Source organism: Lepus europaeus, chromosome 1, assembly GCF_033115175.1.
Source record: "Lepus europaeus isolate LE1 chromosome 1, mLepTim1.pri, whole genome shotgun sequence".
Lineage (NCBI taxonomy): Eukaryota > Metazoa > Chordata > Mammalia > Lagomorpha > Leporidae > Lepus > Lepus europaeus.
The window spans coordinates 144,676,281-144,898,817 of record NC_084827.1 but is presented as its reverse complement, the minus strand read 5'-3'; the positions used below and the strand labels follow the sequence as shown (position 1 = coordinate 144,898,817).

Sequence of the window (222,537 nt, the reverse complement as noted above, 5' to 3'; positions counted from 1 at the left end):
AATTTTAGCAACAAACTAGTCAAGAACTAGGAAATAAGAACAAAAAGGCATTTGAGTGTACAAAAAAGGTGCCACCAAATCAATTCAGTTTATTTATAAGATCCTTGGGGTCTTGCTATTTTTATCACAAATGCTAACAAGTTCATTTGTCTGACTTCCTATGTTAATCAGGAGATGAGAAACGGGAAAGGGGCTTCCAGAGCTGGACCAGGAGTAAGAAGTGGCAGCTGGTTGTGGTTGAAGCAAAAGAATATATGATGAAAATGACAGAAAAAGCATCTGGAGTCATCTAGTTTCTGGGCATCTCTGTACCATGGACCAGTGCAATAACAGATGCTTTAATCAGAGTCTGAGCCAGAAAAAGGTTAACGGATGTTTCATGCATGCTGTTTCAAGGGGAAGAGAAATATTAGTGCATGTGAGAAGGCTGTTTATGCAAGATGGTTCAAATATTTTAAAAGGTTTTAATGTTCTTTGGAATTGAGTTACCTGGAAGAGTCACTTAGATGATGACACCAACTAACTGGGAAATATTATCTTTGATTATTGTTCGTGTATAATAATGCTTTTTAAAAACATAATAATAGTCTTCTGTGGTAAGAACAAATTAATTATAATACAGGATTTAAAACTATATTTAAGGTTAAAGACAAGAATAAAAGGAACACTTCAGACTGGAATCACTGGGGAAGAAGGATTGGAGACTAAGGCTGGGTCTGAAAACTCTTGGGGCCCAAGGGTGGTTGCAAGATTAAGTAAGAGGAGATGATGGTTTGAGTGAAGCAATTCTTATTGTTGAAGACGTTTAAAATGCAGCAGAGTAAATTCCTATGCCATCAACTTCTTATTATGAACTTTTACAGCCCTTGCTAGACTGAGAAATTAGTTTGGAAACTTGCTTTGTATATTTATTTTGTATAGATATATAGTATTTGTATATATATTTTGTACATTTATCTATGAGTACCTAGTCAAGCTCATGCATACATCCAATAGCTGTTCACTGAGCACATACAATGTGCAGGTGTCATTCTGAATGCTGAGGGTGTCCCAAGAACAAGAGTAACCGCCCTCCAAGAGGCTCTAGGATATAGACAGAGTATTTGCTATCCTCAGCACTCAGCCAGCAGAAGGGCACGGATGTGGAAAAGGCAACCCACTTCTTGAGAGCTTTGTCCTGAAAATGAAACCCCTCACCCCCCACTCACATCCCACTGGTGAAAATTAGACACGTGACCACACTACGGTGCGTGCTGTAGTGGGGTTGGGAAAAGATAGTCTTTGGCTTGGTAGTTGCTTCCCAAGAACAGCTCCCTAATATGGAAAAGGGGCAGATTTTAGAGTGCTGAACTCCTTGATGGGTGAATGGACGGATCAAGTTTCTAGGACTGCCTGAATATTTGAAAATAAAACATCAGGTAAATTGCAGGATGTGCAGAAGCTTGGGTGCTAGCACTGATGGTTGTATTGACTTCGTAGACTTTGCTCTGGCAAGCTGGAGTCACAGGGACTAGAAGCCCTTCCTGCCAGAAACAACTAAAAAAAAAAAAAATCAGACAAAATGTATTGCAATGACAGTTTTCAGTCTCTAGACATCAAGTAGAGCAGGACAGTGATCCCTGAGAGAGGTGATCCTATGATTACCCTAGTTTGCTGCCTGGAAAGAGTTTCCAGGTCATGACAAAGGAGGAAGAGCTCAAGAAGAACCTGGTAGTCAGTTTCATTGGTCGATACAGGGTCCAGGGAGGCTACAGTTCTCAGGGCAAAGTACCAGAGGAGAGAGAGTAGCATAGACAGCTCTAGGAATCTGAGTCACTCTCATGTGTTCAGCTGAGTAAGTGCATATGAGTAAAATAACTACCCAAGTCTAGGGAAAGAACTATCTTAATGGAGCAAAGGAACCAATTCTCAAAGTTCACACAAGGACAAGAATGGTTCAAGTTCACATCACACAGAGTGGAAAATTTTACATTCATAGGTCACTTAGTAGTGAGGGAAAATTAATGGGGAAAAATTAGCCCCATACTAAAGGCTAATCTGGTCCCATACAACAAAGTATGAAAGCAAGCATCAAAAGGATTAAACTCTATGATTAATTTAACTATATCTCAGAACAGAGCTCAAAAATATTTATAGGAATGCAAAAATATTCTGCACTCAACAAAGTAAAGTTCATAACATTTGGCATTTAATAATAAAAGCAACCAAACTGCAAAGATCCAGGAAGTAGGATCCATAATGTGCACAACAGTCAATCATTAGAATTAGATGCAGAAATACAACAGGTAATAGATTCAGAAGATAGGAATGTTAAAACAGATACCATAAACATATCTCACATGTTCAATAAGATGGAGACAGAACATGTTGAGACATGGAAGATATAAGACTCACATTAAAACTCTATATGTGGAGCTGGCACTGTGGTGTAGTAAGTTAAGCCTCAGTCTGTGGTGCCGGCTTCCCATATGGGCACCGGTTCAAGTCCTGACTGCTTCACTTCCTACCCAGCTCTCTGCTAATGTGCCTGGGAAAGCAGTGAAGATGGTCCAAGTCCTTGGGCCGCTGTACCTGTGTGAGAGACTCAGAAGAAGCTCTTGGCTCCTGGCTTTGGATTGGCCTAGCTCTGGCCACTGCAGCCATTTGGGGAGTAGAACCAGCAATGGAAGACCTCTCTCTGTGTCTCCCCTTCTCACTGTAACTCTGCCTCTCAAAAAATTAATAATTCTTAAAAAAACACCTCTAGATGTAAGCTACAATGTTTGAGATGAAAAATAACACTGCATGATGTTACCAGAAAATTAGATACTGCAGAAAAGATTAGTGAATCTGAAGACACATCAATAGAAATACACCAAATGGCCGGCGCCGCGGCTCACTAGGCTAATCCTCCGCCTTGCGGCGCCGGCACACCGGGTTCTAGTCCCGGTCGGGGCACCGATCCTGTCCCGGTTGCCCTTCTTCCAGGCCAGCTCTCTGCTGTGGCTAGGGAGTGCAGTGGAGGATGGCCCAAGTGCTTGGGTCCTGCACCCCATGGGAGACCAGGAGAAGCACCTGGCTCCTGCCATCGGAACAGCGTGGTGCGCCGGCCGCAGCGCACTACCGCGGCGGCCATTGGAGGGTGAACCAAAGGCAAAAGGAAGACCTTTCTCTCTGTCTCTCTCTCTCTCTCTCACTGTCCACTCTGCCTGTCAAAAAAAAAAAAAAAAAAAAGAAATACACCAAATGAAACACAGAGATAAAAAAGGCTGAAAGAAAAAATAAATAAACCCAGAGTATCAGGGAAACCATAATACAACTTTAAGTGGCCTAATCTATGTGTTATTGGAGTCCCTGGATAAGAATATTAGGGATAGAAGAAGAAAAAACTACTTGGATGAATAACAGCTTAACAATTCCAAATTAGATAAAGGCTATTAATCAAAGAAGTTCAGAGAATACCAAGTATAAGAAGCAAATAAAACTGTACCAACAAATGTGGTAATCAATTTGCTTAAAACCAGTGACAAGTCCATGCAGATGGCTGACCTTTCAGTGTCTTTTAACTTTTCCTTTGGAAAACTAAAGACATAGCAACTCTAGAATTTTGCTAGCGTATGAAGTTTAGTATCCTTTTCAATCCAGAGTCTTTAAATGAACCAGACCGTCCCTAACAGGTGAGATCTAGCACTATAGATCTATCTATCAATCTATCTATATAATATATATTATATAATATATATCGATAGATAAACAATAGTGCCTGTCATCAGCTGTCATCCACATGGCCTGTCATTTGCTGTCCTGTGTTGCTCCATTTTTTCTTTTCCTGCCTGGCTTAGTGATCACCTTGAATTCTAATCTATGCTCATGCCCTTGCACAATTTTACTTGCATAACCCATTTGGATGGGTTTCCTGGCATTGGCTCACCGCACTTGCTCTAGATATGATTTGCTAAATGCTCTATGTCCAGACCTTAAGACCTATCTACTAGATAGGCAAACCATAATTCCCACCACTTTTTATTTATTTATTTGAAAGGTGGAATTACGGAGATAAGGGGTGGGTGCAGTGAGAGGGAGAGAGATCTTCCATCCACTGGCTGCTATGGTCAGGGCCTGGACCAGGCCAAAGTCAGGAGCCAGTAACTCCATCTGGGTCTCTAACATGATGTAAGGGCTCAAGAACTTGGGCCATATTCTGCTGCTTTCTCAGGTGCATTAGCAGGGAGTTGTAACAGAAATAGAGCAGCTGAGACACAAACAAGCATGCATACTGGATGCTGGCATCACAGGCAGTGGCTTAACCTGTTGAGCCACAACACTGGCCTCACCACCACCACTTTTTCTGTGAAACATTTTCAGAAATAACCTAAATTTTCTGACCACGTGTCTGAAATCTAGATAATGCTGGAATCTAGCTGGGTGCTATGAAAGTTTGATCAAGTTAAAGGTTGAGAATTTCAGTTGTATTTGTTATATACATTTGGAGCTTGAATTTAAATTAGTGCTCACACAAGAAATAAAACTCCTGAGAGGACCTGTAACCTCATTGCCGCAATCAAAATTGAGCAATGCTAAACAGAACTATTAACAGTAATACTCTGTGATTAGGCATTTTTTTAAAAAAAGATTCATTTATTTTATTATTTGAGAGTAGAGTTACAGAGAGAGGGAGAGACAAAGAGAAAGGTATTCCATCTGCTTCCCAAATCGCCACAAAGGTTGGAGCTAAGTTGATCCAAAGCCAGGAGCCAGGAGCTTCTTCCGGGTCTCCCACGTGGGTGCAGGGGCCCAAGCACTTGGGCCATCTTCCACTGCTTTCCAAGGCCATAGCACAGAGCTGGATCAGAAGAGCAGTGGGGATATGAACTGGCACCCGTATGGGATACCAGCATCATAGGCAGAGACTTAGCCCACTACACCACAGCACTGGCCCCATCAGGCATTTTTAAAGTAAGGTTGAAAAAATTGTTTTGGGGTATATTTTGCATTACTACAGATTATGTATTTTTGAATTTTTCAAACTGCTTGTTTCAATGTGTGTTTTTTTTTTTTTTTTAAGATTTATTTATTTAAGGCCGGCACCGCGGCTCTCTAGGCTAATCATCTGCCTGCGGTGCCGGCACCCCGGGTTCTAGTCCCAGCCGGGGCACCAGATTCTGTCCCAGTTGCTCCTCTTCCAGTCCAGCTCTCTGCTGTGGCCTGGGAAGGCAGTGGAGGATGGCTCAAGTGCTTGGGCCCTGCACCCCATGGGAGACCAGGAGGAAGCTCCTGGCTCCTGGCTTTGGATTGGCACAGCACACCAGCCTTAGCGGCCATTTGGGGGGTGAACCAATGGAAGGAAGACCTTTCTCTCTGTCTAACTCTGCTGTCAAAAAAATTATTTATTTATTTATTTATTTTATTTTATTTGACAGATAGAGTTAGACAGGCATATTAGCAGGGAGCTGGCTTGGAAGTGGAGCAACCAGAACTTGAACTGGCGCTGCAATATGGGATGCTGGCTTTGGAAGCAGTGGCTTAACCACCACAACACTGGCCCTAAGATGGAGACTTCCGACTTAAAAAGAAAAGAATGACTTATATAGGATAGAGAAGTGACACATTATGAAACTTTCAAAATCTGCTGTTGTTCTTCAGAGGCTCATTATTTTTAAAGAGTTGATTCTATATGGTCAAGGAAAAAGGAGTTAATAGCCCCCATAAACACAGATTTAAAGATAAAAAGTAAAATTACTTTCCACAAAACACTGTGAAAATAGTATAACTGTATATAAGTAGTTTATGTGGGAATTTATACTCACTATACTTACTATGATATGATAAAGCCTTCATTTAAAAATGGAGTAGAGGGGCCGGCACTGTGGCATAGCAGGTACAGCCACTGCCTGCAGTGTCAGCATCCTATATGGACGCCGGTTCGAGTTCTGGCTGCTCCACTTCTGATCCAGCTCTCTGCTATGGCCTCAGAAAGCAGTGGAAGATGGCCCAAGTGCTTGGGCCCCTGCACCCGCGTGGGAGACCCAGAAGAAGCTCCTGGCTCCTGGCTTCGGATTGGCGCTGCTTTGGCCGCAGGGAGTGAACCAGTGGATAGAAGACCTCTCTCTCTGCATCTCCTTATCTCTCTGTGTAACTCTGTCTTTCAAATAAATAAAATAAATCTTAAAAAAAAATGGAGTTGAGCCCAGTAAGTCATTTGTTGAACATTTACCATGTGCAAGGCACTGTGTGAAAGATAAGAGGATAAATAAGACAAGATTTCCAAGATTTATAATCTGATAGAGAAGAATAACTATAACAGTTTCTGAGTTATAAAATAAGGCAAGATATGTTTTATTAGGAGGGTAAAATATCTTGTGCAATTTACTAATAGAGGGAAAAATCATTATCAAGACACAGATGTTACTAATTTAAACTATGACTTCAGATTTATGTTTCTGGAAAAAAGTGTGTGGTTGGTAAAATGTCTCTGGTGCCTTCCAGGTAGTGAGAAGCCCCACTGTCAGTCAGCTTCAAGAAAAACAAATAACAATCCTGCCCTGGAATGTAAGTACAAGGAGAAGGAGAATTTGTTTTGTTCACTGCTGTACCTTTAGTCCATGGATATCACTGGTACATAGGAGGTGCTCAATACTTATTTGTTAAGCAACTGAGCAAAATCCAGAGACAGTGGTGGAGAGTTCTGCCTTTGTTCTGGTTACCCTTGGATGGAGCACCCTTGACTTGACATTGGAGTAAGGTTGGGTCAGCAGGCTCTATTATTTGCATGCAGGGCTTCTGTTCTTGTAATTTTGACAAAAGAAGGCAAACTACCAAAAAAGAACAATGTCTCTTACATGCAAAGGCCATGGGGCAACTGATTGCATTATGCATAAATTGCTTTTGACCTTTGATGGTGTTTTATCATCAACACATCAATGGGAAAGTTACACAGCAGCTGTCAGAATGCTTAGGCAGAGCTAAGATTTAACATCCTTGCTGTGGGATGGAGAAAGTACCTTCCAATTATAGAACCTGTGCCAAGTCACCATCACCACAGGCCTTCTGTGATATCATTAATAGGTCGTGAATTAAAGAGAATACTATCTTGAGTTAAATCCCCATATTGGTTAAATATAGGAACTGTGATGTTTCCTTGTTGGAAATTATTTAACATCAACAGGTGTAGTTTCAGTTTCTAGTTTCACTAGAAAGTCTTATCTGAATATAAGATAAAATTGTTAAGTTTTTATATCTGTATTAGATACTTAATATTGTATTAAGTTACTGTCATGTGCGATTCCCAGGTCCAGGTGATACCACTGCCTGTGAACCTGATTCCTCCTGAGTAAGATGATCCCATCTGTGCCAAAAGGCACTCTTTATTTTTAGTACGTTTATTGCTATGGTTACCGTGAACCACAGAGTTGGCCATCAGTACTGTGTCCCTGAACAGTTAGGATTTCCCATGGAAATTTTGAAGCAAGAGAATAAATGAAATAAAATCTATCATGCATATGACACAATAAGAGCTGTAATCACAAAACATTCACTTAAAAGTTCAACTCATTTAAATGTATAATGCAAAGAACTTTTTTTAAAAATCTGTTTTTTATTCTATAACACGGTAAAATATCTGATCAAGGTATTTAAAATATTAAAGTAAATTTAGACAGATGTTTTGTTTAATTACCAAATCAGCAGAAATATGTGTTAAATGCTGTTATTATTTTCAAATTTGGCTTGGGAAGTTGGGTAATTAAAATGAGAGTAGATTTAACATTTACAAGAGTACTTTAAAGAGATTTAATTAATAATTTATAAATACTATAATCGGTAAAAATCCAAAAGCAAAACATTTCTTTGCAGCCATAATGTGCTTTGAAAACACACTTTGGGTGACTAAGAATTATTCTTTCCGTTTTTTTTTTTTTTTTTTAAGATGTGTTAATTGAAAGGCAGAGTTACAGAGACAGAGAGATTTTCCATTCATAGGTTTATTCTCTAAATGGCTGTAACAGCCTGGGATGGGCCAGGTGGAAACCAGGAGCCAGGAATTCTATTGGTTCTCCCACATGGGTAGCAAGAACCCAAGTACTTGGGCCATCTTCCGTTGCTTTCCCAGGAATGTTAGTGGGAGCTGAATCAGAAGTGGAGCAGCCAAGACTCATACAGGTGCCAATGTTACAGGCAGCAACTTAACCCACTGTGCCACAACACTGGCCCCTAGACTTTTAGTTTTAAAACACAAAATGAAAATATGTGACTTTCCCAAATGACACAAAATCTTCTGAGTTATATCCTAAGGGTACAAAAGGTTCTTACTTTATAATAAATTTTCAGAAACATAAGTTTTTAGTAACAACCAAAACTCTTTCCAATTAGTTTTAAAATGTATGGCTGTATTTCAAGTGTCCTTACATTAGGCTACATTTAAGATTAAATAAAAGGCCGGCGCTGTGGCTCAACAGGCTAATCCTCTGCCTAGCGGCGCCAGCACACCAGGTTCTAGTCCCGGTCGGGGTGCTGGATTCTGTCCCGGTTGCCCTCTTCCAGGCCAGCTCTCTGCTGTGGCCAGGGAGTGCAGTGGAGGATGGCCCAAGTCCTTGGGCCCTGCACCCCATGGGAGACCAGGAGAAGCACCTGGCTCCTGCCATTGGATCAGCACGGTGCGCCAGCCACAGCACGCCGGCCGCGGGGACCATTGGAGGGTGAACCAACGGCAAAGGAAGACCTTTCTCTCTGTCTCTCTCTCTCACTATCCACTCTGCCTGTCAAAAATTTAAAAAATAAATAAATAAAAAATATACAGATTTTGAAACATAGGTATTTTGTCTTTTTTTCAACAGCTAAAGCCATGTTTTAGACTGTTTATATGTATCAAAGGTAATTCATTCTAATATACGGTACTGATAATTTAATCGTTTTTAAAGATTTATTTATTTTATTTGAAAGTCAGAGTTACAGAGAGAGAGGAGAGGCAGAGAGAGAGAGAGGTCTTCCATCCGATGGTTCACTCCCCAATTGACCACAACGGAGCTGCGCTGATCCTAAGCCAGGAGCCAAGAGCTTCTTTCCAGGTCTCCCGCATGGGTGCAGGGGCCCAAGGACCCGGGCCATCTTCTACTGATTTCCCAGGCCACAATAGAGAGCTGGATTGGAAGAGAAGCAGCTGGGACTAGAACTGGAGTCCATATGGGATGCCGGCGCTTCAGGCCAGGGCGTTAACCTGCTGAGCCACACTACTGGCCCCGATAATTTAAATAAAATTGAATTTTGGAAAATTTAAATGAAACTGCATTTTGGATAGTATATTGTATTTGTGCAAATAAAACATATTTATGTGTACAACATAGTATACAATATTAAAGTTCCTCCTCGCAGTAGATTCTTTCTGGTAGAATCAAGGGCAAATGAGTATAATTCCCATAGGGGTCTTCTAGTCTGTTTCTGAAGCTGATTTTCTGGCCCACTACAAAACAAGCAAAAACAAAAGTAAAGAAAATTCCTTTTTATCCCCTAAACTGATACTGAGGTAAACCAGCTCTCATTCTCATTAGCATGGCTATTTTTGTAAAAAAAAAAAAAATGATTTATTTATTTATTTGAAAGTCACAGTTACACAGAGAGGGAGAGGCAGAGAGAGAGAGAGAAAGGTCGTCCATCCACTGGTTCACTCACCAGTTGGTCACAATGGCCTGAGCTGTGCTAATCCGAAGCTAGGAGCCAGGAGATTCTTCCAGGTCTCCCACGTGGGTGTAGGGGCCCAAGGCCTTGGGCCATCTTCTACTGCTTTCCCAGGCCATAGCAGAGAGCTGGATCGAAAATGGAGCAGTTGGGACTTGACCCAGCGCCCATATGGGATGCCAGCACAGCAGGCGGCAGCTTTACCCACTACACCACAGTGCTGGCCACAGCATGGCTTTTAGATTTGGAGAATCTGAGAGCCAGTGAGGATTAAATCATATTTGAAACTAATGTGACCTGTCAAATGAGTTAGAGGCCATCTTGAAATAACAATTTTTGTTGTTAAACTAAACTGGTTGCACATAACAAATTATGCTTTAGAAAAGACTTTGGGATTGGGGGGAGTGGCACGTGGCATAGTGGACTAAGCCACCACTTGTAGCACCAGCATCCCATATAGGTCCCGGTTCTTCCACTTCTGATCCAGCTTCCTGCTAATGGCGTGGGAAAAGCAGTGCGAGGTGGCCCAAGTACTTAGGCCCCTGCACCTATGTGGGAGACTGGGGAGAAGCTCATGGCTCCTGGTTTCAGTGTGGCCTGGCCCTGGCCATTGCAGCCATTTGGGGAGTGAACCGGCAGATGAAAGACTCTCTCTCTCTCTCTGTAACTCTTTCAAATAAAATAAGTACATCTTAAAGGGGGAAAAAAAAAAAAAAGGCTCTGGGGGCAGGTGTTTGGCGTAGCAGTTAAGATGCTGGTTAAAACATCCATATTCCGTATCAGAGTGCCTGTATTTAGTTCCTGGCTCCTCCTCCCCGTTCTAGCCTTCTGCCCACGTACACCTCAGGAGGCAGGGGTGATGACTTTAGCAACCAGACTTCTGTTACCCACCAGGGAGACCAGGATTGAGTTCCTAGCTCCTAGTTTCAACTGGGCCCAGTCCTGGCGGTTGCAGCATTTGGAGAAAAAAAATTAATGGATGGGAGTGGTTGTGCTCTCTTGTAAATAAAATTTTTAAAAAAGATTTTATTTATTTACTTGAGAGGTGGAATTACAGAGAGAGCGAGAGACACAGAAAAGTCTTCCATCTTCTGGTTCACTTCCCAAACGGCTGTAATTGCCAGAGCTGGGCCAATCCAAAGCCAATTCATGCTGCTGCTGTGGCATAGTAGGTTAAGCTTCTGCCTGGCCTGCAGTGCTGGCATCCCATATGGGCGCCAGTTCTAGTCCCTGCAGCTCCACTTCTGATCTAGCTCCCTGCTAATGGCCTGGGAAAGCAGTGGAAGATGGCCCAAGTGCTTTGGGCCCCTGCACCCATGTGGGAGATCCAAAGAACTTCTGGTTTCTGGCTCTAGATCAGCCCAGCTCCAGCTGTTGAGGCCATTTGGGGAGTGAACCAGTAGATGGATGACCTGTCTGTTACTCTGCCTCTCAAATAAATATTCCCTTGTCTCTTCTGTTGGGAAAGGTTTTTGTTTGTTTGTTTGTTTGTTTTTACTTCATACTATTTGTTGAACTTTTTTACTTAGTATAGGGTTAACTTTACCATCATTAAGTAAACTGAAAGTAGATCTTCGTAAAAATTAAGAGTGGGAATGGGAGAGGGAGGAGAAAGAATGGTTGGAGTGTGGGCAGGAGGGAGGGTAGGGTGTTAAGTATCCTATGTTCCTAAATATGTATATATGAAATACATAAAACTTGTATAATTTAAATAAAATTTAAAAAGTAAATCTTAAAGTAGTAAAAGAGGGGTCAGCGCCGTGGCGCAGTAGGTTAATACTCCACTGTGGCGCTGGCATCCCATATGGGCACCAGTTCTAGTCCCCGCTGCTCCTCTTCCAGTCCAGCTCTCTGCTATGGCCTGGGAAAGCAGTGGAGGATGGCCCAAGTGTTTGGGCCCCTGCACCCGTGCAGGAGACCCGGAAGAAGCTCCTGGCTCCTGGCTTCGGATCGGCACAGCTCCAGTCATTGTGGCCATCTGGGGAGTGAACCAACAGAGGGAAGACTTTTCTCTCTGTCTCTCCCTCTCACTGTCTGTAACTCTACCTGTCAAATAAATAAATAAAATCTTTAAAAAGAAAAAAAAAAAGGAAAAGAGAGGCCGGCACCGTGGCTCATTTGGCTAATCCTCTGCTTGCGGCGCCAGCACCCCTGGTTCTAGTCCCGGTTGGAGCGCCGGGTACTAGTCCCAGTTGCTCCTCTTCCAGTCCAGCTCTCTGCTGTGGCCCGGGAGGGTAGAGGAGTATGGCCCAAGTGTTCGGGTCCCTGGACCCGCACGGGAGATCGGGAGGAAGTACCTGGCTCCTAGCTTTGGATTGGCCGTGCCGGCCATAGCGGCTATTTGGGGAGTGAACCAACAGAAGGAAGACCTTTCTCTCTGTCTCTGTCTGTAACTCTCTCTCTCTCTCTCTCTCTCTCTCTCACTGTCTAACTCTGCCTGGCAAAAAATTAAAAAAAAAAAAAAAGAGAGAGAGAGAGAAAAGGTAACAAAGGCAAGACAAAGATTAAACATGTTTTAAAATGTCTTGCTAATCATGACTATATGCAGATCAATCCCCTCTTTGGGCAAGATTCATTGTACTAGTTAATAGTGAGTATAAGTATATTTCTGACTTTTTTACTGTTGTTTTTTCCCATTATTAGACCAACATAACTGGCAAAGAGTTTATAGCTCAGCCAATGTCTTCTTGTGTGCTTGGTCCTGCATTATTGGTAATGCAATTTCTTTGCAAAAATCTTTTTGAGCCACTTTCTTACTTCATGAAGATTAATTCAAACTAGCAGATAATAAACTCCACATGTGGAGCACATATAAAGAATGCCAGTAGCAATCTCATAGAAAGTCCTTTTATTCTCTCTTCTGGTGGCAAGAGCTCTCACTTTCCCCTCAGGATACCTTACTTAGCCCAAATTCTACATGACTACTTGGTATCCACATATGTGAGAGAAAAATTCCACTGCAAATCTAAAAACATTTAAAAACTTAATTTTCATTAAACAGGAGTTTAAATGCTTCTCTTCTCATCATAATGGATGACCTTGTACACCACTGAGATGGGTACATCCCATCTGGGTGACTGCCATGTTAGAAAATGAGTCCACTGGGCCGGCGCTGTGGCTCAACAGGCTAATCCTCCGCCTTGCGGCGCCGGCACACCGGGTTCTAGTCCCGGTCGGGGCACCGATCCTGTCCCGGTTGCCCCTCTTCCAGGCCAGCTCTCTGCTGTGGCCAGGGAGTGCAGTGGAGGATGGCCCAAGTGCTTGGGCCCTGCACCCCATGGGAGACCAGGAGAAGCACCTGGCTCCTGCCATCGGAACAGCGTGGTGCGCAGGCCGCAGTGCGCTACCGCGGCGGCCATTGGAGGGTGAACCAACGGCAAAAGGAAGACCTTCCTCTCTGTCTCTCTCTCACTGTCCACTCTGCCTGTCAAAAAAAAAAAAAAAAAAAAATGAGTCCACTGTGGCATAGTAGGCTAATCCTAGGCCTGTGACACCAGCATCCTATATGGGTGCTGGTTCAAGTCCTGGATGCTCTACTTCTGATCCAGCTCCCTTCTAATGGTCTGGGAAAGCAGGGATGATGGCCAAGTGCTTGGATACCTACACCCACGTGGAAGATCTAGAAGAAGCTCCTCGCTCCTAGCTTCAGATTGGCCAAACACCAGCAATAGTGGCCATTTGAGGAGTGCCTCGTCTTCTCTGTGTCTGTAACTCTGCTTCTCAAATAAATAAATAAATAGACCTTTATAAAAACAAAAAAAGAAAGAAAATGAGTCCATTTAAAAATGATATGGATGGGGCCTGCACTGTGGTGTAGCAGGTAAAGCCACTGCTGGCAGTGCCGGCATGCGATATGGGTGCCGGTTTGAGTCCCAGCTTCTCCACTTCTGATCCGGCTCTCTGCTATGGCCTGGAAAAGCACTGGAAGATGACCCAAGTCCTTGGGCCTCTGCACCTGCCTGGGAGACCCGGAAGAAGCTCCTGGCTCCTGGCTTCAGATTGGCGCAGCTCCAGCCATTGCGGCCAATTGTGGTGTGGACCAGTAGATGGAAGATCTCTCTCACTCTCTGTCTCTCCTTCTCTCTGTGTGTAACTCTGACTTTCAAATAAATAAATAAAGCTTTAAAAATAAATGATATGGAGATAATGTCTAGCTTATCGTTAGAAACACAGAAGAAAAAAAACCACCAAGCTTCTCACAATATGGGAAAAATGAGGATTAAAGCAAGCTTAAAATATACCATCACACAGAAAAAATGACCTACAAATACGTCAATGAGAAGTAGGCAGCAAATATTTGACAGTACAATCTAGGTCCATCTAAGCCACCTTTAGAGAGTGGGAAAAACAACAAGGCCAAGTCCCATTCCGTTTAAGAACGTTAGAGCATATACATTTGTTCAATATATGCAAGCTGTCTGCAGGATGCACTGCTGACAGAACCCAGCCCACACCAGGTATTCCAAATAAAATCTGATATGGCTTGAGATACTTTTTTCAAAAATTTTTTTAAGAAGGACAAAACAGACCAGCATACATTTTTCTTACTTTATTAAATCTTATCAGTATTCTTTAGGGGATAAACATACATACAAGTGGGCTACAGTGAAGAATCTTATATTTATACGAGTTAGGAAGCCAACAAGAGACTTTCAGGCACTACCTTCAGTGATGCTTCTTGTCTTTCTTCTGGGACTCCAGGTAATATTCAGCCCCCACAGCTACCACAAATGCAGCAAATCCCCATTTGAATCCTTTCAGTAACGCACCAATAAAGGAAACATTGTGTGCAAAGTCACCCATGTATCTCCAGGCTTCATTGCTAGAAGAGAAAAAAGAAAAAATTATAATTACATACAAGCTGTGGACATTCACTGAGTAAAATAAAATTTAATTTTTCATCTTTCTAACACATTTAAATGCAAACTTATAGGAAGATAACCTAAATAGATCACAACAGGATTTACTGTGGCAAAGGTTAATTAAGAATATATTGCTGGGGCACACTGTGGCATAGTAGGCTAAGCCTCTGCCTGTGGCACTGGCATCCCTTAAGGGCACTGGTTTGTGTCCTGGCTGCCCCTCTTCCAAATCTAGCTCTCTGCCTTTGGCCTGGGAAAGGAGTGGAAGATGGCTCAGGTGCTTGGGCCCCTGCAACCGTGTGGGAGACCCAAAAGAAGCTCCTGGCTCTGGATCAGCTCAGTTCCAGCAGTTGTTGCCATTTGGGGAGTGAACCAGCAGAGAGAAGACCTCTCTCTGTCTGTAGCTCTACCTCTCAAATGAATAAACAAAATCTTAAAAAAAAAAAAAAAAAAAAGAATATATTCCCTGGAGTCGGTGCTGTGGTATAGTAGGTTGAGCCTCTGCTTGTGGCCCTGGTATCCTGTTTGGGCTTGGTTCGTGTCCTGGCCTCTCCTCTCCCGATCCAGCTCTCTGCTTGTGGCCTGGGAAAGCAGTGGAGGATGGTCCAAGTGCTTGGGCACCTGCACTCATGTAGGAGACATGGAGGAAGCTCCTGGCTTCTGGCTTTGGATCTGCCCAGCCCCAGCCATTGTGGCCATTTGGGGAGTGAACTGATAAATAAAATAAAGCAGATGGAACGCCCTTCTCTCCCTTTCTCTGTCTGTAACTCTGCCTCTCAAATAAAAATAAAATCTTAAAAAAAAAAAAAAAGAATATATTTTCAAGTTTCAAGTATAAAATAAAATAAAAAACCCTCGATGATTTCATATTTTCTAGTCCTATTACTCAGGATGTTTCAGAATTGTCAAATACAGGATTCACTCCAGCCCATCTGTCACAGATTGCCTAGGTGCAGCCCATACTGGTCGTTACATCATGGAAAGATGACGTTAGAAAACTGAGTATTAATCTTTGTTCTCCTGCTTTTCCTAGAATTATAACCTTTCAGGGTGGGCAAGTAATTAACCTGTCAGGGTTCACTTCTTCTATTCAGTGATGATCACTCTGTGCCTTACAGGGCTATTATTAAACATGCTAACGTGTGAGATATTTTGGCAGAGGAAGGTGTAACACTTGACATTATTATTACTATTCAAGAGGCTTACAGCTTTTCCCTGTCACAGAAGTCTGAATTTTAGAAGCTAGATTTTCTGCTTGAGCCATCACCTTCTGCCTCCCAGGTTTGCATTAGTAGGAAGCTGGAATTAGGAGCCAGAGCTACAGCCAATACAGAACCCAGCTACTCTGACTGGAACACGGGCATCTTAACCAGCATCTTAATTACTAGGCCAAATGCCTATCCTGGATTGACAGCTTTTATATAATCAATTATACATTTATCATATGATCTAGAAATCCCATTCTTAGGTATTTACCCAATAGAAATGAAAATATATGCTCACATAGACTTGTACTTGAATGGTTATAGCAGCTTTATTCATTATAGCCAAAAGCTAGAAACAAACTAGTAAATGGTAAACAATATGAGGTATACCTATATAATGGATTTAAAATTAAAAAGCATTAAAAAGGAAAAATTAGGGATAGCTGCAACAAACGTTAAGTGTCAAAACATTATGTTAAGTTAAAGAGGCCAGAACAAAAGACAACAAAGCAATATAGGGATGATTCCAATTATATGAAATTTTAGAAAAGGCAAAACTATAGCAACAATGCAGATCAAAGGCTGCCAGGAGCCTCGAAGAACATTGACTGCTAAGGGCCATAAGGCCACGAGAGGACTTTTTGGGATAATGGAAGTATTTTGTACCATGACTGTGGTGGTTACATAATTGTGTATGTGTCAAAACTAATGGAATTATACACTTAAAATGAGTGAATTTTACCATACATGATACTCCAATAAAGGTAATTTTTAAAACTTTATTTAAAAAGCCATTTCCCATGATTGTTTAAAGAGAATACATTGAAAAGGAACACAGACACTAATTCTCTAAGATAAATGCTATCTAAATTACTTAATTCATCTTACCGGCCCCATGGATCCCTCAGCCCCCGTGCTGCCAGCTTCTCCTGGACAATTTCTAATGGTGTCCCTTCTATCTTCCATTGTCTATAATCTGGAAGTTCCATTTTTCCATGACTATGACCGTGTTCATGCCCGTGCCCATGTCCAGGGGCCATGCCTACAGGAAAGAGTAACATTATGGGAGAAATAGCAGATCAGAGATATTAAAAAGCCAAATTTGTTGTTTATGTTTCAAGTGAAACAGTTCATACTTTTAAAAAAGATATAAACATGAAAAATCTTTGTTGAAGATTTTATAATACTCTTATTACGTAACTAATATATGTACACAGGAAATACACATATATAAAATATTAAAAAGCTAGTCAGTAATTCTGCTACTCAGAAATAATCACTATTTTTTCCTTTTGTCATTATAATAATTAATAATGGTAAATATTTATTGGGCCCTATGTGCCAGGTGCCCTATGCTTTACATGTATTAACTCCATTGTCTTTTTTTTTTTAAGATTTATTTGAAAGAGTGAGCAAAAGAGACAGGAATAGATAGAGATCTTCTCTCCGCTGGTTCACTTCCCAAATGGCCACAATGGCCACGGCTGCGCCACTTCAAAGCCAGGAGCCAGGAGCTTCATCTGGGTCTCCCACCTGGGAGGCAGGGGCCCAAACACTTGGGCCATCTCTGGTGCTTTTCTCAGGTCATTAGCAGGAAGCTGGATTAGAAGTCGAGCAGCCAGACATGCACTGGTGCCCATATGGGAAGCCAGCATTGCATATTACAGCTTCACCCACCACGCCACAATGCTGACCCTTAACTCCACTACTTCTAAAATAACTCGGAACATAGACTAAGACCATCCCCATTTATGATGAAGACTAGGAGATTCAAGAAATTAAGTAACTCTGTGAAGGTAACAAAAATAGGAAATGGTACAATTATAATTTGAATTTTGCAATTTGGTTTCAGAAACCTTGCTCCTAAATGCTAAGCAATGTTGTCTTCTTTTTTAAGTCCTACTGCAAAATTATGCATTAACAAAAATGTACATATTGTTTTATTATCTGCTTTGTTTAGATGATTCTCTTAAAATGCAGTAACATTACTCTTTAAACATAATTAAATAAACTTTTTTTTGGTTTAAAGATTTATTGTGTGTGTGTGTGTGTGTTTTGACAGGCAGAGTGGACAGTGAGAGAGAGAGAGACAGAGAGAAAGGTCTTCCTTTGCTGTTGGTTCACCCTCCAATGACCGCTGGGACCGGTGCACTGTGCTGTCCAGAGGCAGGAGCCAGGTGCTTCTCCTGGTCTCCCATGGGGTGCAGGGCCCAAGCACTTGGACCATCCTCCACTGCACTCCTGGGCCACAGCAGAGAGCTAGCCTGGAAGAGGGGCAACCGGGACAGAATCCGGTGCCCCGACCAGGACTAGAACCCAGTGTGCCGGCACTGCAGGTGGAGGATTAGCCTGTTGAGACACGGCGCCGGCCTAAAAATTTATTTTATTTATATGAAAGACAGTTACAGAGAGAGGGTGAGACAGAGAGCGAGGTCTTCCATCTACTGGTTCACTCCCCAGATGGCCGTAATAGCAGGAGCTGTGCTGATCCAAAGCCAGGAACCAGGTGTTTCTTCCAGGTCTCCCACGTGGGTGCAGGGGCCCAAGGTCTTGGTCCATCTTCTGCTGCTCTCCCAGGACATAGCAGAGAGCTGGATCGGAAGAGGAGCAGCCGGGTCTCGAACCGGTGCCCATATGGGATGCCAGAGCTTTAGGCAAGGGCTTTAACCCGCTGCGCCACAGCGCCGGCCCCAAATAAACTTTTTCTGTAGTCAAATATCTTAGGCTTCGTGGGCAAGAGAGGTAAAATTGAGGATATTGTGTAGATACATGTATAAAGAGAGAAAACAAATTTCCACACATATTTTATTGATAAAGTTAAAAATAAAATAATAACTAAGTACAATTCTTTGTAACACAGGCCTACAGATGAGAAACATGGAATTCCCTTCTTTCGGGATAACCTTTTGCTCAACTAGGGCTTAAGGTTGGTGTTCCTTAACATTAAAGTGACTGCAAATGTTCATCTGAATAAAACATTCTAGGGGGCCAGCATTCTGGTACAGTGGGTTAAACTGCTGCTGGTCTTCCATATGGGCACCTGTTCGAGTCCCAGATGCTCCACTTCTGATTCAGTTCCCTGCTAATGTGCCTCAGAAAGCAGTGGGTTAAGCTGCACCTTCGTGGGAGACCTGGATGGAGTTCTGCCTCCTGACTTTGACCTTCCCTAGCCCCAGCCATGGCAGCCATTTAGGGAGCAAACCAGTTTATAGAAGATCTCTGTCTATCTTTGTAACTCTGCCTTTCAAATAAATAAATAAATGAATCTTTTTTTTTTAATTTTTTTTTTAAATTTTTTTATTTTTGACAGGCAGAGTGGACAGTGAGAGAGAGAGAGAGACAGAGAGAAAGGTCTTCCTTTGCCATTGGTTCACCCTCTAATGGCCGCCGCGGTAGTGCGCTGCGGCCGGCGCACCGCGCTGTTCCGATGGCAGGAGCCAGGTGCTTCTCCTGGTCTCCCATGGGGTGCAGAGCCCAAACACTTGGGCCATCCTCCACTGCACTCCCTGGCCACAGCAGAGAGCTGGCCTGGAAGAGGGGCAACCGGGACAGGATCGGTGCCCCGACCGGGACTAGAACCCGGTGTGCCGGCGCCGCAAGGCGGAGGATTAGCCTGTTGAGCCACGGCGCCGGCCAAATAAATGAATCTTTTAAAAAAAAAATCTTAAAAAATGTTCTCAGGGGTCCAGTGTTGTGGCACAGGAGGTTAAGCTGTTAACTGTGACTTGTGCCTCCCATGAAAGTCCCAGCTGCTTCAGTTCCCTGCTAATGTGCCTGGGAAAGTAGCAGAAGATGTACTAAGTACTTGAGTCCCTGTGCCCATGTGGGAGAACTGAATGGAGTTCCAGGCTCCTGGCTTCAACCTGGCCTAGCTCTGGCTGTTGCAGCTATTTGGGGAGTGAATCAGCTGATGGAAGATATTTCTCTGTTACTCTGCCTGTCCAATAAATAAAATAAATCTTAAAAAAATTTCTTAGAGGAGGTCATCGTTGTGGCACAGCAGGTTAACCCACGGCCTGTGATACATGCATTCCCACAAGAGTGCTGGTTTGAGTTTCAGCTGCTCCACTTCCCATCTAGCTCACTGTTAATGCACCTGGGAAAGCAGCAGAAGATGGCCCAACGCTGGTTTGAGTCCTGCCTGCTCCATTCCTGATCCAGCTCTCTGCCTTGGCCTGGGAAAGCAGTAAGAGATGGCCCAAGTCCTTGGGCCCCTGTACCCAGCATGGGAGATCTGGAAGAAGCTTCTGGCTCTGGATCAGCTCAGCTCCAGCCATTGTGGCCATTTGAGGAGTGAACTGGCAGATGGAAGACCTCCCCCCATCTCTCTGTAACTCTGCTTTTCAAATAAATAAATAAACCTTAAAAAAAAAAAAAGACAAAGATGGCCTAAGTGCTTGGGCCCCTGCCACCCACACAGGAGACCAACCGCATAGGTTGCTGGGTTTGGCCTGGCCCAGATCCAGCCACTGCAACCATCTGAGGAATGAACCTGTGGATGGAAGATTTTTCCGTCTCTCCCTCTCTCTCTGTAATTCTGCTTTTCAAATAAATAAATAAATAATAAAAATATTTACGGGCCCAACGCTGTGATGCAGTAAGTTAATCCTCTGCCTGTGGCGCCAGCATCCCATATGGGCACCAGTTCTAGTCCTGGCTGCTCCTCTTCCCATCCAGCTCTCTGCTATGGCCTGGGAAAGCAGTGGAGGATGGCCCAAGTGCTTGGGCCCCTGCACCTGCATGGGAGACCTGGAAGAAGCTTCTGGTGCAGCTCCGGCTGTTGCGGCCATTTGGGGAATGAACCAACGGATGGAAGACATTTCTCTCTGTCTCTCTCTCTCACCGTCTGTAACTCTACCTCTCAAATAAATAAATAAAATCTTTTAAAAATATTTTTAAAAAACACATTCTTGGCTCATGGACCATGCAAGTATAGACAGCAGGCAAGATTTGGTTCATAGACTGCAGTTTATTTTTCCTGAATTAGACCAACAGAGACCTTAGGCTCCCATTTTAGTCAATAAGTTTGGTTCCTTAAATAAAGTATGTCCCCAAAGGGGAGACTTCAGTTTTACTAGTGTTATTTTTATAGGCAGTATAAGAATAAACATCTCAGTCCCTATTTACATTGTGACAAATTTCAAATTAAGGGGTATGAATTAATAAAGCTATATCATACTCTATATAAGGTCAGCAGTTCTAATTCTATAATCACTGCTCTTCTGAAATAAAGCCAGCCAAATAATTACAATTATATCTGCATTCAATAATAAGGCAACACTTCTTCTACTACATTGTAGAAGACAAAATGTTCATTTTATTAAACAGTTCCAAGATAAGGAAAAAAACACATATTAATTCTGACAAGTTAACCTACATCTAATATTTATAAACATGTTAAGATTACAAAATATTGACTTCCATATTTAACAGAGAATGAAAAACAACAGCCACCAAACACAAGTTAAAACAATAACATGAAGGGAAAAAATTATGGTTTCAGATTTCACACTGACTTTTGAGATTCAATATATAATAAAAGAAAGAAGCATTTATTTTGAATGACAATGTCTTGGCTTCTTCCTAACATCCTAACCCACTGTGCCCCAGCAGACCCCTCACGCTTCTTTTCAGTAAGAACAAGTTGAACCACATTATTTCTAGAGAACCTTTAATTTTCTCTTAAAAATTACAAGCATTTCAGAAGAGCCATAAATCAAACAGTGATATCCCAATCTCCTGAAGGAAAAGAGTTTGGAATTCTAGTCTGCACCGCTAACAGCTGTAAAATCCTAGGCGAATCCTCTGAATTTCAGTTTCTTCATGTGAGGATAAAGCCCACCTTGTAAGATTGTGAGAACTGGGGAAAACACACTGTGATATACCTTTCACTTTCTCACCAGGGGATGAGAATGTGACAGCACAATCATCCTGAAAAACTGGCATGACCTAGAAAGGCTGGACATCCAAATACAACAGCCAGCAATTGTACTCCTAGGTACACAGACTCTAGATCTGCGGGGTCCAGTGTGGTGGCCACTGGCACTTGAAATGTGGCTAGTCCAACTGAGAAACTGGGAAACATAATTAATTTAAATTTCAAAATGGATTCTCAAATCAGTTATTGGAAAATATTAAAGTATATTTGGAACAATTTAGGTATAGGAATCCACTATTTTTAAGAAATGTTCACTTAAAAGGCTGAGTGATAGAGAAGTCTTCCAGCCTCTGGTTAACCTCCCAAATGCCCCAAATGGAAAGGACTAGGCCAGGTGGAAGCCAGGAGCCAAGAACTCCAACTGGGTCTCCTATATGGGTGACAGGAACCCAAGCACTTAGGTCATGATCTGCCACAGCTTGAGTGCATTAGCAGGAAGGTAGAGGGGGAACTTGATCCCAGGCACTCCGTTAAAGGATGTGGTTGTTCCAAGCAACAGGTTGACTTGCTGCGCCACAATGTCCATCCATGAATTGTAAGCTTTATAAATATAAACACAGATTAAGTGTTTATGTCTATGAAAACTTAGCACACAAACTGAGATAGTTTGAAAGTATACCTTATTCTGTATAATACTTTTGATGACAGTATAAAAATGTGAAATATTTCACTAATAGCCTAATATTCATTCGTTTTTTCTTTTTTTTTTTTATTTGACAGATAGAGTTAGTGAGGGAGAGAGACAGAGAGAAAGGTCTTCCTTCTGTTGGTTCACTCCCAAATGGCCACTACGGCCAGCACCGAGCCTGTCCGAAACCAGGAGCCAGGTGCTTCTTCCTGGTCTCCCATGCAGGTGCAAGGTCCAAGCACTTGGGCCGTCCTCCACTGCCCTCCCAGGCCACAGCAGAGAGCGGGATTGGAAGAGGAGCAACCAGGACTAGAACCTGGCGCGCATATGGGATGCCGGCGCCACAGGCGGAAGATTAACCTAGTGCACCACGGCGCCGGCCCCTCATTCTATCTTTTTTTTTTTTTTTTTTTTTTTTTTTAAACAGGCAGAGTGGATAGTGAGAGAGAGAGACAGAGAGAAAGGTCTTCCTTTTTGCCATTGGTTCACCCTCCAATGGCCGCTGCGGCCGGCGCATCGCGCTGATCCGATGGCAGGAGCCAGGTGCTTTTCCTGGTCTTGCATGCGGGTGCAGGGCCCAAAGACTTGGGCCATCCTCCACTGCCTTCCCGGGCCATAGCAGAGAGCTGGCCTGGAAGAGGGGCAACCGGGATAGAATCCGGCGCCCCAACCGGGACTAGAACCCGGTGTGCCGGCGCCACAAGGCAGAGGATTAGCCTGTTAAGCCACGGCGCCGGCCCCTCATTCTATCTTAAAATAGTATTTTGAATATATTGGGTTAGAGGAGATATATTATTAATTGTGTTTCTTTTTAGTTTAATATGGCTACTAGAAAATCTAAAATTACATGTGATCTGCATTATATTTTTATTGGACAGCACTACTCTAGAGAAGCTCTTGCATGTATATAACAAGCAATTATCTTTTGCAAGAATCCTTATAGCCACACTATCTTTGCTAGCTCCACACTGTAAGCAATCCAAACATCCAACGATAGTAGAAAGTATTATGGTAAACAGTATGGGGTACTATACAACAAAAAACAACATGCAAAAGTATGAATGCATCTCCAAACAATGAGCAAGGGGTGATTCCGAAAGAAGACACATGCATTTTGACTCTATTTATATAGCATATTGGAAAAAGCCTAACAATTCATTCTTTATGGGATGCAACATAGAGGGGAAACTAAATAAGTATAGTCTCACAAATCAGGATAATGGCTACCTCTCAGTGGACAAGGAGATGGAATCACAAAAGCCAATACAGGTAGCTTCTAAGGCAGTGTTTTAAAACCATTTTTTCTGTCTCTCTGGTTCTGGCACTGTTGTTAATTGAGACCACGCTGCTCCACTTCTGATCCAGCTCCCTGCTAATGTGCCTCGGAAAGCAGGGGAAGATGGTTCAAGTGTGTAGGCCCCTGCACCCGTGGGAGACCTGGAAAGAGCTCAGTCTCTTGGCTTCAGATTGGCCCAGCCCTGGCTGTTGAGGTCAAGGGATGGAAGATCTATGTCTCTGTCTCTTCTTCTAACTCTCTCAAATAAAATGAATAAATCTTTAAAAAAAAATTACTGTCCCTCTAAGGAGGCTTTTAGATATTTTTCCCAATCATGTTCCATCACACCCTTCCCCAATGAAATTTTACCATCATAGGTATACTATATATCTGCTTATGTAATGTGGTCCTTTGCAGTGACACAAGCCATTGTACCAATTCCCCTCCCCAACCAATTCTCACCCCCTTGAAGGGTGATCACCCCTGTTGAGAAAGCAATGCTTTATTTCTTTTTTGACAGGCAGAGTGGACAGTGAGAGAGAGAGACAGAGAGAAAGGTCTTCCTTTGCCGTTGGTTCACCCTCCAATGGCCGCCGCCGTAGGCGCGCTGCGGCCGGCGCAACGCGCTGATCCGATGGCAGGAGCCAGGTGCTTCTCCTGGTCTCCCATGGGGTGCAGAGCCCAAGCACTTGGGCCATCCTCCACTGCACTCCCTGGCCACAGCAGAGAGCTGGCCTGGAAGAGGGGCAACCGGGACAGGATCGGTGCCCCGACCGGGACTAGAACCCGGTGTGCCGGCGCCGCAAGGCGGAGGATTAGCCTAGTGAGCTGCGGCGCCGGCTCAATGCTTTATTTCTTAACCTGAGGTGTTTACCTTAAAATGTAGGTATGTTTTATACACCCTTCTGTTATGAATGTTTGACAAAAAATAAAATTAAAAAGTGACTTATATTGTGCCAAGGACTCAACAATTGATGATTATTTCGCTTTCAAAACTACTCAAATAAGAATAGTAAAGAAATTAGTTCAACAAAGACCACGCCATCATACCTACGTCTCAAATGAACTTCTGAGTTTAGTGGTGACCAATCACCACTCAGGGGATCGGCTCTAGCACTGGAAAACTGCAGGCCCGCTTTCCCTAAGAAGATTAAGAGGACAATGATATTCCACTTCATGCGATTTCACCGTTCACCAAAGACTTTCCAATACGTAATGCAACTTCCACTCATTTAAAAAAAATTGAGAATACTATAATATGAAAAAAAAAAAAAACCAATTGCTACCGCTTTCAGTGTCCCTTCCAGTCTCTGCTCTTACGTTTGTGCAACTTCAGAAGTTTGCATTCTAAAAGTGGTGGACTTTGTACACCGCTTTTTCATTGTACCATACTTATACCAGAAGAATCTTGCTGAAAACTATACAAGCTGGTGATGCAGGTTTTCTATTTTACATATTTTCGGGGTAGGGCCTGTTCTTCTGCCGTACTCGATCCAAAGGTAACCAAAACAAACAAACAAACACCCGGGGGTGGGGGGGAGGGATGTTGCGTGCAGCAGAGACAAACTTAACTCCAGTAATTCTCATGGCGCGCTTCTCCAACCACCCCTCACTAGCCCAGCTCTAGATCAGGACTTTATAGCTCTCCCCTGCTAGTTCTTCGATCTCCTTCCCTCTTGAGCTGTCCCAGCTAGGCACCCTCTCCATTTAATCTCGCCCTTTGTGCCCGCCCCAGAACAGAGTCACCCTCTTATTTCTAGTCAAGAAGTCTCCCACCAACTCCCTAATTTACCTGACAGCAATCTGAACTCTCAGGACACTCAACACTCCAGCCGGAGCCAACCGGAAGCGGAAGTTGTCACCGCGAGTCTTTTACGGCCGGAAAGCGGAGGAGCCAATTAACGTTCCGGTACTTGGTCTCAGATTCCCGGACCGGGGGAGATAACATGAAGGAGGCTGGGAGTCTGCAGTTTTCCCCACACGGGTGCATCCTCGGGCTGAATTAGGTAGGAGACACTGTTGTGGAGAGGAAGGTGGCAGGAGGAGATGTTTTCAGTGCTCGGAGACCGGAACCCTTAGACGCTGCACAGAGGGGTAGGGCCGCGGACTTGGTGCAGCCAATGAGAGAGGCTGTTGTTGGGAGCGTGGACTCATCCAATGAGAAGGCAGGTTGTTGCGCTGCAGTTGGCTGGCTGCTGCGGGAGGCGGTGGCGGTAGGAAGCCGGAGACAGCGGGGTGACAGGTAGGCGGCGGTGCTGTCTTCGGGGGACGCAAAGTCTCGATGAACAGGATTTTTCTTTTTCTCCTGCGGCGGAGACCCTAGCCGGGAGCTGACGAGGGGGGTTTGGGAAGGCGGTAGCCGGAGACTTGGCGACCCCGGAGCCTCCTGTAAACCAGGTAGAGCAGCTCGGGAGGGTCGTGAGGAGGAGAAGGCGGCTGCTGAGGCGGGTTAAAGGTGGGCTCCGCGGGGCAGCAGCAGGGCCTACCTTAGGCGTGCGGGGCCGCGGTGGCGCTGGCAGAGAAAGAGAGCAAGAAAGGGTAGAGGCAGGAGCAAGATGGGGTAGCGAGGGCCGAAGGAATTCCTTGCACGAAGCCCCAGGCGAGAAAAGGACACGACATTGCAGACACCTGAGAGAAATCCTAGGGCTTGCCTGTTGGGGCCATTTCCCTGTGGTGGGCAGGGGAAGCGGAGGTGGTCAGATAATACTGGAGACTGGCTAGCTGTGTATTATGTAATCCTGGGCTGATATTTACCCACACAACTAGGCTGTCCCTCCTGGAAGAGGAGGTCTTGCGACCTATTGATGTGGCAGGACACTTGTTTCGTTGGCTTGAGTGCTTCCTACCCTGACGGGCTCTGTGGGCGAGGGCTGGTAGCGTGAAGGAGAGAGTAGTCACGAGCAGCTTATCCCAAATATGGGTTTGGGTTGAAATGAATGCTGCCAGCTTCCTATTTTGTAGTTAACGACTTTGTTTCAGGATTCAAGGCTGATAGCAGATCCATTTGTCTTTCTTTTTCTTTTTCTTTTTTTTGGGGTGGAGGTTGTCAATCTTCAGGAAAGTGGCCTCAAAAATTGGTAGTCGCAGGAAAGTACAAATTGGTAGATTTTTTTTTTTCTCCTAGGTGTCGTGGATGTTAGCGACTATGAAAATAAGGTGGTGGTCTGCATTGGGGAGGGGGTGGATATCAATTTTTAAGTGGTTTCCTTTGTAGGTCTTGAGAAGCTAATTGTAAATTATCTATTTCTTAGGTTTTAAAAGTATACTCCCTGAGCCTCTTGGACTGAGGTAAAATGTATTTACAGACATAATTAGCTGTAAATTAGCTCGTTGCTAAGATGTTTTATTGTTCGTTATTAGCACGTGAAATGTGGGTTTAAAATAAGAATTAACATTCAGTATGTGTTGTGGAAGGACGAACTGCATAAAGACTTGATTTTTTTTATAGCTCAGGGAAAAGCAGTTTTAATAGAAGCATTGTAAATTGACAAAATGTAAGCCGTTTGAAATGTTGCCTAGCTTAGGAGATAAAAACTGATGTAGTATTAGCAGTTTATCATTTTCCTGAGCTTATTTCAGCACTGCACATCACAAAAACTTTCTCATAATGGGATTTTTTTTTTATCAAAGCCAATTTATATTAGTGTACATGAACCTAAATCAAAATGTCATTTTTCCTCCTCAGAATACCATTTGGGAAAGAGTTTGTTCTGAAATTTTCAGAGTTGTGAAATATATATGCTTTGGGTATAAATTTTAATTCATAGTTGCTGTTTCATTCTTTATCTTTTATTGTTTTATAAAAATAATGACATCCTTTGGTTTTATTAAAATAGAACCTCTTGGTTCTATTTTAAATGCAGTTCTGTAGTGTTTTGAGTATCTGTAAATAAATCTTTAGGGTGCTCTGTATGTGAGAGTTTCTTCATTTGTTCATTCTTATTACGTAATCAACTTACTCGAGATGTCTTAGAGAACTAATAGCTGGTTTTGAATGGCCAGTAGGTGTCATCGTAGACTCTAATAACTTGAACATTAGCGAAAAGATTGAAGCAGGAAATTACCAAGTAGTTTAAGAAATTCTAGTCCAATCAGCATTTAATAGTAATTGGATGACTTCTAATCTTCATAGAAATTCATTTTGAAGCATTTCAGTATTAGAGATATTTATTAGGAATTTGAAACAATATTTGTTTGCTCTAAAGTGTATCATTAAAGTTTTTTTTAATCTAACCTTTAAGCTATGTTGACATGTATGTGGATTTGAGTTTGATTTTTAAAACAATTTTAATTGTACATATTTATATGATACAGCATGATAATTCAATATCTGTATTGAGTGGTGGTTTTTAATACACAGTTTTGACATCTTATTAAATTCTAGAATGATTCAGATTGTCAACTTGACTATGCTTTATCATAGAAAAACTAACGCTATGTAATGAAAAGCTAAAATAATAAAATATTAGCAGAAATCTCAAAACAGTTTATCAGCTTCACAGAATAGTTCTTTGTTATTCTTTTAATGTCAGAACAGAGGAATTTTTGTGTTTAGCTCTGTAGCTTTTTAGGTTTTTTGATGTCCAGAATTGTTTCTTTTTACATAGTTATCTGACTAGTACACTATGTGCTTTTCTTAGGATGATGAACCGAACATTTGTCATAGTCTAGAATATAATGAAGTAGATTCTGGTGGGATCTGGCACCAAAAACTCTAAAAGTGCCTTATACCTGCTGTGTGTATAGCTTCTTACTTGCACCTTTTGCTGAACTCTTGCCATTTTGTAGCTCTGTTCCTTATGCTACAATGTTAAAAGGGTGGTTGGACCTAATTCAAGAATTTTCCCTGAAGTTGGAGATGGATATCTCAAAATAATCTGAGTGGTTTTTTTTTTTTTTTTAAAGACACAGGCATATCTTACATCATCTCTACTTCCCTTCAGAATCTTAGTGATGAAGGGAATATGAAGAGAGGAGATATATTTTGGAAAAAATAATTCCCTTGATGATTTGGCTCACTGCTGGCTTCCACTTTAGAATCATTGATCTAATTCAAGAATTTGGCATTTGTGGTATGAACCAGTAGCAGTAGTTTTAGCTTGAGACAAAGAGCTGCCAAATCTACCAATATTTTATAGCTCAATAAATTTTCACCATTTAATGTCTTAGGATAACATTTCTAGCCAGGCACTGAAATTGCCAGAAATTAAAAAAAAAAAAAGTGCTGAATATTTTGGTTTAAATTAGATTTTATTGAATTAGGTTTTATTTGACTCCTAGCTGCTTTCCACAAATCAAGCTAATTTCTTTCATGATTCAGATGGTGTTAATTAATTTGTACAGGTATTTATTCATATCTTGTTCTCAATGTCTCTGAGAGCTGTCTAGTTTTAAAATTAAACTAAAATTAGAAAATAATAAGCTTTGTTGATTAAAGGTCTTTTCTCAATAATGCCATGATGTAACGAATATATACACTAATCTTTGAACATTCATTCAATATCGTATGTTAAAATGGAATTGTGAATGTGCTGGCCTTGACATAGGTTCAGTTTAGAAATGCATGGTTCATTTTTATGAATTCTAGATTTTTTTTTTGTTTGTTTGGGTGTTTGCCTGCCATGGAGTGAAGTATGAGACAAATTAAATGATAAGGCTTTAATTTGGGGGAAAGAGTAAAAATAGGTGTATAATATATTGAGAAATGTGACTTTTGATTATTTATAGAATTATAGTACTTTCTAGATTTGAAATATAGCTTCTAAAAAATATGTCATAAAGCATGGTAAGTGGTAACTTATTGAATGGCAAACCATAGGTTACTAAGTAGTTAACATGCTAAACTTCAAAAAATGTTGGAATGAAATTTATGTAGTACTTTCATCAGGGATATTGACTCTTTATAGTGCTTTTTTTTTTTTTTGGTACATCCAAATTTTTTTTTTTAAGATTTATTTATTTTATTTAAAGTTGAGAATTAGAGAGAGAGACAGAGATAGAGATCTTCCATCTGCTGGTTTACTCCCCAGATGGTTGTAATGGGCTGGGCCAGGCTGGAGACTTATCCGGGTCTCCCACAAGGGTTAGGGTCCCAAGGACCTGGGCAGTCTTCCACTGCTTTCCCAGGCTTATTAGCAGGGAGCTGGGCTGAAGTGGAGCAGCCACTTGGGATGCCGACACTACAGACAGCAGCCCAACCTGCTGTGCCGCATTACTGGCCCCAGTGCTTGAGTCTTAATTAATGTAGACTAATGTTAGCTACTTAGATTTGTCAATTAACCTCCTTAAACTCTTTTCCCCCCTATTTTTTTTTTTTTTCAAAATGGGTGATGGGCGTTGGATACTGAGCAGAGAGTGGAACTTAGTCTTTTTGCATATTTTTCTTAATCAAGGCTTTTAAATCAATGTGCATTCCTTTTAAAAGAATACTTTAAAAATGAAAGTAATCATTTTAATGAGAAAGGGAATGGATAAGCTAATTGGAAGTCTCAAATAGAAAACACGAAATTCTTCTAAAATATGACATTGATATGAACTTGGAATATTTCAGACTTAAATGTTTCTGATGTTCAGGGTTCTGTTGTCAGCTCCCTGATTTTATGCTTTATCACATTGTGACCCTATCTGTTCAGTTAGCATCTAAATTTGATGATTCTCAAATCTATATCTCTAATCCAGAGCTTTCTCTTGGTCTTTAATTCCTATTCTACAAATTGAATTGCCTGCTTAATGAAAATGATCTGTTGGTCTCTCAAATAGAATATGTGTAAAAGTTAATCCAGGGGGCTAGCGCTGTTCCTTAGCAGGTAAAGCTACTGCCTGCAGTGCTGACATCTCTTATGAGCACTGGTTCGAGTCCCAGCTGCTCCAACTTCCAATCCAGTTCTCTGCTATGGCCTGGGAAAGCAGTAGAAAATGGCCCAGATCCTTGCCCCTGCACCCACGTGGGAGACCCAGAAGAAGCTCTTGGCTCTTGGCTTCGGATCGGCACAGCTCTGGCCATTGCGGCCATCTTAGGAGTGAACCAGTGGATGGAAGACCTCTCTCTCTCTCTCTGTCTCTGCCTCTCTGTAACTCTTCCTTTCAAATAAATAAATAAATCTTAAAAAAAAAAGTGAATCCAGGGGCTAGTGCTGTGGCACAGCGGGTTAAGTCACCACCTGTGGTGACAGCATCTGGTATGAGCACTGGTTTGAGTCCTGGCTGATCCACCTCCAATCCAGCTCCCTGCTAATGCACCTGGGGAAGCAGTGGAGGATGGCCCAAGTAGTTGGACCCCACCACCCAGTGGGAGACCCTAATGAAGCGCCGGCCATAGCGGCCATTTGGGGGGTGAACCAACAGAAGGAAGACTTTTCTCTCTGTCTCTTTCTCTCTCACTGTCTAACTCTGCCTAATTAAAACAAAAAAAGTTTATAATTGTTTCAAGTTTAAAAGTTTTTAAAATGCTTGTTATGAGGATTAAATCAACAGATACACAGAAAATTCTCATTTCAGTTCTTGGTACATGATAAAACATGAGTGTTAGCTGTGAGTAGTAGTGGTAGTAGCAGCAGCAATAATAGTTCAAGTCTTTAATCACTTAGTCGGCCTCTTGCTAGGACCATTTTATTTCTAGGCCGGCACCACAGCTCACTAGGCTAACCTTCCACCTGTGGCGCTGGCACCCTGGGTTCTAGTCCCGGTTGCTCCTCTTCCAGTCCAGCTCTCTGCTGTGGCCCAGGTCCTTGGGCCCTGCACCCTCATGGGAGACCAGGAGGAAGCACCTGGCTCCTGGCTTTGGATCAGCGCAGCACGCCGGCCATAGTGGCCACTTGGGGGGTGAACCAACAGAAAAAGGAAGACCTTTCTCTCTGTCTCTCTCACTGTCTAACTCTGCCTGTCAAAAAAAAAAAATATTTCTTTATTTTGAGAGGTAGAATTACAGTGAGAGAGAGAAGGGTCTTCCTTCTGTTGGTTCACTCCCCAAATGGCTGCAACAGCCAGAGCTGCACCGATCTGAAGCCAGGAGCTTCTTCCTGGTCTCCATGCAGGTTCAGGGGCCCAAGGACTTGAGTCATCTTGTACTGCTCTCCAAGGCCATAGCAGAGAGCTGGACTGGAAGAGGAGCAGCCTAGAACCAGTGCCATATGGGATGCTGGTGCCGCAGATGGAGGATTAACCCACTGCACCACAGCGCCGGCCCCTCCTGTCATGTATTATTTTACACAAAAGCCTTTAGTGGTTCCCCATTGTACTTTCATACATTTTAATACATTTTTAATTATAGTAAAGGAAGCATTGGAGTCAGCATGACCGTAATAATACTATAATAAATGAATCAAAAACTAGAACGGGATACTATAATAAGTGAGTGATTTGTTCATTTTATTTATTTGAAAGGCAGAGAAGCAGACAGATCTCCTAACCAGTGGTTCACTCCTCAAATGTCTGCAACATCCAGGGCTGGGCTGAAACTGGGAACTTAATCTAGGTCTTCACATGGGTGGCAGTGACCAAACCACTTGAGCAGTCATCTGCTTTAGTTAGTTGACCAACATTGTTAGACCTATTTAGTGTTGTCTGCTGAGATTATTTAATCTTTTAGGCTTTAGTCCTTTGCTTTTCAGTAAAACAATGTTAGAGTACATGTCACAGGATCATTTTTCTTTTGTACTTAGTTCTTTCTGCAGTTCCTGTATATAATTTATATACTTGTAAGATTTCTAATATAGTTGAATTCTAAAACATAAACCACCAGATATGCCAATTCATTTATTTTTAATTGACACATAATTGTACATATTTATGAGATACAGTGTTGTTTTTTTCAAGTACATTTATTCAATGTGTAATAAATAGTTCAGGTTAATCAGCGTATGCACCACCTCAAATATTTATCATTTCTTTATGTTGGGAATATACAAAATTTTCTTTGATACTTCTTTTGAAAGAAATATATGAAGCTTGTATAATTTAAATATATATTAAAATATGTACAATTTATTATCGACCATAATTATCTTACTGTATTATAGTTTACTGAATGTTATTCCATGTGTCCAACTGCACTACTGTACCTATTAACCATCTTCTCTTCATCACTCTTCTAGCCTCACCCTTTCCATTCTCTGATAATCACACTTGACTTCCATAAAGTTAACTTTTTAAGCTTCCACATATGAACAAGAATATGTGATATTTGTCATGTTCTTATTCATTTAACATGATGTCCTCTTAAACTCATCTGTGATGCTGCAGGTGACAAGATTTCATCTTTTTATGGCTAAATAACATTCCATTGTATTTATACCACATTTTAATTATCCATTCATGTCAGTGGATACGTAGGTTGATTCCCTGTCTTGGCTATTATGAATATGCTGCCATAAACATGGGAGTGCAAATCTCTCTCTCTTCCTCTCCCCGTCCCCCTCCCCCTCCTTCTCCCCTTCCCCTTCCCCCTCTCCCTTTCCCTTCCCCTCTCCCTCTCCTCCCTCTCCACCTCTCTCTCCCTTTTTAAGATCTTTATTTATTTGAGAGGCAGAGTTATAGACAGAGGCAGGGATATAGAATAGACAGAGAGAGGCAGAGACAGAGAGGTCTTCCATCCTCTGGTTCACTCCCCAGATGGCCATAATGGCTAGAGCTGAGCCGGAAGTCAGGAAACAGGAGCTTCTCCCAGGCCTCCCACCCTGGTACAGGGGCCTAAGCACTTGGGCCAGCAGAGAGCTGGGTAGGAAGAGGAGCAGCCGGGACTCGAACTGGCACCCATATAGAATGCTGGCGCTGCAGGTAGAAGTTTTGCCTACTACGCCACAGTGCCAGCCCCGATATCTCTTTAACATACTGATTTCCTACCCATTAATGCAAGGGTAGAGAACATTCATCCTGCAGGCCAATATAAGGCCCAAGAAATCATTTGATCTGGCCCTGACAATAAATACAGTAAATCTATAGCAGTATAATTTTTTTAAGTTGGTAACTTTGTATGGCCTGTGAATGATGTTATAAATATCCGAATGCCCCTTGGCAGAAAAAAGATTCTCCACCCCTGCGTAATGGAATTGCTGGATTGCCAATTAATCTTTTATTAAAGATAATGCAAGTGTGTATTTCATAATGTCAGGTTATGTAATATTTTATGCAGGTCTGTAGGGTAAGAATCAGTTTATTTTCTGTTTTCTTTAAGGATGAAGAACAATCCAAAAATGACATAATCACTATAAGAATTGGCAAAAAAAAGTTAATACGACTTAATAAAAATTTAAAGACCCAAATATAAAGGACACTAAGTGGCAAGCCAGGAAGGACTGGTTCAAAATATTTATGAAGTAGAAAAGTGTGCATAATATGTGGGAGAATCAGCCTTTACTGATTGTTTTGCTACAGCAGTGTTTCTTGAAGACTTAAAAAAAAAAAAAAAAATGCGGCCATTGGAGGGTGAACCAATGGCAGAGGAAGACCTTTCTCTCTGTCTCTCTCTCTCACTGTCCACTCTGCCTGTAAAAAATAAAAAATGAAAAAAAACTTGAAAAACATTAATAGAAATTATTGATTTTTTAAGTTTCTTTTTTTTCTTTTCTTTTTTTTTTTTTGACAGGCAGAGTGGACAGTGAGAGAGACAGAGAGAAAAGTCTTCCTTTGCTGTTGGTTCACCCTCCAATGGCCGCCGCGGTAGGCGCGCTGCGGCTGGCGCACCGCGCTGATCCGAAGGCAGGAGCCAGGTGCTTCTCCTGGTCTCCCATGGGGTGCAGGGCCCAAGCACTTGGGCCATCCTCCACTGCCTTCCCAGGCCATAGCAGAGAACTGGCCTGGAAGAGGGGCAACTGGGACAGAATCCAGCACCCCGACCAGGACTAGAACCCGGTGTGCTGGCGCCGCTAGGCGGAGGATTAGCCTGTTGAGCCACGGCGCCGGCCTTTTTAAGTTTCTTTTCAAAGATTTATTTCTTTGAAAGTCAATTACACAGAGATTTTTTTTTTTTTTTGAAGATATTTATTTGAATGTCAGAGTTACACAGAGAGAAGGAGGCAGAGAGAGAGAGGTCTTCCATCCTCTGGTTCACTCCCCAATTGGCCACAACGGCCGGAGCTGCACCAATCTGGAGTCAGGAGCTTCTTCCGAGTCTCCCACTCAGGTACAGGGGCCAAGGACTTGGGCCAACTTCTAGTGCTTTCCTAGGCAATAGCAGAGAGCTGGATTGGAAGTGGAAGAGCTGAGACTTGCACCAGCACCCATTTGGGATGGTGATGTGCAGATGGTGGCTTTACCCACTATGCCACAGCGCCAGCCCCCAAGAAAGATCTTCTATTTAGTCGTTTACTTCCCAGATGACTGAAGGCCCAGGACTGGATGAGGCCAAAGCCAGGAGCATGGAACTCCATCCCTGTCTCTTGTGTGGGTGCAGGGGTCAAGCACTTGGGCCATTTTCTACTGCTTTCCCAGGCTCATTAGTTTGAACTGGTCAGAAGTGGCACTTCCAGTACCAGTGCTCTTACAGTATACTGCCATTGCAGGTGACATCTTAACCCTGCTGCCCTACAATGCCAACCCATTTATTTTTATTTGAAAAAGTTGAACAGATGATTTCACTTCCATTTATTGTTTATTTTTCTCACCCTTTATTTTCATATTATTTGTTCTTTCCAGTCACAGCTTTGTAAGCCACATTACTTTTCTAGAACATAACTCCTAAATGTTGGCCAGAAATTACATTACTTGCATTATAAAATTCGTCAGTGTGCTAAACAACTCTGAATCCATCCAGATGAACTATAATGGTGGTGTACCTTCAAAGAATAGAGGCTCTTTGTTGAATCTTGCTTACTAATCTACTCCTTCCATTCCAGTAGAAATTTCTTACACTTTGTCATCATTAAATTGCAGCATAGCTGAGATGGCTGCAGGTGTTTCAGACTACAGATTTGCTGCTGGATTTTCTTCTTATCAGTAATTGTGTTTGGCTGCTAGAGTCAGAGATAAAAAATAACCATTGCTGGTGTAGGCGTTTGGCACAGGGGTTAAGTGCTGCTTGGGATGCATGTATCCCATATCAGAATGCTTTGTTCAAGTCACAGCTGTTCTGCTTCCAGTCCAGCTTTCTGCTAATACACATCCCAGGAGGCTGCAGATGATGACTCAAGTACTTGGGTCCTTGCCACCACATTGAGACCCAGATTGAGTCTTGGACTCCTAGCTTCAGCCTGGCCCAACCCTGGCTGTTACAGGCAGTTGAGGAGTGAAACAGTAGATGGAAGATCTCTGTCTCTCTGCTTTAAATAGAAACTGGAAATGAATAAATAAAAATGGCTTTAAAATAACCATTGCTTAAACAAGATAGTTAATTATTTTGTCTTGCAAAAGAAAAAAAAAAATTAGAGGTAGGTAGTCTAGGGCCAGTATGGCCAACTCTATAGAATTGCCAGGGACTCAAGCTACTTCTGTCTTTTTCCTTTGTCGTCCTTACCTATGTGGCTTCCATTTTCAAGATAACCTAGTGGTTGTTGGATCTCCAACCATACATCCATATTGCAGGTGGAAGTAAGGAAGGCACAAAAAAAGACACACCTTTCCATCTTTTAAGAAACCTTACCAGAATTTCCTGTACAGTACTCTCTGTGATTTCATTGACCAGAACTTAGTCATATAGCTATACTTGGTTGCAAGCAATTCAGGAATGGCTTTTAGCTTAGTATATAGACTTTTTCAGTGACTGTGAGGTGGAGATCTTTATTGAATGGCAACTAATAATCTTTGCCATACTTACTCCTTGTCTCCATCATGTTCACTGCTGATTGTCAAATTGTTACTGTTAAGCCCTTCATTTAATAGACTTGAATCTAAGTGCTAATGATATGCTAGATTGGGTGAAGAACTGAAATGCAAATGTGACAAGAAATACAGACATGGAGAAGTTATAGTTTAATAAAGAGCTGAGGTAGCCTTTTAACCTAGCAGTTAAGCCACTGATTGGGATGCTGCAATCCCACAACAAGTTCCCAAGTTTGTATCCTGGCTCTGCTCCTGATCCCAGCTTCCTGCTGTTATGTACCCTGGGAGTTGGGTGGTGATAGATATATGCTCAAGTACTTGGGTCCCTGCCATCCATGTGGAAGACCTGGATTGAGTTCCCAGCTCCCAGCCTGGTTCAGCCTTAGCTATTGTGGGCATTTGGGGACTGAAGCAGCAGATGGGAGCTGCTGCTTTTTTTATTTTTTATTTATTATTATTTTTTTTTTGCGAGGCAGAGTGGACAGTGAGAGAGAGAGACAGAGAGAAAGGTCTTCCTTTGCCGTTGGTTCATCCTCCAATGGCCGCCGCAGCCAGCGTGCTGCAGCCGGCGCACCGCGCTGATCCGAAGCCAGGAGCCAGGTGCTTATCCTGGTCTCCCATGCAGGTGCAGGGCCCAAGCACTTGGGCCATCCTCCACTGCCCTCCTGGGCCACAGCAGAGAGCTAGCCTGGAAGAAGGGCAACCGGGACAGAATCTGGCGCCCCAACCGGGACTAGAACCTGGTGTGCCGGTGCCACAAGGCGGAGGATTAGCCTATTGAGCCGCGGCGCCGGCCAACTTTCTTTATTTCTATTTTGTTCATTACTTTTCTCTCTCTTTCAAATTAAAAAAGAAACTAGAGAGATACCATCCATATATACCCAATAGAATCCAGAGCAGGATTTTCTGATGCGTAGCAGGTAAGCCACCACCTGTGACACTGACTTCCCATATAGGCTCCGGCTTGAATACTGGCTGTTCTGCTTCCAATCTAGCTCCCTGCTAATGGGCCTGGAAAAGCAGTGAAGCATGGCCCAAGTACTTGGGTCCCTGCACCCATGTGGGAGACAACAGAAGAAGCTACTGGCTTTAGACAGGCCCAGCTTCTGCCATTGCATTGCAGCCATTTGGGGAATGAACCAGTGAATAGAAGGTCTCTCATATTCTCTCTCTCTCTCTCAAGATTTTATTTATTTATTTATTTGAGAGATAGTGTTACAGACAGTGAGAGGAAGAGACGGAGAGAAAGGTCTTCTGATGGTTCACTCCACAGTGGCCAGAGCTCCATTGATCAGGAGCTAGGAGCTTCATCCCAGTCTTCCATGTGGGTGCGGGGGCCCAAGCAATTGGGCCATCTTCTACTGCTTTCCCAGGCCACAGCAGAGAGCTGGATTGGAAGAGGAGCAGCCAGGACTAGAACCAGCCACGGTGCCGGCCCCATGTCTGTCTGTCTCTGTGTCTCTCTCTTTCACCCTTGCCCTCGCCCTCTCTCTGTAACTCTGCTCTTCAAATAAGTAAATAAATCTTAAAAAAAAAAAAAAAGTATTTGTATGCCTATTTTTTGGTAATAGCATCATTCACAAAACTCAAGTATCCTGTGACTGATAAATGAACAAATACAATGTATATGCTGTTCATAAAGTTGAATATTATTTAGCTTTATAAAGGAAGGAAATTCTTCAATATGCAGTAATGTGGATCAACTTTGAGGATATTGTGCTAAGGGACATAAGCAAGTCAGAAAAACACAAATAGTATTTGATTCTACTTATATGAGGTACTTGGTAGTCAAAATCATAGAGATAGACAATAAAATTATGGTTACCATGGGCTGAGTGATGGTGGAAATGGGGGGAGGTTTGTTTTAGGGGCATAGATTTCAGGTTTACAAGATGAAAGGAGTTATAGAGATGGATGGTTGTGGTGGTTGCACAACATTGTGAATATTTGATACCACTGAACTATATACTTAAAATATGATTAAGGGTGAGCATCTGATGAACTGGTTAAGATCCTGCTAAGGACACCTGCATCCAGTATCGGAGTGATTCCTTCAGTCCCAGCTGTGCTTCTGATCCAGTTTCCTGCTAATGTGTGCCCTGGGAGGTGGGAGATGATGACTCAAGTATTTGGTTCCCTGTCGCCCACATGGGAGGCTCCTGGCTTCCGTCTGTCTCAGCCCAAGCTGTTGGAGCATTTGGGGAGTCAGCTGGTGGATGGAAGGTCTGTGTCTTTCTGCCTTTCAAATAAAATGAAAATAAACAAACATTTTTAAAGTTAAAAAAATGATTCGTTAGTAAATTTTTAAAAAAGTTAAAAATATGCTATACGTTAACTCAGATTTTTTTCTTTCAGAAAGAGTTTGGTCTTAACTATATCAGTAAACTAGTAAGGAAAGGAATTCTTAAAAATGCCACCAAATCCAAACACTACCTTCTATGACTGAAGTTCAGCACTGGCCTAGCCATTGTGGGTGTTTTTGGAGTGAACCAGTAGATGGGAGATCTCTCTCTTTCTCCCTTTCTTTCCCTTTTTCTCTCCTTTCATTCTTCCTCTCTTCGCTCCTTCCTTCCTTCTCAAATAAATAAATAAAAATTTGTTAAGTATTTGAAAGATTTATTACAAAATTCAGCATATTTACATTTTTAAACTTTGATGAATTTTGTGCCTGTATTATCTAAATGTGCTGAATACCCAACATATTTACACAGATTCTTCTGAGTTGGATACTATTGATTGTTTTATTTATTATTTATTTATTTAGATATATTTATTATTTGAAAGAATTACAGAGAGAAAGGGAGAGACAGAAATCTTCCATTTGCTCATTGATTCCCCAGGACCAGGCCAAAGCCAGGAGCCAGGAGCTTCATCCATGTCTCCCATGAGGGTATAGGGGCCTAAACACTTGGGCCATCTTCCACTGTTTTTCCTAGGCCATTAGCAGGGAGATAAATTGGAAATAGAGCAACTAGCACCCAAACAGTCATCCTTATGGGATGCTAATGTGGCAGATGGTTTACCCACTATACTACAATGCTAGCCTCTGGATACTACTTTTTTTGTGGTAGGAAAAATGATTTTATTTCTTGAAATACAAAAAGATTTATTTTGGAAATGGATTCCTTCCCCTAACTCCAAACACGAAATGAGAGTAAATTTTGTTTATTCTTTAGCACCCAGAATGCTGTGTCTAAATATTATTTCCCACTGAAAAGAATCAGTGTTCCTTAAGAAATGTCTGATTCTCTAGGCATGATTTGTGCAAATTTCTTGTCCTAGCAGGAAGCTAGGAGACTGTTTTGCATTTACTAGGTTTATGTCAAAAGGACTTAGAAAATGTGTTGGAGGTCCTCAAAACCAGTGTCAGGTTTCATGATTTGCAGGAATACCTCATAGGACCCCAAGTCATTTTATTTACAATTACAGTTTCTATAGTGAAATGATAGGAGTACTAAGCAAAATCAGCAAAGCAAAAGGCACATGGAAGTCTGTTCAGAGGAAACTAGATACAAGCTTGCCTGAGTTATCTCCCTGTGGAATTGCACAAGAGTTGGTTAATTCCTCCAGTAATAAGTTGTGTGTAGAGCCTCAAGAATATCTGAAGGAAGGCTGGCGCCATGGCTCAATAGGCTAATCCTCCGCCTGTGGCGCCGGCACACCGGGTTCTAGTCCCGGTCAGGGAGCCGGATTCTATCCCGGTTGCCCCTCTTCCAGTCCAGCTCTCTGCTGTGGCCCGGGAAGGCAGTGGAGGATGGCCCAAGTGCTTGGGCCCTGCACCCACATGGGAGGCCAGGAGAAGCACCTGGCTCCTGGCTTCGGGTCGGCGTGGTGCGGTGGCCATTGGAGGGTGAACCAACGGTAAAGGAAGATCTTTCTCTCTCTCTCTCACTGTCTACTCTGCCTGTCAAAAAAAAAAAAAAAATCTGAAGGGAAAAAGACAATTAGCATCAATAAAATCTTGTAGAGAATTTTTAAAGTATTCACATCTAGTAACGATAGTTGATGAACTGTGATTTTTGGTAATCATTGTTTTCATTACTTTGTTCTTTAGTTGGCTAACTCCCCTCAGTATGTATCTGACAGGGAAAGGATGCTGGGGTAGGTTCTAATGATGCTGCACTCCATCATTTTGAACTAGGTGCTGGTTGCTAGTTTCTGGCATTCAATGTCTTTTAGAACATCTGGGTAGGGACTCATATTATTAAATCTGCTTGAAGATCTGCTTTGAAAATGACCTAGTGATGGAAGAATTTTAATGTCCTTTATAGTAGATTCACAAATGATTTTTTTACTCCTTTTTTGAATATATGTATTAGTTTGCCTTTACAGCATAGCCCCAAATTTAGTGACATGACAATCATTTTATTTGCCCACAATGATGTGGGTGAGCAATTTGAGTGTCTGGCTTGGTTCTTTATTTTTCCTTCCCTATTTCCCCCTCCTCCTTCCTCTCTCTCTCTCCCGGTCCCTGGTCTTCCCTAATGTTACTCCTGTTGTTTGATTGAGACTGTTGTCTGAGATGGTGTCACTCACATATTTGCTAGTTAATGCTGGCTGTCATTTGGCCTCCATCTCTTTATCATTCTAGTTGTGACTTCTTCACATGGCTGTTGGGTTTTAAAAGTTGCAAAAAAGTGGGGAATGAATAAGTTCCAGTATGTAAGCACCTTTTCAACCTTTGCATTATACTTTATTAGGTCCCATTCGGTCACAGTAAGTCACATGGCCAACCATGGGGCCAGTTTGGGAGGAGGTTTCAAGAGCATGGCTACCAGAAAGCATGCTTCAACTTAGGAAAGAACACATTTTTATCTTAGAGCAGGAAGAAAGTGATATTTTGTATTTAACTCTTTGTTAATAGAATTTTAATTCATAAGTATATGATACGGACTAGGATTATTTGAAGAATGATCTTTAGTGACAAAGACCTGTGAAAATGAGTATAAACTAGCTGGCGCCGTGGCTCAGTAGGCTAATCCTCCGCCTTGCGGCGCCAGCACACCGGGTTCTAGTCCCGGTCGGGGCACCGATCCTGTCCCGGTTGCCCCTCTTCCAGGCCAGCTCTCTGCTGTGGCCAGGGAGTGCAGTGGAGGATGGCCCAAGTGCTTGGGCCCTGCACCCCATGGGAGACCAGGAGAAGCACCTGGCTCCTGCCATCGGAACAGCGTGGTGCGCCGGCTGCAGCGCGCCTACCGCGGCAGCCATTGGAGGGTGAACCAACGGCAAAAGGAAGACCTTTCTCTCTGTCTCCCTCTACTGTCCACTCTGCCTGTCAAAAATAAAAAATAAAAAAATAAAAAATAATAATTAAAAAAAAAGAAAATGAGTATAAACTAATTTATGCAAGAAAAGCTTTTCAAAGACTTTATGTTAGACATGAAAGTTAGATATAATAAGCATGATATTATTGATTTTATTTCAAGATATTTATCATAATGCTTTTATAGTTCGTGTTCCATTAAGAAACTGTGGGTGCCAGTGCTGTGGTGTAGTGGGTCTGCAGCACCTGCATCCCATGTGGATGCTGATCGGAGTGCCAGCTGCTCCACTTCTGATTAGCTCTTTGCTAAAATGCCTGGGACAGCAACAGAAGATGCCCCAGCTGTTTGGGCCATTGCCACCTGATGTGGGAGACCAGATGAAGCTGCTGGCGTCAGCCTGGCCCAACCTTGGCCACTACAGCCACTTGGGAAGTGAATCAGCAGATGGACATTCCCCCTCTGTCTCTCCCTCTCTTTAACTCTGATTTCCTTCCTTCCTCCCTCCCTTTCTCCCTTTCTCTCTCTCTTTCTTATTTATTTATTTGAAAGTCAGAGTTACACGAAGAGAGAAGGAGAGGTAGAGAGAGAGAGGTCTTCCATCCGTTGGTTCACTCCCCAATTGACTGCAACAGCCGGAGCTGCATCAGTCCGAAGCCAGGAGCTTCTTACGGGTCTCCCAAGCGGGTGCAGGGGCTAAAGCATCTGGACCCTCCTCTACTGCTTTCCCAGGACATAGCAGAGAGCTGGATCAGAAGTGGAGCAGCCGGGACTTGAACCAGCGCCCATATGGGATAGCGGCACTGCAGGCAGCAGCTTTACCAGCTATGCCATAGAGCTGGCCCTGACTTTCCAATAAATAAATAAATGTAAAAATAAAGCAAACAGGCCGGCGCCGTGGCTTAACAGGCTAATCCTCTGCCTTGCGGTGCCGGCACACCGGGTTCTAGTACCAGTTGGGGCGCCGGATTCTATCCCGGTTGCCCTTCTTCCAGGCCAGCTCTCTGCTATGGCCTGGGGAGGCAGTGGAGGATGGCCCACGTGCTTGGGCCCTGCACCCGCATGGGAGACCAGGAGAAGCACCTGGCTCCTGGCTTCGAACTGGCACGAAACGCCGGCTGCAGCGGCCATTGGAGGGTGAACCAATGGCAAAAGGAAGACCTTTCTCTCTGTCTCTCTCACTATCCACTCTGCCTGTCAATAAATAAATAAATAAATAAATAAATAAAGCAAACAAACAGAAAAAAAAAACTATGCCTCTAAGTTTAGTAAAACGATGAAAAAGAAAACTGTTAAAAGTTCTACAGTGATGGGAAGTAGAACATGTGTTTATTTCAGAACAAAAATAAAGCTGAAAGTAATTTCAATTTCTCATGTTTTTTCACTTCCATGAAAACATTGTCACTCTTTCCATTTGTTGACTGCTTTTATGTCCATGATATAAATTGGTATCAGTCATGTTGTCTGTATGGACTGAGCTTTTTTTTAAAAAAGATTTATTTACTTATTTTAAAGAGTTACGCAGAGAGAGAGGAGAGGCAGAGAGAGAGAGAAGTCTTCCATCCAATGGTTCACTCCCCAATTGGCTGCAATGGCTGGAGCTGCACCGATCTGAAGCTAGGAGCTTCCTCCGGGTCTCCCACGTGAGTGCGGGGGCCCAAGGACTCAGGCCATCTTCTACTGCTTCCCCAGGCCATAGCAGAGAGCTTGATCGGAAGTGGAGCAGCCAGGCCTTGAACCAGTGCCTATATGGGATGCCTGCACTTCAGGCCATGGCGTTAACCCGCTGCACCAAAACACTGGCCCTCGGCTGAGCTCTTAAAACATGTAATAAAGAGGACTTTCCTATTTAATTTTATCTGTACTTTATAATTTAGAGCATTTATTTTTTGTGAAATACTTGTGGCATTTAGTGAAATATAGTCTCTTAACATTCATATTATGTATAGCTGATATATGGTCATCATTCATACAAATTCCATATTTGTTTAAATTGTGAAAATTATACTTTCTTCATGTCATAGAAATCATAAGTCAAGTTACCTATTTTAATCTGTTTTGTTTCTTGGGTTCTCTAGTAGTCTCATCTGGTTTTTTTGGAGCAGTGTTTCCTTCTTTTTAAGAAGCTACACCCTACTGAGATTAGGTAAAAACTATGAATCTGGAAAAATACTCTTCAACTTAAATACATTTCATAAATTTCATGGATGTTATGGTGACACCCATTGCCCAGGTTCAGGGTACCCTCTTTTAGTTTAAATAGCCCTCTGTATCCATGAGTTCAGCGTCCACAAATTCAGCTAACAGTAGATGAAAAATCTTTGAAAAATAAAATGATGTGTGTACTGAATATGTATGAAGTTTTTCTTGTCATTCCTTAAACAATATAGTATAACAACTATTAAATAGTATTTGCATTGTATTAAGTATTATAAGTTGAGATTAGTTTAAAGTATGGTAGAGACTGTGCATAGGTTATATGCAAATTATGTAAGGGACTTGAGCATCTATGGATTTTGGTATCCACAGAAGTCAAAGGGTTCCCTCCCTTTCCTTTCTGCTACTCTATTTGACTCAATGACTCAATGGTTTGAAAACTCAGCCAACATCAATTTTTTAAAATATTTCATATAATGATTTTTATAATTATATGTACTGATATTTATTTATTTTGAAAGGCAGAGAGAGAGATCTTCAGTCTGCTGCTTCATAGTTCAAATGCCTGTAATGGCTGCAGGTGGGCCAGGCCAAGGCCAGGAGTCTAGAACTCTGTCCAGGTCTCCTGTCTCCCACATGGATGGCAGGGACATCTACTGCCTCCTGAGATGTGCATTAGCAGGAAGCTAGAATCATGGGCAGAGCCAAGACTCGAACCCAGGCACTCTGATATTGGATGTTGACATCTTAATCACTGCACCAAACCCCTGATCCCTTGTACAATGATTGTTTTTTTAAAGATTTATTTATTTATTTATTTGACAGGTAGAGTTACAGAGAGAGAGAAAGGTCTTCCTTCTGTTGGTTCACCCCCCAAATGGCCACCACGGCCAGCGCTGTGCCAGTCCGAAGCCAGGAGCCAGATGCTGCCTCCTGGTCTCCCACACAGGTGCAGGAGCCCAAGCACTTGGGCCATCCAGAGGAGCAACTGGGACTAGAACCCGGTGCCCATATGGGATGCCGGCGCCACAGGTGGAGGATTAGCTAAGTGAGCCACAGTGCCGGGCCCCTTGTACAATGATTTTAAGTTAAACATAAGCATAGTAATTCACAGGATATACTTTTGATCTTATTCTAAGTTGATTCTAGTTTTTATGTTCTTAGGCTTTTGTTAGAAGTTTTTACACATAAGTAAAGGGCCAGATTTTTAGTATATACATGTATTATTATTTTTAGTAGTTGAACATGCCTTTTTGATAAAAGATTGATAAAGAACTGATGACTATGATTTAACTCCAAGGAAGACTAACTTGCCTTGCTAAAGTTTTGATAGTCTTGTCTAACTTAAATATCCTTGTGCTTTTAATTAGTTAACTAAGAGGAGGTATTATAGTATTACTTCAGAGAACTTAAAACTATGCAGTTTTTCAGAGAACTTAAAACTATGCAGTGCTTCCTTATTCATCATCTAAATCAAAAGAAATGAGTTCTGATAGACATAAGATGTAATCAATGATTGATAGCAGTAAAATATTTTTTTGAAGATTGACTAGTTCTTTGTGTTATTATTTGGTTTTTCAATTTCAATATTGACTGTAGATAAGAGGAGAACGTTTTGTGTGTATTAGTGGGACCTACAGCTATATTCTCTTCCTTTTCCCTGAGAAGTGGAGAAAATTCTAGGATTAAATCCTACTGGGCCCCAAAGTCTGGAATTTACCTTAGCTCCGTAAGTGAAACTAACTGATTTTGATCATTTAGTGTTTAGGGGCATATTTTTGATTAGAGAAAGCCAACCTTGCAAAGGATTTAAGAGTTGGCATTGGGCGCCCTCTTGCCAAAAGTAGGTAGACACAACATTGACACAACATGGGTTGCTTGAATTCTGCTTCATTTTGTCTAATTTCTGTTACTATGTCTTCACTTTCACTATTTTTTTCTAATGCAGTCTAATGGTATTCTCATCCGTTGTATTTTTCATCTCATACTTTATAGTTTTCATCTTTAAAAGTTTGGTTTAGATCTTTTTTTAAAACCCCTTCTGTGGGCTGGTGCCGTGGCTCACTAAGCTAATCCTCTGCCTGCGGCGCCGGTACTCCAGGTTCTAGTCCCTGTTGGGGCACCGGATTCTGTCCCGGTTGTTCCTCTTCCAGTCCAGCTCTGCTGTGGCCTGGGAGGGCAGTGGAGGATGGCCCAAGTGCTTGGGCCCTGCACCCGCATGGAGACCAGGAGGAAGCACCTGGCTCCTGGCTTCGGATTGGCACAGCGTGCCGGCCGTAGCGGCCATTTGGGGGGTGAACCAACGGAAAAAGGAAGACCGTTCTCTCTGTGTCTCTCTCTCTCACTGTCTAACTCTGCCTGTAAAATAATAATAATAATAATAATAATAATAATAAACCCTTCTGTGACTCTGTTTCATGTTTGAATGTTAAAGTTATCATTACTATTTTAATGTCCTCGATGTCCTCGTCTGCTAATTCTAACATCTTTGTAAGTTCTGGGTCAAGTTTGATTGATTCTTTTTCTTCGTTATTGGTCCTGTTTTCCTGATTCTTCCCTGTTGTATGTAACTTTTAATTGGGTGCCTAATATTGTTGTAGGGTAAATCTAATCTAAGGTATCTTCAGCTGGATTTATACCAAGTTTCTCTCTTGGTGTGAAAGATGAATTCAAAGCAAAGACATAGATAAAGTGCAAGAAGGGAGGCAGGGCTTATTTAGAGAGATAGAGATAGTAGATATTCAGAAATTAATACAGGCAAACTCCTGAGTGAGAATTGCCCCCACCCAAGTTTGGTTGCCCGCTTTATCAGAAAAGGGTTGGTGCCCTGATTGAATATACAAATGCGGTGAAATTTGGTCAGGGTTCAGAGCCCTTGGTGATCTCTGGGAAGGTCTCATGGAGTTTCCATGTAGAACTCAGCATACATGTGGACATAATGGAGGCTCAGGTACCTCATGGGAAAGTGGGTATGCTGAATCTGCATGGGGGTGGGTGAAGTTTTTAACCAGTACAGGGCTGAGGCAAGAAGACAGTTGGCAGCCTCTTTACTCCTTTGTTCATTAACTACCCCGCCCCTGTCAATACTATGAATGTTACTCTTTGGTGTTCTCAACATTTTTTGTATTCTTCTATGCATTTTTTAGCTCTGCTCTGGGATGCAATTATGTGAAAACAATTTGATCCTTTCATCTTTTGATTTTAAAATGTATGAGGCAGTACTACATCTGTGCTCAGTGTTGGGCTAATTATTCCCTATTAACTTTGGAAGGATTTTCTATGTTTTCAGTCTGATTGTTAGGAAGAGGTGCTGTTTGTGGTCCTGTATGGGTTCTAGACACTGTATGTATAAATCTTTTTGTTGCTTCTTTCCTTGACTTAGGGTAGTTTCCTCACACAATGTACTGAGCAGTTTTCACCTGACTGCTAGAGGGGGATCCCCTGCAGTTCTCTGAAGTCATTTCTCTGTGCTGCTCTCTGTGAAACTCAATCCTCTTCTAACACTTTGGCCTACCAGACTCAGCTCTGTCTCTGTAACTCAGTGAATATGTTAGGTACAGCCTATATTTCCCAGTCTTGCACTGTGGCTTGAAGACTTTTAAGAAAGGAAGTTGGGGACAATTTCACTGTTATTTGTTGTCTGTGTCCAGTATCTTTAAACCTGTGTTTTATATATTTTTAACATTTCTAAACTATTTTAGGCAAGAAAGTAAATTCAGTTCCTTTCACTCTATCTTGTCTAAAAGTGGCAGGCCCTTCTCTTTTCTCACTTTTCCTTTTTCCTTAGTACTAATCTTGTGATTGGGAATAGGGATATTCTCTGGGGTCTTGTTTCAAACCTCAGTTTTAGGCTGGCCTTTTAGGACCCCACAGTTTTTGTGCCCCTACCTAAGAAATCATATCTCTTCACATTAGTATTAGGTATATTATTAGTAATATTTTTTCTTGTCTTGTTTACCTTTGCACTTCCTTTTATTTGTAATTTTAATTTTTATTTGAAAGAGACAGAGATCTCCTACCTACAGGGATCTCCCCAAATGTCTGCAAAAAGTCCTTTACTGGGGGCTAAATCCAGGATCTGGGAAGTCAAACCAAGTCTCCCCCATGGGTGGCAGGGATCCAACTAGTTGAGTGTTCCATTGTGCATTAGCAGGAAGGGAATCAGGATTAGAGCCAGTACGCAAACCAAGGCATGGAAGCAGGCATCCCAAGTGCCATATTTAACTGCTGTGCCAAATACCTGTCATCTTTTTCACTTTCTAAATCTATCTTTTGATGGCAGATTTAATGTAGTCCATTTTATCAGTTTGTTTTGTTTTGGTTATAGCTTTTTGTATTTATTTAAGAAATATTTGCCTACTTCAAGGACACAAAGATATTTTACTATAGTTCCCCCTTTATTTTTCACATACCGTTTGGAATTTACTTTTGTAAATTGTGTAAAGTTGGTGTCATGATCCGTTATTTGCCATAAGGTGATTCAGTTGACCCAGCATATTTTATTGAAAATACTATCTTTCCTCATTGCAGTGCTATGCTGCACTTGTCATAAACCAAGTTGTCTTGTTTGTGTATAACTCTTTCTAGACTCTGTTTTCCATTGGAAGTTTTAATTACTACACTTATATAGCTTTCATTACTAAAGCTTTCTAACAGGTCTTAATGTCTTAAGAGTATAAATTACCCAACTTTTATTGTTTGTCCAGGATTACATTGGTTATTCTTGGCTCTTGGCATTTCCATGGGGGATTTTAGAATCAGCTTATCAATTTCTCTTTAAAAGGGAGGATGGAGTGAAATTTTGATTACGATTGCTTTGAAACTACCAATTAATTAGGGGAGAATTGATGTCTTTAGAATGTGTCTCATTGTATATCCTTCTGTTTACGGTTATGTGCCACATGATGGCATTTTGGTCAATTATGGACTGCATATACAATAGCAGTCTTAAGATTCTAATGTAGCTGAACAATTCTTATTGCCTAGTGACATCATAGCCTCCATTATGTCCTTGTAGTGCAATTCATTACTCATGTGTCTGTGTTGGTGATTGTGTAAATAAACCCACTATGTTGCCAATCATATAGAAGTATAGCACATACAATTATGTAGAATACATAATATTTGATAATGGCAATAAACAACTGTTACTGATTTATCTATTTCTATAGACTTTTATTGTTACTTTAGAGTATACGCCTACTTATTTTTTTAAAAGTACTGTAAAACAGAATGTCTTATTACACTAACAACAGCCTCATACTTATATACCATGTTTACTACATCTCTTGATTGCAACAAGAGGCCAGGTCAAGTGATTGAACTATACCAAACTAGGTTTGTGTAAGTATTCTCTGATGTTTCACGATGATGAAATCACCTGAAGCACATTTCTCAGGACACACCTATCTCATTAAGTGAGGTACAACTATATTTATGTCTTCCTTAATTTCTCTCAAAAATATTTTCTAATTTTCAGTGTAGAGGTCTTATACATCTTATGTTAGATTTCTTGTTTTTTAAAATGCTGTTGAGATAAGTTCTTTTTTAAAAAAATTGTGGCTGATTTATAGAAGCATAATTGATTTTTGTGTGTTCATTATGCAGAAATCTAGACAAATCATTTATTCAAATTAGTCTAAAAATCTTTTGGACTTTTTTGGGACATAATCATATCCTCTATGAATAATGACATTTCTTCCTTTCTAGTCCTTATTTGTGTTTTTTTTCTTGCCTTGCTGTACTAGCTAGGCCCTCCAGTACAATGTTGAATAGAAGTGCTGATAGTGGTCATCTCTGTCTTGTTTTCAACCTCAGAGGGTAAGTTTTCAATACTTTACTATTGACTCTGGTATTTGCTGTAGGCTGTTCGTTGTGAATTTTCTAATAGGTTTAATGAATGGGTACTGAATTTTGGCACATGCTTTTTCTTACCTATTTGGATGATCATGATCATATGATCTGTTTCCTGAACTATTATATCCCTGGAATAAATTCTTTTCTATATATATTTAATATACAGTGGTAGATTTTACTTAATAATGCATTAATTTCTTTTGCATCTGTGTTCATGAGAGAGATTTACCTGTTTTCCTTCCTTATAATAGTCATGTCAATTTTTGACAAAATGGTTGTACTCATTCTTAAAAAGAATTAGAAAGTATTCTGTTATTTTCTGTTCAATGAAAGACATTGTACAGATTTGCTGCTGTTATTTTTTTTTTTTAAGATTTATTTATTTGAAAGTCAGAGTTACACAGAGAAAGAAGGAAATGCACATAGAGAGAGAGAGGTCTTCCATTCACTGGTTCATTCCCTAGTTGGCCACAATGGTTGAAACCAAGCTGATCAAAGCCAGGAGCCAGGAACTTCTTCTGGGTTTTCCACGTGGGTTCAGGGGCCCGAGCACTTGGGCCATTTTCTACTGCTTTCCCAGGGCACAGCAGAGAACTGGATTGGAAGTGGAGCAGCAGGGACTTGAACCAGCACCAATATGAGATACCAGCACTGAAGGTGGCAGCATTACCTGCTACGCCACAGTGCTGGCCCCGTTGCTATTATTTCTTCCCTAATTGTTTAGAAGAATTCACTGGTGAAACTATCTGCACTGGAGATTTTCTTGAAGGAAACAATTTTAATAACAGCCTATTTCTTTTATACTTTATGGCTGTTTGGATATTCTTTTCTATCAATATTATAATTTGTAGTTTTCAAGAAATATTTTCATTTCATGCTGTCATGTTTATTGGCATAAAGCTTATTACCTTTGATGTCTAAAAATTCTGGAATAATTTGTGGTTTTCCTTTTTCCTAATCAGTATTGTTAGGGGGTTATCAATTTTATTAATCTTTTCAAAGAACCAATTTTTGGCTTTGTTGATTTTTCTTAACGGTCTGCTTATTTTCTGTTTCATTGATTTGCTGTTCTGACTACTTACTGAGAAGCGAAGACTGCCTGCGTTTGCAGTTCAGGCTGCAGCTGCATCTCACAAGTTTTGATGTGTTGTATTCATTAGTACTCAGTTCAGCATATTTTCTAATTTCTGTTCTGATTTTTCTCTTTGACCCATAGACTATATGGAAATGTAATTTTAAATTTTCAGGTGGTTTCTGTTTTTGTAGGTTTTTGTTTAATGTTGTCTCTGTCGTCAGTGATTTCTAGCTTACTTTTGTTGTGGTTAGAAAATACAGTGTATATAGTGTCATCTTGTTTTAAGTGTGCTGGGACTTTTCTTATGGCCCAGTATGTGCTTAGTTTTGATAAGTGTTATATATACTTTTGAAAAGAATGAGAATTTTGTTGTTGCTGAGTACAGTATTCTGCATTGGTCATTTAGGTCAAGTGTTTAGGTCATTGTCCAGATCTTACTGAGTTTTGGTTATGTCAGCTGCTGAGAAGGTGTGTTAAGGTCTCCAACTATGCTATGATTTTGTCAGTTTCTCCATTTAAATCTGTTAATTTTTTCTTTACATATTTTTGAGATTATTGGATGCCATTTACCATTATGGTTTAACAGACCTTTTGTCTATGATAAGGATTCTTGCCTTAGCTTCATTTTTCTTTGAAAGTGACAGAATATATCAGTTTTCTTTTGGTTAATTTACATGTATTTTTTTTTCATCCTCTACTTTCAGTTTTTCTGTGAACATATTTAAAGTGTGTTCTTTTTAAGGACTATGCTTCTCTTTGTTTAATTCAGTCTGGCAAGCTTAGTCTTTTAGTTGAAGTATTTTATCTATAATTTAATATAATTACTCTTAAAGTTGTGTTTATATGATAATTTTATTGTTTACCATTTGGCCCATCTGTTATTTCTTTTATACTTTCTTGCCGACTTTTAGATTAAATATTACATTTTTTCTCTAACTTGATACTTGGTTTTAATGGTTATCATAAAAATTATTTCATTACTATAGTGTAATACAAATGATTTTATTATAACTACTAAAATCTGAGAACCTTTAAACCTCAGCAGACATTTCAGTTATTGTTTTGAACAGCTAACTTATTTCCTTACATAATTACCATATTTGATATTATTTATTCCTTCCTGTCTTTTTGTGTTTATAATCAAGAATGATTCCCTTCTGCCTGAATAACTCCCTTAATTTTCTTTTAGTACAAGCTTACTGATGAGAAATTTCCTCAGTATTATTTTTTTTGCAAACATTTTTATTTCACCTTAATTTTTGTTGGGTATGGTATTCTAGATTAGCAGTTATTTTCTTTTTGGCCTTTAGCAGTGTCATTCTGTTGTATTCTAGCTCCTATTATTTGCGAAATCTGTCAGATTTTTTTAAGGATAAGTTCCTCCCCACCCGATGAATGCTTTTATGATTTTTTTCCCTCCCTCTTTACTTTGATGATGTCTTTCTTAAGGGTGGTTTTCTTTTAATATATCCTGCTTGGAGTTAGCAGAGCATCTTAAATCTTAGGATTTCTTCCTTTTTTTAAGATTTATCTATTTTTTATTTGAAAGTCAGAGTTACATGGTAGGGTAGGGTGGTGTGAGAGAAAAAATCTTCCATCTGCTGGCTCACTTCCCATTTGCCATTGAGAGACTCAGATGGAGTTCCTGGCTCCTGGCTTTGGCCTTGTTCAACTCTAGCTGTTGTGGGCATTCTTCCAGTGGGTGGAAGATCTCTCTCTAAATAAAAATGTTTAAATAAACATTTAAAAATTATTTTCAGCTGGTGCCGCAGCTCAGTAGCTAATCCTCCAGCTGCAGCGCCAGCAGCCCCGGGTTCTAGTCCCAGTTGAGGCGTCGGTTCTGTCCCAGTTGCTCCTCTTCCAGTCCAGCTCTCTGCTGTGGCCCAGGAAGGCAGTGGAGGATGGCCCAAATGCTTGGGCCCTGCACCCTCATGGGAGACCAGGAGGAAGCACCTGGCTCCTGGCTTGGGATTAGTGCAATGTGCCGGCCATATCAGCCATTTGGAGGGTGAACCAATGGAAAAGGAAGACCTTTCTCTCTGTCTCTCTCTCTCACTGTCTAACTCTGACTGTAAAAAAAAAATTTTTCTTTCATTGATCCTAATTCATTAGTGAGATGATCTTTTTTTCATTAATATTTCACTTTTAATTATGTTAACTAGAAATTTTAATAATTTTCCTTGTATGTTAGCTCCATTACTGGATTATCTGTGGATCTGATTCCTTTGTCTAGTTTTCTTCTACTTATTGGTCATATTTTCTTTTTGTTGTTGCCAGACTTTTTATATAAAGAACCCCATAGGGACTCCAGATAGTGTTATATTCTTGATAGGGTTTCCAATGTTCTCTGTTGCACAAATGTGTGAAGGACTGATTACCTCCCATCAGAGATTAAGTTGGTTTAGTTTGTTAAAGTTTAATGAAACTCAGTTTTCCTTTCATTTACCCTAGGTTTTTATATTTATTTATCACTATGAGTATGTGTCTCCTTAGCCCTGAAAAATTGTGGAAGACCCATTTCTAGAGCATAGCTCTCTAGCTTACTTGCCTATACTTCTTCAAAAATCTGGCATTTCTCTTGATGCTTCAAGATGGTCAATCTCATTCCCACCCAGTTTTCTTGATCTCATGTACCTCTTTCCAAAGTGTTATCAGTGTCTAATGTATATTTCCAGAATTCTGTATGTCCTTTTCAAGATTTCTCCCCACTGTAAAATCTTCATAAAAAGAAAATCTCACATGAAATCCCAGTGTATAAGAGATGAAAAGTTGGGGGCTGGAGTTGTATCACAGTCAGTTAAGCCACCTATGATACCAGCATCCTCCCAGCTACTCCACTTCTGATCCAGCTTCCTGCTAATGCACCTGGGAAAGCAACAATGATGGCTCAACTACTTGGGACCCTGCCACCTATGTGGGAGACCTGGATGAAGTTCCAGGCTTCTGGCTTTGGCCTGGCCCATCTGTGGCCATCTGGGGAGTGAACCAGGGAATGGAAGCTTCCCCCCCACCCCCTCTGTAATTCTGCCTTTCAAATAAATAAACTTTTAAAAAAAGGTTGGGAGAGGCAAAGTAGGCTAAACCTCTGTGGCCCCGGCATCCATGTAGGTGCCAGTTTGTGTCCCAGCTGTTCCTCCCCTGATCCAGCTCTCTGCTATGGCCTGGGAAAGCAGTAGAGGATGTCCCAGGTGCTTGGGCCCCTGCAACCACGTGGGAGACCCACAGGAAGCTCCTGGCTTCAGATAGGCCCAGCTCCAGCCATTGTGGCCATTTGGAGAGTGAACCAGTGGATAGAAGACCTTTCTAAATCTATCTTTTGATGGCAGATTTAATGTAGTCCATTTTATCAGTTTGTTTTGTTTTGGTTATAGCTTTTTGTGTTTATTTAAGAAATAAAGACCTTTCTCTGTTTCTCTGTCTGTAACTCTACCTCTCAAATAAATTAATAAAAAACTAAAAAAAAAAGTGAGACAAAAAGTCAGCTGCTGTGGTTAGAGTAGGGAGTTTTGACGAATCTCCAGTTTAAAAAATACTGAAGCTTTTACAATGCTAATGTAATTTATTTTGTTAATGAACATATTTTAATGTTTTTTAAATATTGCAGATTTTTTTAAACTGATGCAACTTTGAATCAAAGAAATAGGGTGTAATGTGGTCAGCAAATACATGAAAATTCCTTTCTAAAAAACGCTTCTAGCCCCGGCTAACTAGGCTAATCCTCCCCTTGGCCCTGGCACACCGGGTTCTAGTCCCAGTTGGGGCGCCAGTTCTGTCCCGGTAGCTCCTCTTCTAGTCCAGCTCTCTGCTGTGGCCCGGGAGTGCAGTGGAGGATGGCTCAAGTGCTTGGGACCTGCACCCGCATGGGAGTCCAGGAGGAAGCTCCTGGCTTCAAATCGGGGTGTAGTGGCCATTTGGGGGGTGAACAAACGGAAAGAAGACCTTTCTCTCTGTCTCTCTCTCTCACTAACTCTGCCTGTCCAAAAAAAAAAAAAAGTTTCTTAAAAAAGTCTCCATTTTTAGCCAATTGAAAATAATTCTTTCTGACCAGAATACTTAATGTGTTTTTATGTCAGATACTTAAGAAACAGGGGCAGTATTTGGTGCAGCAGTTAAGTTGCTGCTTGAAATGATTGGATCCCCACATCAGAGTGCCTGGCTTGGAGTCCCAGCTTTGCATTTCAGCTTCCTGCTATGTGCACTCTGGGAGGCAGCAGATGATGGCTCGAGTACTTGTGTTTCTGCCACCCATGTGGCAGTCCCAGATTGAATTCCTGGCTTCTGCCATTAGCCTGGCAGTTGTGGGCATTTGGCATAGTGAACCAAATTTTTCAAATAATATTTTAAATAATAGAATGTTCATTTTAAAAAAAGGTTTATTGGCCGGCGCCACGGCTCACTAGGCTAATCCTCTGCCTTGCGGCGCCGGCACACCGGGTTCTAGTCCCGGTCGGGGCACCGATCCTGTCCCGGTTGCCCCTCTTCCAGGCCAGCTCTCTGCTGTGGCCAGGGAGTGCAGTGGAGGATGGCCCAAGTGCTTGGGCCCTGCACCCCATGGGAGACCAGGAGAAGCACCTGGCTCCTGCCATCGGATCAGCGCGGTGCGTCGGCCGCAGCGCGCTACCACGGCGGCCATTGGAGGGTGAACCAACGGCAAAAGGAAGACCTTTCTCTCTGTCTCTCTCTCACTGTCCACTCTGCCTGTCAAAAAAAAAAAAAGTTTATTTATTTACTTGAGAGACAGAGAGGCCTTCCATCCACTGGTTCCCTCCCCAGATGGCCACAACTGCTGGAGCTGGGCTGATGTGAAGCCAAGAGCCAGGAGCTTCCTCCAGGCCCCCCAGGTAAGTGCAGGGTCCCAAGCACTTGGGCCATATTATAGGCCATAAGGAATAAGCAGAGAGCTGGATTGGAAGAGAAGCAGCTGGGACATGAACCAGGGCCCATATGGGATTCTGCTGCAGGAAGATGCTTAACCTACTATGCCACAGCGCTGGTCCCTGTTTTTTTTTTTCCCCTTAAGTAATAATTTTCATGTATGTGAAACTTCTCAAAAATTACTTATAGGAGCCTGTGCTGTGGCGCAGCAGGTTAAAGCCCTGACCTGCAGCACCAGCATCCCATATGAGCACCGGTTTGAGTTCTGGCTGCTCCACTTCCAGTCCAGTTCCCTGTTATGGCCTGGGAAAGCAGCAGAAGGTGGCCTAAGTCCTTAAGCCCCTGCACCCATGTGGGAGACTCAGAAGAGGCTCCTGGCTTCAGATCAGCTCAGCTCTGGCCGTTGTGACCATTTGGGGAGTGAACCAGCGGATGGAAGACCTTCCTCTCTCTCTGGCTCTGCCTCTCTGTAATTCTGTCTTTCAAATAAATAAAATAATTATTTAAAAAAAATGATTTGTGGCCGGTGCCGTGGCTCAACAGGCTAATCCTCCGCCTAGCGGCGCCAGCACACCGGGTTCTAGTCCCGGTTGGGGCGCTGGATTCTGTCCTGGTTGCCCCTCTTCTAGGCCAGCTCTCTGCTATGGCCCGGGAGTGCAGTGGAGGATGGCCCAAGTGCTTGGGCCCTGCACCCCATGGAAGATTAGGAGAAGCACCTGGCCCTTGCGGTGCACCGGCCGCAGTGGCCATTGGAGGGTGAACCAACGGCAAAGGAAGACCTTTCTCTCTGTCTCTCTCTCTCACTGTCCACTCTGCCTGTCCAAAAAAAAAAAAAAAAAAAGATTTGTAGCCTTTGATACGTATTTAAGCTTGATTTTTATACTGTATATTAAAAATTTCAATGAAGAGTTTCTTAATTTTTAAATTTATTTGAAAGTGTTACAGAGAGAGGTAGAGACAGAGAGGTCTTCCATCTGCTGGTTCACTCCCCAAATGGTCACAACGGCTAGAGCTGAGCTGATCGGAAGCAAGGAGCTTCTTCCAAGTCTCCCACGTGGATGCAAGGTCCTAAGCACTTGGGGCATCTTCCGCTACTTTTTCCATGTGCGTTAGCCAGGAGCTGGATTGGAAGTGGAGCAGCTGGGACTCAAACCAGTGCCTATATGGGATGCCAGTGTTGCAAGCTGTGGCTTTAACCCACTGTACCACAGCACCGGCCCCATGAAGAGTTTTTTTAATGTGTGTGTATATGAGGAAGAGATCATTGTATCATGTTTCAAAAGTTAGTCATAGAATTTTTGTTTAGCAGGGACTAAATTTTATAAATTATTCAAGTGAGGCTCTGAATAATTTAAGTAATCTACCTAAAGGTCTTTCAGATAATTTAATGGCAAATTTGGAACTAAAATTCAGGTTCTTTTTGTTTCTAAAATATGTTTATTAGATTTGATAAAGGTACTTAAATATATTGCTTATGGGAAATTTTGGATCCATAATTATTTTTAAAAACTAACTTGTATTATAAATATCTTATTAAAACTGTTTCTTTTTGATGCTACCTTCTTCAGAATACTATTTCAATATTTCACAGTTTTACATTTGTATTTTTATAGAGCTGGAAAATATTTAACTCTCAACAAATGAATTCCACAATTGAACTCTGCCTCATTCCTCTGCCACCTCCTCCTTTAGAAAATTGACCTTTAATACAGGTAAAACCAAGTCTTTAACTTTTTTAAAAATAAAAGAATCTATTTCCCATGTAGTTAAATACATTAGCATTTTTGGTAATGTTTTATTTTTCCTATTTATTAAAAAATTTAACCTAAATAATCACATCTCATTTATTGTCTTTGAAATATTCCTTTTTTCAATAATTGTGTTTTAAAAAACTTTGTTACCTAAACTTACATTTATTGAATTTATTCAGCATAATGCATTACTGGCTACATTTAAATCAGTTATGCCCATTAGAACTTCTGTGATGGTAGCTGTGTTCTGTATCTGTGCAGTCCAGTCTGAAAAACTAGCTGCGTGTCGCTGCTGGGCACTTGATATGTGGGTGGTGTAGCTAAGGGATTGAATCTTTAAATTTTTAATTTCATTTAATTATTTTAAATAACCATTTGTGACCAGTAGCTGTTCCATTAAACAATGCAGCTTTAGCTTTTTTTTTTTTTTATAAGAAATTTAGTTTTTACAATAATAGCATGTCTTAAATGCATAAGTTTTGACTTAGGTTTTAAAGTTTCTTCAGAGTTGTTGACCAAGTTTAAAATTTTGCTGCAGTAAACTATTATTGGCTATTTTGTATGTTGCCTTAATAATTTAATAGCTTTGTTTAGCTAGTAATTTTGATCTACTAGAAACCCTCGAGAGCACTTATTGTGTGGTTAGTTTTACTCACTTTTGTATCTTTAGCATCTTAGTGCCCAGCATACAATTGGTATTCAAGAAATATCAGTTGATTGGGGCCGACACTGTGGCACACTGTGGCATAGCGGGTGAAGCCACCCCCTGCAGTGCTAGCATCCTGTATGAGTGCCGGTTCAAGTCCCAGCTGCTCCGCTTCTGATCTAGCTCTCTGCTCTGGTCTGGGAAAGCAGTAGACGATGGCCCAAGTCCTTGGGCCCCTGCACCCATGTGGGAGACCCAGAAGAAGCTCCAGGCTCCTAGCTTCAGATTGGCTCAGCTCCATTCATTGCTGCTATTTGAGGAGTGACCTAGCAGATGGAAGACCCCCCCCCCCTCTGCTTCTGCCTTTGAAACTACCTTTCAAATAAATCTTTAAAAAAAAAAAAAAGAAAGAAATATTAATTGAAAGAATGTATAAATAATGTCAATACTTTACCTCCTTACAAAATGCCTCCAAATTGTCCTCCGAATTTAATAATTATATTGATAGTATTTCTATAATAATCTATGAAAGATGTGTTCATTATTTTCTGTCTCTACTTTGTTTTAATCTCTGGAAGTGAGGCAGTATGGGTCTAAATTGAGCTGCATGATTGAATATCAGCTTGAAGCTTTCTTTTTGTTTTTAAAGCATAGAGACAGAGATATCTATCACCCACTGATTCACTTCCAGATGGCTGCAGTAGCTGGGGTGGGCCAGGCTGATGGCAGCAGCCTAGAACTCAATCCAGGTGTCTCATACGGATGGTAGGTACTTCACTACTTGAACCATCACTGCTTCCTCCTAGAGTGCCCGCTAGCAGGAAGCTAGAATTGGAAACAGCCAGGACTCAAACCTAGGCACTCCAAAAGGAGTGTGGTGGCTTAACTGCTGCACCAAATGCTTACCCCTGTCAGCTGAGTTCTTACTTTTAAATAATCGTTTTCACATACCAACTAATGGAGTGGATATAATATATAGTAGAAGAAATGATCTTCAGAATCTGCTATTGTCTGGTTGTATAGTAGAAAGCTTACGTTATAGCTGGGTTTTATACCTACCTTTACATACTAAGATACTGAAGCTAGTTAGGAAATACATGTTTGCAATTTTTTCTGTGACCAATATTATTTTAGTTTTCAGATGAAGGTAAGGTCATATCTTCCTTCCTTCCTTCCCTCACTTTCTTCCTTTCTTTCTTTTTATATTTTATTTATTAGAAAGTCAGAGAAAGAGAGATCTTTTATCCACTGGCTCACTCCTCAAATGGCCTGGATGGCAGAGTTGGGCCAAAGCTAGGAGCCTGGAGCTTTTTCTGAGTCTCCCACATGGGTACAGGGCATTACAGGCAGAGGTATACAACCTGCTATACCATAACACTGGTTTCTTGGACCATCTTCTGTTGCTTTTCCAGACACATTAGCAGGGAGCTGGATCAGAAGTGGAGCAGCTGGGACTTGAACCTGTACTCACATGGGATGCAAGTGCTGCAAGTGGTGATTTAACCCACTGCACTAGAATGTTGTCCCCAAATAATGCCTTTTTCAACTCTAGATTTTAAAGTAGATGTTAAATTCAAGTATGAGCTCTGCCACTTAGACTGTGTCTACTTGTATAGGTCACTCAGCCTCACTATATTTACATTTTCCTATCTATTGATTAGAATAAAAGAGGCTACTTCACAGTGCATAGTATCATGAAATCATGAAGATTAATTATGTAATATTCATACCAAACATTTATGTAGTATTACCCTTGTGATAAAAAATGTTCTAAGTGTATACTAACTCTGTGAAGTAGGTGGCATTGTTATCGTCAGTTTTGAAATGAGAGAAATAAGGCACAGAGGACTTCAGTATAACCAGTTAGGGAGGTAATAAGGTTTAAACATAGCTAGTAAGTGACTTCAACTAGGCACTCTGTCTCTCTAGAGTCCATGAGCAAACTGTAGTCTGGGGATCTTTTTTTTTTTTTTTTTTTTTAAGATTTTATTTATTTGAGAGGTAGAGTTGCAGACAGTGAGAGGGAGAGACAGAGAGAGAGATCTTCCTTCCATTGGTTCACTCCCCAAATGGCTGCAACGGCTGGAGCTGTGTCGATCCGAAGCCAGGAGCCAGGAGCTTCTTCCAGGTCTCCCATGTGGGTGCAGGGGCCCTGGGCTATCTTCTTCTGCTTTCTCAGGCCACAGCAGAGAGCTGGATTGGAAGAGGAGCAGCCAGGACTAGAACTGGTGCCCATATGGGATGCCGGTGCCGCAGGCGGAGGATTAACCTACTGTGCCATGGCGCCGGCCCCAGTCTGGGGATCTTGTAAGGGAGTGCATGGGGTCAAAACTATTCTGTGGATTGCTCATAAGACAGAATCTGCCATCTTCAAGTCTTTCTCTTAGGAATATTCAGTGAAGTTTTTCAGCATCAGATTGGATGTGGAAACAATTATGAGATTTGGAAAAAAGTATAAAATGCAATCCTAAGTAAATTTTTGATTTGGGAGAGTACCATTTTCATTTTAAAATATCATTTATGTTAACATGTAATGAATTTATTTTAAAAATAAATTATTAAGTAAATTTTTTAATGAAAGGATTCTGGGACAGCCCTCACCCCCACCCCCAAATTGAGAACTGCTATAAGCCAGTGGATTCTACTAACATTTGGAGCAGTGTTTATACGGGATAGGCTTAACAATAACTTACTTTCCTTGCTTTTAAAACACATAAATTTTTTACATTTTTGGAATCAAAATATATCTTTTCAAAGAAATTTTAGCAACCAGGCAAGTGAATTCTGAAATATCAGTAGTCATCAATACTTGATATTTCTAAAATTTAACTTTTATTTAGTTATCATTTCAGTTGATGTTAGTAGCACATGTGGGATTGAAATTTTAGTTGAATTTGTTTCCCTATTTGTGGCTTAAAATGTCTACAATGTATGACCATATAATACAGCTTTGAAATGAGCAGTGTCTCAGTAAAGATTGTCTAACATGTGCCAGAAATAAAGACAGCAAAATTGCCAAGACTCTCAGTCTCTGAGAGGGTTGATGTTACTGACTCATGCATCTGGGAAAATACCTACCTGTCAGAAGTTCTGGGTGATTTTTGAAGAAGATGTTATTTAACTTACAGAGTTATTAAATTTTCTAAATAAAATTATTAAGATTTATCCAGTAAAAAATGTAGGCAGAAATCTCAGGTTTTGTTATGACCAAAAATGAAGCTGTCAGTACCAAAGGTGGTAAATAAATTATAATCATGAGCACAAGTAATTTTTGTGGGGCTTCTTAAGCAGGGGTTTAAGCTACTGCTTCCCACTTTGACATCCCTTTCAGAATGCTAGATAGTGTTCAGTACACAGCTTCCAATCCAGCTTCCTGCTTATGTGCCTGGGAAGGCATAGAAGGTAGCTCAAGTAATTTGGCTCTGTAACTCATGTGGGAGACCAGGGTGGAGTTCCTGACTCTTGACTTCAACCTGGTCCAGCCTTGAGTGTTGTGACCATTTGGGGAGTGAACTAGCAGATGGAAAATCTCTGTCTCTCCCTTTTTCTCTGTAACTCTGCCTTTGAAATAAATAAATCTTTAGAGAAAAAAAAGGAGGTAGGATGGAACTTGTACTTTAGGTATTATAAAACCACAGTAATTAAACAACTATTGTCCTGATAGAAAATTAGTGGGAAAAGTAGCACAGAAATAGTTACAAATATTTGTAAAACTTTAGCATATGATAAAAATAGCATTTCAAAGCAAAAAATAATGGACACAGAAAACATATTTTAGAACAATTAGAAGGAAGTAAATTTAAATATTAATCTTATGTCACATTCTAAAATACCAGATCATTTCAAGAGTAAACAAGAGGCTGGCACTGTGGCGTAGCAGGTGGAGCGGCCGCCTGCAGTGCCAGCATCCCATATGGGCACCGGTTCAGGTCACAGCTGCTCCACTTTCGATCCAGCTCTGTGCTGTGGCCTGGGAAAGCAGTGGAGGATTGCCCAAGTCCTTGGACCCCTGCACCTGCATGGGAGACCTGGGGGAAGCTCCTGGCTCCTGCTTTGGATCGGCCCAGCTCCAGCCATTGTGACCATTTGGGGAGTGAACCAGCAAATGGAAGACCTCTCTCTCTGCCTCTGCCTTTCAAATAAATAAATAAATATTTAAAAAAAAAAAAAAAAGAGTAAACAATGAGGGGCCGGCGCTGTGGCACAGCGGGTTAATGCCCCGGCTTGCAAGGCCAGCATCCCATGTGGACTCCGGTTTAAGTCCTGGCTGCTCCACTTCCGATCCAGCTCTCTACTGTGGCCTGGGAAAGCAGTACAAGATGGCCCACGTTCTTGGACCCCTGCACTCATGAGGGAGATCTGGGAGAAGCTCCTGGCTTTGGATCAGCTTAGCTCTGGCCATTTGGGTAGTGAACCAGCGGATGGAAGACCCCTTTCTCTCCCTCTGGCTCTATCTCTCTCTGTAACTGTCTTTCAAATAAATCTTTAAGGAAACAAGGTGATTTTTAAGTATAATAAAATATATCTTTTTGCTATGTGCCTTTCAAATGTATTACAGTATCCTGTGTATTAGATTTTTAATATTCTAGTGGTAGGTACTCACTAGAATGTTCTCATTCTGAAAGTTTTATACAGACACTTTGTCAATATCGGTAGCTTTCCAGGTTTTTACCTTCTAGAGATGTGGTAGGAGCTCTCCTAGCCAATGCTACAGTGAACCTGGCTTTTTTTTTTTTTTTTTTTTAAATAAAGTCTTCAGAATGTTGAGGAATTTGTAGCCAGCTGTGAAAGGGAATATTACTCCTTTCTCTCCATCATAGCCAGGTGAGCTTTCCAAACCTCAAATCTTGTTACTTGCCTACTTAAAATCATAATTTGTTTCCCAAACTTTTATAAGCTGAGAGTACCCTGTATATACCATCAGACCACGCCTGTCTTTTCACCCCCAACTTTTGCCTTTTGCATGCTGTTCTTTAGAGCACTTGGGTCTTCTTTCAGTTGCCACAACTTGTGATTTTTCTTGTCACGGGACCTTTAATAGACTGTTCCCTCTTCCTAGAATGTTCATTTTTCTACTCCCCTAAACTGTGTGATTCCTTGAAATCTCAGCTTAAGTACCACCTCAGGGACAGCTCTTTTGCTTCCTTAGTCAACATTTTGTTTCTTTGTTTTATGCTTCTTTGTACTTTTCTTTCTTAGCCTTTTGCAAAAATATACTTGGTCTGCTCTACTATATAAATGCTCCATTGGAATGACTCTACATTTGTCTGCCATTGCATTTGCAGCTTCTTGCATAATGGATTGCATATTTTTGTGTTTAAGAAATATGTATGGAATGAATTGCTGATGTTTTTTTATTGAATCCTTCCTTTGGATTTTGTGCAGTTGCCTACTTGGGTGCTAATAAGCCCTCAGGAGCAACTACCTTGGGATATTTAGACAGTTGTTTAAAAGTGGAGGTTAAAATGTAGGATGGATTGGGGGCCAGCGCTGTGGCTCACTTGGTTAATCCTCCGCCTGTGGCGCCGGCATCCCATTTGGGCATCAGGTTCTAGTCCCGGTTGCTCCTTTTCCACTCCAGCTCTGAGCTGTGGCCCGGGAGGCAGTGGAGGATGGCCCAAGTGCTTGGGCCCCTGCACCCACCTGGGAGACCGGGGGAAGCACCTGGCTCCTGGCTTCGGATCAGTGCAGTGCTGGCCGTAGCGGCCATTTGGGGGAGTGAACAAACAGAAGGAAGACCTTTCTCTCTGTCTCTCTCTCTCACTGTCTAACTCTGCCTGTCAAATAAAAAAAATAGGATGGATCCATGCTTATTTTTTATAATTTAATATATTTTTAAATTGAGGTATAGTTTGCATAGATGCACAGGAATCATAATTACATCACAGAATCCATTTTTACTTGAAGGAAAGAGTATTTGGGGAGGGCTGGCACTGTGGTGCAGCAGATTAAACCACTGCCTACAGAGCCAGTATTGCATATGGGTGCCAGTTTCAGTTCTGGTTACTGCAGTTCTGATCTGACTCGCTGCCCATGTACCTGGGAAAGAAACAGAGGATGACTCATGGTGTTGGACCCCTGCACCCATAGGGGAGACCTGGATTTAAGCTCTGGCTTTGACTTGACCCAGCCCTAGCTTTTGTGGACATTTGAGGAGTGAACCAGCAGATGGAACATCTCTCTCTGTTTCTTCCTCTCTCTTTGTATCTCTGCCTTTCAAATAAATAAATGAATCTTTCTTTTTTTTTTTTTAAGAGTACTTAGGAGCCTGGCATTATGATTCAGTGGGTTAACCTGCCACTTGCAACACTGGTATCCCATGTTGGAGTCCACTTCTCATCCTGCTCCCTGCTGATTTGGCTGGGAAAGCAGCAGGGGATGGCCCAAGTGCTTGAGACTCTGACACACACACACACACACACACAAAATATATATATATTGTATATGTATTTATACACACACACACATATATATATATAGAGAGAGAGAGAGAGAGAGAGAGAATTTAGTACCATTTAACTAGTTGATACTGGAAGGAAGAAAAAAGAATGCTGACAGTGCTTTGAACAATCATTAAAATGTAGGAATTTTACATAATTTCTTCTTTGAAGAACATTATAAATTTGGGTTTATAGTTCTTAATTTTGTAAAGTTGCTTTTAAGAGTCTTTTTTTTTCCATTTATTAAACTTTTATTTAATGAATATAAATTTCCAAAGAACAGCTTATGGGTTACAATGGCTTCCCCCCTCCCATAACTTCCCTCCCACCCACAACCCTCCCCTTTCCCGCTCCCTCTCCCCTTCCATTCACATCAAGATTCATTTTCAATTCTCTTTATATACAGAAGATCAGTTTAGTATATATTAGGTAAAGATCTCAACAGTTTGTCCCATATAGCAACACAAAGTGAAAAAACTACCGTTGGAGTACTAGTTATAGCATTAAATAACAGTGTACAGCACATTAAAGACAGAGAGCCTACATAATTTTTTTTTAAATTAATTAATTTTCTATGCCATTTCCAATTTAACACCAGGGTTTTTTTTTTTTTTTTTCATTTCCAATTATCTTTATATACAGAAGATCGATTCAGTATATAATTAGTAAAGACCTCATCAGTTTGTACCCACACAGAAACACAAAGTGTAAAAATACTGTTTCAGTACTAGTTATAGCATCACTTCACATTAGACAACACATTAAGGACAGATCCCACATGGGGTGCAAGTACACAGTGACTCCTGTTGCTGACTTAACAATTTGTCACTCCTGATCATGGCGTCAGTAATCTCCCTAGGCTCTAGTCATGAGTTGCCAGGGCTATGGAAGCCTTTAGAGTTCGCTGACTTTGATCTTATTCCAATAGGGTCATAGTCAAAGTGGAAGTTCTCTCCTCCCTTCGGAGAAAGGTACCTCCTTCTTTGATGGCCCCGTTCTTTCCACTGGGATCTCACTCACAGAGATCTTTCATTTAGGTCTTTTTTTCCCCATGGTATCTTGGCTTTCCATGCCTACAATACTTAAGAGTCATTTTTTAACATGAATTTTTAAAGATCTCTTATGTATTCTATTTATTTGAAAGACAGAGAGAGACCTCCCATCTGCTAGTTCACTCTCCAAATGCCTACAACATCCAGAATGGGACCAAGTCAAAGCAAGGAGTTCCAAATTCAATCTGGGCCCCTCACTTGGGTGGCAGAGACTCAAGTACTTGAGCTACCTGCTGCCCACCGAAGTGCATATCAGTAAGAAGCTCAAAGGGGCAGGCATTGTCAAATAGCAGATTAAGCCACTGCCTGTGATGGCAGCATCCCGCATGCACGTTGGTTGAATCCTGGCTACTCTATTACCACCCAGCTCCCTGCCAATATGCCTGGGAAGGCAGCCAAGGAAGGCCCAAGTCCTTGGGCCCCTGTACCCACCTGGGAGACCTGGGTGACGATGCTGGCTCCTGGCTTTGGCCTGGCCCAGCCTTAGCCGATGTGGCCATTTTGGGAATGAACCAGTGGATGGAAGACTTTGTCTCTGTCTTTGACTCTCTCTCTCTCTCTCTCTCTCTCTCTCTCTCTGTTTGTAACTCTTTCAAATAAATAAATCTTTGAGAGAAAAAAAAAAAAAGAAGCTGGAATGGAGAACAGTGTGAGGACTGAAATGCAGGTACTCTTATGTGGAATGTTAGTGTCCCAAGCAGCAGCCCAACTGCTGCACCTAACACCTGGCCCCTCAAGTGGGAGTTTTTAGAGTCAGGGTCTATTAGTGGGCCATAGTAGATTTATGAACTCCTTGAAGTGGTTTGTTTGCAAAATTGTCTACATGTGGGTCTCATAATTACAGTTTTCTGAAGTTGGAATCCATAGTTTTGTTTGTATCTCAAAGCGGTCTATGACTTCCCACTTAGCCCCCTCCTAAACAAAAGAGTAAGAATTATTTATTAGTATTTTTTACATCAGAACTTGTATGTAGTACTAGCTCATCAATCCTTTTATTATCGTTTTACTGTTGATTGTGGAATATTTCAAACCTATATAAAAGATATAATGTAATTAAACTTGTGTATCCATTACTCAATTTCAATGACTATTAACTCATGGCCACAATCATTTTTCATCTATATCTAAAGTACAGCTCCCCTCCGATTATTTAAAAGCAGCCCAGAACCCAGGCATCATTTCACCAGTAAATATTTCAGTATTTATCTCTAGGAAATAAGGACTATTAAAAAAAAAAACACATAACTATAACACCATTATCAAATATAGAAATAAATTGGAATATTTTTTAATATTATTAAATAACCAACTGTGTTCAACATTGGGTAGCTGTGTCTTTTTATTGTTTGAATCAAGATCCAAATATGCTTCATACTTTGATTGTTGACATTTTTTTATACCTCTTAATTTGGGAGTTCCCTCACTTTCTTTATAATCTTGCAATTTATCTGAAGAAGTCATGTCTATTTTAAAAAAATTTTTATTTATTTGTTATAATGAGCTCCTCTCTCTACTGGTTCACTCCTCCAAGATCCACTAATGGTGAGGATAGGACTGGGCCAAAGCTGGGACCTGAGAACTGTAGCCAGATCTCCCATGTGGGTGGCAGGAACACAGTTACTTGAGCCATCATCACTGCTTCCCCATATTCCTCCATTAGCAGGAAGCTCTTTGATATTCAAATGTTTTATGATGTATAGCTTTTTCTGGCTGTATATTTGATAATAACTTCTAGTATAGACTGTGTGTTTGTCTTGAATAATGTAAATATGGTTTGATTTCACTCAGGGCAGTTATCTTTGCCACTTTGAAGTATAGTTCCTGGGGAAAATCTGAAAGCATTAGAATGATAGGCTTCAAGTGAAAAATATTGTTTTAGTTGTACTTTAAATTAAAAGCAAGACTTTATCTAAAATATGTACTGGATGAGTGTCTCTTTGAAGTGAAAGGCACACATAATATACCTGCTTCTGTTAGTAATGCTATCCTTAGGTTCAATGCTTTCTTTCTTTTAGAGACAAGGAATAGACAGTAAAAGAAGATGCTGGGATCTGAACGTGGTGTTGTGGAAGAATGGTTATCAGAATTCAAGGTAAGTTGGATTGGGGATAAGATTGCATTATGTAATTCTATATTTCAGTAATTCAGATGGCAAATATGTGTCCCATGGGAAAGCATAAATGTGATATGAAGTAGAAATGTAAAAATATGGGGCCGGCGCATGCAGTGGGTTAATGCCCTGGCCTAAAGTGCCAGCATCCCATATGGGCGCCGGTTCAAGACCTGGCTGCTCCGCGTCCTGTCCAGCCCTCTGCTATAGCCCAGGAAAGCAGTAGAAGGTGGCTCAAGTCCTTGGACCCCTGCACCCACATGGGAGACCCAGAAGAAGCTCCTGGCTTCGGATTGAAACAGCTCCGGCCGTTGTAGCCATCTGGGGAGTGAACCATCGGATGGAAGACCTCTCTCTCTCTCTGCCTTTCCGCTTTCTGTGTAACTCTGACTTTCAAATAAATAAATAAATTTTTTAAAAAAAGAAATGTAAAAATACAAAATGACAGGTTTCTATAATTGCAATTTTTTAAAGATTTATTTATTTTGAAATTCAGAGTTATAGAGGAGAGGCAGAGAAAGAGAGGTCTTCCATTTGCTGGTTCACTCCCCAGATGGCTGCAACATCTGTAGCTGTGCCAATCTGAAGCCAGGAGCCAGGAGCAGCTTCTGGGTCTCCCATGTGGATGCAGGGGCCCAAGCACTTGGGCCATGGTCTGCTGTTTTCCCAGGCACATTAGCAGGGAGCTGGAATTGGAGCAGCCTGAATTCAAATTGTTTCCCATATGGGATGTAGGCATCACAGGGGTTGGCTTAACCCACTATGCTACAATTCTGGCTCCTGTAATTGCAGTTTTTCAAAAGGGCACTGGTAGGGTCCAGCATGTTGGCAAAGTGGGCTAAGCCTCTGCCTGCAGTGCCGGCATCCCATGTGGGCACCAGTTCAAGTCCTGGCTGCTCCTCTTCCAATCCAGCTCTCTGCTATGTCCTGGGAAAGCAATAGAAAATGGCTCAATTGCTTGGCCCCTGCACCCATGTGGGAGACCCAGAAGAAGCTCCTGGCTTTGGATCACCCCAGCTCTGGCTGTTGCAACCATTTGGGGAGTGAACCAGCAGATGGAAGACCTTTCTCTCTGTCTGTAACTTTGCCTCTCAAGCAAATAAATAATATCTTTAAAAAAAAATAAAAAGGCAGTAATGCGAATAAGGGCTAGAAGATAATGTGTGGCCGGCGCCGTGGCTTAACAGGCTAATCCTCCGCCTTGCGGCGCCGGCACACCAGGTTCTAGTCCCGATCGGGGCGCCAGATCCTATCCCGGTTGCCCCTCTTCCAGGCCAGCTCTCTGCTATGGCCCGGGAAGGCAGTGGAGGATAGCCCAAGTGCTTGGGCCCTGCACCGGCATGGGAGACCAGGAGAAGCACCTGGCTCCTGGCTTCGGATCAGTGAGATGCGCTGGCCGCAGTGGCCATTGGAGGGTGAACCAACAGCAAAAAGGAAGACCTTTCTCTCTGTCTCTCTCTCACTATCCACTCTGCCTGTCAAAAAAAAAAAAAAAAAAAAAAAAAGAAGAAGAAGAAGATAATGTGTAAAAACAAAGAGCTGTTAGAATCATTGAATGAATATTTAAATTTTAATATTCAATAAAAGTGAGGAGCCTCTTAAGTTTTCATAAAGCACAAAAATTAGATTTGTGCCTTTGCCTTTTCCTTCTTGTATTAAAATTCAAATTGTTTTGATTGAAAATTATAATTTATGAACATTGTAGAAATAAATGCTATGCAAAAATGTAAATGCAAAATTTGAAATACATGCTACTTTATTTTTAGGTTAGACTAAGTTAAGGTGGCCCACTTCAGTGGATCAAGGTGTAATGTGTGATTTCTTACTATTTTTCATGGTTCAGTATTTAGAAGAGTTACATAATGTAACATCCCAATTTAATTTGTTTTATTTGCTCTGTGGTTGTTATATTATTCTTACTTTTCCTACTCAATTCTGTTGTAAATTTTTAAAGAGGCATGTGTGTAAAATAAATGCCCCAACTTTCCAGATTTTAAATTCACATTTTTTCCCTTTGGTGCTTTCTTTTAGGCATTACCTGACACTCAGATCACCAATTATGCAGCAACTTTACACCGGAAAAAAACACTTGTACCAGCCCTCTATAAAGTTATTCAAGATTCAAATAATGAGGTAGGAGAGTTTGGAAGAAGACTGAGTTTTGCATAGGAAAAAGAAATGTGTACTAAAACACACACATGTAAAATATGTAGTTTTCTCTCCTTGTGGATCTGGAAAATTTTCTTTGTGCTGTTTTTCATTCTGATAGTTGGCTTTGGCTTTCCCCATTCCCTTCCTTTCTGTATTTTAAAATGTTTTCGTTAAGATTTTTCCCAAGGGCAATATGTTTTGATTCTTGATTTGAGTGACCATCATCTCAGTGTATCATTTATTTAATTTGTAACGATTTTGTTTCTTGTCTGGAATGTTTCCTACCATGGAAGCCAAATTTTAATTGTTTATCGATCCAGCTTTATTTTAAGTATTATTTACTGTTATTTTGTTGATAATATAGAACAACTATGTACAATCACTCTAATCAGTGAAATCAAACTTACAACACAAAATGATACTGCTAATAAATTTAGTCTGAAAAATGATCAGAGGAAGGACTTTTTAGTTTAGATAGTCAAGATCAATAAGCCTAGATTATGAATTTCCTATTACTCAGCCTTGTCATAAGAAAAAAATGGAACTGTTGAATCTATATGTTACCTAAGCCACATGCACACATTATCTTTCCATTAACACAATAGTATAACAGTTTTATCAGCACTGGAATCATGAATGCTTTAAAATGAAAATGAAAGGAACACACAGGAAAGTAGCTTCTTATCTTCCCAGATACAGCCTCCAAGAGTGCCTCTGCTGTGTACTGGAGTGAGTTTGAAGAAGTTCAGGTAATCATCTCCTAACCAGCAGCTTAACTTAAAAGTGCATCTTCATTTTTGTCCTATCACTAAAAGCTTGCTTATTGACCTCTTTCCTTCCTATCTCCTAAATTTGGATTGGTTCCCAGTTATGCTTGCACATGTTGCTATATATATATAGCAGCAATTGCGGGATTCTTTTGTTTCTTCTTCTCTTGCTGTGTATTAACTGAATGTTTTGTAACTTTAGGATGGGAAATGTACACATATGCATATCCTTCTTAGTTAGGAGTTTTCAGAATTCTGGCCGGCGCCGTGGCTCAACAGGCTAATCCTCCGCCTTGCGGCGCCGGCGCACCGGGTTCTAGTCCCGGTCGGGGCACCAATCCTGTCCCGGTTGCCCCTCTTCCAGGCCAGCTCTCTGCTGTGGCCAGGGAGTGCAGTGGAGGATGACCCAAGTGCTTGGGCCCTGCACCCCATGGGAGACCAGGAGAAGCACCTGGCTCCTGCCATCGGAACAGCGCGGTGCGCCGGCCGTAGCGCGCTACCGCGGCGGCCATTGGAGGGTGAACCAACGGCAAAAGGAAGACCTTTCTCTCTGTCTCTCTCTCACTGTCCACTCTGCCTGTCAAAAATAAAAGTTAAAAAAAAAAAAAAAAGGAGTTTTCAGAATTCTGTGTTTGAATAATGAATGTGTGTATATCTTACCCATTGTTTTGTGCTGTCTTAACATTTAAGCTTTGCTTATTAAAATTTGCTTGTTTTATGCTTTTTTTTTAGATTGTAAGCTCTTAATGGGCAGTGGTCATATATCCTATATTTGTTAATTCCCTAGAATCTGGTAATTTATCATGTACATAATGGATATGTAATAAATGTTGGTTAAACAGCGAAATATTAAAAAGATACTAAAATGCTGTCATTTCATTAGTAACCCCCCTTTCTTTAAGTACTTTGAAAGCTATAACATTAAAAGTTATTCTCATTACTTTTTATTGTCATACTTAATAATTATTAATGTTTAGGACCATGGGGTCATGGCTAGAAATGGAAAAATTACAATTTGAGGGATCCAAGCTCAAGACTCTGCATTTATTATAATCGACTAGTTGCTACATTAGGTCTAAATTCCCATCCAAACCTTATCTGAAGATTCTAACCATATGTTCAGATTTCAGAATACCAGAATGTTTAGAATCTCAAAACAATTCTGGACTTCACTAATAGGAGACCCTTTTTGTCTTGATTTTGTTGTGTTCTGAAATGTAATCAAATGTATTATTTAGGGGCAAGCATTTGGTGTGGTGGTTATGATGCCACTTGGAATGCCCACATCCTAAATAGGAGGACCTAGATTCCAGTCCCAGCTCTGCTCTTAATTCTAACTTCAGGCTAGTGTGCATCTCTGGAAATAATAGGTGATGGCTCAAGTACTTAGGTCTCTGCCACCCATGTGAGTAACAATGTTACTTAGTTGAAGTCAGAGTCATTTATTGTATTGAAAATTTGAAGACATGGTGGCATGATACAAAAGCTTAGTATAAAAGATTTTAACAGGTAACATTGGCAGATTTTTAGCAGTTGTATTTTGTAGTAGCATCTGATTAAAATTTGCCAACAACCATCTGCTCTCTCTCTTAAAAGTAATAGTTATAATAATTTTTGAAACCTATGTTGTTATTACGATTAATTAAAATATTGTGCCCTATATGCTAGTATACATTTTCCTACTGCGGAAGAGAGGTTAAGGTCTTTGTAACAGAAACTCATTTTAATTGCATCACGGCCATGAAATTTAAAGGTGGTATCTAGAGAATCTTTCACCAAAGAGTCAGTTTGAATCCTAAATATTTTTATAAATATTTTCTTTATTCATTTGAAAGTCAGAGTTAGAGAGAGCTTCTGTCCGCTGGTTCACTCCCCAACTGGCTGCAATGGCCAGGGCTTGGCCAAGCCCAAGCCAGGGCCCAGGAGCTTCTAGTGGGTCTCTCTTGTTGGTACTGAAACCCAAGCACTTGGGTCATCCTCTGCTGCTTTTCCAGGAATATTAGGGAGCGGGGTCAGAAGTGGAGCAGCCAGGACTCTAACTGGCACCCATATGAAATGCCAGCACTGTAGATAGCAGCTTAACATGCTAAACTACAATTCTGGTCCCCAGCTAGAATATTTCTATCAGTATTTAAGAAAAATGCCAGGAATTTACTGTTTTCAGAAGTTTATTGTTCATTATCTACACTGCGTGGAATATACTATTTGTATTGAAACAGATCTTACCTTTTTTTTTTTTTTGTAACAAATATATTAGAATGGAAATATCAACTTGATGTTGGAGGCTTTAATGTATTCCTCCACCACTGAATTCTGTGGAATTACTAATTTACTAATTCATACTTAAGTGTAAGGGAAGAGTTGGGAGGCTGGCGTTGTGGCATACTGGATAAAGCTGCCATCTTTGATAGCAGCATCTCATATGGGCTCTGGTTTGAGTCCCAGCTGCTTCACTTCCCATTCAGCTCCCTGCTAATGGCCTGGGAAAGGCAGCAGAGGATGGCCCAAGTATTCGGGCCCCTGCACCCATGTGGGAGATCTGGAAGAAGCCCCTGGCTCCTGGCTTCCACCTGGCCCAGACCTGGCTGTTGTGACCATTTGGGGAACTGAACTAGCAGATGAAAAATCTCTCTCTCCCTCCCTCTCTCTGTTAACTCTATTTTATTCAATTATTTTTTTAAAAAGGAAGAGAAATGGAATTTTTTTAAAGATTTTTAAACTATGCTTTGATAATGGTCACATAAAGGGCTTAGTATACAATAGAATACGTGTGGCCGGCGCCGTGGCTTAACAGGCTAAACCTCCGCCTTGCGGTGCCGGCACACCGGGTTCTAGTCCCGATCGGGGCGCCAGATCCTATCCCGGTTGCCCCTCTTCCAGGCCAGCTCTCTGCTATGGCCCGGGAAGGCAGTGGAGGATGGCCCAAGTGCTTGGGCCCTGTACCCGCATGGGAGACCAGGAGAAGCACCTGGCTCCTGGCTTCGGATCATCACGATGTGCCAGCCTCAGCGGCCATTGGAGGGTGAACCAACGGCAAAAAGGAAGACCTTTCTCTCTGTCTCTCTCTCTCACTATCCACTCTGCCTGTAAAAAAAAAAAAAAAAAAAAAAAAAGAACATGTGTAAATGTATATATATATATATATATATATATATATATATATTTTATTTGAGAGGTGGAGCTCCCATCTACTGATTCACTTTTCAAAGCTTGCAACAGCTGTGTGCTAGGGGTCAAAGCTGGGAGCTAAGAACTTAATCCAGGTTTCCCACATGGGTGGCATGAACCCAGTTACTTGAGCCAACACTCAAGTAATTGCATTAATAGGAAGCTGGAGTCAGGAGCTGGAGCTACGGATCTAACTCAGGCACTGTGATATAGGATGCATGTGTCTTAACCACTAGGCCAAATACACATTCCTGAGTGTAAATTTTTTAAGATTTAGATTTGTTCTTCAAGGGCTAAACTTAACTCACCTAAGTATTAATAACTGTACAATCTGCATAAATTTGCTGAGTTTTAATTTTGTAATTGTGAAAGTAGTGACTTTGAGAGTGTTAGAGTATTAGAGACTTGTATAACTATACTGAGAACTGTATATGTTATTTTATGCATGTGAAATTACTGAACTATTATTCATTTTTTAAAATTAGTGTTAAATTTTAATTTTAAAGTGATGTATAGTTTCTTGTATTTTATATGCATTTTAAAGTCATAGCCAGTTTTGTGCAGACTGTTGCTCTCGCAAAACCATTCTAAATTTTCAGTACGTGTTCAGAGAGAAATGGAAACATTTATGTTAACTGCTCGTTTTCTTCAGATTTCTAGATCAAGAAGCTCCTCATAGGTTGTGTTCTGTGATGTGATAAGTAACAAATTAGCTAATTAGTGGAAAAGCTATATCTATATACTTTTCCTTCCCTTCAGAATCTTTCAAATTAGTATAACTAATGAAATGTAAGTCAATTTTAAAATATAAAGATAGTCTGCTTGATGTATTGAATGTATTTAAAATATTAGCCAGAATTTTGCATGCCCAACTATGTATAGCAAAATCCTTTCCTCTGCTTAGTGGTATGTGATTTGTTTAAATCATCATCTTACTTGAGGTTGAAAGTTTATTTCCAGTAAGACCATTTGAAATTTTTATTCCAATGAAAATTTTTAAAAATGATGGAGTAGTAACAGTTGCTAAGAACAGAAAGGAAAACTCACCAAATGTAAATATAGTACCTTGGATGGAAAAAAAGATCAGTTAAATTATTAATTTAGTAGGAGGGTGTATCGAAATTTATGTTGATATTATATATGTAAAAGATGCTTCTTTAAGTTAATGGATTGGTGAATTTAATATGTGATCCTTTTCTATACGTAGATATTAAAGGTTTTGGTTGAATTAACTCAATGTGGAGTTAATTATAAAATATGCAGGTGAATGTGCCTTTTTAAAAAATATAGTTATACCACAAAATGGAAATAACTAATGCGCTTTATTTTCCTTTTAGCTCCTGGAGCCTGTCTGCCACCAACTGTTTGAGCTGTATCGCAGCTCTGAAGTTCGACTTAAGAGGTTCACGCTGCAGTTTTTGCCAGAATTGATGTGGGTTTATTTGCGGCTTACAGTTAGCCGAGACAGACAGAGTAATGGTTGCATTGAAGCACTTCTTTTAGGAATTTACAATTTGGTAAGTTGAAAGTGATGGTTTGAGAAATTTTAAGTATTTTTTTAAGATTCTGTGAAATCATACTTTAAAAATATTAGTGAAAAAATGTTTACTGAATACTTTTTTTGAATTAAGTTCAGTACAGAGATAATCTTTTTGTAATTTTAACATTACTAATATTTTATGACTTATTTTTGCATATTTTATTTGACTAATATTTAGAAATTCTTTCTGAGTAAGGTATTGAATTGAACAGTGAATATATAAAGAATCAGATTTGGTACATGCTTTTAGGAAGCTCCCACTCTACTAGAGAATACATGTTTACAGGTAATAAGGATTGTAAAAGTTCTATGGTAACAGGACTTCAGAGAGAAACTCAGATGTTAGCTGAAGCTACAGCAAGCTTTATTGAGGAAATACTGTTAGCTGAGCCTTGTGAAGAGGCTGAATAGGTGAGATTTGAGAAAGTTATCAAATGAATGTAAGCAAAGAAGCAGAAAAAGTCAGATATTAGAAAACAATTCTGTTTGAAGCACAGAATATGTATACAAGCTGGGAGGGTGATTTCTTGTCAGTTTTAGAAAGTCTTTAAAGTGAAGAGTAGGTTTTCTTTAATAGGCACTGGGAAAGCAATAATGGGTTTTGAACAGAGGTTTTGAAGATGAATCTGGGGGTAGAATTCAAAGAGACCTTGAAATTATAACTTCTATTACCATATCTTATATTTTGAGGGGAAAAAGGCATAGGATTTCTGTTTTTCTAATGGGAGGGTATCAGTTAAGGGGGAAAAAGTCCAGTATATCACTATAGCATATTATGATTTGAAAATTGTGAGTAATAACAGAATGGAAATGGAGGGAGAGAAGAAAACTACTAATACTTCTGAGATGCTAGATCCCCACAAAGAATTTGAAGGCTGAGATTTGATTACTTCTGCAAAGGGATGTGAGTAAACTAGAAAGAGAAGAAAGGTTAATGATGACTGTTGGAAGCAAGGCGGAAAGATGGGAGAGAGTTTGGGAACATCTACATAGGCCCTTTTTCTCTATCTTTTTGTTGTTGTTGTGTTAAGGTTAATTTATTTTTATTATTTTTTACTTTTCTTTTTTTTATTTTTTACTTATTTGACAGGTAGAGTTAGACAGTGAGAGAGAGAAAGGTCTTCTTTCCATTGGTTCACCCCCCAAATGGCCGCTACGGCCAGCGCACTGCGCTGATCCGAAGTCAGGAGCCAGGTGCTTCCTCCTGGTCTCCCATGTGGGTGCAGGGGCCCAAGCACTTGGGCCATCCTCCACTGCCCTCCTGCGCCACAGCAGAGAGCTGGACAGGAAGAGGAGCAGCCGGGACTAGAACCGGCGTCCATACGGGATACCGGCGTGGCAGGTGGAGGATTAGCCAAGTGAGCCACGGTGCCAGCCCTAAGATTTATTTATGTATTTGAAAGAGTTAAAGAGAAGGAGAAACAGAGAAACCCTCTTTCCACTGGTTCACTCCCCAAATGGCACCACAGCCAGGACTAGGCCAAGCCAAAACCAGGAACTTCAGCTCATCTCCCACATGTGTAGAAGGGGCCGAAACACTTGGGCCATCCTTCACTGCTTTTCCCAGGCCATTAACAGGGAGAGCCAGAACACAAACCAGTGCCCATGTGGAATGCCAGCATTGCAGGCGGTGGTCTTAACCATTATACTGCAGCTTGACCCCTATATAGGACCTTTTTGAACAGAATAGTACAGCATCATATTTCAAATCTTGTGTGCCTCTTACTGGAACTGGACAGTTATCTAATCAGAAATTTTGTAAGTGTATCAGAGTTGTTGATAGGGGGATGATTGAGAAGCTACCAGCATAAAACTTTTGCTTCTACTTAGCTTTAGGGTATGAAGCTTGCTTGCATAACATGCCAGCTTCAAGTACCTTCATTGTAAAAAGTTGATATAGCACCGGCACCACGGCTCACTAGGCTAATCATCCACCTGTGGCGGCGGTACTCCGGGTTCTAGTCCTGATTGGAGCACCAGTTCCGTCCCAGTTGCTCCTCTTCCTGTCCAGCTCTCTGCTGTGGCCCAGGAAGGCAGTGGAGGATAGCCCAAGTGCTTGGGCCCTGCACCCCCATGGGAGACCAGGAGAAAGCACCTGGCTCCTGACTTCGGATCAGTGCAGCGTGCTGGCCGTAGCAGCCATTTGGGGGTTGAACCAACAGAACCAAGACCTTTCTCTCTGTCTCTCTCTCTCACTGTCCACTCTGCCTGTCCAAAAAAAAAAAAAAAAAAAAAAAGTTGATATGATATAGTAGTTTTTAAATTTATTAACAATTATTTGATAATATATATTTTCTACTACATTGTTATATTCTTTCTTTTAAGGAATTTTAAGGAAATTCCTTTTAAGGAATTTGTAAGTACTACTATTCTATTGTTCTCTCATGATGACCAATTTAGGACATTGGTATTGAAATTCCCGCCTTTTGAAATCTTGTGTTGCGTGCATTCAGTAACAAATACTCCACATAAAGAAGTTTAGGATTTTTGTTTTAAAGATTCATTTATTTGGGGCCAGGAGTTGTGGCACAGCAGGTTAATGCCCTGGTCTGAAGCGCCCGTATCCCATATGGGTGCCTGTTCGAGACCTGGCTGCTCCACTTCCAATTCAACTCTCTGCTTTGGTCTGGGAAAGCAGTAGAAGATGGTCCAAGTCCTTGGTCCTCTGCGCCCATGTGGGAGACCTAGAGGAAGATCCTGGTTCCTGGCTTCGGATTGGCTCAGCTCCTGCCCCTACAGCCATTTGGGGAGTGAACCAGCGGATGGAAGACCTTTCTCTCTCTCTTTCTCCCTGTAACTCTACCTCTCAAATAAATAAGTAAAATCTTAAAAGATGAAATAAAAACTACTTATTTACTAGAAAGAGACACCATGATCTACTACCCACTGGTTTACTCCCCACATGGCCACACAGCCAGGAACTCCATCTGGGTCTGTCACATGGGTTTCAGTGGCCCAGGTACTTTGGCCGTCTTCTGCTGCCATCCCAAGCACATTAGTAGGAAACTGGTTTGGAAGTAAAGTAGCCAGGACTCAAACCAGTACTCAAAGACAGGATGCCAGCATTGCAAGCAGAGACTTAATCCACTATGCCACACAGTGTGGGCCCACTGAATATGAATTTATTTTTAATCAGTTGAGCTAACATTAATTATGTTTATATATAATTTAGTTCATTAATTTATCGCTAAATGATTATGAGAGATTTCTTTTATTCATGAATCATTCTTAAATATTCTTACCGTAAAAGAAAAAGATAACTCTGAGATATTAGATACATTAATTAGCTTGATATTGTTAATCATTTCACAGTGTATAGATATAAGAAAATGTAAGATTATATGTCAATTTTATGTGTAAATATAATTTTTATCAAATAATTGAAAATTGTAAAATTATTGTATGTAAGAAAAATTTGTTTTTCTTTTTTTAGTAAGTGTGGCTCTTTTGGCTGAGCTATTTAATTTTAAAAAAAAAAGATTTATTTGTTTTCTTTAAAAGATTTATTTATTTGAAAGGCAGAGTTACAGAGCGGTGGGGCAGAGGGAGAGAGGTAGGTCTTCATCCGCTGGTTCACTCCCTAAATGGCCACAACAGCCAGAACTGGACCTATCCAAAGATAGGACCCAGGAGCTTCTTCCAGGTTTCCTACATGGGTGCAGGGGCCCAAGGTCTTGGGCCATCTTCTACTGCTTTCCTAGGCCATAGCAGAGAACTGGATCAGAAGTGGAGCAGTCAGGACTTTAATGGGTGCCCTAATAGGATGCCAGCACTGTCTCTACACCACAGTGCCAGACCCTATTTGTTTAGTTGAAAAGCAGAATTATAGAAAGAAGGAGAGGCAGAGAGATCTTCATTTGCTGGTTCACTTCCCATATGGTTGCAACAGGCTGAAAAGCTCCTGCTAAAGCCAGGAGCTTCATCTGTGACTCCCATATGGGTGGTAGGGGCCCAGGTACTTGGACCATTTTCCACTGCTTTCTTAGATGCAATAGCAGGGAGCTGGATTGGAAGTGGAGCTGCTAGGATTCAAACTAGTGCTCATATGGTATGCCTGTGTCATAGGCAGCGGTTTAATAAGCTGCTCCACAGTGCCAGCCCTGAGACTTTTAATTTTAACATCAGCAATTTGCTCAGAGATGTTTCAACTAAAAGATTAATCACTTATAATCTCCCTGTACTCCTGTAAAAATTGATTTGTGCGCCTGCTTCATGTCTTTGCTCTCATGTTGTGTTTGATTTAGTGTAGTGTTATGCTCAGTATCTGCCTATATTTGATAACTGTACTGCTAAATTGTATAAGCTGTTAAATTAGAAAAGGTATTTAGGATAGTAATATTGTTTGTATATTACTATTTCTAAAACTCTTCCTCAATTACCATGTTATGTTCTGTATATTAAGACTGATATTATTTCTTATAGACCTGTGATTATTTGTGGTTTTTTTTGACTCTAGGAAATTGCTGATAAAGATGGAAACAATAAAGTTTTATCTTTCACTATCCCTTCTTTATCCAAGCCCTCAATATACCATGAAGTAAGTAACATTGGAAAGGTGAAATTGTTTAAAGTTATAAGAGATAAAAAGTCAATTTCTTATCCATGATAAATATTCTTCACATCTTGACTGATTTACTTCTTAAATGTATATATTATTACTTATGTAAGACTGAGCTGTGTCAAGAAGGGCAGGAAGAAATTAATGGAAAATTATCCTCTCTTTCTTTTTTATTCTATAAGTGTCTATTTTTTTTTAAAGACTTCATGTTATTTAGAAATTACCTATTACATTGGTTTTTTTAAATCTTTAGGATAAAATGACTACTTACAATTCTTCTAACTTCAGAAACATATCTTCAATATTGTTTGTATTTTATACAGTTACAAGTAGTTATAATCTGTGTTCTGGAATATAAACAAGTTAAGTGATATACTTAATATATCTATTGATATATTTTTATTTAATCTTTAATCTTTTCAGCAACTTTTGTTAATCTTTTCTAGATATAGATTCATTCCATTATCTTTCAAAAATAAAGCAATGTATTTTTAATTTTCTATATTTTATATATATAATTTCCAAAAGGAGACATAGAGTATATATATAAATGAAAAATGGAAAAGATTTTGAAAGATAAGAGTAAATTATTTGAAACTACCTTTTATTCTCACAGAATTAATTATCATTACCTGCTGTAGATGTTTACTTTATGTTAGAGACACTGTCTCAAACTATATTTTGTAGCCCTCAACAATTGGATCCATGGCTTTGACAGAAGGGGCATTGTGTCAGCACGATCTCATCAGAGTTGTTTATAGCGATCTGCATCCTCAGAGAGAAACATTCACTGCACAAAACCGGTAATGGTCAGAACTGTAGACAGTAACAACTGTTAGTTTATGCTTGATAGTTAACTGTATTACTTACTAGTAACTATAAGTAATTTCCTAATTATTAGTTACTCAATGAGCTTTTGAGAGAGAGAAAGAGAAATCTTTAACTACTACTTCACTACCCCTCATGCCCAAAGTCAGAAGCCCTATCCAGGTATCCCATGTGTGTGGCAGGGACTCAAACAAAGCAGCTCTAACATGGGATGAGATTATCTACACATCCATCCCTTAATTACCTTTCAAAAACATTTTCCTATATCAGACCATATCAACCCAACTAGAATCTTTGAGGACAGAATCAAAAGTTCATTAAGTAACCCATGTGCCACTTTTTAGAGACTGTAAAATTGGGAAAGTATTTAGTTACTCATTTAGTAATTTACTGAGCAATTAAAATGTGTTAGACTCTGTACTGGATACTAGTGTTAGACAGTAATAAATTAGGGTCTCTCTCTGAAAGTTGCTTTTCAGGGGCTGTTATTGTGGCACAGAAGATTAAGCCACTGCTCATAATGCCTGCATCTTATAAGAGCACTGGTTCAAGTCCCAACTGCTTTATTTCCTATTTAGCTCCTAGCTAATGTTCCTGGGAAGGCAGTGAAAGATGACCTCAGTGCCTGGACCCCTGCTGCCCATGTGGGAGACCCAGATAGATTTATAGATTTCTAGGCTTCTGGCTTCCAGGCCAGGCCCAGACCTGACCTTTGTGGCCCCAGGGAGTGTGAACCAGTAGATGGAAGATTGATTGATCTCTCTCTCTCTAAGTCTGCCTTTCAAATAAATAAGTAAACCTAAAAAAAAAAAAATTGCTTTTTACCAAGTGAGTGAAACACAAGTAGAGGCAGAAAGTTACAATTCAGTGGGAGAAATGCTAGACTAGGCTTAAAGTGAAAAGGGACCAATTTCCTTTAGCTGGAAAAATCAGTGGTCATATGACTAAGGTAAAAGTTTGACTCAAGACTTGAAACTTTAGCTGGGGTTTCAAGTAAGAAGAGTAGCATTCATAAGAACAAGGAGTTATGAAATGTTGCAGCATATTCATGGAATGGTTAAGAAAATTGATGTAGTATGATACATGATGTAGTATGATACCATGATTCATTGGAGAGAAGTAAGGCTCTCTAGAGAAGTAAGTTGAGGATAGATTTTGAAGAACCTCCATGGCATAGAAAGTTAAGCCTCTGCCTGCAGTGTCAGCATCTCACATGGGCACCAGTTTGAGTCCTGGCTGCTCCACTTCCAATCCAACTCCCTGCTAATTCACCTGGGAAAGCAGAGTAAGATGGCCCTGAACCCATGTGGGAGACTTGGAAGAAGCTCCTGGCTTCAGCCTGGCCCAACCCTAGCCATTGTAGCCATCTGGGGAATGAACCATTGGATGGAAGATCTTGTCCTCTCTCTCTCTCTCTCTCTGTCTCTCAGTCTCTCTGTCTCTCTCTCTCTCTCTCTCTCTCTATATATATATATATGTATGTATGTATGTATATCTGCCTAATAAATAAGTAAATCTTTAAAAAATAAAGAAAGAACCTTGTTATAAGTTTGGATTTTATCATGTAGTCAATAAAAAAGTAGAGGACTCATGGAGAAGTCATCAGTTCAAGCCTGATTTTTTTTTTTCTGTTGATTATTTTTTAAAATTTTATATATATATTTTTAAATATTTTATTGAGAGGCAGAACCACAGAGAGAGGGAGAGACAGAGAGAAAGGTCTTCCACCCGCTGGTTCACTCCCACTATGGCCACAGCTGAGCTGATCTGAAGCCAGGACCCAGGAGCCTCCTCTAGGTTTCCCACATGGATACAGGGGCCCAAGCACTTTAGCCATCTTCTACTGCTTTCCCAGGCCATTGCAGAGAACTGGATAGGAAGTGGAGCAGCCAGGACACAAACTGGCACCCATATAGGAGGCAGTTTTACTGGCTATACCACAGTGCTGGCCCCTTAAGCCTGATTTTTTAAAAAGAAAATATAGATGGCAGCATGGGATATATCTTTTATAAGAAGAAAAATAGGGAAATCATTGAGGGGGATGCTGAAGTGATCTGAGAAATCAAAAACTACAATATTAAGGCCTTGTTATAACCAGTGGATGTATGATTTACTGCAGTCTCTAGTAGAAATAATTGTGTGTAATCCTTTTCCATTGTTTGCTTTTCTAGGTTTGAAGTCCTGAGTTTTCTCATGTTATGTTATAATTCTGCTATTGTGTATATGCCTGCCTCATCTTACCAGTCGCTTTGTCGGATGGGTTCCAGGTAAGAGAGTAATTATTATTAACCTTCATAGTCATTCATGTATTTGACAAATATTTGTTGAACACATTCTGTGTTCCAGGCATTGTTTTAACTTCTGGTGATACAGCAGCAAACAAAACTTACAGAGCTACATTCCAGTAGGAATCTCCCAGTTCTTATTTCAGCATTAAAGAACTTCTTCCTTTGTTCCTTCGTCCATCCGTTCCTTCCTTCCTTCTAGGTTATTCATTCATTCAAAAGGCAGAGATACAGAGAGAAGGAGAGATTGAAAAAACAAAAACAACAACAACAACAAAAAAAAAAAAAACAGAAATCTTTCATTTGCTGATCACTCCCCAAATGGCCACAGCGGCCAGGGCTGGGTCAGGTCAAAGCCAGGAGCTTCTTCTGGGTCTCCCACTTGAGCACATGAGCTTGGGCCATCCTCCACTGCTTTCCCAGGTGTATTATCAGGAAGCCAGATTGGAAGTGGAGTAGCCAGCACTTGAGCAGGCACCCATATGGGATGCCAACACTGCAGGCAGAGGCTACTTCTACACCACAGCTCCAGCCCTTAAAGAACTATTTTCTCTTTTAGTGTATTAAATGGAGGATATTATTATGTCCCATAAGTTATGGTTATATCTAAGAGCTCACAAAAGACCTATCATCCTTGGGTTCTTTAAAGATAATTAAGTTTGTAAAAGGAAAGAAGAGGGAGGGAGGAAGGGAAGAGAGGAGAGGGGAAGCAAAATCACCCTTGAGAAGCAGTAACATTGAACGGCCCTTGTCTAGACTGTCCCTCCCTTCCTCCCTCTCTCTCTCCCTGTCTTTCTTTCTCTCTCTCTCTCTCTTTCTTCCTTTCTTTTTCTTTTTTGGACTAACTAGGAGAGGGAGGAGGAAGAGGGGTGGGAGAGCAGGTACAGTGGGAAAATTACTATGTTACTAATTTTATATTTATGAGATACATACAAATAAAAGAACTAAAATTAAAAAAAAGAATCATTTTATAATTGAGCTTGTACTTTAAGCCTAGATATCTAAGTTTAGGGTTGTTTAGTGATAATACCTAATCACTTTCTGGATGCCAATTCTTATAAATTACTTAGAGTACTTTAAATGGTCCTTTATAAGAGGAAATTGTTAAGGAATGTAAATCTTTTCCTTTATTTTTTTTAAGATTTATTTATTTATTTATTTGAAGGCAGAGTTACAGAGTGGCAGAGAGAGAGAGAGAGGTCTTCCATCTGTTGGTGCAATCCCAAGTTGGCCACAATGGCCAGAGCTGTGCCAAAGCCAGGAGCCAAGAGCTTCTTCCAGGTCCCCCACATGGGTGCAGGGGCCCAAGGACTTGGGCCATCCTCTACTGCTTTCTCAGGCCGTAGCAGAGAGCTGGATCGAAAGTGGAGTAGCTGGGATACATATCGGATGCTGGTACTGCAGGCAGCAGCTTTACCCACTCTGCCACAGCGCTGGCCCCAAATCTGTTCCTTTAAACATTTCATAAGTAACTACTTCGGGGCCGGCGCTGTGGTGCCAGCATCCCATATGGGCGCCGGTTCTAGTCCCGACTGCTCCTCTTCCTATCCAGCTCTCTGCTATGGCCTGGGAAAGCAGTAGAAGATGGCCCAAGTCCTTGGGCCCCTCCACCCATGTGGGAGACCTGGAAGAAGCTCCTGGCTCCTGGCTTCACATTGGCACAACTCCAGCCAATGCAGCCATCTGGGGAGCGAACCAGAGGATGGAAGAACTCTCTCTACCTCTCCTTCTCTCTCTGTGTAACTCTTTCACATAAAGTAAATTAAAAAAAGAAAACAGGCCGGCGCCATGGCTTAACAAGCTAATCCTCCGCCTTGCGGCACCAGCACACCGGGTTCTAGTCCCGGTTGGGGCGCCAGATCCTATCCCAGTTGCCCCTCTTCCAGGCCAGCTCTCTGCTATGGCCCGGGAAGGCAGTGGAGGATGGCCCAGGTCCCTGGGCCCTGCACCCGCGTGGGAGACCAGGAGAAGCACCTGGCTCCTAGCTTCGGATCAGCAAGATGCGCTGACCGCAGCGGCCATTGGAGGGTGAACCAACGGCAAAAAGGAAGACCTTTCTCTCTGTCTCTCTCTCACTATCCACTCTGCCTGTCCAAAAAAAAAAAAGAAAACAGAAAAGAAAAATAAATAATTAACTCTGTGTTGGAGGTCAGCCATAACAGCAGTTAGCCACATGTTCCAGGTGTGTGTGTTGGGGGGCACCAAGAGGGAGGTGTGCTGTGTGTCCTAGAATGTAATCTTTATGGCCGGTGCCGTGGCTTAACAGGCTAATCCTCCGCCTTGCGGTGCCGGCACACTGGGTTCTAGTCCTGGTTGGGGCGCCAGATTCTATCCTGGTTGCCCCTCTTCCAGGCCAGCTCTCTGCTATGGCCCGGGAAGGCAGTGGAGGATGGCCCAAGTCCCCTGCACCCACATGGGAGACCAGGAGAAGTACCTGGCTCCTGGCTTCGGATCAGCGAGATGCGCTGGCCGTAGCGGCCATTGGAGGGTGAACCAACGGCAAAAAGGAAGTCCTTTCTCTCTGTCTCTCTCTCACTATCCACTCTGCCTGTCAAAAAAAAAAAAAAAGAATGTAATCTTTATTAAATCAAAATTTTTAGTAATTTTGAACAGACCTGAGCTGAAATTTAAATTTGCGTTATAGAAAATAAATTTAAGTAATATAAATTGGCTTAGAGACAAGGAATGTTTAGTTACAGAATTTCCTCTATAAGGGAATGTGACTTCATCCTGATTTTACTTAAGGAAACAAAGCTCACCCCCAAAAATTTTTAACTGCTACATTAGTTTTCTGTTGCTGTGTAACAAATAGCCACAAATTTAGTGGTTTAAAACATGACACATTTGTTATTTCACAATTTCTGTGGGTCAAGAATCCACACGTTGGGGCCAGCACTGTGGCGTAGAAGGTTAAGCCTCTGCCTGCAGTGCTGTCTGCTCTGCTTCGAATCCAGCTCCCTGCTAATGTGCCTGGGGAAGCTCCCCTGCAGCCATTTAGAAGACTCAGAAGAAGCTCCTGGCTCCTGGCTTTGGCCTGGCCCAGCCCCAGCTGTTGCGACCATTTGGGGAGTGACTCAGTGGATGGAAGATCTCTGTCCCCCTTCCCCATCTCTGCCTTTCAAATAAGGCATGGCTGAGGTGGGTCCTTTGTGTAAGCTCTTTTTTTTTTTTTTTTCTTAATTATTATTAAAGATTTACTTATTTTATTTGAAAGGTTGAGTTATAGAGAAGTGGGGGGGAGGGTGTCTTCCATCTGCTATTTCACTCCCCAAATGGCTGCAATGGTTAGAACTGAGCCAATCTGAAGCCAGGAGCCTGGAGCTTCTTCCAGGTCTCCTACATGGGTGCTGGGGCCCAAGGACTTGGACCATCTTTCACTGCTTTCCCACGCACATTAGCAGAGAGCTGGATTGGAAGTGGAGCAGCCAGGACTTGAACCATTACCCATATGAGATACCAGTACTGCAGGCAGTAGCTTTACTCACTACACCACAGCGCCAGTCCCTGCTTAAGCGCTTATAAGGCAGTTAAGATATAGGCCAGAGCTGTAGTCTCATCTGTTTGTGTGGGTTTAGGACTGAGGGCTCCAGTGTCTTATTGGCTGTCTGCTGGAAGCTATCTTCAGCTGCTTACCACTCCCAACATAGGTAGTGTATGTCATGGCTGTGTGCCTCTTCAAAGCCAGAGAAGGAGAGAAACTCTAGCAAGAAGTGTTACCTTACGGAACATAATGATGTACACATTATCATTAATCCCATCACCTTTGCTGTATTCTATTAGTTAGAAGCAGCTCACAGGTCATAACTTCAACCCAAGGGGAAGGAATGATGCAGGGCGTGAATATTGTAAAGAAGGAAACCCAGCTCCCCTGGTGCGCCAAGAGTCTGTCTGCAACAAATGCTTTGCTTAAGTTCACTTGTGATTGTTATTGGAAGAAAGTGTGATCCAGTTTATAATAAAATTCATTAATTTTGCTAATTGGAAAGACATCAATTTAAATCAGTTGTAACTTTGATTTTATAGATTATCTTAAAATAAGTATATTATTTTTATTGCCTGTAATAACATGATTAATGACCGAAAAAGTTCTTGTCTAACTCAGCTTTTTCAAAAGAATATACTGTTTAAGAACTTACTGCCTCTCTGCAGATAAATTTATTTATAAGTGACTGTTTTTTGGTTCATTTAAAGAAATCTGCCAACTCTTATTGGCAACGTTATTGTGACCTTTAACGGAATTTTTTAAGAAAAAAAGTAATGGCATAGTTTAGTAATCCTTAAACCTGGGTTCACATAAAGAATTTTGAAAAACTTTTTTTACTTGAATGCTTTTCACTTGACATTTAAAATTTTTCATTTGGGCCTGGCACTGTGGTGTAACCGGTAAAACTGCCACCTGCAATGCTGGCATCCTATATGGGTGCTGGTTCAAAGCCCAGGTACTCTACTTCTGACCCAGCTCCCTGCTAATGCTCCTGGGAAAGCAGCAGAGGATGGGCCAAATGCTTGGGCCCCTACACCCATGTGGGAGACCAGAAGAAGCTCCTGGATCTTGGCTTTGGACCAGCCCGGCTTCAGCGGTTGTGGCCATCTGGGTAGTGAACTAGCGAATGGAAGACCTCTCTCTCTGCCTCTGCCACTCTGTAACTCTGCCTTTCAAATAAATAAATCTTTTTTAAAAAATTTCTTCTAGACTCAACATTGCAATTCTAATAAATTGATTAAGATAATACAAGGACATTGGAACTCTTGATAATCATAACTTTTAGAAGCATGTTTTAGTGAAATAGAATGTAGGGAGTTATTTATGGTACTTTGATTTAAAATTACCTCACAGTGTTTTTTTCTTTTTCTTTTTTTTTTTAAGATTTACTTATCTTATTTGGAAGGTAGAGTTACAGAGAGGCAGAGAGAGAGAGAGAGAGAGAGAGGTCTTCCACCCATTGGTTCACTCCCCAGATTGCCACAATGGCCAGAGCTGAGCCGATCTGAAGCCAGGAACCAGGAGGTTTCTTCTAAGTCTCCCACGTGGGTGCAAGGGCCCAAGCACTTGGGCCATCTTCTACTGCTTTCCCAGGCCATAGCAGAGCTAGATCCGAAATAGAGAAGCCAGGACTCGAACAGGTGCCCATATGGGATGCTGGCACTGTAGGCGGTGGCTTTACCTTCTATGCCACAGTGCTGGCCCCCTTCATAGTGTTTTGAAATGTCTCTTTGTTTTGAGATTGATACAGTTGGAATGAGTGAAAATCATTTTTTGGGTGTGTGAAGGAAAAAGATGACTGTCAAAGAGGTGGTTAGCTATTTTTAAAAAGTTGCTTATATGCATGTAGCATACTAGAATGGATTCTTTATGAGGGCTGAAGTTTTATTTTTTATTTACCTGTTCATGTTTTGAGCATAGGCCCAAACAATTACTGGTGTGTGTGTGTATGTGTGTATATATGTATATGACAGGCACTCAGTAAATATTTGCAAAATGAATAAATAAGTTTACAAGAGCAAAAACTATTTTTATTTAATGCATTAGGAAATCACACTTGCTAAATACACTTTTCCCAGGGTTTGTGTGAGTGGGTTTCCACGGCAACATGAAAAACATTGGAAAGAACTCTGTGGCCGAATAGTATTGGATCCTGAATTTATGGTGCAACTCCTCACAGGCATTTATTATGCCATGTAAGTAATTTGGTAGAATTGTGAAATTATATATATATGTCTTGTAATGTTTGGAACTTTTAATGTTTCTCTTTCTTATTAAACACAGCACTGAATTTTCTGCTCCATAATGAGCAAGTTATCTTGTTTAATAAGGCTTCTGTTTAGTACTTTCAAAATACCCAAAATATAGGTAGTCATTTAAAACTGGAGTCTTAGAAATTGTCAGGTTTTCTATATGGAAAACTACATGTGTGTATCTCTCCACAGGTTCATAATCCATGTTTTCATGAATGCATCAAATAAATTACTCTGAATATCATCACATGATAAAGATCAATTTATTTGAAGAAACATCTGTGAGCTACTTGAAATATACTATTTGAAATCTTCATTTTGTTCTTAAAACTGAAATTGGGGCAATTTAGAAATAATGTAAACATTGATATGAAAATTTTTTTCTCACATCCAAAGTAGTAGGACTTAGAACAATTTAAAAGTATTTTGAAGGTTAGAGATATTTGTTCAAGATAGTTAATGATTTGCTTTTCTATAGGTATAATGGACAGTGGGACCTTGGTCAGGAAGTTCTTGATGACATCATTTATAGAGCTCAGCTAGAACTGTTTTCTCAACCACTGTTGGTAGGTTTCTGTGTTTATTCTTTTTTAAACTGTTTTTGTTTGTTTGTTTTTTGTTTTTTGAGAGGAAAAGAGGACATACAGAGCTCCTTCCTATCTGCTTTTTCACTCACCAAATGCATGCATGAATTCAGGCTGGGTCAGTCTGAAACTAGGAGGCAGGAACTCAAGTTAGGTCTCCCACATGGGTGGCAGGAACCCAACTATTTGAGCCATCAGTGCTGCCTCCCAGTCCACCCTCAGCAGGAAGCTGCAATTAAAAGCCTCGGAGCCAAGTACTGAACCCGGGCATCCCAGTGTGGGATGTGGGCATCTCTAACCAGCATCTTAACCACCAGACCAAATACCCACCCCAACCAACTGAATTCTAAACCATCAGTTTTTTTTTTTTTAATCAAGAAATGTAGTACACAACTGAGAAAAATATTCTCAGTGGGCATAATAAGAAAAATCCAATTAATATTCTATAATAAACATTTCATACTCCTCCCTCAAGCTAAGTAAATCTCAAAAGTTAAATCAACAATTAAAAGACAAATGTGAAAACTCAGTAGTAGAGTGAGCAAGGCAATTTTTTTAAAGGTTTTTTATTTGAAAGAGTTACAGAGGGAGGTACAGACAGAGAGAGAGAGGTATCTTCACATTGGTTCACTCCCCAAATGACCTCAAAGGCTGGAGCTGAGCCAATCCGAAGCTAGGAGCCGGGAGCTTCTTCTGGATCTCCCATGTGGGTGCAGGGGTCCAAGGACTTGGGCCGTCTTCAGCTGCTTTCCCAGGCACATTAGCAGGACGAGTTGTGTAGGAAGTGGAGCAGCCAGGACATGAACCAGCACCCATATGGGATGCTAATGCTGCAGGCCTGGGCTTTAACCTGCTGTGCCACAGTGCAGCTCCCAGTGGACATTTTTTATGTTATGGTGATAATATGGTACAAATCTGAACATCCCTCTGCAGAAGCGGTTTGATCATTTATGTTTGTTTTCTTTGCCCCTCTGTCCTGTGTCTGGCAAAATATCTCAGAAAACTAATTTAAATATCAAAAAGTATTAGAAGCACAAATTTCAGTATTGTTTTAATTGCAAAAGATTAAGAGCAGTCTAAATGATTTAAGTTATATCTATCTGATGAAATTATATATTTGAGAATTTATGTTAGAGAAAAATGCTAGTTTTGTCAAGTGTAAAAACAGTATACATTAATTTTTTTTAAAGTCTAGGCATCATAGAGGAAGCTACACAAAATACTAATTGTTGTCTAGGTGATTCAGTTGTCAGTGGTTTATATGCCTTTCCAGTTTTTAAGCTTTTAGTAGTATTTTTATGCTAGCATTTTATTGTTTGTTTACTTGAGAGATAGAAACAGACAGAGACAGCTTCTGTTTGCTGGTTCATTCCCCAGGTGCCCACAGTTGCTGGAACTGTACTAGGCTGAGCCAGTGACCAGAAACTCAATCCATATCTCCCTTGTGGGTGAAAGGAACCCACTTGCTTGAACCATCACTTCTGCCTCCCAGGGTCCCCATTAGCAGGAAGCTAGAATCAAAGGTCCAGAGTTAGGTATCAAACCCAGGTACTCTAATGTGGGAGGGACACTAGCATCTAGTGGTTGATAGACCAAACACTTGGCCCCTGTTCAAGTACTTCAAGTAGTCAATAGTGTTTTTAAAAGCTATTTTGTTTATCATTTTCATATTTTAAAATAAATAGAAATTTGTTGAAGTAGCACTTGCAATAATTCTTTGGTATTTGAATTCCCATTTTCTCTTATGTTGGTATCCCTAATTTTATCCTTAAGGGTTATAAGGATAACAAGGTAAACAGATAAAAAAATTACATCATTGTAAATTTATGAGACTCTTCAAATTCAGTTTATCCCTGCAACAATCTTTTTTTTTTTTTTTTAATTTATTTGAAAGGTGGAGAGTTACAGAGATGCAGAGAGAGAGAGAGAGAGAGAAAGGTCTTCATCCACTGGTTCACTCCCCAAATGGCTGAAAAGCCAATCTGGGCCGATCTGAAGCCAGGAGCTTCTTCTGGGTCTCCCACATGAGTGCAGGGGCCAAAGAACTTGGGCCATCTTCTACTGCTTTCCTATGCCATAGCAGAGAGCTGCATCAGAAGTGGAGCAGCCAGGAATAGAACCAGCGCCCACATGGGATTCCAGCACTGCAGACAGAGACTCATCCCACTATGTCACAGAGCCAGCCCCCTTGCAACAATCTTATACATTAAATAGAAGTAGCATTTCCCAGTCAATATAGATTGAGATTAGTAATCTATAGTCCTAGATTACTTTTTATTAGCAATCTCTGAAAAATCCAATAAGTAATACCTCTTTTATGCAAAATTGTCTTACAGTGATAAAGTTTTTCTTTGAATAGCTCTTTCTCTTTTAAAGTCAACAAGCTTAAGGAATTAGTGGGATCTGTGACTCATGTAGTTACCAATAATTTCTCATTTTAAGAGCCTGCTTTTTAATCCTTTTAGAATACAGAACAATAGAGATACAAATATTTCTGATGCATTTATACTTTTAATAGTATAGTACAGATTTTAAGTACATTTTCAAAAATTATGGATAGATGGAGCAAAAACTGTATGATGTCTATAAATTTATATAAATTTTAGGTTGCCAATGCCATGAAAAACTCATTACCATTTGATGCTCCTGATTCTTCACAAGAAGGCCAGAAAGTACTTAAAGTAGAAGTCACTCCAACAGTGCCGAGGATTTCTCGGACTGCAATTACAACAGCTTCAATCCGCCGACATAGATGGAGGAGAGAAGGTAGGTACAAAATTGCCCTACTTGTGGGTTTTCAGACTGTATTAATATAGGCTATCAGAGTATTCTATATGATTAAAGCAAATTTTTTTAGTTTTAAAAATAGCACTAGAAATATAAAATGTTAATGTATGTATTTATGAAGTAGAAAGATGTTATTTTGACTGCCCTATAAATGTTAAAACAGAAAATAAGATCAGATTGATTTTTGTCTTTTTATGAACGAGTAATAAGAAAAGAAGTTGCTTTCGGCCTGTTATACCATTCCGGGGGCTGGGGAAAGTGCATGTGTGAGCATTATGGGAGGAAACTATATAACCGGCCAAACAGTACAATACAAGCTTTTCATGAAAGAATTGAATCGTGTTTCTGGATTTTTATCTTTGCTGTTCCTTTTTGTAAGTGCTGAATCCAGCAGTGTTTCATAGACATATGGTACTTGAATAGTCAAGCTATCTTGCCTAGAGAGATATTTAATTGCCATTTTAATGATCTCTATCTTTCTGTCCTATTCATTTGCAAACCTCATGTTGTTCATCTGCCACCTAATGTGTGTGCACATTGTGCACACACATGTAACTATATAAATAGCGTTTGTGTTTATATCATATCCATATATACATTCTCTTATCTGCCTGGGTCAAAATGCTCAAAAAAGAATAGAGCAGCACAAAAGCACTAAAATTTTATATGTTGAATCCCAGATGGCTTTGACTTCTCAAACGAGGCTGACTCGAGTATTCCTGGCTCCCCGATCCAACACGGCTCCACTGACCTAGGGATCAAACGTGTGCAAGAGGGGGAGGTGCTGGTGCGCAGGACCCCTGAGCATGGCTCGCCGGAGCCCAACTCAGCAGCAGCCACAACAGAGGGTAGGACAGAGATGAGGAGACAGAAGTCAGTGAGGCAGCTGATGGGGAAGGACCCTGGCTCTCTAACCCCAAGCAGAAAATCTTTCCATTCTAGTGTGTGTTTCCACTGCCCCAGGGTGTATTAGCTCCTCATTGCAAAGCACCCCCCGCCCCTTCCCCATGTGCCTAGCACCAGGGCAGGTACAATCTTTAGTTACCATTTGTGCTGGCCTGGAGTCTGCATCCCTATGTAATCAAAAACAGCTTGGCATGGCTACTAACAAGGCAGGGGCCTGTCTCCAAGAAATCTGCAAACGCTTGGAATTTTTTCATTACTGAGCATGTTTATTCTAACGTAAGGAAACAAACAATGCACCCAGTGGATGTAAGTCTTACTAGTCAGTATGAATGATTTCTTTTATACAATAATTTATTTCTTAAAAATCTGTGAAGAGAGTTTTGCAGCAGTAGTCCATTATCTTTGAGAAACTGAAAGGCTGATTTCTCTGTAATCCTAGGGTGTTAGAATTGACAGGATTTCTAATATCTTTGACAGAGTACATTGGTATTGGAAGGCTTTTTATAATCTTCAGTTATCTAGGTTTAACCTGTGAACTGCTGGCCTCTCCCCTAAATGTGCTATCCTGGTGCATACTACATTTTATAGATTATTATAAATAATAGTTACATAGCTCCTAACTGGGATTGAAATGTAAAATTTAGAAGTTGAATATCCTAGTAGATCCTTATTTCTACAATGTAGTTATCTCAAATGAGAATTTTTTTTACATGCCCCACCTCTCCACCATCATTACCGTTATCTATAAAACAAGACTTTTTTGTGTGTGAAATGCCTTAGGAGTCAGCTTTGTGAAAAAGGGCACTGTAGCCAAATAATTTTTTCATTATTTAATACACTGGTACTATGGTACTTTTACAATAATTTATTAAATAAACCATGTAGTTTTAAAAGAGGTTATGTATTTTTTTTTACTTATTTTAAAGACGAAACCAACTAAAGCAGTTAACTTCCATCATAGGGAAGTCTTCTGCTCCTTGGTGCATTAGAAATTTGAGCATGCTCAGTAAGAATCTAAATCTACCCTGTGTTCCCTTGCTGATTTGCCCAGATTGACCTTACTTCATTTAACAGTGTTGCATGTGCATGGCGTAGGGACTCAGAACAATTGGTACTCTTAAAGAAATCCTTGTTTAAATAGCTATGTAAGGTGCCATCTCCCCTTTTGTTTTTTCTGTATCTTTTAATGTTATTCCTAGGAGTCAGGTTTATATTTTATAAAAATGAAAAAAAAATAGATCTGGAACTCAGAATTGTCCTTATTTGATTATCAGGTTATTTCTTTAAATATCTTACATTAATTATTAAAATATCCTATTTTAATGTCCCCTGTCACTGGTAAAATTTTAGTTTCAGGAAGGAGTGGTGTGTGTAGTCATAAGGAGAGGGCAATAAGTTTCTTGAGTGTATTTGCATTTCTAAAAATTACTTTTATCTTTTAATTGAGGTTAAGTATAGTTTTAAATCAATAGCAAATAAGTTGATAAGCAATAAAAATCATGAATAGAAAAGTTCTTAAAAATCTTTTTCAGATATTTCTTCTTTGGATCATGATTGGTATTATCACCTAGGGAGAAAATTTAAAAATTATTTTAAAATATTGAGATACAGTTGCCATTTTATTCCTTGAGTCTTTTTAAAGAGAAAGAAGTACGTTGCTATAACCCATGAAAAATTTTAGAAATTCTGAAGTCTGCTGGAGCTTTTGGATTAACCTACATAACTGACTTTTTTTTAAAGACAGCCCATTTTAAAATATGGTTTTAAATAGTTTTACAATTAAAATTGTATTTAGGGGCAGGTATTGGCATATTGGTTAAAATGCCTGCATCCCATATCTTAGGAGTCCCCAGGTTCAAACGCTGGCTGCACTGTATTCCAGCTTCCTGCTAGTATGCACTCTGGTAGGCAGCAGGTGATTAATCAAGTGATTGGGTCCCTGCCATCAACATGGGAGGACCCAGATTGAGTTTCTAGCTCATGACTTCAGCTTGGCCCAGCCCTGACTCCTGAGTGCATTTGGAGAGTGAACTAGTGGATGGGAGATCTCTCTGTCTCTGTGGTTTTTTTCTCTGCCTTTCAAATAGATATATGAAAATTTATAAAACAACATTTTTACAAAATTTTATTTATTATATGTTGAAATTCAAGAGGGAATATAAGCCCATCACCTTCCTTTCTCCTGATTATCAGGTAACATTCTGTTTGTGACTTTGAAAGCTGGAATTAAAAGTTAATAAACTGAGGATAATACCTGTGATTAAAGTACACTTACTATTCCATTATATTGAAACAGCATTTCTTAGAACATAAAATATCAGTAGATTCTTTTGCATGGTGCCTTTTATGTTACCATCATCTCTTTTATGGCCATATTGCTTGGGCATCAGATCTGCATGTAGCCAGATTCAGAAGCTAGCACTAAGTCTCTCAATATCCTTTCCTAATTGAACAGATACATCAAATGATATATTTCTGTTCACTCCCAGTTTTATATTACTAATACTAATTTTCAACTAATAACTCTTTTCCTAGGTGTTTTGGAGTTCTTTATAGCAATTCTAAGTAAATTACTAAAATATATGAATATAATTTAAAGTTTTTATTTTGAGATACATCATATACAGTTCTTTTGGAGATGTTGAGAGAAGTGGTGTTGGCTGCTACTATTCCTAGTAAATGCATTTTCATTGGCTTTGCATGATAATTAAAGATTATTAAACTGCTGGATATAACAAGGTGCCTTTTGCTTTAAGGATAGCCTTTTTTCATTCTTCTTTAGAAGGAAGAAAATAATCCATATGAGAGAATGTAGCTAAGAAAATATTTTTGCTTTTTCAGGTACTATGTTAAAGATTGTGTTTAAATATTTAATATTACATTTTGTTTATGTAGCCTGTAATACTTATTTAGATTTTTTCCTAACAATTCCTAAACTATAATGTTAATATCTGTTTTGTAGATTCAGATTAAACTTTCTTGCAGTCTGGGAAACATATTTAATGATGTAGCAAATCAGTATAAATTTTGAAAGAAAAAAATGTATTACTTTCTAAGACAATGTTTATCATACTTTCAGTAAGATAATTGGGCTTCTAGAAACCACAGCTCATGTATATTAATATATGCCTCTCTTCTTCCCACAAAAACCCAAGATGGGGATTCTTTTATTAAACACAGTTTCTGCATGAAATGTGATGGGATACTATAGTATTTTGTGATTATGATAGCAATACATCTCAATGCTTAGACTCTAAAACATAGAAGTACATAATATAGAAAACAGAAGTCCTTAAATATTCCTGCTGACTTCCTACCCCTGCTACCTGATAATATTTTCTTCATATTAATTATCAAGAAAATATACAAGCCAGTGAGTTGTTATGTCCATAAGACAGAATATGACTGTGAAATTACTGAAAACAATGTAGTTTGGAGTTAAAAACTTTACTAGTTCCATGTTCAAAGTTTTAGAGGCATGCATAAGCAGTTAGCTATTAAGTTAATATATTTTTATTGTAGTTAAAATGGACTTGGCCTACAGGCATAAATGAATTCTTGGCATAAAGCGGGGTAACTGAAATTGGAAGTTTTCTGTTGCACAGTCTGCCTTGTGAGTTCAAGAAGATGTGAGGAAAAAGCTTATTTTAAAATAGGTAGATGTATGGTCACCTCAGGTGAATGACATAGTATATTACAATGATTTATGTAGACAAAGCATTGTATTTTGCCTAATTTTATGTGCCTAAATTGTTAGTATATCAGTTATGTTTGTGGGTAGTTTTACAAAAGCTAGATTAATTAAATTAACAGAAGGAATGGAATATTAGAATTCTGTGTAGATTTAAGTCCATTCCCCTTAACTGTTTAGGGGAAGAGTTGATAGTAGGTCCATTGCCACCTGTAGTAAACATTACTCAAGAGAGAAGTTCAGTGTTGTTATTCACAGCTGTTTCTTACTTGATCTAGCTATTGCTGAGTCTGTCTGATCTATATTTTAGGTGCTGAAGGTATAAATGGAGGAGAGGACCCTATAAACCTGAATGATGCAGATGAAGGCTTTTCATCAGGGGCTTCCCTCAGCAGCCAGCTAATCGGAACGAAACCATCCTCCTCAACTCAGAGAGGAAGCCTAAGGAAAGTAGCAACGGGGCGTTCCGCCAAGGATAAAGAAACAGCCTCTGCCATCAAGTCCAGTGAGAGCCCTCGAGAGTCAGTAGTTCGCAAGCAGTATGTACAGCAACCAACTGATCTTAGTGTAGATTCAATTGAGTTGACACCAATGAAAAAACACCTGAGCCTGCCTGCCGGCCAGGTGGTGCCAAAAACCAATAGTTTAAGTTTAATCCGGACAGCCAGTGCTTCCTCAAGTAAATCATTTGACTATGTAAATGGCAGTCAAGCAAGTACCAGCATTGGGGTTGGCACTGAGGGAGTTACTAATTTAGCAACTAACAATGCTAATCGATACTCAACTATCAGTCTACAGGAAGACCGGCTGGGTCAGGCTGGCGAAGGTAAAGAGCTCCTTAGCCCGGGAGCCCCCTTAACCAAGCAGTCTCGATCCCCAAGTTTCAATATGCAGCTAATATCCCAGGTGTAGTTTTGAAAGCCTCTCTACTCTTTTTGCTTATCTTTTAAACTGAACATTTCATTGTTCAAGAAGACACTTCATCCCCCTCTTTGTGAAAATATTGGGTCATCGCAGTCAGATTTGGTTTAGGTATCTTCATACTGTATTTTGTATGGAAACAGCAATAAGGCTTTCTTTTTCCCCTTGTCCCAAATCTTCTATTCCTTGTAAATGTGGTTGTGAAGCAGTATAAAATGTTTGCCTTTTCCATGCCTTCCTTTTTCCTTGGGTGATGTGCAATCCATCGTAGGCTGATCGGTCCCATTTCAACACTGTGAGACTGAGGATATGTTAGAGGAAATGGTGTATATGATCCCTATGAAATGATTCTTTGACTTTTGTTTAAAAAGAAAACGGGTTTGTTCTCATAATCTATAGAACTATGAAGATTACTGGATCATATTTTTTTCTCTCTTAACCAGGAGTGCCTCAGAGGTTCTGCTATGACTTTGGACTTCTCTGAGTCTGTGCAATCATTTTCTTGAGAAGCATGGGGAAAGATGGTAGACTACTGCACTTTTTCATTGAAATGAGGGTGACACCCCCCCACACCAAATCTCCTTTATCCTGAGGACATAAATGTTCAATTATTGAGGCATTTAAATCAATTTGTAGCCATGTCCATTGGAGGGAGATGCTCTAGGTTGATTGTGTAATTGATAATGCACTTTCTCAATGGCTCTGTAGTCATTATAAACATGTCTTCCCTCTTCCCCACAAGGACACAGGTCATTTCTGTCCTTAAAGTTTAAACAAGTAACAAATCAGAGAATCCAAGGAGCTTGTTCTATTTTCCAGGAATGATTGACACTTGGTGCTGGGGTTTTGTGGGGGAGGGATGATTTTTGTTTAGCTTGTGTGTGAGGGGAGGGTTTGATTGAGTTTTTTTCTTTTCCTTTGTGAGCTGATGATGACTGAAGTAGAGTAGTACGTCTTCAGGTAAAGAGAGGGATTTCTCAGTCCATTTTCTGTGATGTCAGACAATTAGAGAAACCCTTTCAGCTGCTTTCTAGATGTACCTAAATTCAGTCATTTTGGGTTAAGAAACCTAAAGTCCTAATAGATCATATACTCCAAGGAAATACATCAGGGACAGATAATTGGCTGAAAACACTGATGCTTCGATGTGACACATTTTTATAGAACATTTCTACCAGGGGGTACTGATTGATTTCTCCTACAAGGACCACACTGCCTTTGTGTTTAATGTAAATGCAATTTGTGTACCTTCTAATCATGTATCTGCAAAGTTTCTCATTTTTATAAAACTTTGAAATCATGCCAGTAAGCTAGATGTTGAATGTATGTAAGCAGCATTTGGTAACTACTAAGAGGCTACAAAAATACATTATTGATAAAAAAAAAATTTTTTTTGTTCTGATTTGGTTGGATTTTATTATAACCTTCTGAGTCTCAGGCTCTAATGTTTAAAAAAGAAGGGAATACATTGTGTTTTTGAAAATCAGTATTGTGACTTAAACTACTGTAAGTTAAGTTATCCTACCACAAAATACACTAGGGCTATTAATGCTCTGTACATTTAGATATTTTTACTTTATTATTGTGAAAGAAAAATACACTGAGTTTATAGAAAGCAAGTATTCTCCTAGTTAACAAAATTTAAAATTTTACCTCTAAAAATCAAAATTGTAGTGTATTTTGATAAGTAAAATAGCCAGAAAAAAATGCCTTTTTTTTAATGACTTCCCCTACTCTTTATTGTAAGAGCATTTTTAAAACTAAGACATTTTCTGTTAGAGTCTTTATAAGAACAAGGAGATATTTGTTTGAATTTGGTGGTCTATAACATTTTTCATCTAACATGAAAATGGAAAACCAGAACTAGTATCTACAACATTGCCAAAGTCCAAGGTAAAACTAAAAGTTGATGAATAGACAGTTTATTGAGCTGTGTGTGTGCGTGTAGCATAAAGACATATTTTAGATATCCCTTATTTGAATTTAACTAAGGATGTCAGATAAATGAAAATTAAAAGATAGCCAAAATAAAGGAGATTTGGAAGTCTATAACATACTAAGGGTTGAAAAGAAGTTTCAGGTATGTAATGAAAGGAGTATTGTACTAGGGAATTAGATTTTTTTTTTTTAAGATTTATTTTATTTATTTGAAAGAGTTAACTGCGAGAAAGGGAGAGACAGAGATTGATCTTCTATCCACTGGTTCACTCCCCAAATGGCCACAACAGCCAGGGCTGGGCCAGACCGAAGCCAGAAGCCAGGAGCTTCTTCCGGTCTCCCACATGGGTGCAGGGGCCCAAGCAATGGGCCATCTTCCGCTGCTTTCTCAGGCTCATTAGCAGGGAGCTGGATCAGAAGTGGAGCAGCCAGACTTGAACCAGCACCCATAGGGATGCCAGCATCTCATGCCGCGGCTTTACCTGCTATTCCACAGTGCCGGCTGGGAGTGAGATCTTTTCAGTGACTTGACTTGGCTGGAGCTCAAGTCAGCTCTATGACAGAAATACCTACTTTGTGTAAGAGATTAAAAGGCTTTCTAATTCAACAAATCCAGCATGATTTTAATTTAAGAACAAAGGAAATCACCAATAATACCAAATTACAGGATAAGCTATAATAAACACAATAAAATTTCCCTCTTGTTAGAAATCTTAGGTTATACCTGAAAGGTTGACTTTTGGAATTTTTCATTTTACAAGATTTCACTTATTTGTGCGTGTAGTATGTGTATACAAAAATATTTTATATGTGTACATATATGTACACATATATGTGTACATACCCATGAAACATTAATGTTTCGTGACCCTATATAACTTTTGTTTACTATTCTTTCAGTTGATATGTTTGGACCCCAATGAGTAAACATTTCATTTAAAGTTTGCATTCAGAGTCTTAAAACAGATTACATTACAAGATATTTTTAAAGTGGAATGAACTTAAACTGTCAGTCAAATTTTCAAAGATTTTTGAAATCTATTTGCATTATTTACTGACATTTAATTTAAAATATTTAGCTTTATTTCAGATATACAGCAGCTGTTATATGCCAGAAATATTCATGCTTTATTGTCTAACAATGTTTTGTTTTATACTTCCTAACTTCCATTTAAAAATGTCTTCCCATTTATGGGAAAGATATTTAGGGAGAAAATACTTGTTTTCTATAATAACTTAATTTGATCTATGTCATCAATGCCAGAGTGGATTAAGTGATAGAAAGAAATAGCTGAAGGTTTCGGCAACTCTTCTGTATAACATTAATTAAATCTCATGTTACTAAAAAACAGAATGTAAAGTGAAAAGTTAACTTAGAAGTTTTTAAAAGATGAAACTATTTTAAGAAGCTGGAGTGGAGTGGGGAGTAATGACTATAATTTTAAATCCTGATCACTACCATCATTCTTAAATTTTCAATTTGTTTTTCTGTGTCTGTTTATTGTCCAATCAGAATTTTTCGCTAGGAAGCTTCCCCACCACCACTACCACTACCAGACAGGTATACACAAATATTCATTCTCAGGATATAGACTCAAAGAGGTTGTGATGTGATTAAGGTTACATAACTAAGAAACAGAGCCAGAATCAAACTTCGGTCTCCCCTCAAATGCTTATGAAAACCCCTGCCTCTCTCTATAAATACTATGATAAATATGGTACGTAACAGTCTCCATTTCTGCAGTTTCCTTATGTGGTTGGTGAATATGGCACATTAAGTATTAAATCCAGAAACCATGTAGAGTCATAAATATAGATGAGGAAGTATTGGGAATGTAGGTATCTAAACAGATGTAAGGATGAATAGATAACATTGTTCTTTAATTTATGCCTTACTATTTTTCGCCACATAACAATTTTATGCTGCCATTTTATAGTTGATTTTATTTGTGGGGATTTATTTAAATGCAAAATAACCCAGTGAAATGGCTTGGATCAGTGTTTCTAGCTATTTTAAAGTTACTTTTGAATCAGCCAGCTTTTAGTCACCAAGGTGGCAAATTAAATGTATTGCACAATGGAGTATTGCAAAGTAAAGATTAAATAAGTCAGTTTCATTAATTTTTAACATAGAAACAGATTGAACTTTTACTTGTGCTTAGAGCAAACAGAAGCAATATTTCCATATGTGATTGAAAAAGGCTTATAGTTTGAAGCTTTGAGTTCCATAATGGAACGGTAACCGTGATGTCATTTAAAAGTGTATATACCATAAAAAATGTCTTAAATGCGGTAGTCTCAGCTATATAAGCTCGATATTTCCAACCTGTATTCTCAAATTCCACTTACTAGCTTTAAATTAATTATAATTATTTATTAGACACTGGAATACTGAGAATAACTTCTTTCATAATGTTTTGTTTGCACTACTTTGTGAATATTTTAATGAAGTGAGGTATTTTTTCCTATCTCACTTTGTGAGGTTTGTATGGGTCTGTTTTTGAGTACTTTAGTTGTTGACAATCAGTTGTCTCATTTAATTCTCTGCATGTCCGTTTGTAAATAAAAACTAGTATCTGTCTTTATGGGTAGTATACAATATAAACACTGGCAAGGAGAACCTCTCCATTTCTGATCTTGGATTACAAAGTAAATTTTAATTTTTTTAAAAAAATAAGCCTTCAGTTCTGTTTTGCTTTTAATTTAAAAAGGTTTCAAAGGTCATGTCAGTGATCAGAAATTAGGGCAACTTTTCTATACTACAGCTATGTTAAACAGTCTAAACACGAGACTTTTTTATCTTTCAAGGTGAATGATTATTGCCCTTGTTTCAACACTAAGTTGGTTGAGACACTTATTTGTAATACTTTAATTTTTTAAAAGTGCTTTTTAGAAAAAAGTTGTTTGAAAATTAACTAGAAATTGATAGTGTAAACTCTTAAGAATTAGAATATTTGCCAGATTATAAGAAGATGGAATGCAGTATAAAATTATAAACAGTGCTAATAAAATCATGATGAGTCAACAGATTGGTACAATTCTCCATGTCAAGGTAGTCATATTTATAATGTAAGACATAAATTTAGTATTACCTATATTGTGTGTGTCTGTTGGGTATATTATATTGGCACTGAGAACATACACAGGAAATGCTATTCATGGAGTATCATCTCTGCCCATGTAGGCACATTCTTCCTAAACTTGACCACATAACCACAAACTTTTCGTAATGTCAATCTCTTCAGTATTTTTTAATCTTAGCGACTAGTCTTATGAGTCCCATGAGAAATATACACAAGAGCAAACAATTCAGGATAGAAGTTAGCAGAAAGATGAGAATGATGTGAGAAAACTGGCAGCATAGTACAGAATCTAGGTTCTATGTTTTGTTTCTCAATTTTGAGAAAACATGTTCATAAAAATGTTTACAAATTAAGGCATATTCATGTCTGCTAGTATGTTTAATATAGACTACCAAAAATTATATTAAGTGTAGCTTAACGTATAAATCCTTTTTTTAAAGTGTGTATTTGGAGTTAGATCTAATAAGGAAATCTTATTTTCAAAGAGAAGTGGAACTAATTGGACAACCTGTACTTCCTGTATTTGGGTGTACACAACTCAGTGTTAATTATATCAGAGGAAGTTCTTTAAAGTTCCTAATGGTTAAGGATTGAAGCTCCTTTAATATAAAGGATTGCTTTCTAGCCCTGGAGAAAATAAATAATAAAAACTTTTTTGACCTAAAAAATAAGTATACATACAATAGCTACAAAATTCCATCTGATGTTTTGTTTGTCACTAAACTATCAATATTTAATGCTTCCAGCAAAAGTACCAGTTAAAAGTCAAGTCCAAATATTAATCCTTATAGTTTATTTTCATGTCTCCTTTAATTAAGGCTTTTACTCATCAGTATTGAATGGGGAAATTTGCTAAAATTGTTGTGAATTTTTCAAATAAAATTGAGGAGGAAATTATAGAAATGCATCTCTTTCAAAGGCAATGGCAGTTATTTCTAAGTTTTATATCCGTTAAACTGGTATAGTTTGTTTACATAATTTATGTACATGGTCATTCTGAGTACTTTTTTCTTTTCAGAAAATCATTTGGATAAGAAAAGCTAAAATAGTCATTTTAAAAATATATAGACCATAAGGACTAATGGGTTTATTTAAGCTATTAAATCATGATTTGAAGGTGGGGGAAATAATGAAATATAATTGTTAACTAGTGTTCCAAACATGTTCTTTGCATTGTCTTTAATATCAAGTGACAGTTAAAAAAAATAATGATTTTATTGATGTGCTATTTTGGAAAGAGAAGCTTGGCTTTTTAACTATCACTGATAATGGTTTGGTATTTTTTGTTTGTTTTTTTGTGTTTTTTTTTTTATCCAAACTGAATTGAAATATGCTCCATACTCCATGTGATACTTTTAAAATATTTGTAAGAAGTTCTAATCTACTTTGCATTGAATGTTCTGATCCTTATTCTAAAAATTATACTGGTATTACATTCAACTTAATGGTTAAATGAAACGGTTTTTATGGCACAAAAATATTTTTCCACTATTTTTGTCATAATTTGGCTCACTGAGCTACAATTTCTGAAGAAGTCCTACTACTTTGTCACTAAGGACAGGTAAACAAAAATCATCTCACTTTGTATGTTTGATCCATAGAAGGATGTGTAATGCATAGATCAGCTCTTTTTTTTTTAACCAGTACAAGCTTTATCTTGGTTTCCAAGTATTCAGAGTGGTGCTGGTGAAAATTTAAATGTATAGGCATTTAGAAATTATATCTATTGGGCAATGTCCTTTCAAACTAGGACCAGTGAAAGCCTTCATTTTTTTTCAGAGCTGAAGGGTAAAAACCACACATTTAAGATCATATTTATTGGTGCATGTAAGCCATTATCCTGTCTTACTGAACTGATCAATGCTGTTGATTGTTGAAATGTGAACTGTAGCTACTGTTGACCTTGTAAATATCTGCAAGAGATGAAAAAATATTTTAAGTTATTGTAAATAAAGATGTATAAAATTCAGTATCAGTCTGCAACGCAGAAACATCTAAGATGTTATATATTGTGTTTCTTGAGAGATGTGTAATATTCCTTAGATGTACCTAGTTACATTAAGATTGTAAATTTCTTTTTGTACAATATAAAAATACACCTTTATTTGGCTTTTAACTGTATTGCCTAGAGTTGGTTTTATCTTACCTAAATTTTATACGTTAAAATGGTCTTTTCACTATATTTTTTCCAAAGTATGTCATTTTATTGATGTATATCTGAACTTTTAATATATATCACAACTCCTCATTAAATTAAGGGAAGGACTATATAAAATTACATATAATACCACAAAGTAAGAAATAACATGAAGGCAGGAATAAAATTCATAGACAACATGCCATACATTTCTGTGTGTTAAATTGTAAGGACACAATTTTAGTCTTAAACTTTATTTAAAAAATTTTTTTCCAACCCATATTCCATGTCCCTTTTTTCGTTTTTTTAAGTTTTGAGAAAACATTTTAAAATCACATTTCAGTAAAAAGGCTTGATACTTCACAGAATAAGTTTAACAAGTAAAAAGCAGAAAGACCATAGTTTAGTGGGAATATAGACAACAGCTATAAATAATGATTGAATGGAAAAATATCTGTTTCACTGATACACAGTAAATTTTAATCACAGATCATTAAAATTGCAGTAGAGGGCCGGCGCTGCGGCTCACTAGGCTAATCCTCCGCCTGCGGCACCAGCACCCCAGGTTCTAGTCCCGGTTGCTCCTCTTCCAGTCCAGCTCTCTGCTGTGGCCCGGGAAGGCAGTGGAGGATGGCCCAGGTCCTTGGGCGCTTCACCAGCATGGGAGACCAGGAGGAAGCACCTGGCTCCTGGCTTCGGATCGGTGCATTGTGCCGGCCGTAGCAGCCATTTGGGGGGTGAACGAACGTAAGGAAGATCTTTCTTTCTTTCTCTCTCTCTCTCTCACTAACTCTGCCTGTCCAAAAAAAAAAAAAAAGTAGAACATACTTTTAATATTTATTTATTTGAAAGAATTACAAGAGGGGGAGAGAGAGAAAATCTTCCATCTACTGGTTTACTCCCCAGATGGCTGCAGCAGCCAGAACTGGGCCAGGCCAGGAGCTTCATCTGAGTCTCTCACATTGATGTAGGAGCCCAAGGACTTGAGCCATCTTCCACTGCTTTCCCAGGCACATTAGTAGGGAGCTGGACCACAAGTGGAGCATCTAGGATGCGGGTGCTGCAGGCAGCAGTTTTATTTACTGCACTACAATACCGGCCCTGAGAGTTGGATCTTACTAGAGGTAGATAGAAACTGCATGAAAAAATGAAGCCCTAGTACCCAAGGCACACACAGTCATTAATTAACTTTTCTTTGTATGCATATACAGTAGTTCTAATTATGTACCATACTTGGAGAAATTAGAAATAGGCTCTCAGTGTTTCACATGAGGAACTTAAATTGAGAAAAGTTGGTTTAGAGAATAATAAAGCAGAAATTTCCAAAATACAAAATTTAAAAATGGTTGGCAGTCCCTTGCCCTTGTTCCCTGCTGCCACTTAAAAAAAGCTGTCAGTGGGGGGGGGGGGGGGGGGGAATCAGAACTTTAGTGGACTGACTTAAAAATTATTTTATGACTTCATGTTATTTTTAAGGACATAGGAGATATGTAGTATCTTGCATTTAGGACCTGCAAAGGTCTTGGTCTGACCCTGGGCCATAATCTGTGGATACAATCTGTGGTAGTAGCCCTAACTTGTCCAAAGTGTTACAGCAGAAAGGAATGGGACTGGTTTCTTCTAAAACCCACTGGAAAGATCAGTCTTTCGGCAGTTTACCTTGGGGAACAGTTGAACACACATTAGGAATGAAAACATTGTTTATGGCCAGGTCATGCTGACCAGTACACACTTAGTTGTGAATCATGGTGTAACTTAAAACACTTAAGTAAAATATTGTAGTCTCTCCAATTCAGTAGATAATTCTCCAAACAGGTTTTCCCTGTTTCCTCAAAGTGAAATAATCACAGAATTTTAAGGAACCTATACACTTATTATTCTGTTATAAACAATGGCTCTAGAAGTACTAAACAGTATTAAGAGCTATTTTCTAAAGCTAGTTACCTGGTAATTACTGTGTACATTTTTTAAGGCTTACTCTACTAAATTATTCACTACTAATTTGATGAAATTATCCTGTACATGCTTTATGGGAGACTCACTGGTTTACCATCCCTGGTACAAAAAAATGTTGGACATAACCAGATTATCAAATGTATGTTTAATGTGTAACATCTAGGTCATTTCATATCTGACAGAATTTTCCATTTGCCATAGCTCACTGGTTTTCAGACCTAACTGCACATTAAATACATCTTGGAGTTTTTAAAAAGAATTCTGATGACCAGATCCCGTTCAGAGAATGGTAGGAAGTTCTGGCATCAGTTTTAAAGTTCTCCAGGTAATTTACACGTACAATCAGAATTGAAGACTCTGATAATCTTTGTCATAGCCAAGTTTTTTCTCCACATCCAGAACCACTGACTCAAGAATTTTTTCCTAGAGAAATAAGTAATATATAACATATATATAATAGAAAATATATAACATATACAATATAACTTACATATGATATATAATTGTATGTTATATAATTAAGTTATATATAAGGGTGGAATCACTACCCCCTTGCTATTCTCATGGTAAAATTGGGAATTCCTACAGAATGGGGCAGGTACTTTTGACCTTGCTAAGGGTAATTTTTGTGGAAAGCAATAACTACAATATAAGAAGTTTTGTTCACCTATCACATAATTATAACACACCCATAAATAGACCCTCCATACCAGTGCTCCAGTCTGCCTTCTCTATTCCCTTACCCATAGCCACTGATTACTGTAGGCATCAGTACAACTTGATTGGCCTCAACCATAGGCTCCTAAATTGAGATCCTTGGAACTTTTTTTTTTTTTTTAAAGATTCACTTATTTATTTTCAAAGGCAGAGTGACACAAAAAGGAGGAGAGAGAGATCCATCCTGCTTCATTCCCCATACGGTCCCAATAGCCAGGTCTCAGCCAGGCCAAAGTCAGGAGTCAGGAATTCCATCCTACTCTCCCACATGGGTGTCCTGTGCATGGCCATCTAGAATGTCACTGTTTCCAGTCTGGAGAAAATGAATCTAACAAGCAGATTAAACTCACAGGGTCTAAAACAAAGGACAGTCATTATTAGAGAGTCTAAGAAAGCTGCCATCTGCATCCAGTATGGGTGCCAGTTTGAATCCTGGCTGCTCCACTTCTCATCCAGCTATCTTCAGCAGAGCACGGCCCAAGTGCTTGGGCCTCCGCACCCACATGGGAGACCCAGAAGAAGCTCCTGGCTTCAAAATTAGCACAACTCCAGCTGTTGCAGCCATTTAGGGAGTGAACCAGCAAATGTAAGACCTCTCTCTCTGCTTCTGCCTCTGCCTCTCTATAACTCTGCCTTTCAAATATATATATATATATATATATATATATATATATATATGGGTGTGTATATATATATATATATATATTTTTTTTTAAAGGAGCTATCTAAACCATCAGGAAGTTTTCCCAATGAGAGGCAAACAGAAACTGACAGAAGGGGCCTGATAATAATCAGGTGGACTTTAGAGCCTTAATCATTCTTAAATATCCCTTTGGCAGCAGCCTCAACTCTTTCTCCATGAAATGGGGATCATCATGCCAGAACATTCTTAATTTTCTGTTCCTGTCACTTCAATGTTCTGAACTCTGGAGCAGGCATTTGGCATGCCATTAAGATGCCACTTGGGATGCCTGTAGCCCATATTGCGGTGCTGGTTCAACGCCCAGCTCTTGCACTTCCGACCCACCTTCCTACCAATGCACATCCTGGGGAAGCAGCAGCAGATGATGGCACGAGTACTTGGATTTCTGCCGCCCATGGGGGAGACCCAGATTGAATTCCAGGCTCCTGGCTTCAGCCTGGCCCAGGCTTGACATTTGTGGCATTTGGGGAGGAAGATGTGAAGTAGGCAGGCATACAGGTTAAAATGATTAGGTTTGTGAGCTGGAAGACCACACCTTCACCACGCCCCTGTGTGACCTCATGCCCCTACCTGGCCACACCTGGGTGCCCAGCGGCCAATCAGGTTAATTAACCACTCCCCTTTGGAAGTGGGTTAAAAGCCTGGGACACATGGTGTCCGCCCTTCTCTTCTTCCCTGGCCTCTTGCCAGGAGGGGGCTGGCTGTAGCCCTGCGCCCCCAGGGCACATGGCCTTCGGGCAACCCCACCCTAGGCTTCCTGGCCTAGATGCTCCTCCACGTGGCTGGTTCCTGGTGCTCAGTATGAATCCAGATTTACCTCTCTTAGATAAAGCTCTCACTCTCCTATGCATCTTTCTCACTAAATAAAAGCCTAAAATGTACCTTGCTGCCTCATTTATTTATGCCGGTATTTAGAATTATTCTCTAAATACTAGGCAAGAACCCTCTTGGGCTTATTAATATTGGGGAATTTATTAATAAGTATATGGTGATATTGTATGGCACTCCAAATTCCAGTAACATGTGGCATCCCAGATGGCATTTCTGGAGAACTATAATGGGCCACATTTTTGTATATATTTTAGGGGGTCATTTCCCATATCAGATGGAAGATCTGTCTCCTTACCTTTCAAATTAAAGGAAATTTTTTAAAAATTGAAAAGTCCTGAGCTCTCTACCCTTAACCCATGCCTTTCTTAGACAATGAGTTATCTCACTTTCTTATTTTATTCACACTCTGAGCAATTCTCATTTTCCTTTCATTGACTTTAGTTCATATGTTCCTGACCATCAATGTCTAGTCGGACTTCAACGTTTTGAATGGATTTCAGACTTCTATATCCAACTGGCTCCGGAATAACTGAATAGATACCTCTCAAGTACTTCAAAGTCAAAATGCTAAGCTAAACTCATCTCTCTCTCTCTTTTTTTAATGGACAGGCATTGTTATAGGCATTGGGGATGAATCACTGAGTTGGTCATCACCATCCAGGTCCATTTGGACCTTTGAAGGGAGGCAGTTCTGTGGCTCTAATGTTAAGTTTGAACACTGATATGATTGTTGATGTGTTGTGCTCTGAGTCCAAGGAACAGCTTTTTTCTTTTTAGGATTTATTTATTTTATTCAAAAGGCAGAGTTAGAGAGGAGAGTCAGAGAGATCTTCCATCCGTTGGTTCACTCTTCCCAAATGGCCACAATGACCGGAGCTGGGCCAGACCCAAGCCAAGAACCAGGAGCTTCTTCCTGGTCTCCCACATGGGTGCAGGGGCCCAAGCAGTTGGGCCATCCTCTGTTGCTTTCCCAGGCATATTAGCAGGAAACTAGATCAGAGGTGGAGCAGCCGGAAATCAAGCTAGTGTCCATATGGGATATGCCACAGCACTGGCCCCTAAACTCATCTCTTCCTACCCTTCCCTCTAGCTCTCTCGCAGCACAGTGAACTGATAGCCAGGCAGCCAAACCAGAAACCTGGAAGTTATACCTCGGCTCTTCACCTCGATATTCAGTTCTCAGATCCTGCTTGCCTCCCCTGTTTCTCCTCACCAGTCTTTACTATTACAACAAACTTGTCATCTTCACATCCAGGCTGCTTGTCTTCTAGCTCTAACAGACTTCTGGCCCCTCTCAAATTAAAATACTTATCCTGGCTAAAATTATTCAGTGTTCCAGTATACAGAACAAAGTTTCTGTTCCTTAGCTTGGCATATGTTTCCCTGATACAGACTTCTATCCTCTTTCCTATCCTTCTTACTTGCATTTGTGGTTTAAGTAACGGCAAGTTGTTTCTTTAAATTTTACTCATTTATTCCATTATTTGAAAGGCAGGGTGACAGAGAGAGAAAGAAAGCGAGCTTCCGTCTGGTGGCCCACTCCCCAAATGCCAGCAACAGCTGAGGCTAGGCCACGAAGTCAATGGTCAAGAAATTCTATCTGGATCTTGCACGTGGGTGGTAGGGACCCAATCAATTCAGGTATCCTTTGCTGCTTTCCCAGGCCCGTTAGCAGGAGGCTGTAAGAGTAGCAGCCAGGACTGGAATTCAACACATCTGTGGGGGATTCAGGCCTTCCAAGCCACAGCTTAACCAGCTGCACACAATGCTCTTTCCCACCAAACTGCATTGTACTACCACCCCCATTCCCTTGCTTAACTAAAGCCTAATTGCCTTTTGAAGATGGACTGGCCCTTCTTGCTAACTTCCCTCCTCATCTCAGAGGGCAAGCTAAGAGGAGTTGTCCTTGTAGTTCTCAGGACAGACTAAAACTTACTGTATTGAAATTTCCTGATTCTTCTTACCTTAATAGACTCCTGTTCCTTAAGGGTAAGGGCCGTACAGGTAGAGGATCGAAAGTTTTACTGAGTTGCTGGCTTGGTGCAGCAGGTTAAGTCACAGTCTGAGTTGGCAGCATCCCATATGGATACTGGTTTAAGTCTCAACTACTCCACTTCTGATTCAGCTCCCTGCTAATGCACCTGGGAAAGCAGTAGAAGATGGCCCGAGCGCTTGGGCCCCTGAACCTACATGGGAGATCTGGATGAAGCTCCTCTCTCCTGCCTTTGGCCTGGCCCAGCCCTGGTCATTGCTAACATTTGGGGAGTGAGCCAGTGGATGGAAGCTGTCTCCTCTCTTTGCTCTGTCTCTCCCTCTCTTACTATAAATCTTTCAAATAAATAAACCTTTTTTTTTTTAAAGAAAAAAAAAGTTTTACTTAATACATGGAACTGTTAAGGCTTAGAGAGAAAATGGATTATCTGACAAGCAATAATATCAATATGAAGCTTTTTGATACTGGCAAAAGGTAACTGAGTTTCCAAATATAGGAACCAATACAATATATCCTGTCCATAAGACTATGGTCTTGGTTGTTTGGATCTGTCCCTGACATAACTATTTAGATATTTCAATTTGGAATATAGAGACATCATATTCTTAAATTTGACCATGTGAAATACTGCTTGGGTTAACAAAAGCCTTGAGTATAAGAACAAGTTAAACTTCAGGAAAGGTGACTTCACATTATTTTTAACTCAGTACCCTCTCTGAGGAAGAAATTTATAGAGATTCTGATTTTCTGGACCAGTGTTATGGTTAAGCTGGTTAAGCTATCAACTGCAATGCCAGCATCCCATATGGGTGCTAGTTCTTGTCCCGACTGCTCCACTTCTCATCCAGCTCTCTGCTAATATGCCTGGGAAGGCAATAGAAGATGGCCCAAATGCTTGGGCTCCTACCTCCCATGTGGGAGACTCAGATGGAGTTCAAAGTTCCTGGGTTCAGTCTGGCCCAACCCAGGCTGTTGTAGCCATTTGGGGAGTGAATCAACAGATAGAAGCTATCTTGAGGCCGGCGCTGTAGCGCAGTGGGTTAAAGCAGTGCCTTAAAGCAGTGCCAGCATCCTATATGGGCGCCAGTTCAAGTCCTGGCTGCTCCACTTCCGATCCAGCTCTCTGCTATGGCCTGGGGTAGCAGAAGAAGATGGCCCAAGTCCTTGGGCCCTTGCACCCATGTGGGAGACCCGGAAGAGACTCCTGGCTACAGATCAGCTCAGCTCTGGCCATTGTGGTCATTTGGGGAGTGAACCCACGGATGGAAGACTTCTCTCTCTGGCTCAACCTCTCTCTGTAACTTTTTCAAATAAATAAAATAAATCTTTAAAAAAAGATCTCTCTCCGTCCCTCCCTCTCTCCTTCTCTTATAACTTTGCCTTTCAAGTAAATAAACCTTTTTAAAAAATACAGAAAGATTCTGATTTTCTTCATTGTGCTGAGATCACTGGTGAAGAAAAATATGTAGTTGATAATCTTGATCTTGTGGTCTAAGAACTAAAACTTTTAAGAATTACTTTTCCTGGCCAGCACCGTGGCTTAACGGGCTAATCCTCCACCTTGTGGCGCCGGCACACCGGGTTCTAGTCCCGGTCGGGGCGCCGGATCCTGTCCCGGTTGCCCCTCTTCCAGGCCAGCTCTCTGCTATGGCCCGGGAAGGCAGTGGAGGATGGCCCAAGTGCTTGGGCCCTGTACCTGCATGGGAGACCAGGAGAAGCACCTGGCTCCGGGCTTCGCATCAGCGAGATGCGCCGGCCACAGCAGCCATTGGAGGTTGAACCAACGGCAAAAAGGAAGACCTTTCTCTCTGTCTCTCTCTCACTATCCACTCTGCCTGTCAAAAAAAAAAAAGAATTACTTTTCCTGGGGTCGGTGTTGTGGTGTGGGTTAAGCTGCTGCCTGCAAAGCTAGCATCCCATATGGACACCAGTTGGAGTCGGGATGCTCCACTTCCAATCCATTTGCCTGCTAATGGCTTGAGAAAAGCAGTGGAGGATGGCTCCTGCCATATTTGGGGCCCTGCCACCCAGGTGGGAGGCCTGGATGAAGTTTCTGGCTCCTGGCTTTGGCCTGGTCCAGCCCTGGCCATTGCGACCATCTGGGGAGTGAGCCAGCAGGCTGAATATTTCTCCCTATCTCTCTCTGCAACTCTGCCTTTCAAATAAATAAATGTTAAAATCCACCTGCTGCCACCTAGGGTCTGCATTTGTAGGAAGCTGCAGTCAGGAGCCGGTATGATATGGGACACGAGCAGTCTAACTCTACTAAGCCAAATGCCTGCCCAGGTTTTGTCTCTTTTAGAGCTGAGGTTTTATTGAAAAGCTTGGTGATGGCTAAAATTGATTGGAAGCTCACCAGCAATGGCAGGATTTACCAGTTGGTAAGTGTCAATGAAAGTGAACTGGTAAACTGGCTTTTTCAGGGCTGCATTGTGGCATAGCAGGTAAAGCTGCACCCTGCAGCACCAGCATCCCTTATAGGCACGGCACCAGTCTGTGTCCCACCCTATTCCATTTCTGACCCAGCCCCCTGCTAATGGTCTTGGAAAGCAGATGGCCCACATGTTTGCATCCCAGCCACCTATGTTGGAGACTCAGATGGAGCTTCTGGCTCCTGACTTTGACCTGGTTCAGCCCTGTATGTTGCAGCCATCTGGGGTGTTAACATGTGTTTGGAGAACCTATCCCTTTTTTTCTCTCTGTAACTCTTCCAAATAAATAAACAGATCTTTAAAAAAAAAAAAAAAAGTGGTTTTTTTCAATCATGCCCTCCTAACTGGCTTTTTGGAGTTGCTTGCCTGAAGAGGAAATCTGTAAGTTTAATGTTCAAGGGATATATGACCAGTTGCCAGAGCCCTACCTACTCTTCCCCAATCAGTGTCATTTTCCTACTCTCAGTTGTGCTTGATAAGAGTCTAGATCCTTTCCACCTCACCTAGTAAACACCTGAGCTTCCACTAAGCAAGAAATCTAGGAGCTAACTGTTTCAGACTTAAGGCCAATCTTTTAGTTCTCAAACCTGTGTTGCTCTTAAGAGATTCCTCAGATCACCTGGAGTTCTGCAACAGGAATTGGCTTCTCATTGGCTTTCCCCTCTGCAGGCCTGGACTTCAGCTCATTTTTCTTTGCCTCATCTCCACATATCTCCCAGACTTTTCACTCTTCTCATTTGCTTTCCTATTCTATTGTTTATATGCTTAAAAAATTACTTAATGGAGGTAGTGCTGTGGTGTAGTGGGTCAAGCTGCCCATATGGGCCCTGGTTTGAGCCCCAGCTGCTGTACTTCTGGTCCCACTTTCTATGGCCTGGGAAAGCAGTCGGAGATGGCCCTAGTCCTTGGCCCCCTGCAGCAGCATGGAAGACCCGGAAGAAGCTCCTCGCTCCTGGCTTTGGATAGGCCCAGCTCTAGTCATTGCGGCCATCTAGGGAGTGAACTAGTGGATGGAAGACCTCTCTCTCTGCCTCTCTTTAACTCTGCCTTTCAAATAAATAAATAGATCTTTTAAAAATAAATAAAACAACCACTTTAAAAATTACTTATGTATTGGTGTTTCAAGACAGTGTTCAATTCATGATTAATCAGATTAAATATTTTTTAAAAGAATCATTTGAAAGGCAGAGAGAGGTCTCATTCACTGATGCTCTCCAAATCCCATTATAGCTGAAGCTGGGCCAAAGCAAGACCAGAAGTCAGAAACTCCATCTGGGTCTTCTAGCTGGGTGGCGGACTCAACTACTTCGGTCATTACCCGCTCCCAGGGTACATATTAGCAGAAGTCAGGAATGGAGAGCAAAGTTGGGGCTCAAACCCAGTCACCTTCATACGGGATACAGGCATCCCAAGCTAAAGCTTAACCATTGTGCCAGAAACTTTTAAAGCCAGACCCTACAATATAAACTATAACCCAATTAGCTGCTATGTCTCTACCCCTTAAGATGTATACAATATTAACTTGATTTTCTATTTCTCCCCTTGGGATAGTCTACTGCCCTACTCCAAACTTCTGTGAGTACATGAGGAGTTGTCATTTTATGTTCCCTTCCAGATTCAATTTCATGCCACCCCTAAATCCTGTAAATCCATTCTGAGTGGCACAGCTCTTTGGCTTTTTACTTGTTTATATTTGTTAAGATTTATTTGAAAGACAGTTACAGAGAGAAAGAATCTTCCACCTGCTAGTTCACTCTTCAAACGGCCACAACACACAGTGCTGGGCCAGGATGAAGTCAGGAGCCAGGAGCTTCTTCCAGGTCTCATATGGGTGCAAAGGCCCAAGCACTTGGGCCATCTTCTGCTGCTTTCCCAGGCACATCAGCAGGAAGCTGTATTAGAAGTGGAACAGCTGGGACTCGAACTGCTGGTCAAATAGGATGCCAGCACTGCAGGCGGCCCTTTACCCACTACACCACAATGCCAGCCCTGGCTCTTTGGTTTTAACTTATCCAAGTATCAGTCTAAAACTGTTTTCCCCACATACACCACAAAAACAAAATCTAAACTTATCAATCACACCAAGGCCTCTGTGTCTGTAGACAACTTTTTTGAACATTCAGCGAGGGATGAAGGGGAGTTTGTGTACATCAAAAAAGTAAAGACACACTAGTTGAACATATCTTTTCAATAAACCTAGATCTTCAAACTTTTTAAGTACTCCCCAAGCCTCCATTGACATTAGGCTGTTTTCTATTGTCTGTGTCTACTCCAATGCAAAGAAAAGTACCCTTCTCTTTCATTTTCCTTACTCCAGCTAACCAAGATGAAACAGAGGTAAGAGATGTACCATCCTGTTTCTATCTCAGTTGTACTCCCTGAACACTTCCAAATGGTCTGACACCATCTCTGCCTTACCAGGCATACCTCCTTTATCCAGTGATCCTTCAGTGCAAACATGACCAGCGCCCAGGAGGAGCCAGCCCTTCAGAATAACAGATCCATTCTTCGGGCCCTTTATCCACCTGATGTGGATCTTCTAGGTGGAAAAAGCAAATGTGTGTGTGTATGTGTGCTACAATTTAAAAAGCAGAGAGCTTCCAATCGCCAGGTCACTTTGCAAAAGCCAGGGCTGGGATAAGCAGAAACCAGGAGTCAGAAACTCCACCAGGGTCTCCCACGTGGGTGGCAGGGACATGAGACATCACCTGCTGCCACCCACGGTGGGCATTACAGGAAACTGGGTCAAAGTGGTGGATCCGCCCTTAGGTGGGAAATGCTCAAAACTATTCAACCGTCCAGTTTTGGTTTAAACGTGGCGTCCTCCAAGGAAATTGTTCCAGATTCCTTCTGGCCAGTAATTACTGCACTTGCTATGTATTCGCTTTTTTCTCAATACTGTCTACCCTGCATATTTATTGAGAGGGCGGAGAAAGCGTTCATCCCGTTCCACCTGGTATCTAATGTCGTACACAGGGGGACCTCTGTAGTCTTGTTTTCCTCATTTTCTCTCTCCGTTCACTCCACTTCCCTTGCCTCTTGCTCCCATTAGCAGTCTGATTCCATCTCCATAGATGGGCTGCAGCCCTACTACTTCCTGTTTATAGAAAGAACTGTCTCCCCCTCCTACTCCAAATCTGCAGATGAACTCTTACCTTTCAAGGCCAATGAGGAAATAAAAAAAAAAAAATTCATTCTCATTAGCTTTTTTCTCAAAAGAGGGCGGCTAAGAAAAACCAACGAGCCTTAAGATTGCCTCAACACAGCAATCACTCAGCCGACCGAGCCTCCACACACTTCCTCAGCCCCAATCGACACTTCCTTCTCCCTTCCCCGGAAACGGAAAGAGGAAAAAAAAAAAAAAAAAGACCCGAACTCTGTGCTTCAGGATTCGTTTTCCTCTGGTTTCCTGGGGAGCAGGGCCGACTGCCAGGCGCCGACTGGTCGGGAGAACTGTCGGTCTTGGCAGCAGCCGTTTTCTATTGGGTGTCCCAGGCCCCGCCCCCTGATCAGGGCGGGAGATTCGGTGTGGAGCGTGTAGGCCTCCCATCCCCCCAGACGGCCTCGGCTGCTCCCTGGCTGCTCCCTGCGCGTGCACCGTGTAAGGGAAGAGCCTGGCGTTTCCTCAGAGGCGGAAGGCGTCTTCCCGGGCGACGACGCAGCGGGACAGCGTCCGCAGTCGCTAGGCTGCCGCAGCCGTGCCGGGCGGAGACTCGGCGGCGCGTTGTGGGGCGCTGGGTACCCTGCCTGCCTTGGCCGCTCGGCTCCGGGCTGTGAGGTGAGTGCAGGTGCGCACGGCGGAGCTGCGCGGCCCGGAGCTTCCCCCGGGCCCTCGGGGCCGCGTCGCTGCGCCAAGCTGTTTGCCGTCGGCCGGCTGCCCGCGGGCCCCGGCAGCGGGAGGGGCAGGCCCCAGTCCGTAGATGCTGGCTGGGGTGCGAGGCTCGCGCGGGGAGGACCGTTGGCCCGGCTGCCCCGCCGCGAGAGGCCTGTGTGCAGCGACCCCGGGCCCCAGCTCACCCGGCTTCCCGCCAGCGGACTGTGTAGATGGGCGGGGAAAGCAGGGACGTGCCCCAGGAGAGGGGTCCGGAGGGGGCGACCACGGCCCGGGACCTCGGCGGCAGCGGGAAGCGCCGGGCGAGCCTTGCGAACCAACTGTCGCCTTGGGGCCATGCCTGGTCGTAAAGTACTGAGGAACCGGGCTCTTTGGGTAGAGCTTTGTGAGGTGAAAGGATGTGGGAGCATAGATCCCCCCCCACACTCACCCGGGACCCCGTACCTTCGAGTAATGACACATCACGTTAAATGCGCAGAATTGATCACTTACGGAGCTCGTTTCTTGATAGACGATGAATGGCAGATCTGCGTGGTTCGGGTGAAGTTTTAAAGTCTGAATACCGGTAACAGAGCACGTTTAATGAGCACTGTCCGTTTGTCGGGCACATCGTCCTTCTTAACCTTTATGGCTTTGGACAGTCTCAGTTATAAAATGTGGAGTTAAGATTAGAACTCCAGGGGCCGGCGCTGTGGCGCAGCGGGTTAAAGCCCCCGGTCGGCAGTGCCGGCATCCCATTTGGGTGCCGGTTCGAGACTTGGCTGCCCCTCTTCCCATCCAGCTCTCTGCTATGGCCTGGGGTAGCAGTAGAAGATGGCCCAAGTCCTTGGGCCCCTGCACCCCCGTGGGAGACCTGGAAGAAGCTCCTGGCTCCTGGTTTCGGATCGGCGAAGCTCTGGCCATGGTGGTCATTTAGGGAGTGAACTAGCGGATGGAAGACCTCTCGCTCTGTCTCTACCTCTCTCTGTAAATCTGTCTGTCAAATAAATAAATCTAAAAAAAACTAGAACTCAAGTTTATCTAGTATTCATATTGGTACCCAACCGCTAACCTATACTGCTTTCTTTACGAAAGGATTTGCCTTGTTAAAAAATTATAAAGAATCCTCTCAGCGGAGAGTGTATTGCTGTGATCTGTGACTTGGTGCAGCTGTGTTGAGCCCCCAAGGGAGTGCCTGCGTTGATGGGTCAAAAAGGTCACTAAATATTTGCATTTTACTGTGTGACTATTAGGTAGGGTTTTTTTTAGGAATTGTTGGATAGGATGAAAGGAGGGTAAGTTTTCTTATAAAATCTTTGTAGGAATTTCTCAATTTGATGATTTTGTACTATATAGTAAGATAACTTGAAACATAGTAAAGGAAATGCTTATTTAAATGTGTTCAACTTCAAGAGACTAAGTTAAGTTCCTCTGTCCAGGCAGTTTTTAGGTAAAATACATGAGGAAATTGCTGGACAGTACTCAGTTGTCTAGAATATTTCTTTTTGTTGTTGTTTTGTTTTTAAAGATTTATTTATTTATTTGAAAGGCAGAATTACACAGAGAGAGAGGCAGAAAGAGGTCTTCTGTCCACTTGGTTCACTCAGCAACTGGTCGCAACGGCCAGAGCTGTGCCTATCTGAAACCAGGAGCCAGGAGCTTCTTCTGGGTCTCCCACATGGGTGCAGGGGTCCAAGGACTTGGGCATCTTCTCTTGTTTTCCCAGGCCATGGCAGAGAGCTGGATCGGAAGTGGAACAGCCGGGACTAGAACCGGTGCCCATACGGGATGCTGGCACTGCAGGCCGCGGCCTTACCCGCTACGCCACAGTGCTGGCCACTAGAATATTTCTTTTAAGATTTATTTATTGTTTTGAAAGTCAGTTAAAGAGAGGGAGAGACGGAGAGAGTGATCTTGCTGGTTCACTCCCCATATGGCTGCTTAGGCCTGGGCTGGACCAGGCTGAAGCCAGGAACCTGAAGCTTCATCCAGGTCTCCCACGTAGGTGCAGGGGTCCAAACACTTGGGCCATCTTCTGCTACCTTTCCCAGGCCATTAGCAGGGAGCTGGATTGGAAGTGGAGCAACCAGGACACAAACTGGTGCCCGTATGGGATTCCTGTGTTGCAGACACTACATTGCAACTCCAGTTCCTATGTTTTTAAATTTTCTTTGAAAATATTTTTTCACCTACCAATAAAAGAACTAATGAACTTGGCAAATGAGTATTATGTAATGATCCTTTATTACTTTTTCACTTGGACTGCCAGCTCAGAGCCAAAAATATTTTGCAGCATTTTATTTTCCACTTTTCTTTGTATCTTCCCTAACCAGACTTCCTATTACTGTTTATAGATTGTCATTTATTTTATTGCATTTGCACATTGCCCTCCCTTCAAATTCTTTGTAGAACAAAGCAATATATAATAAAATTTTTTAAATGTACCTTATGCTGAATCTGGCTATGCTCTTTGAAGTATGCTTGATAGAACTAGTGTTTATGGCTGGGTGTTTGGCCCAGCAGTTTAGAAGCCACTTGGGATGCCTGCATCAGATCCTGGAGTGCCTGAGTTGGAGTCCCGACTCAGCTTCCAAATCCAGCTTGCTACTGATGCACGCCCTGGGAGGCAGCAAGTAATGGCTCATGTACTTTGGTCTCTGCCACCCACATGGAAGACCCTGATTGAGTTCCTGGCTCCTGGCTGCAGCCTGGCCCATCCTTGACTGATGTAGACATCTGGGGAGTGAACCAGTGATTGGGAGATTTATCTGTGTGTGTATGTGTGTGTTTTAATAAAATGAAGATTGGCCGGCGCCGCGGCTCAATAGGCTAATCCTCCACCTGCAGCGCTGGCACCCCGGGTTCTAGTCCCGGTCGGGGCACCGGATTCTGTCCTGATTGCCCCTCTTCCTGTCCAGCTCTTTGCTATGTCCTGGGCAAGCAGTAGAAGATGGCCCAAGTCCTTGGGCCCCTGTACCCATGTGGGAGACCTGGAAGAAGCTCCTGGTTTTGGATCGGCGCAGCTCTGGCCGTTCAGACCATCTGGGGAGTGAACCAGCAGATGGAAGACCTCTCTCTTTCTCTCTGCCTGTCTCTGTAGCTCTTTCAAATAAATAAAATAAATCTTTAAAAAACACTCAACCTGTATTGAAGATATAAAATAAATAAATAAATAAATAAACAAGCATATTATGAATAGTTTCCAGAAGTCTAAACAAGCATTTAGGATAACAGAATTTTATTTAATAGCAGGAGAGGTATGTGCTATAATAGACTGATCAGTAACTTAGCCATTAGTCAAACCTTTGTTTTAATCTTTATATAGTATCTAATTGTATAAATTTTGGAAACAGTTTAGTAATGAATCTCAATTTACCCATCTGTAAGGGAAGATTATATATTATATAATTGCTATATATAGCTATATATTTGGGGCTTCAAAAATTTTTTCATGGAAAATTCACATTATCTTTTAATTCTGTTTTTCCATGTACTTTTTGAAGCACATGTGTGTGTTTAGAAAGAGAGGGACAAAAAATACCTACTTCAGAGAATATAAGGATTTAATAAGCTGGTGTACAGAAAAGTACCTAACCACGGTGCCTGTACATAAAAGTACCTAACAGCCCCTCAAAAATCTTATTTATTTTATATAAATATAGGAAATTGTTACCGTATCATACAGATATGTAAATTTATTTAATTTTTTTCTCAGATTTCCCATAATAGGAAGCAATGTCATAACTAGAAAAATGGCGCAGGAAAACATATTTGATTATCTTTACACATGAAGTATAAGCTTCATAGAGGATTGAGAGGATTAAATGAGAATACATTTAGAGTACTCACAACTATGTCTAGCACATAGTCCATGCTCAGATTTTATCCTGCCTGCTCCCACCCCTAATCCAGGTGCTCTCAGTTTCCAGGGTTCCCTGGCCACAGCGGTCCTTTAGTGTACCTTATGACAACTTTGGCATGCTAAAAGCTACATTTATGTACTTGTCATTTTTGTTAAAACTTGTGGACTTGGTTTTGCCCATTTGTTTTCATATTCCTCGGAGCTGACCTTGACTGAGTTCTTTTTCCTATTACAGGTGACTCAAACTGAATTTTCCAGCTACAGAATGTATAGTTCCTCAAAAGGTAAATGAAAATTGAAGTAAGTTATTTAACAGTGCTAGTTGTCAAAAGAAATTTGGCAGCATTCAGCTGTCTGCATGCAAATAACTGACTTAAGAGAGATGAGCAGTACTTTGTGTCAAAGGAAAAGGCAAAAACAATTTGTGAGAGGAGAGAGAAAAATTGAAGAATGCTGAATCTGGTTTATGTTTTTTGAGTTAACTGATTAGCTAGCAGAAGTTGGGATGGTCGTTAATTAGGTTTAGGCCATTGACCTTATAAATTCTGAAACTAAATTTTGTCAGAACAGTCAGAATTAATCAGGTTTTTTCTTGTGAAACTCTGAAGTTTGTTCAGTGAGGAATTGACATAAAGTGTTAGAAAAATTTATGTTTACTATTCAGTTGTCAAAATAACATAGAGAGGCGTATTCATAATTGTAAAATTGCCTTGTAAGCATGCAGTAACATTTAGGTTCTTGAGGGTTATGTGTCCAGGCCTGGTGCATTAAAGAAATATCAATCCATTCTTTATTTGGCTGCCCTTTTTTTTTCTTTCTTTTTTTAATATTTGTTTCATTTGTTTGAAAGGTAGAGTTAGAGAGAGACGAGGAGAGATAGATCATCCATCTATTGGTTCACTCCCTAAATGGCTACAGAAGCCTAGCCTAACATCTTCATCGGGTCTCCCACATAGGTGCAGGGGCCAAAGGACTTGGGCCATCCTCTGCTGCTTTCCCAGGCGCATTAACAGGGAACTGGATCAGAAATGGAATGGGATACCAGCATTGTAGGTGGCAGCTTAATGCCACAATGATGGCCCCAGCTGCTTTTTTTCTTTTCTTATAATTTTTTAAAAGATTTATTTATGTATTTAAAAGGTGGAGTTACAGAGAGGCAGAGAGAGATCTCTTCCATCTGCTGGTTTCCTCCCCAAATGGCTCACAACTGCTGGAGCTGGGCCAATCTAAAGCCAGGAGCCTGGAGCTTCTTCCAGGTCTCCCATGTGAGTGCAGAGGCCCAAAACTTAGGCCATTTTCCACTGCTTTCCTGGGCTCATTAATAGGGAGCTGGATCGGCAGTGGAGCAACAGGGACTTGAACCGGTGCCCGTGTGGGATGCCGGCACTGCAGGTGGCAGCTTTACTCCTTATGCCATAGTGCTGGCCACCCGGCTGCCTCTTTTCTAAACTTGAATGTATTAACTCTATTTTATTATGTGACTGTTATGTAAATTGGTTAGTGCTTTCTTTATTAGCATAATTTTTTCTTGAAATTGTATTTCATTTACCTTGCTCTTTTCAAGTCTCAAACATCTCCGCCTCTTTTGATTATTCAGATAAAGAAGTGAGTTACTGACAATCCAGAAACATAATATTAGTAAAATAATCCATAGTATCTATTTCATACTTTAAAATACTTTTTTAAATATTATACAAATAACATGTATTCATTATGTGAATGTTTCTAATGTGGTTGGTATGAGTCCTTCATCACTTTTGAATGATGTATTACTTTTGTGTAGGTTGTGATGAATAAACTGGAATTAAAAGAAGACAAGATGCTGAAGGTTCAATTTGTGGGAGATGATGATGTTCTTAATCACATTCTTGATAGAGAAGGAGGTACTGAATGTATAATTGAATAGTTGCTTATGTAATGTTTATATATTTAGAATATTTTATTTTGAGAATATATCAACTACTTGATCTAGTAAAACTAAATAAAAACTATTAGTTTTTCAAACTTTAATTGAAAATTTAAATTATTTATAATTATTAAAATAATTTAAAATAATATAGCCTTATCTAAAATGAAATACTTACTAGTAATGGTAAATGATAATAACCCAGTTTAAAATATATAGTTATTTTGACCCCCCCAAAAATAAGCATTTTCTTTTTTCTTTTTTTTTTTTTCCCCCCCAAAGCTATAAAGAGGCAGAGAGAAAGCTTCCATTTGCTGGTTCATTCTCCAGAAAGCCACAGTGGCCAGAGTTGTGCCGATCTGAACCCAGGAGGCTGGAGCTTCTTCCAGGTCTCCCACATGGGTGCAGGGGCCCTTGAGAGCTTTTTTTGAAACTTATGCAAATAGTGTGAAAGACCATTGAATATTTTTAATCAAAAAGAAAACAATCACTTTTCTCCCAGCTTTTAAGTAATGACAATACAAGTTGTAGATTTTATTTACTTATTTAAATGTGACTTTAGAAAGAATTTATATATCATGTTCTAATTCTTTGAATGTTTTTATAGGAGCTAAATTAAAGAAGGAGCGAGCTCAGCTTTTGGTCAACACAAAAAGAATAATAAAGAAGCCAGAATGTGATTTGGAGGAGGAAGTTGACCAGGAAGTCTTAAAAGATCAGAACTATGTGGAAGTTTTGGGAACAAATGTTCAAGGTATTTGAGGGAGGGAAATATATACTTGTATTTCTGTTAATGGTAGAAATTGCTTTGCAGGATGCACAGAAATAGTCTGGCTATTAAGCAGTGTGCTATATTACTACATTTCTTATCTGAAAAAATTTGTTTTAAGTTTTTTTGTTTTTTTTTTTTTTGACAGGCAGAGTGGACAGTGAGAGAGAGAGAGAGACAGAGAGATAGGTCTTCCTTTTTGCTGTTGGTTCACCCTCCAATGGCTGCCACGGCCAGCACGCTGTGGCCGGCACACTGCGCTGATCCGATGGCAGGAGCCAGGTGCTTCTCCTGGTCTCCCATGGGGTGCAGGGCCCAAGCACTTGGGCCATCCTCCACTGCACTCCTGGGCCATAGCAGAGAGCTGGCCTGGAAGAGGGGCAACCGGGACAGAATCAGGTGCCCCGACCGGGACTAGAACCCGGTGTGCCAGCGCCGCTAGGCAGAGGATTAGCCTGTTGAGCCACAGCGCCGGCCTTAAGTTTTTTTTTTTAAGATTATTTATTTATTTATTTGAAAGTCAGAGGTTACAGAGAGAAAAGGAGAAACAGAGAGAGAGAGAGAGAGATCTTCGATACACTGGTTCACTCCCCAGATGACTGCGACAGTCAGTGCTGGGTCAGGCTGAAGCCAGGAACCAGGAGCTTCATCTGAGTCTCCCATGTGGATGGCACAGGACCAAACACCTGAGCCATCTCCCACTGCTTTTCCCAGACTATTAACAGGGAGCTGGTTCAGAAGTGGAGCACCCAGGACACAAACTGGTGCCCCTATGAGATGCTGGCATTACAGGCAGCTGGCATTACAGACAGTATTTAGGGAAGTTGTTTGTAGATAATACAGTCTGGCTGTTTCTCTAAATTCTTAAAATCTACACCTGAAAGAAAGTTATGTTTCTAGAGTACGTGGTCTTGGTCCTCCACCATCCCAAAATGCTTTTTTTTAAAAAGATTTATTTTTTATTTACTTGAAAGGCAGAGTTGGGAGGAAGGTAGTGTGGGAGTGAGAGAGAACACATCCATCAGCTGGTTCACTCCCCAAATGGCCACAGCTGCTAGGACTGGGCCAGGCTGAAGCCAGGAGCCTGGAACTTCTGGTTCTCCCACGTGGGTGCAGGGGCCCAAGCACTTGGCCCATCTTCCACTGCTTTCCCAGGTGCAGAAGCTGGATTGAAGGTGAAGCTGCTGGGTGTTGGCATCTATGTGAGATGCAGGTGTAGCAGGTGGAGGCTTATTAACCTATGCCTCAACACCAGCCCCTGCAAAATGCTTTTATAGGTGGATCTGGTATTAGGGCGTAGGCTTATGAACAGTGTAAATTCTAACAGATTCTTTATAAGTTAGCTGTTAGAACCCTCTGAGACAGATGTGTTCTATTTAAGTATGTATGAGAAAACTTCAAAAAGTTTATGGGAAAATAGAAGTTTATTTTGGTGCAAAATTTTTTTGAACTCTGTGCATAGTTTTCTCATAATGTACATTTTCCCATGAAGTTTCTGAAGACTGCTTATGTTTTGCTCTTCAGGCAAGGCAATGAGGGGTACAAATCATAAGTTACTGTATTTTATTTTTCCTATTAATTAACTTTGCTCCTTTTCTAAATGCATGTTGAATTTTCTCTTTCAGAATCCTTGAAAAATGGCTCTGCTACAGATGGTGGAAATAAAGTTTATTCTTTTCAGAATAGAAAGCACCCAGAAAAAATGTCTAGATTAGGTATGTTGCTTTTCTGATTTTTATAATCACTTCACCTTTGCTAAGGTATGTTTAACTATTTTCCCCACATTTGTCATCCTGTTGCTATCACTAAAATGAGAGCAGTTTTCTAAAAGAATGGTGTGCATTAAAACAGACATTAAGTTCATTTGTTTTCCAGGCACCAATGTCTTCTGTTCATAGCTGGGCCCCAAGCTGCTCATACGAGGACCTGGTCTTTGTTGTTCTTTTTTTTTTTTTTAAAGTTTTTTTTCTTTTTGACAGGCAGAGTGGATAGTGAGAGAGAGAGAGAGACAGAGAGAAAGGTCTTCCTTTTGCATTGGTTCACCCTCCAATGGCCGCTGCGGCCGGCGCATCTCGCTGATCCGAAGCCAGGAGTCAGGTGCTTCTCCTGGTCTCCCATGCGGGTGCAGGGCCCAAGCACTTGGGTCATCCTCCACTGCCTTCCCGGGCCATAGCAGAGAGCTGGCCTGGTAGAGGGGCAACCGGGATAGAATCCGGCGCCCCAACCGGGACTAGAACCTGGTGTGCCGGCGCCGCAAGGCGGAGGATTAGCCTGTTAAGCCACGGCGCCAGCCTGTTGTTCTTTTGTTCTTACAATATTGAGCCTAGTTTCTTACAAATTTCTGTGAAATGAGTGACTCAAGAGTCACAGATAATGTGGATTTATTGAAAAAGATTTTTATAATTTATATAGAAAAAATTTTTGTATTACAGAAAACCATTTAACATAAAATTATTTATTTTATTTTTTTGACAGGCAGAGTGGATAGTGAGAGAGAGAGAGACAGAGAGAAAGGTCTTCCTTTTTGCCGTTGGTTCACCCTCCAATGGCCGTTACGGCCAGCGCATCTCGCTGATCCGAAGCCAGGAGCCAGGTGCTTCTCCTGGTCTCCCATGCGGGTGCAGGGCCCAAGGACTTGGGCCATCCTCCACTGCCTTCCCAGGCCATAGCAGAGAGCTGGCCTGGAAGAGGGGCAACTGGGATAGAATCCAGCGCCCCAACCGGGACTAGAACCTGGTGTGCCGGCGCCACAGGCGGAGGATTAGCCTGTTAAGCCACAGCGCCGGCCTAACATAAAATTATTAACACTGTATTTTAACATTTTTCTCACTGAAGTTAACTGCCTAACTGAAGTTAACCAATTACATGGGAGTTGCTGATTTTCAGAGAACTAGACTGATTAATTATATATAACCACCAAAGCTAGATTGTTGGTTTAATTCTTTAAAAAATTCAGATGGCACTGCACTGTATTTAGATCATCTGTCAGATAACCATGTATTACTATTCTAAGTGATGATTTCATATAATTAGACTAAGATTAGGCTAGAAGTAGACTAAAGGTTTGATTTTTGGAAGGCTTTGTAAAACACAGGCAAATGTGTCCAGGGTAGAAAATAAATGTAAACAGAAGGGCAATTGCAGAAGTAACAACTAAACTAGAGAGGACAGGGAGAAGTTACTAGTGTGAAGAAGGGTAGAACTCATAGGAGTAATCAAGTAGAAGTACTCCATGTAGATAATTCTTCCCGCTATAAAAGACAGTTATTATATGCTTGAAAATTGCCAAGGGAGTGGATTTTAAGTCTTGTTCTCACCACAAATAAATGAATACATGAGGTTCAATACACAAAAGTGTTGTTTTTTCAAAGGAAAATAGACTGATTAGCTAGGACCCCATATTAGACTGATGAGATACTATCCATTAAGTAAAGAGGACTTTTATTTTAAAGCTTCCGGTATGTTGATGGCTAGTGTATTGTGTAAAATACAATACAGGTTATTTGGTTGGCTGTATGATGACATTTCATTTACTATCATGAGAACAGGTATGACGTAAGAGAAAGAAAAGAATTATAAAAACTATAAACCTATAAACCTGATTGAAAATAATGATGATAGGCTGGCGCTGTGGCTTAACAGGCTAATCCTCCGCCTTGTGGTGCCAGCACACCAGGTTCTAGTCCCGGTTGGGGCGCTGGATTCTATCCCAGTTGCCCCTCTTCCAGGCCAGCTCTCTGCTATGGCCTGGGAAGGCAGTGGAGGATGGCCCAAATCCTTGGGCCCTGCACCCGCATGGGAGACCAGGAGAAGCACCTGACTCCTGGCTTCGGATCAGCAAGATGCACCGGCCGCAGCGGCCATTGGAGGGTGAACCAATGGCAAAAAGGAAGACCTTTCTCTCTGTCTCTCTCTCTCACTATCCACTCTGCCTGTCAAAAAAAAAAAAAAAAAAAAAAAAAGTTAAAAAAAAAAAAAGAAAGAAAATAATGATGATAGTTGATTAATGTAGAGCAGAGGTCAACAGACTTTTTCTGCAAAGGGCTATATAGTAAGTATTTCCATCTCTGTGGGCTAGATCATCTCGGTTGTGACTGCCCAGTAGGCACATACAATATGTAATGAAGAGTATGACTGTGTTACAGTAAAACTTTACTTAAAACAAATGGGGCCAGGTTTGGCTCATAGGCTTATAGCTTGGCCTACCCTTGTCATAGAGAATCACTGTAACTTGTCATTCATAGCTGTAACTAAATAGTTTTGTGTTAAATAGTGATTCAGTATGTTAAATGCTTGTATGGATCAAAGTTCTCTGTCTCTGACTTTATCGTGCTCTTTTTCTATCTTAAATAAATAAAAGCTAACGATCAAAATTTAAATGTAAGGGTGAGTGTTTGGCATAGTGGGTAAGATGTTGCTTGGGATGCCTGCATCCCATACTGGAGAACCGGGGATTTGATACCCAGCTCCACTCCTGTTTGTGGTTTTCCACTAATGCAGAACAGGTAGCAGGTGATAACTCAAGTGGTTGGATTCTTTCTCCCAATTGGGAGACTGAGTTGTTGTCTCTGGCATTGGCCTGTCCCAGCCCCAGCTGTTGTAGGCATTTGATGAGTAAACCAGCAGATGGGAGATCACTCTGTCTCTCTTATCTCTGCCTTTGAGCTAAATAAATGAAATAAAATCTTCATCCCATATCAGAGTGCCTGAGTGTAATTCTTGGCTGTTGCTCCTAACTCTAGCTTTCTACTAATGCAGACCCTCAGAGGCAGCAGTGGTGGCTCAAGAGTTGAGTTCCTGTTACCTGCTTGGGAAATCTGGATTGAGTTTCCAGTTTCTGGCTTTGTCCTGGCCCTGTCTTGGCTGTTACAGGATTTGGGAAGTGGACTTGCAGATGGGAACATTCTCTCTGGTTAAAATAAATATAATAAATAAAATACATAAGCAAATGCTTGTATCATACTTTTGAGCAAACATTTTGTATATCAGTATTTATAGCTTGATATTTGACAAAGAGCTTGTTTCTTGCTTGGATAATAGCTACACTTTGTCTTAATGGCACCATAGAAGAAACAAGTCTTACAGAGGTATATTGACAAAAATGTAAGTTTTAAAGCATTATCAGCAAACTTAAGATATCCTCTTTTTTAAGATTTATTTATTTATTTGAAAGTGTTAGAGAGAGAAGGAGAGGAAGACAGAAGAGAGGTCTTCTATCCATCGGTTTACTCCCCATTTGGCTGCAATGGCCAGAGCTATGCCAACCCAAAGTCAGGAGCCTCTTTGGGTCTCCCATGTGGGTGCAGGGGCCCAAGGACTTGGGCCATCTTCCGCTTCCCCAGAGCATAGCAGAGAGCTGGATCGGAAGTGGAACAGCCAAAACTTGAACCGGAGCCCATGTGGGATACTGACACTGTAGGCGGCAGCTTTGCCCTCTATGCCATAGTGCCGGTTCCAAGATAATCATTTTTAACTCTAATTCAAAATGATGTGAACAAAATAAAAATTATCTGATAGTGCATTCTCACAATTCCTCTTTAATCATTCATCAGAAACCAATTCAGTTATTTAGCCTGTAAAGTTAGGGTTAAATTGATATTACCATTACCTTTTGGTGAACAAATGGATTCCAGACTTTATATACCTTTGGATTGAGATTAATAAATTAACTTGAAATATCTCATAGTGTATCCTATTATGCATAGCAAATACAGAGCTAAGGCTAGATTTGACTACATGTGAGCTTATTTATTTATTTTACAGGCAGAGTTAGACAGTGAGAGACAGAGAGAGAGAAAGGTCTTCCTTCCCTTGGTTCACCCCCCCCAAATGGCCACTATGGCCGGCGCGCTGCGCCAATCCCAAGCCAGGAGCCAGGTCTCCCATGCAGGTGGAAGGGCCCAAGCACTTGGGCCATCCTCCACTGCACTCCCGGGCCATAGCAGAGAGCTGGCCTGGAAGAGGGGCAACTGGGACAGAATCCGGTGCCCCGACCGGGACTAGAACCCGGTGTGCCGACGCCACTAGGTGGAGGATTAGCCTGTTGAGCCACGGCACCGGCAGAGACTAAATCTTAAAAAAAAAAAAAAATAGTAAGGGGCCGGCGCTGTGGCGCAGCGGGTTAACACCCTGGCCTGAAGCGCCGGCATCCCATATGGGTGCCAGTTCTAGTCCTGGCTGCTCCTTTTCAAATAAATGAAATTTTTTTTAAAGAGCTAATGCTAGCAATATTAACTGGCTACTCTTGGAGTCTAGACATATGTGGTGAGGATCAGTGAAGGTAGGGGCTTTGGGAATAGAATAAGAGATGCAGTCAAGAATGGGATGGGGTGAGGAAGCTGATTCCTGATACTGTAACATCTTTTACATCTTTTTTTTTTTTTTTTGACAGAGTGGACAGTGAAAGAAAGAGACAGAGAGAAAGGTCTTCCTTTTGCCGTTGGTTCACCCTCCAATGGCTGGCGCACTGCGGCCGGCGCACCGCGCTGATCTGATGGCAGGAGCCAGGTGCTTCTCCTGGTCTCCCATGGGGTGCAGGGTCCAAGCACTTGGGCTATCCTCCACTGCACTCCCTGGCCACAGCAGAGAGCTGGCCTGGAAGAGGGGCAACCGGGACAGAATCAGGTGCCCCGACTGGGACTAGAACCCGGTGTGCCGGCGCCGCAAGGCGGAGGATTAGCCTAGTGAGCTGCGGCGCCGGCATGATACTGTAACATCTTGATAGAGGCACTGTGAGGTAGCATAGGGAATACAGGAGGAAGATTTTTTTCAGGTAAAGATAATCAAACTGGCATTGTACCGGTGCTTATTAGAGATGTTGAGTTTGGGTCATCCAAGAGGTATTTGGGTAATCTATAACTGTATTCTTCCCTTCTCCATTACCTTTGAAGTTTAATTGTTGCCTTTTTTTTTTTTTTTCTTTTTTTAAGATCTATTTATTTACTTGGAAAGCAGAGTTACAGAGAGGGAGACAGAGAGCACGTGCCCGCTATCTTCTATCTGCTGGCTCACTCCCCAAATGGCTGCAACAGCTGGGGCTGGGCCAGGCCGAAGCCAGGAGCCAGGAACTCCAGCCAGGTCTCCCATGTGGGTGGCAGGGACCCATATATTTGAGCCATCTTCTGCTGCCTTTTGAGCTGCATTGGCAGGGAACTGGATTGGAAGTGGAGCAGCCGGAACTCGAACCAGTGCCCACAGGGGATACTGGCATCACAGATGGCAGCTTTAACCCGCTGTGCCACAATGCTGGCCCCTAATTGCTGAATTTTTATGTTCCTTATAAAACCAGTATGATTTCAGAAATGGCTTTTTGTTGATGTGAAGTTTGTTGTTTTTTCCCTGTCTTGTGCATCAGTGGCCTTTAATCCAAAAGTGTTTGTTTGTTTGTTTGTTTTGTTTTCTGGTGTAAGGAGAGCGCCAAGGACAGAGCGTTAGCATGCCCAGAATGTAGGGAGGATATAGACAGTAAAGAAGAGGTGGAATAACTATCAGCAGTAGCCAGGGGACCAGGATGATGTCACAGTACCCAAATGGAGGTATAATTTTGAAGAAATTTTTTTTTTAAATTTATTTGACAGAATTACAGACAGAGAGACAGAGAGAAAGGTCTTCTTTACGTTGGTTCACCCCCCAAATGGCCGCTACAGCCAGTGTTGCGCTGATCTGAAGGCAGGAGCCAGGTGCTTCTGGTCTCCCATGGGGTGCAGGGCCCAAGCACTTGGGCCATCCTCCACTGACTTCCTGGGCCACAGCACAGAGCTGGACTGGAAGAGGAGCAACCAGGACCAGGACCCAGTTCCCAAATGGGATGCCGGCGCCGCAGGCGGAGGATCAACGAAGTGAGCCATGGCGCCAGCCCCACTGAAGAAATATTTTAAAACCCTAGTATCATATAGTTTAAAAAACTAGAATCACATATAACACCAGGGACATTAAGTGGGGGGTGGGAGACATTGTATTTGTGGAGACTGTCAAAAAGATTTAAGATTGGAGGATAAAAATGGAGGCATGGTTAGAAAGGGTTCAGGAATTGATAAAATGGCTTTAATTTGCATAAACTCAACCAAATCATCACCATTTTTAAAAAAAGGAAATGAGATAATTTAGTGTGTACTGTTTTTAAAATCTCAGAGTGCCTGGGACTCAGTCCCGCCTCTGCTTCCTATCTACCTTCCTGCTGATGAATATGCTAGGAGGCAGCAGATGATGGCTCAGGTGCTTGGTTCCCTGCCATCCACAAGGGAAACCCGGCTCATGGCTTCTGCGTGGCTCAGCCCCAGCTGTTGAGGGCATTTGGCAAGTGAACCAGCAAATGGAAGATCCCTCTCTCTGTCATTCTGCCTTTAAAAATAAATAAAAATATTTTTTGAAAAAAAAAAAAAAGAAATTAAAGATTCTATATAAGTGAAATAAGGCTGTTCCCCACTTTATCTACTATTGGCCATTAATGGATTTTTAAATATATTTATTTGTTTATAGCTTCAGAACTAGCAAACACACCAAGAAAAAGTGTTTCATTCAATTTGAAGAATGGTTCTGAAATTATGATAAATATTCCACAAAGTAGCAAAGGTAAGTCTTCAATTCTTGGGTAAAAATTTTGATGTCAGAGTATGTTATTTTTTATCAGTGAGTTTTTTATGTTTTCTTCTTTCTGTTCTGAAAATGCATTCAACAATGTATCTAATATTATAACCTGTATGCCTTAATGTTACCATATTTAGCAGTCAATAAAAGGGAAAAAAAATCTCTGTTCACTGATGTACAAGTGACAGGGTCAACTGGACATAATCACTAGTCCCACTGTCATTTGCTTAAGTCAGTGAGTTTGTTGAAGATGTGGCATTTGCAAATACTGTATGACATAAGGCTTTTGAGGTTTTCAGTGCTTTTAATTTGTGAAGAACTGTAGATCAGCTTTTTTTTTTTACTTTAAATGAACAGATTATATATTTTAAATGTTTATTAGTTTTTATATACTTGAAATGCAGAGCAACCAAGTCAGAGTGAGGGAAAGAGGTCTTCCATCTGCTGGTTCACTTCTCAAATGCCCATAACAACCAGGGCTGGGCCAGGCCACAGCCATGGAATGGGAGGAGCTGAAGCACTTGAGCCCTCATCTGCTGCCTCCCAGGATTCGTTGGTAGAAGCTAGATTGGTAGTGGATTTTCCTAGACTGAAACTCACATTCAGATACGGGTTGCAGGCATCCTAAGTGGCACCTTAAACCTCTGTGCCACATCTCTGCCCCAGGAGCACCTGTTTTTGCCTTGATCAATTGACTTTAATATTTATGGTTGGCAAGAGATTCAGAGCCATGTTATATATGTGATCTGGTATCTTCATGTTCAAGTTGAATCTGCAGAGTGGCCTGGAGTGGGCAGTTGTAGCCAGTGTGGGTGAAGAGAAGTTTGTTCCTTCCCCAGAGCTCCAGCGTGTGCTTGCAGACAAGAACCTCTCTAGGAATGACTGGGCGGAGGGAGAGGGCCTGGGGCCAGTGTACTCACTATGGAAATGCAAGAACTGCCTGTCACTAAGGGAAGTAGTTGTAAAATTAAGTGATAATTAAGCCTCTCCAACTAATTGAGAATTCAGTAAGTTCTGGTAACTTCTGCATAGAAATTGAAACTTCTCTTTTCATGAAACTAGACCATAATGATAATGAAATGTTTCTTCTAAGTCATGTCTTTTTTTGTTTTCATTCTTTAGGACAATCTGGTTCAGGAAAAGGTCAGCTAAAGGTAAGCAATTGACTAAAAACAAGCAAAAACCTGAGTGTTAAGCAGCCATTTCATTTAGTAAATTAAGTAGTGCTTTGTAATTTACAGGTATTAAATACCTAACTTATAGATGAACAATTTGAGGTTCTGAAAGGTGAAGTGATATGCCTGGAAAATGAAACCAGGCCTTCTAGACCCAACTGTTGTGTTCTTTCTACTATGTCAGAAGTATCCCTGGGTATTTCTTTTTATCTGCTGGTTCAGTCCCCAAATGATTGCAATGATTAGAAGCAGGAACTCCATCTGGTCTACCCAAGTACTTGGGCCATCCTCTACTGCTTTCCCAAGTAGATTAGCTGGATCAGAAATGGAGCAACTGGAACTTGAACCACTGCTCATATGGGATGTTAGCATCTCCTACTGCACCACCGTACTAGCCCTGCTCCTTGACAATTTTTAAGTTAATAGAGCTGACCTGAGAAATGTATGGATTTTGATTTGCTTTTATGTAAAATATTCTTTTGATTCCTAGGAAATTAATTCCAAGTTTCATCAAATCCATTACTCTGCCCTTTTATAATTTATATTTGAAAATGAACTTGGTTTAGATATTCATTACAGGGTAGTTGAAAGGAATTGATTTTTTTAAATCTCTTCCTTTGGGCTTTTATGGTTTTATTTTTCCCTTATGTCTTGTCAGCTGGCCCTGCCTGGATATGGGCATGGAGGAATGCAGAGTGTTGGGTGTGGGAGTAGTGATTGTGTCCAGGCCTAGGTGGCTACAGATCGAAACACTACTGGGCTGAAGAGCACTCTGTTAGGGCTGGCGCTGTGGCAGAATGGGTAAAGCCGCCGCCTGCAGCCCCAGCATCCCATATGGGTACAAGTTTGAATACTAGCTGCTCTACTTCCCATCCAGCTCCCTGCTAATGGCCTGGGAAAGCAGCAGAGGAAACCCAAGTGCTTGGATCCCTGCACCAGCATGAGAGACAGGAAGAAGCTCCTGGCTCTTAACTTCAACCTAGCCCAACCCTGACCGTTGGTGGCTGTTTGAGGAGTGAACCAGTGGATAGAAGATCTCTCTCTCTCTCTCTCTCTCTCTCAGAGCACTCTCTTAGATCAGAAATGATTATAGACGTTCAAGGCCATGACTATAGCCTGTGCAGGAATATCCTGTTTGGGTAAGTTTAGATATGTCAGCCTCTGTTGTCTTCTGTTTTTAGTTTAGGGTTTTTTTTTTTTCTTTTTCTTTTTTAAGATTTATTTATTCATTTAAAAGGCAGAGTTAGAGAGACAGAGATCCTCCATCCACTGGTGTATTTCCCAAACAGCTGCAATGGCCAGGACTGGGCCAGGCTGAAGTCACTAGCCTGGAACTCTGTTGGAGTCTCCTGTGTGACAGGCAGGGAACCAAGCAATTGTACCATCTTCCCCTGCTTTTCCGGGAGCATTAGGAGGAAGCAAAATCAGAAGCAGAGCAGCTGAGACTTGAACCAGTGCACGTGGGGATGCCTGCTTTGTAGGCGATTGCTTAACCTGCCATGCCACAGTGCCAGCCCCTTCAGGCATTTTAGCAAACCTGCAGATAGATGATCTCTTTGCTCTGTCTTTCTGCCTTTCAAATAATTAAAAATAAATTAAAATTTTAAAAATTGTTAGTATCTTGATCAGAGAAATTCGAAACATACCGTAGTACACTTTATGAATCCATTGGTAGAGGATCAGCTGATTTCTTAGCGTACTATTATGAATATCCTAAATTGCATTTTATTATTTGTGACTGTTATCAAGAGCCTATTACAAAACAACAGACTTAAATTTTTTATCACATTTTCGTGTGGAACAGGATACTTTATCTTCTTATCTGTACTGTTAGAAATTAATGTGTGCAACCATGGACATTTTAAAGACAATTTAGAAATTCAGAGGTATCAAATACAGATTAATTGTCTTTTCTGAGATATGCTTGGGACAAAAATGTTTGTTTTTTTTTTGATTTTGGAATATTTATATAAAGTTTACCAGTTGAGAGGCTGGCACCGTGGCTCACTTGGTTAATCCTCTGCCTGCAGCGCCGGCATCCCATATGGGCACCGGGTTCTGGTCCCAGTTGTTCCTCTTCCAGTCCAGCTCTCTGTTGTGGCCTGGGAGGGCAGTGGAGGATGGCCCAAGTGCTTGGGCCCCTGCACCCGCATGGGAGACCAGGAGGAAGCACCTGGCTCCTGACTTTGGATCAGTGCAGCGCCGGCCATAGCGGCCATTTGGGGGGTGAACCAATGGAAGGAAGACCTCTCTGTCTCTCTCACTGTCTGTAACTCTACCTGTCAAATAAAAAAAAAAAAATTTACCAGTTGAGCAGCCCTAATTGGGAAACTTTTTTTAAAAAAATGGTTTATTTATTTATTTGAAAGGCAGAGTTTAGAGAGAGAAAGGGAGAGACAGAGATCGTCTGTCTGCTAGTTCATCACCAAATGTCCACAAAGACCAGGGCTGAGCCAGGCTGAAGCCAGGATCCAGGAGCTTCATCCAGGTAACCCATGTGGGTTGTAGGGACCCAAGTACTCAGGCCATCTTTTTTTTTTTTTACAGGCAGAGTTAGACAGTTGAGAGAGAGAGACAGAGAGAAAGGTTTCCTTCTGTTGGTTCACCCCACAAATGGCCGCTAGGGCCAGCACTGCGCTGATCCGAAGCCAGGAGCCAGGTGCTTCCTCCTGGTCTCCCATGCGGGTGCAGGGCCCAAGCACTTGGGCCATCCTCCACTGCACTCCCAGGCCATAGCAGAGAGCTGGACTGGAAGAGGGGCAACTGGGACAGAATCTGGCGCCCCAACCGGGACTAGAACCCGGGGTGCTGGCACCGCAGGCGGAGGATTAGCCTAGTGAGCCGCGGTGCTGGTCTACTCAGGCCATCTTTAAAAAAATTTTTTTTTAAATTTATTTGAAAGCCAGAGTTAGTTAGAAAGGGAGAGACAGAGAAAGAGATCGTTCTTCCGCTGTTTCACTCCCCAGATGGTCACAACAGCCAGCACGAGGCCAGGCGGAAGCAAAGAGCCAAGAGCTTCTCCTGGGTCTTCCACGTGGTAGCCAGGGCCCAGCTGCTTGGGCTGTCTTTTGCTGCTTTCCCAGGCTATTACCAGGGAGCTAGATCAGAAGTGGAGAAATAGGGAGCCAAAATGGGATGCCGGCCTCACAGACAGCAGCTTAACCTGTTATACCACAGCACGGGCCCATTTGCTTTCATGCCCTTCATCGCTACATTCTGATGCAATGGTTTGAAAGGCTGATATACTTGTTTTTTCTATTCCAAATAATAAAAATACATTCGTATCTTACTAATGTCTCGAATTCAATTTCTGTATCACTCTAGTAATTATTTGAAATTTATTTTGTATTTGTTGTGCTGTTTTTAAAAATCCTACCCATTTTTGTTTTTTAGTCGGAGACTGTTTTTTTATAAGATTTATTTATTTATTTGAAAGACAGAGTTGGCCGGCGCCGTGGCTCAACAGGCTAATCCTCCGCCTTGTGGCGCCGGCACACCGGGTTCTAGTCCCGGTTGGGGCGCCGGATTCTATCCCGGTTGCCCCTCTTCCAGGCCAGCTCTCTGCTGTGGCCCGGGAAGGCAGTGGAGGATGGCCCAAGTGCTTGGGCCCTGCACCCGCATGGGAGACCAGGAGAAGCACCTGGCTCCTGGCTTCAGATCAGCGAGATGCGCCGGCCGCAGCGGTCATTGGAGGGTGAACCAACGGCAAAAGGGAAGACCTTTCTCTCTGTCTCTCTCACTATCCATTCTGCCTGTCAAAAAAAAAAAAAAAACAAAACACTAAAAAAAAAAAAAAAGACTTACAGAGGCAGAAGCAGAGAGAAAGTCTTCCATCTGTTGGTTCACTCCCCAAAAGGCTCCAATGGCTGAAGCTGGGCAGATCCAAAATCAGGAGCCCGGAGCTTCTTCCGGATCTCCCATGTGGGTGCAGGGGCCCAAGGATTTGGGTCATCCTCTACTGCTTTTCCAGGCCATAGCAAAGAGCTGGATCAGAAGTGTAGCAACTGGGACTCGAACTGACGCCCATATGGGATGCCGGCACTGCAGGTGGCAGCTTTTACCTGCTATGCCACAATGCTGGCCCCAGGATTATTTTAAACTTATCTTTTAATTTGAATTTTCCACAAACTTGGGTTTTACATTTTATTTATTTATTTATGTATTTATTTATTTGAGAGAATGACAGAGGGAGAGAGAGGTCGTTCATCTACTGGTTCACTTTCCAAATGCCTACAACAGCCAGGGCTAGGCCAAGCTAAAGCTAAGAGCCAGGAACTCCATCCATGTCTTCCCCATGGGTGGTAAGAACCCAAGTACTTATGCCAACCCAGGTGCATTGGTAGGAAACTGAACCAAAAACGGAGATGGGACTTGATCTTGGGCACTCCAGGATGGGATATGAGTATTTCAAGCTGTGCCTTCACCCGCTGCACCACAGTGCCTGTGCTTGTTGTGATACTTTTTATTTTTTCTTTCAACAAGTTCATTTGTCATTATCTCCTAGTTCTACATACTGTGCTCATCGAATTCTAACGTAGCCTATTGAAAGTCAAATATTTTTCTTCTTTTCTAACCTATTTTACTCAATTCATTTCCATTTTATTATTTACCTATTTAACTATCATGCTTTTTAATTTTTAAACAGAACAGTGACAAAAGTGAACCAACATCAACAACACCTCGTAGTCTAAGAAAAAGATTAATAGGTATGTATTTCTTACACAAAGTTCTTACAAAGATGGACATCTGAACAAAAGGCAGTAAAGACTAAGTACACAAGTTCTAGACTGAGACTGCTTGGGTTTTAATCCTTGGCCTGCCAGTAACTCTAACTTCAGAGTTGTTTTGAGGATTAATTGAAAAAAACAACATGAAAAGTGCTTAGTGTAGTACTTGACCTTAACAGGTATTAGCTATTTCATCTTTTATTATTGCAATAATTATTGTAACTACTACTTTTCTGAAAGAAAGGATTTTCTCATGTCCTCAAACTACAGATTCCTTAAGGGCAAGTAATGTATTTTTTATTAACTCCAGCACTGAGCACTATGTTTTTCCTATTTGTCACTGGATATTAAAGTTAGTTAAAACACTTTCCAGTAAAATTATGTGCGTTTTAGTTTGTTTTGAGACAACTGAGAGTTCTGTTCATTCATTTAGAATTATTACAATGAAATGGTATTAAATATTCATGGCTGACTGAATACAAAGTCAAGTGAATATACACAGGTTCTACCTTCTGGTCAGTTAAAAATAATTTTAGATTTTTGAATATTTAAATATGGGGCAGATGACTTATTGACCTCTGTTTTAGAAAGATGTTCCCTTTCTTGATGTTCACCCCTTGACAATAATAATATTAACTAATGTTGTCAAATCCATCAAACATCAGGGCTTCAGGCTATAGCCTTTTCTTTTCAAGATAGGGATTTCGTAGAGCTGTTAATCCTTTTTTATTTTATTTATTTATTTTTGCATTTGTTAAAAAATGTTTGCTTATTTGAAAGGCAGAGTTGAGAAAGAAACAGAGAGAGACTCTGTCTGCTGGTTCAGTCCCCAAATGGCTACAACAACCAGATGGCCAGGTTGGAGCCAGGAGCTTCATCTGGGTCTCCCATGAGTTGCAGTTTCTCAAGTCCTTGGCCCATTTTCTGCTCCTTTCCCGGGCACAGTAGCATGGAGCTGGATCCAAAGTGGAGCAACTAGGACTTGACCAGGGATACTGGCATTGCAGGCAGCAACTGAATTTGCTGTACCCCAACTTGAACAGGGATGCTGGCATTGCAGGCAGCAGCTGAACTTGCTGTAACACACACACACACACACACACCTCGTCTACTGCTTCACTCCTCAAATGCCCACAAAGACCAAGGTTAGGCCAGTTTGAAGCCAGGAGCTCTCCCACATCAATGGCAGGAACCCACCACTAGAGCCTTCACTGCCTCACAGGATCTGTACCAGAATGAAGCTTGAATCAAGAGTGGAAGCCAGGATTAAACTGGTGTGGGATTTAGGCTTCTCAGCTGGCATCTTAAACTACTGGGCCAAATGCCTGCCCTAGCACTATATTTTTAATCAGCCTAAAAATGGTAATGCAAGTAAAGATAAGATATGGAATTATGATTGTTATTTCATGTTAGAAACATCCTGTGTACTATACAAGAGTCTTAAAAAAGTTCATGGAAAATGGGTATTATGGAAAAATTTTGCATGTATTTCAAATTTTGTGCCAAAAATAAACTTAATTACACTTTTTCATGAACTTTTTTGAATTCCCTCATGTTTTCTTTCTCCTTACCACAAAGACAAATTCTGTTCCGAGAAAAGGTGAACTTTCTCTTCTTCCTTAATCACTAAGCATACATGCCTGCATATAGGAGTCATGCATGTAAATGCCGTAGAGACATTTTCTGGTACTCAGTACTACTTCTAACTTATGTATAAACATGTGTAACAATCACTGCAAATTTGAATCTGCTAAGCTATACATGCCTACAAAATCGCACTCCTTCCCTTTTCTTTTAAAAAGATTTATTTATTGGCTTATTTGAAAGGCAGAGAGATCCTCTGTCCCCTGGCTACAACAATCTAATCTGGGCCGGGCTGAAGACAGGAACTAGGAGCTTCAACCTAGTCTTCCTCATAGGTGGCAAGGACCCAAGCACTTGGGCCATTTTCTGTTGCCTTCCCAGGATCATTAATGAGAAGCTAATGGGTCAGAAGCTCAGACTCAACCAAGCACTCTGGTGTGTGATGCTGGCATCTCAAGCCGCAGCTTAACCTGCTGTGCCACAGTGCTGGTCCCCCCCCCCCCCCCCTTTAATATCTATATTTGTTAAGTGCTGACTCTGGATAATTCTCTGAAATGTATCTGTTGAAAATAAATACTAATTTGGTAGTTATTTCAGTTTAAAAGCTAATTTTTAAAAGTAGTTTTATACTTGTTGATTATTTGCTAAGTGTAAAGCTTTATTATTTCCGGCGGATAGTGGAGGCGGCTATACTTTATTTTAAAGTAGAATTCTTGTATGAACTCTAGAATGGAATATGTATATGTATTAATAGTTGTTATAATAGTAGCTGCTGTTTAGTGAGTACTGTATGTGATGGAATTTTCAGTAGGCAACAACAGAAGTAGTAGTTTAAGCCATAGACATTTAAATGTCTCACATCATAAGAAATCTGGAAACAAGTTCCACAGTTGATGTAGTAACTCAGTAGTGTCATGAAGGACCTGGGTTCTGTCTGTCTTTTTACTGTGCCACCAGCATATTTCATCTTTAGGTTTTGATACTTCATATTGCAAAATAGCTTCCATAGCTTTAAGCTATGGCTATAAATGGGCTTTTCCTCCATAAGCAAAGGAAGTCTTTTCCAGAAGCTTCCAGGAAATTTCCCCCCTAATTGTCACTGTTAAAGGATTATATAGTCAACCCTATTTTCAAGGGAGGTTGGGAGAGCAAGTGTTTGGCAGAGGGAAATGTGATAACCATTAAATATCACAGAGGATAGAGTTCTCTTAGGAAGAAGAATGGTGTTAGGCATGATTGACAGTTTCTACCGTACTCCTGTGTATCAGACATTATTAGTTGTTTTAGATACATTTTAGTGTAATTGTCACAGTGGTTATTAAATTAGGCACTATTAGTGTCTGATAAATGAGGAAACTGGCACGTAGAATTTATGTGGTTAGCTCTGGTAAAATCATGAGCAAGTAAAGATAAAACCAGAATTCAGACTATCTTGCTTCAAAATCCATGCGATTTCCATAGCCCACAATGCCTCTCGTCAAACTGTCAAACTTTCCCAATTGTTTTTTTCCCCCCACAGTTCCAAGGTCTCATTCTGACAGTGAAAGTGAATATTCTGCTTCCAACTCAGAGGATGATGAAGGGGTTGCACAGGAATATGAAGAGGACACTAATGCAGTCGTAGTCAGCCAAAAGATTGAAGCTCAGAATAGAGTAGTTTCAGCTCCTGTTTGCAAAGAAACGCCTTCTAAGAAAATGAAAAGAGAGAAAACAGTAAGTGAAGAGAGAGACTTGAGACTTAAAGAAAAACTGTATAATACCACAAAGACAGGCAACTGTAATAGAAGAAACCCACATGAGGATCAACATAGCTTTTGGTTTTTGTTTTTACTTTTTTGTGTTTTCTCATTTTTATTTCGCACAAATACATCTGTTCTTATTTCTGGTTCATCTCCATATTCACTCGTCAGTTCCGCAGTATATGCTGAGGGTGACATCTGAATTCAGCTGTTTAAATGTGCACTTGGAATCGATGTTGCACAGCTGGAGGCAAGACTGTTCAGTGTATCCTTTTTTGTAGGGTTTTGTCCTTGTAACGCTAATGTAGGCAAGGCAGTGCAGGTAGTCAATGATGTGGCTTCAGATCCATGTTGACTTGTTTGGAAGCTCGTTGTATGCACCCCTGCTTCAGAAAAGGCCAGTTCATTATTCTGGTATTCCCTGTAAAAGTTCAGAGCAATGTAGGAAGCCTACTTCTACTTCTTTTGTTTTTTTTTTCTTAAGAAAGCTTTTATTTAATAAATATAAATTCCATAGGTACAGTTTTTAGAATATAGTGTTTCTTCTCCCCATACCCACTCTCCTACCCCCACTCCCATCCCACCTCGTACTCCCTCTCCTATCCCTTTCTAAATTGATTCATTTTTAATTATCTTTCTATACAGAAGATCAACTCTATACTAAGTAGCGGTTTCAATAGTTTGCACCCACACAGACACACAAACTATAATGTACTGTTTGAAGACAAGTTTTACCGTTAATTTTCATAGTACAACTCATTAATGACAAAGGTCCTCCGTGGGGAATAAGTGCACAATGACTCCTGTTGTTGATTTAACAATTGACACTCTTATTATGATGTCAGTGATCACTGAGGCTCTGGTCATGAGCTGCCAAGGCTATGGAAGCCTTTTGAGTCCACGAACTCCGTCAGTATTTAGACAGGGCCACAAGCAAAGTGGAAGTTGTCTTCTCCCTTCAGAGAAAAATATCTCCTTCTTTGATGGCCCCTTCTTTCCACGGGGATCTCACTCACAGAGATCCTTCGTGTAGATCACTTTTTGCCACAGTGTCTTGGCTTTCCATGCCTGATATGCTCTCTTGGGGGAAGCCTACTTCTTCAGTAACTTTCCATCTTTTCCTTAACACTCTAGATGTTAATCCTGTCCAAAGTCAGAACAGGCCCTTTTACTGCAATAGTAGGCAAATCTTTGTCTCTCTTTTTTTTTTCCAGCTTACTCTTGATTTCCCCCTCATTTTCATAGTATTTTCAACCATAGGAATCTTAAAGGATTTGCTAGGAGTGTTTGAGAAACAAAGTATCTGTAAATCCATCTGCGTTTTTAGTCTAAATGAATATAACATTGTAACAAATCATTTTTAGGAACAGACTTTTTTTTTTTTTTTTTTTTTTTTTTTATAGTCATCCTCTTTAACTTGTCTGGTTTTGGTTTTAAGAGCAACTATTCAGTTTATCAGTGGATTAAATACCCTTAGTCCTTAACCTGTATGCTTTCAAGAAAAACTGCTATGGAAATAGTTTTACATGTCTTATTTTACACTAATATTGTCTAGTTTTAATGTAAGACAAATCTGAAACTACTAAGAATTGAGTTTACTCTGTTCATTTTCAGAGTGACTTAGTAGAAGAATATTTTGAAGCTCACAGCAGTTCAAAAGTTTTAACCTCTGACAGAACGCTGCAGAAGCTAAAGAGAGCTAAATTGGATCAGGTATGTTACAAGGAATGTTACTTCTGAATTTTTCTTATTGTGACCTGAAAAGTTACAGCCTAAGGAGCAAATCTGAAGATATAAGCGTACAGAAGCAGAATTGTTGTCCTTATTAAATGAAACACAAATTAATGTGATATAATTATATTTTATTGTATAAGTGCTAAATAAGTCACTGCATTAGACTTCTGCTTGACATACTGTAATTGTACAGTTTTTTCTCCTATTACTTTATTTCCTCAGGATCTGTTATAATTAGCAGGGTTTTTAATTCCTTGATACCCCTGTACCAATAGTCTGTTACTCATTCAGCCTACATATTCATTGAACCTCACTTGGGCCATCAAATAAAGACTGTATCCTAACTTTCAGTCACAAATTTTGCAAAGTAGATGGTATTCTGCTTGATGGTATTATGGGTGGAAAGCTTGTCTAGTGCACTACAATAAAAGGTTTTTATGTAGCACGGTTCCAGTAGCTTATTTTACAAAAAATACCATATGATTGTGTTTATTAGGGCTTTGACTGATGTATCCCCCAGAGAGGAGACAGAATCACTTGAGTCAGAAAATCTGTCAGTAGAAAGTGGGGGTGAGCCAGTGCCACGGCTCAGTTGGCTAATCCTCCGCCTGCAGTGCCAGCACCCCGGGTTCTAGTCCCGGTCGGGGCGCCGGATTCTGTCCCGGTTGCCCCTCTTCCAGGCCAGCTCTCTGCAAATCAGAATCTAGTGAATTTTCTAAAGTGGACAGGGCTTTCCTCAGGCTCTGGAGCTATATAAGAGAGGAGAATATGGAGAGGGCTCCATGACCTGAATAGTAATGGTGGCTTGGGTTTTTATTTGTTTTTTGTGGGGCAGAGGAGAAGTTGTGTTTGGGAGATACCTGTTTTGCTGGTATTGAGACACAGAAGACTAGCTGGAAGTTAGTGTCAAGACAAGTTCAAGGAGGAAATGACACTGACACTTGTGCAGAGTATACATTTTTAAATGAGTCACATGAGAGAAGGATAAATTAATGTAGAGTCAAAGTAGTACCTTTTAGGACCTAGAGGCAAAAAGATCTCTAGGAAGGTAAAGAAGCATGTTCCCGAAGGTTACTGTCAGTGAAGGATGCGAGGCGTTTCAGTGACTTAGACAGAGCTAACCAGTGCAGCAGCATCTGATAGTATCAACTTTATTTCTCACATATGTGGGTCAGCTGGGGGGGTGACCGATCTAGGGTTCATCTCTCTCTTCCTCCTCTGAACAGTGGGCTAGCTGAGGCAAGTTGTCCTCTAGACAGAGGCAGAAGAGAAGTAGGAAACCATGATTTCTTAAATCCTAGGCTCAAAACTGGCAGTTATCATTTCTGCCTCATTCTGGCGGCCTTAGCAAACACATGACTGAAAACAAAGTCAAAGGGCAGGAAATGACTGTACCCATTTAGTGGGAGGGGCTGCAAAACTCAAAGTAATAGAGGGTGTGGATACCAGGAGGGGTAAGTATTGGGACCAGAAATGCATTTCTCCATGAATATCAAAGTCTGAAATGAAAGTGCATAGATAAAACATCCTGGAGTTTACACTTAAGTGTGAGTCTGTTCAGATAATCCAGTATAAATGATTATTGGGTATAAATGATTATTGGAAATGCCACTAGTAACTTCTCTGCTTTTTTAGGACTCTAAACTTCAGGGGGATGAGAGGTGTTTTTTGGTTTGGTTTGGTTTTAGTTACCAACTTAACAGTTTTTCTTAGATGTAGCTCTACTTCTCTTTAACTATGTGAACATATAAAAACTGTATAGTCCAGAGTTCCTGGAATGTTGATTGCAGCTCTGATATTAGTACTAAAAAACTGTTTTACAGGGCAGGCATTTGGTACAGCAGTTAATGTGGCTCAGGATGCCTATATCCTATGTCAGAGTGCCTGGGTTCAAGTCCTGGCTGTTTTCACTGCCAGTTTCCTGCTAACACACACTCCGTGAAGCAGCAGATAATTTCAATACTGCAACCCACTTGGGAGGCTGGATTGAGTTCCCCATTCTGGATGTTGCCAGCATTTAGAGAGTAAACCAATGGATGGAAAATCTTCCTGTCCATATTCCTCTCTTTCTCTCTGTCTCTGCTTTTCAAATACCAAAAAAGCAAATAAATTAAAAGTTTTTGTTAAGTTGTGCTTTATGGGGCTGGCATTCTGTCATAGCAGGTTAAGCTGCCACCTGTGACTCCAGCATCCCATATAGCACAGTTCACGTCCCTGCTGCTCCACTTCCAGTCTAGTTCCCTGCTAATGCACCTGAGAAGGCAGCTGATGATGGCCAGCACTTTGGGCCCCTGCGCTTACCTGGGAGACCTAGATAGAGCTCCAGGCTCTTGTCTTTGGCATGGCCATTTGGGTAACAAACCAGCAAATGCAAGATCTCTTTCTCTCTCTGTCTCTCATTCTGCGTTTCAAATAAATAAATCTTTTAAAAAAATTTTACTGTAAGGGTAGAATCTTGAAGCCATGATAGCACCAGGTTAGATTCACATAAAGCTTGTTGTAGTTTTCATTTAAAAAAGTAAGATAGATGTGATTGGACACCATGAATTCCAAGTTTTGAATGTAGGGCAGTGCACCTCCCTCAGTTTATGTATATTACTGCTTTAAAAATTTTGCCATACTTTTCAAAGATAAAGGATTTGTCAACAATAGCTTTTGGAAGAGGAGCAGGATACAATTCATATTACTAATGATAATGATAAATTATGAAGAATCTTTAATGTTTTCTGAAAAATTAATATTGAACTGTTTGTTACCTTAAGTTTTTACATTTTTTCAAATCCATAGGTTTTTTTTTTTTTTTGACAGGCAGAGTGGATAGTGAGAGAGAGACAGAGAGAAAGGTCTTCCTTTTGCCGTTGGTTCACCCTCCAATGGCCGCCGCGGTAGCGCGCTGCGGCTGGCGCACCGCGCTGATCCGATGGCAGGAGCCAGGTGCTTCTCCTGGTCTCCCATGGGGTGCAGGGCCCAAGGACTTGGGCCATCCTCCACTGCACTCCCTGGCCACAGCAGAGAGCTGGCCTGGAAGAGGGGCAACCCGGACAGGATCGGTGCCCCAACCGGGGCTAGAACCCGGTGTGCCGGCGCCGCAAGGCAGAGGATTAGCCTAGTGAGCCGCGGCGCCGGCCAAATCCATAGGTTTTTAAGTCTGTCTGGATTTGTTGTCAAAGCTGGGAGGCAGGTTTTATCATCTTCTTATGGTAATGATCTTTTAAGAAATTAAAGCCTTATATTTAGAATTTATAATTATTTAAATGGTCCTAGATAAAACTTAGCAAAATCTGTACTGTTGTTTCATGTTTGTCTTAAAAAATGTTAAAACTTTTATAAGAAATATTTGAATTATTCAGAATACTATGCATATTCAGTTGATGTACGACTTGCCAAACCTGATTAAAGTAATCTCTTCTAACATCAGCCTCTAAGGAAATAGTTTTAGTTTCAGTTGATTTGCTGGACATGGTGTGAGATGATTTTCTTCCCTCTTTGTTTTTTAAGCAAAGTTTGCGTCACTTATTGAGCAAGGTTTCTCCTTCCTTTTCTGCTGAACTTAAACAACTAAATCAACAATATGAAAACTTATTTCATAAATGGATGCTACAGTTACAGTAAGTACTTTTAGCATTGCAAGTGTGCAAAAATAAAAAATTAATATATATTTATGTATTTAAATCCAGGTAATTTAACATTTGATTTTCCTTTAACAGTGAACTTGGTATGTTTATGTATGAAAATAAAAGAAAATAAGTATTTTCCCAATTTTATGACTTAAATGTAGAAATTAATTTTGTTGTGTGATTCTTAGTAATTCTATAGGTTTTTAAGAAATTCATGCATTCTCAGTTTTTCAAACTTGATGGCTATTGGTAAAACAAACGGCATTTCTTAACTATTACTCATAAATATTTGACAACCTAACTTGTCAAGATTAAAAAATATGTCAATTATATTTTAATCCAGTTTTTCACAGCAAAATTCCTGAAAGAATATGCATTTCTTTTATTTATTCATTTATTTACTTAAAGATTTATTTTATTTATTTGAAAGACAGAGTTACAGAGAGGTAGAGCCAGAGAGAGAGAGAGAGAGGTCTTCCATCCATTGGTTCATTCTCCAAATGACCACAATGGCCAGAGCTGAGCTGATCTGAAGCCAGGAGCCAGGTGCTTCTTCCCAGTCTCCCATGCAGGTGCAGGGGCCCAAGACCTGGGCCAACTTCTATTGCTATCCCAGGCCATAGCAGAGAGCTGGACAGGAAGTAGAGCAGTCGGGACTCCAACTGGCGCCTATATAGGATGCCGGTGCTGCAGGCTGGGGCTTTAACCCACTGTGCCACAGTGCCGGCCCCTCTTTTATTTTTTGTAAGGATTTATTTTATTTATTTGAAAGGAAGAGTTACAGATAGAGAGGAAGAGACAGAAAGAAATCTTTCATCTGCTGGTTTACTCCTCAGTGGCTGGGACATCTGGGACCAGGCTAGGCAGAAGCTAGGAGCCCAGAACTCCATCCAGGTCTCCCACGTAGGCGGCACAGGCCTAAGTACTTGGGACATCTTCCACTGCTTTCCCAGCTGCATTAGCAGGGAGCTGGATAGGAAGTAGAGCAGCTGCTACTCAAATTTGCACTCCCTGTGCTCCAGTGCAGAACACTGGCGTCACAGGCACTGGTTGACCTGCTCTGCCACACACCTACTCCTCTGCTTCTTCTTCTTTTTTTTTTTTTTTTTAAAGATTTATTTTATTTATTTGAAAGTTACAGAGAGAGGTAGAGGTCTTCCATCCACTGGTTCACTGCCCAGATGGTGGCAATGGCCGGAGCTGTGCTGATCCAAAGCCAAGAGTCAGGAGCTTCCTCTGGGTCTCCCACGTGGGTGCAGGGGCCCAAGGACTTGGGCCATCTTCTGCTTTCCCAGGCCATAGCAGAGAGCTGGATCAGAAGAGGAGCAGCCAGGATTAGAACCGGTGCCCATATGGGATGCCGGCGCTTCAGGCCAGGGCTTTAACCCACTATGCCACAGTGCCGGCCCCTGCTTCTTTTCTTTTAATGTAATGCTGTATGCATCTACTGTACACTTTCAGAATTTCATGAGCAGACTTGATCTGTAATAAACATTTTGCCAATTTAGAATACTTTTTCAATTTTATCATTTTCCATTTTCCATTAAGTACCTAGAAGAGTGATTGAAATCAAAAGAAAGGTTTTTTTTTTTTTTTAAACTATACTTACTTTTATGCTTGTATTTAAAAGGATCTCAACATAAAAAAAGTACTTAGAATGTATACTGATGCGAATATAGTTGGTGGCCTCACCCACTATGCCACAGTGCTGGGCACCTGGTTTTCTTTTGCCTACACTATATCCAAAAGTTATGCTGAGAAGATAATGATTATCTTCCCTGCAAGGACCTTCACTTCATTCAATAACTCTCGTTGGCCGGCGCCGTGGCTTAACAGGCTAATCCTCCGCCTTGTGGCGCCGGCACACCGGGTTCTAGTCCCGGTTGGGGCGCCGGATTCTATCCCGGTTGCCCCTCTTCCAGGCCAGCTCTCTGCTATGGCCCGGGAAGGCAGTGGAGGATGGCCCAAGTCTTTGGGCCCTGCACCCGCATGGGAGACCAGGAGAAGCACCTGGCTCCTGGCTTCGCATCGGCGCGATGCGCTGGCCGCGGCAGCCATTGGAGGGTGAACCAACGGCAAAAAGGAAGACCTTTCTCTCTGTCTGTCTCTCTCACTATCCACTTAGCCTGTCAAAAAAAAAAAAATAAATAAATAACTCGCTGAGTGCTTTGTAAATTTACAGCTTTTCATTCTAATCCTATCTCCCAGTTTGTTAGCTCAGATGCCTGGTTTGCTTTGCTTCCCAGTCTAGACCACATAGTTGGCAACATGAATGTAATTCTAAGATCTCTAAATTGCCTTGCTTCTCTCTCTCTGCTGCTTTTACCTTGCTACTCTTAACCTTTGGGTTTTTGTTGTATTTCTAGGCTATCTGCTTTGCTAGAGATGATAACTGTTTCTGATTGACCTCTATAAACAATCATGGAGCTGTACTTTAGCTTAACCCCTTTTTCTTGGTGTGCTGGGTGGACTCACTCACTCTCTTGGCTTCAGTTACTTTGTGTAACTGTGCTCGTCAACCTGGGACTACCTCCTCAACAGCAGACCTGAATATCTAAACGTATATTAGAAGTTGCCACTTGGATGTCCTTTAAATAATTCAGCATCCATAAAACTGAATTCATGTGAAACTATCATTCCCACCTGCCCCTGCTTCCCAGCTCAGTAAATGTCACCCTATTTATGTGGGTGCCTTAAGGCAGAAAACCTTTCTTCCTTTTTCCCCTCACCCTCCACATCTAATCAGTCTCCATATCCTATTGATTTGAATTCCATTAAAGCTCTTAACACCTTCCATTTTTTTCTCCCTGATAGCTGATTCAGATCCTTCATCCGTGGCAGTTTTGTTCCTCCTTCCTAACCAGCCATTGTGATTTTTCTAAAAAGATCATTTTGCTTTTGAAAACTTTTCCGTTAACACCTTATTAGTTACTTTAAATACTGTTTGTCTTTGAAATAAAATCTAATGAGCATCTTAATATGAATTGAACAAGACCCTTGTTATTTGGTCACTGCTTAATTCCAATTTAATCTGTCAATTTAAGCTCTGTCTCAACTTGTGAAACACTCTGGTACCTTTTATTGGCCATGGTCTCCCTTGCCTGTTAGGCATCTATCAATTGAAAGGTAACAGGAGCTGGAGAGAAAGCTAATGAAGCTTGTTGTTCTGCTAATAAAATTATACCTTTACCATGCATAAATTGTGAATCAGTAATTTATTTGTTGTCCTAGTTCTTCCTGTATTCTCTATAAGCTTAAATTAAGAAAATTGATCAATATAAAGTTGTCATTAAGAGGTACTGAGCTTTAATTTCATGACTGCTATCTTTCTGAACAGCCTTGGATTCAACATTGTACTTTATGGTTTGGGTTCTAAGAGAGATTTACTAGAAAGGTTTCGAACCACCATGCTGCAAGATTCTGTTCATGTTGTCATCAATGGCTTCTTTCCTGGAATCACTGTGAAATCAGTAAGTGTTGAAAATTTTAAAAGTAACATCACTACAAGTATGTCTCTTCTCAGTCCATACTCCCTCATTAATAGTGAAGATGCTACTTCTTATTTGGGAGTATTAATTTTTATTTTCATTTTCTTTGAAAGAGAGAGAGATTTGAGATGTACCATTCACTGGTTCACTTCCCAAATGTCCACAACAGCCTGGTTGAAGCCAAGGAAATCCAGGTCTCCCATCTGGGTGGCAGGGACCCAAATTCTTAAGCCATCATGTGCTTCATCCCAAGGATGCACATTAGTAGGAAGCTAAATTAGAAGCAGAGGACTCCAATACAGGATTAGGATTTTTTTTTTTTTTAAGATTATTTTATTTGAGAGGCAGAGCTACAGAGAAAGAAGTCTTCTATCTACTGGCTCACTCCCCAAATGGCCACAATGGCTGGAGCTGGGCCGATCCGAAGCCAGGAGCCAGGAGCTTCCTCCTGGTCTCCTGCTAGTGTGCAGGGGCCCAAGCACTTGGGCCATCCTCTGCTGACGTCCCAGGGGCATCAGCAGAGAGCTGAATCAGAGGAGAAGCAGCTGGGATTCAAACCAGCGCCTACATGGGATGCCTGCACCGCAGGCAGATGCCCAGCCCACCATGCTACTGCACTGGCCCCGGGATCCTTTTTTTTTTTTTTTAAGATTTATTTGAAAGGCAGAGTTACAGAGAGACAGACAGACAGACAGATACAGACAGAGATGAGATCTTCTGTCTGCCGGTTCAGTCCCCAAATGGCCGCCATGGCTGGGACTAGGCCCGGCCGAAGCCAGGAGTCAGGAGCTTCAATGAGTCTCTCATGTAGGTGCAGGGGACCTGGCACTTGCTGCTGCTTTCCCAGGCACATTAGCAGGGAGCTGGATCAGAAGTGGAGCAGCCAGGACTTGAATTGGCACCCTTATGGGATGCCTGTATTGCAGGCTGCGGCTTAACCCACTATGCCACAGTGCTGTCCATGGATGTGCGATCTAACTGCTGAACCAATTCCCTGCCTGTAGAATATTAAATTTAAAGGATCTTTGGTTTTAGCCTTCACAGTAGGATTGCATAGGGCTAAGATCATGGACTCAGAAGGTTCTAGTTTGAAACCACATCTTTGAATTTCTTACTTGCATGTATTAAACCTTAGGGAAATGTTAGCTTTGTTTTCTGCACCAGAGGACAGCAGCATTTACCAGAAGGACGGGATTATGCAGTCTTCAGTTTTAGCACATTTTTATGACATTTTAGAACTCTAAAATAATAAAAATAGAAATTATAGTATATATCATGTGTCATTTTTACTAAAAATGGTTGTTTTGTAGTTAGAAAATTAAAGCTTTGGGTTGTTGGATATTAACCAATGTAGTATTCCTTTTTTTTTTAAAGGCTAATTTATTTATTTATTTGAAAGGCAGAATGATAGATATATCTTCCATCTGCTGATTCATTCCCCAAATGCCTTTTCCTCTGTGTCTCTGCCCTATTAAATCTTTGCTGTTCTCCTGTTTCCTTTTAACCATAACGTATGGGGAAAGAATGAATTATATATATTTAAGTACCAATAGGATTTTTTTTTTTTTGTAACCAGAGCATTTATTGCTTGACTAATTGTTGAAATTCTCAAGATGAACTGGATGCTGCAACGGCTGCCCTCTTGGGTTTAGGTGTTGTTCCTTCATGGAATCCATGCCTGAATCTGCGGTATACAATTTTTAGGTGCCTCATCTGACCAGTCCCAGTGGTATTTCGTCTTTTAACCTTGGCACTCCAGTTATACTTTCTCTTGCGCTTGGCAGGGTAGTCGCATTTGCCACAGGTCGACTTCTGAAGGTGGTAGGCCTTAGAGCCGCAGCAGCGGCACAGCGTGTGCGTCTTGTTGCGACGCTTTCCAAACAATGACGTCCCCTTCGTCATCTCGCTTCTGCAGCCGAGACCAAAAACCAGTAGGATTTTTTTTAATGATTTATTTATTTGAGAGGCAGAATTGCAGAGAAAGGGAGAGACAGAGAGAGGTCTTCCACCCACTGGTTCACTGCCCAAGTGGCTGCAATAGCTGGAGCTGCGCTGGTCTGAAGCCAGGAGCTAGGAACTTTTTCTGGGTCTCCTACATGTATGCAGGGGCCCAAACACTTAGGCCATCTTCTGCTGATTTCCCAGGCACATTAGCAGGGAGCTGGATTGGAAGTGGAGCAGCCAGGAACTAAACCAGCTCCCATATGGGATGCCGTCGCTGTAGGCAGAGGCTTAGTAAAGGTACTATGTCACAGCACTAGCCTTGGGATTTTTTTTTTTTTTTTTTTTTTTTTTTTAAGATTTATGTATTTATTTGAAAGGCAGAGAGAGCTTCCATCTGCTGGTTCCCTCCCCAAATGGACGCAAGGGCCAGAGCTGGGCTAATCAGAAGCCAGGAGTTTCATCCACGAGGGTGCAGAGGCCCAAGTACTTGGGCCAGGTTTAGCTACTTTCTTAGGCACATTAGCAAGCAGCTGGATTGGAAGTGGAGCAGCCAGGACTCAAACTGGCGCCCATATAGGATGCTGGTGCTGCAGACAGTGGTTTAACCCACTTTGCTACAGAGCAGCCCAACCAATAGGATTTTTGTTTAAAAGATTTATTTATTTTATTTATTTGAAAGACAAAATTATAGAAAGGTCTTCCATCCACTGGTTCACTTCCCAGATGGCTGCCTGCAATAGCCGGAGCTGAGCCAATCTGAAGCTAGAAGCTTCTTCTGGGTCTCCCACGTGGTTACAGGGGCCCAAGGACTTGGGCCATCCTCCACTTCTTTCCCAGGCTCATTAGCAGGGAGCTGGATCGGAAGTGGAGCAGCTGGGAGTAGAATTGGCGCCATTATGGGATGTTGATGCTGCAGGCCAGGGATTTAACCCGCTGTACCACAGCAGTGGCCCCTAGGATTTTTTAAAGTAATCATTCAAACTAAGAAATACAAAATCATTCTTAAATTATGAAAAAAGATTGAGTTCTCTAGTTGTATTTATTTATTTAACAGAATATGTTGTAATTAATATACTTGCTGTACTTTTTTATCTAGGTCCTGAATTCTATAACAGAAGAAGTTCTTGATTATATGGGTACATTCCGAAGTGTATTGGATCAGCTAGATTGGATAATAAACAAATTTAAAGAAGGTAATATAAAATAGATGCTTTATAGTTTTAAGGTGAAGTTAAGCATGCAATTCTTATTCTTGTATTTATATACACAAAAATTATTTTTATAATGCTGTTTATCTCAATACCAATTTAGATTTTCCTGAAATAATTTACCCTTTCTGTTTCAATGGACTTTTTCCAGTGAATTTCACTTAACTAAAAGGGACAAGTTACTTTTTGTTACCTTAACTAAAATACCCAAGAAGAGCTTTTAGTTTTTTAAATACTATTGACTATAGTGATTTTAGAATTCAGGGAACCTGGGATTTTCGAAATTTTTCACTGCTGTGCCATTGAACAATTTTATTTCCCTGTTTTCATGTGATTTCAGAGTTGCATTTTTAAAAACTTTTTTTTTTTCTTTTATTTGAAAGAGAAACCCAGAAAGACAGAAAGTGGCCTGCCATCCACTGGTTAACTTCCCAAATGCCCACAACAGCTACCCACAACAGCTATGGCTGGGCCAAGCTGAAGGAAGTCAGGAACCTGAAATCCAATCTGAGTTGCCCGTGTGGGTGGCAAGGACCCAAGCACTTGATCCGTCATCTGTTGCTTCCCAGGGAAGCATTCGCAGGAAGCTGGATGAGAAACATAGGAGCAATGATTTTGAACCAGGCACTCTCAAATCAAGCAGTGTCCTAACCACTGCACCCTGGTCAAAGACATGTCCCAATTTATATTTTTTACCTATTTCCTTTGTAACTTCCTTCTTTGCTACTGAAATGTATGCTTGACAAGTCTCCTGTAATTTCTTTCTTACTAAATCCATTGAACTTGGCTTATCCTTAATCTTGATCCCTGCTGTATTTGATGATATTAATAGCTCCATCCTGCAAAGTCTTGACACGATAAGCAATATACTGAACCCTCAACCACTTCACTTCTTTCTTTCTTTTTTTTTTTTTTTTTTAAGATTTATTTATTTAATTGAAAAAGTTACACAGAAAGAAGAGAGGTGGGGTGGGGAGGGGTCTTCCATCCGCTGGTTCACAATTGGCCGCAATGGCCGGAGCTGTGCTGATCTGAAGCCAGGAGCCAGGAGCTTCCTCTGGGTCTCCCAAGTGGGTGTAGGGACCCAAGGACTTGGACCATCTTCTACTGCTTTCCCAGGCCATAGCAGAGAGCTAGATATGAAGTGGAGCAGTTGGGACTTGAACCAGCGCCCATATGCCAGCGCACCGGCCCTCTCACTTCTTTGTTTGTTTGTGTGTCTCGTTTGGTTTTTGGGAAATCAGTTTTTTATTTAATCTCTTAATGCTTATTGAGAACTTTTTTCTTATCTTCGTGTTCTCTTCATACTTACTTTGCAATGCAACATGCCCAGGTTCACCTCCAATCATACACATCTTGCTGTTTCCTGTGCCTTACTAAAACTGCTTTGTCTCCTGATTCCAGTGCTAACCTCAGTGTCTTGCCTATTTTATGAATGATTGTCTTATTCCTTCAAATCAATTGCATACCCTTAAAAGCAATTATTACCTTACTTCATACCATTTTGATAAATTCTTTAATATCTAGTCATTATTTATGGTTGCAACTTCACAAATACTCATGGAAAATAATGGTTGGCTGGCGCCGCGGCTCACTAGGCTAATCCTCCACCTGCGGCGCCAGCTAACTGGGTTCTCGTCCTGGTCGGGGCGCTGGATTCTGTCCAGGTCGCTCCTCTTCCTGTCCAGCTGTCTGCTGTGGCCCAGGAGTGCAGTGGAGGATGGCCCAGGTCTTTGGGCCCTGCACCCGCATGGGAGACCAGGAGAAGCACCTGGCTCCTGGCTTCGGATCAGCGCAGTGTGCCAGCCACAGTGTACCGGCCGCAGCAGCTATTGGGGGGTGAACCAATGGAAAAAAGGAAGACCTTTCTCTCTGTCTCTCTCTCTCACTGTCCACTCTGCCTGTCAAAAAAAAAAAATAATAATAGTTGGATTTCATTTCCTTTCAGATTCTTCTCTAGAACTTTTCCTTCTCATCCACAATTTGGATAGCCAAATGTTGAGAGGAGACAAGAGCCAGCAAATTATTGGACAGCTCGCATCTTTGCGTAACATATACCTGATAGCATCTATTGATCACCTCAATGCTCCTCTCAGTAAGTTAATATTACTTTTTTCTATCTTGTGGTAATAGTCATAAAATTCTCTTAAAATGCTGTAAGTCCCAACATTTTTACTGTTTTTCAGTGTACTTTTTCCCTGTTATGTAACATGTGTTTAAAGACATTCTCTGCCAACAAGAAAGGTGTAGTCAATCTGATTTACAACAATGTTGGAAATAAAAATTCAGATACTAAAGGGGAATGTGTTTTACACCTAATATTACATGAGGAAGAAGAGACAACTATTGTTTGGGTCTTTTTCTACTCTTTGTAGTATTGTAACATTTATTTCATGACCTTAAATCAGAGACTTTGTGATAATCCTATGGAACAAAATGTTAAATTATCAATTTTTCAAATAGAATGCCCAGATGTTGATATAATTTGTATTTAATGTAGAAATAAAGACTCAAATGTTGATTGACAGTTACTGATTTGGATGAGGAAGTATCAAAAATGGTAAATTTAAGCATTCATTTTACTTTATTTTTTAAAAGATTTTATTTATTTACTTGAGAGGTGGACTTAGAGAGGGAGAGACAGAAAGGTCTTCTATCCACTGGTTCACTCCCCAAATGGCTGCAACGGCCAGAGCTGCTTTGATCTGAAGCCAGGAGCTTCTTCCTTGTCTCCCACATGGGTGCAAGGGCCCAAGCACTTGGGCCATCGTCTACTGCTTTCCCAGGCCATAGCAGAGAGCTGGATGGGAAGAGGAGCAGCCAGGTCTAGAACCAGCACTCATATGGGATAGTGGCGCCGCAGGTGGAGGCTTAGCCCACTACACCACAGCTCCTGCCCCTTCAGCACTCATTTTATTGAATGCTTTCTCATTCTTCCCTAGCGTGGAAGCTAGCAATATGACAATATGAATATAATTTGTAACTCTTGTTTTCTTTGGTCATGTGCTCCAGTGTGGGATCATGCAAAGCAGAGTCTTTATAACTGGCTCTGGTATGAAGCTACTACATACAGTCCTTACACTGAGGAAACCTCCTATGAGAATTCTCTTCTGGTTAAACAGTCGGGATCCTTACCACTTAGCTCTCTGACTCATGTCTTACGAAGCCTCACCCCTAATGCAAGGTAAAAATGAAAACTTGTCACTTTTTAAAAAAAACTGCATTTTAAGGTATGCACTACCAGGTTTTATTGGTGATACAAAGATCCCCACTTAGTTGAAGGATTAAGAGAAATAATAGTAATAACAGTTACCAGTACTGGATTCTGGAATAGGCAGACTACTCAGTAATAGTTGAACAAGTTGTCATTAAGCAAAAGTACCAACATTTTTTTTCTTAATTCTGGTAGATTTTACTTACATTTTATGGTGATTTTCAATTATATATTTAATTTTATGATCCATACACTGAACTTGTTACATGAAATAGTTCATTTGATCCTCACAACTAAGGTGAATAATAAATAGTACGGAGATTTTAACCCTAATGTACCTGGCCTCAAAGCCCACGCTCTTAAATGTATCTGTCTCTAGTAAAGCCCTTTTAGCAGCTAGCCAAGAGGCATATCTGAACTGGCAGAAGTGAAAGACTGGATATAGCACAAACCAGCAAAAAGTAAATTGCATAATTAGCCTGGTGAAAGAGGTGCTTAGTAGCAAATTACATTCAAAGCCTAAAATTCTAGACTTTTTTTTTTTTTGACAGGCAGAGTGGACAGTGAGAGAAAGGTCTTCCTTTGCCGTTGGTTCACCCTCCAACGGCCACCGCGGCCAGTGCACTGCAGCCGGCGCACTGCGCTGATCCGAAGGCAGGAGCCAGGTGCTTATCCTGGTCTCCCATGGGGTGCAGGGCCCAAGCACTTGGGCCATCCTCCACTGCACTCCCTGGCCACAGCAGAGAGCTGGCCTGGAAGAGAGGCAACCGGGACAGAATCCGGTGCCCCAACCAGGACTAGAACCCGGTGTGCCAGCGCCGCAAGGCGGAGGATTAGCCTATTGAGCCACGGCGCCGGCCAAAATTCTAGACTTTACACTGTATTTAACAAGACTAAATGTTGAACAACAGACCTTGGTGAAACTAGAAAATTAACATGTGAATAGATAAAAATAAATGTTGTATTCTTAGATGGGTAGACTGAATATTGTAATGGTAGCAATTCCGCCTGAACAGAAATGCACTGGAGCATAATTTAATCAAAATAGTGATTATTTTCTGTGTGTGATTTAGAGTTGGTAGAATATTCAGTTTCTTAAAGAATTAGAAGGCAAGATTAGCCAAGACCATTGCTTTTGTTTAACACTTCTGTTGAAGATGACCTCATACTTTCAGACTTTAATTCATCCTCTTTCGTTCTATGCACGCAGTATAATAGATGAAATACGAAATAACAAAATAAAAAGATACAGCCTGGTCCCAAAATATAAACAAGTCAGTGAAATAGAATAGAATCATAAAGCAACGAGATCACTGAGGCCACAATCCAGCTGCATTCCAGGCCTAGAAACTGTACCGGCAGCCAGGAGTTTGCTTTGTGTGGAGAGACAGTAGTGTCACCATATCTTTTATTTTCCAAAGCAGGACATTTTTACTTAGGACAAAATAACAAACAGGACAGGGTGATAGTTATAAAAAATAAAGAGCATAAGTAAGTAAAAAGCATATAAAACAATATTGTATGGTGTTATTTCAATATGAAAAGCTAAAAATGTAAATAGAAATAAATACCTAATTCAGGAAAATATTAACCCTGGAGAAGGAGAAGGGGTAGTGGATAGCAGATTGGGTACACAGACTTTGAGTACACTTTTTGTTTACTCTTAGCAATTTCTTTTCCATTTATTTTTTATGTGTGTGGTTTATTTTTTAACTTCTTGCCATGAAATATTTATATATTCACAGGATGCCACCAGGACATTCCTTGCACGTCCTACCCCAGCACTGTCCCTACCATCTCACATGACAATAGAATATCAGAACCACATGTCTTATTCAGATTTCAGCATTATACATGAACTTGTTTCTCTCATTCCCTCTGTCCTCTCTCTGTAGCTCTATGCAGTTTTTCTTTTCTTTCTTTTTTTTTTTTTTAAAATATTTTATTTTTTTATTTGAGAGGTAGAGTTAGAGAGAGAGGGAAAGAGAGAGAAAGGTCTTCCATCTGCTGGTTGACTCCCCAGATGGCTGCAACAGCTGGAACTGGGCTGATCCAAAGCCAGGAGCCAGGAGCTTCTTCTGTGTCTCCCACACCACACGGGTGCAGGGGCCCAGGCACATTGGCCATCTTCCACTGCTTTCTCAGGCCATAGCAGGAGAGCTGCACAGAAGAGGAGCGGCGGGACATGAACCGGCACCCGTGTAAGATGCCAGTACCTCAGGTGGAGGCTCTGCCTACTATGCCACAGTGCGGACCCCTATGCAGTTTCATTACATGTGAAACCTTGCATAGCCACTACCACACTCAAGACACTCAACTAAGGGCTGGCGCTGTGGTGCAGCAGGTAAATCTGCCTGCAGCGCTGGTATCCTATATGGGCTCCAGTTCGAGTCCCAGTTGTTCCATGTCTGATCCAGCTCCCTGTTGATGTGCCTGGGAAAGCAGGAGAGGATGGCCTGAGTGCTAGAGTCTCTGCACCCACATGGGAGACCTGGAAGAATCTCCTGGGTTCAGCCTTCCTCAGCAGCACTGGCCAGTGCGGCCATTTGTGGGGTGAAACAATGGATGGGAGATCCCTCTCTCTGGCCTGACTCTGACTCTGCCTTTCTGCTTTTCAAATAAATAATCTTTAAACAAAAAGAAAAAGGTGCTCAACTGTACAAGACTTCCTTATGATAACTCAAATGCTAATTGTAATGAATTTTGTTGCTCTATAAAGCTGATTTGTACACTGAAGGTAAAGTTAAAGAACTGATATTGAAATGTGCATTAAGTGGTTAATCAAACTTTTTAACAGAATATGGAACAGGAAATGTCTTCATTCTGTTTTACTGTTTCACTGCTTTAAGGACTATTGCAAGTCAGGTGTCTATGTACTGTAAGAACTCAGAACTTCGAATTTGCTGCTAATGCAAATATTTCTTAGTCTGGCAAACCTAGATGTCTGTGTGCTAGCCTCTCACACTTTTTTTTTTTTAGTTTTCTATTTATTTAAAAGTCAGAGTTACAGAGAGAGATCGATCTTCCATCTGCTGGTTCACTCCCCCGATGGCTGCAATGGCCAGGGCTCAGCCAGGCTGAAGCCAGGAGCTTCATCCAGGTCTCCCACATGGGTTCAAGGGCCCAAGCACTGTGGAAGATGGATTTCCACTGCTTTTGCCAGGCCATTAGCAGGGAACTGGATCAGAAGTGGAGCAGCTGGGACACGAATAGTGCCCATTAACTTATTACACCGCCACACTGGCCCCTAAAGTGGTCATTTTGGGACAGCATGGCACAGCAGATTATGCCACTGCTTTTGATGTTGGCATCCCGTACTGGAGAACCAGTTCAAGTCCAGCTGCCCCACTTCTAATCTGGCTTCCTGCTAATGTACCCGGGAAGGCAGTGGTAAGACGACCCAAGTGTTTGGGCCCCTGCCACCCATGTGGGAGACCAGGATAGTTTTGGGTCCTTGGCTTTGGCCTGGCTCAGACCTGGCTGTTGCAGCCATTTGAGGAGTAAACTGACAGATCTCTCTGTCTCTCTGTCAATTCTGCCTTTCAAATAAATAAATAAATCTTTTTTTTTAAATAGTCAATCAGATGATCCTAAATACAAAGTAGAAATTTAAAGGATTAATAAAAATTTTGATATACTCAAGCACTCTTGGGAATCTGTGTTAACACTACTTTCAACCCCATATTTCCACTTGGTTCACTGTACTGTGGAAGTAACTCAAACTATGAAAAAATATATATAGTTAATGTAGTTGTTTTATAATATTTAAAATTGAAAACAATGTAAACATCCAAAACCAGTAGGGAAGTGTAAGTTTGTGGTACATGATCGCCATTAAAACTTGTTTGGGCAGAGTTTTTCAAGACCTAGGAAAAATGAGTAAGTGAAAAAGCAAGGAATAAAACAATATATATAGGATATAAATGCATGGATTTATTTGCATAGGTATTTTTTAAAGATTTATTTATTTGAAAGGCAGAGTTACAGACGGAGATCTTTGCATCCGCTGGTTCACTCCCCAGTTGGTGGCAACAGCATCTTGAGCCATCTCTGCAGCTTTCTCAGGCATACTAGCAGGGAGCTGGGTGGGAAGTGAAGCAGCCAGGAAATGAACTGGATAGGATGCTGGCGCTGCAGGTAGCAGCTTAACCTGCTGTGCCATAATGCCAGCCCCTATTTATATATTCTACTGTGCTTCAGCGTATAAAGATTTGAGATAGCACCATACACAAAATGATCAACACCAAATGTTAATGGCTGTTATCTTATTCTAGGATTGACATTTTCTGCCTCAGATACTATATATTCCAGGTTTTCTGCAAAGACTAACTATAGTCAGGAAAAAAAATACTGCTATGTTTTCCTTTACAGGAAGTGTTTTTCCTCATTAACTAGGCAAGGATATGATGTTCCTTGGAGAAAAGAACAGAAGGTTATGAAGGCAAACCTAGTTGTGATATTCTGTCTCTATATTTTACTATTAACTGTTACTGCCTGATATTAACATTCTAGATTTGAATTCCTGTTTGTTTTCTGTTTTTTTTTCCTTAGGGGGATTTTCAGGCTACTAATAAAGTATCAGCTGGATAACCAGGATAACCCTTCTTACATTGGTATCCAATATTTATATTAAGTTGTGTGACTTTCGTTTTACTCTGTAAACTTTTTCTCCTGAAATCTAATGATAGCATTGCAGTTTTTCAAGGCAGTGGCTAAGTATCTGCCAAATAGCAAACTGTTAAGTGGCCCTACAGATCCACTGCTGAACAGGCTACATGCCAACATGATTTGAAAGACAAAGCCAGCTTCCTTTTAACATTCCCTATTCTGTACTACCTATGGATCTGTGTCTCCGTTACATGTGTTTCATATGCTAGGCATCTTGGAAGATTCTCTTCCTATTTTGGAAAAAAACTAAGGTGTTAAACACTTCAGTAACTCTTCATGTCTCTTGATTTACTACTTCCCTCTTTATCCTCACCATTTAAAACTGCCTACCAGGTTATGTTATACTTTGTCCCAGTAGACTAGGTTCACCAGTCAGTTCTCTTTAAAAGCAAAGCCACAATGTACGACAGCTAAGCATTCTCTAGTTGTGCTTCTTCCAGCTAAGCTTCTTCTAGTTGTGCTGACTGCTGGGCTATAACATGGCAGTAGCACTTTTATTCTATGTTCTTTGCTATGGGCATTTGTACCAGGGGTCATGTCCTAAATGCTGACTCATGTTCTCATCTCCTTTTGAACTCTACAGGACTGTCTTTTCAAGATTTTTACCAGCAGTGTCGAGAAGCATTCCTTGTCAACAGTGATCTGACACTCCGGGCCCAGTTAACTGAATTTAGGGACCACAAGCTTATACGAACAAAGAAGGTATGACTGCTTTCGTGGCATACGTGCCAAGAATAGTGCACATTGTTCACTTAAGATCAGGTGTACCTTTGATTCAGACCTGATTATGAAAACTGAGGGTTTGCGGTGGGTCACAGAGGTTCATTTAGGCAGAATGCTGGATATGGTAGGATGTACTCTGCTTCAGAGCAGAGAACTCCTTAGAAGATCTCATCCAAAGTAACAGGCCGTTATAAAACAGAGTGTGAGCCAAATAACTCTATTCCTTTGTTCCCTCTGCATCATTCACTTGTTATCTATATTTAATTTAATTTTATTTTTTAATGATTTATTTATTTGAAGGTCACAGTTATACAGAGAGAGGAGAGGCAGAGACAGAGAGAGGTCTTCCATCCGGTGGTTCACTCTCCAGTTGGCCGCAACGGCTGGAGCTGAGCCAATCCTAAGCCAGGAATCAGGAGCTTTTTCTGGGTCTCCCACATGGGCACTGGGGTCCATGGCCTTGGGCCATCATCCACTGCTTTCCCAGGCCATAGCAGAGAGCTGGATCGGAAGAGGAGCAGCCAGGACTAGAACCAGTGCCCATATGGGATGCCAGCACTGCAGGCAGTGGCTTTACCCGCTACGCCACAGTACCAGCCCCCCTGTCTATATTTATTGAGCATTGTTAGGATATATTAGGGAACAGATCCCAACTGCTTTTTTTATGGGACTTAAAATCAAATGGGGGAGGTGCACACTGGTCAAGTAATCCTGCACATTAAGATTCTGGCAGTGTTAAATTCTATGATCAGAAAGTTCTGAAAGATAATATTAAAGTAGGTAGATTTGACCTAATATGGCTATTGGAAGAGACCACTGAACTGAAATCTAAAGGAAGATGAGGCGATAACTGGTCAAAAAGGGAAGGAAGAGTACTCCAGGCTGGAGACAGCTTGTAAACAGACCCTGGCACAGAAAAGGCCAGCATGGCACAAAATGTCATTTAAAAAATTGTCCTGGGGCCGGCGCTGTGGTCTGCCTACAGTGCCGGCATCCCACATGGACTTCCAATCCAGCTAAGGCCTGGGAAAGCAGTAGAAGATGGCCCAAGTCCTTGGGTCCCTACACCCACTTGGGAGACCCAGAGGACGCTCCTGACTCCTGATCAGCACAACTCTGGCAGTTGTGGCCAGTTGGAGAGAGAACCATTGGATGAAGACCTCTCTCTCTCTCTCTCTCTTTCATGGCCTCTCCTTCTTTCTCTGTGTAACTTTCAAATAAATAAATCTTTAAAAAAAATTGTCCTGGCCGGCGCCGTGGCTTAACAGGCTAATCCTCCGCCTTGCGGCACCTGCACACCGGTTCTAGTCCCGGTTGGGGCGCCGGATTCTGTCCCGGTTGCTCCTCTTCCAGGCCAGCTCTCTGCTATGGCCTGGGAAGGCAGTGGAGGATGGCCCAAGTCCTTGGGCCCTGCACCCACATGGGAGACCAGGAGAAGCTCCTGGCTTCAGATCAGCGAGATGCGCAGCGGCCATTGGAGGGTGAACCAGTGGCAAAAAGGAAGACCTTTCTCTCTCTCTATCCACTCTGCCTGTCAAAAAAAAAAAAAATTGTCCTGACTGCATGATGAGTGACGTAGGGCGGAGTGGGACAGGACAGCCAAGTGTTGACGCACAGAGGCTGTCTAGGATGATGTGAAGAGTGGTGTGGGTAAGATGGTGGGGACTTCGCCTGAGGAAAGAGAAAGTGGCTGGACTAGGAAGGATAATTGATTGGACATGGGGGCCAAGGGAAAGGAGAGTGTTAGCATTGAGCCCTGGCTTCCAGCTTGCATAACCAGAGAGCTGTTGGGTCACTGGTGAAACAGAGGAGACAGGTGTGAGTTGTATCTTACTCATTTTGAGGTTCCCTTGGGACTTTCAGTGGAAATGTGAATCAGGCAGTTTTATAGTTGGGACAAGAAACCTGAGGGAAGGTCTGGGCTGGAAGGAGTTCAATGAGGGTCATTTAAAAATGAGATAGCTGACATATTTAAAACCAAATGGGGAGGATCTAGTCAAAAAAGGGAAAAGGAATAAAGAAATCAGTAGTGTCAGATTCTGCAGGGTACGGGAGGGCGAAGAGGGCTCAAAGCAGTAATGAAATAGTCCCCACCCACCCCCCAGTTAGTCTCTCTCTCCTCTTACAAAGTGGTTTAATAACTCCATGTATTTAAATGTGTGTATATATGACTATATGCTAGTTTGCCTTTTTATATTTATATACTTATTTTAAAATAATGCAAGAAAGATGTCAGATCCATTTCTTTTATTTGAACCTACCATAGAAGGGTTCAAATATCTCATGACTAACAGAGTATTCTTTTATCTTTTAGGGAACTGATGGAGTTGAGTACTTAGTAATTCCTGTTGACAGTGGAACACTGACAGACTTTTTGGAAAAGGAGGAAGAGGAGGCTTGAAGCTGTCCTTTACCCTCGAACCCCTCCATGGAAGGTTGTGATACCCCAGCGGCCACTCCTCTAGTTGAAAGTTTACATCCAACATTAGATTATTTTTCCACTGAACAAGATTAAAATTGGGAGGGGTAATGTCATCAATTAGAAGTTTTGATTAGCCTGGCTGGTATACCGTGTCTCGTACTATGCAGTGGTCCTCCAGTGGGAGAAAATGTGCCTTTCATTCATTACCTCTGGATTCTTGATGGAATGAACAGTGTGCTCAGGGACTATCTGGAACTGGATATTTTTTGAAAATTTTTTTATACTAAAGATAGTATTCCTAATTTTTTGAGGGCCTTTTAATACTCCCCGAGCTAGCTGACTGTTTGCAAGGGTGCTGGTTCCAGAGTGTGAAGTACAAAGACACAGGCATCATGTAAATCGGCTTTATTTGCTGTTCGGTGTGTGGGAACCAGTGACTGCAATAGAGAAGACGGATCATCTCTTACCATTTCCGAAACGACTTAACAAAAGGTATAGGCTGGGAAAAAGCGAGTGATCTAGCTTTCTCCTTTTGGATTTAGCCTACCTTCTTAGGGGATGGGATAATGGGAAAAGTATAAGGAGTTTATTTGTATATTCAATCTGGAAAGCATAAGAACAACAGATTAGGTTAGGAATAGTTAATATCTGTGCCATGATGTTCATGATACAAGTGAGAGGCCAGGCTAAAGAAATAAAATCTTGAAATTACATGTTAGTAGCTTTTGAACAACAGAAAATGACACTTCACTGTTACTGTACACTGACACATTTCTCTGTTCTTGAATAACAGGCAGATGCGCAGCACTTTAGTGCTGGCTGCAAATTAATCTGGAGTCCTCTGTCAAGTAGATGTGAACCTCAGTGTACGATAATTCCCATTTTAAGGTGATGGTTTCAAACCCGAATATTTATACGAGCCTGTTTTCTTAGAGAAGAACAAAAAGCTACCCTTGGCCACCATTTTCAGCTAATAGTCTTCAATCACCCCCTGAAATATTTCATTGTTGGGAATTACATTGTTAAAGTATCACTGTAATAAACTATGTACTGCATCTGCATTTTTCACTTATTTCTTATCTGATAAATTCCTTTCATGAACATACTTCTAAAAATGCTTGGATTTTTTATTTTAATTAGTGCCAAAGGATATTCAGTGGAAATGAGGTTCCTTCCCATTTTCTGATCCCTAGTCCCTTAGGAAAAAACACTGACAGCAGTTTAAGTATTCTTCCCAAGAGCCTATGCATATGTAGGGCTCTCTGTCTTTTAAAAACACAAATGACAAGATATTTGCTGGTTTGCACCTTGCTTTTTGCTTAATATATTTAGTTTATAAAACTTACAGTATAAAAAATGTGTGTATATATATATATAAAATCTTAAATGATCTAATGTGTAAATTTTCACATTTGCCCTTAAATATCTAGTTGTTTATTTTTATAATTTTTGTGCGTATTCTATTTGCGGGCGTCCGTGTCAATAGACTTTATTATCAATAAAAGCCAGTGTGGACAGAATCATGTTTTCTTATCTTCACTGCTTGGTGTTTTGTTTTTGTTTTTCTTTGAATGATCTGAAGTGCTTCAGATGAAATGTTATGAGTGCATCTTACAGACTGGGTGAAGATCTTGGCAGAATTACTGTATGCTGTTCATTATTTTGTGTCAGCATCAGTGCCCTTTAGACTCTAGCAATTAAATCTGGACTGCTGAAGCTCCAATTTCTTCTGCTTTTTTAAACTTGCTTCTGGCAAGACTGAACAGACCTTCTGAAAAGATTTTCTGGGTCTCTAATTAAAATGGCAATAAGGCATGGGGGGTGTAGAGCATTTACTTTTTATGAACTTGCCATAATACTGAATTCCTACATAGAGAGTGCTTAGTTCGCATAGTACTCCAGAAACTTGGACTTTCTTAGCATCATATATTTTAACATTCATAGAAAAGAAAATTGGGTTTGAGAGATGGATGATAAAGTTCACAAGTATACTCCCCAAACCTCCGGTTAATCCAAATGCGGATCCAGTCTCATTGTGTTCAGAATATACCTTCCTACATTCTAGCCAGCGAGATGACTCCGCTTAGTCCTCAGTAGCCATCAATGACACTTGAGTCACGAAGGTCTGCCTTACCAGAGACCGTGTGGCTCCTGAAAACCCAGGGACGGATAAACTAAGTAAATGATTTTGTTTTCCAACTTTTTTGTAATTACTTGATTGCTCCTTTAGGAGGATCTGCCACAGTTTAATTTTGCCAAATGTTATTAAAACCTTTTGTAAAAATGTTGAATACTGAGAGAAGTTGTGAGGATATGAAGGAGGAATATAAAATATCCCCATACAAGTCTTAGTAACACAAGTTACAGCACCCTTAATGTGTTAAATAGAATGATATGAAAAATGTAACTTCAAACATAAAACATAAAGCATGTTACCAATTTTTCGTAACTTTTATATCACTTTAGACCCAAGCCTTTCCAAGAATTTAGGTCCCCATCTTTACCTTTACTGTCCAAAATGTGGTCCTCAAAGTATCAGTATTAGCATCTCTTGGGAACTCAGAAATACTTGGACCCTAGGCAAACAACTCAGTCTGCATTTTAACTGATACTTATGCAAATCAGTTTGAACAACAATAATTAAGGATGGCTTCTGATGCCCACACGCCATGCTGGAGTACCTGGGTGGGTGGAGGTCCTCACTCCCAGCTTCCTGCTAATGCATGCAGCGGGAGGCAGCACATGATGGCTTACATACTGGGGTCCCTGGCTCCAGATGTTGGCCTCCACCCCAGGGCTGCTGGGGGCATCTGGAGAATGAGCCAGCAGGTGGGAGCACTCTTACTTGTTTCTATCAGCCTCTCAATAACAATTATACAACTAATCAACACCATAAAATGACTACCTTTTAGAGGAACTTACCAGATCAGGAAACCTGACAAGTACAGAACTCAGATAAGTTTAAAAAAATAACTACAAACTGCACTTAGGTTCCCCTTATTGGAGTACCTGGTCTCGATGTTCCCATTTGGCTTCTGACTCCACTTCCTACTAATGCAGACTGTGGGAGGCAACTGTGATGGTACAAGTAATTGTATTGCTACCACCCATGCGGAAGACCTGGATTGGGTTATGGGATCCTGGCTTCAACCTGGCGCAGCCCTAGCTGTTGTGGATATTTGAGGAATGAACCAGCAGATGAAACCACTGCCTTTCACATAAAAATAAAATTTTAAAAATAAAATAGCTACAAAAGATAAAGGCATTTTAGTTATTTAAGAATACTAGCAGATTAATAAATTTTATTATAGCAATATCATTCATTTAAAACTACTTTGCAGTAAGTATATCCAATCATAAATACACTCTTTGATCCATTAACCCCTTCTGGAATTCTGTCCAAATGTATTAATCTACAAACTCCAACTCCATTAGAGCCTTCTTGCCATCACTGAATCACAGACGAAATTTTTAAGAATTCTATAAAGAACAAAAGGTCTGGGGCCGGCACTGTGGCTCAGCGGGTGAAGCCACCGCCTACAGTACTGGTATCCCATATAGGCACTGGTTTGAGTCCTGGCTATTCCACTTCCAATCCAGCTCTCTGCTGTGGCCTGAGAAAGTAGTATAAGATGGCCCAAGTCCTTGGGCCCCTGCACCCACATGGAAGGCCCAGAAGAATCTCCTGGATCCTGGCTTTGGTTCAGCACAACTCTGGCTGTTGAGGCCATCTGAGGAGTGAACCAGCAGATGCAAGACCTTTCTCTGTCTCTGCCTCTCCTCTCTGTCTGTGAACTCTTTCAAGTAAAAAAAAAAAAAAAAAAAAAAAAAAAGGTTTGAGCCAGTGGTCACGTACCTTCTTCAGTATTATCCATGGCTACAATTTCCTGCAGCCCCTTTGCACCCTGACAATAATGAATCGCATGGGCTTTTTCAATGTAGTGTGCCATTTTGCCATTTCACTCTAACCTGTATTTGTTCAAGCTGTCCCTCTTGACTGCATTCTCTTTCCACAGAGAACCTTCCCTAATAAAAAAAAAAAAAAAAAAGAAAACCTTCCCTAAATATCTATCCCGTGTTTATCCTTAGCATGGTTACTTCAAAACTTTATTGTAATCACCCAATTTCTGTCCTGTCCCCACAACTCTGCAGGGAAGAAAGCCAACAACGAATAAAGCGCCATACAGAACTGGGTGGCTTTCAAAGGCTGTCTACTAACTTGTCCTCTCCACTTCCACACTATTGACCATCCCTCTGAAGCTTCCCATGTCTCGCCTTCTAACTGCTGGAGGCATTTCCCAAGGCTCAACCTACTGTTATTTCTAGAATGAATCAATACTTCAGGTGATCCGTTACAAATCATTTCTAAATTAGGAAACCAAGTCATCCAGGAGACAGATTTGCAGCATGAGCAACCTATAAAAAAAGGCAAACTCTTAGGTGTTGTGGTACATCAAATTAAGCCAGCCTTTGGATTGCTGGCATCCATATTGGTGTGCCTGAGATCAAGCCCTGCTTCTGCCTTTAGATCCTCCTGCTAATGTGCCTGGGAGGCAGATGATGGCCCAAGCAGTTGGGTGGCAGGAACCCAGTGGAGAATGACAAGAGTTACTGGCTCCCAGCTTCAGCCTACCCCAGCCCTCTTAAGGATTTATTTGAAAGAGTGACAGAGGAAGAAACAAAGAGATCATCCATTCACTGTTTTAGTCCCCAAACAGCCCCAACAGCAGGAGCTAAGCCAGGCAGAAGCCAGGAGCCCAGAACTCCATCTGGGTCTCCTACATGGGAGTCAGGGGTTCAAGTACTTGGGCCATCATCCATTTGTTTCCCAGGCACATCAGCAGGGAGCTGATCAGAAGTGGAGCAGCTGGGACTTGAGTTGCCACTCCAACCAGCTGTACCACAATGCCACTGCTAATTTGGGGCAAAATTTAATATTTGCTTTTATCATCTTCAAAGGAACATATTCTGAAGAGAAACTATACATGTGTATACTATACTTAAAATGGATTTATTTTTCTTCAGGATTTCTTCCACAGTTCTTGTAACATTTTGTCAATGTACTGAATTAGTTAAGTATATAGGTTTTAGGGCAAGACTGGCAGACTTTGCATTGTTAACTATCATTCGTAGCTATGTGGCCTCGGGCAAACTACTTAATCTGCTTGTCTCCTCACCTATAAAATGCTTAGAATAATAATACCTAGATGCTTATTAATGAGGACTGAAAGTGTTAAATGTTTATGAAGCATCCGGTAAGTACCTGATAAAAATTAATGGTGTATTAGCCAGCACCGCGGCTCACTAGGCTAATCCTCCGCCTTGCGGCGCCGGCACACCAGGTTCTAGTCCCGGTTGGGGCACCGATCCTGTCCCAGTTGCCCCTCTTCCAGGCCAGCTCTCTGCTGTGGCCAGGGAGTGCAGTGGAGGATGGCCCAAGTCCTTGGGCCCTGCACCTGCATGGGAGACCAGGAGAAGCACCTGGCTCCTGCCATCGGATCAGCGCGGTGCGCCGGCTGCAGCGCGCCTACCGTGGCGGCCACTGGAGGGTGAACCAACGGCAAAAGGAAGACCTTTCTCTCTGTCTCTCTCTCACTGTCCACTCTGCCTGTCAAAAATTAAAAAAAAAAAAAAATTAATGGTGTATTATTTTAAGGACTAAACATCTTTACGTCACTAATAAAATTATAGGTAAGTCACCTATCAGTATATTCTTAGAATTGTACCTACAAATCATGCTGAATCTGTTAAAAATAATCAAAAATTGAAACTGAGGTGAGACTACAATTTAGGTGGATCTACAGAACATGGACAGAGACAGACCACATCATCCCAAAGAGGCTTCTGCCTAAAAATAGGTGTTCAATCCCAAGGTTTTTTTTTTTTTTTTTTTTTAAGATTTATTTACTTGAAAGAGTTACACAGAGAGAAAGAGGTCTTCCATCTGATGGTTCACTTCCCAGTTGGCCACAATGGCCAGAGATGCACAGTCTGGAATGGGATAGTTCCTCAGGATTGTCTTCATAGCATTGACATTTTTGAAGTATATCAGCCATTTGCCTTGTGGTTTTCTCAATTTGGGGTATCTATTTTTATAAAGGGAAATGAGCCTAAGATAATTGCTAGCAGTTAGTCTGAGTCTCCCATGCAAGTGAGAGGCCCAAGGACCTGGGCCATCTTCTACTGCTTTCCCAGGCCATAGCAGGGAGCTGGATCAGAAGTGGAGTAGCCGGGACTAGAACCGGTGCCCATATGGGACACTGGCACTTCAGGCCAGGGCGTTAACCCGCTGCACCGCAGCACTGGCCCCTCAATCCCAAGTTTTTAGAGGACATTTTAAAACTAACCAATGGCAGAGATACCCAGATTAACATTTCCCAACTCTAATGAAACTAAGGGGAAAATTATTTGGTTACTTCCCAAGAATGTTAAGTAAACCAATTTTAGTTGATCTTTCTTAATATTTGTTCTTCGTTATGGTAGTTAAGTTTTTTCCTTATAAACTATAGAACATTTGTTGAACCAGATAAACTGGAAAAGATAATAATGCGGGCAGTTCAAAAAGTCTGCAGAAAATGGAATTAAAAGTTGTCTATTTTGTGAAAATGTTTTTGAAATCTATGCAGTTTTCTCAAAATACACATTTCCATGAACTTTTTGAAGCTTCCCCATGTATCTTAAGAGGCTCTTTCAGACAGACAGATCGACTCCACTGACTCACGTTGCACATCTGAGTTGAGATGCAATCTGCAGACTGTGTCATCTTGGTGTCCCTGCACGCCTTACACCACACAAAGAGGATCCCTGTCCGCCTCTGACAGGACAATATGAATCCTGTTCTCCAAGTGGGCACCCAGCATATCACGGAGGTCAGAAAGGAAGCCTCGTTCCGTGTTACTGTGTTCACAGAGGACGACACTGGTTCCTCGGGAAGTAGCGTCCAGGACATCATGATGGGACATCTCACCTGCCAAAAAACCAAGAACAAAGACTTGAATACTAGGAACCTGTGGAATGCTGAGTCACAGCAGCAGAAATGCCGAGTTTGAATTCTGCACCAAGGACGTGTGATTCGGCAGCACTACTTTACAGAGATGTGGGGAGTTGTGCACAATTTTCTTACATACCTTCCAATTTCAAGAGACGCCATCCCATCAAGAATTCTTGGCAGACCCTAGGAAAGTATCTAATTCTGCGCATCCAGCCCAGACCAGATCTATAAGAACACTCCTTCGAGATTTCCACAATAAATGACCACTACTCTGCAAGATGGCTACAGAAAGCCGCATTTTTCTATCAGTAGCAAATACCTTAAAAGAACACCTTAGGTATTCTGCCCGGAAACCTTATGCTTTGTGAGCATCTGTATCTTCAGCACTGATCCCAGTCCAATTGATAAGGGTGGAATGAGTTGACTTATATAAAATCCCTAGAAAATTCTGAAGTTACTGATTGAAAAGATCTCATCTTATGTGAAAGCGTTTAGGGAAAATGCAAAAAAGACACTAAGGTACCCCTTAGGAAAGACAAGCCTGGCTGCCTGTCTCGTAAACGCACTGTCTGCAGAGGCAGGGAAGTGGGGAAACCAGTGGAGACCCTGCAACAACAGACGCCAAGGAGAGAAAAGCCCAGCTCAGCACAGAAGCAGATGGAGAGCAAATGAGGACAGGGAGAGCAAACTGGTCTGTAAGGAGTGAGCGCCTCATGTACTGTCTTCCAGGACTTCACCCTTAACGACCGCAGACCCGGGGAGCCCAGCCTGAGGCTCCCCAGAGGAGGGAGGAAGGCAGCCCATGCCAGGGCTTCCCGGAAGTTAGCCGGGGCCCACATCTGCTATTTCTCCATCTAGCCAGACGGGAATGGCATTTAACATTTTAGAACTGCTAGCAATTATCTTAAGCTCATTTCCCTTTATAAAAATAGACACCCCAAATTGAGAAAACCACAAGGCAAATGAGTGATGTGCTTCAAAAATGTCAATGCTATGAAGGCAATCCTGAGGAACTATCCCATTCCAGACTGCAGGACACTAAAGAGAAACAACCAAATGTGGAGTGTGGTTAAGATTGGACGTGGATCAGAAGGAAATGCTGTTAACTCCTGATCAGTTGAATATCAAGTAAGTGCTTAATAGTACTAAACTTCCAAATCTGACCATTGTTCTGTGGCCATGTAAGACAACGTGTCATTCTCAGGAGAGCACATACTATGTGGAGGTGTAAAAGGTCGTATCTGCAACTTATTCCCAAATGGTTCCAGGGAACACAAATATATGTATTATATATACCGCATGTACTTTAATGTATATGTGACATATGTATATGAGTATGTACACATATGCACACACAATGTACCAATGTGGCACAATAAAGCCATCAGTAATCTAAGTAATCTACTCTTGGAGATTTTCTAGCACCTAAAATTCTAAGTAAAATATTAAAATTGATTTAAAAATAGCTACACACCAAGCTGGAAGATACTCAAACTGCCTATATATTGAAAGTTTATTTCAATCTGGTACAAATTTGAAGGCTTATACAAATCTCCTATCTTCAAAAGAACAGAAAATAGCTAATGGTTATGCATGCTTTCAGTGTATCAGTTCAGAGCAATTACACGAGGCTTGCTCAGATGGCAAAGCTCAGTACTTTGTGAAGTAGCCTCAGTAACAGGGTGTGCTAAAAAGTAAGGCATGGGGGTGTGAGGCAGTGGAGGCATGGAAGTGGCCAAGGGAACAGCCAGAGGGTCAAGGCTGTAGAGGCTGGTCCTGGAAGTCAGAAAAGTACATTTTTTTTTTAATTCAAGAGGTAGAGAGAGCAAGTTCCCATCCACTCCCCCAAATTCCTGCAATGGTTAGGGCCAGGCTGGGCTGAAGCTAGGAACTCAATCTAGATCTCCCACCAGTGGCAGGGACCTAACTACCTGAGTCATCACCACTGCCTCTTCCCAAGGTCCACATTAGCAGGACGCTGGAATAAGGAGCAGAGCTGTGCATCAAACCCAGGAACTCCAATATGGCATACAGGTCTCAAGCAGTTTTGAATCTAGGCTAAATGCCCACCCATGAGCATAACTTTATTTTATAGAAAGCTTTTATTTAATAAATATAAATTTCATAAGTATAACTTTTGGATTATAGCGGTTCTTCCCCCCACATCCGCCCTTCCACCCCCAAACCATCCCACCTCCTTTTTTGTTTTGTTTTGTTTTGTTTTGTTTGTTTGTTTGTTTTTTGACAGGCAGAGTGGACAGTAGAGGGAGACATAGAGAAAGGTCTTCCTTTTTGCCGTTGGTTCACCCTCCAATGGCCGCCGCGGTTGGCGTGCTGCGGCCGGCGCACCGCGCTGTTCCGATGGCAGGAGCCAGGTGCTTCTCCTGGTCTCCCATGGGGTGCAGGGCCCAAGCACTTGGGCCATCTTCCACTGCACTCCCTGGCCACAGCAGAGAGCTGGCCTGGAAGAGGGGCAACCGGGACAGGATCGGTGCCCCGACCAGGACTAGAACCCGGTGTGCCGGCACCGCAAGGCGGAGGATTAGCCTAGTGAGCCGCGGCGCCGGCTCAACCCCTATCCCACCTCCTACACCCTCTCCCATCACATTCTTCATTAAGATTTTAATTATATTTATATACAGAAGATCAATCCTATACTAAGTAAAGATTTCTACAGTTTGCACCCACACAGACATACAAAGTATAATGTTCTGTTTGAAGACTAATTTTACCAATAATTCTCATAGTACAACACATTAAGGACAGAGGTCCTACATGGGGAGCAAGTGCCCAGGGACTCCTGTTGTTGATTTAACAATTGACACTCTTATTTATTTATGATGTCAGTGATCACCTGAGGCTCTTGTCATGAGCTGCCAAGGTTATGGAAACCTCTCGAGTCCACAAACTCCATCAATATTTAGACAGGGTCATAATCAAAGGGGAAGTTCTCTCCTCCCTTCAGAGAAAGGTACCTCCTTCTTTGATGACCCCTTCTTTCCACTGGGATCTCACTCACAGAGATCTTTCATGTAGGCCATTTTTTGCCACAGTGTCTTGGCTTTCCATGCCTGAAATGCTCTCATGGGCCTTTTAGCCAGATCTGAATGCCTTAAGGGCTGATTCTGAGCCAGAGTGCTGTTTAGGGCATTTGTCATTCTATGAGTCTGCTGTATGGCATGCTTCCCATGTTGGATCATTTTCTCCTTTTTAATTCTATCAATTATTATTAGCAGACACTTGGTCTTATTTATGTGATCCCTTTGACATTTAACCCTATCTTTATGATCAGTTATGAACTTAAACTGATCACTTTAACTAGTAAGATGGCATTGGTACCTGCCAACTTCATGGGATATGGAGTCCCCATGGCAAGTGAACATAACTTTTTGAGGTAATCTAATAATAAATTGTTAAATGATTTCCTCTCTCCACAGTGAATACAATGTGTCCCCAATTCTGGTCTACTTCCTATCAGTTAAGGTTAAGAAGGTATTAAGATACTATCTGGGGGCAGGGGCCGAGGCTCAATAGGCTAATCCTTCGCCTTGTGGCTCCGGCACACCGGGTTCTAGTCCCAGTCAGGGTGCCGGATTCTGTCCCGGTTGCCCCTCTTCCAGGCCAGCTCTCTGCTGTGGCCCGGAGTGCAGTGGAGGATGGCCCAAGTCCTTGGGCCCTGCACCCACATGGGAGACCAGGAGAAGCACCTGGCTCCTGGCTTCAGATCAGGCCACTGGAGGGTGAACCAATGGTAAAAGGAAGATCTATCTCTCTGTCTCTCTCTCTCACTGTCCACTCTGCCTGTCGAAAAAAAAAAAAAAAAGATACCATCTGGGACCTGCGCTGTAGCACAGCAGGTTAACACCCTGGCCTGAAGCGCCGGCATCCCATATGGGCACTGGTTCTAGTCCCGGCTGCTCCTCTTCCCGTCCAGCTCTCTGCTATGGCCTGGGATAGCAGTGGAGGATGGTCCAAGTCCTTGGGCCCCTGCACCTGCATGGGAGACCAGGAGGAAGCTCCTGGCTCCTGGGTTCAGACTGGCGCAGCTCCAGCCGTTGCAGCCATCTGGGGAGTGAACCATCGGATGGAAGATCTCTCTCTCTCTCTCTGTAACTCTTTCAAATAAATTTTAAAAAAATTAAAAAAAAAAAGATACTATCTATGTGCTAGGCACTATCCTAACATCTGCTATTTTTGAATTTCTAAAAAACAAGCCAGCATTGAGAAAGAACAGACCCAAAAGCTGTCCTACCTGTCAGGTAAAGGTCGGCTTCGACACCCCGCAGGACGCTGCTCCCAGAGCCAGCACACAGGGCCACAACTTCGACACGTGACTCTTGAAGACAAAGGAAATGAGAGCAGTGCTTTAAATTCCCTTCCATTTTACTATTGTAACTTGTACCAAGAATCCGGAATACACATCTCACTCTGGGTGCCACCACCAGTGTAATAAAACTGTGCTCACTTAATTAGAAACACCACCACCAGGCTTTGTTTTTTGTTTTTTTGATATTTTATTTATTTGACAGGTAGAGTTATAGACAGTGAGAGAGAGAAACAGAGAGAAAGGTCTTCCTTCCATTGGTTCACTCCCCAAATGGCCGCAACGGCCAGAGCTGCGCCGATCTGAAGCCAGGAGCCAGGGGCTTCCTCCTGGTCTCCCATGCAGGTGCAGGGGCCCAGGGACCTGGGCCATCCTCCACTGCACTCCTGGGCCACAGCAGAGAGCTGGACAGGAAGAGGAGCAGCTGGGACTAGAACCGGTGCCCATAAGGGATGTCGGAGCCGCAGGCGGAGCATTAACCTACTGAGCCACCACGCCGGCCCCAACCACCAGGTTTTAATATAGGCCAACAGAACATTCTTTGGCACCATACAGCTAATCCCGGACAGGCAGATTATTCCTTTGGATGTGGCTGCGCAAACCCACAAGCCACTGAAGAGTACTCATACTAACGGTGCAACTCTAGGCTGCCACAATGCTTTTGGGTAAACAAAGATCCTCCAGGTCTTAGGACAACAGTGAGACATAGGCAGGTGATCCCCGACTCTATGTTCTCAGCGGCAGGTAAGGGGTATGAATTGGGCATACTTGTTTAAATGAAATGGGCATATTTATCCTCAAAGAGCCTCTCCTGAAAAGTGAAATAACAAACTTTGGAGCCAAAATCCTAATATTAAGCACTTAGGTTTCTTTTCTTTTTTGTTAAGATTTATTTATTTATTTGAAAGGCAGAGTTACAGAGGCAGAGAGAGACTGCTCTTCTATCCGCTAGTTCACTCCCCAAATGGCCACAATGGCCAGAGCTGGACTGATCTGAAGTCAGGAGCCAGGTGCTTCTTCCTGGTCTCCCACACAGGTGCAGGGGCCCAAGGACCTGGGCCATCTTCTACTGCTTTCCCAGGCCATAGTAGGGAGCTGGATTGGAAGTGGAGCAGCCAGGACTCGAACCAGTGCCCATATGGGATGCCGGCACTGCAGGTGCAGCTCTACCCTCTATATGCCACAGAGCCAGCCCGGTACTTAAGTTTCTGAAATTAATACATTATAAGCAGTCACTCCTGTTTGGCAGCATAGGGTGTTTGGGGTTGGATCAAAGTAAAATCCCACATCTGCCATCCATTTTCTTTGGAAACTAGCTACCATAAATTGCTTGTTTTTTAAGCTTTATTTATTTATTTGAAAGGCAGAGCTAGAGAGAGAGAGAGAACGAACCATCCACTGGTTCATTCCCCAAATGGACACAATGGCCAGGGCTGCTCCAGGCCAAAGCCAGGAGCCTGGAACTCCATCTGATCTCCCCTGTGGGTGGCAGAGACCCAAGTACTTGGGCCATTTTCTACTGCTTTCCCAGGAGCATTGACAGTTGGATCCCAAACAGAGCAGCCAGGACTCAAACTTGTGCCCATATGAGATGCTACAATTGCAGGCAGCCTAACGCACTGCACCACAACGCAAGTCCCTGCAGCGAGTCATTTGATCTAACCATGGACTTCTGTTTCTGTCTCTGAACCTCAATTTCTCACCTTTCTTTTTCTTTCTTTTTTTTTTTTTTTTTTTTTTTTTGACAGGCAGAGTGGATAGAGAGAGAGAGAGAGAGACAGAGAGAAAGGTCTTCCTTTTTGCCGTTGGTTCACCCTCCAATGGCCGCTGCAGCCGGTGCATCTCGCTGATCCGAAGCCAGGAGCCAGGTGCTTCTGGTCTCCCATGCGGATGCAGGGCCCAAGCACTTGGGCCATCCTCCACTGCCTTCCCGGGCCATAGCAGAGAGCTGGCCTGGAAGAGGGGCAGCCGGGATAGAATCCGGCGCCCCAACCGGGACTAGAACCCAGTGTGCCGGCGCCGCAAGGCAGAGGATTAGCCTGTCAAGCCATGGCGCCGGCCAATTTCTCACCTTTCTAAGTAGGAATAATAACAACCACATAGCTAACAACAGCTAGCATTTGCTGTCAGTCACTGTGCCATGTCATTTTTTTTAACTAACACCTCTTGATGTAGGTTTTACTACTGATGCAGCTTTTAAATTTTTTTTTTTTTTTTTACTTATTTGCTAAGCACAAAGAGAAAGAGATAAATTACCGGGGCCAGCACTGTGACATAGTGGGTAAAGCCGCTGCCTGCAGTGCTGGCATCCCATATGGGTGCTGGTTCGAGACCCGGCTGCTCCACTTCCCATCTAGCTCTCTGCTATGGCCTGGGAAAGCAGTAGAAGATGGCCCAAGTGCTTGGGACCCTGTACCCTCATGGGAGACTCCTGGCTCCTGGCTTCAGATTGGCATTGTAGCCATTTGGGGAGTAAACCAGCAGATGGAAGATCTTTCTCTCTCTCTCCCTCTCCTTCTCTTTCTGTGTAACTCTTTAAAATAAATAAATAAATCTTTTTTTTTAAAAAAAGAGAGAGACAGAAATTACCAATCTGTTGGTTCACTTCCCAAATGTCCATAATGGCCAAAGCTGGGCTGAAATCACGGCGGAAGCTGGAGATCCAGGTCTCCACACGGGTGGCTGCAATGCCATGACCTGAGCCATCACTGCTTCATCAGCAGGGAGCTGGAGGTGGGACTAGAGCCGGGCACCTGCCCCTGCACTCTGATAGGAGCGGCAGGCATCTTAACTGGCGCGTCTGCTTGCCTACTGCATGAAGGCAACTGCTGATGTGCAGCTACCAGGATACAGAAGGGATGAATAGCGTGTCAGAGGGCTAAGCCTGCCCTGTGGGGTTCCAGCATCCCCAGGAGAGTGCTGGTCTGAGTCCTGGGGCATGCTGCAATTCTGCCCTTAAGCAGTGTCTCAACCATTAGGTTAAATGCTTCTCCTTCTTGCCTGGAATTTTGACCTGATGGTTTAAGAACCTCTGAAACTCTTTCTCCTCTGCAACACTGACCAGTCTACAAGGAACAGACTTCCCCGATGACCTGAAATGAACGCGTAGTATAACTGACAAAGAAACCTATTGTGTAAGCCAACTAGGTGTGTTCCACCATGGTACCTAATCCCTCCTAATGGAGAAAGTAAGCCAGTCATCTCCCAGGAGCTCCAACATCTTCTTGCTCACGTCTATAATTAAACCAGGAGGGGCAGGCATTGCGGCAGTGGGTTAAGCTCTTTTGATGCAGTATCCCACATGGGAGATCTGGATGGAGCTCCAGGTTCCTGGGTTCAGCATGAACCAGCCCTAGGTGTCCCTAGGTGTTACAGACATCTGGGGAGTGAACAAGAGGATGGAAGATCTCTTTCTGTGTCACTTGGCCTTTCAAAAAAAAAAAAAAAAAAAAAAAACTCTTAGAAAAAAAGATAAAAACAAAACAAATGTTGCACTTTTCCCCAATGTTACCATGAGGTGTATAAGATAGATAAATAAAGGCGCTCTATTTACCTAAGGTCCTTTCTACCCCAAGAGCTAAACGAATATGAAGTAGTTTGAGGTGTCTTTTGATTCGCTCAATCATGGTTGCCAAGGAGACAGATTCATCCAGGGTGCATAATCGTCCCATTCCAGTGTGTAGAAGCAAAGGCTGAAGAGAAACAGAAGTTAGAAACACCGTCAATTAACACTAAAAAACAAAATTACGGGACAAACAGACAATGCTGAAACCAATAAAGCATGTACTCTGTGAGCTTACTAAAGTAAACTCCAGACTAAAGGTTGACAAAGTAGACAAAAACATTCTGACTTCCAGGGGCTCACAGCCTCACAGCAGGGCAGATGTTTAAATAATTATACTGAGAGTGTACAAGACAGGTGCTACTGTTATGACCAAATGAGTTGTGGAAGTGCAATCAAAGATCTTAAAAATCAAAAACAAGGGGGCCAACATTGTGGCATAGCAGGTAAAGCCACAGCTTGCAGTGCTGGCATCCCATATGGGTGCCGGTTCAAGTCCTGGCTGCTCCACTTCCGATCCAGCTCTCCGCTATGGCCTGGGAAGGCAGCAGGAGATGGCCCAACTCCTAGGGCCCCTGCACCTGCGTGGGAGACCCATCCTGGCTTCGGATCGGAGCAGGTCCAGCCGTTTCAGCCATCTGGGGAGTGAACCAGCATATGAAAGACCTCTCTCTCTCTGCCTCTGCCTCTCTGCAACTCTGCCTTTCAAATATATAAATAAATCTTAAAAAAAAAAAAAATCAAAAACAAATTTAGAAGGGGGAACCCTGAAGTGCAGGGTGGCAGGACGGGGTAGGATGGGTATGTGGAAAGGTGTTCTCAAAAGCGAGAAAACGCACAAAGGTGGCAGGGGCATGGGAGCACACATCGTAAGGGCAGATCTGAAAGTACAAAATGGCTGATTGCAGAGCACATGATGGGGAAGGAGGTGAGGCTGAGGCCAGGCTTCAGGATCAGCTTACCAGCCTAGGCTGCCCACACTGGGGCCCCGTAAGGACACCACTAATACACCAGTGATTCTCAGTGAGGGAAGGGCAGAGTTTCAGTGACTCCGAGGGCAGAGCCAACGGGGAGGAGGGACATTTTACACTCGTGAAGCAAGAGAGGAACTGTGGAAACTTGGGAAAATAAGGAAAGCAATGATACCACTAATGACACAGTGAAAAAAACCCACAAAGGATAAATAAAGGGTGAGGTGGAGACAAGGTCAATATTTCTGTACAATAGATCTGAAATATGTGTAGGTTCTGCAAAAAGAAAATACCCACAAAGTAGTTGGAACTCGGGGTTCTTTTGCCTTTTTACCTAGTGAAGCATTTTGAGCCAGAAAGTACAGATACAGGAGTCATCACCACATAAATGGCCGTCAAGTTACAAGAATGAACAAAGGTAGTCAAGAAGAGATCAAATCTGTAACCCTATGGACCTGAAGAAGTTCCAAAATTTTCCTACTCCAGGAACGTCTTTTTCCAAATTCTTTTCATGGTGTGTTATGCCCTCACCACCCCTCTATACTTCTTTAAGTAAGAGTTAACTGCCTGCTGATCTAACAATTTACAAATGAGTTTGCTAGACAAACACAGAGTAATGAAACATCAACTTATACACATTAAATGTATGTGCTTCTCTGGACATCATACCTCTTTAAAGTTGTTAAAAATGCAGCTTTTTATTCAGGGTAAAAATAACTTTGTTTGCTTTTACCTTCTCCAGTGACAGAATTTCAGTTCTCTGATAAAGTTGTCTGTTTTGGGAGAGCTGAGCCACCACCTGCATCAAAGCTTTCTCAGTACAATTCAGGCTGATCCGTGTTTGTTCCTCACCATCAGTCCTAGAAAATAAATCACCTTTTAGTTGAGGATAAACATAGCCAAAATACATTTTAAATAATTCCCAGAGAGGGCTGCCATTGTGACTCAGTGAGTTGACACTGCCTGCAATGCAGGTATCCCATATGAGCACCAGTCTGAGTCCTTGCTGCATGGCTTCCAATTCAGCTCCCTGCTAATGCACCTGGGAAGCTGGCCTAAGCACTTGACCCCTACAACCCATGAGGAGACCGGGATGGAATTCCTGGCTCCTGGCTTCAGACTGGCCCAACCCTGGTCATTGCAGCCATTTGGGGAGTGAATCAGCAGATGGAAGATCTGTCTCTTCCTGTATCTCTGTAATTCTACCTTTTAAATAAAATAAACCTTTAAAAGAATTCACAGTTTACAAGCTGCTATAATAAAATAGGTTTAAGACATTAAGGATTTACCAACAGAATCCATCTAATCCAAAACTAATCTATTTTCTAGAATTGTGTTTCTCAAACCATACATTACATCAGAATCACCCAAAAAATTTATTAAAACAGAGTGCTGATTCACATTCTCCAAAGCTTCTGGTTCCACAGGTCTAGGTGGGGAATCTGCTTTTCTAATGAGTTCCGAGTGATGCTGATCTTGCTAATCCAGGAACCTCACTTTGAATCCACTGTTCATGTTCTTAAACCCAACTGTGCACCAGAAATCTCCCGCTACCTTCTTAAATGACATTTCTGGACAGTGCCACAGATCTAGTAAAACAGACATCTATGAATAGAGTCAGAGAACAATGACGTTTTTCAAAGTCCTAGACAGGGTAACTTTCAAACAGCACTGAATAAAAGAATCTCCTGGCAAACCCCATTCTAATTATACAGATCTAGGATGAAGCAAAAAATCTGCATCTCTAGTAAGTATCCCATTCATAATGATAAAGGGGGTACCTGGATCACCTTCTGAGAAAGTGATTGCTTCTGAGAAGTAATGCACTAGGGAGTCTCCAAAATGACTGGCATCAAGTAAGTTTTCACCACAAACTATAATAACAGAACTCTGGAACTCTAGGATATCTTTTAAAGGTAACTTGGAAGCACAGTTGTCAACATTAGAATCACCTGTGCATTCCAGTCTACTAGTGAAACCCAGGTGGTATCTATAACATGGAAAAACTGCAGCCAATCTAGAAAGTCCATCAATAAGAAGAATGCTTAAAGACACTACAGCACATCCACTGTAAGAAACAATAGAGGGGCTGGCTGTGGCATAGTAGGTTAAGCCTCCACCTGCAGTGCCAGCATCCCATATGGGTGTCAGTTCGAGTCTCCACTGCTCCACTTCCAATCCAGCTCCCTGCTGATGCGCCTGGGAAAGCAGCGGAGGATGCCTCACATGGGAGACCTGGAAGAAGCTCCTGACTTTTGGCTTTAGCCTGGCCCAGCCCTGTCTGTTGAGGTCACTTGGGGAATGAACCAGCAGATGGAAAATCCTCTCTCTTCATCTCTCCTATGTCTGTGTAACTCTATCTTTCGAATAAATAAAATAAATCTTTTTTAAAAAGATACTCACTTCTCTGAAAACAAAGGAAAAGACAATCTGAATTGAGGGATCGAGTAAAAGGGATAAGGGGCATTTTTATGTTTGAAATTTGTCATGCTTTATCTAATTTTTCCATTAATATTTATATAGTATTTCAGTATGGTAGAATATGTCCACAACTGAAATCTATTCAAAGTCTTGAGATTCTCTAAAGCCAATAAAGGTTTCTATTTTAATAAAAAGTCATGTTTGTTTTTAAAACAAGTGCTATGTCCTAACTTTGTATAACTTGTCTTTTGGACTCTCAAAGATACTAGAATATATTAGCCTAAAAGAAAATCTTTCTAGATTTCAGTAACTAAATGACTATTTTATAAAAAATTATTTATTTAATATGAAAGGCAGAGAGAGAGAGAGAGAGAGAGAGAGAGATTTCCCATCCACCAATTCACATCCCAATTGCCTGTAACAGCCACAGCTAGGCTGGGTCTAAGCCAGCAGCTAGGAACTCAATCTAGGTCTCCCATTTGGATGGTACAGACTAAAAGTATTTGACCCATCACCTGCTGCCTCCCTGAGTGTGCATCAGCAGGAAGCTGGAACTGGGAGCTGGACTTGAACCTAGACACTCCGATATGGAATTCGGACTTTCTAAGAAGCATCTCCACCAAATGCCCACCCCTAAATGACTGACCTCAAAGGAGGCACTTAAATGTGTTTTTCCTTCCATGTGCTTGGGAACACTAATCTGGGAACTAAGAAAGAAAACCTTATGCTATCACGACAGCGCTGGCATCTACCGGCAGGATGCAACGCTCCTGGGCAATTTTCAGGCAAATCCCATTCTAATTACACAGATCTGAGATGAAGCCATTCACTACATTCATACGCAAATGCATGGTATGGTCCCTTCACACACAGTCAACGCTACTTAGCATGTTCAGTATTTTGATTCCATAGTTCTCCTCCTCCAGGATGCACACACATGTGAGAAGTACACTGCTTTGTACACCAACCTCAGGGAAAATGATTTCTTTCAAATCTAAGTACAAGGTTACAGCTGTAAAGAAGAGCCCAACAAATACATACACACAAAAAGAAAAATACATTTACCTAGCAGAAAAAGAAGTGACAGAAACACCTTCAATTTCTCTCACTGCAGACACGACTTTGTCCAGATCTTGGGTATGGTTAATGTTGAATTCTACTCGGTGGGTTCCCTCCGTAGGACAGCTGTGAGCCTTGGAAGGACATATGGGCCTGGATGTGCAGGCTCCTAGAGAGACAATTATGTGAGAACAGGAGGTCTTACATCATTTTAGAATTAAAAAGATAAAGTATCATGAGAAAATTTCTAAGAAATAAATATCTTTTCTTGGCCGGCAAAGAGACACAGAGAGCAGGGTTCCATCTTCTGGTTCACTACCCAGATGCCTACAATAGTTGGGACTGAGTGGGTAAGACTGCAGCCAGGAATCAGGAATTCAAAACAGGTCTTACAGGAGTGGCATTGTGGTGTAGCGGGTAAAGCCGCCACTTGCAATGCCTACATCCCATAGGGGCACCAGTTCGTGTCCTGGCTGCTCTACTTCTGATCCAACTCTCTGCTGGCGGCCTGGGTGGAGCAGCAGAGGATGGCCCAAGTGCCTGCGTCCCTGCTATCCTCATGGGAGACCTGGAGGAAGCTGCTGGCTCTTCGCTTCAGCCTGACCTAGCACTGACTACTGGGACCATCTAGGGAGTGAACCAACAGCTGGAAGATCTCTCCCATTCGCTCTCTCTCTGTGTAACTCTTTCTTTCTTTTTCTTTAAGTACCTAAGTTTTTTTTTTTGTTTGTTTTTGTTTTTGTTTTTTTGACAGGCAGAGTTAGACAGTGAGAGAGAGAGACAAAGGTCTTCCTTCGGTTGGTTCACTCCCCAAATGGCCACCACGGCCGGCGCTGTGCCGATCCGAAGCCAGGAGCAAGGTGCTTCTTCCTGGTCTCCCATGTGGGTGCAGGGGCCCAGGCACTTGGGCCATCCTCCACTGCCCTCCCAGGCCACAGCAGAGGGCTGGACTGGAAGAGGAGCAGCCAGGACTAGAACCCAGCGCCCATATGGATGCCGGCGCCGCAGGGGGACAATTAACCAAGTGAGCCATGGCGCCAGCCCCTGTAACTCTTTCAAAATAAATGGATAAATCTTAAAAAAAAAAAAAAAAAAAAAAAAAAAGGTGTTCTACTTGAGTGGCTGGAACTCAACTACTTGATCCATCATCTTTGCCATTCAGAGCCTGAATGAGCAGGAACCTGGAGTCAGGAGTGGTGAACTGTACCCAGATGCTATGACATGGGATGCAGGCATCTTAGCCACCAGGTTAAACGTCCACTTCTGAGAGTAGTAATTTTTTGAATGATTCTCATACACATACATATGTTTAGACAGACAGCATCGGTCCCCATAACCTAGGGATTTGCTATGAACATACAAAATCAAATTTGTGGGGCTGGCGCTGTGGTATAGCAGGTGAAGCTACTGCCTGCAGTGCCAGCATCCCATATGGGTGCCAGTTCAAGTCCAGGCTGCTCCACTTCTGATCCAGCTCTCTGCTGTGGCCTGGGAAAGAAGTGGAAGATAGCCTAAGTGTTTGGGCCCATGCACCCGTGTGGGAGACCTGGAAGAAGCTTCTGGTTCCTGGCTTTGGATCGGCTCAGCTCCAGCCATTGTAGACATTTGGGGAGTGAACCAGTAGTTGGAAGACCTCTCTCTCTCTCTTTCTCCCTCTCTGTAACTCTTTCAAATAAATAAATCTTTAAAAAATCAAATTTATTTTTATAATTATTTACCAGAAAAATCCTACATTTCAGAAAAACTTGGACAATAAAGACTGACTCGGAGCTGGCAAGTTAAGCTGCCGCTTGCAACAGGGCATCAGGCATCCCATAGGAGTGCAGGTTCAAATCTCGGCTGCTCCTCTTCTGATCTAGCTCACTGCCAATGTGCCTGGGGAAACGTGGAGGATAACCCAAGTACTCTGGCCTCTGCCACCCACGTGAGGGATGGAGTTCCTGGTTCCTGACTTTGGCCTGGCCCAGTCCCAGCCATTGTGCCCATTTAGGGTGTGAACCAGCAAATGGAAGATCGCTTTCTCTCTCTCTCCCTGTCCTGCTGTCATTCTGCCTTTTAAATAAATAAAATGTTTAAATATATATATATATATATATTTTTTTTTTTAACAGGCAGAGTGGATAGTGAGAGAGAGAGACAGAGAGAAAGGTCTTCCTTTTTGCCGTTGGTTCACCCTCCAATGGCCGCCACGGCTGGCGCGCTGCGGCTGGCGCACCGCGCTGATCTGAAGGCAGGAGCCAGGTGCTTCTCCTGGTCTCCCATGCGGGTGCAGGGCCCAAGGACTTGGGCCATCCTCCACTGCACTCCCGGGCCACAGCAGAGAGCTGGCCTGGAAGAGGGGCAACCGGGACAGAATCCAGCACCCCAACTGGGACTAGAACCTGGTGTGCCGGCGCCGCAAGGCGGAGGATTAGCCTGTTGAGCCACGGCACTGGCCCAAACATATATTTTAATAAATACATATATATATAAAAGACTGCCTCATGGATTTTTAGATGATATACAGAATTGGGTACTGCTTGGTAAATCTAACCACATAAACCATGATTCAGATTGCAAAAGTTCATAATTTAACATTAATCCAGATTATCATCACAAAAGCCGTAGCTCACAATGAGTGCGTGAACTAGAAAGATTCATTAAAATAGGCCGGCGCTGCGGCTCACTAGGCTAATCCTCCGCCTTGCGGCACCAGCACACCGGGTTCTAGTCCCGGTCGGGGCGCTGGATTCTGTCCCAGTTGCCCCTCTTCCAGGCCAGCTCTCTGCTGTGGCCAGGGAGTGCAGTGGAGGATGGCCCAAGTGCTTGGGCCCTGCACCCCATGGGAGACCAGGAGAAGCACCTGGCTCCTGCCTTCGGATCAGCGCAGTGCGCCGGCCGCAGCACGCCAGCCGCGGCGGCCATTGGAGGGTGAACCAACGGCAAAAGGAAGACCTTTCTCTCTGTCTCTCTCTCACTGTCCACTCTGCCTGTCAAAAAATCAAAAGAAAAAGAAAAAAAAAAAGATTCATTAAAATAAAGCTAACACACACACACACACACTGAACTGCCACACTGTGCAGGGCCCGAGCAAGCACCCTATCAACCCTGGGTGTCTATGTGACTGACACACCAAGTGTACCCTGGAGAGGAGTGAGCTCCCAACACAAGCATTTGTGAAGTGCCTGGGTCCAAGGCACTGCACCACACAAGTGATGCGTCATCAGCTCAGTCCAGCAGTGCAGACTTCTTGTTCTCTCCTTACTCATTAAGGGTAAAAGATGTTTCATTTTGCAAAGGCAATTTAATTGCCATATTTCAGCAACATTATTTCAAAGTATATAAAAATAGAATACCCTGCTTACCCCTAAAACATTAAAACTCTACTGGAAAGACATTCTAAAATTTCAAAGTATTTGTAGAGAAAGTATCAAATATGAAAGAACAAGAGGCTTCTCACCGAGCCCTTTGGACAGCCAGTTGTTCACTCCCTGGGGTGCAGCGTCATAGGCTGTGTGAGGAGAGTAGATGGCAACTCTGTTCTCCAAAGCCCGGATCACCAGGCGCTCCTTCCAGGACTTCCAGGTTATGCGCTTCATGGGTAGGAAGATGGGCGGATGGTAGGAAAGGATGAGATCTGCCTTCTTTTGCAGAGCCTCCTCCATCACCGGCTCAGTCAAGTCATTGGTCAGGAAGAGTGTATTCACAGTATGTGGTGGGCTTGGTTCCACCAGCAATCCAACATTGTCCCAACTCTCAGCAAAAGACAGGGATGCAAAGTCATTCAAGGAGGAAATGAGTGTCTTCAGATCCATGAAGGAACGGGAAGAACTGCAGTTCAGAGAATGGACAAGCCGGACCGTCGTGGGGGCCAGGCGCGCACAAGATGACAACATACAGCAAGCAGGCAACGCTCAGTTTCTGAAGTCAAACACAGAGAGCAGTACACATGTACAGTTCAGGCCTGCACCTCCGAGGCTTCAAAGCATCTGAGTCAAAGAGCTGCTGTCATACTAAACTGGATTCAAATACTGCCTCTGCCACTTAGCTCAGCCATTTAACCTCTTGTAGCTTTTTTTTGTTTGCTCATCTGAAAAACAGAGACTGGGGCCAGCGTTGCGGCACAGTGGGTTAAGCTGCCTCTTGCAAGGCCGACATCCTCAATTCTATTTGCTCCACTCTGATCCAGTTCCCTGCTAATGTGCCCGGAGAAAGCAGTGAAAAGTGGACCAAGTGCTTGGACCTTTGCCACCCACATGGGAGATCCAGATGGAATTCCTAGCTCCTGGCTTCAGACTGGCCCAGCCCAGGACATTGTGGCCATCTGGGGAATGAACCAGCAGATGGATGATCTCTCTCTCTCTCTCTCTGCAACTCTGGGTTTCAAATAAACTTTGTAAAAAGTAAAATAAAAAATGGAGATTATAACCTACTTCACAGGTCATCTAGAGGTGTACATTAGCTTTTTGTTACTATAGTGAAATACAAGAAATATAGCCAACTATAAATTTAATGAATAAGCATAACCCAGTGATAGCAAAAATAAATTTTTTCACAATGTCTATTGCAGAAATATTTTAATAGCATGTGGATACTCAATATGTTACTTTTTACACTGTTATTTACTTTCATATTTTATTCAAATGACCACAAGATGGAAGCCAGAAGCCTAGAACTCAATTTAGGTCTCCGCCATGGGCGGCAGGGACCCAAGGACTTGACCCACTGCTGCCTCCCATGTGTACATTAGCAGGGAACTGGAATCAGAAGCCGGGACTTGAATCCAGGCATTTCAGAATACAACGCCAGTGTCCTAAACACTCTACCAAATGCTCACCCCTGGTTAATATAGTCTTTGAAACCAAAACCACTTTCCAAAACCACGCAAGGTCTTGGAAGATCCTCCAATGGTTCTGACACCACTTCCACCCTCCAATCGCATATCCTGATCCTAATCCACTCTCCCAATTCTTGTAAATCTGGCCAGCTCCAAAGTGAAGAGCCGGCGTGCCACCGCGAAGGGTTTCCGTCGTTCACACGTGAAAGAGCGCTTGGAAAGAAGGCGGTGAAACACCGCCGCGAGGGAACGGACGGCTCCAAGCCCGGAGCCACAGGCAGCGAGCACAGTGGGCGGCAGCCCAGGACGCTGGTGAACTGCCCTGACGGAGGCCAGACCGCAGCCCTCGGCCACTCCTGTGCCACCACGGGCAAAGCACCTGACTTCTGAGGTTCTGCCCTGTAAAAAGAAGAATATAAAAACGCCCAGCTCGTGGTAGGCAGGCGAGATTTAAACACAAGGCAGGGACAGTGCCTGCCCTAGAGCCCCTGTGTTATCGCTAGCCAATACAACCTGCAAACGACTCTGCCTTGCTTCGTCTCCTGCTCACTCCAGTGCCACTTCAAGCCTTTCCCAGGCAGTGAAGGGTCAGAAGGCACAGTGCGTAGGTCCTGGGGTCGGGAACCCCGCCCCACCACTGCCCTCTGCGCTCGTTCAGCAGGGCAGTTTTGTGCCCTCTTTTTCTGCAGCACCCACGTTAACAGTCATCTCCCACCCTGCCACAACTCCTCTCTTCGGGTTTAAATTGCCCACTACTCACGAGTCCCGGCACACCTCCGTAGCCACCACTTCCTGTCCCGGGCCGGCTCTCCCGGCCTTCGGCAATAGGCAGCGGACAACAGGGCGGAAGTTGGTCCCTCCGGTTTTACAGTCGTACCCAAAACACTGCCCGAGTCTGGCGGGTAGTTCCGGGTTGTGCTCCGGACTGCAGTGCAGTTAACAGAGCTGCGCCTCGCCGTCAAATTTCAAATTAGCGGATAAATCACATTGCTTCCCTAGTGCTAGTCATTTTGGTTTGATATAAGAAGGAGAAGGGAGGAAAGAGGAGGTAAGAAGGTAAGAAGGTGCTCTCTAATGGGTCCCGCGCCCGACTTCCGGTGGCCCCCAAACTCGTAATCCAGAACCGAAAGACTTGTCCAGGCTTCTGCAATTGCATCTTCGCTGTTTAACAACGGCTGTGCTGACCGAAGTGGGTAAGTGTGGGGCAACCTCATTCATTCTTTCATTACTTTCTCAAGGGCTTGCTGAGCCCTGTATTGGCACTGTTGGTTCTTGGGACACTTGGAGTGAACGTGCTGTGCGGCTAAGGTGTTGTTGGAACGGCAGAGTAAGTAAGGAAAGGGTTTAGTATGTTTAGTATGTTAGTGATAAGTAATTTGGGAAGAGAAAACAGTGCAAGTCCTGGGTTTCGAGCACTGTATTTTTAAATATTTATTTATTTTTATTTATTTGAAAGACAGTTACAGAGAGAGAGAGAATCTTCCATTCGGTGGTTCACTCCCCCAAATGGCCGCAATAGCCGGGCGGGGCTGATCCGAAGCCGGGAACCAGGAGCCTCCTCCCATTCTCCTACGTGGGTGCAGAGGCCCAAACGCTTGGGCCATCCTCTGCTGCTTCCCCACGCCACAAGTAGGGAGCTGGATTGGAAGTGGAGCAGCCGGGACTCGAACCCGCGCCCACATGGGATGGCAGGCCGCAGGCAGAGCCCTAACCTGCTAGCCACAGCGCCGACTCCTGCAGCAGTTTTAAGTAGGGCTGTGAGATAAGTAAGACTTGACATTTGAGGAGAGACCTAGAGGTACTGAAATTAGCTGTAAGAAAGTGTTAGCGGCCGGCGCCGCGGCTCACTAGGCTAATCCTCCGCCTTGCGGCGCCGGCACACCGGGTTCTAGTCCCAGTCGGGGTGCCGGATTCTTTCCCGGTTGCCCCTCTTCCAGGCCAGCTCTCTGCTGTGGCCAGGGAGTGCAGTGGAGGATGGCCCAAGTCCTTGGGCCCTGCACCCCATGGGAGACCAGGAGAAGCACCTGGCTCCTGCCATCGGATAAGTGCGGTGCGCTGGCCATAGCGCGCCTACCGCGGCGGCCATTGGAGGGTGAACCAACGGCAAAGGAAGACCTTTCTCTCTGTCTCTCTCTCACTGTCCACTCTGCCTGTCAAAAAATTAAAAAAAAAGAAAAGAAAGAAAGTGTTAGTGTTGCAGGCCAGTGCCTAGATTCTAAGGTGGGAATGTACCTGGCTTATTGGACTTGCAAAGAGGCTCTTAGAGAAGAGTAAGTAGAAGTAGCAGATTGGTGGGCTTCATTCCGTAGGGTCTCATCACTTCTGTAACTGGATTTTTGTTACATGGGGATACCATCCCAGGCTTTTTCTTATTTACAATAAAGATGAGCCTCTGTGAATGAAGACAGCAGGAAAATGAACTTAATTCTTTCTTCTTTTTGGGAATAGACTTATTCTTGAGCTTCTCTTAAGACTCGGAGAAGTTAAAAAGAACTCCCTGGAACTATCAAGAAGGAAAATGGTAAGTTTTATAGAATTTTTATAAATATCTTTCATAAGTAATTTTTAGAACTGTTAGTGACAAGGTGAAGAAATTATATGTTATAGAAGCATGCAACGTAGAATGAAAGTTTTTAAAAATGAGAATTTAAAGGGGTGGGTATTATAGCACAGCCTGTTAAGTTACTTATTGGGACACCTGCATCCGACATTGGAGTTCCAGTTCTTGTCCTAGCTGCTCCATTTTAGACCAGCTTCCTGCTAATACATTCTGGGAGGCAACAGATGATGGCTTGAGTGCTCAGGCCCTTACTACCTGCATGGGAGACCCAGATGGAGTTCTAGGCTTTGGTCTAGCCCAGCTCTGGCTTGTTGTAGGCATCTGGAGAGTAAACCAGGGAGTAGAAGACACTTTTGTTTCCCTTCCCTGCCCCATCTCTCTCTCTCTCTCTCTCTCTCTCTCTCTCCCTCTCTCCCCCTTTCTCCCTCTCCCTCTCCCTCTTCCTCTTCCTCCCTCTCTCTCTGCCTTTCAAGTAAATGAAAATACATATTTTTTTTTTTTTTGACAGGCAGAGTGGACAGTGAGAGAGAGACAGAGAGAAAGGTCTTCCTTTTGCCGTTGGTTCACCCCCCAATGGCCGCCGCGGTAGCGCGCTGCGGCCGGCGCACCGCGCTGTTCCGATGGCAGGAGCCAGGTGCTTCTCCTGGTCTCCCATGGGGTGCAGAGCCCAAGCACTTGGGCCATCCTCCACTGCACTCCCTGGCCACAGCAGAGAGCTGGCCTGGAAGAGGGGCAACCGGGACAGGATCGGTGCCCTGACCGGGACTAGAACCCTGTGTGCCAGCGCCGCAAGGCGGAGGATTAGCCTGTTGAGCCACGGCGCCGGCCGAAAATACATATTTTAAAAGTTAAAATTGGGGGCCGGTGTGTGGTGTAGAGGTAAAGCTGACATCCCATCTGGTTCGTGTCCCAGCTGCTCCACCTCCAATCCAGCTCCCTGCTAATGGCCTGGAAAAAGTGAAAGATGGCCTGAGTGTTTGGGCCCTTACACCCATGTGGAGACCTGGAAGAAGCTCCTGGCTTCTGGCTTTGCCCTGGCCCAGCCCTGGCCATTGTGGCCATCTGGGAAGTGAACCAATGGATGGGAGATATCTCTTTCTCTCTCTGCAACTCTTTCAAATAAATACATAAATATTTAAAAACATAAAATTTAAAAAGTAAAAACTAAAACTTAGGTCAGGTTGCTTGGCACAGTATTGCCTGGGACACTGGCATCCCATATCCAAGGGTCTGGGATCTAGTACCAGCTCCACTTCTCATCCAGATTCTTATTCATGGTTGCATGGGACGCAGCAGGTAATGGCTAAGTTGATTCCCTGCCATCCATATGGGAGACTTAGACTGGGTTCTGGGCTTCTCGCTTCACCTTAGCCCATTCCCATCTTTGTAGGCCTTTGGAGAATGCACCAGAAGCTGCAGAAGATGGAAGGTCTCTGTCTTCATGCCTTTCAAATATATAAAAATAAATTAATTAAAAAATTTTTTTTTTAATTTTTTGACAGGCAGAGTGGACAGTGACAGAGAGAGACAGAGAGAAAGGTCTTCCTTTGCCGTTGGTTCACCCTCCAATGGCCGCCGCGGCTGGTGTGCTGCGGCCGGTGCACCACGCTGATCCGATGGCAGGAGCCAGGTGCTTCTCCTGGTCTCCCATGGGGTGCAGAGCCCAAGCACTTGGGCCATCCTCCACTGCACTCCCTGGCCACAGCAGAGAGCTGGCCTGGAAGAGGGGCAACCGGGACAGAATCCGGTGCCCCGACCGGGACTAGAACCCGGTGTGCCGGCGCCGCAAGGTGGAGGATTAGCTTAGTGAGCCGCGGCGCCGGCCAATTAAAAAATTTTAAAAGCAGCTAAGCAGAATTACTTTAAACCAAATTTTAGGGGATGACTTGGCACAGCAGGTTAAGCCACTGCCTGCAACACCAGCATCCACATGGGTGCCAATTTGAGTCCTGGCTGCTCCAATTCCAGTTCAACTCCCTGCTAATGCACTTGGGAAAGCAGAGGTAGATGGCCCAAGTGTTTGGGCCTCTCACCCACATGGCAGACCCAGATGAAGTTCCTGGCTCTTAGCTTCAGTCTGGCCATTTGGGGAGTGAACCAGTGGATGGAAGACTTTTCTCTCTGTCTGCTCTTCCTTTCCCTCTCTGTAACTCTATGTTTCAAATAAATAAATAAAAACATTGACACATTTTATGTTTGTTGTCTTTAGTGAAAGCAGGAATTTTTAAAAAGTTTCTTTGAAAGACACAGTTACAGAGAGAGAAAATGAGAGAGAGATATTCCATCCACTGATTCGCTTCTCAAATGGCTGCAACAGCTGGACCAGGCTGTAGCCAGAAGCTAAGAACTTCATCTGGGTCTCCCAGTTGGGTACAGGACCCAAAATCCTTGGGCCATCTTCCACTGCTTTCCCAGGCGCATTAGCAGGGAACTGAATCAGAAGTGGAACAGCCAGGACTCAAACTGGTGCCCATATGGGATACCAGCATGATAGGTTGTGGATTAACCCACTACACACAACACCAGTCCCAGGGAATTGTTTTTTAGCTCCATTTCTCAGAATTAAATTCTGCAAAGGAGATGGTAAAAACTATGTTTGAAAAGTCATTTTTTATTATTTTCAATTGATATTAATTGATGTTGAATTGCTGTATAAATCAATAGTAAAACATAACAATTATTTTCATTTTTATTGACAAAAATTCAAATTTATAGCAATTATCTCCTCACAATTTATCATTTGGATAAATGCTTTTAAAATCAATTTGTGGACCGGCATTGTGGCATAGCAGATAAAGTTGCCACCTGTGACACTAGCATCCCATATAGGCAGCGGTTCAAGTCTTGGTTGCTCCACTACCCAATTCAGCTCCCTGCTAATGACCTGGGAAAAGCAGTGGAAGATGGCCCAAACACTGGACCCCTGCCACCCATGTGGGAGACCCAAAAGAAGCTCCTGGCTTAAACCTTCTGCCTGGTCCTGCACTGGCTATTGTGGCCATCTGGGGAATAAACCAGTGGATAGAAGATATCTCTCTTCTCTCTCTCTCTCCCTAACTCTGTCTCTTTCTCTCTCTCCCCCTCTCCCTCTCCTCCTCTCCCTCTCCCCCCTCTCCCTTTCTCTCTCTCCTCGTCTTTCTCTCTCTCTCTCTGTAACTCTTTCAAATAAATAAATAAATCTTTTTAAAAAATTGGAGGATGAAGTACAACTTATCTTTTAGCTCTGTTATTAGATGGATCATATCTAAAGCAGTATTTCTTTATATTTTTATTGTCATCTTGAATATCCATCCTGGGCAGTCATATAGTAGAACATCAAATCATTTGAAGAGCTTATTTGTCTCACATCCTTTCTCCTTCCTAGTCTGTGACATTACATACAGATGTAGGTGATATTAAAATAGAAGTGTTCTGTGAGAGGACTCCCAAAACGTGTGAGGTGAGTAACATCATTTGCATATTAAAATCAATGAATGCTGCAGGGTGACCATTTTTAGGTTTAACCACCTCAAAAGCTTTCTGTAAAACTATTGTCAGAAAAACTAGTCATTATAACGTCCAGTCTAATTTCCACTTATCTTTCCTCATTTCAAAAGTAGGTCATCGCTGGCGCCGCGGCTCAACAGGCTAATCCTCCGCCTAGCGGCGCCGGCACACCAGGTTCTAGTCCTGGATGGGGTGCCGGATTCTGTCCCTGTTGCCCCTCTTCCAGGCCAGCTCTCTGCTATGGCCTGGGAGTGCAGTGGAGGATGGCCCAAGTGCTTGGGCCCTGCACCCGCATGGGAGACCAGGAGAAACACCTGGCTCCTGGCTTCGGATCAGCATGGTGCGCCGGCCTCAGCATGCAGGCTGCAGTGGCCATTGGGGGGTGAACCAACGGAAAAAAAGGAAGACCTTTCTCTCTGACTCTCTCTCTCACTGTCCACTCTGCTTGTCAAAAAAAAAAAAAAAAAAAAAAGTCATCAAAGAGAAGAGTGTCAAGTATCATTTTCTGTTGGTTCGTTTTCCTTAGGAAACATAATAATTAGGATATTAGATAAGAGAGCGGTTCTGTACATTATTTCACCTGTATAAATGACAAGGGTAGAAAGAAGATTCCTCTAAATATAGTCTTTCATTAAGACTTATTTGTGAAAGGCTGTTGTGCCAGGTCTAGGTGCATGAGTGTACTTTAAAAGGTTTGTGGAAATAGAATTAAAAGATACATTTATTTTGCTGTAAAAGTTTTAAAATCCATGCATAGCTTTTTTTCAGTTTTTCATAATATGCGTTTTCCCTACATGTTTTGAAGACCCCCACATATGCATGAGTACAATGATGAATAAGAGACATTCTTGCCCTCATTGAGCTACTATTCTACTTGGGAAAATGGACAGGGTGGCAAAATGAAGTCTGAACGGTGATAATGCCTTAAAGAAAAGAAAGTGGTAAAACAGAGAATAATGGGAGAGGAACTGCAGGTTGAGCAGCCCTTATCTGAAATGCCTGGTACCAGATGTGCTTCAGATTTCAGAGATTTTCAAACTTCAGAATGTTCGCATAGACTTTTGGGAAACTTGTGAGCATTTCAGATTCTAAATTTTTGGATTAGGTGTGCTCATCCTGTATCTAAAAGTAGAAAACAAGGGCAAGCCTAGCTCAGAAAGTAATACTTGAAGTGAGTACAGAACATATCAAGACATCTCCATAGAAAGAGATATAAAAGGAATGTTCCTGGTATAGAAAGAGCAGGTGCAATGGTCCCCAGGGCGGAATGGATAACGGTGCAGTATTGATGGGATCAGTGGGGCAGGCAGGAGGCAGGTGTTGTAATCACAGAGCATATAGAGGTAAGGGTTTGTGAGGCCCTGCTGAAGACTTTGTGTTTTATTCCAAGAGCAGAAAAAAGCTGTTGACATGTTTTAGGCAGCGAAGTGACATGGTTTAAAGTAGTATCTGCAAGATACACTGCTCTAGTGTTCTCAATAAATGATTGGTTCTTTATCTTAAATGTGTTTCTGCTGCACCATTTCTTGGTCATCTTTTTTACTCTCTTCAGAATTTCTTGGCTCTTTGTGCCAGTAATTACTACAATGGCTGTATATTTCACAGAAACATCAAGGGTTTCATGGTTCAAACAGGAGATCCAACAGGTAAGTTTTTCCATGAATTAAGATCTAAGAAATTGGCTGTAGAAAAATAAAAGCAAATGAAGTTTTTATAACTGCACTATCTTACAACAGCAAGAAACTTAAAAAAGTTTTTTTAATGTATTTATATGAAAGACAGAGAGATGGAGAAAATCAGAGAGAGAGAAACAGAGACACAAATAGAAAGAGATTGATCTTCTATCCACTGGTTCACTCCCCAAATGTCCAAAATAGCCAGGCGTACAACAGGCCAAAGCCAGGAGCTGGTAACTCAACCTGGATCACACTCACAGTGACGGGGACCCAAGTACTTGAGCCATCACCTGCTGCCTCCCAGGGTGTACATTAGCAGGAAGCTAGAGGGGAAATAGAACGGGGACTTGAATCCAGGGACTCCAACATATGGTAAAGGTGTTCTAAGCATTGTCTTAACTGCTGTACTGAACCCCTGCCTCAGACCAAGAATTTTTGTTTGTTAACGATTTATTTATTTATATGAAAATCAGAGTTACACAAAAAGAGAAGGAGAGGCAGAGAGAGAGAGAGAGAGAGAGAGAGAGAGAGAGAGAGAGGTCTGAGAGATCTTCCATCTGCCGGTTCACTCCCCAGTGGACCACAACAGCCAGAGCTGTGCCGATCTGAAGCCTGGAGCCATGAGCTTCTTCCAGGTCTCCCACAGGGGTGCAGGGGCCCAAGAACTTGGGCCATCTTCTTCTTTTTTTCTTTTTTTTTTTTATTTGACAGGTAGAGTTATAGACAGTGAGAGAGAGAGAGAGACAGAGAGAAAGGTCTTCCTTCTGTTGGTTCACTCCCCAAATGGTTGCCATGGCTGGCGCTGTGCTGATCCAAAGCCAGGAGCCAGGTGCTTCTTCCTGGTCTCTCATGCAGGTGCAGGGGCCTAAGCACTTGGGCCATCTTCCACTGCCCTCCCGGGCCACAGCAGAGAGCTGGACTGGAAGAGGAGCAGCGGGGACTAGAACCCAGTGCCCGTATGGGATGCCAGCCCCGCAGGTGGAGGATTAACCAAGTGAGCCATGGCACTGGCCCTTGGGTCATTTTCTACTGCTCTCCCAGGCCATAGCAGAGAGCTGGATCAGAAGTGAAACAGTCGGGACTCGAACTGGCAACCACATAGGATGCGAACACTGCGGCCGGCGCTTTACCCGCTGCACCACAGTGCCAGCCCCGGACCAAGAATTTTTTAATCAGAAACTATTAGTACCTGTCTATAAAATATGAATGGTATTAAAAAGGATTGTTATTTTTTTGTAGGAAGTTTTTTCTTCTGGTCTGTAAAGTTGAAGTAGGAAAGCCTGAGAGGTTGTTATCAAATTTTATTTGTCTATAAAGAGTAATAAGGTAGACCTTATGTTTTAGGAATTGGATCCTATTCCAACTTTAACTAGATACTTCTTCTGATTGCTTTGTAGGTACTGGAAGAGGAGGTAACAGCATTTGGGGCAAGAAGTTTGAAGATGAATACAGTGAATATCTTAAGGTATATATCCCCAGTGTCAAAAACCTATTACACATGGTTACACTCAGATACTGTGATACATTTAGTAACAGAAGATAACAGCATTACTAAATGAATATACTTTTTTTCTAGTTTTTCCACACTTGATAGATCGTGATGTCAGAGAGAAAATATAGCCTATCCTGTATACTGGAATCTCATTCTAACATATGGATCTTCTTAAGATTTTTTTTTTTTTTTTTTTTTTTTTTTTTTTTTTTTTTTGTGACAGGCAGAGTGGACAGTGAGAGACAGAGAGAAAGGTCTTCCTTTTGCCGTTGGTTCACCCTCCAATGGCCGCCGCGGTTGGCGCGCTGCGACTGGTGCACCGCGCTGATCCGATGGCAGTAGCCAGGTGCTTATCCTGGTCTCCCATGCGGGTGCAGGGCCCAAGCACTTGGGCCATCCTCAACTGCACTCCCTGGCCACAGCAGAGAGCTGGCCTGGAATAGGGGCAACCGGGATAGAATCCGGTGCCCTGACCGGGACTAGAACCCGGTGTGCCGGCGCCGGCCGGATCTTCTCAAGATTTTTATTTATTTATCTATGTGAGAGAGAGAGAGAGAGCGAGCGAGAGTGAGCTCCTATCCACTGTTTTGTTCTCCAAATGCCTGCAGCATCCAGGGCTTGGTGAGACCAATGCTGGATGCCAGGAACTCAATCCAGGTCTCCTACCTGGGTGGCAGTGACCCAACTATTTGAGCCATTACCTGCTGCCTCCCAGAGTCTACATTAGCAGGAAGCTGGAGTCAGGAACCAGAGTTGGGTATCAAACCCAGGCATTCCAGTATCCTAATCAGCATCTTAATTACTAAGTCAAATGCTTACCCCTCAGCCTTTTCTTGATTTAGAAACTGAACAGGGCATTTGGCTTAGTGGTGAAGGTGCTGGTTAAGATGCCCACATTCTCTTTACATTAGTACAAATTTCAAAAGGGGGAGAAAAAGACACCCATATGCCATATCAGAAGGCCTGGGTTTGATGCTCAGCTGTAGCTCCTGACTCCAGCTTCCTTTTAACGTGGACCCTGGGAGGCAACCAGGGTGGCTCAAGTAATTAGACTTGGTTCACAGGAGTTTATGTTCCCATTTTTGGGCATCTGGGGAGTGAACCAGCAGGTGGGAGCTCTTTCTGTGTGTCTCAGTGTGTCTCAAATAAATCAGTGAAAGAAACAGAACAGTTTGTAAACATGAATTAATGACTGCTTCCATGTTCCAGTTGAAAACCAGTGATTGGCTATGACAGAGTCATCTGTGGAAATAAAAGAGTCTTGCCCACCTAAATATAGAGGCAAACTAATTAGGACCTTTACTATATTAAGGTTCCCCAGTTTTCCTTTGCAGGTACAGTTAAAAACCATGATCTACACCAGGGTTGAGAATATATACTGGGTCTTCCCGCCCTCTGAGCCAGCAGTTGCATTCCCAGATGCTTACCCAAGAGATACTTGTACACTAAGAAAAGTACAGGAAGGTTCCTGTTGTATTATTTGTAATAACAAAAATCTAGAAATAAGCCAAATGTTCATTGATTATAGAATGCGTAGATTTTAGCATATTCCATAGTGAATCACAGAGCAGTTAAAAAAATCAATGTGCTCTAACTGCTTAAACATGTATAAATCTTATTTTAAAAAATTTGTTTATTTGTCTTTAATTCGAAAGGCAGGAGAGAACAAGATACATTTCATCTGCTGGTTCACTCCACAAATGCCCACAGTAGCTGGGGCTAGGCCAGGCCAAAGCTAAGAGCCAGGAATTCAGTCTGGGTCTCCCGTGTGGGTGACCGGGAGCCAAGTACTTGAGCCCTCATCTGCTGCCTCGCAGGGTACGCATTAGCAAGAAGCTGGAACCAGAAGCAGAGCTGAGGATCAAGCTCAGGGATTTCAGTCTGGAATTTAGGTATCCCAAAGGACATGTTAGCCACCGTACCAAATGCCTGGACCCTGTATAAACCTGAGAAATGTAACAATGTTAAATGTGAAAAGCACATCCCAGAAAACCAAGATTGTATTATACAATGTTTTAGGGTCCAGAAACTAGCAAAAGCAAACAATATATTGTTTGCTCGTGGAAACATGGGGTTACCTCTTGCAGAGACTGAAGACATGGGGAGGAGCACAGAGGCATATGTGGCGATTCGGAGATTTTAGCTCTTAAGACTGGAAAATACATCAATAGATGCTTATTTTATTAACTTATAAATGGTATGTGTATTAGAAATATATCTAAGGGTGGGCATTTGGCTTAGCAGCTAAAATTCTGCCTGGGATGCAGAATGGGTCTTCCATTCATGGACAGTCAGGGATCCATTCCATTCATGTACATCAGGGATCTTATGTCAGAATCCCTGGGTTCAAATTCTAACTCCTTTTTCAAACCCAGCTTCCTATGAGTGTGCTCCCTGGGAAACAGCGGGTGATGGCTTAAGTCTTTAGGTCCCTTCCACCCACGTGGAAGACTTGGATTGAGTTCCTGGCTCCTAGCTTTAGCCTGGCCTAGCTCTGGCTACTGCAGGCATCTGGGGAATGAACCAGCAGATGGCAAATCTCTCTGTCTTTCTGTTTCTGTGTCCTCCTACCTTCCAAATATATCCCTAAAACTTTTTTTTGAAAGAAATATAGGGGCGGCATTGTGGTACAATGGGTAAAACCGCTGCCTGCAATACGGGCATTCCATATGGGTGCTGGTTCCTGTCCTGGCTGCTTCATTTTTGATCTAGCTCCATGCTAATGCACCCGGGAAGGCAGTGGGGAATGACCCAACTGGTTGGGCCCCTGCACCCATGTAGGAGACCCAGAAGATGCTTTGGTCTGGCCCAGCCCTGGCCATTGCAGTCATTTGGGGAGTGAACCAGCAGATGGAAGATCACTCCCTGTCTATTTGTCTCTCCATCTCCCTGACTCTGCCTCTCAAATAAATAAATCTTTAAAAAAAAAAAGCTAAGGGGCCAGCATTGTGGCATAATGGAGTAAGCCACCACATGAAATGCTGGCATTCTATTTCAGAATGCTGTTCTGCTTCTGATCCAGTTCCCCGCTAATGTGCCTGGGAAGGCAGAGGAAGAAGGCTCAAGTGCTTGGGATCTCTCATTCATGTGGGAGACCTGAATGGATCTCCAGGCTCCTGGGTTTGGTCTGGCCCCACCTGGGTCATTGATGACCATTTGGGGAATGAACCAACTAATGAAGATCTCTCTGTCCCTCCCTCTCTGTCACTCTGCCTTTCAAATAAATAAGTCTTTTAAAAAGTTATATCTGATATTACATTTGATAGGTAATCACCTTTTAGGGAGAAAATAAAGTATTAATATTTTGATGTAGTTGTATCTCTAGGACTTATTTAATCAGTGTTACCAGATGAATAGCTAAAGACAGGGTAATCAGTGGAGTTACTTACAGTATATTTTATAATTGGGCACCTCCTTATAGCATAATTCTTAGTCATATCTTCAGTCTTACCAGTAATGTCCTTTTCATTCTTGAACACAAATAGTAACATGATATTATAGATTGATTAGCTCATCCAGGCCTGGGATTGTGAGTTGACTGTCCATGAATGGAAGACCCACAGGTTCATTCTCTTGGTCATCAATTAAAAAAAAAAAAAAAAAAAAAGTTAACGCCATTAGGCAAGAGATAGGCTATTCATTTTGCCAGACTCCATCTCTCCCCAATGTTTACATTCTTTCCAATGGTCAGCTTACTGTCTGCTTGACCCTTGTGAGCATGTGAATTATGTGTAGACCCTGAACTAGTCTAACCTCCCTTCAATTTCAGATAAAACCAGTGAGTTCAGCACATGTGGAGAGATTATAGGGATTCTGGTTTTGTTGGCTGCCTTATTGTTTCATGCCAGCTCATTATTCCTTAATGTAAATGGAGAATTATTTCTTTTATGCATTGGCATTACTAAAAGTGCTTATGGCTATACTTTTCCAAAGTACAAGAAAATTAATTTGGGAATGTGCTTCGATTTGTAAACAAGTTTTTACAGGTTTTCAAGGATACGGATTATATAGAAACTGAACATCTGGATTAACCCTAGTAAGGAGAAACTGGTTAAGTGTCTCCTTGTTCTCTTAAATATTGGAAAGATAAAAATTACATTTCTTGTCTCAATAGTTGGAATATTTATATAAAAATATGGGTCAACACTTTGTTCTTTTTCAGCACAACGTTAGAGGTGTTGTGTCTATGGCCAATAATGGTCCAAATACCAATGGATCTCAGTTCTTCATCACCTATGGCAAGCAGCCACATTTGGACATGAAGTACACAGTATTTGGGAAGTGAGTATTCGAGGTGTTTTTTAAAATTTTTTATTAATTTTTATTTATTTGAAAGATAGAGACAAGACAGAAAAAGATCATTCATCCACTGGTTTATTCCACAAATATCCACAATAGCTGGAGCTAGACCAAGCTGAAGCCAGGAGCTAGAATACATCCCAGTCTCCTTCATGAGTGGTGGAGACCCAATTACCTGAGCCATCACCTGCCTCCTCCCAGGGTGTACATCAACAGAAAGCTGTAATTAGAAACAGAGCCGGGACACAAACCTAGGCGCGGACGTGGGATGTGGGTGTTCCTGAAGCATCTGAGTCATCGGGCCAAAAACCTGCCCTGGTTATGGTTTTTCTTAGAATTTCAGTGCAAGGGGTACAAGGCATGGTTAGGATAGCAGCATAGCAAATAGTGGAAAGAATGATATGAGAGCTAACTATAGCTGAAGTCTAAGTCTACCCCTTGTTGGCCTGTGACCTTGGGAAAGTTACAACCTCTCTGAGCCCCGTTTTTATTTTGTGAAAGAGGAACCAATAATTTTTTTTCCAGGATTGTTCTGTTGACAGTAATGTGTCTATTTTCATTAAGAATAGTGGCTCACAGCAACTAACATACCTTTTCAAACAAGGTGGCCTGGCTTAGTGTTTCCATTATGTCACCAATGTTCTAGGGACTTGTGTCTTTCTTTCCACCCATCATTAGCTATCCTCTTGGGCTTACTTCATAGGCATAATATGGACAGCAGTGCTACAGCCAAAACATCTGTGTGCCAGCCACACAGGAAGAGGAAGCACAGAAGTTGCCTACCAGCTGAGTCAACTCCTTTTTAAAGAACTTTCCTGGACGACCCAGAATTTAGATATGTGGCCATGCCTTTCCTACAAAAAAGAATAGGAATTTTTTTTCCCAGCCTGGCACACTGCCATCTTTGATAAAATCAAAGTTTCCCTGAGAAAGAGGGTGTGTTCTAGGGAGGTGCTGCCACATTATCTAATATAAGCCTTATACCTGGAAGTTGTTTTTAGAAATCAATGGGAAGTAAATCTGTTCATTCAACAAATAATTTATCATGCTCAATAAACCACGGAAGGTGTGGGTGCTTGGCACCACGTGGTACTCCTATATCCCATATTGGATTTCCTGGGTTCAAATCTCAGCTCTGCTTCTTTTTTTTTTTTTTTTTTTCCTATAGAAAGCTTTCATTTAATAAATATAAATTTCTTAAGTACAACTTTTGTATTATAGCAGTTCTTCCCCCATAACCGCCCTCCCACCCCCAAACCATCCCACCTCCTACTCTCCCATCACATTCTTCATTAAGATTCATTTTTAATTATCTTTATATACAGAAGATCAACTGTATACTAAGTAAAGATTTTAACAGTTTGCACCCACACAGACACACAAAGTATAAAGTACTGTTTGATTACTAGTTTTATCATTAATTCTCATAGTACAACACATTAAGGACAGAGGTCCTACATGGGGAGCAGGTGCCCAGGGACTCCTGTTGTTGATTTAATAATTCACACTCTTATTTATGATGTCAGTGATCACCTGAGGCTCTTGTCATGAGTTGCCAAGGCTATGGAAACCTCTCGAGTCCACAAACTCCATCAATATTTAGACAGGGTCATAATCAAAGGGGAAGTTCTCTCCTCCCTTCAGAGAAAGGTACCTTCTTTCCACTGGGGTCTCACTCACAGAGATCTTTCATGTAGGCCATTTTTTGCCACAGTGTCTTGGCTTTCCATGCCTGAAATGCTCTCATGGGCCTTTTAGCCAGATCTGAATGCCTTAAGGGCTGATTCTGAGCCAGAGTGCTGTTTAGGGCATTTGTCATTCTATGAGTCTGCTGTGTGTCCTGCCTCCCATGTTGGATCATTCTCTCCTTTTTAGTTCTATCAATTATTATTAGCAGACACTTGGTCTTATTTATGTGATCCCTTTGACACTTAATCCTATCTTTATGAGCAGCTATGAACTTAAACTGATCACTTTAACTAGTAAGATGGCATTGGTACCTGCCAACTTCATGGGATTTGGAGTCCCATGGAGTGTTTTTAGCTTTACCCTTAGGGGTAAGTCTGAGGGAACATTGCTGAACTGTACATCTCCTCCCTCTCTTATTCCCACTCTTATTTTTATCAGGGATCAATTTATAATTGGATCTAAATGCTTGAGAATAATTCTGTGTTAAGAGTTTAACCAATGGTATTAAGTAGAAAATGAAAATACTAAAAAGAATAAAATAGTAAGCTGTTCCTTGACAGTCAGGACAAGGGCTGATCAAGTCATTGCTTCTCATAGTGTCCTTTTCACTTAAACGGGTTTCCTTTTTGGTGCTCAGTTAGTTGACACCAATCAGGGAGAACATATGATATTAGTCCCTCTGGGACTGGCTTATTTCACTCAGCATGATGTTTTCCAGATTCCTCCATTTTGTTGCAAATGACCAATTTCATTTTTTTTTTTTTTACCACTGTGTATTCCACAGAATACATATCCCATAATTTCTTTATCCAGTCTTCTGTTGATGGACATTTAGGTGGATTCCAGGTCTTAGCTATTGTGAATTGATTAGCTCTGCTTCTGATCCAGCTTTCTGCTCATGTGTACCCTGGTGGCAGCAGGTGATGGCTTAGATACACGGGTCCCTGCCACCAGAGGGGAGACCCAGATTGGATTCCTGGCTCCTAGCTTCAGTCTCGTTCAGCCCTGGATGTTTTGTATTTGGCAACTGAACAAGCAGATGGAAGATTGTGCACTCGCTGTCTCTCCTTGTCTCTCTCTCATTCTCTGTTGCTGTTTCTTTCAAGTAGATGAAAATAAACATCTTTTAAATGAAGGAAAGTATATTTTGTTTACAACTTTTTTATTCCATATACATGTCTCTACATTTGTTAAAAGTGAACATCCAATTTATTTAACATTGAAAGTTCATTAAGGGGCCGGCGTTGTGGCATAGCAGGTTAAAGCCCTGGCCTGAAGCACCGACATCCCATATGGGCACCGGTTCAAGACCCGGCTGCTCTACTTCCTATCCAGCTCTCTGCTATGGCCTGGGAAAGCAGTAGAAGATGGCCCAAGTCCTTGGACCCCTGTACCCACATGGGAGACCCGGAGGAAGTTCCTGGCTCCTGACTTTGGATCGGCGCAGTTCCGGCCATTGTAGCCATCTGGGGAATGAACCAGTGGATGGTAGACCTCTCTCTGTCTCTACCTCTACCTCTCTATAACTCTTTCTTTTCTTTTCTTTTCTTTTTAATTTGACAGGCAGAGTTAGACAGAGAGACAGAGAGAAAGGTCTTCCTTCTGTCGGTTCACCCCCCAGATGGCCGCTATGGCCAGCGCGCTGTGCCGATCCGAAGCCAGGAGCCAGTTGCTTCCTCCTGGTCTCACATGGGGTGCAGGGCCCAAGCACCTGGGCCATCCTCCACTGCCTTCCCGGGCCACAGCAGAGAGCTGGCCTGGAAGAGGAGCAACGGGGACTAGAATCCGGCACCCATATGGAATATGGGTGCCGCAGGTGGAGGATCAACCAAGTGAGCCACGGCACCGGCCCCTGTAATTCTGTCTTTCAAATAAATAAAAATAAATCTTTAAAAAAAAAAAAAAGAAAGAAAGTTCATTCAGACATCTGCATGGGCCAGCATTATGACATAACAGGTAAAGCTGCTCCCTGCAGTTCCAGCATCCCATAGAGGGAACCAGTTCATGTCTCAGCTGGTCCACTTCCTATCCAGCTCCTTGCTAATGGCCTAGGAAAAGCAGAGGGAGATGGCCCAAGTGCTTGGGCCTTGGACCCCTGCTACCCACAGGGGAGACCCTGAAGAAGCTCCTACCTTCTGGTTTCTACCTGGCCCAGCCCTAGCTGTTGTGGCCATATGGGGAGTTAACCAGCCGATGAAAGATCTGTCTATCCCTCTCTCTATATAACTCTTTCAAATGAATAAATAAATCTTTTTTTTTTAAGAGATATCTGCAAAATGGCAATTTCACTGGCGACTTAAAATCCAACCTATGATTACTTTCTAGGATTAGTTCACACTTAACACTAAATAAATATTTTATTGAATGAATACAAGACCAAACAAAATGCAAATGCATTCAAATGCTTTTTTTTTTTTTTTTTAAAGATTTAATTATTTGAAAGGCAGAGTTAGAGAAAGAGAAAGAGGTCTTCCATCTTTCGGTTCCCTCCCCACATGGCCACAGTGGCTAGAACTGGGCTGATCCAAAGCCAGGAACCAGGAGCTTTTTCCAGGTCTCCCATGTGGGTAGCAGGGGCCCAAGGACTTGGGCCATCCTCTGCTACTTTCCTAGGTCCCTTAGCAAGAAGGTGGATCAGAAGTAGAGCAGCCAGAAAAGGAACCAGCGTCCATATGGGATGCCAGCTTTGCAGGCGGCAGCTTTATCCTCTATGCCACAACATCAGCTCCTCAAAAAAAAAAATCAACTTTTGGGCCTGTCTCCCGTGGGGCTGTGGGGGTCCCTCTTCTCCCCAGCCAGGGCTGGAGGCCGAGATTAGCCCTCTTGAGGCCATCGTCGGGACTGCAAGAGCTGAGCAGCCTCGTTTTCCTACCTCATACATCTGTAGGGAAAAAAACAAAACAAGACAAAAAATCAATTTTAAAGACCTTTCTGCCGGCGCCGTGGCTTAACAGGCTAATCCTCCACCTTGCGGCGCCGGCACACCAGGTTCTTGTCCCGGTTGGGGCGCCGGATTCTATCCCGGTTGCCCCTCTTCCAGGCCAGCTCTCTGCTATGGCCCGGGAGTGCAGTGGAGGATGGCCCAAGTCCTTGGGCCCTGCACCCCATGGGAGACCAGGAGAAGCACCTGGCTCCTGGCTTCGGATCAGCGCGAGGCACTGGCCACAGCGGCCATTGGAGGATGAACCAACAGCAAAAAGGAAGACCTTTCTCTCTGTCTCTCTCTCACTGTCCACTCTGCCTGTCAAAAAAACAAAAAACAAAAAACAAAAAACAAAAAAAGAAACGTTTGGGTCATTGTGGTTATTGCTGCTGATACCCCTTCCAAGCATTTTTTAAAAAGATTTATTTATTATTTGAAAGGTTGAGTTACAGAGAGGCAGAGGCAGAGAGAGAGAGAGAGAGAGAGAGGTCTTCCATCTGCTGGTTCACTCTCCAAATGGCCACAATGGCCAGAGCTGGGCCAATCCAAAGCCAGGAGCCAGGAGTTTCTTCCACGTCTCCCACATGGGTGCAGAGACCCAAGGACTTGGGCCATCTTCTCCTGCTTTCCCAGGCCATAGCAGAGAGCTGGATTGGAAGTGGAGCAGCCAGGACTCGAACTGGCATCGGTGCTGCAGGAGGGGGCTTCACCAATTATGCCACAGCACTGGCCCCCCTAGCATTCTTTTCTATATTCTTTTTTAACACATCCTTTTAGTGGAAATGCAAAGTAAATTATAATAGTTATCTTTGTTTTTTTTTCAAGTACATATTGTAAATCTTGAAAATTAATCTGAGTTGTACCAAGAAATATAATGTAAAAAAAAAAAAAAAAAACACCTTTTTTTTAAGACTCAAATGTCCAAAACATGTATTTTAAGTGTAGCTCTCAATATTTTTTCTCTTGGTGGAAACATGTAGTGAACTTGCTGAAGGTTGAATTAACTATCTGTCTTCTTGATGATAACAACTACTTATTGTTGTCCAGAGCAAAACCTACAAGCAACATACAAGTATTTCAATAATGAAATGCAAAGTCATCATCCACTTCAGGGGCTTCAGTGTAGGGCAGTACTGATGATAATATTTATATTATCCTTATATGCTTTCTCTGTGTGTTTTGTATAAAAAAAAATCCCTATGATTATTGTGATGTGATCTCAGAAATGTATATTTGGTCTTTATTTTTAGTTCCTAGAACTGAGCTTCTAAAACCTTTGGAATTTCCTGGTGATAGGATTAGACAAGTACTTTGCTGGTCATAATAAAGCCCTCTCAGCCACACCTGAGTTGATGCTAATGGGACGACTCATGGTGGGCTCTTGGAAAGCAGAAGGGTTGCCAGAGGAATAAACCATGTGATTGGAGGGTTGGAACTCCTAATCCTCTCACTCCCACCACTCCATCTCTGTGGACATTTGAGTTCAATCACCAATGACCAGTGACTTAAAATAGATTGCTTTGTGATAGACCATCCATACAAACCCTGCACAGGGTTAAGAGCTCCAGACTGGTGGATTTAGGAGGGTGGCCTAGAGGGAGACAGCATGGAAGCTCTGAGTACCTGCTCTACACCTTGCCCTATGAATCTCTGGCTATTCCTGGGTTATATCCTCTCTAATGAACCATAATAGTAACTAAAGTAGTCTCCTGAATTCTGCAAACCAGTGTAGCAAACAATGGGATGCGAGAAAGGGATCATGGGAACCCCTGATTTGTGGCCAGGTGAGGTCACTACCTGGGACTTAGAACTGGCACCTGTGGTAGAGGGGCAGACTTGTGGGCCTTGCCTGTGAGGCCTGCATCAACTCCAAGTAGGTAGTGTCAGAATATTTCATTTTAGAGCACTCATAAGTGAAGAATTGAGAGAACCAACACATTTGGTGTCAGAATTGTTGTGAAAGTATATGGGCGGGGGTGCTGTGGCTCAGCAGGTTAACACCCAGGCCTGAAGTGCCGGCATCCCTTATGGGCGCTGGTTCGAGTCCTGGCTGCTCCACTTCCAATCCAGCTCTCTGCTATGGCCTGGGAAGGCATTACAGGATGGCCCTGGTCCTTGGGCCCCTGCACCCACGTGGGAGACCTGGAAGAAGCTCCTGGCTCCTGGCTTCAGATTGGCACAGCTCCGGCCGTTGTGACCAATTGGGGAGTGAACTATCGGATGGAACCATCTCTCTCTGCCTCTCTTCTCTCTCTGTAACTCTGACTTTCAAATAAATAAATAAATCTTAAAAAAAAAAAAAGAGAGAGAGAGAGAAAGAAAGTATATTGGGGGCTGGCACTGTGATGTAATGGGTAAAGCCCCGGCCTGCAGGGCTGGCATCCCATATGGGCACCGGTTCAAGTCCCAGCTGCTCCACTTCTGATCCAGCTCTCTGCTGTGGCCTGGGAAAGCAGTGGAAGATGGCCCAAGTCCTTGGACGCCTGCGTTCTTGTGCCCTGCATGGGAGACACGGAAGAAGTCCTGGCTCCTGGTTTTGGATTGGCACAGCTCCAGCTGTTGCAGCCATTTGGGGGTGAACGAGTGGATGGAAGGCCTCTCTCTCTCTCTCTCTTTGCCCCTCCTTCTCTGTGTAACTCTGCCTTTCAAATAAATAAGCAAATCTTTAAAAAAAAAAAAAGTATATTGGTCCCATTTGTAGCTATTCTGTGTGACTGTATGAAATGGAGAATTTGGGGTACTTTTGTAGGAATATTCCTGTCTATTGCTGTTGTTGACTAACAGCATAAAACGAATTTTTATTGAATTTTATGGCAAAAAAAATTAATATTTTGTATACTCAACTAAGAAATTCTAACATGGTCCTTTCCTCTTAAGGAAACTAATTGCCTTAGGTATTTAGATATTCTGTTTCAATCTTTGGGAACTTTCACTTACTATGTTATTTCTCTTTTAGGGTGATAGATGGTCTGGAGACTCTAGATGAATTGGAGAAGTTACCAGTAAATGAGAAGACATATCGACCTCTGAATGATGTACACATTAAGGACATAACTATTCATGCCAACCCATTTGCTCAGTAGCTATGTTAAGCCTGGACAAATACATGACACCCTGTTTGTTGGAACACACCCACTGCGGTTTACCCAGCTTTAATTATGTCGGAGATTGCATCATCCTCCCTTCTGCTTGTTTACAACAAGGTCTTCTATGAGCTGGTGATGCCAAGGAGAGCCGAGTGCCTTTAACCCCCATTCCTACAGCATGTTGTTTACTACAACTTCTAGCCAATGTATTTCTTTCATATAAAAAGCCTGTTTGATGGTTGTTGCCTATAAATACTCATTTTTAAATGCTGACCCTCAGTTAAGTACAGGCATTTCTGTCTTAGAAGTAATATTTTCTATTATGGAGTTAAATTGACGGACAGGGTAAAGGGATGCTCTAGAAAGGCAGTTTTCTGGTCTTTGGACTTAGTAAAAGCTCTAAGAAGTCCTTAGTGTACTCTAAACAATATCTCACATGTGGTTTACTCATGGAACTTTTTTAAAGTGTATCTTTTGGGACTGGCATTGTGGAGCAGCGGGTTTTGATGCTGGTATCCTATATGGGCTGCACTACTTCCAATTCAGCTCCCTGCTATTTCGCCTAAGGGAGCAGCAGAGGATAGTCCTAGCACTGGGACCCTGCACCCACGTGGGAGACAAGGAGGGAAGCTCCTGGTTCCGGGCTTTGGCCTGCCCCAGCCCTGGCAGTCTTGGCCAGTGAATCAGCAGATGGAAGATCTGTGTGTCCCCCTCTCTCTGTAACTCTGCCTTTCAAATAAACACTCTTTAAAATTTTTTTTAGAAAAAAAAAAAAGCATATTTTGGAGCACTACAGATTCATTTGAATATGCAGTAAGCTTGGTAAAAGCAGTTGTGGAGCCCTGGTGTGTGCTCAATCACAGCCGTGTCTCCGCAGTGTGATTTTAGGCAGGATAACAGCTCTGTTTTCTCATCCATAAATACTTCCTCCGAAGCCTATGTGAGGATTAATTGAAATAGTATGTGTAAAACTTCTGGCATGCAGTTAAGTAAATAAAAGCTGCTCCTAACGAATCTGTGTCTACCACAGGGCTCTCATGTTATCAAGCCGGTTTTCAGTAGCAGTGTTCATTTCACCAAGAACCAGAGTCCCCCGCACTGCCCAGATCGTCTTGATTAGACTTGGAGCATTCCTAAAACACACCAAACACTGGCTTCTTGGGTTTCTTCTCCCAACGCTGACCTAATTAATGTTTCGATTCTAACTGCAGTTTGGGAGTTAGCTTGCAGCTCTCCTCTCCTAATTCTTAACACACTAAACAGATGCCAGTTGTACCAAGGCCTCACATTTTGTTTCATCTAAAAAGATGTTTGTGGGATTAGTAAGAAAATTTTTTTTAGCCACAGCTTTTTCTTTCTTGGCCACTTTTTTATACGTCATGCCTTTCGTCCATAAACGTCACTAACATTTTTTGTTGTCACTTTTAAAAGGCCTGTATTATTAGGACATTTCTGTATTGACCGGCATTCCAATTTTTATTCTAAACTTCCAGTTTTTAAGTGGTGCCAATATGTTTTGTGTTTCTTAAGAGCTTATTTTCAAAATCCCTCCTCGTTACAGGCATAAAGATATCACGGGCAGGGACAGGGAGGCATTCTGCCTGCCTACAAACACCATTTCCAATCCGTGGGGAGGACAATTCCCTCCCCAACACTCCCTAATCCCATCAAAGCAGCAGCGCAAAATGGCCGCCCTCCGTCCTGCCGCTCGCGCCGGGTGCCAGCCGGCGCCTGCGCACTCGGGGCCGCCGCGCCCCGCCCCGCGCTCGTGACGTCATCGGTGTTTTCGAGGCGAGTCCCGACGCTGGGGCTGTCAGCTCCATTTTGTGCTCGGCGTCCGTCGCAGCCAGCTGGGCGCTCTGCGTTGTTCACCTTGCAAGCTTTGCCTCCTCCAGCGTGGAGTCTGGCGGAACGGTAAGACGCAGAGGGAGCGCGCCAGCGCCAGGGCCGGCCCCGTGAGCGCGGCGAGCGCCCAGCGACGCCTTCCTCGCAGCTCGGTGGCCGCCCGCAGGCTCGGGACACGGCGGCTGCCGCCTCGTCCGCAGGCCGCACCCAGGCGGCGCGACCCTGCGCCCTGCAGAGCCCGTCGCCGCCGGCTGCTGCTCGCGGGTGGTGACGGAGTCGGCGGCACGGGGTGCGCTGGTCGAGGCGCGGCCTTCCGCAGAGGGGGCGGCGGGGAGGGCCGGGCCCGGTCGCCCGCGGGCGCCATGTTGTCGTCTGCAGTGGCCGAGCTGCAAGATGGCGGCGGGGCGGAGCCCGGACTTCGGCCTCGCGCCGAGGCGGCCGAGCTGCCTGTGGGGCTGGCGGCCGCGTACGTTCTAGAACGTGCGGAGATGGCGGCGCTGCGGGCGGACAAGTGTTGGTAGCAAGCGAGAGCCGCGACAGGAGTCGGTGACCTTTAGGGAGCTCGAGACTCGGTGTCGCCCCTCCCCCCGTGTTGGGGTGACAAAGGCCGGATTGAGGGGCGCGGGGCACTGTGGTGCGTTTCAGGGATCGTTGGGGGGACGACGGGCGGGTCCCGCTTGACCGTTTTGATCTGGAGTTGCAGGTGGAGATGTGCGCGGGTCCGGGCCGTTTGAACGGAGGGCATTTTTTTTTTTTTTTTTTTGACCGTGAGCTATTTTTTCAGCTTCTTAGGGATTGTCAGGTTTCGTGGGCGGCCTTTCCTGGGAGGAAGGGGGCTTCACGCGACTCCAGAGAGCTTGGATCGTTGACTTGCGTGCGTGCCGAGAGCCCTTGCTGTACAGAAATATTTCTCGCCGACGAGTCTGAGGTCACGGCGAGGAGCACGGATGATGGCGTTAGAGTTGGAGCTAGCTTCTGATACATGTTTTTAGAGTTGTTTGTGTTACCGGCCAGCATGAGTAAGATTTTACTCAAGTTGAGAAATGGGGATTCACACCCTTCCTTTTTAACAATTCCTCGCATTGTTCCAGCAAATCTGGGCATGGGTGGGTAGGATAATGCAGAATTGGATTTATCGGTGTTTGCTGATTGGATGACAGTGATTTCCGAACTTGACAGAACAATTCCAAAAGGTCACAGCGGGGCTAAGTTTGCAAAGAAGAAATCTGTTATTAAACACCTCGGTGTAGGGTGCAACTTAACTGGGGATAACTTGTCTTTTATGTAGATGAGACACTCAAAGAGAACCTACTGCCCGGATTGGGATGAAAAGGATTGGGATTGTGGAAAATGGAGAAGCAGCAGCAGTCACAAGAGAAGGAAGCGATCACCCAGCAGTGCTCGGGAGAACAAGCGCTGCAAATACAATCTCTCTAAAACATCTGATAGGTAAGGGTGTGCTTAAAAGTGTGGCAGTGCAAAAGCACATTTTATGGTAAAAGTATCACGTAAACAACTGAGACCAGGTGTTGAGCTGAGTGGTTAAGACACCCACGTTGCAGTGTCAAAGGCTGGGGTTTGATTTCCTGACTGACCTCAGAGGCAGCTGTGGTGACTCAAGGGCGAGTTCTGGCTCCTAACAAGGGCCCCAGACCCAGCCTACCACTTGCAAGCATTTAGGGCGTGAACCAGCCAGTAGGAGCTATCTGCTTCGCAAGAAATAGCGTGTAAGGGTGATTACCATTCCTTTGTTCCAATCAGAGGTGGTATTTTATTTAAATTTATGAAGCACAGAGCACAGTGGCCTTTGGCCTGCCTGGTGCCAGAATCCAAGAACTCAGTCCAGTTCTCCCAGTATGGCTAGCAGGAAGCCAGTAACTGAGCTGTCACTGTTGCCTCATAGGGTCTGCATTAGTGGGAAGCTGGAGTCCAGAGGTGGAGTGGGGACTTAAACCCAGGCTCTCTGATAGAGAGTATGAGCTTCTTAACCAGCATCTTGACCTCTGGACCAAACCTCTGCTCCCTGTGAGATTTTGTAAACTTTGTGTGTTCTGGTGGGTAGGGAGCATACGTGTTTTACTGAAAAAGATACTAAAATTGGAGGATATTTGATATTGGCACAAAACATTGAAAATGTTTTTTTCTCTAGCTATTATTTGGAAAGCAGATCTATAAATGAGAAAGATTATCATAGTCGACGCTACATTGATGAATACAGAAATGACTACAGTCAAGGATGTGACCTTGGACATCGCCATAGAGACCATGAGAGCAGATACCAGAACCATAGTAGCAAGTCCTCTGGTAGAAGTGGAAGAAGTAGTTATAAAAGTAAACATAGGATTCACCACAGTACTTCACATCATCGTTCACATGGGGTATGAGCCGTTTTAAAACATTTTGGGAATTTTATATCCCATGTGGAACAGGAATATTTGAATTTGGGTTTGAGAAAGTTCTGTTTGAGATAAAGTCATCTCAATTTTAACTTGCAGGATTTTTTTCTGTATTTATGCATTGGATAGGAAATTCCTAAAGTATAGTAAATACACGTATTTAGTGCTATACTAGACTTAATTATTGATTGGCTACAAATTGTCATTCCATTGAAATTGTGGAGGTTATTGAAAGTACTTGAAGAAATTGATTTGTTTTAATAAGCTCCAGTGTAAAAATAGTAGGCATTTTATTTTTGTAAGATTGAGGATTAGGCATGCCTCTTTGTAATTAAATAAAGCATGTTATCTAATCCTTTTCAGTAAGAAAACAGCATAAATGAAATTTATGAGTTAAGTGTTAATTTGGAGATCAGCTAAGATGACATTTTAAATGCCATAGTATTATCTTGTATGCCAAGTCTTTTTCTCCCCAAAATTAGGACTTTAATTTTGTTTACTGTTTTAATATTTGTTTTCTTAGATGAGCTAGAAAATTTGGCCACAGTCTATTTTGACAAGTAAATAGTTACATCCTACAATTTTGCAACATGAAATTAGGACACTAGAAACTTAAAATTATGTTTCAGAGAGTGCTACAACTAAGCATTTTTTTAAAGAAAAACAATTGTATTATGTTTTGTTGCCTTGCCACTTTGAGTATCTTATCTGAAAATCTGTTCCTTGCCATGTTTTTCTCCTGTTAACATAAACTATGTGCCCTGTGAATTTCTGGGGACTGAATTTGAAATTGCTCCTGCCAACCGTTTGTGGCCTGGCGTGTATCTGAATGCCTGAATATCTCCCCGCTGAATGAATTTCGTATTCTGCCCTGAATTCACTCGGGTATATTGATTGGCTGGATGATCTTGGTGCCGCCCACTTGACGTTTCCAGAAGAGTCACCGAAGGAAAAGAACCAGGAGTGTAGAGGATGATGAGGAGGGTCACCTGATCTGTCAGAGTGGAGACGTACTAAGTGCAAGATGTATAGAATATTTTTCAACACTTATTAACTTTTCAGATAACATAATCTTTATATAGATTAAGTTTTCAGGGATTTGGAAATCTTTTTCTTTCTCTCTCTTTTTTGTTTTGTTTTGTTTTGTTCTGTTTTGTTTTTCCATTTCTTTTGGTGGGGGGGGATTGCATTTTTGCTTTCTTTAGAAATTTAATGTTTGTAACAGAACTTCCAGAACAGTAAATCAAGTTAATGAAATTAGTCTAAGAATGAAATTAGACCTAAAGTAGTTATTAATATGTTTATTGATGGTGTTGATCAATAAAGTAAATATCTAGTAATAAGGAAATATTTAGCATCAACTAGAATAATCTGCATTGATAGCATTAATTATAAGTACATCATTGCCACTTCTCAGTATGACTGAGATTCCTTTCTCTTTTAGATGAAATTGTTGATACTTTAGGTGAAGGAGCTTTTGGAAAAGTCGTGGAGTGCATTGATCATAAAGCGTAAGTTATCTCTGCTGAGATTACACTTGAGTGTTGACCTTTATTTAATAATTTTTAAAAATGTATTTATTTTAGAGGCACAGACAGATCCTGTACACTGGTTCATTCCACAGATCAGCTAGCCTTATCTTTGTATACTTTTAGAAGTTTTGACTTGAATATAAGAAACTCCCAGTTAAAAATATTTATCCTTTTTTTTTTTCTTTTTTTTTGAACAGTTAATAGCATGTGTAGCTTCATTCCATTGTTAGTGTGAGAAATTTTTTTTTTTTTTTTGCCGGCACCACTTCTCAATAGGCTAGCGCCGGCACACCGGGTTCTAGTTCTGGTTGGGGCACAGGATTCTGTCCCGGTTGCCCCTCTTCCAGGCCAGCTCTCTGCTATGGCCCGGGAAGGCAGTGGAGGATGGCCCAAGTCCTTGGGCCCTGCACCCCATGGGAGACCAGGAGGAAGCACCTGGCTCCTGGCTTCGGATTTGCGCAGTGCGCCGGCCACAACGCAGCGGCCATTGGAGGGTGAACCAGTGGTGAAAAGGAAGACCTTTCTCTCTGTCTCTCTCTCTCTGTCCACTCTGCCTGTCAAAAAAAAAAGAAAAGCTCCCAGTTAAAAATATTTATCCTTTTTTTTTTTTTTTTTAACAGTTAATAGCATGTGTAGCTTCATTCCATTCTTAGTCTGAGAACATGGTTTTTGTTTTTAAGAATATTTTGTTGTCCCACTGGGCACAATTGTGGCCATCCTTTTTCACCAGCTGTATCTGTTTTCAGCCTTGATTTTACATTAAGATCCCTTTTCTGGGGGTTGTACCTAGGATCCTGAATTTTTAGAGTGCCCTGATCCTATCATAACACAGCCAGGGCAAATAGCTTATAAATGGTGTCACAAATTTAATTTTCTTACATCCATTTCAGTAACTACTGATTGAAGTTCTCAAGATAGGTTAAAAAAATGCTTTCCTTTACCTTTTCTATTCCTTGTTAGATTTTGTTTCCCCCCTTCTGAATAAGCTTTTCCAAATGAGTTATTTGAGGAAATTTCCTATTGTTTGTGAAATTCTGAGAGTTAGAAGTCTTCCCTATGCTTCCACTGTGTCCTGACTTTTGTTTTTAAACCTGTTAAAGGTGATTTTTGAGATATTTAGCAGTAACAAACTGCAGGAAGAAATTGGTCTCTACATTCAGGTGTTAGATGGCATACAAACTGAGGAAATCGCAAAACTGGTGCGAGTGGTGCCTGAGGGAAGCATTTGGTGGTGGTCAGCCTGTGTGCATACCGATTCCACAGTGCACGGGGCGGCTTACTCGGAATTGCAACTACTTACAGGTGTAACCAGTCAGCCGGACGCTAAGCCAGTATTCAAGAGACAAATACAGTTCAGAGTATAAGCATTAGTACATTTTGAAGAGAGTGACAGAAAACTGGAATTGGACAGCTTCATTTTTTTTTTTAACTTTAGATTTATTTTCTCTTAACAGGGGAGGTAGACATGTAGCAGTGAAAATAGTTAAAAATGTGGATAGATATTGTGAAGCTGCTCGCTCAGAAATACAAGTTCTGGAACACTTAAACACAACAGATCCCAATAGTACTTTGTAAGTATCTAACTAGAACTTGGACAGTGCCCTCAGGCAGGTTTCAGCTGTGAGAAGCTGTACTCAAGGCATTTTTTATTTGTTTATAGCCGCTGTGTGCAAATGTTGGAGTGGTTTGAGCATCATGGTCACATTTGCATTGTGTTTGAATTACTGGGACTTAGTACTTACGACTTCATTAAGGAAAATGGTTTTCTACCATTTCGACTGGATCATATCAGGAAGATGGCATATCAGATATGCAAGTCTGTGAATTGTAAGTTGTGTTCCAGAAACTTGATTCTGAGGTTTTAGTGCCAGAATGATTGGATCTTTAAAAAATAAGGTTTGATATAGGACTTGGAGTATGTATGAATTGGGTGGTGGAGGGATGGGAATATGTTGGTCAAAGAACAGGAAATTTCACTTAGGAATAAGTTCAAGAGATCAGTTATATGTTGTGGTGACTGTAGTTACTGTGTTGCATACTTAGAGTAGATTTTAAGTGTTCTAACCACACACACCTCCAAAGAATGAGAGAATGCATGAGAAAACCCCTTGATTTAGCCATCCTATGATTTATATATATCAAAAAATATACATGGTAAATATATCAATTACAAATAAGGCGAAAGAATAGATAATAGTTGTACAAGCTATTGATCATTTCATTCAATATATAGTGTATTATCCAGCATTTAATAAAATCACTACATCTAAAAAATATTAACCTAGAAACTTGGGTAAAAATTAAGGAATGGAAGATCTCAGTGTCCTAATATCCTGTCAGTATACTCTTTAAGGAGGGTAGTGCACTTTAGTCCCTGGTGATTTTTTAGCTGGCTTGGAATGTTGATGACCATTTCTGTGGGCATCAGAGGGATTTTGTTGTAGGGTTTTGGGTTTGGCTTGGTTTTGATTTTTCAGGTTGCATCAACATTTTCTGTTTCATTCTCAGTTTTACACAGTAATAAGTTGACTCACACAGACTTAAAGCCTGAGAACATCTTATTTGTACAGTCTGACTACACAGAGGCATATAATCCCAAAATGGTAAGTCTTCAATATATTTTCTTCATTGTTTGAAAAAAATATTTTATGCCTTTGTAAACCATCATTTACAATTTTTCAGAAACGTGACGAGCGAACTTTAATAAATGCAGACATTAAAGTTGTAGACTTTGGAAGTGCGACATATGATGATGAACATCACAGTACGTTGGTATCTACAAGACACTACAGAGCACCTGAAGTTATTTTAGGTTTGTATTGTGCTTTGAGAAATTATTTCTTTATTGAAGCTGACAGTTTATAATTCTGGGTCTTACTGTGTAGGATTTTGTTTTACTTTTTTTCTTTAAAGGATCAATATCAGTAACATTTTTTAAGCTCACAGTTGTTCAACTTAACAGTTGGAGACTGAGCAAGTGGCTTACCTGTTCTGGAATAGTCACTCAGCACTTAATGACTGGGCTATGTGCTGAGAAATGTGTTACAAGGTGATTTTGTTGTGCCAGACGGTGTACATACACAAACCGAGGGGTCAGCACACTATGGTGTGTGGGGCGGGTATATATACAGTATAGCCTATTGCTTCTAGGATCAGGATGCAAAAAACCATGAGATTAAATCAAGCGCCAGCAAAAATAATGCAGAGAAGACTTTGGAACATGAAATAACAAACCGTACTGTTTCACATATATCGGATTTATTTGAAGTGCAGAGAAGGGGAGAGAGTTTCTGTCTGCTGGTTCACTCTACAGTGTGCTGCAACAGCCAGAGCTGGGCTAGTCTGAAGCCAGGAGCTTCTTTGAGGGGTCTCAACACAGGTCCAGGTACTCTGCTGCTTTCCGGTGCATTAGCAGGGAGCTGGATCATTGAATCTTAGGAAGGAAATACTCTCCAAATTGCTAGTCCCAAATATGGGACTAATTAGTTACGTCAGAGTTGAGACTTTGACCAGTTAAAGTTTTTAAAGCCCTACCCTTTATAGACATGTATTTATATACATACATATATACACACACATATATATGAATACTTGACTGTTTCACGAACTTTGCAACACCTTTAGGACATTTTGAAATTCTTTTCCTAATGTTTTGTTTTGCAGCTCTAGGCTGGTCCCAACCATGTGATGTCTGGAGTATAGGCTGTATCCTCATTGAGTACTATCTGGGGTTTACAGTATTTCCAGTAAGTGACTCATCTGGGTGAAATGGCTTTGCACAAGATAAGTCCTTGTTCATGGGAATTTATTTAACTCAAAAAGTAGATACATTTATGTGGCCTTTTAACATCTTAAAGTATGGTATACAAGCTTATTCCAGTCCATTTAGGGAGATCACGCAGGTAAGCTTGTTCTGCAAACCTTAATGGTTTTGCTGTCAGCTGTAATTTGCAAAGTATGCCTTTATGGTAACCTTCTTTGTGACTTCTAATCATATGGACTGGAAAATTAGCAGGTCTTTTAAATAAAAAGGAACAAAACACAGTGTTTAAGATGACATAGTTAATGAGTTGTTTTCTTTTGCTTATTTCAGACACATGATAGTAAGGAGCACCTAGCAATGATGGAAAGGATTCTTGGACCTCTGCCCAAACACATGATACAGAAAACCAGGTATGTGATGAGTTAGTGTCCTCCTTTAGTACTGCTTCCAATGGTCTAAAACAATGAAGTCAAATTAACACCTTTTCAGTTGCACAGATTACCCTGTTGGGAAGGGGAGGACTTCCATTCCATGGCTGGCTACCTTTTAATGATCTAGAAAAATGCAATACTTGATTTGACCAAAAACCTTGGCTATATTTTTTTAAGTTGTCTGTGTTATAAACAAGAATGGATATTTATTTTACTTTTAGGAAACGTAAATATTTCCATCATGATCGGTTAGACTGGGATGAGCACAGCTCTGCCGGCAGATACGTTTCCAGGCGGTGTAAACCTTTGAAGGTAAGCCTTGGAAATTGTAATGTTGAGTTTCCCCTCTGTTTTTATGAGGGAGAAATAAAGCACAGTAAATGGAAGCAGAAAAGGCTTTTGAACACATTCCTGTTTTCCTTTCAGGAATTTATGCTTTCCCAGGATGCTGAACATGAGCTTCTCTTCGACCTCATTCAGAAAATGTTGGAATATGATCCAGCCAAAAGAATCACTCTCAAGGAAGCCTTAAAGCATCCTTTCTTTTATCCACTTAAAAAAACTATATAGATTGTATTGTATAGCTCTCTTGAAGAGATTTTATAGACTGTATCAGTCTACTTTTTAAATACTAAGTTATTTTGTACAGCTTTGTAAATTTCCTAAATTTTTGTATTGCCATGTTTATTTTGTTTGGTTAAATTGATTTGTTAATAAGTACATAGCTAAAGTAATAAACATCATTTTCAGTAATTATAAAATGGTTTATTCCGAATAAACTTTGGGCTTATGAAATTTATATGAATCTGTACAATTTGTTTTCAGTACCAGTTTTCTTCCTACTTCTGTCACCTTAACCAAACAGGCTGGTGTTGCATAGCAGATCAAGCTGCCACTTACAAAACTGGAATCCCAGATGGGCTCCAATTCGAGTCCCAGCTGCTCCACTTTTAAACAAAGGTCAGAAGAATAAATCAGGGGCCAGTGCTGTGGCATGACAGGTTAGATAAGCCACCACCTGTGATGCCAGCATCCTGTACCGGCATAGTTCTTGTGTGCTCTGATGGCAGCATGCACCCACTTGGATGACCTGGAACAAGCTCCAGGCTTTGGCCTGGCCCTGCCCTAGCTGCCATTTGGGGACTGAACCAGTGGATGGATCTTTTTTTAAAAAGATTGAGAATATAGTAGGACTAAGGTTTCAGAGAAAAGTTATGATTAGGCCAAGGTTGTAGTATAGCAGGTTATGCCTCTGCCTGCAACACTGGCATCCCATTGGGCACCAGCTCAAGATATCCGGCTATTGCACTTCCAATCCAGCTCCCTGCTTATGTAAGATGGCCCATGCGCTTAGGACCCCGTACCTACTTGGGAGACTAGATGTGGCTCCTGGCTGATAACCCTCTCCCTCAAACTCTCTATAAAATAAATAAATCTTTTTTAAAAAAAATATGTAGATTTCTTGGTTTCTTTGAGCCTTTGGAAATACTTGCCTTATTTAGAGATTGTAAGGATCAGGACAGGATCTTTAAGGATTGTAAGTATCTTTAAGTTAAATGTAGTGAGATCAGATAAACAGATACAAAGTTTAGACAAGAAAACGGGGGCCAGCATTGTGATGTAGCTGGTTAAGCTACTGGGTTTTTTTCTTCAGAGATTTGTTTTGAGAGAGTTGGAGAGATCGAAGTCTTATCTGATTCACTCCTCAAATGGCTGCAATGGCCACAGCTGGACTAATCTGAAGCCTGTGGGGTAGGGAGCTTCCTCCAGGTCTCCCATGTAGATGCGGGGGTCCAAACACTTAGGCCATCTTCCACTGCCTCCTCAGGCATGTTAGCAGAGAGCTGGATTGGAAGTGGTGCACCCAGGTTCCCATATGGGAAATTGGTGCCACAGGCACCACAGTGCCAGCCCCAAGCTTCTCTTTTTAAAAAATTTTATAGGGCCGGCGCCGCGGCTCACTAGGCTAATCCTCCGCCTTGCGGCGCCGGCACACCGGGTTCTGTCCTGGTTGCCCCTCTTCCAGGCCAGCTCTCTGCTGTGGCCCGGGAGTGCAGTGGAGGATGGCTCAAGTCCTTGGGCCCTGTACCCGCATGGGAGACCAGGAGAAGCACCTGGCTCCTGGCTTCAGATCAGGACACTGGAGGGTGAACCAATGGTAAAAGGAAGATCTATCTCTCTGTCTCTCTCACTGTCCACTCTGCCTGTCAAAAATTAAAAAAAAATTTTTTAGAGATTTATTTGAAAGGCAGACTTGCAAAGAGAGGTCTTTCATCTGCTGGTTCATTCCTCAAGTGGCCACAACAGCTGGAGCTGGGCCAATCACAGATCAGGTCTCCCTCAGAGGTGCAGGGGTCCAAGGACTTGGGACATTTTCTACTGCTTTTCCCAGGCCATAGCAGAGAGCTAGATCGGAAATAGAGCAGCCAGGACTCGAACCAGTGCCCATGTGGGATGCAGTGGTGGCTTTACCTGCTATGCTAACAGCACTACCTCCCCTGACACACACATCAAGCTGCTGTTGGTGCCAGCATCTATACTGGAGTACCAGGTGGAGTCCAGCTGCTCCACTTCTGATCTGGCTCTCTGCTAATGTGCCTGGGAGAGCATAAGATGGCCCAACTGCTTGGGCTCTTGCCACCCATGTGGGATATAATGATGGAGGTCTGGGGGCCTGATTTGGCCCAAGCCAAATTTGGAGAGGGAAGCAGCAAATGGAAGATGGTTCTCTGTAAAAGAACTTAACATGCCTAAGTTTATCTTGTAACCAGAGTTAACACTGGGAGATTCTGG

The 222,537-nt window shown here is 41.9% G+C and overlaps 7 protein-coding genes and 1 non-coding gene across 26 annotated transcripts; 5 read left to right on the top strand and 3 right to left on the bottom strand.

Annotated features, from left to right (window-relative positions):
- Positions 1 to 14,182: 14,182 nt before the first annotated feature.
- On the bottom strand, positions 14,183 to 25,459 carry NDUFB3 (NADH:ubiquinone oxidoreductase subunit B3). 2 transcript variants are annotated; one of them, XM_062189895.1, is made up of 4 exons: positions 25,350 to 25,459; positions 24,612 to 24,698; positions 16,604 to 16,757; positions 14,183 to 14,470 (listed from the first exon to the last, which is right to left on the bottom strand). In XM_062189895.1, exons 3-4 carry the CDS (start codon positions 16,753 to 16,755, stop codon positions 14,314 to 14,316), a joined length of 309 nt encoding a protein of 102 aa, XP_062045879.1. In that variant the 5' UTR covers positions 16,756 to 16,757; positions 24,612 to 24,698; positions 25,350 to 25,459; the 3' UTR covers positions 14,183 to 14,313. The 2 variants fall into 2 exon arrangements, with proteins under 2 accessions (XP_062045879.1, XP_062045875.1); XM_062189891.1 differs by having other exon boundaries at positions 24,608 to 24,698; positions 25,350 to 25,458.
- Positions 25,460 to 25,723: 264 nt separating this feature from the next.
- On the top strand, positions 25,724 to 104,592 carry HYCC2 (hyccin PI4KA lipid kinase complex subunit 2). Of its 11 annotated transcripts, XM_062189866.1 has the most exons (16): positions 25,724 to 25,799; positions 26,809 to 26,845; positions 49,476 to 49,548; positions 57,148 to 57,246; positions 58,581 to 58,696; positions 67,439 to 67,515; positions 69,565 to 69,666; positions 74,957 to 75,136; positions 79,616 to 79,696; positions 80,405 to 80,520; positions 82,717 to 82,812; positions 88,393 to 88,509; positions 89,045 to 89,132; positions 91,757 to 91,916; positions 92,618 to 92,785; positions 96,845 to 104,592. In XM_062189866.1, exons 6-16 carry the CDS (start codon positions 67,465 to 67,467, stop codon positions 97,444 to 97,446), a joined length of 1,761 nt encoding a protein of 586 aa, XP_062045850.1. In that variant the 5' UTR covers positions 25,724 to 25,799; positions 26,809 to 26,845; positions 49,476 to 49,548; positions 57,148 to 57,246; positions 58,581 to 58,696; positions 67,439 to 67,464; the 3' UTR covers positions 97,447 to 104,592. The 11 variants fall into 11 exon arrangements, with proteins under 11 accessions (XP_062045850.1, XP_062045837.1, XP_062045857.1 ...); XM_062189853.1 differs by lacking the exon at positions 58,581 to 58,696; XM_062189857.1 differs by lacking the exon at positions 58,581 to 58,696 and having other exon boundaries at positions 25,739 to 25,799; positions 49,480 to 49,548.
- Positions 104,593 to 116,836: 12,244 nt separating this feature from the next.
- ORC2 (origin recognition complex subunit 2) lies at positions 116,837 to 165,942 on the top strand. 4 transcript variants are annotated; one of them, XM_062189802.1, is made up of 18 exons: positions 116,838 to 117,023; positions 121,154 to 121,218; positions 122,702 to 122,801; positions 123,432 to 123,578; positions 125,219 to 125,308; positions 132,072 to 132,164; positions 133,302 to 133,333; positions 138,000 to 138,060; positions 141,185 to 141,378; positions 143,019 to 143,117; positions 146,637 to 146,746; positions 150,093 to 150,225; positions 153,284 to 153,380; positions 155,344 to 155,490; positions 156,408 to 156,579; positions 161,161 to 161,222; positions 161,861 to 161,979; positions 164,315 to 165,942. In XM_062189802.1, the coding sequence occupies exons 2-18, from the start codon at positions 121,207 to 121,209 to the stop codon at positions 164,399 to 164,401; spliced, it is 1,755 nt and encodes a 584-aa protein (XP_062045786.1). In that variant the 5' UTR covers positions 116,838 to 117,023; positions 121,154 to 121,206; the 3' UTR covers positions 164,402 to 165,942. The 4 variants fall into 4 exon arrangements, with proteins under 4 accessions (XP_062045797.1, XP_062045806.1, XP_062045786.1 ...); XM_062189807.1 differs by having other exon boundaries at positions 116,839 to 117,023; positions 121,154 to 121,202; XM_062189813.1 differs by lacking the exon at positions 132,072 to 132,164 and having other exon boundaries at positions 116,837 to 117,023.
- On the bottom strand, positions 151,808 to 152,157 carry LOC133767132 (large ribosomal subunit protein eL37-like). Its single transcript, XM_062201360.1, has one exon. It carries the CDS (start codon positions 152,143 to 152,145, stop codon positions 151,852 to 151,854), a length of 294 nt encoding a protein of 97 aa, XP_062057344.1. The 5' UTR covers positions 152,146 to 152,157; the 3' UTR covers positions 151,808 to 151,851.
- A 4,354-nt stretch (positions 165,943 to 170,296) lies between the features above and the next one.
- NIF3L1 (NGG1 interacting factor 3 like 1) lies at positions 170,297 to 189,401 on the bottom strand. 3 transcript variants are annotated; one of them, XM_062189833.1, is made up of 7 exons: positions 189,327 to 189,401; positions 187,190 to 187,650; positions 183,757 to 183,919; positions 181,004 to 181,130; positions 179,291 to 179,429; positions 175,666 to 175,749; positions 170,297 to 171,389 (listed from the first exon to the last, which is right to left on the bottom strand). In XM_062189833.1, the coding sequence occupies exons 2-7, from the start codon at positions 187,623 to 187,625 to the stop codon at positions 171,205 to 171,207; spliced, it is 1,134 nt and encodes a 377-aa protein (XP_062045817.1). In that variant the 5' UTR covers positions 187,626 to 187,650; positions 189,327 to 189,401; the 3' UTR covers positions 170,297 to 171,204. The 3 variants fall into 3 exon arrangements, with proteins under 3 accessions (XP_062045817.1, XP_062045824.1, XP_062045830.1); XM_062189846.1 differs by lacking the exon at positions 170,297 to 171,389 and adding an exon at positions 173,011 to 173,189; XM_062189840.1 differs by lacking the exon at positions 175,666 to 175,749.
- Positions 189,402 to 189,474: 73 nt separating this feature from the next.
- Positions 189,475 to 210,774, top strand: PPIL3 (peptidylprolyl isomerase like 3). Of its 2 annotated transcripts, XM_062189784.1 has the most exons (7): positions 189,475 to 189,759; positions 191,015 to 191,087; positions 194,491 to 194,565; positions 196,165 to 196,258; positions 197,686 to 197,753; positions 201,943 to 202,061; positions 209,648 to 210,773. In XM_062189784.1, exons 2-7 carry the CDS (start codon positions 191,085 to 191,087, stop codon positions 209,772 to 209,774), a joined length of 486 nt encoding a protein of 161 aa, XP_062045768.1. In that variant the 5' UTR covers positions 189,475 to 189,759; positions 191,015 to 191,084; the 3' UTR covers positions 209,775 to 210,773. The 2 variants fall into 2 exon arrangements, with proteins under 2 accessions (XP_062045768.1, XP_062045774.1); XM_062189790.1 differs by lacking the exon at positions 194,491 to 194,565 and having other exon boundaries at positions 209,648 to 210,774.
- On the top strand, positions 206,521 to 206,651 carry LOC133768719 (small Cajal body-specific RNA 20). Its single transcript, XR_009867060.1, has one exon. It is a non-coding gene; the product is annotated as a small Cajal body-specific RNA 20 (non-coding RNA).
- Positions 210,775 to 211,584: 810 nt separating the features above from the next.
- Positions 211,585 to 220,543, top strand: CLK1 (CDC like kinase 1). Of its 2 annotated transcripts, XM_062189765.1 has the most exons (13): positions 211,585 to 211,691; positions 212,911 to 213,071; positions 213,772 to 214,000; positions 214,954 to 215,044; positions 215,463 to 215,529; positions 217,005 to 217,121; positions 217,211 to 217,377; positions 218,059 to 218,153; positions 218,233 to 218,362; positions 219,214 to 219,296; positions 219,644 to 219,723; positions 219,966 to 220,056; positions 220,171 to 220,543. In XM_062189765.1, exons 2-13 carry the CDS (start codon positions 212,911 to 212,913, stop codon positions 220,312 to 220,314), a joined length of 1,455 nt encoding a protein of 484 aa, XP_062045749.1. In that variant the 5' UTR covers positions 211,585 to 211,691; the 3' UTR covers positions 220,315 to 220,543. The 2 variants fall into 2 exon arrangements, with proteins under 2 accessions (XP_062045749.1, XP_062045755.1); XM_062189771.1 differs by lacking the exons at positions 211,585 to 211,691; positions 212,911 to 213,071; positions 214,954 to 215,044 and having other exon boundaries at positions 213,974 to 214,000.
- The last annotated feature ends 1,994 nt before the right edge of the window (positions 220,544 to 222,537 follow it).

Bases quoted from the DNA above. Each gene is read 5' to 3' on its own strand.
- LOC133767132 (XM_062201360.1), bottom strand. From the start codon at position 152,145: ATGACGAAGGGGACGTCATTGTTTGGAAAGCGTCGCAACAAGACGCAC.
- PPIL3 (XM_062189784.1), top strand. The intron at 196,259-197,685 runs GTAAGTTTTTCC...ATTGCTTTGTAG, and splicing joins TCAAACAGGAGATCCAACAG to GTACTGGAAGAGGAGGTAAC. The intron at 202,062-209,647 runs GTGAGTATTCGA...TTTCTCTTTTAG, and splicing joins AAGTACACAGTATTTGGGAA to GGTGATAGATGGTCTGGAGA.
- ORC2 (XM_062189802.1), top strand. The intron at 123,579-125,218 runs GTATTTGAGGGA...TTTCTCTTTCAG, and splicing joins TTTGGGAACAAATGTTCAAG to AATCCTTGAAAAATGGCTCT. The intron at 138,061-141,184 runs GTATGTATTTCT...TTCCCCCCACAG, and splicing joins TCTAAGAAAAAGATTAATAG to TTCCAAGGTCTCATTCTGAC.
- NDUFB3 (XM_062189895.1), bottom strand. From the start codon at position 16,755: ATGGCCCCTGGACATGGGCACGGGCATGAACACGGTCATAGTCATGGA. The intron at 14,471-16,603 runs GTAAGATGAATT...TTTCTCTTCTAG, and splicing joins CTGAGGGATCCATGGGGCCG to CAATGAAGCCTGGAGATACA.
- CLK1 (XM_062189765.1), top strand. From the start codon at position 212,911: ATGAGACACTCAAAGAGAACCTACTGCCCGGATTGGGATGAAAAGGAT. The intron at 218,154-218,232 runs GTAAGTCTTCAA...ACAATTTTTCAG, and splicing joins AGGCATATAATCCCAAAATG to AAACGTGACGAGCGAACTTT. The intron at 219,297-219,643 runs GTAAGTGACTCA...TGCTTATTTCAG, and splicing joins TGGGGTTTACAGTATTTCCA to ACACATGATAGTAAGGAGCA.
- HYCC2 (XM_062189873.1), top strand. From the start codon at position 67,465: ATGCTGGGATCTGAACGTGGTGTTGTGGAAGAATGGTTATCAGAATTC. The intron at 91,917-92,617 runs GTAGGTACAAAA...GTTGAATCCCAG, and splicing joins ACATAGATGGAGGAGAGAAG to ATGGCTTTGACTTCTCAAAC. The intron at 92,786-96,844 runs GTAGGACAGAGA...TCTATATTTTAG, and splicing joins AGCAGCAGCCACAACAGAGG to GTGCTGAAGGTATAAATGGA.
- NIF3L1 (XM_062189833.1), bottom strand. From the start codon at position 187,625: ATGTTGTCATCTTGTGCGCGCCTGGCCCCCACGACGGTCCGGCTTGTC. The intron at 183,920-187,189 runs GTGAGAAGCCTC...TTGTCTCTCTAG, and splicing joins CTGGCTGTCCAAAGGGCTCG to GAGCCTGCACATCCAGGCCC. The intron at 179,430-181,003 runs GTAAAAGCAAAC...GTTTCTCTTCAG, and splicing joins AAATTCTGTCACTGGAGAAG to CCTTTGCTTCTACACACTGG.